Source organism: Silurus meridionalis, chromosome 23 (assembly GCF_014805685.1).
Source record: "Silurus meridionalis isolate SWU-2019-XX chromosome 23, ASM1480568v1, whole genome shotgun sequence".
Lineage (NCBI taxonomy): Eukaryota > Metazoa > Chordata > Actinopteri > Siluriformes > Siluridae > Silurus > Silurus meridionalis.
Genome location: NC_060906.1, coordinates 16,412,981 through 16,671,331, shown reverse-complemented (window position 1 = coordinate 16,671,331; position 258,351 = coordinate 16,412,981). Strand labels below are relative to the sequence as shown.

At 38.4% G+C, this 258,351-nt stretch overlaps 9 protein-coding genes and 6 non-coding genes across 34 annotated transcripts in view; 3 read left to right on the top strand and 12 right to left on the bottom strand.

The window, feature by feature from the left end:
* Positions 1–23,516: 23,516 nt before the first annotated feature.
* sod2 (superoxide dismutase 2, mitochondrial) lies at positions 23,517–27,566 on the bottom strand. Its single transcript, XM_046835600.1, is given in 5 exon segments — positions 23,517–23,843; positions 24,364–24,540; positions 24,678–24,794; positions 24,895–25,097; positions 27,414–27,566. Coding segments are annotated over 5 exon segments (678 nt in total). The 5' UTR covers positions 27,443–27,566; the 3' UTR covers positions 23,517–23,691.
* Positions 27,567–28,132: 566 nt separating this feature from the next.
* Positions 28,133–36,402, top strand: LOC124377207 (WT1 associated protein). Of its 3 annotated transcripts, none has more exons than XM_046836587.1 (8): positions 28,133–28,389; positions 29,761–29,798; positions 30,819–30,874; positions 30,970–31,028; positions 31,186–31,313; positions 32,138–32,316; positions 34,486–34,640; positions 35,148–36,402. In XM_046836587.1, the coding sequence occupies exons 1-8, from the start codon at positions 28,380–28,382 to the stop codon at positions 35,804–35,806; spliced, it is 1,284 nt and encodes a 427-aa protein (XP_046692543.1). In that variant the 5' UTR covers positions 28,133–28,379; the 3' UTR covers positions 35,807–36,402. The 3 variants fall into 3 exon arrangements, with proteins under 3 accessions (XP_046692543.1, XP_046692544.1, XP_046692542.1); XM_046836588.1 differs by lacking the exon at positions 28,133–28,389 and adding an exon at positions 28,635–29,083; XM_046836586.1 differs by lacking the exon at positions 28,133–28,389 and adding an exon at positions 29,110–29,303.
* Positions 36,403–36,965: 563 nt separating this feature from the next.
* acat2 (acetyl-CoA acetyltransferase 2) lies at positions 36,966–43,211 on the top strand. The gene is made up of 9 exons (XM_046836384.1): positions 36,966–37,141; positions 38,245–38,379; positions 38,736–38,917; positions 39,407–39,524; positions 39,676–39,819; positions 40,084–40,206; positions 40,361–40,515; positions 41,400–41,510; positions 42,252–43,211. Exons 1-9 carry the CDS (start codon positions 37,099–37,101, stop codon positions 42,420–42,422), a joined length of 1,182 nt encoding a protein of 393 aa, XP_046692340.1. The 5' UTR covers positions 36,966–37,098; the 3' UTR covers positions 42,423–43,211.
* Positions 43,212–56,728: 13,517 nt separating this feature from the next.
* On the top strand, positions 56,729–61,493 carry hebp2 (heme binding protein 2). Of its 2 annotated transcripts, none has more exons than XM_046836879.1 (5): positions 56,729–56,894; positions 57,215–57,317; positions 57,409–57,544; positions 59,715–59,895; positions 59,982–61,493. In XM_046836879.1, exons 2-5 carry the CDS (start codon positions 57,246–57,248, stop codon positions 60,166–60,168), a joined length of 576 nt encoding a protein of 191 aa, XP_046692835.1. In that variant the 5' UTR covers positions 56,729–56,894; positions 57,215–57,245; the 3' UTR covers positions 60,169–61,493. The 2 variants fall into 2 exon arrangements, with proteins under 2 accessions (XP_046692835.1, XP_046692834.1); XM_046836878.1 differs by having other exon boundaries at positions 56,734–56,894; positions 57,212–57,317.
* Positions 61,494–62,500: 1,007 nt separating this feature from the next.
* Positions 62,501–159,817, bottom strand: nhsl1b (NHS-like 1b). Its single transcript, XM_046836880.1, is given in 9 exon segments — positions 62,501–64,598; positions 66,025–66,151; positions 67,562–69,097; positions 69,100–70,720; positions 72,072–72,208; positions 73,495–73,681; positions 75,044–75,168; positions 77,511–77,663; positions 159,226–159,817. Coding segments are annotated over 9 exon segments (4,830 nt in total). The 5' UTR covers positions 159,506–159,817; the 3' UTR covers positions 62,501–63,934.
* Positions 159,818–162,338: 2,521 nt separating this feature from the next.
* On the bottom strand, positions 162,339–173,012 carry acbd3 (acyl-Coenzyme A binding domain containing 3). The gene is made up of 8 exons (XM_046836693.1): positions 172,669–173,012; positions 169,094–169,235; positions 168,079–168,219; positions 166,957–167,115; positions 166,202–166,376; positions 165,328–165,511; positions 164,864–165,148; positions 162,339–164,057 (listed from the first exon to the last, which is right to left on the bottom strand). The coding sequence occupies exons 1-8, from the start codon at positions 172,934–172,936 to the stop codon at positions 163,846–163,848; spliced, it is 1,566 nt and encodes a 521-aa protein (XP_046692649.1). The 5' UTR covers positions 172,937–173,012; the 3' UTR covers positions 162,339–163,845.
* Positions 173,013–173,643: 631 nt separating this feature from the next.
* Positions 173,644–173,717, bottom strand: trnai-aau. The gene has a single exon. It is a non-coding gene; the product is annotated as a tRNA-Ile (tRNA).
* Positions 173,718–176,646: 2,929 nt separating this feature from the next.
* On the bottom strand, positions 176,647–176,720 carry trnai-aau. The gene has a single exon. It is a non-coding gene; the product is annotated as a tRNA-Ile (tRNA).
* Positions 176,721–178,859: 2,139 nt separating this feature from the next.
* On the bottom strand, positions 178,860–178,933 carry trnai-aau. Its single transcript has one exon. It is a non-coding gene; the product is annotated as a tRNA-Ile (tRNA).
* A 4,485-nt stretch (positions 178,934–183,418) lies between these two features.
* trnai-aau lies at positions 183,419–183,492 on the bottom strand. The gene has a single exon. It is a non-coding gene; the product is annotated as a tRNA-Ile (tRNA).
* A 2,120-nt stretch (positions 183,493–185,612) lies between these two features.
* trnai-aau lies at positions 185,613–185,686 on the bottom strand. The gene has a single exon. It is a non-coding gene; the product is annotated as a tRNA-Ile (tRNA).
* Positions 185,687–187,998: 2,312 nt separating this feature from the next.
* trnai-aau lies at positions 187,999–188,072 on the bottom strand. The gene has a single exon. It is a non-coding gene; the product is annotated as a tRNA-Ile (tRNA).
* Positions 188,073–188,875: 803 nt separating this feature from the next.
* Positions 188,876–192,479, bottom strand: ccr6a (chemokine (C-C motif) receptor 6a). Its single transcript, XM_046836279.1, has 2 exons — positions 192,337–192,479; positions 188,876–190,757 (listed from the first exon to the last, which is right to left on the bottom strand). Exon 2 carries the CDS (start codon positions 190,740–190,742, stop codon positions 189,561–189,563), a length of 1,182 nt encoding a protein of 393 aa, XP_046692235.1. The 5' UTR covers positions 190,743–190,757; positions 192,337–192,479; the 3' UTR covers positions 188,876–189,560.
* A 146-nt stretch (positions 192,480–192,625) lies between these two features.
* On the bottom strand, positions 192,626–208,635 carry cep43 (centrosomal protein 43). 11 transcript variants are annotated; one of them, XM_046836267.1, is made up of 21 exons: positions 208,517–208,635; positions 205,513–205,566; positions 205,373–205,427; positions 205,180–205,268; positions 201,356–201,493; positions 201,242–201,268; positions 200,362–200,418; positions 200,126–200,196; positions 199,681–199,736; positions 199,496–199,557; positions 199,139–199,219; positions 198,078–198,140; positions 196,692–196,900; positions 196,267–196,335; positions 195,926–196,003; positions 195,494–195,583; positions 195,260–195,369; positions 194,229–194,294; positions 194,056–194,092; positions 193,032–193,110; positions 192,626–192,796 (listed from the first exon to the last, which is right to left on the bottom strand). In XM_046836267.1, exons 1-21 carry the CDS (start codon positions 208,598–208,600, stop codon positions 192,704–192,706), a joined length of 1,668 nt encoding a protein of 555 aa, XP_046692223.1. In that variant the 5' UTR covers positions 208,601–208,635; the 3' UTR covers positions 192,626–192,703. The 11 variants fall into 11 exon arrangements, with proteins under 11 accessions (XP_046692223.1, XP_046692224.1, XP_046692225.1 ...); XM_046836268.1 differs by having other exon boundaries at positions 194,056–194,089; XM_046836269.1 differs by having other exon boundaries at positions 196,267–196,332.
* A 6,931-nt stretch (positions 208,636–215,566) lies between these two features.
* myt1la (myelin transcription factor 1-like, a) overlaps positions 215,567–258,351 on the bottom strand; it is a 49,930-nt gene continuing 7,145 nt past the window's right edge. The window contains exons 2-24 of one of the 7 annotated variants that reach the window (XM_046836469.1): positions 251,285–251,408; positions 251,005–251,059; positions 250,682–250,715; positions 249,248–249,310; positions 237,151–237,611; positions 234,801–235,778; positions 230,978–231,112; positions 229,100–229,190; positions 227,002–227,109; positions 225,806–226,026; positions 224,459–224,515; positions 224,003–224,277; positions 222,525–222,743; positions 221,834–221,952; positions 221,637–221,705; positions 221,479–221,541; positions 220,975–221,058; positions 220,669–220,890; positions 220,466–220,557; positions 220,217–220,320; positions 219,994–220,137; positions 217,534–217,596; positions 215,567–216,942 (exon numbers count right to left, since the gene is read on the bottom strand). In XM_046836469.1, coding sequence (XP_046692425.1) covers positions 216,802–216,942; positions 217,534–217,596; positions 219,994–220,137; positions 220,217–220,320; positions 220,466–220,557; positions 220,669–220,890; positions 220,975–221,058; positions 221,479–221,541; positions 221,637–221,705; positions 221,834–221,952; positions 222,525–222,743; positions 224,003–224,277; positions 224,459–224,515; positions 225,806–226,026; positions 227,002–227,109; positions 229,100–229,190; positions 230,978–231,112; positions 234,801–235,778; positions 237,151–237,611; positions 249,248–249,310; positions 250,682–250,715; positions 251,005–251,059 — 3,798 coding nt within the window. In that variant the 5' untranslated portion in view covers positions 251,285–251,408 and the 3' untranslated portion in view covers positions 215,567–216,801. The remainder of the gene's footprint in view (positions 216,943–217,533; positions 217,597–219,993; positions 220,138–220,216; positions 220,321–220,465; positions 220,558–220,668; positions 220,891–220,974; positions 221,059–221,478; positions 221,542–221,636; positions 221,706–221,833; positions 221,953–222,524; positions 222,744–224,002; positions 224,278–224,458; positions 224,516–225,805; positions 226,027–227,001; positions 227,110–229,099; positions 229,191–230,977; positions 231,113–234,800; positions 235,779–237,150; positions 237,612–249,247; positions 249,311–250,681; positions 250,716–251,004; positions 251,060–251,284; positions 251,409–258,351) is intronic. The other 6 variants (XM_046836475.1, XM_046836470.1, XM_046836472.1 and 3 more) reach the window with 6 other exon arrangements.

Here is a 258,351-nt window from a genome sequence, read left to right as displayed (position 1 = left end):
GCCTGGAAAATTTTACCATTCGCATTGAGGGGATTAAATCATAGAAAGTATGTTTCAGGTCAGTACTAAGAGAAGCAAAAAAAGAGAAAGATATTCAGACGAAAAGAGTCTGCCTTTGTTTTTGTTTTTTCAGACGGAAATGCCAACTACGTTTAGGTATTTATTTATCTTATTTGAATAATATAATTCAACCAAATGTGTTTCTTGAAATGTTTGCATACTTGCTATTTAACTGTGCATAACAAAAAAACATGTTGGCCCTTTTTGGTGAGCCCCTGGTCTAGGTCAATGTTTAAATATAGTTTTAAAAAGATTAGATGATGTCAGCTAAATATAATTTATCTTGTGTCTGTACATTTCTATTACACTTGAAAATGCAATGGGTGATTCAATGGAAATTAATCATTCCATTGCAAAATGAAATGTAGCATGGCAGGTTACACACTATATATAATAATACTACTACTACTACTACTACTACTACTACTACTACTAATAATAATAATAATAATAATAATAATAATATGTATGTATAATGTATGTCTCTAAAGTGTCTAATAGTTATAATTAAAATTTTAAGGACTGAGCTGGCAATGAAATATATTATGAGTTACATTTAGTTTATTAGACATAAAAAAGTAGATATTACCGAAATATACAAATGTATTGTATTTGTCTACTGTAACCAAAAAGCATACATAATAAGCTGTTCAAAATGGTTCCATGCAATTGTTTCCAACAAGGAAAAGAACACACAAAGCAGGAAAAAAATCAAGAATATGTTTCCAGCATTGAAATTCTTATTTTAATGATCAGATTTGTAGATTTGAGATTATTGTACATCTGATCATGCCAAGTATGAACAAAGAACCACCAAAGAACCACAACAAAAAATGTTGAATGAAGTATGAGTGTATAAATGTAACACAGATTTGTTTTTCTCATTTAAAAATAAAATAAAATGTCCAGTAATTGTAACACATTAATACATTCATAAACTGACTCAATTCATTGCTCTCACTTTCTGTGCGAGTTTAATGCACTTTTCCATCCATTGGCTTCAATTAAAATTAGTTAATCATTAATTTGTTGTATATGATATAATATGTCCAACATTCAATGCCATGGCATTAAAGGAAAAGTACATCTCAAAAACAGCTTTATAAAATTTGAACAAAACCTTCTTGAAGTATTATTTTATGACCTATTCAAACATGGTGTTATTAGAATGAGTAATTCTTTCTTTATATATCTTTCAGTTTGCTTGTATGATATCATCGTCTACACTAGATATCACTGGTTTGTGCTGAGTGTTTTATGGCATGATCCAGTCACTTAAAAACTACAGCTTAACCTTACAAGGTCTCATCATATTGCTTAGCAATTATAATGAATGAGTTTTGCACTATCAACACATGAGAATATCATCATGATGTATAGAAATTAACCGAAATAAAATGCCAGTATGTGCCCTTGAGGCACTGGAAATATTCCTGTCATTTGTAGAATGACATTTGCTTTACCTTAATAAAAGGAGCACAAAAAAAAACTTTCTGGATGGAAGCATTTGTTATAAAATTCAGCATTGATGGAGTCTTTCTAAATGTGTAAGCTTCCCATTCCACATTCACTAATGCACTGCCATACCATCAGAGATGTAGCTTTTTGAACTGAACGCTGATAACAAGCCAGATGGTTCATCTACTTTTTAGTCTGGAGGAAATAGTGTCCATGGTTTCCAAAAAGAAATAAAAATTTTGATTTGTCTGACCACAGAACATTTTTCCACTTTGCCTCGGTACAGTTTAAGTGAGCTTTGGCTCAGAGAGGATGGTGGTGTTGCTGGATCATGTTAACGGATACTTTCTTCTTTGCAAAATAGAGATTTAACCTACATTTGTGGATGACATGACAAACTGTGTTCACAAACAATGATTTCTCTAGATGTTAAGGAGCCCATGCAGTGATTTCATTACAGAATCTTTACTGTATTAAATGCAGTGCCCCGTCTGAGGTCCCAAAGATCACAGGCATCCAATATGAGTTTTGCACTTTTCCATTGTGCACAGAGATTTCTCCAGATTTTTTTAAATATTTCATGATATTATGCACTGTAAATGATGAGATATTTTCAAATGTTTAACAATTTTATGTTGAACATTATTTTGATATTCTAAACAATTTCAAAGAATCTGTAGTCTTTCACAGATTGGTAAGGCTCTGTCCATCTAACCTATTAGTTACTAAATGTGTAAAGTAACAACTGCATAATTGTGCAACTGTGTAAATCTCAACTTTTTTGACGTGTTGCAGCCATCAAATTCAAAATGACCTTATTTACAGTTTTACATTTACAGTTGTACCTTTCCTCAGTTTAAACATTGGATATATTTTTTAAGTTTTAGTGTAAAGAAATATATATGCTTATGATATTTGCAAATCATTGCACAGTCCTAACTTTTTGGAATTGTGGTTGTATGTGTACTGCACAATATACTGTATGTAGTGTTATTAAAAATGTAAGGCTATATTTTTACAATCAATAAATATCCTAAATCGAATACCACATAAATACAGTACAACCGTACCATTATAAGGCCCAGCTCAATATCAGCCAATAAATATTTCTGATATGGTTGTTATTATAATAACGTTCATTATGATAACATTCTGACATTCAGATTCAAGCTGATTTTGTAATGAAACTTTAACAAAAAACTATTCCAGATGTAGATTTAAATCTTTAATAACTGAGACAGTGGTAACATTAAAAAGAAGAGAAAAGAAAAGAAAAACTTCCTGAGAAGTTTAAATATAAGTTATAAACCTTGAAAGGAAACTCAAACCTGGAAGATGCCAAATAGTGATAATAGTATTACTCTGCTACAACTGTTGAGTACTATGAAAAAAACACTGAAGTATGTTGGAAGGATTGTGAATATAAGCATAAATATAAATAGGAGGCCTGTGATCATTTTTTTAAGATTTAGAATAAAAAAAAAGATAAAATAATAATAATAATAAATACAAAAGATGTACTACTGAGATCTAACCAATACTACAACCTCCTGGCTTTCTTTCTGAATTTACCCAACATATTGATCCATACTCTGTAAAAACAGTCTTAGCTTTTAGCCATTTTACAGCAATTTGAACCTATAATAGCTTTCTGTCACTTTTATATCCTATTATGATGAACAGCACACTGTCACTGTAAAATCTTTACTTCATTTAATCAATAGAAGCCTAAAGTTGCATAGGCATACACAGCTCTTCCTATGGTGAGAATCAGAATCAGAATCAGAAAAAGGTTTATTGCCAGGTACAGCAAAGGGTTTGGCAAAAAGCACTTTACAGTACTACAGATTTGTCAGGTGCAAACATATACAGGTACAAAATGTGTACAAAATTTTTAAATGAACTAGAATAAGTTTAATAGATACTGTATTCATAAAGAGGGTTTGCATGGGAAGTATTGCAATTTACAATGTAAAACTGAAAGTGACTGTCCAAACATATATACAGATTTATGTATATATATGTATCTTACTTTGTATACAAAAGTGAGATTGCATGAAAAGTAGTGCAATATTCGAATTTGAAAGTGAAAGTGACTGTCCATAAGTTAATTTTATTTAATTTAATTTAATTTAATTTAATTTAATTTTATTTTATTTTATTTTATTTTATTTCATTTCATTTCATTTTATTTTATTTTATTTATTTATTTATTTATTTATTTATTTATTTATTTATTTATTTATTTTATTTTTATTCTTTTGGGGGTATCTTGGGGTAAGTAGGGCACTGTGCAGTAGGCTGACTGCAGTGGGGAAGAAACTGTTCTGCGATCTTGGCTGCATGTCTCCGGGTTCTGGAGACGTACAGCTCCTGGAGAGATGGGAGACTGCAGTCGATATACTTGTCAGCAAAGGGGATGACACGCTGCAGCTTGGCCTTTTACCTGGCTGTAGCTGCAGCAAACTAGACCGTGATGGAGGAATTTGATTATAGATTTGATTATGGTATTGTGGAAGTTCACCAACATCTTTGCAAGGAGAAGGCCGTAGGAAATACATCCTCTGTTGAGCTTATGTTCTGCTCTCACTTGAGCTCCAGGGTGATGATGGTGCCCAGGAATCGGAAGGACTTGACAGGTGTCGCCGGAGAGTCACAGAGGATGACAGGGGAAAGGGGGCTGGGCCCTTCTCGACATCTACAATCATCTCCACTGTCTCGAGAGAGTTGAGCTCCAGGTTGTTCATGCTGCACCATGACGCCAAATGGTCCATCTTACTCCTGTACGCAGACTCGTACCTATTAGAGATGAGACCGATGAGGGTAGTTTCATTAGCAAACAAGAAGGTAGCTTATGAAATAAAACAGGGAAAAAAATAATATTGGTTACATTTAGTTTAATGATAAGATACTCTAAAAGAAATCATGACATGGGTTTAAATATATATCAAATATTATGCTTTTTGTCATTCAAAACTATTAGCATCCATCATTCAAATAAATTACACACAAGATCAAATTAAAGCCTTAAACCAGTGTTATGTTGTGTGTGTACCATACTGTGAGGAAACATTAGAGAAAAATTGTACATGGTAGAGGGAAGAAAAAAAACAGTTCCACCTCCAGCATTGAATAGGTAAACAAGCTGTCATTCAATGAAAATATATCATGATAGTATAGTTAGTTAGAACTCCAGCTTTATTTTAGATGTCAAATGATTGTTGTAGCATGTATTACAGAGAGAATAAACTGGTGATATGAACTCTAAATTATGTTTTAGAGAATATTTGCATCTGTTCCTGTTTAATTTGCCACATTTTTAAAGAAATAACCCTGATTATCCACTGATGTAGATAAGGTAATCAGGTAAACATAAATTTTTTATGGGGCAAAACAAAATTAACTAATAACAAGACCTTAAACAAAATTCATATTAAACTTGCAATATAGGCTAGTATTATCTAGATAATTTTTACAGTTACCCTGAGATATAAAACATTCCAGAACATAAATGAGCTGAAATCTAATCTAGGTATGTGTAGAAAGATATAGACCATAATGACTCCACTGAGCTAAATGAGGATGTGCAATTATTGCACAAGACCTAGAAGTTTTAGCACAAGACATCCCAAAGCCAAGAAATTCAAAAACAATAAAACATGCTAACGTTATGAAAGGAAAAAATAAAGTTTTCAGCTATAGTTACTGTATATAGAGTAACATAAGATATAGATACAACTTCATTGACACTGCATATTATGGGTACACAGAAATGAAGTGCAGTTTACCATGAATTCAAAATAGTATCACATATAAATATAATATAAAACACATACTATATAATATATAGTAAGCTATGATTAACAAGGATCTGCATAAGGGTTTACTTCATTTACTTTAAAACTTTGTGTAACAAACCATTTTATACAAATCAAATCTATTTTAATCAGATCATTTTTGTGACTTCCATGTCTCAATTATATGTAGATAAAAAATCATTCTTTAAAGGAATTCATTTTGTCAAAGCCACAGAATACCTGTTTCCTCAACACTGCTTTTAGCATCATCACATTCACCAGCAACTGGTCTACTAAGCTCTTATATTTATTTACATTTTATTTACTTATTTGTTTAATCTGCCATCATTATTTAATTGCACTTTATTTGCCTAGTCTAATACTTCCACAAGTACAGAAAAAGTCATTTTCAACACTGAACTAATTACAAGTAATGTCTTAGATTGGTACAAATATGGCTACCAAAGAAAATACCCTTAGCCAAGTTGTGCTTGTGGGCCAAACAACTAAAAAACACACTAGTGCAATTTCAAAAACTGACCATAAAAGTTTTAAATTATAAATCATTCTTACTTGATTTATTATTTTCTCTTCCACCTATACCTTTGTATTCAAACCCCATGTGTTCAATATATCTATTTTCAAACGATTATTTTAAACTGAAAAGCACGTAAATCCATTTCTTCCCTGAAAAAAACAGAAATGATGTACAAGCTTTCCTAATGTTTATGCTTGTAGTGATTTTCCATCCAGATCCTTTTTTTTCTCAGAAAAAAAACCTTCAAAAACACTTGTCCGACTCAGGTCATGCACCATAAAAAGTTCATAATTCCAGGAACCTCCTCTTCAAAGAACAGATATGTTTTCTAAGCTGTAGGAAAGTGCACCACAAAATACACAAAGACACAAAATGCACAACAGATTTATTTAGATGGATGTTCATAATGTGCAGGCAGTGGGTCTGCGTTCACACAGCGATACTGATATTATGTGCTGTGTTACATAATAGACCGAGTGCCCCCTCCCTAACACAGCTGCCAGACACATGGACATGAGCACTGCATTACAGTCAGCAGACAGATGGCTATTTATGATTGTGTACTTAGGTGGGACACACAGACAGACTCTGCACAACTTTCCCATGAGACACAAGCCTGCTGTGTGTTTAAATTAGTGCTATTTCCCAATTAGAATAGAACCATCTAAATAAATGATCAACATGTAATAAGTATCAAATGAATACATTCATATTTGTTTGCTTAGTTGTTTTGAGACATATGCATTTCCAAACCACTTCTTATGCTTTTGTGTTTCTTTTAAATGGCTGTTTATATACAACCTCACTTAATCATCATTTTTGCACATTAAAAATACATTTAAACCTTAAATCATTTATTTGTTCATTGGCAGTAACTGCTTTAGGAGGTCAGGGTTGTACTGGATTCTATCTCTGTAATACAAATCAGGAATACACCCCTTGTTTGAATATGTGTGAATATGTGTATGCATGGACTCCTGTAATGGACTGGCATCGATGCAAGTCCATTACAGGAGACCATGCACACATATTCACACACGTGTTTAGCCTTCAAGGCAAATTAGAGCTACTAATAAACAAATTACAAAAAAATCCAAATGTGAGTTAACGATAATCGCTAATTTCTAAAATATTGTAAATGAATTATTAAATTGCTGTCATGTATTTCTGTAGCACTACCTGCTGGCATGCTCAGCTTGTTTGTCATGTTTGTTTGTCTAGCCATGTGCATTTTATTTTGGTTCATGTCTCATCTCCACTTATGTCTTGTCACTGTTTGTCTCCCCAGTGTGTAATTATTATTTCCATTTATTTTCTTGTTGCCTATTGATTAATTTCTTCCGTACTTCTTTCAGTGTCTTGTACTGCTATACCAAGCCTTTGTTACTCTGTGGTAGTGTTCATGCTCATGTTTAATTTTCAGTTAACTTCTGTTTACACATTGATTTGTGATTTCTGCCTGTATTCTGATTCACATTCTGGATTTGTTTGCCTGTTTAAAACTAGAGTCTCAAAATGCATGTCTGCTTTTCAGGACTGGTCATTGAAATTTTGTAGATCTACCTCATTGTTAAATACACTTAAAAATGAAAAAAACAAATATAATTATTATAAATGACCATTTAACTTATTCAGATCATCTCTATGTGAAGATTTCAACAGTGACTGAAAAGCACAGGCAATTGTATGTACTACTAGGGAGGGATAAGAAAATAAAAATTCAGTGACAACATTACGAGTTTAAGGTCTGTTAATTTCACAAAACACTATTCATTTTCTCCCCTCTATATGTATCTCTACTATGGTGGTGCTGTATATGTGGAAAGCTTGGTTTAAAATCTGCAACATGAGACCCGGGGACCAGCGGGGCACTACCGCTCTTTTATGGCTCCATAAAATGACTTTTGCTCTGGCTCTGCTTCCACTCTGCACCTTGTTTTCTACCATGCCATACTTCTGTCTAAGGCCAGATATTAATCAAGGAATGGAAAATAAAGACTTTAGTATGTGGAACTATGTAACTGAATCTTGTCGCTACAGCATAATAATTTATGAATTGCTGCACAAAGGACAATGAAAGAGCTGTAAAAAAGAATAAATAAATAAGAAAGGTTGCAGTTTTTATTGAGAATTCATGCTGACAGTTTACTTGAAACTTTCCTCATATTGGGAAACGCACAAAAGAAAACATGATTGAATTCATATTCCTGTCCTCCATTATTTCATTTCACCTTCTCCTATTATTTAGCTTTGATTATGTGATCTGAGGTACATTTTTACCTCTCTTTAACAACTGCTATAAATCATTAGGAAGGAATGACAGCTTCTCTATAATGAGGGCCAGCCCGGCTCCAGTAGGCGTTACTGTGAAATAGCTGTCCTTAATAACCCCGACACAAAAGCAGACAGCCTACACAGTTTACCTCTGCTTTCCTGCCATGTATTTTTTCCTGTAGTAGATAAAGCTTTCAAAAATTTGGCTGTATATAAATGTGGATTATATAACCTGACAAATTTAGACAAAACGTGGGAGTACATGTGTGTTTGTATTGTGTGTGTGTGTGTGTGTGTGTGTGTGTGTGTGTGTGTGTGTGTGTGTGTGTGTGTGTGTAAAAATAATAATAACAATAATATTATTATTATTATTGATAAATAAAAAAAACATTTCAATAAATCATTTATTGTTAACCATACATTTATTTTGGAACATAGCCTAATTTATTTCCAGATTATCCAGAAAACAATCTTTTAAACTTAAAAATGCTCTTGGTGATGCAAATGGTTTAATTAAAAATTATTTTGGCCATGCACCGGTGGCTGTATTTAAAGGTCTTCCAGTTCCAGTCCACTCAGCAGGTTTTATAAGGAACATCTGTAAAACCTGAACATTCATGCAACTATCCAATCAGCCAATCATGTGTCTGCAGTGTGGCACATAAAACCATGCAGGTTGGTATTGACACATAGGTTGGTTTGAGAATTTCAGAAATTGCTGCTCCGCTATGTTTTTTTTTGGCAAACAATTGTCTCTAGAGTTGCAAAAAAGGTGCAAAAATATTGATCAATTAGGTTCAGTTCTGCAGGGAGAAACACCTTGATAAGAAAGGGAAATGGAACTCAGATAGATAGATAGATAGATAGATAGATAGATAGATAGATAGATAGATAGATAGATAGATAGATAGATAGATAGATAGATAGATAGATAGATAGATAGATAGATAGATAGATAGATAGATGGGCTACAACAGCAGACCTGTGATTTTCATGGTTCTGTATTTTTATACTGGACAGATATATTAAGACATATATATTAAGGTTTTCTTCAGTACTCAATCATTTTATCAAATTAATTTAACTTCATTTATCTTCATTCAAATTAATTAAGTTTTAACTATTGCAAAGACATTTTTTGTTGTGCCAGAATTCTAATATACTTCCTTACATACTTAATTAGATTCACTTATATATTTCTTACTTAAATATATGCTTTAGAAAAACTGAACAATAAAATCTCAGAACCTAAGGGTTGATGACATATAATGGTCAACAGAGATCATTTCTGCTGAGGATTGAGTTTTTTTGTGAGTTGTAAGCCCTGGAATGAAGCCTTTATGCCTCCCAAAGTGACTGGAGTTCTGTAATAACTGCTCATTGCCTCAGCTACAGTAACCTTTCTTTACAGTAACTGAAAATGGAAATCATTATGTCATCACAGTGTGGTGCTCTGAAATCATGAGATCCCATATTTGGTGAACTCAAGGTAGCTGGTGTTCTATTTGAGTCTTAATACAAAAATAATTAAAAGGAAAAAGTGACTGTGTATGAAAGGGCATTTAAAGAACCGTGTGTTAGGTAAGGTTAATTTGTTACATTTATGTCAGAAATCCTAAATGGTGCATTTGTTATTCTTTTAAGCTAAACAAATTATTTACCTCAATTGGATTTTAAATATCATTACTATTACACCATAGAAAGTATAAATTTGTCTTCAGGTTTGACACAATTATGAGTCGCCTTTATACAACCCTTACAGAACGTTCCATTCTGTAAGACATATGACAAATTCTGCTTAAACTATAACAAAATAATTATTATAGGAAATGGCTTCTATGCAAAGTAAAACAAACATCATGCATCAATGTTATTAGCTTGTGCAATGTTAAAGATCATTTGACTGGTTTTGATCAGGGCTTACTTTTTTTTTTTTTAACAATTCTAGTAACCTGACAACCAGCAGCTGCACAACACAGATGCAGGTTCTATTTAAGGAGAAATGGAAAAACTCACAAACTGCCCTGTTTTTGCCTTTTTGTCAGTGTAATAAAACACCGAAGTGGACAGCAAAGTGAATGCCCATGGCTTAAATGCGGTGCAGGTGGAATATTGGTGTTACTGCCCAGTATTTCATGAGCCCCACAGTCACCACTCACTCCTTCTTCAGAGTCTCATGCCACGAGCACACAAACCATGCAAATCCTCTTTCCATTTCTCGCACGAAATGTAAACAAATTTCACAGATGCTTGAGAATGAATCAAACATATAGAGTTTTGAGGTGATATTGGGTGAATTAATAAACATTCCTAAACAGCACAAGTATAATTATTTCCAGGTATTTAGTTGCAAAACCGCTAAACACTGATATTCCACATTTCAGTCCTTCATTGTGTTTGTCTGTCAAATATAAAAATGAAGTGAGCTGTAAGTATCTTGCCAGGAACAAATTATCTTGTCCTACAATAATATGTAGAAGCAGGCTTTAGATCGGTGAATGTTTTCACTGCACATTCACCATATGTTTAATAATTGATTGAAAACAGGACATGTATGTTTTATGCTGCAAAAAATGCTGCATAGGGACAAAAAAAAAAAAATCAAAACCAGCTTTCAATAAAAGGGTCAAATATATACAGACAGACTTAACTTGCCAGAAGCACAAACAGGAATCATAAAAGAAACTCCAAACACTAATAGCAATTGGCAATATTTGACAATAAGGTGTTGCAAAGACATGAAAAAGCAAGGACTCGGGGAACAAGTTAACACAGTCACAGAAACAGGGAATTAAGAAACAAGTAACCAATATCAGGAAAACAGGGATTACAAGAACATTTTACACAGTGAGCGGAAACTAGATGTGAAAATCAATCAGCTTCCCAGTTCAGCTTTCAGTGCACTGATCGGGAAGTTATTCATTTACAATATCCATCCGAAGCTCTGGAATATTTGCTCCTAAATGAATCTTGAAAATTACAACATAACATATTTTCTGAAGTTGCCAGCTCAAAAATGAATACTTGAATTTCTAAAGAACATTATTTTTTATACTAAGTACATTTCTTCTGAGTTGTTCTTTAAATGGTTAGTGATTTAAAAACCCACTAGCTAGCAATTGGTCCTACATGTACCATCACAAATTCATGGGGGATTCAGCTAATATATAAAAAGACAAATTTATATGGCATTAAAAAATATTTTCTTTATGTTTTATGTTTTTGCTGTGACAAATAAGAATAATAAAAAGTTCATCCTGCCTGCTGTTTACAAAGGCCAGTTGTGATGTTTTACAAATCGAGTACGTTAGTTAAAAATAAGTCAGAAGTACGCCAGGTTACAAACCAGTGGCTGAACCAATGCACATGATATACCAATATATACTTATTTTAGGGAGCTGGTTGAAAGTATAAGCTGAATGAAGTAAAATAATTTAGTACACACTTATGAATGTAATGTTCAGGTGTACACATAGAACTTATATATTATATACAGTCTGTAGTATATGTGTAATGTGTAGTTTACAAATAAATATGGCCAATATTATTTTAAATGCATATTGTATTGATGAAGGCCACCAGGAAGGAGGAAAAGAGGAAGGCCAAGGAGGAGGTTTATGGATGTGGTGAGGGAAGACATGCAGGTAGTTGGTGTGAAAGAGGCAGATGTAGAGGACAGGGGGGTATGGAGACGGATGATCCGCTGTGGCGACCCCTAATGGGAGCAGCCAAAGAAGAGGAAGAAGATTGTATTTATGAAGGCATTTCATTATAAATGCTGTATAGAAATAAAAGATCAAATAAAAGTGCTACTTGGCATGTATGTCATTGTTTAATCATGAATACAATGTGCTGTGGCATTAAGCCAAAACAAAACCATTATTTATGGACAGCTTTTATTCAGTATATATTAATCTTCCACAAGAGTTCTGCTCGAAAATGTACTCTGATATTCCTGCTGAATGATGTAGATTTATTTAGACACGTACACTCGATTGAATCTACAAAAAGGTTTTCGGGAAGAATGAACTGGCCAGCTGTGAATCACCATTCATTTAATTTACTACTAATATTTAAAAAAAAGTAAGCCATAAAAAGATTTTTTTTTGAAGGAGACTCATTTATTCATCTTTAGTCATCTAAGTAGATTTATGGTCTATACTAGGACCCCTGAGCGGTGGAAGTAGTAGCTTAGTAGTTAAGATGCTGGACTACTGCTCATAATGTCATGAGTTCAAATCCCAGCACCACCAGACTGCCACTGCTGGCTTTCGAGCAAGACCCCTAATCTTTAGCTGCTCAGTTAAATAAATTAGGTCATTGTAAGTCACTTTGGATAATAGCATCAGCAAAATGCTATAAAGTTAAATGAGTGCGAGGTGGACACCTGCTCCTTTGTGAGGCACTCAAACCCACTCCATGTACACAACCGTTCATAAACATATTTACATGTGGAAGCAAGGATAATCAAACAAAATATAGACAACTGTAATTTATGTACACCAAATCAGGTGTGGTAAATTAATATTTAGATCATTAAAAGATTTGTTTTGTAGTTTATAGCATTTACTATTGATATCTACAGTATAAGACATTTTACAGAAAAATAATTTAACCACTAGATGCTACTAAAATTCAAATTAGACTTTCAAAAGCATTTATTAGAAAAATATTTTAAACTTTAAAATTAATAAAGCTTTTATGCTGTTTGTTTAAAAAAAAACTGGTTCATATGGAAATAAAGCTTCCAAATTAATATTTGAAGAAAATGTTATATGTGGATCCCTACAGTTGGTACAACCCCTTTAAGATCCATTTAACAGCCCTTAAGTGTGTGGTGTTTGCACTTTTATTTCTGCAACTACATGCAGTCATAAAGGTTTTAACCCTGGAAACTCCAGGGTTACAGTACTCCAAACATAACATAACATATATTATCATTGTAAAATTTCATTGTAGTCACTAAATAATGCATAATATTTCCTGAAAACAATGTTTAATGATGAATAGCTAACAATAAGCTAAGAGTTTTAGGTTTAGAAAAATACAAATATATAGATAGTTCATGTTTTAGTTATGGCAATTTGCACTTTACTTAAAAAAAAAACTGTGGGAATGCCATTGAAGAAAAACTCAAAGAAAATATGGTAGGAGACCAGTCTTTTCAGTCTTGCATCATCTAATGAAAAAAACATTTCTCTCTCTAGCTACATATGACACTCATGATAATCCTGTTCAGAGGACAGCAGAGAAAAACAGACGCTAAAATAGACAAGAAAAAAGAGAGAAAACATCTGGACAGACAGACGATTACGTAGCAGAGACATTAGTCTTATCTGTATGCTTGCACACTCAGCACACACCATGAATTATATTTTAATGTTTTCCATCGGGATTTGCTTCTGTGCCAGAATTATGGTCAAGTGCAAGCAGACAGATGTACCATGACAAAACACAACAAGGAGGAAGATAGAGGAAGAGGGTGATAATAATAATAGTGATAAAGGAAAGACAGAGATAAACATCCTGGGAAATACTGGACCTCACATATCTTTATCCTAAGAGGTTAAAGACAGCTGGAGTTGACTTACCTGGTGATCTAATAGCAGTGGGAGTATAACAGTAGCAGTAACTGAATCATACATTGTAACAAATATAAACAGAAAATTGTATGTTTTAAAAATAGTGGTTCCATGGAGCATAAATAAAATGATCACATATGGCATAGTTTTTTGCATGATTTAAACGTTCAGGAATACTTTAAGATAATAAAATGCCTAACATAGACAGTGGAGGCCCAGTGCTCTTTCTCTTTCTTGGCTATGGTTTGGGAGATATTACATTTGAAAACTTTTTTCAGAATTCCATCTTGAAAACTCATTAAGTGTAGGGAACGTCATAGGGTACATGGAAAAATATAAAAGTGTCACACATTCATTACATATCCTGGAAGATAGGTTTCAAATTAATACACAACATATTGACGATTATCCACACATTCAAAAACATCCTGAACCAAGGTGTTGGAACAAAGTGTGGTTAAGCAGATCCCAGCTGGTTGACAAAATCGATCCATTCATATTGCATGGAAAACAAAAAATAAATCACAATTTATTTTTTAAATACCCAAAGGAAGGTAAGAATATGATTGTTCCAGTACTGTGTGCTGAAATAGGTTAGGTGCTAGACACTGATACTCCATCTACTGAGAAAATATCCTCATTTCTCCAATTATTTAACTATTTCAACATGTTCAAAATGGTCTGTTTGTTATAATACTTATAACACAGCGCTTTTTTTCAAATAGCGCTCTGAGAATGTTCTGAAAATGTCACACCTGGCCTAACATCTCCAGTCTTACTCATGTTCGTTATCAAGATAGTGTAAACCACAACACTGATGGTGTAATTGTAAGATGGTTTGTTTAACTGCTTGGAAAAGCAACTAAGGCCTGGCTGTGTACATCAGTTTTATGTTTGATGGGTAAAGGTTGGACTCACATTAACCTCTGTTTGAAAATCATTATAAATGAGAGTAAACTGAAATGAGTTCTCAGTGAAGCACAACAGCAACACATGAATCAAGTCATCAAATGCTCCAGGATTTTAACTCTTGTAACAACATACTTTTCCAGTTAACATCACTGTAGTTACAGTTTAGTTCATAGAAGTTGCAGAATAGCGTGCTTATAATGAGAAACAATCATTACCTGGAACTCAACATCATTCGCTTTTAATCTTATTTTAATTTGTTTAATAAATTTTTCAAAATGCAATGGGGTAATTCCAATACGACAGGAAACAGCAGATGCACAAATGTACAGAATATAGAGGCATACTGAAGTCATAGCTACACCATGGGGCCTAATACTAATTATGGGTTATTTAACAAAAAAGGGTGTAGTCTAATTAGGGCTGTCAATCGATCAAAATATTTAATCGTGATTAATCGCATGATTGTCATGTATGATTAACTGTATTAGGTTTTTAATACTCTAATCAACATGGGCATGAACAAATATAGATACTTTATGCAAATGTCTGTTTATTATTAGTGAAAATATACGCAACATAGTGCAAGAAGACAAAATATTCTTGTAAATGTTTTAAAGTAATTATGGTTTAAAATTACGTAAATCATCAGGAAGCCAAGCAGAACTTTTGTATGTGTGTATCATGGCGTATTTTGGCATTTGATTTGAGACTTGGCAACAAATTTTTTCGGTGGAGTTGTTTTGGGTTTTTTTTATATCTGAGTAAAAAAAGGACATTGTTAATAAATGTATTTTGCATTGAAGGTTTTTATTTTACCCATTTTATATTTATTTATTACATTTTTTCAACAAAAATGCATGCTGCATTAATTGTGTGTTAATAAAATTTGTGCCGTTAACATAAATTTGCGTTAGCGCGTTATTAACACTGTAATTTTGACAGCCCTCAGTCTTATACAATGGAAACATAAAATATCGAGGCAAAAAAAAAAACATTGCAATATTAATCAGAATATGCTAAATTCTAAAACTTAACAGTTTTAGTGTAACACTTAGCCAATCACAAAATGGAAGAGACAGTAATGCTGAAATGGGTAAACAAATAAACAGCCTAGCCAGCAGAAAGGAAAGAAAATAAAAAAAGAACAATTTTGTAATGCTTTGAGAGGTTATTTTTGATTCTGCACTCAAGTGTCCTGGCTTTTGAGCCAGATGAGCATCTGTTTCTGTCTAACGTTCTGCTGATGGAAAATCCCCTGGCAATGAAGAAGAATCCCTATAACACACATGCATACACTCACACACAAATAGATGAACACACAAAGTTACAACATGCAGGGAACACAAACGTGACAATAAATCATCCCAAGCCAAAACTTAACCGAGAAAATTCTCAGGTAAAAAATGCTTGCATGCATTTGCAATGACTTTCTGACAGCTCTTCTGAGTGAACTGGCTCCTTCGCAGAGTAGCAGATCTGTTGTGAAATCAGGCAATGCTAACGATTTGGATTGTTAAAATCATCATGCCACCTGACTTCCTGGCCCAGACCTGAGGCTATGACTAATACCCACCTGGACAGCAGCAATCTTAACCCATTAAACTTTGGATAATTATTAGTATCCCTTTAACAAACAAAGTTCTGCTTCTAATCCAACTTTTCTATATGAAGTTTAGCAAAAAAAAAAAAATGGCAATGTTGGAGCAAATTATGATAAAGTAGGAAGTATAAAGTACGTTTGAATCAATACACGTTTGACTCCAATACCGCATGGTTTCAATTTCACTGTCTGTTTCCCACTCAACACTCTGCATTAATGTGTGACTGTTTTCCTGGCTCACAGTTAATAAAATGTTCTCATCCCCTTAAGTTAAACTGGAATTCCTTAAAGAAAATAAGAGAGAGAGAGAGAGAGAGAGAGAGAGAGAGAGAGAGAGAGAGAGAGAGGTTAGGTTACTTCAGGTTAGGGTGAGGTTACTGAGCTACTGACGTTATATGTAAATATAGTTAGAAGATGTGTTTCTTCATTTTCCAAACACTTAAAATTGCTATATGGACACTCTGTGAAAAACTTGGACTGACAGCCATATTTAAAGTCAACATCAAATGCTCTAAAAAGAGGGGAGGGCTACTGCTGAAAGCTAGAAATAAATGGATTCTATAGTTCAATTCAATCCAAAGAAATAAAGAGGCATTAAAAGACAATTGTTAGCATTTTTCCATCAACTGCCCCTCTAACTGTTTGCAGAAGATATACTGACATTGAATGGCATTACATAAATCACTTAATATGTTCCAGCTACATACAGTAGATAACGTCCAAACTGGAAGTCTTCTTGGCACATGAAATTTGTTTTTTGTTACAATGACCTGTAAGAGCCAGTGTTTTTCTTTAGGCTGAGGTTCTTTTTTCCACATAAGGGAAAAGAGTAATTTGTACAGGAAAACTTGGCTAGGCTTCTCTACCTTGAATAATATGGCATCATGTCAAATCTTAGGCAGTTTATTAGCTAAAGCTTTTAGTTTTTGCATGTGTAACTTTGGCTTCAACAATATTCCTCTATCTGACTTAATTTGATATCATTTATTTGTTATGATAACTTGGAATAGTCTGCTCATTATTCTGTATGTAGATATAATGTAGCTATAATAAGGGTACTTTGTTGGGTTAAGACAATATTGTGTAAACTGGTAGAATGTTCTGAGGAAGAAACAATATGGTCTTTTGTGATATTATGGAATTCGTAGTATTTTAGTAGACGAAATGCAAAGGAAATTAAGATTAATTTTAGGTTTGACTGAATTTCACCACCACTTTTTTTTAAACTGGCTACACACCCAACACAATGTTTGCATGTTGCCATTTGCCAAAACAGTTCAAAGTAAATAAATACTTTTCCATATATCTGTTCCATTCAAAATATCGCCAACAAAGAAATACAATTTTAGACAAACTCCCAAGCATGCAGCCACAGACAGATTTTCAGAAAGCCATTGTATATATATTTTAAAAATCCCAGAAAGAATTTTCATTTAAGTAGTACTTAGTAAATACAAAATGTCTGCATACCCTAGAGCTAACATTTCACATATAGGAGGCCTGTGTCATCACTGGACATAAAAATGTCTATATTAATTCAACATCTTAAAACAGTTGCAAATCTACTTGATATTTTTAAACTAATCCTCATGAGAGATGCAAATGGAAAATTGAACACTTTTTGGCAGAATGCTAGCATTGTGCATGTGACATTTGGGAAACATAATATCCTATTTCAGCATCTTCACAGTGGATTTGTCATTTTCTTTCCATCCTTATTTCCTTCTGTCTACACTGTCTGATTGAGATTCCGGCATTTCTCCTAACTTGTACTGCTAGATTCACACAGGCTGCCAAATCCGCCTCATCTGCCCCTCATGATTAAATCTAAAGGGATTATATTTTAAGGTTTCTCCAGCTTTAATTGCCAGGAAGAAAACATGAGAGATTGATCCAAGGGAGTAAGACAAAGAGACTCTGTGGTTGTTGATCCTCAGCTGATCCCAAGCTTACTTTTTAAACACATCAGAATAGGAAAAAAGACAAGATGGCTTGTAATATAAAATGTATCTGGTATTGTAAATTCTTTATAGAGCAAGATCATGTGCTGAGGCATCTTCAACTTGAAACGGATAAACTGAATTTTATTTTAATTCTGCATTACGCTAATGTTGTCTTTGGTAATTTGTTGGTTTATATTTGTTATACAGTCACACATTTCTTTTGCAGGGAAATTAGGTTTTAGCTGGTTATGAAAATAGGTAGAAAACTAAATATGCTCCATATTCAGAACAAATATTTTCCACTGAGTTCCTGTTCCAGGAAGAAGAAAAAAATTGGAGTCCTCATATAAGCAAGCGGAAAGTAATGCACCCTGATATTCGCTTTAATTTTAACTTTATTGTAAGTTTTAAAAAGTATTCCTTTAAATTATTGCTTGAAAGATTTTATGGAAATTGCAGCATTTAATAGCAGGAATTTGAGGCTACTGTGTAAACTTCAAGAAAATCCAAGTAGATCAGCAGTTTCTGAAATACTCAAACCAGCCTTTCTGGCACCAGAAGTCTCAATTCAGAAGTCACTAATAATTTTAATGTGCCCATTAATTAAAGATCTCAACATGCATGAATTTAATACATTGTACTGCTGCCACATACAGTAACTGGCTACATGGATAACTGTGTAAATGAGTAGCTGTACAGGTGTTCCTAATAACATGGCTGTTGAGAGGTTTAATGGTTAGCATGATGAATAGATTGATGGTGGCTGGAGGATTAACACAAATAAAGATTAGCTGACATCTTGTTGGTATTAACCAACTGCTTAAACCATAATTCACAGCTTACAAAACATATACAGGATCTAGGTGAGAGTTCAGTAGAGAGTTCAACATTCCAAAACATTGGAATTTAATAAAACACTATCTATACAGACGCTTCTCTGGCAGACAATCTAAACACATTTTACGCTTGTTCGAGACTGCAGATAACTGCGCTAGCGGCACAAATAGCATGCACGCTGTGAGAGCCGGAACGGTACACACGTTCACCATCTCAAAGCATGACGTGAGGAGGGCATTCAGGAGAGTAAACACCAGGAAGTCAGCAGGACCAGATGGCATCATGGGTCGGGTTTTGAAAGTCTGCGCTGACCAACTAGCACCGGTGTTCACTGAGATATTTTACCTCTCCATGGAACAGACTGTTGTCCCATCATGTCCCGAAGAGACCCACTTGCCTCAACGATTACCGCCCTGTAGCCCTGACCTCAGTAGTGATGAAGTGCTTTAAAAGAATGGTCACAGCTTCATTACTGGACACACTAGATCCACTACAGTTCGCTTACCACGAGAACTGCTCTACTGAGGACGCCATTGCTCATTTTCTCCACAGAGCGATAAGCCACCTAGACTGCAGAAAAGGGAATTGTGCGAAAATGCTGTTTGTGGATTACAGTTTAGTGTTTAACACCATAATTCCCTCCACACGCACTTCTAATTTGGAGGTCCTGTCAATGGATCTTCAACTTACTGACAGACAGACTACAAGCCGTACAGGTGGGCAAACACATCTCATCCACCCTAACCTTCACCACTGGAGCTCCTCAGGGTTGTATTTTCAGTCCCCTGCTGTACTCACTGTACACACGTGACTGTGTGACCACTTTTAACTCCACCACCATCATCAAGTTTGCTGACGGCACTGTTGTGGTGGGCCTGATCTACAACAACAACGAGATGGCCTACCTACAGGGTTTACCTTGGAGAGATGGTGCCAGGAGAGTAAGACTAAGGAGTTAATAGTGGACTTCAGCAAGAAGCAGGAGCGGTCAAACCATCTGCTAAACATCAACAGGACTCCAGTGGAGAGAGTGGACAGTTTCATGTACCTAAGTGTTCACATCACACAGGACCTGTGTTGGTCCTGCCACTTCGACACCCTGGTGAAAAAGGCCCAGCAGCGTCTGTACCATCTGAGACTTTCTCGTTACGTTTAGGAAAGCGCTTCCGCTCCTTGAAAAGAGCAAGTATCACCTGGACTTCTCACTCTGTCTCACTTTGTTCACTGCACAGCTATTATTTACATTTATTCACTTTTATTTGCAATACTTGCACTAGTGGACAACTCTAACTCTGGACTGGGGATATATATATATATATATATATATATATATATATATATATATATATATATATATATATATATATATATATGTATATACATTATTTATTTTTATCTTTAATTTGTATCTCTTATCATGTTTACAAGTCGGACAGTCAAAAAGCATTTCACTATATGTCATACTCTGTATGAATGTGTATGTGACAAATAAAATTTGAATTTGGGTGCAATATCCATCAGGACAAAAGAACAAGATAGGCTGCTAAGAGACCTACAGTATCATTACAGTAGTGCTTGTGTCAATAATTTTACATATTCAGCAAGTGTCTGTATGGAATATAAGGTAGGCAATTTCACAAAACAAACAAATACTGTACACACTACATAGACAAAAGTATTGGGACACCTGAATTTCCAAGCCATATATGTGGTTATTTCCCCAACTGTTATCGCAAAGCTGAAGGCACACAATTGTATACAGCATGAAATTTTCAAACCTGTTTCAGCATGGCAATGCCCCTGTGCACAAATCAAACCCCAGTAAGATATGCTTTGCATGGGTTAGAGTAGAAGATCTCCGACTATAGAGCTCTGACCCTCAACCCTATTAAACACCTTTGGGATGAATTAGAACACTGACTGCACCCCAGGCCTCCACACCTACATAAGCACATTACTTTACTAAAACCCTTGTGTCTGAATTAGCACAAATCTACACAAGCACACTACAAAATCTAGTGTAACATCTTCCCAAAAGAGTGGAGGGAATTATAAGAGCAAATTGGGACTAAGTGTGAAATGCTCAGAAAGCAAATACCATACTTAGGACCAGGTGTCCGCAAACTTTTGGCAATAAAGTGTATATGAGATCAAGCTAAAACTTTGGTGGCAAAGCATGGTGGTGGCAGCATTATGTTCCCTGTTATCTGGGACTGGGACTTTACTCATAAGAGAGGAATTTTTTTTGGCTATAAACACCTGTCTATTTTTGCACAAAACCTAAAAATTGTATCTTTTATCACATTAAAGACCAAAAGCACAAATCCATGTAAACAAAGAAATACCTTCATTTGTTTACCCCAGTTTTAAATGCAACTAAAAAAAACTGTGGAATGATTTAACGTGCTAGTAAAGGTATATAATAAATTAAGTTAAAAAGCATGAACACAATATTGGCCAACATAATTATTTACAAGGCCAAAGAGGGAGGTATGCTAGACTAAAAAAACAGAAGAATGACCAAACAAAAATAACAGTAGCAAACATAATAGGGAAATTAATAATGGAAAAGTGGGCTACATTGAGGCACATCAGTGGTTTAAACAGGATAAATGCTACTGTTGAAGCTCTCTCTCTCTCTCTCTCTCTCTCTCACACACACACATTTGAGTCTGTTTGGAAATGTTTCAATGTGTATGTTGGCAAGTACCGATAAAACTGGGGTCACTAATAATATATAAGCAAATATCCCAAAAACCATCCATAACCTGTATAGAACCCTGAGACTAGTGTGCCATTATATTTAAAATGTTATAGCTCTCAAATGATGTATACTGAATGCATCTAAATGCTTTAATTTACATTATAGAGGTAAACTGTTTAGTATTTACTGTCTTTTTGTATATCTCTGCACATAACAATCCTACCGCATAGCTTAAGGGACCCAGTGTGATTTTGATGTGTTGCCTGTGTGGAGGTTTGGACATTCTTCCTGTGTGTAGATTTTCTCTGGTTTCCACCAATTGTCCAAAAATATGCCAGTATAACTGGATTGGCTATTCAAAATTGCTCCTAGGGGTAAATGAACATAAAGCACTTACTGAAAATAAGTTGCACTTAAGAGTGTGATAGAATTCAAAGAACTGAAATAAATAGCTTTACAGAGCTGTGAAAATAATAACACATAATAGCTAAAACAATCAAAGGCTTGAATTTGCCCTATTGCATTCCCCTTTTTTGTGGCAAGTCTGTTATACTAAGGTATCTAAGCACTGAGCTTCTGTAGAACATTACAACCCGAAATCGCAGGAGCAAGAAAAGGCTCCTAGCTTGGAAGGCTATAATGCCAGTGAATATGTACCACAGACAATGGGTCTCTTTGAAGCTGCCCGCTTAAGCCATTTTCTATCATGTAATTAAAAAAATCTCAGTTTTCTCCTAAATCCAAATTTGAACATGATGTAGTTGTTTCCTAAACAGTCAGAAGAGGTCCTGCCCCACACAAATAAACAATCTGTCTAAACCAATCAGTGGCAGTTCTGCACAAAGATTTTGGTGATGGAGTCGCATTTGCAATAGACACAGAGCTAAAAACCTGGCACAAAGTGCAGTATGCCATGATGCAAAACAAAAGTATGGAAGGATTAATGAACAAAAATGGGAAGAAGAGATGTGATTTCACTTTACACGCTCTAATTGTTGATGGAGGGCTGACTTGGCACACTCTATAACAACCATCTGGAAGTTATTTGATCATTTTTCTATTAACTCCAATAAAACATCTAAACGTAGTTCTTTTAAAACTACAGCGAGAAAAGAACCATATTAGTATTGCAGTGTTGACTAAAACTCCTCCACCCATTCCCTCACCCTCCTTTTCTCTCACTTAATTATTGAGACATTGACAACAGTATACTGTATTAACTGCCATCCATTAGTAAACGGGGGAACACTGTAAAAATCTGACAAATACAATAGTTTTTTTGTTTTTTTTACAATACAAATATATTAAGCAGAGATACATCTGTAAGTATCCTATCTGCAGACAACTGGTTGTACTTTTTCTTTAAAGATCGAAACTTCAATTGAAAAACTGAGATGAACGCAAACAGTTGTACACAGCGCCCCCTCGTGGTAGATAAGCATTAAATAATGCTAAACAATTATTATATTGACATATATAATCATATAATCGTCAAAATTAATTTTTAGCCTGATTGATCTATTCTTTGTGCCAGAAATCCATTTCAACTACAGCAGTCAAGTATCACTAAGTATGATTACATCACAAAAGGTCTACATATGGGTCATACCTCAAGAGGTATGACATCATTTACAGAAAATGGTCTATTTTCCAATCCTTGTGATAATTATGTCTGAGGCATGCAGTGATGATTAAGTCCAAATGTTGAGCTTTTGTGAACGCACGCCATAAGTGATGAAAGCTTTCGAACCATCCCAAACTAATGTTGCATTTGAACTTGATCTGTTTTAAAGAAAGTAAACACTACCAAATTAGTTTAAATAATTGTTTAATTACACATATTGCATCACTTTAGTGATTTGAAAGTCTGAGAAATTCTGACCAACTATTCATTCTGCTTTTGTACTAAAGGTTACGGAACTTGACATTATTAGGTGGTGAGATGTTTGTGCATTTTGAAGATGTATTATCCTCCAGTGAGATGCGCTAGTTTGACTTCTTAGCAGCTAGAAAGCGCTCACTAACATTCTCCCAGTTTATAATGTTCCATATGGCTTTAACATAATCGGGTCTGACGTTTTTGTACTGGAGATAGTAAGCATGTTCCCAGACATCGATGCCGAGCAGTGGAATGAGACCTGGAGAGATAGAAAAATAAAAAAAATTAATAAATAAATAACTGTCTTTTTGTGCTTATTTCTCAATAGTGATTCAAACTGTAGAAAACACGTTAACATATTTCTCAATGCGCTGTACAGTTCTTCTTAAAATACCGCAGAAATTGTTAAAATGATGCTAACTACATCCAGGTTGCCCTGGAAAGCTGTAACACCCTGATAACTGCATGTTATAATTTAATTCTAGCTACTTATACCAGTTAAGTCATTCTACTTAATGAGAGCTGCTGCCTGGGAACATTACATGCAGACCGGATCATTTCTATATCACCACGCAACATGCACAAAACATCAACTAATGCAAAATGGAGCTTGCCAATTATTTCACAATAGCAGCTGTATCTCATTAAATCCACATACAAATAACGGTAATATGCTCGTCGTTCTGATGTTTGAAGATGATTTGTTGACAGGAAGATATAGTATTATGATTATCCTTTGAAATTTCCTTCCCATTACTTTTTTTTCGCAGAACTCTCACCAGTGGTTCCTTGCAGAGGATCCTGGTTTGCACATGCTGCAATTCTCAGTCTCCCATTCTCCTTATCGAAACCCAGCCACCCCATCCTGATCCTTGAACGCCACAGTTGCAGAAGTAATTTTCTCCTTCATCTTTGGAATGAGCCAAAGTCCTGCTTAATGGCCTCCATTAGGTCTCCTAGGAGAAAATTCAACATGTATTTGCATTTTTTTGGTCATTTTAAAATAGTTACTTTAGTAACAATGGATATATAGGGCTATACAATAGCTTGCTAAAGTGAACAAGTGCAAAAGAAAGTGAACAGCCTCTCTGACCCTGTGGTTCTCCTCCACCATTCGGAGACAGGTTTGTCCAGAAGATGCTGTGGTTGACATGACCACCACCATTAAACCTCAGTGCTGCCTGAAGGGCCACTTGTGTTGTTACATCACCTGTACACAATTGTTAACGCAGAGAAAACAAAATCAAGGAAACAGTGCACCGGAAGCTAAAATAAAAAAAGGCTTTAAAATATGATCAAAACTGATTTACGTTTGGCCAGAGCTTCTTGATATTTCTCTTCGGTAGCGTTAAGGTTGTTGACATATGTTGCATGGTGCTTGTTGTGATGAAGCTGCATGATCTCAGCTGAAATGTGAGGTTCCAGTGCACCGTAGTCATAAGGCAGATCTGGAAGTGTGTGCTTCTGTCTGGAAGCCAAAATGCCCAGGAAGGGATTCACGCCTGCAGCACACCTAACAGAGTCAATGAACATCAGGACAGAAATGAAATGATGAAAAATAACGAATTTGATTAAAATCTTGTGTTTTTATTTTAGGTTTAGTTGTTGTGTGCAAAAAAATAGACAACTGTGCGGTAAAATGTTTGTGGGACTTGAAAAGTGGGATTCAACATTATACATTAATACTTAAGACGTCCAGCTATAAACAAACACTTATGGAATTACGTAGTAAACAAAAACATGTTACAGTAAATAACCCAGAATATGTTTTATACTTTCAAATCTTTAAAGTAGCCACTTTTTGCTTTGATGACAGCTTTGCACACACTTAGCATTCTCTCACTCAGCCTCATAAGGTAGTAACTTGGAATAGTTTTCCCAAAATCTTGGAGTTTTCAGAGGTGTTGAGTGCTTGTTGGCTGCTTTTCCTTCACTCCAACGATTCAGATCATGTAATTGTGAAGGCCAGGTTATCTAATGCACCACACTCAATCACTCTCATTTCAGCTCTTACATAACCAAGACATGTGTTTGAGGTCATTGTACTGTAGAAAATAAGAAAATGAATTATGGTCCCACTAAGTGCAAACCAAATGGGATGGCATTTCACTGCAAAATAAGTGGTAGCCCTCAAGTCTGACTGTTACCAACAGTGTCACCAGCAAATCACCTCTATACCAACACCCCTAATCCTCCATGCTTTACAGTGGAAATCACACATGAAGGAACTTTACGTTCACCCTCTGTATGTTTAACAAAGACACAGCAGTGAAAATAATCTTAAATTTGGACTCATCAGACCAAAAGACAATTTTCTACTGATGTAATGTCCATGCCTTGTGTTTGTTGGCCCAGGCTTGCTTCTGCATGTTGTAATGGTTTCTTTGTTGCAGTGTGACCATGAAGGCCTGACTCGCACAATCTCCTTTCAACAGTGGATGTTGAAATATGAACTTAGAGAAACATTTATGTAAATCGACAGAGGCTGGAAATTTTCAAAAACGTATCCTCTGCAGCAGAGGTAGCTCTTGGTCTTTCTTTCGATTGACCGTCTTCATGAGATTGGCTTCGGAGACACATTTAAATTGCTAAAGATTTTTCTGAATGACTACTTTCCATTTCCCAAAGTAATGACAGACTGTCTTTTTTTCTTTACTTTACTGAGTGTTCGTTGCCATAATATGGATTTGTACAGTAGTACTAATAGGGCTATCGACTCTATACTCACCCTTCCTCTGCACAAGACAACTGATGGTCTTAGAAGAAGGCAATAAACACTACAAATTAACTTAACAAGGCACATTTTTGAAGTGAAACCCATTTCCGGTGACTAATGGCTGAATTGGATGAGAGAATGTTATCAGTGTGCCAAGCTGTTATAAAAACTAAAATAAATAAAAATAAAAATTCTAATGTGGCTACTAAAAATGTGAAATATAAACCATTTTCTGGGTTGTTTACCACATAATTCCAGGAGTTCTTTCATAGTTTGGATGTCTTCTGTATATATGTACAATGTTGATGAAATAAATAATATACAGAAACACTGAAGGAAAAGGCACATCTGAACTGTTGACTGTACATACACACAAATAAAATATGCCAAATGGATTTATATATGCCTATTAATATATAAATTGCAGATCCTAACTGCAAACACTGGTATATGTTTAGTCAGAGTATAAATAACAACCTAAGTGTGTGTGAATGGGTTTAACAGATCCCTAATGTGTAGGGATCTACAGGGTATCAGCAAAAAATACCGAAGCTGCATTTGAACAATCCATACTTTCTTCTTGCATGAAGCCAACCTGTGTGATGTTTAGCACCAAAATACAGGCTGTGCATACAAAAATGCAACTTGTCTTGAAGCTGCATTTATGTCAGTTGATGATGAATGCCATTAGGATCATATCAGTGGTGGATCCCTATGTGCAAACACTACCCTCAAAAAAAAAAAAAATAAACTGTGCACCATGACCTCAGATACTTGACTCTCTGTTAACTAATCTACATGCTGCAATACTATCCCAGCCAGAGACTGCTAATCTGGATCTAAAGGAACAGATCTTTTCTTTAAACAACTGACACTAAATGAAATATAAAAATAAAATAAAACAAAACAGGGATAAAGGGTTGAAAAGAACCTGCGCTATGGGACATAGCAACAGCGTGACTAGCCAACATTTACTGGCGTCTGCTAGCCAGGCTAACTGCTTATGTCGTAGTGCCCATAAATACATACCACGCAATACCGAGCAAAAAAAAAAAAGCAATGTTTTAAGGGCTTTTGCAACTCTGCGTGTCTAGCCAACATTTATGGCATTACCTGCAAACATGTCCGATTCTGCTCAACATGCTCTCAATTCTTCGTCTAGCTCAGAGAACTACAGCGTTAACTACGTAACACTGACTTTACGTCTAACCTGCCCTTGAAGTTTCAACTTGAACCTGACCGGAATGTACCATTTTGTGTACTAAGGAAGGAGAGTAAAAACATAAAATATTACAGTGCACACTGTTCGTGTCGCGACCACTACAATGTGACAATTGAAAGTAAATATTTAGTTAATATGCGCTTTTAGATTTGTGCTAATTTTATTTCTAAACACTGTACGCATGGTGCTTGTAATGAACCCCTGAATCCCCCCCCCGTGCCTGCGCTCAAAATCCATACGACTACTCGATTCCATATACGGAGGTGTCGACTCTTATAACGAGTCGATTCAATACAATATATGTTTTTTTCTTATTCAACACAGGGCAGGAAATGACTTAAGAGACGTTTATTGTTTATTATGACAATATGAATGACAAGGAGCTTCTAGACCTCTATAATGTTTGTCATTTTAGGTGTAATCTTCGTTACTTCCAAATATAAAGTTTCTGAAGATAAATTAACGTTAGCCTTGGGATATTCAAGCATTGACTTGGAATGTCTACAAGTACATGAGTTCTGATATATTTCCATAAAGCTAATAGTTATAATTGTACAACGCTTTATGCACGAACATGTGTAGAATCGACTCATTTTACGGAATCGACTCTCCTTGCCTACTGCTTAAATCAGCGAATCGACTCCGTTTTAATTTAATGCAACTATTACTGTTAGTTGTCTTTTTGCTCCCGTTGGTTTATTATTATTATTGTTGTTATTTGTTTAATTCGTGTGCTTCCGCGCTGCTTTTACCTTTAAACAGTATCAAAATTATATTGCGAGATTTGCGGACTGCTTGCACGTTTGATTGTAGCAGACGGAGTGTGGGCGCTGAGCGTGGAGGAGACTGGCAGTACCATGTGCGATGGTGTGTATGTGTGCGATTACCATTTCTTTAACGAATCCGGATTTTACTAAGATCATTCATTAGATGGCTGCTTCTTGGTTTTTTTTTTTGTTTGTTTGTTTGTTTTAATCAAAGCTATCTCGCTAGTTCCGTTAGCTAAACGGGCTACTTGCTTGTTTGTGAACGTTAGTTGCGTCGATGCAGTACATTTTATGGTTTTAATATATAGATGATCTGTTGACTCAGGTATTTTTGTTGTTATTTTCCTTTATTGTTATTAATGGCCGAAGACAACAAGTATGGTCACCCATGAGCACATGCGCACTGGCTTCCTCCAGTCGCGTTCATTCGCCGAACCCACCCACCACCCTGTCCGTTTTCAGGCTAATCCCGCCCCCCCTGTGCACCGATTGGCCAGCGGATGGCGCTCACGCGCCGTTCGTCGGCGATGCAGCCAATCAGGTCGCTGGATGAGGGGAGGATTCGCGTGCGGGACAGGAGCATGGCAACCAGTAGGGCTCGCGCGATGCTCGGCGGCGGAGCCTCGTCGTTTTTTTCCTCGGTGATGGCGGACGCGCCGAGATCGCTCTGAAACGAACACATTTCCTCTTCACTTTTAATTTCATATCACGTCAATAACGTTGGCCGTGGAGCGAAGTCGTAACCGTATACTAAGGAAACGAGGGTCGTCTTGGTCTCACCCGGGGGGGGACGTGTAAGTATAATCACACGGTGCGGGTCGGCGTTGTTTGTGAAGAGCATGGGCGAGGAGAGCGGCGCTGCTCTCAGAGAGTCTCTTCCCCCTTTTTTTCCGCCATTTTGTGACAGCAAAGAAACTGATAATACACACGAAGCCGACAGGTCGCTGGAGACCAGGCTGTATAGGGCCAAACTAAGCGTCTCCGTTGGCTTTTATGCGCATGTGTGGAGAAGCGGTGTGTAAAAATGCTTCTAATTTGGACTCGGTGTGTGATTGCAGCTCGTTCGCTTGTTTTGCAGCGCTGCGGGAGCCATGCTAATGCTAACACCCGAGTTACCGCTAACAGAGCGGGCAGCCGATTTATGATCGCGGACTGCTCTTTACTCTGTGTCGGTTATTTTTTTTATTTGTTACATTGTTTTTATCCAGAGTGTTAAAGCGCGTCAGGGATGCGGATAGCCCATTGATTAGTAGATTGAGAGGAGGAACACACACACACACACACACACGAAGCTTGCAGTCATTGTATTGTAGAGAAGGAGGCGACTTTTCGGGTTTCATTTACACGTGTGAACGCACTTGTAGCAATTTAATCCGACAGAAATCATGATGTGGCTTTTTTTCTTTTCTTTTTCTCGAATGTGTGTAACGCTCATTTCTCATTCTTTTTTTCCTCTCTTTTTTTGTTGCAGAGATCAAGATGACTAATGAAGAACCTCTCCCGAAGAAGGTGTGTAAAGCAGTGGTGTTCATGCAAAAGTGCACTCGTTCATTATGCTTATACTGAGAGATTTGTCACTCACCCAAAGCGATCCAGATGTAAACAATTACTGTAAAAGAAATTGGGATTGTGTGTTTTAAAATGAGGTGCCAGATGGACAATTCTTCTTTAGATACAGTGGTTTTTGATATCAGCTGTGTGTGTGTGGTGTGTATATATGTGTGTGTGTGTGTATGTATGTGTGTATATATATATATATATATATATATATATATATATATATATATATATATATATATATATACATACACACTTTCAATTTTAGCAATAGTTCATGCACTGAAATCACCACACTAATGACAGGCTGTCAGTCTGTATTACATGCATTACTACACCACTGTGCCCTTTTTTGGACCTATTTTTGTTGATTGGGCAAAAATGAATGACACTGATGCATCTGGCCTGAAATGTCACTCACTTAATATTCATTATTGTTTATTGAGCTGTTGTGTAACTCCAGCACTGCAGATTCATCCTGACAGCTGAATCACACCCATACTGATACTCAGTACAACAATCTTACTTGTGCATTTGAGCTTCAATAATGAGATCCTACATAGAATTAGAGACTGAAATTCCACAATGCAGCGTCTCGATACAGGAGCAGAGATATTTTAGTACAAATGCTGAAGATTTGGATGCTCGTGATTTTGTCAGAATACAGTACAAAAGCACTGCTGCATTACTCTTCTAGGGTGTTGCAGCAGTGCTTTTGTACTGTATTCTGACCATCATGAGCATCCAAATCTTTAGAATACAGCACAAAAGCATCCTTTAGGGTGTTTTCTCTTTTAAGAGTGGTATAGAACCTTTTTTTTTGGTGGGCTGCTGAAATACTTGCTCTGTCTCCATCCTTTGTTTTTGCAATACTCTTATGCAGTACTTGATTTGTGCAATCAAATTCCTAATAGGACCAATAAAGAGCTGCTGCTGTGCTGCCTGCTAATAAATACATTTATTTTGTTTCAGGTTCGCCTTAGTGAATCTGATATGAAGACCCTGACCAGGGAGGAGCTGTGTGCAAGGTAAGGAAGGCTATATTGTGTTTGGTATTGTTCTTCTTCTTGAAATCCTTTAACGTAATTGAAAATGTTCTTAATACTTCCCTCAACCTCTTTAGGTGGAAACAGCATGAAGCCTATGTCCAGGTGCTCGAAGCAAAATACGCTGATCTAAATTGTAAGTAAGTTTTGATAGTGTTCCTTGCATGCATTGATGCAGAGCAAACTGTTCATAATGTTACACGTTCGATCGATTTTAATAATGTAATCTTTGCTGTAGGTTTAATATATTGTTTTTGTGGGCCGTATAAAGTGATTGCCTTTCATGTCCATAGCCAATGATGTGACTGGTCTTAAGGAGTCTGAGGAGAAGCTGAAGCAACAACAGCAAGAGTCTGCACGCAGAGAGAACATCCTGGTGATGAGGCTGGCCACAAAAGAACAGGAAATGCAGGAATGTACAGTAAGTACTTTACTTTCTGTATTTATTTCAGTTATGTTTTTGTTGCATCAGTCCACAGTGCAGAAATATTAACTGTAAAGGCTGCCTATGGGGTGTCTTAATGCTTTGATATGAAAGGACAAACCTTATTAGGTTCACACTTTGTGCAGAGTTTTTTTTCTTGTTTACAGAGCAGTTTCTAAACACAAGGCAACCATTCAACAGTTTGCCGGCCAATATATTTTTTGGAGTCTAAAGCATGCAGTATTGTTACAACACAATTCCCCCGGCCACAGTTCGGTTCGTCAGACTTTGTAGGTAGAGGTGGGATAAGATTTATATCAAATTGCTAACATTTAAAGGGTGAAATAATTTTCCTCAATTTCTACTTGGCTTGGGCACATTTTCAAGCTGTTTAATGCCAAACAACAGTACCAAGAAAGTTAGTTCATAAATAAGCTCACTGTGTAGTGAACTCTAAGAATAAATAAATATAAATTATATATTTATATATATATATATAAATTATATTGTGCAATACGACATATGCAGTTGTATTTTTGTTCTGCTTTGACAGAATTATAACTTTTAGTGTTGTGTAGATGTTCCGTAATATTTTGCATTGTGTTTTTTTTTTTTTTAAGCTTTATTTAATCTGTTAATGCAGTTAACATGAATTTCTATTTACCCGCCTGTACAATATTTTTAGGAGCACAAATGAGGTTTTCCACACTAATTTGTTTGCAGAAATTATTAGTTAAATTTCCTCGGGTTGGTCTTTTTGTTATATAACAAAGGTGAGTGATATTATTTTTCAGTTTCTAACACAGTTTGTCTCTATTCAGACGCAGATCCAATACCTGAAGCAAGTGCAGCAACCCAATGTGGCTCAACTGAGATCCTCCATGGTGGACCCAGCCATCAACTTATTTTTCCTTAAAATGAAGGCTGAACTGCAACAGACTAAAGACAAACTGGAGCAAGCCCAAAATGAATTGAGTGCCTGGAAATTTACACCTGATAGGTAAACTAAAATAACTCCCCCTCCAAACAAAAGTCAAGACTTTCCTGACTCACCCCCTCACTTTCTCCACTGCAGGAGTGCAAATAATGGTGGGGGAAGACTGAAATGATATGCTCACAACGAGACTCAGACTTAAAAGCAAAACACAGAAAGACACTTTTTTTCTCTTGTTCTGTGCTGCTATTATCATACTGTAATGTAAAAGTGAAACAGAACAGAAACTGAAAAGCCAGTTTTGGTCAGGTGACTCTGTTTCAGCTTTCTCTTCCCCACACCCCCTCATGGTACAGAGGCCTGAAGGAATCGGGACTGTTCCTGAAGAGGTGGTCACAGCGGAAACAAACCCTTCTTCCATCCCCCCAGCAGCCTATGTTAGACAGATTGCTCTAATAAATCGTTGGCGGCCATTGAGAGAGACTTGAGCAAGGCATTTGCTCTGGAGCTGATTGAACTGTAGTCTAAAAGTCACTGATTGAACATTTAAAAATGACCCAAAAGAATATGTTGCACATGCATATTTTTCATCTTTTACCCCATCAGTGTAGAACTGTTAAGACTCTCGGTAAAACCAAAATAGGAAATACCTGGGGGAGGGGAACAGTAGAGTGATGTAATGTGATGAGGAGTTATTGATCATAAGACTCTGGGGGAGGAGCCTTTGATGTAATACTATGGGGAAAGAGTAAGACCCTGTGGTCTACAGAGACATTGTTTAACAACCATCTCGTTGGTACAAGAGACGGTACAGTGTTTTAACTTTTCCTCTTTTTCTTTGTGTTTATAGTTTTTATATTTTTTTGCTTTGTTTATGTTGTTTGTTCTTGGAAATGCTCTTTGCACTTACAGCAGTGTTTGGGTGTATGTATGTATGTGTGTGTGTGTGTGTGTGTGTGTGTGTGGGATGGATGGATATGATGATTGGCTTTACACAGGATGTGTTAATGTGACTATTTGCTAATACACTGCTGCAGGTGCAAGCTTTTTATTTCAATGTGAATGCCCAAGTGTCTTAGGTGATTACTAAAGCTGTTTATATGTATGTCTATTCTGCTGTGTCGTTTTGATCACAATATTAAGGTCCAAAGTTTTATCAATACAATTGCATTTTGTAGGTGTTTTTTCTTGTGAAATCTTTTCGTTACAGCGCTGTTCAGTGTCAATGTTTTTGATGCTTCACCATTAAGTTTAATACTTTAGGTGATGTTTGCACATTTAAATTGAGGGTATAATGGCTTTAGAGCACATTACACATGGTTGCACGGTAATCATCTCAGCAAAACATTTATCTTCTCATCTTCATTATCCAAGATTCGAATTTCTTTTTCTGGTCAGAGGGTTTTGAGCAGCCGCTGTTGCGTTTATACTCGTTAACGTTTAGCTTGGAGCACTTACTACAGCACCTTTTTACACTGAGTATGTTAACTTCTCTACATCAGTGTAACTTCCTCTAGTCAAATGTTTGCAAAGTAATTAAGAATGTGTTGCCACTGTTTTGTAAACTGCTGTTCAACTATTTCTGGGGTACAGGTTCAGCAGAGTTAATCTACATCATTTCTATTTTTGCATATTACTAATAGTCCTGCGAACGAAATGTCCTTTACGTAACTTGTGATGACCCTGTTTATACCCACAAAACATAATGTATAAGTTAGTGTTATGTTTTGGTCCTCACTGTTCGGATACTGTAGGCAGAGTGTGGCACGTGGTATTTTGTAGCATTTGACACAAAAAGCAAACTTAAGCAACTGTGGCAAATTTACAATAAACATATCTGTTCAACGTATTTACATAGATGTGTTGTGTGAAAATGCTAGGTACCTGTTCCGAGATCTGGTACAACATCTTTAGGGGGAAAAACCCTGTATATTTTAGACTTTGTGTGCATTTCTGATTGGTACCTGCCAAATGTTACTGTGAGAATTCTTTTGGTTCAGTCAATAATCCATGGTTTGGTAGAGTTTTGATTTATGCCTGGTACATTTTAGGGCTTCTCGTAATTGTTCATCATCCACATACCATTTTGAATTTCTTGGATCATTTGATTAATGACCAATGTGGTGTGCTGCATCTTATTCTGTAGTGTTGCTGCTGCTCGGCAGTTACACCAGCTATCCTTGTTATGCTCGTGGCTCTGTTCACCATGTGATGTTAGCCTTGTCTCCCTTGCAGCCAGACTGGTAAGAAGCTGATGGCGAAGTGTCGCATGCTGATCCAGGAGAACCAGGAGCTGGGCAGGCAGCTGTCACAGGGTCGCATCGCCCAGCTGGAGGCTGAACTTGCCCTGCAGAAAAAGTACAGCGAGGAGCTCAAGAGCAGCCAAGATGGTGAGAGGAATTCATTTTATTTTTTTATTATTAAAAAAAAACAAAAGCAGAAGTTCAGGAACCTTGTTTTGTGTGTCTGCCACTGTTTTCTGCTATTTCATATGAAATAATTGTTTGAACTTTATCAGAAAAGAGTGCATAAAATAAATAGTTTATGTGGAATGATTGCTGTTACTAGCAGATGGACTGATGAGATTTTAATATTGATTTAAGCAGGCACAAGTTCAAATGTCTATAACAATGTTATTTTATATTTAACATTTCAAAAGCATATCTTAAATGTTAATAGATCGTCTATATAGTAGTTAAACAAAAATTAGTTGCCATTAGTACTTTTTGTTTTTGTATAATGGGATTTTTATTCTTGCTTTTTACATGTATTATTCATAGTTTGCCTTCTTGTTTTATTACATGCAAATTAGTGTGATCTATTTCGGTCTGTGACACACCACCATGACAAGAAAGGTTCCTATGATTTTGTTTAAACTCCTATATTTTGTTATTTAGAGTTGAACGACTTTATCATTCAGTTGGATGAGGAGGTGGAAGGCATGCAGAGCACTATCCTGGTTCTCCAGCAGCAGCTGAAGGAAACCAAGCAGCAGCTGTCTCAGCAAACACAGGCTGTGGGTACCTCTAGTGGCGCAGGTCCAAGCAGGACTGCTGCTTCTCCATCCAGCGCTACCGAGCCTTCTGCTGAACCTGAAACGACCCCCTCCAGCAACTCCACTGGGGCAAAAGACTGCAGCCGTGTCTTCAATGGTCCGTCCAATGGCTCTACCCAGAGAGCTTTGTCCAGCTCTGGCCCATATCGGGAGGCAAGCAGTGCAGATGAGGATTATCCAGGGTCACCCTGTACTTCCAGTCCTGCCCATGGGGGAGGAGCCAAACTGTCAAACCACTCTGAGGGTGCAGTGAGCCATGGCACAGGGGATGGCTACGGGACTCTGAGCGCAGGTTATGAGAGTGTGGACTCTCCGACAGGCAGCGAGGCATCAATGACTCAACACTCAAATGACACAGACTCCAACACCGATTCCCACGATGCTGCAGCTGTCTCTAAGAGCACCAGGACAACAGGCACACACCACACCACTCACAATGGGCTGGACTCTGCAGCTGCTGCTTCAACTGCCTCCAACCCCCCCACAGGGTCTGTTTTGTAATCCTTTAATTTTTTTTGTTTTATTTTGTTTTTTTTATATACACTCATGGCGAGCAAAAACAAGCCACACATGTAAGGCCAGTTAGTTTTTGTTGGGGGTTTTTGCTTCAGGAATTAAAAATCAGATATACATGTTTTGTTTTTTTTTGGTTTTTGTTTTTTTAGCCATTTCCATTCATAACTGTTATTTTGCATTATTACATAGCTGATTATGTTGAGCAGTACAAGAATTGAATAACAAATGAGCAGCATGAGAATAAATATCAGATGTTTTAAGGTTTTAAAATGTGCTCTAATAGCAGCTCAACCTTTTTGTGTCATTTTGTTCATTAAACTGAAACAAGTCATAAAACAAGTTCTGTTGCACCATAAAATCCAATTAAGTCAGGAGGCAAGTTCTTTACTTGCTATGCTTTTCAGAATGTCCTTAGTTACTTGATAAATATTATTAAAAACATTTTCTGTTCATCCCCGTGGAAAACTGAGTTTTTGTTTACTTTGTGGGTAGTTTTTCAGAGATGTATCTTGTTGGATTCATATTCTGATTTCAATTCATTTCGTGTACTGACCAAATATCAATAAAGGCTTTTAATATGATCCTGGAATCAATTTGTTTCTTTTTTTTTTCATACTACAATTTTTCATAGGTTCATGTTGAAAATATCAGTCATGAAAAGCAATTCAGCCATCCAGAAAAAATCACTAGTAGCTCTTTCAACAGCGATGACCCTCAGAAATCACATGAATAATGCATCCATATCACACGGTTGCAGAAAGTTTCTTTTTTAAATCAGTCTTGCATTTCGGTCTAGAGAGATGAGTTTGGGATCCGTTGGGTGAAGGATAAAGTATCTTGAAAGATTGGTGTAGATTAACTTAAAGATGAAGTCTCTGCAGAGAGATGGGTGTGAGTTTGGGATCTAGGTTAGGACAAGGACGAAGTTTTCTTTGTGGAAAATAACGGGTAAGTTTGGGATCTACTAGGTCGAGGATGTAGTTTCTGTGAAGAGGGACGCGTGTGAGGTTGGGATCCACCGAGTTAAGTATGAAGTCTCTCATGTGCTGTCATCCAGGCCGCTAGATGGCGCTGAAAACGAGGTTTCTGAAATTCTTGGCGGATTTTCCCCTCTTGTCAAAGACCAGTTTCATTAAATCAATAAAGCTCTTCAAGATCCTCCCAGGGGTGGGTTCAGTAAACACACCGTGTGGGAAGAGAAAGGAAGGGAAGAGAAGAGAGTATATACAGTAGTGCGATTCCGGCTGTGAAAGTTAGCCGCACCCCCACCGAGTGAAATGAACACCATAGTGATCGTGTCTGCTGCCAGGACGCCTATTGGTAATTATTTCACTGCTCTATTATTATCAAACAATGATTTTAATAATGAATTGTGATTTATCTAAACGCTGGATCCGAGTATTGATTTGAATGATCTTGCTGTATTGTGTGAGTTCGCCAGCGCGGTGTAGTATGAGCTCGTCATCCGACACTGCAGTTCCCTGCCCTGGACGGTCAGAAACGAGCTCTGATTGGTTGAGTCACGCTCGCGCACTGGTCTCTCTAGTACTGATTGGTTGATTTCCTGTAGGGCCGCGCACGAGCTGCATCTCGTGATTGGCCAAAGCCAGGTCACCAGAGGGAAAAGCGCTCGCGCTGTTTAAATCAGCAGTGAGGGATGCAGTGCAGTGGCTGTAGGAGACAGTAGACACAGTAGACAGTAGATCATACTGCGTGCTTGTGGTTTTGTAGTAAACTGTTTAACACTTGAGCATCTTATTTGTTCACTAATATATTACATTTATAATTATGCATTCAATTGAAAACCAAAACACACTTGAAATGTATTTAATTACTTCAGATAACTTATGTCATTTTCCATGTATAAAATACAGACAAATTCATTTGAACAGCACTCTTTTTATAAACGCGTGATTAATGCAGCGCTCATTTGTAGGACGGCTAAAAAAAAAAAAAATATATATATATATGAATAAATAAATAAATATAAAATCTGAGAAATTAGAAATTATAAGGTACATTTTGAACAAATAAAAATGTGCGATCAAGTTGCGATTAATCACGAGTAAATTTATGACAATCGTGATTTAATTGCAGCGATTGAAAGCCTTTATAAGTAGAGATATATCTCCTATTTCCTAAACTGAATAAAGTTTACTATGGCAGTTCATTAGAAAATAGTAAGCAGGCACACTGTTGATCGTGTAATTACAGTAGAGGTTCTATGAGTTATCAATGCATAAATGTTAAAGTCTATAAGGAACACCGACAGTCATTTTCACTGATCTTTGTAATTGTAATCTGTAAATTACATGTTTTTATTATAGTGTATAAGTGCATTATAAAGGTTGTAGTTTTTTATGGTTTAAATAACAAAAAAAAAAAACAAAGTTTGACACAGAACCATGTTTGCGTCTTTTAAGGGTCCTTCAATGGGGCACTGAGCAGTGTGGCACCTTCTGATTTGGCCGCTGTGGTCATTAAGGATGTCCTAAAGAGGGCTGATGTAAAGCCTGATGAGGTATCTGAGGTCATCATGGGACACGTCCTCACTGCAGGTAATATGTTTACTGCATAATTTATTTATCAAGCTATTCATCTTGTAAAATTGTAGTGTGTATTAACTGCATAGGATTTGCACCCAAACACACTATTTTACCGTAGCATTATGTTAATTTAACCAGTGATTTGAGGATGTGAAAAAAAGACCTTTGATTCCTGTGTAGATGTTAAATCTGATGTTTAACTCTATTTTTAATTGTTGCATTTCAGTACATTTGCCGCAAAACCCATAGAACTTGGGCCACTATTAAATTACCAACAAAGTACACAGTGTCAGATTTAGTAATATTTAATACAGTGGAATTGAAAGAATGCTTGTTCAATGCTTACTCTTTGCATTTGCTGTTCCCAGGCCATGGACAAAACCCCACACGGCAGGCTAGTGTTGGTGCAGGAATCCCGTACCCTGTGCCTGCATGGAGCTGTCAGATGGTGTGTGGATCTGGTTTAAAAGCTGTGTGTCTTGGAGCTCAGTCCATCATAATGGGAGAGTCCACAGTAGTGGTGGCAGGGGGCATGGAGAGCATGAGCCGGGTAAGTAAGGGCTTACAGTGCATCCGGAAAGTATTCACAGCGCTTCACCTTTTCCACATTTTGTTATGTTTCAGTTTTATTCCAAAATGGATTGCATTTATTATTTTCTTCGAAATTCTACAAACAATACCCCGTAATGACAAATTGAAAGAAGTTTGTTAGAAATCTTTGCTAATTTAGTTTCTGGATGATTTGTAGATTTGGCATCATTGAATGACCTCACAATTTGGTTTTTGAAACCAGTATTTCAGTGTTCCTGAGCAAAGATATTTTCAATATATGTACTTCTAATAAAAAAAAGTGGTCAAGTAGTCATTTAAAGTGGCTAAGCATGAAAAGATATGATTGTTCAAACTTCTTTTACAGTCCTTTCTAAGAAAGGAATTGCATGTACTAAGACCGCTACCTTATTTTAGACTGTTACTGATGTATTTTGGATTACAACATACTTTATTAAATGGAGGCTCCTCTTTACTCTTTGGTTCATAGGCACCTCACACTATGCAGATGAGGTCAGGAATAAAGATGGGAGATGCCACCCTACAGGACTCTATAGTGGCTGATGGACTCACAGATGCTTTTCACAACTGCCACATGGGTATCACGGGTATGTCTGACCAACACTGACATTTCCCAATCTTTTTGTACTTTGGAATGATGCTTGAAAAGCAAAGTGCACGATAAACAAATGTGTTTGAAATATTATAAATCCACTCTATAGACCAATGAATTTTTTAAGGCTTGTTGTCTCTCTGCAGCGGAGAACGTGGCTAAGCAGTGGGGTGTGACCCGTGAAGCTCAGGATCAGTATGCTGTCACCTCACAGAGCAGAACTGAGGTGGCTCAGAAGGCTGGTTACTTTGACCAGGAGATTGTTCCAGTTACTTTACCTTCAAGGAAAGGTAACACTCTGTGCCTGTACCTTAGTTATGTTGCATTTTACTTTTTATAGATTTTTTTTTTGGCTAAAAACAATCAAAAGAGCACTTCATTTTAAAAAGACTGAATTTTGAGTGAGAAAAATTATTAAATGAAGTATCAAGATGAAATGTCAAATCTAACCATTTAGATATAATTTTAAGTGTGTCACAATCATTAAAAAATAGATTGTTGTCTTTGCTGTGCTGGTCACAGTGCATTTTTTTTATATTATATTATTATATTAGGTCCAGTAGAAGTAAAAGTTGATGAATTTCCTCGCCACGGAAGCAACACTGATGCCATGTCCAAGCTGAAGCCCTGTTTTCTGAAGGACGGGTCCGGCACAGTCACGGCTGGCAATGCATCAGGTAAATAAACAGGACTGATGCTTAAATAACCCAGAGTTCATTCACCTCTTAATTGTTACTCAGAAACACAATTTTGCACTTACAAAATCTGTCTTTCATCTTTTGTGCATTTTCTACGGCAAATGTTATCTGGTGTCTGCTTTGTCGTTTATAGGAATAAATGATGGGGCTGCAGCTACTGTGCTCATGAGCCAATCAGAGGCTCAGAGGCGTGGTCTGCATCCAATGGCACGAATAGTCTCATGGGCTCAGACTGGCCTTGATCCATCCATCATGGGCACAGGGCCAATTTCAGCCATCAGAAAAGCAGTGAGTGTTCTTTACAGTCCACAGATGACTAGCAAAATGTCGACCTTTATTCTAACATGTCTATCTGAATAAACGATTTATTAATTTTTGAAGCATTTACGGGTATGAAATTATATTTTTAATATGCATTGGTGCATTTATATAAATGCATACACACACACACACACACACACACACACACACACACACACACACACACATATATATATATATATATATATATATATATATATATATATATATATATATATATATATATAGGGCTGTCAATTGATTAAAATATTTAACTTGTGATTAATCGCAACTTATTGCACATTTTTATTTGTTCGACATGGCCAACAAATATGGATGCTCTATGCAAATGTATGTTTATTATTAGTGAAATCAAACTCAACATAGTGCATTAAGGCAAAATATTCTTGTAAATGTTTTAAAAGTAATCATGCCGTTTTAAATTACGTAAATTATCATATGACAAGAAACAGGACCTTTGCTCTGTTTCCACACGGGAGCTTTTAATTGGCGGACGTGTGCACCATGGTGGCTTTTGGTGCTTGATTTGAGCATCATTAGAAGAAATGTTTAGTGATTACAAAAAAGCAAAAAAATTTTTTAGTGGCGTTATTTTTCATGTCTGAGTAAAGAAAGGACGTTGTGAATAAATGGGTGTTGCGTTGAAGGTTTCAATTTCGCCTCAGTTATATTTATTTATTTATATTTATAATAAAAACGGTTAAGCAGAAACGTGCGGCGCGTTAATCACGCGATAATAAAATTTGTGCCGTTAAAATGAATTTGCGTTGATTTTGACAACCCTCATACATACACATGGTTTCACCTAATGATATAAGTGTAAATCCAAATTGCGTTTTCTGTTTCACTAGACAGAGAAGGCTGGTTGGCAGCTGCCTGAGGTGGATCTGTATGAAATCAACGAGGCCTTCGCTGCTCAGTGTCTTGCAGTACTTCAGGAACTTGGCCTGAACCCTGACAAGGTTGTTTATTTTATTTTATTCGCTCCACTTGAAGCACATAAGCAGCGTTAATTGGAACTAATAGCTTTTTTACGAATAGTCATGGCCACAATGTTGCTTTCCAGAAATTCAGATGTAATTGTAGATACTTAATGAGTGAACCGGATAACACAAAGAAAAGCTAGCAAAAACAAAAAATGCCTGATATGAGGAGAAAAACCTTGAGTGGAATCAGACTAAAATGTGAACCCATTCTCCTGTGTCATTCCAAAAGGATTTCCAATGTGAGCATTTTGAAAATATGAGTCCTTGGTTGGAGGATTTATGATTACAGCAGCAGTTCTTGTATACAAACCTACAGCATTCATGGTGATATTATTTACAGAAGCAACAATGAGACTTAGACATTCATTGTTATTAAGTGCTGTACTTAAGATGTCAATGTGGGAACCCTAGTAGTTTGTCACTGATTCATAGCAAATATAGAATCCTAGTAGATTCATAGAAACTAATGACAAACCTGTTTCTTAGAAGAAGTGGCAACTATTCTGACCTTAATGTTCTTGTGCATTGCATCATAATAATCGTTTCAATCTCAGAACAGTATGTGCTATTTCTTGAGTTTTGTTGTGATTTTTACCTGTTTAAAATTTTGTGTGGGGGAAAAAAAAAACCCTGCACTGCCACACTCCCATGTGTCTCGAGTATGTATTTGTATTCATGTCCATTGTACTAATGGTTGTGCTTGTTTTCCTGTTGCAGGTTAATGTGTCTGGTGGCGCTATCTCTCTGGGTCATCCTCTGGGTATGTCTGGCTGCAGGGTGCTGGTGACCCTCCTCCATGCACTTCAGAGAACAGGAGGCAGGAAGGGTGTTGCTGCACTGTGTATTGGAGGAGGAATGGGAATCGCTATGTGTGTGGAGAGAATTTAAGACATCCTCAAACATACATGTGCAAACCAGCTGCTGTTCCAGGAAACTGGCTCAGGTCTTACAAACTTACATTAATTTGTTGTAATTGTGTTTAAATTATATTGTGGAAAATATATGGTATATTTTTTTTATAATTCGCTCATCTCATATAGTTACTGAATGGGGTATGTTTGAGTTTGAATCAATAAACACTGTTACCTTCATAGAAAATCATGTACATGTTTACGTAATTAGTAATGCTTGGGGTAAGCTGAGCAAGACTGGATTTGGTAGATAATAAAAATGATAGAATATTGTTAAATTAAAATGTAACAATAACCATCCATTTTATCTCTATAAATAATAATAGAAATGTTTTGATTGTAGATGTAAACCACAGCTTTCACTCTGGGTATCATAAGATGTAAATCTGAATACAAAGCTATGAGAGCTTCTACCATCAAACATTCCATTTAAATAAAGTTATCTGAAACTTTTATTCTATATTCTTTCTGTAGCACAGAGCTGCTTTGTTTACTATACTGCCAAGTCCGAATTTTACTTTTACAAGTATTTACAGATACGAACGATATTTATCAATGAAGAAATGTCTTCTTTCGTAGACTTATTTGCCTTAGCCTATATATTATAATGTGCCATAAAGCTGTATTAGCTTCAGTCCTGTGCTTCTTCTTCACAGCCTGGTGAATTCTGTATATGAAATACTTCATGTGCTCAAGGAAAACATGTTTACATGCTAAACTCTGCTGTGTATCTTCTCAGAGAATAAAAAAATCATCACCCATGTCATATTTCACTGCAGTGATATCTATCTATCTATCTATCTATCTATCTATCTATCTATCTATCTATCTATCTATCTATCTATCTGTCTGTCTGTCTGTCTGTCTGTCTGTCTATCTGTCTAATTCTATTATGAATATTTAATTTTTATCACATAATTATCAGTGTTCTGCCTATAAAGTACCAGCTATGTAGTTTTTTCTTCTGTTCTTTCTTTTATTCTTTTTTCAAAAAATAATTGTCATTTGAAGTATCATTTACTCTGTCACTTATTCTCTAGAAATTATCTGCACACCCTCTACAGCATAGTAAAATTATATTCGGCCCCTCAAGATCTTTTTATATAGATCTATTGTTTTTATTGATTGTTTTTGTTATTAATGGCCCGGCGATATGCAGCACTGATAAACACAAACTACATATCCCATAATGCAGCGCTTCGTCTGCCTTGTTGAACGCAAGGCTACCTAGTAAAATTCCAGAGTCAATCAAGTCAAGCTTCTGTTGATGTATTTAACCCTATTGTAAAGTTATTGTGAAGCCCCTCACAATGGTGAAGAGAAAAGTGGATTCTGAAAACTTTGTCTGATTTATGGAGCGAATGTGACTGTAATTAAGGAATTGAATCTAGGACGGAACTACGAGACAAAACATCAGGATAAGCTGAAAAACCTGAATGCAGAGCAGAAGATACAGAAAGTAGAAGAGTTAAAGAAGAATCTGACATTTCAGCAGATGTTTTTCACCACAGCAAAATCACAAAGTGAAGCTGGTGTGAAAACAGAGGAGAAATCAGAGTCACATCAGCCAGTTATTTACTGAGGGAGCGTTTCTGAAGAGCTGCATGATGAAGCTGTGAGATGTCTGGTGTTTGACAGGAGATATTTTTATGGAGAGCAAAATATTTTATTAAAGTTATTTAAATTATTTTTTTATTTTTTTATTATTGCATAGGAGCAAAGAAATCTTATTGTTTTGATTTGTTGTTATTTTGTTTACTTAAAAGCACAATGTTTATTTATTCTTTCAGGGTTTTTTTTTTTTTGCAGCATGTTCATAGTTCAAACTAGTATAATTTTGACGGGATATATTTTTATGGAAAGCAAAAGTTTTGGCCCCCTGTGCAATTAAGTTTGACACCCCTGCTCTACAGTTAGCCTCTTGAAATATTTGTAACGCTTTAAGTAATCAGCCACAATTGTTCATACGTTGTTTTTGACATAAAACACTTAGAGGACATTTATTTTGGTAGGTGTAGTTAAAAAATATATTTTTGTGGAAAATGTACTATGTATTTATTTGTGAAAGCGCTCAAAATAACTCAAATGGAACAGTAGCCACTAGATGGCGCCAAAACCTACATAGCAAGTAATGGCACTCACCTTTATTTACGATTATGATGTATTTAGGCAGAAAGAAATAAAAACAGAGGATTTATGTATTAGATTTTGGATGCCTGTAAGAGTACATTATGGTAACAATTTTTACTAAATAATGCATGATAGATGACAGTATGACTGTGTGTCAGCCATATCAGAAAGTATTTAATCTTTGTATTGGCTGGTGGCATTTCTACTCCCATATTCTATTAAGTGCTATAAAATGCCACATATTGTTGACAGAGATTACATTTTTGCGCATGAGGTATACCTTCTAGAGCACAAACTCGGTGACAGTAAAATGACAACTAAGTTCAGAGTCAGAACTCAGTGAAATTCTTCAAATGAGCAGTTTTATTATCACAAAGTAGATAAACTATTAGATTTCAAAAAAAAATTATCCTTTTTGATAGCAAGGCTTGAACCTACAACCGTAGGGGGAAGCGGTTAATTGGTAAATCAACACCTTACCCACTGAGCTATCATTTCTATCTTGTTCAAGTAGTCAATAAGCATAATGAACCAACATGGCTTCTGGTCTATACTTCAACACCATGTAACTCATATTATAAGTATGCCAAACAAGTATTTAAAAAAAGACAAAGAAATAAAGCAATGTTTCCAACAGGTCTTTGTAATTAACAAATAGATTTACAGATTAATGTAACAAAGTAAACAAATTATTAGATTTCAAAATAAAGATAAAAATTAATCCTTGGCAAAGCTGGGGCTTGACCCCACAAACTTGTGGAGAGCTGCTAATCAGTAAAGCGACACCTTACCAACTGAGCTATCATTTCTGACTTAAGCAAGCATGGCGATGGCGAGGCTTGAACCTACAACCGCGGGGGGAAGCTGTTGATTGGTAAACCAACACCTTACCCACTGAGCTATCATTTCTATCTTGTTCAAGCAGTCAGTAAGCCTAATGAACCAACAACTTACCCAATGAGCTATCAACTCTGACTTGTGAAAGCAGTTAATAAGCCTAATGAACCAACATGGGTTCTTTTCCATACTTCAACACGATGTAACTTTTATTAAAAGTAGGCCAAACAAGTCTTTTAATTAAGACAAAGAAATAAAGCAATCTTTTCCACAGGTCTCTGTAATTAACAAATAGATTTACAGATTAATGCAACAAAGTAGACAGACTATTGGATTTCAAAATAAAAATAAAAATTAAACCTTGGCAATGCTGTGGCTTGAACCCACAACCTTGAGGGGAGTTGTTGATTGCTAAACCAACACCTTACCCACTGAGCTATCGATTCTGGCTTATGGACAAGAAACCATGATGTTGTGGGGAGGTGTTGATTGATAAACCAAGACCTTACCCACTGAGTTATCAGCAGTCAATAAGCCTAATGAACCAACATGGCTTCTTGTCCATAAAGTAGACAAACTATTAGATTTAAAAATAAATAAAAATCTAGCCTTTGCGATGGTGGGGCTTGAACCTACAACCTTGTGGCGAGCTGTTGATTGATAAACCAACACCTTACCCACTGAGCTATCAATTCTGACTTGCGCCAGCAGTCTATAACCCTAATGAAATATCATGGCTATTTGGTCATACTGCAACACCAAGAAACTCATTAAACATAGGCCAAATAAGTCTTTTGAATAAGACAAAGAAATAAAGCAATGTTTTCAACAGGTATCTTTAATAAACAAATAGATTTACAGATTAATGCAACAAAGTAGACAAACTATTGGATTTAAAAAAATAAATAAATAAATAATTAAGCTTTGCGATGGCAGGGCTAGAACCCTAGATGGCAGGGCTAGAATCCAAAACCTTTTGGGGAACTGCTGATCGGTAAACCAACACCTTACCCACTGAGCTATCATTTCTGACCTGAGTAAGCAGTCAGTAAGCCTAATGAACCAACATGGCTTCTTGTCCATACTTCAACACCAAGAAACTCATATTAAATCTTTAGTGTAAAATGTTTTGCAGTAAAGAAGAGAGGATTTTAGAGCTGGAGACAAAGAATGCTCTTCTTCACATGATAATTGCTGAGTTATTCTAATAACAGCATTACTAACTGTATATTACACAGGCATGCATCAGTTTCTGTACTCATTGATATATATTTAATAAATGTGAATTTTTATTTTATTTATTTTCTAATAGTGAGAAAATCATCTTATTTCTGGGTTTTCAATTGTTTTACTAGCTTTAATAGGTGTGAAAACTTAACCATAAAAAATAGTGGGTATATGGTCATTGCTTCTGGGTTACAGTCAGGGATTTGTTCTGACTGATGGTCAGATTGTTTTTTACATGTTAAGAGGTTCGTTATGAGAGTGATGAGGATGGACAGGATTAGAAATTAGTTTATTAGAGGGACAGCGCATGTAGGACGTTTTGGAAACAAGGTGAGGGAGGCACGATTGAAATGGTTTGGACATGTGCAGAGGAGGGACATGGGGTGTATCGGTAGGAGAATGCTGAGGATGGAGCCGCCAGGAAGGAGGAAAAGAGGAAGTCCAAGGAGGAGGTTTGAGGGAGGACATGCAGGTAGTTGGTTTGAAAGAGGCAAATGTACAGGACAGGGGGGTATGGAAACGGATGATCTGCTGTGGCGACCCCTAATGGGAAAAGCCAAAAGAAGAAGAAACAAGGCTAGTTTTCTAAAAGTTGGCTTGTTCAGGTGTTGGTGAATTGTTATTATATGTGGCCTTTTTTATCCTGCTCAAGTGTATGGGAAAACTTTAGATGGGATCAAGAGGAGGATGTAATTCTGGCAAAGAGGCACTGTCAACACCAGGGACATGTGCGAAAGAGCACACTTGTTTCCTTGGCCAAACTCCTCTCACATGTCCAGGTAATGTCACATAAGAAACAGCTTTGTGTATGCAATGTTTGACTTGTTTTTAAATTTATCATGAAACTGTTTTCCGGGTGTGAAAAAAGATTTGAGAGATGTTTTTGCTGTGTACATGGTCTTTGCCGCAGAGATGGAGAACCACAGCAAACAGCTGTTTGAGTAGAGGGGCATCATCAGCAGAGCTGTTTAGGGTGACCAGGGTGGTGACACCCAGAGTAAATTATTATTAAATTAATCTATTTTCTTGTACATTCTCTATCTTGTGTACAACACGTAACAAGCGGTTATCAGTTGCAGTCTAGTTGGGCTTTTAACCAGCTCAGTGTTGATATCTTGTAGTGTTTTCGACAGTGCTGTGCAGTGCATCACTTCATGACCTCAAATGATGACCACCTACACTTATGGGCACTTTATTATTAGCACTAAGCTCATACTGAGTAAAACAGTAAACAGTAATATTCTATAATTACACTAAAAAGACAAAGGTATTGGCGACTTGTCTTTTTCAGCATATGTGGTTCTTCCCCAAACTGTCACCACAATGCTGGAGGCACACAATTGTATAGGATGTCTTTGGATGTGGTAGCATTACATTTTCCTTCACTTGAACTAGGAGACGCAAACCTGTTTAAGCATGACAATGTCCCTGTGCACAAAGCCAAGTCCATGAAAATCTTCGCCTGATATGGAGCTCTGACCTCAAACGTACTGAACATTTTTGGGAAGAATTCATGGACTGGGATAAAACCCAAGATGGCTTTATTAACATGACTTTACTAACACCCTTGTGAATTAGCACAAAGCTCCACAAACATAATCCATAATGTAGTTAAAGATCTTCCCAAAAGAGTGAGAGGATATTATAACTGCAGATTGGGGCTAAATATGAAGTAGATGCTCAATAAACTCCAACAAATCTTATGTTCAGGTCTCCACACAAATTTTTGTCCATACAATGGTATAGTTTTTTTTTTTTAAATCAGGAGGCCAAAGAGATCATCCCTTCTGCTTCCCGTGATCAAGATTAATTACTCTGTGTGTCATTTTAGTTGCAAGGTGCCAGGCCTCCCATGGGACTGTTAAATATTTTAGTGTCTTTTTCTTGATTTAGTGAAACTAGCTCCATTTAACTTATTATTATATGTAACCTTAACTCAATGGCTTGTAGAGATTAAGGATGTTTGCTTTCTGTTTGCTGATTGCAGGGCTACAGGCACAGGTGGTTTCTCTACAGCGCTGCCTACAAAAAGAGAGGCATATATCAGAGAGGATGAAGAGAAAGCAGATACACAACATGTTAATTGCTGATTAATTTTGTTGGTGTATGAAATGCATTGGTGGGCATTCAGGGCCAGCAAAGCTTTCTCTGCTGGCCTGAGCACTATCAGAAGCACTGACCTACATTTACAACCTAAATTCTAATATTTGTTCCATGAAATTGTATTAATTTATTCCCAACGGTTTATTCTCTTTGGAGGAAGAGAAATTAAATTGGTCTCGGACATACTTAAAAATCCAGTTTCAAGAAAAGCTAGACATCGTGTCTAGCTAGCGTGTCTCAGCCCGAGAAACGGTTTGTTCCCCACTTCCAGAACAGTAAATGTGAGCGGTACTACTGGATTACAGCCTCGGAGGAGCTATTTATGCGGTTGTAGTGCAGAGGTTTGGAGTTTGCTTTAGTAAAATTGTATTCACCCTCCATATGCGAAATTCCTCTCCCTTTCTGTAATGCCACAAGTTGTTATATTGCGTTTTTGTATAGTATTGATGGTTTATATAATTGTGATGTGATAGTGGTGGTATTAAGAGGTTAGGGTTAGGGTTAAGTCGGGTCAGTCCTCACTGAAGGCTCAGGTACCAACTGCACGGTCCGTCACTGATGAAATGTAATTAACAGCTCATTTGATCTTTGCAGTATAAACTCACACTAGATTACATAAATCTTTTTTATCTATTGTGGAGGGCTGGTTGTTGGAGTCATGATACGTCAGTTGTAATGGATGTAATACAGAGTATGAAAGTAAGATATAGGATCAAAGAAAAGACATTTTATTGTATCTTATGGTGCAACTATGTTTTATGTTTTAAAAAGATGTATTAAAAAAATGACACTATACTAATTACTGCTGGTTTCAGGGGTTGAGGGGTAATATTAAAGTGCACTGCAGGGTGCATCCCATCCTGACTTTTGACCACATCCAAGGCTTTTTAACCACTAACACGTATAACATTCCAATCAATCATTGTACTTCTCAAGCTTATTTATCTATGGTGATGCAATTCTCCTGCCACTTAAGTAGGTCAAGATTTATAACAGTGTACAGAACTGCTAATGCATGTCTTAAATTCTGTTTTACTGTTCCATATTCTCATCCCCAGAGGTGGTGGTGCAGGCTGTTAGTGATGTAAGTGAATTGGTTAGTCTAATATTAATGTGATTTATACAGGTTCCATGACCACTACTGACCTGCATAGTGATCTAATACTATGCAATAAATTTGTGTCTTTTTTTTTTACAGTATTCTGTTCTTGTGAAATGTGTTAAGCATGGAAGTCCACTAATGAACAAAATGTTTGAATTTGAAAGGTATAATATCATGTCATGTACACAGCCTTACATGAACATAATTTTTCCTTATCACTATCTGTATTTAAAATTACATTAGACATTAATTGCGTAACTTTATGGCCCCCGATCAGGCATAACATTATGACCACCAAATGAGAATGGGTTCCACTTTTTAGTCTGGTTCCTCTCAAGGTTTCTTCCTCATAACATCTAAGAGAGTTTTTCCTTGCCACAGTCGCCACGGCTGCTCATCAGGGATAAATGCACACCATTCACCTTGACTGTTGATTTCTGTAAAGCTGCTTTGAGACAATGTCTGTTGTAAAAAGCGCTATAGAAATAAACTTGACTTGACTTGACCACCTGCCTAATATTGTGTTGGTTCCCCCTTTGCTGATAAAACAGTTCTGACCCATCGAGCATTAACAGCATTAGTTCAAGTGAAGGGAAAATGTTATGCTACTGCATCCAAAGACAATTGTGTGCCTCCAACTTTTTGCAGTTTCGCCATATAGTAAATATTTATAAATTATCCATGAGAGAATTAAATAAAAACTATATAAATACTATATATAAATATAATATAATATATTTTGAATGAATTCCGAATATATTGAATGAAAACTGAATATATTGACTGGATTCTAAATATATTAAATGAAAAGCATGAATATACTGAATAGATCCTGAATATATTGAATGAAACCCGACGTCATCAAGGCGCCATCTTGTACTTTAGGCAGAAAAAAAATATATACTTTAGGCAGAAGGAGTGAGTCAACGAGTTGCTGCAATTTTGAGAAATGAAGAGATGGTTAACACATTGGTGAGTGCGTGTAATTCTGACTTTACACGCACTTACCAATGTGTTAACCATCTTTCATTCTCAAAATTGCAACAACTCGTTGACTCACTATATATATATATATATATATATATATATATATATATACAGTGAGGAAAATAAGTATTTGAACACCCTGCTATTTTGCAAGTTCTCCCGCTTAGAAATCATGGGCGTCTGAAATTGTCATTGTAGGTGCATGTATATATTGTAGGTTCATGTATATATATATATATATATATATATATATATATATATATATATATATATATATATATATATATATATATATATATATATGTCATTGTAGGTGCATATATATAAATATCATTTTATTTGTAATGTTGCACTGTTCTGTATATTTTAGTGCAGTGTTGAGACTGAGAGCCCACAGTCCCATGCTAGTGCACAGAGACTCTTCCAGATCCCACCTTATTGTTACTCTAACTGTCACATCCAAGAGCCCCAACCCTCAGGCAGTGTGTATAATCTGTGTATGATAGACAAATTTATGCACACGCACACAGAAATTCAATTTCAGTTCAATTTTATTTGTATTGCACTTTTAACAATGGACATTGTCACCATGGACACAAACACACACACACACACACACACACACACACACACACACACACACACACACACACACTCTAAAAGCATCACTGTCCTGACACTGTGTATAACTGAGGCTGACTCACCTCATCACCACTAGGCTTTTGTACTGTAAGCTTCTCTCTCTCTCTCTCTCTCTCTCTCTCTCTCTCTCTCTCTCTCTCTCTCTCTCTCTCTCTCATACATACTCTTTTTGGAAAGTTTCCTTTTCTTAACTTTATAAGCAGCAGTGCATTTTCACGCACAGTTGAGCCTTATCTGAAAAAACAGGCCATTCAAAGACGGCTTTATTTCCTTACTCATCTCCAGAATACATTATCTGCACATTCATAGCCACAAAGGAGCTTATCTAGCCTCTGCATTTAAAACAGAAAACTTCACTCCAGTCCACCCAAAGTTATATTTGTCAGGAAAAAGGATTATAATAATATTATTGACACTGAAAAAGCATAAATTCATTGGCATATAGCAGTGTGACTAAATAACTGAGCGGACCTCAGGGTGTGTGTATACTACAGCTCACAGGTTGGCAGAATGTCCAACGTGGACCTCAGAAGCAGTGGTGGAGCCCCCCGTTGCCCCAGAGCTGCCTCCTCTCGCTTTTCCAGCTTTGGTTCTTCCCCTCAGCCCTTCACCTGCCATTCACTGTGTCCTTCCTCTTGGCTTGCTATTCACTAGGAGCCTCTCAGAACAAAGCTCCTGGTTAACTTGGCAGGGAGCAAGTGTACAGGTAAGAATGCTGTCAGTCACAAAGTTACAAGAAGTTGTGCATTTTAAGGACGAGCATTATCTTGCTTAGATCACTGCCACTTATCAGTGTAAAAAAACAAAACGTTTAAAACGTGTGTGTTTGTGTGCTATAGGCACATCAGGAGTCAGAGGTTGAGTTTAGTGGGAAAGTGCCTGAATAAACCACAGCCTCTCTTTCTTCTCTCTCTTTGTCTGATGTTCTGTGAGCTCTGACGTTCCCATGGGCCCTACCGTAACAGCAAATTTACTTAAGCAGGCAAACAAGGTGTTTTATATGACAGCACATGCAAATAGTGTGTTGCACAAGTATTTACCTTCTTAGATTTCAGAATTAGGGGATGGGAGCTGTATATTTTATTTGTTGTATATATGTTTATATAAAAATCTAAAGTTTTGTTTGCTTTTGCATTTCCAGAGTTGCTGTGAAACCCATTATGTCATATCTGATGCAGCTTTTCTCTCTCCTATTTTTAGGAGGTGATGCTAAGCTGCTGCTGATGCTTTGTGTATCTCACACTCAGCAATTTCTGTCAGAGACTCTGCGGTCTTTGGGATTTAGCTACAGAGCCAAACAGATTCAGAGGGACACACCACACAGGAAGAATGATGGGCTGAAAAGAAAATAAATTAGTAGAATGGAAAAAAATACCAGAGCATAGAATATGACATAAATTAAGTGTTTGGATCAGCCTACATGTGAGTTTTCATGATGAGGCCAGTTTATGTGACTATACAGCCCAGACATCAGATGGTGAATATGAGAAATCTTTTTTGTTCTTTTTTTATTTTTTTTTTTATAAGTATACTAGTAAAGGAAAGATACTAGTATTGCATGTATGGTATAAGTTTTTATTGTCAGTTCTGTATTGTTATTGGCTTGTATAAGGAACAGGTAAGATTATATTCATAAAGTATTGTCTTAAATATTGTTCTATATTTTTTTAATTGTTGGCATCATCCGAAAGACATTTATTTATTCAGGAGTTTTCATCTAGCCAGATATTAAATAGTAAAATCACACAATAGAATTCGATTACATTATCCAGCCTCTGACATAGCAATATGTAGTGTGATTTACAAGATCTACAGGTATACAAAAAGATGCTGTATAATGCCCATATGTTTAGTTTACTGTTTGTAAAGGCCATTAGTTGTATATAACAGCAACTTGTTAAACCTTTAAAAATATATACGTTTTTAATTCCTTCAATTGATTGGATCTGGAAATACTATAACAGAGAGTATGTATGTGCAAGTTTGTAATGGGTCGTTATTAAAAAAGATTCCAGACTACAAACAGTTAACCTGTAATGTTATGCAGTTGTAGCATGTCTGTGGATTTGTGATTTATCGAATCTAAGTGCTTGGCTCCCAAAAATGCTTTTTTTTTCACTATTTTTGGTGATTAGAGTGTTTCCTAACGTTAGCGTGAAACATGAACAGGTAAGTGTGTATAATGTAAACGGTTATCTTGAGGGGTTTAGGATTTGACTCAATTTCTCCCTTTGATTAATGGTTTGTCTTTATAAACTCTCATCTTTGTGTTTCTGTGTTGTAAAGATGTTTCTTTTATGTTCAGAAAAAGGAAAATAAATATTTGACATTTATGAGATTTATAATTCCCTGGATTATGCTGATGTGAACGCACACCAACATCTAAACTTCAAGAAAATGCAAGTGTTTTACGTATATTTACATATACTATATGGACAAAAGGTTGTGAACATCTGAACATATAAGATTATATATGATTTTTGAACATCCTATTCCCCATTTAATCCCAATTTGCTGTTATTATAACCTCTGGGAAGATGTTCCACTAGATTTTGGGTTGTGATTATGGATATTTGTGCTCATTTAGATAAAATGGTGTTAGTACTGATGTAGGGTGAGGAGTCAGTGTTCACATTCATCCTAAAGGTGTTCAGTAGGGTTGAGATCAGAGCTCTAGAGCAGGCCACTCAAGATCTTCCACTCCAACCCATGTAAACATTCACCTCACAAAGCAATTAATGGGAGGAGACTCAATATTTTATTTGTCTAATTATACTGAACAAAATTATAAACGCAACACTTTTGTTTTTGCCCCCATTTTTCATGAGCTGAACTCAAAGATCTAAGACTTTTTCTATGTACAGAAAAGGCGTATTTCTCTCAAATATTGTTTACAAAAGAGGAAGGCCAAAGAGGAGGTTTATGGATGTGGTGAGGGGAGACATGAAGGTGGTCGGGGTGAAAGAGGCGGATGTACAGGACAGGGGGGTATGAAGAAGGATGATCCACTGTGGCGACCCCTAATGGAGAAGCCGAAAGAAGAAGAAAATTGTTCACAAATCTGTCTTAATCTGTGTTAGTGAGCACTTCTTTGCTGAGATAATCCATCCACCTCACAGGTGTGGCAGATCAAGATGCTGATTAGACAGCATGATTATTGCACAGGTGTGCCTTAGGCTGGCTACAATTAAAGGCCACTCTAAAATGTGCAGTTTTATCACACAGCACAATGCAACAGATGTTGAAAGTTTTGAGGGAGCGTGCAATTGGCATGCTAACTGCAGGAATGTCACCAGAGCTGTTGCCCATGAATTGAATGCTCATTTTTCTACCATAACCCGTTTCCAAAGGGGTTTCAGAGAATTTGGCAGTACATCAAACCGGCCTCAGAACCGCAGACCAGGTGTACCACACCAGCATCTTCACCTCCAAGATTGTCTGAGACCAGCCACCCGGACAGCTGCTGCAACAATCAGTTTGCATAACCAAAGAATTTCTGTTTAAACTGTCAGAAACTGTCTCAGGGAAGCTCATCTGCATGCCCGTCATCCTCATCGGGTCATGACCTGACTGCAGTTCGTGTTGTAACCGACTTCAGTGGGCAAATGCTCACATTTGATGGCGTCTGGCACTTGGAGAGGTGTTCTCTTCACGGACAAATCCCGGTTTTTACTGTACAGGGCAAAATGCATGAGGCAAATTGTGGTCACACCAGATACTGACTGGTTGATACTGACCAGATACTGAGTAGTGGAAGCCAGGCTGAGAGAAGAGGTGACCATCTGTGAGCAACAGTATGGTTTTATGTCAAGGAAGAGCACCACAGATGCATTATTTGCTTTGAGAATGTTGATGGAGAAGTAGAGAAGGTCAGAAGGAGTTGCATTGTGTGTTTGTGGATTTAGAGAAAGCGTACGACAGGGTCCAAGAGAGGAGTTGTGGTACTGTAAGAGGAAGTCAGGTGTGTCAGAGATTTATGTGAGGGTGGTGCAGGACATGTATGAGGGCAGTGTGACAGCAGTAAAGTGTGCAGTAGGAACGACAGACTGGTTTAATGTGGAGGCTGGACTGCATCAAGTATTGGCTCTAAACCCGTTCCTGTTTGCAGTGGTGATGGACAGGTTGACGGACGAGGTCAGACAGAAGTCTCTGTGGACTATGATGTTTGCTGATGATATTGTGATTTGTGGTGAGAGTAGGGAGCAGGTTGAGAAGAGCCTAGAGAGGTGGAGGTACACGCTGGAGAGAAGGGGAATGAAAGTCAGTAGGAGTAAGACAGAGTACATGTGTGTGAATGAGAGGGAGGGCAGTGGAGTGGTGTGGTTGCAGGGAGAAGAGGTAGAGAAGGTGGAGGAGTTCAGGTACCTGGGGTCAACAGTGCCCAAAGTAATGAAGAGTGTGTTAGAGAAGTGAAGAAAAGAGTGCAGGCAGGGTGGAGAAGAGTAGCAGGAGTGATTTGTGATAGAAGGGTATCTGCGAGAGTGAAAAGGAAAGTTTATAGGACTGTGGTGAGACCTGCGATGTTGTATGGTTTAGAGACAGTGGCATTTAATAAAAGACAGGAGGTGGAGCTGGAGGTAGCAGAGCTGAAGATGTGGAGGTTTTTGTTGGGAGTGATGAGGATGGACAGGATTAGAAATGAGTTTATTAGCAGAACAGCGCATGTAGGACGTTTTGGAGACAAGGTAAGGGAGGTTAGATTGAGATGGTTTGGACATGTGCAGAGGAGGGACATGGGGTATATCAGTAGAAGAATGCTGAGGATGGAGCCACCAGGAAGGAGGAAAAAAGGAAGGCCAAGGAGGAGGTTTATGGATGTGGTGAGGGAAGACATGCGGGTAGTTGGGTTGAAAGAGGCAGATGTAGAGGACAGGGGGTATGGAGACAGATGATCTGCTGTGGCGACCCCTAATGGAAGAAGCCGCATAAAAAAGTCTTAGATCTTTGAGTTCAGCTCATGGAAAATATGGGGGCAAAAACCAGTGTTGCGTTTATAATTTTGTTCAGTATACATTTGAGACTGAAAATAGAAGAACTATGTAATGGCTGAGATAATTAGAATGTATAAACCTATACAACTTCAGGCCAACAATCTTGCACGTGTATAAGCAGATACAAAGAGAGCTATTAAAATGTATAGTTGTCATTTAAATAAAATAAACACGTGAAATATATATAATTTTTAAATGTGTGTGTTTCCGGGCGTTATGTCATAAACTTGCTCCGCTTCTCGCAACCAATCAGAGGCGACGGTTAGAGACCGTCACGTGACAGGAACCTTGGTTTTGTAAACATTAGAGAAGGGCAGTTTCTGAGTGCGTCCCACCCACTTGTACTGTAGTTACACAACCTGTGATATAACCGCTTGTTTTCTTTTCACTCCGCCGAGTTCAGCGGTTTTACTGCCACCCCAAGAAACAGGTAGGAAATCTTTTTCTCTATTACACTGGAGATTCTTAGACGCTTAACGTGGTTTAATGCGATGACGACAGGGTTTAAAAGACCAAACTCTGTACACAGTATGCTTTATTATTAACCTGTTTACTGAGTTTGGTCTTTTAAAAACACTTATCGCATTAAGCTACTTGACATCACGTTAAGCGTTTTGACACGTGTCTATTACATAAGCTAAACAACAATGCAACAATGATCTGTACTCAAATAATCAGCTAAGCAGTGAAATAGGAAATAGAGCGCTTTATTGCATTACAAAACCTGTTCTCTCTCTCCCTGGACAGCAGTGTGGTGATTGTTGGTGTGGAAGTTGAGAAGATGCTGAGAGCTATGGGGAAAATGGTGTTTGGGGGGTTTGAGAATCCAAAGTTTACCCCTCAAGAAAGCAAGGTGGGTCCAAGCAGACTCAAATGATACTTGTCACAGAATTTAATATATTGTGTCTTGTTTTTAAGATGTTCTCTGTGTGTGTGTGTTGCAGGGGGATGACTATGAGGTACGGACCTATCACACTACACAGTGGATGAGCACTACAGTAAGTGGCATGGAGCAGGATGAAGCCTTGAGCACTGGATTTAGGAGACTTTTCAAATACATCCAGGGGAATAATGAGAAGCGTAAGCTCCACATTCTGCTTCACGTGATGTACAATGCCTTTTTAACAGCACTCCAGACAGAAGAAGTTGTAAAATCGTTGTAACTTCTCAAATCAAATAATTGTCACACACACATTCATACAGAGTACATGTAGTGAAATGCTTTTTACAGCTGTTCAACATATACATATAATATTAATATAAAGTGTATATATATTTTTATTTGGCTATTGACAGTAGTTCAGATTTAAAGTGATTCAGTGGGATTGTAGCTAAAGTGTCCGTGTGCTGATATTACAGTGACACTGTGGTGGGCCAGTTCAGTGTTATAGTACCAGTTGTGCCAAAAAAAAAGGAAGGAAGAAAAAATTCCACATTAAGTCTCTGTTCTTACTGCGATTCACCAGTCAGAGGCTGATAAACTTTCCTAAATCAGTAACAGCCTCTGTGGCAGATGATATAGTTATCTATTAACTGAGATCTTCTGCCAGTTTGTGGATTTGCAGATGGAAAAGTTAGGAAAGGGTTGCAGACGGGTGCAGGGTGAAATGTATTTATTTTTGCTTGGTGAATGTAGACTCTACTTTCAGCAATACGAGTAGTTCCTGTTTTTGACCTGCAGTAAGATGTTCCTGTTAAAAAAAACTGTTTCTGAATGTTCTGCTTATTAGTTTGGTGATTTTCCTGCTCAGACTTCTTTTTTCAGATTATTGGATTGCTGAGTTTAGTGTCTGTGTCAGAGCAGTCTGACTACTGAATTGTGCTGCATGCCCTTCTCCAGGACAAGAAATGACAAAACAATAGTGTCTTTTGATTTAGACTATTATAAAATGAATGAATAGATTCAACTTCAACAGAATATAGTATATCATTAAACATTACATCAGTGTAAAGTAAATTTTAATTTTAGACTGTTGTAACTGTAGAAGAGATGCTTGTGTCTCTATTGAAGACTGGGGTTTGGAGCTGGATTGTGCGAGTTAGAGAGCATAAAGGGTTCTTTGCATTCGAGCTGCACTTTTACAGAAAAATGTATTCCATTGGCACCACAAGGTGGCAGAGTTGTCTGACATCCACCATCTCTGTTTATCCGTTTTTAGTATTTTGATTTCCCTTCTTTCATCCCAAATTATATAATTTTTGCCATAAATGTCAGTTAGTATATTAAAAATGACATAAGTGCCATCCCACATGCTCGCCTGCCACCAGAACCGAGGTTTCTAACCCAGCTGAGGTTAACACTTTTGATCTTTGGCCAGCTCGTGATATTTAAGTGTTTGGCTTTGATTGGATATCACATAAACATTTATGGGTTTTTTAGGTGGATCTATAAAACAAGGTGTTTGTGGCGGTCTTTGTGTTTTTTTTGTTTTTTGCATGAGAATGATTCAGTCATTGTAAATAGACCAAATTAAGCACTTTATATTCCTATATAAACATGTTTGTACCCAACTGTCAGCACATCAGCACATTCCTATACATATCAGTTCACTTTCACAAAGGTGGATTATGTAATGAACTGTCATCTTTCCCTTTTACAGAAAACATATAAGGAGTAAAACTGTTGTGATTGCATTCATGCTCCCACCCATATTGAATTATTTTCCAATAACCCCAGTGTTTTTTTCTTGACCAAGATTAGTTTTTCAATTCAAACTGCTTGATCAAGTGAATGTTTTTTTTCCTTCCCAATTCAGCTACATTTAATGTTGTGAAAGCAAAAAAACGTGCTTTAAAATTTAATGCATATAGCATATCTGCAACACAAATATTTTTCTCACCTTTTCTTTAAGTTAAGATAAAACATGCAGCTTGTTAAAAAAACGTTTTTAAACCTATAGGAACAAGTGAACGAATGTAAACGTGTGATTTGAGCTAGAGCTGTTCTACGACGGTATCTGTCAAAAACTGCTGTGTTGTGTGTGTGTGTGTGTAGAGTTCATATAGAGCTGGGTGTGATCGCCATGCACTTTTAAGGAATTTTAGATTGCAGCCATTCTATCAGCCCACACAGCACCAACAGCTGTCTAATAGCTATAATGCCCTCAAACCTTCCACTGAGGTGGTCAGTGAGAGAAATGTTCATTATTATATAAAAGCAACGTCCACAATACAATCTGCTTACTGATTTTATTTAAAAGGACATAAAATGACTTCATTTAACTTTCTTTGATGATGTGCTGTGTATCAGAGGTGACCGTGGACATGACTGCCCCGGTGACCAGTCTCATTAACCCTGGAGAACAACCATCTTGTGAGAGCTCCGTCACTGTGTCCTTTTACCTCCCTGAGGCGCACCAGGCTGAGCCGCCCAATCCCAGCATCCCTGAAATCTTTGTTGAGACCAGGAAGGAGTTCACTGTGTTCGTCAGGTATTTACATTAAAGCAGACTCACCTCAGTAACTAAGGCTATAAAGTGCACATTGCTTATTTTCTTCACGTGTGTTTGTGTGGTAGGACATTTGGAGGCTTCGCGAACAGTCAGAATACCCATGATGAGCTGCTAAAGCTGATTGAGAGCTTGAAGAGGGATGGAATGAGTTTTAAAGAGGCTCCCTACTACCGCGTAGGCTACGACAGTCCCTTCAAGCTTGTAAACCGCAAGAACGAGGTCTGGCTCATACGGGAGGAGGGAAAGAAGTGAGTCAGTGTGAGGCAGAGTGCATAGAAATAATAAAAAAAAAAAAACGTCAAATTATGGTCAAATGTAATTATTCCAAAATCTAATTTTAAACTGAAAATGTTACTAATGAGACTGTGTTGATTTCAATATTGATGAATTAATTAAGTGGCTTCTGCTCCCCAGACTCACTTCACTTTAGTTTGAATTTCATAACTTAATTTCTTAAATTCCTTACATAATGTTTTGTATTCACTAGTGCAGTGTCTGTCTACGTTCTTCTTTTTTTATTGTGTCTGTGCTTTTGGTGTGCCTTGGAATTAAATATTTGTTTTTTGCCAGAGGTAAAACCAAAAAAGTTTGTAAAAATGCAGTGGATTCATTAACGTTGTTACATTTGTGATTTGATATTTTTTTCTTCACTACCTCCCCAGCCTGGAGTCGATGGGGAAAACTTGTCTGGGTGTCTGTCACTACTGAATGAATAGAACGATATTGATCCTGTGAGGAAAGTTGTTAAATGTATACGGGGTGAATAGCACTTTTCTTCAAGTGTGTAACACTGTACTGTAGTGTAGCATAAGCAGCAGTTTGAACAGGTGTGTTTGGTGAGATTTACCATCTCAGGTGAAGCAGGTGTTGGGCTTCACCTTCCCTGGTTGGTAGCTGTTGTGGAGCTGGTTGCTGGCTGGGACTTGGCAGTTTTGACCAAAGTGGGGTATCATTGGTTATCAGGCATGATGTCAACATTGTTTTCACATGAGACAGTCATTGTTTCTGCACTAGAGGCTGAAAACATTGAATATTTCTGATTTAAATGTAAATTTATGGCATTTGCCGGACGCGCTCATCCAGATCGACTTTTGATCTGATTCAAACAACTAGGCAGCAATGAGGTTAAGGGGCTTGCTCAGGGGCCCAGGAGTGGCAGCTTATGACTTACAGATCCAAAGTCCAATGCCTTAACCATTAAGGGGTTAAATTAGACTACAGAACCCACAGCACAGGAGCATCTCTGAGGGGAAACTATTCCCAAACAGTTTAAGATCAAGAGAAAGTGTGCGATCTACAGCGTGATTATCACCAGATGACCTGATTTAGCCTCTGTGGTGAGGCTTCGCTTCTCAATAACCAATTCTAGATCAGTTTAATGTGAACACCAACACATTCCTGTTGCCTTTAAATACTACAAGATTACACTTTGACATTCCAAAGATTTACAAGTGAAATTCTTTAAATGTATTAATGAACTACATGTAAGATTTTACAACTATTGCTAGAATAATGAAGGACTGAATTGTATCCTTGACTCTTTCTGTAATAAATCGATCTTTATATACATCTCTAAACTTTCTCAGTGTGGGTGATTTTAGCTCAAAAGGTGTGCAGGGCACTCACCCAGCTGCACAGAGCACATCTTCACTGATCTACACTCTGCACTGTCATCAGGTTTATTTTAAAGGCAAGTGTTGCCTGAATATATGTTCATGCACTCAGCACTGTGTGAAAACTCAATTATTATAGCGTGTGCTGAAGCCGAGCGAAAATAACACCAGCATCTATTATTTCTGTGGCCGAGCATCAGGAAACCTACCCAGACGTCAGTTTTTTATATTTTAAAAAGTGCTTTTGTGTTCAAATTGTAAAGAGTAAAAGAATTAGTATTAAAAAGTGTTTAAATAATGACGAGTGTAATTGTATACTGTTTCCCACCAAGCAGCAGAGCAACACTTGGTTATATTGCACAAAACCACAAACCATGAGAGTGAAGTGGAGTAGTGGAATTTATTTATCTACAGGATTCTCTTTGTTGCTGATTATTTGGATTTTACATTTCCTCATAGCCAAAATCCATGCCAGGATCCTCTGCCTTCATCTTCATGCACAAAGGTTTTTTTTTTTTTATTTATTCCCTCATGACATGTAAACTCCCAAATCAATAGCATTACTTACACTGATTTATTCCAAACCCCTTTTATACATGAATGTGCCTAGAGTTAGAACACGAGATCTTCAAATCAATTGTGGAAATTCCTTCAGCTCAAATTTATAAACCATCAAATATTCGTCTCGAGTCGGCGTGATTCTGATCTTAAATACACATCTAATAAAGCTGTTAATTCTTAATATGATGATAAAACGTTTTCCGTTTATCAAGACTTGATGATCAAGAGCGCTCGGTATCTTCTGGACTCAGTGATGAAGAGTGTGAGAACAGACATGGACATGACGGTGCAATAAGCAGTGACACTCCACAAACCTTTAGATATGATTAACAGCTCTGGCTGCCATGGAGACGCTGGGAACGAGTGTGGTTTGTCTGACAGGTGGCAGTAAATCAAACACAGGGATTGCCCATTTTTAAATATCTTTTTTTTAAATTTTATTAGACATACACAAGATGGTTAGCAGCCTTCTTCATCGGTCATTTTTGATTTTGGTTTTTCTGCCTCGAAAGAAAAAGTAGGAGACTTTATGAAGGCCTAAGAAACAGATTCTGATCATGAATGGAAAACTGATACAAATCTTATGAAATAATTAGAAACTGAGCTGCTGAGCTGTAAAATCCCTCCCAAATAAATCATCTCAGACTCTAATCTATAATAAATACTCTACAAAAGAAAGCCTCTAACAATGGTGTACAAATTCTTTGAAAATAAAAATCCAGATGTTAATATTTTTTGTTTATATACAAAAAAAATGGTATGAAACTGCAGGAGAGATTTGATGTAAAGAGGTTAGTAAAGAAGAAGTGTAAAAGCTTTAGCATCGGTTTACAGATGAATATTTATTGCTCCCAGTCCAGTAAACATCTAAGCTACTCAGAGTCCCTACAGCAGGTGACATTTATACTTTAAACTCTTTGGTTAATAAAACCATTCCAAACGAAACAGACGTCACTTGGTTTAAGTAGGTTCTCAGTTTGTATGGAAAGCCATCACAAGCAACACAGGCTGAATATTTTAAACGACCAACAGACAAATAAAAAAACACATGAACACAGTGCAAACCTACACACTAAAAATCCAACAGAAAAGGTTCTTCTGGAGCCTCTCAGTCTGCAGCCCAGTTGTGTGGCTTTAGCAGTCTTTCTGTATGTTATACTGTTCTTGTAGGACCGGTTTTCCACTTTCCCTTAACCAGTGAATCTCAGGAGTGAGCAGAAACCCTTTTACATGACTTCTTGACATTGTGTCTGTGCAGCTGGAATTGACCATACATTTCCAAACAATTGTCCAACTTGCAATTCCTGTGCATTACTGCAGATGGACTGGACTACAACCTCGTGAACATTCTGAGCGTTCCACAAAGCAAAGCCAATCTATCCACTAGTCAACGGGGATGAACTGTTTTACAAATCCTTCATCTCTGATTTCCATTGAGAAATCAGTCCTTATTCCACATTCCCAGTATAAAGTTGAGGAGGTGAATACAAAACAAAAACAAATGGAACCAATGTTTTGTGGAAAAAGGTGTACTAATGTAAAGGAAAGCACTTTCTCATGAACAGCAGGAACAAATATAGTACAGATGTGACATACTCAGGAGCAGTGACAGAAATGGGATCTACTTCGGACACAAATGCGTCTGAAGGAGGCACCTTGTGGTTCTCGGCATATCTCCTACCATACAACCAGATTTCAGCAGCGAGGCCTGAAGCCTTGACCAAGGGACAGACAGATTACCAGCTCCCCTGTCTGCCCTCCAATGGTCCTCTGCTACTGGCCATTCTCTGCTACTTTGATGAAGTTCTGTTTTTCCCTTAGTCGAGGAAAAATGTATTTAAATTTTAACTCTCCCCCTCACATAAAGTGCCATTTGAGTCTTGAGGAATTGGGGTGGAGGAAACTAAAGGGGAAACGGGGCATAGTTCATCTGGCGCCTCTCCGCTCTCAGTTAACTCTCCCTCTCTCTCACAGATGACGGTCATAGGGCTGCTTAGGATTCGACTTCGGGAGTTGTACTTGCTGCTGGAAGCAGAGGGTGGTGTGCGGGATCGGCCGTATTTTGGCCCCAGAAACGAAGAAGGGGACAAGGGGGAACCCAGAGAGTAACGTTGCAATATGGCCTCGTTCCTGGGCCAGTCCTCTGGTGCCCTCTTGCAGCGTCCAGGGGAAGCGCAGGGGCTGTCCGGACTTACTGTAGGTGAATTCGGATCCAGAGAAGAGTCGAGAGATCGAGTCCTCTGGGATCTTGGGTCAGTTGTGCGTAGCATCTCAGCAGCGGACATGCGGAAACTGCCTTCTGAGCGGCTGCCCTTCTTCAGCAGCAGTGCTTTAAAGGTGTCACTGCTGGTGGCTGATTTGCGCAGACTGCGCTGGATAGAACTGGTCTGACGAGGCAGAGTTGAGCTGAGGGAAGGAGCCGGTCCTGTTGGTGTGGCTGGAGGTGATGAGTGACCCCTCGTGCGCTCATCCTCCGACTCCCTACGACCCAGGACCTTGCGCTTAGACCTGCAAAATACAAACACAAGAGCGTGAGAAATGGTCAAATAGATGAGGTGTCAAATAAAACATTGGTTAAACGAGCAATTTTTTTTATGCAAAACAAAAAAAACACTTTAAATGCAAGCGTGCGCTGTGTCTAAAAAGCCAGTGATGGGCTGAGTGTTAATGTTAGGGCACCTGTGTATTAGTTACGCAATTTTCTACAAACTGAACTGCAAAACCTTCAAGATTCCCCCTCAAACTCAACAAAGGGCCTGTTTTTTTTTGTGATGGATTTTTCTTTGATGAGCCTCAAACCTCCATTGATTCCGCTCACGGATTTCTTATTAAAACCAGAAGAGCTGCATGTATTGCATGCATTTGCAGTGCAGGGGGTATTGGAAAAGCAGAAATAACTTTGTTATATATTAATGTATTTTTATTTAAATGCAGTTTCTTTGAAGCCAACACAAAGATGAAAACTGCACACATTGCAAGTTTGGGGTGGGGTGGGTCATAAGGCGAGCCCTGGGATAGCGGAACTAAGCGGCAAAAACGCACTGGGAAAAGTGCCCAAATTCACTGTAAACAAGAAGAGAATGTACTCTCCTCTCTCAGAGGGGTGTCTATGGACCATGCCCACTAGCCAAGAGATCCTGAAAGTAAATCTGCACCAGTGCTGTAGATTACTGAAATGAGGGATTAGCAGGAAAATGAAGCAGAAATATATTCCAGTGCTAAGGGATTATAAGGGTAATCCCACTGTGGCATCACCACAGGAGGGGAAACACCAATGGCCAATTACTTGCCAGGCCGCACCTCAGGGGCTGGGAGGCATTCCTGCTCAGCCATTCACAGTCTGAGCTGAGCAGTAGTGTGGGCAGGAGAGTTGAAAGGAGTCAGGAAGAAATAAAAGAAAGTCATAATATACATGAATCTTACTATAGGAGATATATACATTATAGAATGTGTGTGTGTGTGTGTGTGTGTGTGTGTGTGTGGGTGGGGGGGTCAGGGGTTCATGGGTTGTATCACCAATAGTATTACTAATTATACTAATTATTACTAATTAAACAATTCAAAAAAAAGTTTTTTTTTATTTCTTTGTACATTAGTGCTTTACTTGACTGCATTTGGACATGCACTTAAACAGAACCTACTGTACAAACAAAACACAGAAACCATGCCATTTACAATGTTTGATGTGAATGTCAGCAAGCGAATGAATCTATATAGCGTATTTTTCATTCCTCAATGCAGTGAGCCTTGCAGCTGAGCACACTGAGAAACCAGAGGGGTCTCTTGCCACACTCCAGATTTGATGGATGTACTAGAGAATCAGGAAGACGGGCTGTTTTAAAGTTAAGAAAGGATGTGCACACGAGCTTAGGGAAGAGGAGAGACCTGGTGGGTGTAATTTCAGGACACTCAAACAAACATGGAGGATATGTACCTGTGAATTGCTGCAAAGAGGTCCTCTGTGGTACGGGACCGTGTGGGAGTCACCATGCCTTCAAAGATATCACCGTTAACGCTGGGGGTCTGTGGGGAGTTTGATGTGCTGGACTCGAATACTTCACCTGAAAGATGAAGATGATGCACATTCATGCACATTCATGTTGACAGCAGTGAAAACTTGTAGCTCTGATGTGTTGACATGCTCCTTATGAAGAAGGCAAACAACAACCCACAGCCATATACACTGCACACGTCCGACTCAAAAACATGTTGCATCTACATAAATTGGGCAGATTGTGTGACAAACACATACCACACATTCTGGAGGGAGATAACTAATGCATTGTAATATATATGGCACGAACTGGTCGGATACAAAACGCATGCCCCAATAGGACAAACTCTCCAGCTGCGAAGCATAATCAATGTCAGAAAAGGACAATCTGAAGAATGACAGGTCTATCCTAAGTAACGCATTCTAATACACACACCTTAGCAGTCTCCATCCACCGAATGGCAAATGCACAGTCTGCAAGAGTCAATAACTGCTTTTTAACTCTTACATTTTCAAAGACGAATCCACCTCTCCAGAGTTGAGTTGCTCTGTTCCTGTCCTCTCTCTCCGCTCTCGTCTCTCATCTGCACTAGCCCGAGATGATGTAGGCAAGCTCACGTTATCCACACTGTTTCCTCCCCCTCCCTCCCACTACACCCCTCCCCTCCACTCTCAGCAGCCAGCCCTTGGGAAGACTGCCCCATCCAGGAAAAAAGATAGTGTACAGGATGGAATGGAAAGTATAACAAATGTGAGGTGATTAGAGAGTAGGTAAGAATACAAAAGAGGAAAAAAAATGTCAGTGTGAAACAGTATGAATAAAAAAACATAACCGAAGGAATTCAAGTGAAAAAAAGGAATTAAACAGGAGATAGAACAGTAAAACGAGCAGGACAGAAGTACGGCAAAAGAGAAAGAAGGAATTCACTGCAGCAGTGTTCCACAAGCCCTGATCCGCAAGGGAGGAGGTATAATCCTTTGCCTCACTTCACCAGAATTACACAAACATAATGCTCACAACTGCACTGCCCTTGGCAGCTTCCAGAAAGGTGAAATTCGATTAAAGTAGTATTCCGTTTTTACCAAGTAATACCTAACTCACTCACAAGCCCTCTATCTATCTATCTATCTATCTATCTATCTATCTATCTATCTATCTATCTATCTATCTATCTATCTATCTATCTATCTATCTATCTATCTATCTATCTATCTATCTATCTTAAAACTGATCATTCATCATATGACACAAATAACCTTGTTCCTATAATTGAGCAGAGCTTGAGTGAATGTAAGCACTTGTCCTATATGCATTAGAATGACTTCTCAAAACTCTTTATCAAAAGTTAAGAAATGAATTTGTCAATGTCTAGAGATTCTCGCATTTAAAAAAGACCCGAGTACTGAAAAATGCATGACCCTGTCACCCAGTTTTACAAATGACCACTGAGAGCAAAATTAGAACATTTTCACTCACCCTCATCTTTGAAGGAGACTGATCGTGCTGTATTGCTTAATGCATCTTCATCGTCTTCTCGCTCATCTTCCTCTTCTTCTTCTGAACTGTCCATTTCATCGTTAACAGTTTGAGATGCTTCCTGACTGAAGGGAATATGGAAGGCTTCTTCAGCCTGACTATCAGCTGGACTTTCACATGTGGAGCTCTCATTAGAAACTCTGTCATCCTTCTCTACCTCCTCATCAGACAAGGATTCCTGAACTTCTGGGTTAGGTGCACAAACAGTCACCTCTATTGGATCGTTTGAAAACGCTTGAAATAAAGAATCCTCCTCACTGGCCAGTATCTCCTTGTCCTCTACAATAAGTTCAGATTTGACTGAGGAGACAAGGGGAAATTTGGGCTTTTTTGATAGCACAGGAGGTTTTTTCTTGGGTGTGGTGTTTTGTGATGTTTCCTCCTCCCTATCCATACAATTTACCTCAGCTTTACATTGTGTATTGCCCATGATGTCACTTGAGGGGTAATTATTCGCTTCATATGGCATTTCTTCACCCAACATTGTATTATATAGCGGTATCTCCGGTTGGTCTTTGGTAATTGTATTCTCTGTCGAAGGAGATTTTACTGTTTCATTTATTTCAGGAGTGGAGAAAGAAGTCAAAGGCAAAACACGGTGCTCTAACTGTTTCAATTTCTCTGCCGTGTTCGCCTTAGTAGAAATCTGTTCGGTTTCCACCTCTGGAGATTTGCTGCTGTCCTCACTATTCTCTGGTTGTTTGACTGACCGAAGCTGCACACTTTGGAGGGCAAAAGGTGTTATTAGTGGCATGGCCGACTTGCCAACCACTTCAGAGTGAACAGAAAGTGACTTTCTCTCAGAGTTCACTGGTTTAAGTCTATCTTTAATTCCTTTCAGGCTTGCAGATGATGGTATAATTGGAGTCAAGGTGGGCAAGGATGGGGGTGGTGGAGGAATATGAGCATTTACAGTGGAAGGAAACATGGGAGGTGGTGGAGGCAGTGGCAGGTGATGTGTAGAAGTAAAGGATTGATTATGTAACATGCTGTGGTCATTCAACACCTCTGGAGGAGGAGGAGGGGGAAATTCTGGAGAGGAATTTAAAGAGAGGGGGCTCAGGGATATTTCATGCTGTGGGGTGCTGGGTAAAGGAGGAGCAGGTGGAGGAGGAAAGGTTTGACTTGGAGGTGGAGGGAAAAGTTCAGGGGTGAGTGGTGAAAGGGACATGGATGTTTGAGGCAGTGGTGGAGGTGGAGGGGGGATGTTGTTCCTGACAGAATCTGAAGTGTTAGAGGATAATGATGTTGAAGAGGAGGAGATGGACATAGAGGAGAGCAAAGATGACTTCCTTTCAGGCACACGTGGCTTGGGCTTACACCCAGAAGGTGACATCGACCTCATAAAAGACGGAACAGGAGTACCGGCTGTTGGGGTGTTAGATTGACTTGAATATCCACTTGAAGGGGAGGTTAACCGATGTACCCTATCTGGTGAAGATGTGTTTACCTGAGGCTTTGCTGAAATATTCCCTGTGCAGGGGGAAGGGATGTCTGCATATCATTATGGACATCCTGTCCAATTGTCATGCTAGCTGACTGTGCTCCATTAGACACTGAGTTAGTATGTGCTGGTGACTGTGCCTGATCACTATGCAGACGAGGGTAATCCATGTAATAGCCCCAGGACTCTGCGTAGTCAGAACGCAGGCTGCTTGTGTCACTGTGTGACGGTGTGACATGACAGATGGAGTAAACATTAGCCACTCCTGCACCTGAGACACTGCTACTGCCTGCACTTAAGCTACTCTGGCTCCTAGGCCGCAACATCCAGGGGTCTTCATAGTCACTGCAAGGGCTTTGAGATGGTGAGTTCAAAGAACCTTTCCCTTTCAACCCATTCTGAAGGGATTGCTGAAGTGTAGCAATCAGTGACTCGTTAAGAACCGATCCATTGGTAGTGTTAACAACATTATTTTTTTTAGGTTTACGCTGTAGTGAGTCTGTACGTGCTGGTGGTAGAGGTGGCTTCTTAGACTTGCGGAGGGAAATAGAACGGGATAGTGACTGATCACTGTATATGCTGCTACGGTCACCTGGCTGGCCTATGCACTCATACATGCTATGCCGTGCTGCCCTGCCTGCGAAGTTTTGTCCTTTTGGTCTTAGACCCGAGTCCAAATGCATGGAGGTGTAATAACCATCATTGTCCATGGAGTATAGTGAACTAGAGTCTGTACCTTTAGAGGAGCGCTCCAGGCTGTTGTAGAGATGATTGATAGGAGTGGAGCAGCTGGAGGTGAGTGGTCTTCTAGGCAACACATTCTCAGGGGTGTCATAAATCCACTGCTGATCTGCTGTTCCTGCAGCAATTGTACTGTGGCTGTTCAAGCTGCTATCTGACTGACCAGCTTCCTGCATGTCTGTGTCTCCTGTCTCAGCACTGGTGGCCACACTGGTTAAGCTTTCACCATTGACACTTGAGGATATCCTGAGAGGTCTTGCATGCAGTTGTTGCCCTGTGCTAGATGTAGATTGAAGGGCAATCACCTCAGCCGAACATGACAATGTTGCATTGGGGATGAGTGATGTTGAATATGCCGCACGAGGAGAAACCACACTGGCATTTCCCCAGTCTCCATATGATCCCCTCACATCCTGGGATTTTGGTCGGGTTAATGTGCTAGTCTTAGGGGCATTCCTCATGTGAACAGCAGACTCATCGACTTGGAGCTTTCCAATCTGCCGAAGTGCTTGAACAGCACCATCCTCTGTCCTATATAAAGTACTAGTGTTCAGTAGCTCTGCGTTCAAAGAAACCCGAGCACCCCGTGGCAAGCTGTGGAAGCGCTGGGGATCGCCACTAAATCGAGGAGCCATCACATGCACAGGAGATCCAGAGGAATGATCGTTTAGAACATTGGATATATTGTTTGCGGATGTTGACATGCCAGACATCTGAGCAGCAATTCCTTGGCCTCTCTGAGCTCGGATTCTCCTCACAGATGGTTGAACAATTTTTACATCCTCTGTCTGGCAGCCAGAATCCCTCACTTCAGAGCGCCTGAGAGTAGAACTCATACTGCCTGAACGTTCTAGTGTTGAAAACGGTCCAGGAATAAACATAGATTGTGGTCGGAGCTCCCCCTCGTCCTTTACCTGCAATAGAGCAAAAACAGGAATGAGAGACATTGATGAGCAGCACTTACAGCTGCTCCCTTCCCCTTTTCCTCCACTTTGCCCTTTCCTGACATCTGCTGTCAATCATACTGAAGCCTGTCTATTAACAGCTCTAATTAATTTGATTTGCTGCACCCATATCTGACATGTTAATAAAAGCTTTAATCACAACTGACAGCCCAGAGGCAGATTACTGTAATGTTGCCTAGTCCTGAAAGTGCATGAGTGTATATTCATCTGTCTCCGATCAGAACCAGGAAAATGACCCCTAAATACGTGGCACAGTAACTCAAATAGCAGAATGCAAAATACAAAAATATTTTTTCAAACATTGTACTTAACGGTAACTCCACCTATTACTTGAACATAATGGTTAATATAACTTTATCTGCAGAACATAAATAAACATCGAAATGGGAATTTAACCAGATTCACTGTAAATTAAGAACCAGGATCAGGACATTGCTATACCCATTTCATTCTGCCCAAAGGTTAGAAAAGCTAAAACTGATACCCTTCGCTGAGTACATGAGAAAATAACAAAGAGGTTTGGTAGTGTGGAAAGAAGTGGTATTTAATGCAGTAAATGTTGCATGTTCATAAATCTTTACAAGTCTACGTGTACCCGTCTTGTTAAAATACTAGGTAAGTGCCTAGAAGCCTTTCTTCTTTGCTTCATGTTTCATGCCTAAAGGTTACTGGCTGAACATCTCTTCCTATTTATTAGATAAATGAGGTGATCTGACAGACAAATTCTAAAAGGAGATTTAGGGTTAGCTGAGTATCCAGTGCACTACATTACACAAAGCGGTATGGCGTCAGCACTTCTGTGGTCAAGTATTTGATGTCGAAGGATACACATTCAGAGTACAAGATTTGGTGCAAGCATGACTCAGGGAACAGAATGTAAACATATGAAATCAGGTGCTGAATGCAGAAACAGACATCAATAATTGAACATTCCACATTTCAAGTAAAGTCATATTCTAATGAAGAATGCAGACTGTTTAAAGCAGAAGGATAAAAGCAAAACAAAACAAAAAAAGGCAAAGCACTAGAAGCTGCTTGCATGTTGCATGAATGACATGTAAGAAGCACTACAGGGAGCTTGGACTAGGAAAAGGAAGTGGATGCTCAAATCAGACTCTGATTTGATTGTTTTGAAACAGAACAAAAATTATAAAAAAAAGAACCAAAAATGGATTGCGCATGGGCAAAGATTATGAAGGACTAGCAAAAGGCACTGACAATGGCATCACACTACACTACGAAGTCTAGATGATGGCAGGCGAGGCAGGAGCAGCAACAGTGGAAGCTGGCAGAGCCATACCATACCTAGTTCCTGCTGAAAGTTGTCAGGCACACCTGATATAGTTTTTCTCCGTTTGACCTTCTTGGGCCGACGGGCCAGAGTGTCTGTGTTTATTAGGGAGCGACGGACGCTGGCCTGACGGTCAAAAGTCTCCCCTGGAGACCAGGTTATGAGAGGGCAGGTGTGGAGAGCAGACAGGCAGTTAGTGTCGAGCATGCATTTTTCATGCAGAGTATATGAAATATATGCGATAAATAAACACAACTCAAAAAAACTTAAAGAACCTAAGCATCCACTGTCACATGTAAAATGTGATAAGGAACTAAGGTACAAGACATGAAGCATTTCCGGGAATGGAATGAAATTATATCATGAACCACATTTCTTCTCTAAAAAGAAAAAAAAAAGAAAGAAAAACAATTGCAAGAATTTAATTACAATATTATCTGTTGTTCATTTTCCACCTCTCTTAATAGAATTACTCAGAATTATGTGCACAATAATATAAAGACCATAAAACAATAAAAGGTATTTTCAAATAAGTTAATTATGGACTTTATAGGGATGCAAAGCATTTCAATAAAATCTACCTGAAACTTTTTAAAATCTAATTTAAATGATTACCATTAATGTCAAAAGTTCCGATAAAACAAGCCTTTCATAAAGAATTCTTCCATCACAGGAAATCTCAGCAATCCATAAGTAGGTAAAAGATACAGAGCTAGAGATCTGCTTTCTTGTTTCTGATAATGGTTTCTGATTTCGTGAGTAATGGACTTAATTATATGGGTCTTCATCAACATGTAATTTGCATTATTTGCAAATGTATCTGTGCAATTACTGTATCTGCATTTGTTCTACTGTTCTTTAGAAGATGTGGCATCATCTGCCACTTTCCACAGATCTGTTTTAGCTCCGATGTCTTTTAAATGTTTTTCGTCCCGCAGTTAAGTGACCTTTTGATTTAATGACTGAAGAAATTCATAGGCAGAGATTTGTTCATCTCATCATCATTAAAGTGCTGTACTGCTGATCGCAGCATTTTCTTGGAGTCAGAGCAGCATTTTTTTTGACACCCAGCAACAACTGTGTGTGTGTGTGTGTGTGTGTGTGTGTATGAATATGATGTGCACATGGCTGGATTAATGTTTGGCTGTTGACCTCATTCTGAAGATCAGAAAGAAGATGAGAGCTCAGATAACGAGATAAACTGCATGAAAAAAAGCATTGTGGTAAACAGGAAGATGGGAAGACATTTATATGTATGTTGGTTGGGGGGGCAACAAAAAAGAAATGTGAATATTAATTTAACCACAAACTTACTGTGATCTGATCCTGTACCACACCTCACTGTTTAATGTGATATCAATTGATTACAGCCGAGGCCACAACTGTAATTACTGACACACCTATTCAGTAGATACAAGACTGCAGTTCTTACCTGTGACATTGATGGGGATGATGTCAGTCAGAATGGCCTGAGCTTGTTGTCTCATCTTTTCCTCAGGAGTCGGTAAGGGTGCGAAGCCGGACTCCTGACCGTCCATCGCAGCCCCCTCGGCTTTTAGTGCAGCGTGTGCCCTCATTGCACTGGAGCTCTTGTCCTCTTCTGCAGAAGAGGCATTCGACTGCAAGAAAAGTAAAAGGAAGAGGTAAGACTCAGTTAAAAGGTTTTAGACCAGATGAGGTGCAACTGAATTTCTAATGGAGATAAAGGATATAATAGAAATGGAGAGAATGAGCACTAGATGACTCCTGAATGACATTTTCCTCCTTTAACCAGGGCCAAGCACTCAGCTTCAGCCAGAGGCACTTTATGGTTCTCCTGACCTTTTGAAGGTCTATGAGTACACAGAGCCGTTTCATGGCCAATTTAACATGTGAACACAGAAAAGTCTGTGAAAACAGACACACACATAAATAGAGAAAACACTGGAAAAGTGAGAGACTGACTCTGTTTCAGCATTGTGGATGCTAAAAAAGAGCAGAACTATCAGCTGTGGATTTGTCACAACTCCAAACCTCCACTATAATATAAATCACTGAGAAGCTCTGCTCACAAATCACTGGCAAAATCAGTGATAATAAGTGACAGTGAGAATAAATTTTAAATGTAGTTCAGTTGGAGTTTTGCCCACATCCTTCAGTGTTGTAGACATTATGCATTATATTGTATTTATATAGATTATTATCCCCCCCAAAATGCCATCCAGCCGCTCACTATAAAGGGATAGATAGATAGAGAGAGAGAGAGAGAGAGAGAGAGAGAGAGAGAGAGAGAGAGAGAGAGAAAAGAAAGAGAATAAGACAGAATAAGAGAACCAGAAATCCACAGTAAGGCTGAGTGCAATTAATGCGTATGAATGAGTGCCACGGTGGCATAAGAAACAGGACCACGGTCAGGGGTTACATGGGAAAAGGAAATTGAGGAAGTTGAAGCCCAATACAATCATTTTGGAAGAAGTGCATCAAAGTGTATACACCGAATCTGAAATACTTAGGCTTAGCAAAACACAATAATAATCTAATAATGTTTCTAAAAGATGTCATTAATATAAAAATGAAAGCTGGCTACCCATCTGTATCCTCCCAATTCATTTTGCATCTACATGATCTCATTAAGGGCTCAGTAAATAAGAGTAATGCAATTTCTCTGCTCTCTGAGACTAACAGGTGTGGTGTGTCTCCAGAGGACCAGTGCTCACAAAACAGCAACACATGGCTGACTACACTAATAAAGCACAATGAGAGAGACAGAATAAGACAGTATGGAGAGTTTATGAAGCTGAGATTAGTCCACTTTAGAATGAACCACAGATATTTCACTCTGTCTACTGCACCATCATATGCAGTCACCTTAGATCTTTATATTCAAGTCAGTGAAGTAGCAATATGTGTACACGAAAATGATCATATGCCACAATGAAGATTACATACACTGTAAATACACACACTGTAAATATACAGCCTTGCATGAGCCAATGTATCACCTTATTATCAACATCATCCTCGTCCTCCACTTGGCTGCTACGAGAGTAGGCTGAGGCCGAGAAGATGGGGCCCTGGGAGTAGTACTGTGAACTGCGGAAGCCATCTTTCCTCAGCTTATCACAATCTGCAAAAGAGCCACACAACTGCCTGTTTAGAACAAAGTGATCTGGGTTAAATTATTAGTGCGTAGTAAACCTTCTAAGGAAACTTTGTCATTTCTAGAGATGAGTGAGGTCTGTAAAAGTGTTCATTGAGCTCCCTCTAGTGGTCAGAACAGAACATCACTTATCTAAAAGTTCACAAAAAAGGATAAACAGAAAATATATGGAGGGTTGGGGAGGGGAGGAGGTGGAGGGGGTAGGCGACACACAAAAAATTTTAAATACATGTGAAGAACGTCTCCCGTCTACCCCTGTAAGCCGGTCTGTGTGGGTGTGTGTGAATCAAGCACTAGAGTGTGGCCCTGCTTCATGCTGCTTGCTACAGATGGCAACCAAACGTCCCTTTGGGATACAGACAGATCTTGTTGAACACCCTCCCTTAGCCATGCAGATAAGTGTGTCTACACAAAATAACATGTTCAACACCTTCACAAGGCACAACTCTTTTCTATAATCAGCTTGCTGCTTCTGTATTTGTGAGCCATTCAGCTGCCTGGTACTGTCAATGCTTCACAAGTCAGTGAGGCAATGAAAACAATGCTATTATTTTTCTACAAAAGCAGACAGGGGACGTCTCCCCGGACATGCTGATGCAGAGAGACTGTATTTAGTCACCTGAACATCATAAATTAAGTGGCAAACTCTTGAAATAACATAGCATGATCACATCTAGTCCATTTCAAGCAAGATTGTGTGCTTGAGTCAGTGATTTGTATTATTCGTATTTTATGGCAATCAAATAAATAATATTAAAATAATATTTATTGTACTGATTGAGTTCAAATCATGCTTGTTAAGTACAGAATAATATCTTTATACTATTCTTCTTACAACACAGCAATTTGCCAACAATCACTTTTTTTATACATACACACACACAGACTATTAGCAAGACTTGCATGTGTTAACATGTTTAGTAGCCAAAATGCACAATTTATTAGGTGTCGCTGATGATAACAGGCTGTTAATATTAGCAGTCATCATCTCTCTGTTCTACTAAATCTACTGTATTGTTTGACAGTAAGTTCCACAGTAACAATGAGCTAGCATAACTGCTAATCGGAGTAAAGAGAAAATGACGAGTGACCATGAAAACACCTGTGACTGAGTGGTATGTCAGTTTCAGACGAAGCCACACCATTCCTCTCCAAGCGGCATGTGCAAAACTTTCAGATGCTTCGTGGTTTCTTTGTGTGTCTTAACTGGCAGGTAAAATTCAACCAAATATACTGAAACTCAGCAGGCCTTCGATTTACAACTAAACTTGTAAACTGTCCTGCTCAGTGTTTGTTCCTGCCTCATGATACATGACTCACACCGTTAAAATCCCCCTTTAACAAAAACCTGCCTTCAGCTCTAAACGAACAAGAGAAACAAAATCTAACAAAGAGCCACAAGAAATGTGTAGAAAGCAGCACAAAGAGTGTTTCTTTTATATGTGTGTGTTCATAATATTAAAAGAGGGCTAAAGCAGGGGGAGAAGCAACATGAGAAGGTAAAAGAGAATAGGGGTAATATACACAACCAGGTAATCTGATACATGAAACCCCCCTATTCATGAGACCCTTTGTCTTCCCCTGAAAACACACACACACACACACACACACACACACACACACACACACAGAGATAGCCAACTTTTTCCTTTTCATCCTCCTACAGTAGGATTGAGCTCTTTTTCTTTACTCAGTGAGATGTGTGTGTGTGTGTGTGTGTGTTAGTAATTTAGATGTCTCATCATACCACTTCCTTCTCCAAACTCTGTGTCACTGCAAGTTTATGTAAACACTTGCTACTGTATAATGAAACAGGCAGCACACTGAGCAGCTGTCCTGCTCCACACTCGGCTCACATTACCTCTACTGACTCAGGATCGGATCCAGCTTACTCATCCCTTTAATCATGGGGATCACCTGACCTGACGTCAGACCTCCTACACACCAAAACACAAGTGTGTAAGTGCACGGTTGACTCGCGGCTATCCAGTGGATTTTGTGCGTGTCCACATGCTGTACCACAACACTCTGATGCTCCTCATGCTGAATAATACATTTCGTGAAGCAACACAGCAAATTGTACACAAAAGGCTTTTTGGGGAAGACCTACTATAAATGTGCAGCAAGTCAACTTAATATTCAGATCACGTTTACACCACGGGGCAATTTAGATATTTGTTCAAGGTGGGATGAAACTAGAAAACCTAAAAGAACCCCACATAGATTGCAAAAGAGCAGGGGAACTTCCACACAGACAATTCATTTCAGGAATCAATTCAGCCAAAGAAGTTTTGGTGTTACTATCTCACCTCTGAGTGCTGTTTTGAGGTTGACTTTAGCTTGTCGGTGCAGTTCTTCCACACAGGCTGGTCTGGATGCAGGCAGGAACACATTCTCTTGCTGGTGCCACGGTGCCGTGTAGTGAACTGTCCACTTACTCTCCTCGTCCAGATTTGACACAGCTGCAATCAAAACACAATGTATTGATGAGAAAGCAAAACCTTGGAGATTTTATCTTTGAGAAGAAAAATGTCCTTAAAAAGAATAATGGGAAAAGGTTTGAGGTCACCCAAAATATTTTCGATATACAGTAATAATTTGCATTATCATTAACAATAATAATAGATAATACAAGCACCTACATGTGTACAGATCTACAAATCACACTGTATTACACTATTACACCCCTGCATTAACACGTCTTTAAATGGCCTGGGTGTGGACTAGTCTGTCTCACGACAAGCCGAACACCGAAACACAGCCGGCAGTAATAAAGTCTAGAAACGGTACGACCAAATGCTGCTCTTATTGTCCATATGTGAACTCGGGATAACTTACAGCTACAGCATTTCCACTCTTTGCTGTAAAACCCACTTTCTCTTTTGGCTTCATGCAACACCACGCCTTTTGAGCAGAAGATCCCTGAACAACTTGTCCTGCGGTGTTTTAATCACAGAGAAGTGTGTTAAAGCTGCAAATGGGCTGTTAAGAGCAGCTGGGGGGCGAATGTTTCAGGGAAGAACCCTGCCGTGTACACACACACAAACTCAAGCCTAAAGACCGATTGCAGTAGAAACATGAGGTTCTGGACAAGTGTGAGAGGAAGAAGGAGTTCAGTAAACAGTAGGAGGTGTGTGTGGGGGTCACAGGTGTCAACCAGTCGTTAAGAAGCCGAAGAGTCATTGGTTAAGGGAGCTGCTGGACTGCTGAATTGTATGCAGTTGGTAATTGAGCTCATTTACAGTACACAGGAACGATACAGTAAAACAGGCGCTTTTGTGAGCAACCACTAAACATTGATCAGTGGCTACTGCAAACTGCGTACGGGTTCAGGGACCTTTCATGAAGGTGTGGTAAAACAAAACACCTTCAAATGATTGTGTGTCAGAAACAAAGGGAATAAAACAGCAGTCAGGAAGCAGCCTATATACTACTAACTATTACTATGTAATGTAAATTAGTTTCACACTATTTGTACTAGTCAGTTTTGTTTAATGTTCCGCCAATTATGGTACAATCATAATGTACTTACTGACCCACTTGTAGACTTTTTAAAAACTTGTATTTACATACATTATTTTTCTACAAAAGGGTTGATCAATTCTACAATATACACATAAAATGATCTGGGATATAAAATAAAGAGAGCAATGCGATAATAATGAGAATATTTTTGATAAATCATACATTTGATATACTTTCACAACATACGATAAACACCCAAATAGTTTGCGCTGTGGCTACAATGCAGCAGGAACCTACGATCATTATTTTTTGTTTGAATTCATAGATTTATGTGAAAATACTGGCAATGTAAAAAATAGCAGCAAGTACCACAGAGAGACAGTATTTTGAATTATATGCTGAATTTGAGTTAAAATAGTGAGAAAATAGTGAGAAGCATATACACTATATGGCCAACATTACTGACTTTTCCAGGAAATAGTGGTTCTTCCACAAACTGTTACCTGGCACACAATTGTATAAAATGTATTTGAATGAAGTAGCATTTTCCCTTCCCTTGAACTAGAAGACCCAAAGAAGACCCTGTTTCAGCATTACAATACCCCTGTGCGCAATACCAGCTCCATGTACATATGATTTACATGGGTTGGAGTGAAGATCTTTAGTGGCCTGCTTCAGACCTTTGACCTCAACCTTACTGAACACCTTTGATGAATGTGAACGCTGACTGCACCCCAGGCTCTCTCATCCTACATCAGTACCTGACTTTACTAACACCACTGTGGCTAAATGAGCACAAATCTCAACAAGCACAATATAAAACCTAGTGGAACATCTTTAGAAAAGTGGAGGATATTATAACAGCAAATTGGGGATATAAAGGGAATGTGAATGTCAAAACAGCACATATAGAGTTTATGGTCAGGTGTCCGCAAACTTTTGTCCATATAGTGCATTAAGAACACCACATAACACACACACACACACACACACACACACACACACACACACACACACACACACACACACACACACACAAGAAAGTAGAAAGCAGTTTGTGGTATTTAAAATTACTGATATCTTTAAAATGATTTATGTGCACATTTAAAACTCCAATCCTGGGCTTCCTGTGATCCCACAGTGTGTGTGTGAGTGTGTGTGTTGAGTGGTCAGCTAAATGTGTGAACAGCTAAGCATGATAATTATCAACAGCAGCTGGTTTTGTCATCATAGTGCTGCACACACACACACACTCATACAAAGAGAGCTTTTCGAAAACACTCAACAAACCCACACAGATTCTATTAAGTGCACTCAACATGAAGCACACATACATACACACAACCTGTTGAAAGAGCATCATGGTCTTTGATATGCCCAAAAATAAATATCAAAGCATCAGCCACAACACAGTCAGGACAGGGTGAGCAACATGTATGTGCATGTGTGTGTGTGTGTGTGTGTGTGGGTGTGTGTGTGTGAGAGAGAGTTTGTTGAGATCAAAGCTTCTAGACTAACAGGTATACAAGACTATAAAGACATAGAGCTCATTAACACAATGCTGCTTTTATTTGATGATTAAAAAAAAAAAGTTTTATTTAGGTTTCTGAGCATTGAGGTTAGTTTATGTACAGAGTCGAACGCACAAGTCGGCACAAAGTCCTCGCAAAAATACAAAAATCCACAAATGTGAGCTGAGTGCAGGAGCTGAAAGGAGAGCTGGCCGTCACAGCAGCACACAAAACCCGCATTGTCCTAAACATCAATCTCCACATCAGTCTGAGCTCAGAGCTCCCAAAGTCCATTCAGCAGCCTGATAATCCTACAGCGCTCAAGCACACACACCCAAACACGAACACGTACACACACACACACACACACGCTTTTGTGCTCAGCAATCTATTGAATCCACCAGTCATGTAATTGGAAATTATTGACAAAAACAAAATCAGATCAATAGTATAATTTAAAATCTAGGGTTGCTTTGCCCTCGTGTAAGCCGTATGCTTCCGAGATACAAATTTCGCTCACACATATATACGCATGCCAGTGTAGAGAAACTGCAATCACAATACATGATGTTCTGCTGAGGCTTAAAAAACACCTTATTCCAAATTACATTATCGAAACCACAGCAGAAAGTACAAAGAAAGTGTAAAAATCCATCCCATCAGCTACCAGAACTTGAACAGTGAACCCCAGCAGAGGTCAGAAGTGTCGCAAAAGCAAAAGGTGAAAGCAGAGATCATTTCAGAACTGTGTTTTGTGAGTTCCTTTTAGTTTTGTATTGCAGCCATGTTGGTTTGTTATGTATGTCTAAAACACAGCACTTTTGTGAACTACAGATGCTAGTGACAGTTAGTCAACCCCATGGTTGAGTAAAGACACACACACACACACTCACACACACACACACACATGCAGATAATATCCTCAAGGGACCACAAGTAAGTACAAGAGCTCTAATAATAACGAGCATCTTACCCTTCTTTTTGAAGTATTTAATTAAAGACTTGAGCGAAGTCCCGATGAATACCATTATTCCAGTGTGTGTGTGTGTGTGTGTGTGTGTGTGTGTGTGTGTGTGTGATTGCCACTTCTCCCTAGTTAGCAAGAGATCCGGAGAAGTGAAGCTGCCTCATCCCCTTCGAACTCTGAGTCTACTACTCTCCATCACATCACAGTCCACAGGCACATCCACAGCCCCTCCTACCAACACACACACACACACACACACACACACACACACACACACACACACACACACACACACAGCCCAACCTTGGGAAACACTTCCACCTCCCTTCCATACACACCCTGGGGGCTCAGGGTGCAGTTCTTTTCATCTGTGCTTTGGTAACCAGGGAACTCTCTCTACTGATGTGCTTGTGTGTGTGTGTGTGTGTGTGTGTGTGTGTGTTACGATTAATTCTTCTAATGCACCTTCAGAGATTCCTCCCTTTTATCTACAGTTGTAAAGCCAATAAAATATTCAGAAGTTCATCAGCAGCCATGCATGCGTGTCCTCAAAAGGAGAAATGTGAATTTGAAAGCTGTCCGATATTTGGGGTTAAAATAATTAATTGTTTACTTGATGCTATTTATTGCATACTTAAAAATATCAATATGCTAACTAATTTGTAAAAATGTCTATATGCTAATCAAAGGAAAAATTAATAAATGAATAAATAAATACATGCAATAGCAAAGTAAGTGTGAGATCACATGTAATCAATATATAAAGAAAAGAAAGTCTGAAAAGTAAGAAAACCTTCAGTTCATTATGATTTACTTTTTTCTGTTTTTTTATTTCCATTCTTCACGGACACAGAGTATGAAAGATTGCAATCGGTTCTTTCTCTTTCTGTAAGTAGAATATAACGGATGCTTAATATTTAGATGGGTATAAGTTTAAATTCAATAAAATAAAACCTGAACACTATATATATATATATATATATATATATATATATATATATATATATATATATATATATATATATATATATATATATATATATATATATATATATGTGTGTGTGTGTGTGTGTGTGTGTGTGTGTGTGTGTGTGTGTGTGTGTGTGTGTGTGTGTGTGTTTGTGTGTTTATATTTAGCTGGTCTTGCTTTATTAAAGTATGAGTATAAGAAAGGCCAGAAGGATTCCTCTGGGTTCCTGAGGTCAGAATTAGATGTTGATGAAGCACAGCATTGATTAGTTGAATAAGTAATAATGTTAATAGAAGGTCCTCACAATGATACTCAGACAAATGTGTGTTTTGGCACATGTAGGCTTTACTCTATGACAGACGGTGAGGTTCTCCTACTAATAAGCCAGCTTGCTTCAGTGGCACGTGGCCATTGAATCTATACCTTTAATCTATATATTATATTTTGTCTATCAAACACAAATGTCCATCTCTCTCTCTCACTCTCTCCACACACACACACACACACACACACACACACACACTCTTCTTAAACACCCCCTGAATAATGCAGACATTCACGGTGCCCCTGTTTCTTTTGATTGCGAAGGAGCAGGCTGGTGGGGGTTGGGGCTGAGAGGGTATGTGCAGGAGGATGTGAATGGCAGGAGGGGCTGATCGGAGCCTCAATCTGGATGTGAATGGAGCTGCAAATGATGGTTGAATTAGAGCCAACAAAAAGGACACCCTTCCCCCAACACATCACATCACCCGCACCCACACATCCCCTGTCTGCCTCGCTGGCTTTGGCCTCTGTAGACAGAAGGCTTCTTTACTTTTCTGGCATTTACCAAGTGCAATTGAAGTAATGTGGAGGAAAGTGTGTCAGTGGGTGAGAGAGTCTGCATACGCTTCCTTTCATCTTAACGCCAGACTTGGACAGAGACGCTTTTAACTCTGAACATGTCCACGCTCGACTCACTTGTGATCTTTCCGTTGTTACTAAAACTTACATCCAAAAGCCCTGATTCCTTTGATTAATGTAGAAACACATTTTAAATATTAATTGCTTAAACAACCAAACATCAGTTTTGTGAACATTGATGAACAAATCCATTACCTATAATAAATAATACTATTCTACTGGACGTGTTTCAACTGAAATGCGAATGGATTGATTTGAATCTCCCTGATCATGAATTGTAAATGTTGTTGTTGTTTTTTTTTTCTTTACTGTTTTCTGGCACGTGTATGCCATTCATTCACTCTGTAATTAACACGCTATTGTTCTTTGCTCATGCCATCATGGCCTCAAAGTGTAGTATTAGACGTGATTACTGTGTATTTATGTTTAAGCCCGCCTCTGTCTGTCTGACTCTGTGTGTGTGTGTGTGTGTGTGTGTGTGTGTGTGTGTGTGTGTGTGTGTGTCTACAGGAGCAGACTGTTTCTGACAAAAATTAGACATTGATTGAAAGGTTCATAAAGTCATTAATTGTTCTGAAAACATTTATACATAAGCAATAGGCAAGTCTTGTACACAGGTACTGTAATGTAATACCAAAAAGTCATTCAGACTCAGACTAGTTCCTTAACCCTTTTCACACTATATATCTAGCACTTTTTTTTCTAACATATGATTCACTCAAACACACACACCTCTCTGTACAACATGAACAAAAGTTTGTGGACACCTGACCATAAGACTCTGTGTGCTTTTTAAACATATATATTCTTTCCCTTGTTGTTCTTTCCCTTGTTCCCTTTTCCCTCAAAAATATATACATTTAATATGTACTGATTCGATCTCTTTCTTTTTATTTCCTGGTCATTAGCACTGCTGTGTTCAGGCAGCAGTGACAAAGACAGAAGTTTGTGCATGTGTGAAAACATTAGAGCATGTGCTGGCATACAGAGACGAATTTAAGGACAGGTGCTTGTGTTATTTCACTGTAAAACCAACAGGAAAGAGAATGTTGACTAAAAACATATGGCACATAAAAACAAATGGTGCTAATACATTTAGCAGTGTTGCAATGGACTTTCTGGTTTTCAAATTTCAGATCTGGCTCAGATACGGATTATAGCTGGTAAAGGACAGAGATTAAATTCCATTTGCTCTGCATGTTTTTTCTCGTTGCTACAATTTGGTCTCCTGCCAAATCCCACCCAGCAGCCAGCTCACGCCGCTACCAAACAGCTACCAATCAACAAGGGTAAGAGCTAATGTGTGCTCCTGCTGAGACACGCTGGGCTAACTGATTGCATCTTTTTAGCTGCTGCAGTAAAACACCCTTGGGTCTGCCGTCTTCTGCATACTTGAGATGTGAATCAGTAGATATCCTTGCTGTTGCTAATAGGGTAGAAAGAGAGAGAGAGTATGCAATCAATCGAACGTGTGATCACCTAATGACAGAGCCAACATTCTTTTATCATTCTCTGCATATTACTTAAGAAAAATATAAATGGAGACCTGAACATTTGAGCTCGCAATCTCATGCAAAAATGTTTGTGATGAACAAAAGATATTTTGAGTGCACTTGTTAGCGTCATCTTATGATAAATCGCCTGTTGTATTCCTTAACCGTATGTCGCGTTGGACAAAAAAATTGTATGAAAGCAATGAATAAATGTAAATGTCTCAAACAATTAAAATAATACAGTATAATACACCAACATCAAATACAGATTAATTTAACGGTTTGACTTGAAATGAAGTGTTTGGGTGTATTTCAGAACTCAGTCACACCTTGTAAATATTAAACAACTGGAAGATAATACTGGTAGTCAAAGTTCAATCTCAGGGTTAAAAATATATGTTTCCTATACTTTCACAGTTTTTTTCTTCTGAATAATATATATTCATTACAAAAAAATTTCAAATAAAAGATAAAGAATTAGCAATAAACATAATTCAGACGCATAACTCCATATCCATTTTATTCACATTACTCTGAGGGAAATATCTTGCTGTACAGCGTGAGGACTGTTGAGGTACCGAGTGTGTTCATGTCTTTAAAAAAAGTCCTAATGACTTGTCCATAGGGCTGCTTTCCCACGCAGCTTTGACACAGGTTCACATGACTCTCACAAATGACAGCTAAAGCAACACCCAGCCACCTCCACCATATGCGATGCACTTGCTTTATAGGATACTAAAACTCTGTATGGCACCGAACTCCTCCTTCTTGTATCTCTTTTCTTTCATTTTTCTGACCGTTTCTTGAAGCTCGAAGTGTCGTTCCATGTTCACAACGGCCTCCTTCTTTTGTAAAACTGAAAGAATCGCAGCACCAGAAAAAGAAAGAGAGAGACAGAAAGAGCAGAAAATGCAAGTAAAAGAAAGTAGAAAGATTAAAAACGGCATTTATTCTGCACGTATTCCACTGCATTTATTCTATTTATTCTTTATTGTTTGGCGCTGACGCAATCTGAGCAGAGAAGTGAGAGTGAATGTGGCTGAAAGTACCTGTCAATGTGTACATGGGAAAGTGAATGTAAACTCGCTGAGAAAAAGCTTTGGGTGCATTTAACTTGTATTTTAAGAATCTCGTCCTGCGAGTTTGTTCAGCATCTGCTGCATTGTGTGTATGGGAATGACAATAGCTCTGGGCCGAATAAAAGGCCTGGGCCTCCTGCGAAGGCATTCATCGCTATTCTGTGATGAGTGAGATTCTTTAGAGCATGAGCATGGCTTAAAGACTTGACCGTAAAACACACCGAGGAGTATGAATTTACACACACCGGTAAAAACACACCAGGTGCGGCGGAAACAAGTACAGCGAGGGAAAAAAACGAGCTATCCGACATGTATGGCACAATAAGGAGGAAGGTGTGGTGTTGAGAGAGACAGGAAAGAAACAAAGTCACTTTGAAGTGAAATCTCTGAAAGTGCCACACCTATGAGTAAAAACAAAGAGAAGGAAAGGTATTTAGGGACGAAATGGAAAAGAGGACAAAAGAACAGAGAAGGAGCACCTGCGCTCTGAAATTCTTATAGCCTTCGTTTTTAAAATGCGAATAGGACTGTGCATGCGCATGCACGCACGCACACACACACACACACACACACACACACACACACACACACACACACACACACACACACAAGCTCAGTAAGGTCAGAGTGTACCCAGTCACACATCCGAAAGTCATGCTGGTTCTTGTGGATGTGTGTTCAGATATAATCAGTGTCCTTTTGTTAAGAGGAATTTTGTTTAACATCAACAATCAGCTAGAAAATAACAGCATTGGCTCTCATTAGTCACAAAACTAATGACCATGTAATGAGCAAAATGCATCCTTTTCTACAAACGACCTGTTCACTGTGTCTCTGTCATTAGATTCATGGTGTGGAGTAACTAAAGAGATTAAATCCTCACTTTTGTTTCTTCAGTGTTGGGCAGAGTTTAGGGCCACTGAGTTCTGTTGACTCCATTGTGTGTGTGAGGAGTTTATCACCTACTCCTTTTGTTCCACAGAAACACACTGACTTCCTTTTTCTTACTACTTTATGGTTAATTTTAAACATTAATTTGTGTACAACCATTAAGCATATTTAAAATTGCATATAATTACCTCATACAAAAAATTATTTTGCAAAGTGTAACATAAAAGGGGGAGGGGGTTATAAATTACCATATACATCCAGGGTAAGAACATGTGTCGTATTCAATTCCATTCAAAATAACCCAGTATTCACATAAACTTATATATACATATATTACTACATTATTTTCATAGATTTATCTATACAACATCAAAATCAGATCTTTCTGATACATATTCAACCCATTTCTTCCTTTTTCTTCCTTCTTTAAATGAACAAAAAAAGTAACCTTTTCCATCATATAAAGCTCTATGGTCTAGATAACTATCTATAGATCCATCCATCCATCCATCCATCCATCCATCCATCCATCCATCCATAACTATCCAGTTATCCAAAGTTGGTTTTCTTGACATTTTTTCTTGTTTAAGACAGGAGACAGAACCAGCCTCTATACATCCCTACAAGCCTCTACAGCAAGAGATACTGTGTGCATTGTGACAGAGCATTGTCGCCATTGTGCACATCTCCTCTCCTAGAATCCACAAATGATCACTTAATCATCCCCAGAGGGACATTGGGATCGTTGTTAACTTAAATGTGATAATTAGTGTGAAAAATCTACCAATCAGAAACATGCACATCGATAAAGATCCTTTTTAAAAAATACATTTACAGACTATTACTTATCTACAGCTATAAAAGTAACAAATAAATCTGAGTTTATTGTATAGCTGAGAGACAGATATGAAAGACAGGGGGAGCACTGAGGGACTACACTGCATCACATGAGATGAGAGGCCGGTGAATTAGACTAAGTGCCTCGCTCAAGGACATACGACTAGTTATCCAACTGGGACCTGAACTCTTGACAGCAACGACATGTTCTTGTGTGTGTGTGCTTGTGTGTGCTGTGTGTGTGTGTGTGTGTACTTCCTGTTTCTTCAAGACAACTGCTAATGATATATCCAATCAGCAGTCACCCTGTCTGTGTCTGATGTAGAATCAGTGATATGACTGACTCGGAGATAATAACGTGACTGTACGATTAACCCATAATGTAACCAATCAATCAGACTTTTATATCTCTTCCACTGAATGAAACCCGGACAGATACGAAATCCAAACCAACGTCTACCTCTCTGCCCTACTCAATCCTGGATTGGAGTTTAAAAGGGGATTAGGGCAGGCGCTAATAAAGAACATTAGCACACTAACCCTTATCTGGAGTGTGATAAGGCAATGACATTATATGGGAAAAATTTGGCAGGACGGGGAAACCTTCTCACTTATCGATCTCAATATGACTATTTTCTTTACTACAGAAAAATAGTGGTGGAAGGTTTCATCTAATAGTGTATAGTATAGCTATCTTCAACTTTTGGGCCGAAGCATGAGGTAAAAAATACCATTTGTAATTCAATCAGTGTGGTAAGTGTGAATGCTTCTTCTAGCTATACAGGTTTTTATTTTTTTTATATGACATGACTGTAGCATTTAGCACATGCAATCATAAATGCAACACCATCTTTTTTTTGTTTGTTTGTTTTAAACCAAGTCCTTACTCCACCTGTTTCTTGTCCTTAACTTCGCAACTGTTTTCTTCTAGACCACTAGCTTGTGTGCTATTCTCTGATTAATAAATACAATAGTACCATAATATTTTTTAGACAAGGTTACAATACCATGAAACTTTAACATGTTTAGTGGTCATATGGTCAACAGAGAGGATTGGGTTACAGCCATGAGCCAACACTAACTACATTAACATGAACAGTTAACGTTTACCAGCCTACTAAAGGTGTTTCGAGACCTGCTCTGTCAAAAATTCTGATTAGAAGAGGGACGTAATCCTCTTAGAAATAGGGTTAAACAGATCAATAATTTGACTTTCAATTCATTAAGCATTTTAATTTGATTCCTTGGAGCAAAACCATGTTCCAGAAAATAACAACCAAAAAAAAAAAAAAAAAAAAGGACTACTTCTATTAAACAGGACCAAAAAAAATAATCATGAGAGACTGAAAATTTCCCTTCTGGCAGATTGCACCAGAGTCACGGCTGCTGTGGAAACACCATGACACCAGGATATCCCATGAGGAAGGGATCATCAACAAACACACACACACACACACACACACACACACACACACACACACACACAGAGCTGAGCGTATGTGATATTCATGACAGTGCACAGGATAGAATGATCTTGGTGTCTCTAGAGTGCTCATTGGTGCGTATAAGCTCCACACACATGTACACAGGTATAGCTTTAATGGTAAAGATCTGCAGGGGAGATGCTATGCCAACACTACAAACCAAACTTAATGGCATATTAAAGACTTTTAATGGTTTAGAAAACCTCATTTACAATGTAAACTGACCAGTGTTTTGATTTATGTTCATTTTATGCTATTTCTACAGCAGCTTTATTCAAACCTACAATTTCACCAGAGTCTCTTTCATCATCAAGTGTTCAGGGTAAATCACTGAGAGAATTTGGGGCTTGAGTTTTACTCGAATCGCTCCTTTAAAAGAAATACCTTGGAAAAACTGTATGATAAAAGCTCTTACTCTCTTTACTGCCTCTTTAGCCCACATACTGAGGCATTTCAGACTGGATGTATTACATAGAAATAAACATACAGCAACAGAAACAAAGCAAAAGCGCGATCCAGATCTGATAACTTTCATCTGTTTCCTAATAGCTCCCAGAGGAGTGTCACAAATTCACTGTTCAAATAAAGCAATTAAAAGCCTCCATTGTTGCCAGTTCCTGTATTATGCATTAAATACAAAGTGCAATTGTGTGCAGGTGATAAGTACACAAAGAGCTCGTGGTGCTGCAGGTAATAAATCGCTGGCCTAACAACAAGCATTGTAAATGATTTTCATCCATATTTTTATATACAATTTTGTAAAAGCGGCCTGAATCCTGGAGACTTGTATACACTTACATAAACCTTGTATATTCCAGTGTATATTTACACACAATACAATAGAACAACGTGATGAATGAAATAATTGTAGAGGTCCGATTCGTTTTTTCCTTAAACCTCTATTATATTCCAGAAATATTGCTTCATCTTGTCAAAACACACCACAATCTGTTCCCAATGCTGCCAGAGAAATAACACAAAATCTATAGTGTACAAGCACATTTTAATGAATCTATATTCAGTGCATTAGGGATCCAAGCATAATAAAATTAGACATTTAGCTGTGTATAGAGAGAAATACAATTTCTAGTGAAAATGTGGTTCTAATGTACAGAGAGCAGTTAACTCTCAGATCTCAGTGATGCAGGATTAACCACAGGAGGTTGAGTCTAGCACCATCTAGTGACTAACCGACAGTATTGTACAGTATCTTGTGTCTGTACTTTACTGAGGTATTTCCATTTGGGGCGACTTTTACTTTAACTTCACGACATTTCAAAGTCAAATAGCTTACTTTTAACTCAACTACATTTTGAGAAATCAGTCGTTCCTTGTTATTTATGAGTGGATCAAAAACTGGTCAAACACGTAGCAAGCCACCAATCAGGGTCGAGCGCGTGCTCTGTTTTGAGCTTGTTTTGATTGGCGCTTGGTGGTATCTACTCATCACCAACATACAGTTCAGCATCAGTTCAACAGCAAGCAGATCATTTAGAGAGAAATAAATGATAGGGGGAAAAATCATGACTCGAACTTGCTACAACACCCATGGCCCTCGTCCTTTGATTCCCTGGCTAATGTCTTTTAGTTTAGTATTTATCTGATAAATGGTTTTGGCGAAATATATACATATTTTTTTCCACCCAGGTCATCATATGCTAAAAAGGAAGTTATTTAGATGATTACAATAAACAGAAAGAGGTTTAAAACATATTAACAAAATGATGAATCGCTGAGTGTGGACAGAAGCTTGCACATTGCTAATACTAACGATATACAACATCTATAAAAACAACTTGCATGTGATCCACGTCTAGTCTAGTTGGGCTGTGAGGGTATCATATGCAAAATCACAGAAATACAGCTGTGACTTATATAGACAACCAGCTGTTCTAATGGTATCGCTCTTGTAACCAGTCGAAATGGTAAACATGTGACAAGTCTCCCAAGCTACTTAGCAAAAGCAGAGATCACACTTTCCATAATGAGTCACCTCTCTTTCACAATGCAATTTAGATCCGGCCCATAATAATCCACTCAAAGCTTCTTTATGCTCCAGAGACTCCACCTTGCACAGGTCAATTAAGCCTCTCTGACCTCTAATGGTATTTGGGAGAAAGCTTGGAAATTCTGATTAATTTTACAAATTCTACATGTCAGAGCCACCTGAAACCTGATTTCTGTCATTATTAAAGCCATAAAAGTAAATCCTAGGCCTCCGCCTGAGTTAAATACTGACAACTGCTTCAGAGTTTATCAGCAACAGACATCTGAGACTTTTTGCAGTTTTACACACGGAAAGGAATGAGCTTTTCATCATATACTTGTCGCCAGTAGAGGGCAGAAAAGACTAAAAACCAACAAACAAATCTTATCTCACTGATAAAGAACAAAAGAGGGAGGGGAACCTGCCTATAGTAACCAGATTAGAAGTGTGATAAGATGAGTAAAGAATGAATCACCATCTACTTCTACTGCCACAAACAAGTGCATGTCTGAAAATCTTTTTTTCTGCACTAGTTGTAAAGTGGGTCCCATCTGTCCCAGAGATCTGAACGCAGCTGCTCTGTGTACTGGATAGCCCTTCAAAATGAAATGACTTTAAATCCTAAGTTCCACAGAGAGACTCATCTGCCAAACACAACTCGATTACAGAAGCTGTGATGGAAGACGAGCTCCAGTCAGAGCTGTAACTAAATTAACTAGGTCAGATAGACTTGATTAGAGTCACTCTAACCATGATGAAGTGGGAGTAGGTGACAGAGTTAGCGCTGGGTAGAGATTAAAAACGAACATACGTACTAACTAAGTTACGCTTTTTCCCGACCACACAGCCGAATCAAAATCCAACGACGGAATTACCAGATCACGAGACGCTACAGAATGTCTCAATGCAAGCAGTGATTTTAAATGATCAGAAAGAAGCTCAGATGTACTAATGCTCGATGGGTCAATAAGGATCAATAAGATGAAAATGTATTGATCATACTCGCCTGCTAAAATCCAAATACGCTGGAAGTGCTCATAGGATCGTATACATTCTGGTATACAGACTGCTACTATACAGCATTTATTCTAGTCTTGTAAACATTAATTTTATGGTGCCATGTTCAGTCCGCATGATCACTCCAGCAGTGTAAAATTATACTTAAGGATATGGACAGGGGTTTATAACTAACATTTAACAATTATACATAAAAGCATGTAACTGGACGATTTACGTAGCGTCTGCTATCAAACCTATGGTGGTTCATGATTAGAAAATGAGAATTGCTGACTTGCACGTTTATCACCTCTGGTACAGTTTCTTCCTCTTAGTATTTACATAGAAATACTTTTTCAGATCTACCAGTGTACGTCGTCTTCACAGAAATGTCTACCGATTGATGGACGCCTACTATGATACATCTCACAAGGACACAGGAACATACTGCTGAGAAACAGAGAGAAGAGAGGGAAAAAAACAGCAGAAGACAGTGTCGAGATTATGGAAATCCACCTGTTCTTGGTGAAAGAGGTAAAATTTCAAGCTTGCTTTGTCTTTTGTTTTCACCCAGTATCCAGTAGGGTATATGGAGCTGGCTGAGAGGCTGCAGAAGGCACCATGAAACAATACACTTTTGTCATGGTGCTTAACCAAAATTGCAAGAGTTAGTCAAGCAAAGCAAAAGACCAGGAATTTCTTTTCACTCCTTCTCGGCAAGGGGTCAGAACTCCCCCATCGTTTCTCTTGCACTTTAAGCCAGCTATCAACAATAGGAAAGGCGAATGATTTCTGAAGTGCACCTCACCCTCCTCCACGCCCTGCCCTGGATCCTCCCTGTGCCACACGGGGCAACATGAAGAGATCAGTGCTGTGGTTTCACTTCTCCTGCTTAAGCTCACTATCACTTGAATAGCAAAGACTTCCCAAAAACAAAACAAATTCTTAAACAAGAGGAAGTGATCGACTGATGGGCTGAATCAAGGAAAGCAGCACTGCAGGTTGCTGTCCTTCCCCACCTCTGAAAGACAAATATGGGTCAGAATCAGAAGGCTAGTCATGCAACAAAGGTTCTTAGTCTGGAGTCTTTAGTTTGAAGACTTTAGTTTGGTGTCTTTAGAAATACTTAATGTCTCAAATCACCATTTCACCTTATACTTTAGTGTTAAACTGCTGATCACTACTATTGACCAGACTTACAAATACGAACAAAGCCAACCTTCATTTTGTTCTGGTCCCAACCCCCAGTTTGTTTCTTAAAGAGAAAATATGGACAAATATGCTGCACTGATGTTGAACACATTCAATGTACACATTTTTCTCACTCTAGTGAAACGATGTTCAAGAGTAAATAATAATAATAATAATAATAATAATAATAATAATAATACTAATACTAATAAAACAATATTGAGTATTAATAGCGGTTGTTTGTGTAGGCACATATGCTCAATAGTAGTTTAAGGCTCTTGATACTGCATTTTTCAAGCTGTTTTCCTGTTCTGTCCATCCCCAGAGAGATACTGCAGGAAGACAAGTCACCATTGGTCAGAATGCTTAATAAAAGCTGACAAAAATCAATAAAAACACCTGCTCTGTGTCTGAAACTGTCAAGCTCGCACAAATAGGCCGAGACGAATGCTGACAAACAATGTGGAAATGGGACAAGTGTTCATGAGAACAAGCTCGCTGTCAGTAATAAAGGCACTGGAATGCTGGTGCATTCAGAACACACTTCAGTGAGGAGCTGAGCAGCATCACTGCACTGTCACAGTGTATTAGCTCAGCGCGAGACAGACACACAGAGCCGCCCTGTCCGCACATCCACCCGGAAAAAAACAGGATTAACATACTGACTACCTACAGCACCTCAGTCAGCACTTTGTACCAGAGGTTAAGCTATTACCATGTTCGCCGAACTGAAAATCTTCAGCTTGGAGGACGTTTCCTGGCCAAACAACGAGCTGCGTTCTTCTAGCTTGTTTCACAGGGGTTCCACAACATTAAATGTGATAAATCAAATAATATCTGATAATAAATCAAATGTAGAATCTTTAATAACTGCAAATTTCTTGGCAAGCAACGTGTGTGTTTTCTCTTGTGCACGTGATTAGAACTTAATGCTACACATCCGTGTGCTTCAATGATCGCATACATAGTGGACTAGCATTGTGTCTCAAATCTCATACGAGTTTTAGTAGCCTCATATTGGCCCTAATGACCTCATCAAAAGTTCTGTTTTGTGTATAAAAATAAAGTGCTTTTAAATATAAAGTAAAAATTTTCAATTTAAGATCCATCCCATGACAAACACAATCATGGAATCATGATTTTATGTTTAACTAGGAAAGTAGACAGACAGGGATGTTAGGGCTCAAACATGCTATCTGGTGGACGCAGCTTTTAATCCTCCTGATGTACAAGACTAAAGAGTGACTGTACGAACAATGCAACTCAGCTTGGCGCTGCTTAACCCAAAATCGTGTTTTCATTCAAATTAGACAGACATGCACATTTCTCATTAAAAAAAGGAATGTAAGCATGTTTACATTAGCTACAGGAAAACCTTGTAGGTCATTTTACAAACCCTTTTCATAAGCTTCATATGAACAAACATATATCTACTCTCACCGGAAATATTCTTCCCAGCCAGACTCGCATCGACATTTGTGTACTTCACATTAAGTGGGAAATGAAACAGTAAATCATGAATGGCCAGTGTCCAGTCCCTATGTGTGCTCATTCAAAGATCAATAAACCACCTCTGACTGAAGAGCTAGTGAATGAATCTCTCCTTATGGAGAAGAGGATGGGACAAGGCCTCGGAGGGGTTAAACAGGAGGGTCTCCAGAACCATTGGAAAGGTTAAAGGCCAGCAAATCTGATAGGCTCAATCTGTGCATGGGTGGAAGGGACAAAAGAATTCACACAGATGTTAGTCCTAATGAAAATGAGTAATGTTAGGAATATCATCTTTAGGAGCTTTAGTTCTATTCAGAAGGCTTGAGTTCTATTTATTTGTTTCCTTATTTGTTCCATATTAGATTCATTTCATGATGAATGCTGCAATACGGAGTTATCACTTTGCACTGCATGTATGAATCATCACGATGAAGACAGTATACAGGCCGCATGTGTGATGCCAGATCAGGTGCAAAAGCTGGATGACGAATAGGACAGCACGAAGATATCTTAACTATTGACCTTTTTGGTTAATATTCTACTCCAATGTTCCAGAAAAAAAAAAATGAAAAGAATACTTCACAGCATTTGACAAGCACTTACAGTAAAAGCAGGATCTGGATCTCCTCTCTCGGCAGGACTGAGTGCGTCTGAGTGAATACTCCTGCTCTCCTCTGCCCTCCGCTCTCAGAATAGGTTTACTGCTCCACAGTGACGTGTGTCTCTGGTGGACTCTGGAGGTCAGCATTCGGTGTTGGAAGCTGCACTCAGCTCGGAGGCTACAAGTGCTGCCCACCTTCGAAGCCTGGTACTGAGGCAGGGGCTGAGCATTGCCCATCTTCTGGCTGGGTGGCTTGGCGTGACTGTCCTCATAGCAGGCCTTAGAAGATCAGGCAGGCACTGGACATTTGTTAGAGTGCAGCAGGTTCCTAAGGCCTAAAGGGTGGTCCTAATACTCAGCCCCTCCTCCCTCTTTCCCACCCTCCTCACCGCTGTCCCCAACTACCCCCTACTCACTCCAGGCTCCAGGAGCTGGCTAAACAGCCCACCAGGGACCCTTCTTCAGGATCCTGCTTACTGCAGCCTCCAAAAGATGAGCCCTCCTCCTCCTCCACTCTCTTCTCACTTGAATGGAATTGATTTTGCTAAACAAAAGAGGCCAGTGCACGGAGTGTCGGGTTACATGCAAAACCAGCATCTCCAAAACAAACAGCAGCTACTCCAAACCACGCACAACTTTACAAGTACAGCGTTCTGGAAATAGTGGACGAGCTGTGTGCAAGGCTAGACAAAAATAATTACAGCTCAGGATTCCACGTGCAATGTGAAACTATGGACATGCACTCTACTTCTGCGTCCATGTTTCTTATGTTGGACATTGATCCAAGCTGAACATCAGTCTCTCTGTCCCAGTGCATGCTGGTCATCCTTTCTGGTCCTGTCCAGGGCTAATCTCTTAACCCAGATTAACTGCCCTTGCCCCTGTTTATGCATACACACACACACACACACACACACACACACACACACACACACACACAGATGTCATGAAGATTCAGGTGATTAAACTCAAACACAAGGGTAAGGAAAAACGCACATAATTACACACACACACACACACACACACACACACACACACACACACACACACACACAAATAAAATCTGAATCTCCTACTCAAATCTCTGAGTGTATAAAGACTAAAGTAACAGCTGTACCAAAAGAGAACATTTCAGACGCTTCATTGAACATGAGCACATTATCACCTGGACTAATCTAATACAATCTGATTACAGTGTTACATGGGGCTGCCCTGCTGATATACACGTCTGCGTCGACCTGAACACATACGCATCCAGACCAAGCCGCACCTTCTGAGCATGGGATATATTTTTCACAAACAGAACCCAAGTATAAAACCTCTGACATGACCTGAAAAAGACAGCAATAAAACCAACTGCTCCCTCTGCTGGTCAGTCGTATCACACACCAGCTTTCATCCAAAAACGTATTATAGTATATGTATAATGAATATATTGCAAGGTTTGTCTTGAGCTCATCATTCGGAAGTGGATGAACGCATCATTACGTCAACATGGCCACTCACGCTATATACATGACATTTTTCTTCACTGCTTTGAATGGTATAATTTGCTGTGGACCAATCAAGACAATGCTGTTTTGAAAAAAGTAAAAACAGCACAACCTTGTTTACTATTATCTGCTAGCTTGTTTCAAACAAATTACTTTTTTTCATTGAGAGCTTTAGCTTTTTCCCCCTCACCTTTTGCCACTCGAACGCACCCAGCTTGAAAAGTACAAGCTCAAATCTTGAATAAATAGAAATGACGCTCACGTTCATCTTTTGCCTAAAACTCTCATATACTACAGATGTACTTTAGGAAAGAACACCCTGGCAAGACACAATGAGCAGTGAGCATTAACTGTCCATGGAATTAGCTCATCTGCTACAGAGTAGTGCAAAGCCATGATAACAAAAACCAGAAGTCTGGTGCACAGCCATAATGTATAGGAGAATGTGAGCTGTGTGTAGCGTTCGCACATCTCTACATGTGTGTGTACAAGTTACTCTGTGTCTGATCCTGACTCTGAGCTTGTGGCCAGCCACATGCAAAGCTTTGACTTGATCCATTGTGAATATTAGGGGTGTAAGGGTACACAAAATTCGCGGTTTGAAACGTACCTCGGTTTTTAAGTTTCAATCATTCAGTTCGTTTCAATTTTGGTACGGTTAGGGGGAAGGAATGCAAAACATAAAATTGTCTTTTTTTTTTTTTAATTAACACAGTTTATTATTAACATTTGTGAACATCAACAGTTTACATTTTTAAAACAATTCTAAATAAAAATGACTGCTTGTTTTAACTAAAAAATATATATATATAAAATAAAATTTTATAAATCAAATTAATGCAATACACTTTTTATTATATCAAGTAATCGAATAAATTGACAAAAAAACTTAACTGATTAAATAAAATTAAATAAATAATACAAATAAAATTACATGATATAGTTTACATTTGTTAGCCCATATTTGGGCAATACAGATGTGTGTGTGTGTGTGTGTGTGTGTGTGTGTGTGTGTGTGTGTGTGTGTGTGTGTGTGTGTGTGTTTACATTTGATATAGAATTTTCTAAAAATATGTTCTACTTATTACAGCATACTTTAACAAATGTCTTCATTCCTATAATCCTTCGTTTATTAATTTCCTCGATATGCGGATTTGTCAGGTTTTTCTCCTTTTTAGAGGATTTCTTGAAGCTGCCGTAAAAACGTTGCTGATGACAGGAAGCGGCAGTGATTTTGAGCGTGCGTGAAACAAAATCGTGTTTCCGGTATGGAGTGAGTAGCCACAGTGACACTGCACTCAGTCGGGGACTAAACAAACTTGCGTTCGGCCACTTAATACGTACGTGAGGAAACTCAGATTTTAACTATGTTCAGCACGTAAAAGGGTTGTATTCGGTACATATGTGCACCGTACCGAAATCCCTGTATCGAAATGGTTTGGTAAGAATACATGTACTGTTACACCCCTAGTGAATACTATAAAGACTGTACCTAACAAAACAGTATATACCCCTTGGTTTGAAAGAGGCAGATGTAGAGGACAGGGGGGTATGGTCACGGATGATCCGCTGTGGTGACCACTAATGGGAGAAGCCGAAAGAAGAAGAAGAAAAAGAAGAAAACAGTGTATACCCCAATCTCAGCCTTTCTTCAACAGATAATTACACTTTAATTACATACAGAATGAAATACTGAGCTTGGACTCAGGCCACTCGAGGCCTATTAACAGTGCAGGTCTTGAGGATCATACATGCATCTGACCTGAAGCAGACTTTGTGAAAACATCATGAGGAGTGACTCTGTTAGTGGTTATGGTAGCAAAAAAAAAGAAGCCAAATCTAAAAATGAACAGTTTGAGTCACTCTGTTGTTTCACGTGTCAGGTTTTCAGTGCTGTGTGATTAGACTGCAAACGGTGCTATATTTATCCCGAACTGCCATTTTTCCTTCAGCTCCACATCACGTGTGGAAGTCGCACTTTTTTCTGCTATTCTCACATCTACTCAGTCACACACAAATTAAAAAGGGAAACGTACAGTCTCCATCTCACACACCTTCATCGCATCACTAATACAAACACCCAGATGCATACAGCACTGACGTCACTCACCGAGCTTTTTTCTCTATATGAGATATTATTATATATAAGATGTTCCAATAGATTTCGAAGCGTTGTTGTGGTTTTAACTCATTCAGGCAAAGAGGTGTTGGTAAAGTCAGCCACTGATGTAGGATGAGGAGGCCGGGGGTACAAAGGTGTTCACAGTAGGATTGAGATAAGAGCTCTATAGCAGGCCACTCAAGTTCTTCCACTTTAACCCATGCAAGCCATATTTTCATGGGGCTGGCTTTGTGCACAAGGGGATTGTCATGCTGGAACAGGTTTTGGGTCTCCTAGATCAAAAGTGAAGGGAAGATCTAATGCTATTGCATCCAAAGACATTTTATACATTTGATACAGTTTTATACAGTTTCTTAGGTACCATGCATCTAGGTGGTTAAGGCATTGGACTTTGGATCTGAAGATCATGAATTCAAATCCCAGTCACACTAAGCTGCCTCTCCTGGGCCCCTGAGCAAGGCCCTTAACCCCATAGTTGCTCAGTTGGATATAAGGGTCTACCAAATGCTATAAAGGTAAAATGTAAATCTAGGGTAGATAATCCACTGTAACAAAAATATTTTTTAAGGACCCTTAGGAATTATAATTCATAGAAGCGTTACAATTGTCGGAACGTTAAAACAGAGCGACACAAACACATATCAACACATACAGTCGATATGACAAGTAATGTAGTGTGTTCTGTTCATACAAAAGCTCTGGCAATACAACTTGAATAATCTTATGGTTGAAAAGTTTTAATGCCAATCATTTTTTACTCATGATCGTGTCTTTAGATTTCATGATATAGTGGTTTCCCCCCAGCATATCTTCCCACACCAAACCATGTTATTTATATTCACATGGTTTATGAGTCAGTGTGGAAAACTCGGAACATCTGCTTTACAGTATCGACTTAATTTCAAGCGAAAACCGACACAAAAACGTGTCTGTCTATGACTCAAGGACAGATAATCAGTCGCCAGCATAAGCTAAAGGAAGTTTTAAGATGACTGTATCTGATGTGTAAAAGCACACTGAGTCATAGTTCGATGAGAAAAACAAGTATTCAGTTAATGTACTTTTAAAAGGGTGAGAGAATTAGTTGGCTTTGAAGACTCTCAATTCAAAAAGGCCAAAAAGATTAAAGCTTCACTGGCTAAATAAATATACTAATCCACTGTAGAGAGGGAATCAGATGAAGCATGGAGGAGCAAAGAGCTGCTGCATGGGGAGCAGCTGTGCAGAAACAACACCATGTGTGCAACAACTGTCAGCACCTGACACATGTTCACACACAACAGTTAAAGATAATAACCCTGGTTAAAATATACCCCAAAATACAAACCTATTGCAGTAAAGAACAATTTAAAACCAACATTTCTGCTCTGGCACACACTTTTTATTTACAATCACGATCCCTTCTGATTTTAAAGGATAACACAGGTCCACATGTCATCATTTTGGTTTGGTCACTAGATTCATTCTTCAGCTCTACCCACAGACACATCAATCCTTATTTAATGTTTAATGTATAGGCTTCTTAGTCTGTGTGTCAAAAACTTCAATTTATTTATCAATTATCAGCTATAAGGAAGTGAATTTGCATATTCTGTGATATTGTTTTTTACTAATTAATAGAACAACATTGCTTTGAAAGCTCCCTGAACCCCATATTCACAACTTTACCCCTCTCAGCCACACCAAGCAAACTGAAACTTTGCTATGCTACAAAGAAAATGTATATATAACTGACCGCATGTAAAGCAGCAAAGCAGTTTGTCATTGTGAAGTCTATTAGTCTGCAGTGTTGCATGCTGAAGGCATCTTTGTAATTTTTGACTAAATGCACAACAATAATTACACAGTTTATTTTCGTGTCTTCATTGGATCATTATTGAGTTCACAGTACAAAATATACAAAATTCGTTCTGAAAATTCGAACTGTTGAGGCAATGGATGTCTCTGCCCCTTCTGCTACACTGAGTTCGGCTAAACAGGCAAAAGCTCAAACATCATTCTCATTCAAATTTCCCCAGCGGTTTTAGGATATAATTCAGGTATTAACATAACCAGCACTTGCGCTAAGAGAAAACGGCATATATGATTAGACACAGCTATTGACTTACCTTCCACACAGGACATGGCTCTTGCTCTTTGCTGACATATTCAACCACTCACACACACACACACATACATCTCATTGATTCACTGTTTCTGTTCATTCTTGCTTCCCATTTACCAAAGACACACCCCTAGATACCTCCCTCTCTCTCTTTTTCTCTCTCTCTCTCTCTCTCTCTCTCTCTCTCTCTCTCACACACACACACACACACACACACACACACACACACACACACACACACACACACCCCACACCATGGCATCCAGCCAGCCCAGGAACCACAAAAACACTTGGCACAGCCTCCGTTTTCTTTCCTCACAGACCAGCAATTAAATTATGTTCCCTTTATCAATTACATTTTATTCAGATGTCTTTACTGTCAATCAATTTTACTAACCCCACTCGATTCCACTCGATTGTGACACACTGAGTCAACAAAATTAGGCTTATTTCTGATGTGTTGCAGTTTATACTCTATATGCTGTGTTTACGTGTGCTATGGAACCACATTTAGCTAGCAGAGTTTCTTGTCTAGGCACTACGGTTCTGAAATGGACCCCTTATCCAACATTTGTACATGGGATATAAAAATACTTTGTTTTGTTGCCTGAGAGATCAGTGACGTGCATGAGGGTGCCGTTGAAGGAAGCAAAGACGCGGAGACTCCAAAGACATTCTCACCTTCAGCAACCAGCATTCCCAGGCTGATCACCTGCTCTCCCTTCTTTTCTTTACCCTTGAGTGGTGTCAGTGTTCTCTATGACTTTAATCGAAACGTGTCATGTAGCTGAAAAATTATTCATCATTTGGGCTGTATGCCAAAAGTCGGTCTCCGTCTAGAGACTTCTGACTGGTTTCTGCAGACATCCATGACTAAGATCAGCCTGGCGTTTTACAACAGTCAGACGCTCAGGCACAGTGAGTGAAGATGCTGAGTAGAAATTAGTGAAATCAGCACTAGCACTGTGAGCACAAGAACCTATAATAGGCATCGATTTCCAGTGAGCCAATCAAATAACCTGGACAGAGAATGACCAAAACTTGCTGACAGGACAGAAAAAACACCTCAAAAAAAGAAGACTAAAAGAAATACTGAGAAATGACATTATGTTCAGAATAAGTTCAGGCATTTTGCAGTGAATACTTCAATCAAATAAAAATGATAAGTATGATGCATATGTAAATTTTTTATTTCTCTATAATCCACAACAGTCTTTACTATCAAGTATAATATACAACATAACAGAGTTACGCCGTTATAGATAAATATCCATAGTAGGTTTTTTTTCTTGCCACATGTACATTATAGCACAGTGAAATTCTTTCTTCGCATATCCCAGCAATGTTAGGAAGCTGGGGTTAGAGTGCGGGGTCAGCCATGACACAGTTCCTCTGGAGCACAGAGGGTTAAGGGCACTAGAGTAGCAGCATGGCCATACTAGGGCTTGAACCCCCAACCTTCTGATGAATAACCCAGAGCATCCCCCAGATGCTGTTATCCAAGAACATTCCAAATTGTGTTACTCTTACATTTACATTTATACTTATTACATTTGGCAGACATCCTTATCCAGAGCAACTTACAATGATCTATTTTATACACAATGCAGTTGAGAGTTGAGGGCCTTGCTCAAGGGCCCAGCCTGGCCGAGTTGAGATTTGAACTAATGACCTTCCTATCTGAAGTCTAATATTTTATCCAATAAGCTACACGTCATATTTTTTTCCATTTATAGCAATGACTCATGTCTAAAGCTGCAACAACTAAACGATAAAATCGCTAAAAATCAATAATGAAATTCTTTGTCAATGAATGCCGTTATCGATAAGTTGGGCTGCTTAAGTTACGGGTTAGTGTGAGGGAAGGCTCATGCAGCCGCTCGCGAAAAAGCGGAGAGTACAGGGTCAACCGGAAGCAAGAAAAAGTGTGCCCAAGTCATCCAAGGCTTTTTACATTAAACGCTACAAAGAACACTGTAACCTGCAAGTTATGCAAAGCGGCGCTTGTGTGGTATGGAAGTACCACAGTGATGCACAAGCACATAGTGTCACAGAAGGCAAAACATCAGCATGGTGAGCAAAATTTGTATAAACCTCATCATGTGAAAATGGTGTAGTTTAATGAAGTGCTGTTGTGTAAACTGTTGGTTTGTAACTTCAGGACAGTCGCACTGGATCTGTTCTGTCGTGACTCAGGTTGCACAATCAGTTCGCTCGCAACATAGCGATGGATTCGATTAAAACGGTGCGAACAAACACTACATCTAAAAGCAGCAAATAACATAAGTAGTAAATAATTACATTTTACTCACTGTTGTGGTTTTTCGGCGAATGTGTATGCATTTATACACCAATGCATTTTTTCCTTTTTTTAATAAAGTCTGTTGGCCTGCTGCGTTTCTCCGTTCCATTCTCTTTTCATAGCATTTGTCTGCTACAACAGCAACTTATATGTTGTCAAACGTGATTTTCTGCGGCTTTACTACGTTTAAATGCTTGTTTTCAAGGTTTGTATTTTTAGTTTGTGCATATATCATTTAATTATTAGACAAAATGTATTATATATTCTAACTGCTTATATCTGTATTTTTTACCAGGTTTTTACCAAAACAATTTTGTATTATATTTTATATAGATTTCTTTAACCATGGTTGTCAACTTGTCATCTGCCATTATTATTAAAAACAATACAAATGTTGATTTATACAAACTGCTTCACCTTGCATACTCAAATGCTCAAATTAGTCAATTAATTGAAATAAATAAACAATAACCATCCGATTAATTGATTATCAGAATCATTAGTTGAAGACATACTCATGTCATATACTCTGTTCTGAAGACTCTCCCATGGAGAAAATCATGCTGACGCCAGAGACTCCTGCTAAAGATGCCGAAGATTTATATTCATTCAAGTGAGAATCTGTCATAATAAGTCCCTGTGAATTAGCAGCTATTCTCAAATCAATCATGTATTAGAAAAAGTGAATAAATATAAATTATATTTATATATAATATATCCTTTGATTTAAAAGTAGAAAATGGGGCGGAGTCAATACTTAACGGTTTGCCATTGCGTCCAGACAAATCATTTAAGCACATCAATTGTGTTGTATATGCACCACTGACTCAACAAACCCAATAAACAAACAAACAAATACATACATAGAAACAAGAATTGTAGCAGAATTCACACAAATGAGATAGAAGGTCCTGAAAGTGTGTAGAATCCACAGCTATAGAAATCAGTCAGCACCCCAGAATCTAACTCAATCTTCGGTTGATGGGATTTCAACAGGGGTCATACACTCCAAATTAAACACGCAATACTAAACAGGATTTGTGAAACAAATCCTGTAACCTTTTATTGCATGAAGACTCGAGGGTTCTGACGCATGTCGCTTCCGAGTCTGAAGACATATAAACGGATAAACCAAATGGCATGATGTCGGTGTAGAAAATGCTGTTGGATTGTTGCAGTTTGACTCACAATGGAAAGATACGGTATGAATGCACGTAACCGGAACAGTGTGGACTTACGGTACACCCTGCAATTTGTAATCAGATAAAATGTACCTGCACGCAGAGGCAAGCCACAGAGAGGAGCTTATCAGGGCTGACCTCTGTCGTGCCATGATACACAAACAAAACAGACACAGCGTTCAGTATCAAACCGTCTAGTCTAGTTTGTATAGTATAGTATAGGAAGTGCTACTGCTTCGTATAATAAACAGATTTTGGTCAAAATAAAAAATTATATACGTTACAAAAAACTTCACAATTACCCCTGAAAGCATTTTGCCGTTTTTGTCTCTGGACATCAGAGCACCATATGACCAGGACTTCAGAAATAATTTGGAAGATTTAGAGATTAACTTACCTGAAATGATTCAAATAATAACCGGCAAGCAGCGGGGAAAAGAAAGAAAAAGATAAATGGGTTAAGATTTACAGTAAGATAACACAGTAATGACATCTAGTCAAATATGTCAAATTAGTTTGCAAATTATATTTTTATCCATAAAAACAACATTGTATAAAAAACGCTATAAGCAGTTATGAACAGTGCATATATTCTTTATAAAAGCAGGAAACAACAAACAAAGTCAGGCACCACTGATAAGTTTACATTTCATTACATTTTATTGAAATACACACAAGATGCAGCTCAACTTCATAACAATACTGCTATCTCACTATGCTGAGAAATAGATAAAACAATGTTTTTATCTGGATTGACAACAGTGCAGCCTAGAAAGAATGTGATAAGACACAGAGTTATGCAACCTAAAACCTAGGTTGAGATCCTCCTTTTAATGAAGACTAAAAAACAATTCTTTAAGCTTTAAATAAAGGCTCCCTATCAATAGTGATACAATGAGTTGTAAAATGCTTTCAATTGAAATTTAACTACTTTATTTAAATGACCATGTGTAATTGCGCATACATTGCTCAAAAACAAATGACTTCAGTGTGAGTCATAATTGTCACAGAGGAACAGCACTGCCAAAGTAGGTAAGTGATGCCACTGAGAAAAGATACTGCCACAGAGAATCAGCATTGCTACTATACATTAGAGCTGCTACTTAGAAAAGGTACTGCCACGGAGGATCAGCACTTCCACCATTTATTAGTGCTACCACAAGAAAAGGTACTGCCACAGAGGATCAGCACTGCCACCGTAGTGAAGTGATGCCACAGAGAAAAGGTACTGCAACAGAGGAACAGCACTGCTCCTGTAGATTTGTGCTGCCACATCGGATCACAACAAAGAAACTGTACTGCCACAGTAGCTCAAATGCTGCCACAGAAAATGTAATGCCACAGAGAACCAGCACTACCACATGGAATCAACACTGCCACAACGAAACTGTACTGCCACTGTAGATGAGTGCTGCCACAAAAAAAAGGTTCTGCCACAGAGGATTAGTGCTGCCAAAAAACCCTGTAGTTCCACTATTGGTCAGTGCTGTCGAAGAGAAAAAGTATGGTCACAAAAGATCATTGGGTCAAAAAGAAACTGCACCGCCACTGTCGATCGCTGCTGCCACAAAGGTACAAACGCAGCAGCTAAGCAGAGGATCTATACTGCTACAAAAAAACAAACAAACAAAAAAAAACGTAGATCCTTTAGATCAGTGCCACATAAAGAGCAACATTGGCACAAAAACTGTAGTTCCACTCTAAGTCAGTGCAGTCACAGTCATTAGTGGGATTAGTAAAGGAAGTGCTAGCTCAGTGTTTACAATGTGGATTGTGACTTCAAATCATTGAGCAAGGCCCATAAACACACAATTGTACAAAGTGTAGAATGGTACAAATGAGATTACGCTGGCTACGGGTGTCTGCCAAGAGCTGCAAATGATTAGTTAGATCAGTCCTGACACAGAGGATCAGAACTACCACAGAGGATCAGCAATACCACAGCACATCCGAGGATGAGTACTGGCACATCCTCCAGCCACAACACTTGACAAACTTATCACTATCATTCAAATTTGCCACTTGAATAATCGCTGTTACAATTCCACATTTATAGCACAAAGACAGGCACTGCCAAACAAACCCCACACCGCACAGTGGATCAGCACTGGCACGGGGTAGCACACTGCCATGATTGCTGGCAAACATCCTGTCACGCAGCAACCGGCCTTTTCTAAAATTATGGGTCTACTACATGAGTCTGACAGCCCATAATTATAGGCTTTATAAAAAAAAAAAGAGGGCTGGGGCACTTTTAGGGCACTTTAACCAGGCCTGTGTGTGTGTTGGTGCCAAGCGCATAAATACATAGTTTAAATTTAGCACTATGAGCAGTTATGAGAGGAAGGATTATGTTTGTTTCTAAATGTATAGGATTTTAGAGGAAATGTCCTGCCCTGCTTCCAGGTCAGTATTCCTGGGGGAAAATGTACCCATTTACATCTGATAAAAACCGAGTTTCTTGTTTGTTATGCCACAAAAGTATTTTTTGCTTTAAGTTTCAAAAACAGTTAAAGAGTTAAACATTTGCAGTGTTTATAAAGATGCAAAGTCCAACACCACAGAGCCTTTTTCATAATATTGGGTTTCCAAAAAGAAAAAAGAAAAAGAAAAAACTACACTGATTTTGTGATGAAGAAATGATATTTGTCTAGCTCTATGCAAGTCTAAACACACAATGACATTTTCTTGACTATATTCTAAAAAAACCCCAAAAAATTTATCGATTTATTTAGGATTTATTTTACTAATTTCCCTGCAAAAGAAAAAAAGAAATAAAACAAAACAAAAACTTGACTACAGTCAAAAGTGATAAAATTACAAATAAACCAATTATAATATTATAAACTTACTTATTATACTATACTTATACTGAGGACAAAAATATTGGGACAACTGCTTTTTCCAGTCATATAGAATAGAATAGAATAGAATAGAATAGAATAGAATAGAATAGCCTTTATTTGTCACATATACAGTACATTACAGCACAGTGAAATTTGTTCTCCACATATCCCAGTTTTTGCTTGGAAACAGGGGTCAGAGCGCAGGGTCAGCCATGATACGGCGCCCCTGGAGCACAGAGGGTTAAGGGCCTTGCTCAAGGGCCCAAGAGTGGCAGCTTGGCGATACCGGGGCTTGAACCCCTGACCTTCCGATCTACCACTCCCCTACCATGTGGCTACCATGTGGCTCTTTACCAAACGTTTACCACAAAGTTGCAGGTGCCTAATTGTAGTCTTAGGATGTGGTAGCATTACACTTTACTAACACCTTTGTGGCTGAATGAGCACAATCCCACAATCATTCTAGTCTCTAGACTTTCACAAAATTTAGTGGACCATCGTTCCAGAAGAGTGAATATTTTTTATAATAGGTAATTGGGGCTAAATGTGGAATGGGATGCTCAAAAAAAAGTTAAGGCCAGGTGTCCACAAACTTTTATATATAAAGTGCATAGTTTAACACACTTATTTCATGCTTGTATTCTTCCTAACAATCTGCCAACACAACAAGCCTATTTCAAGCTTGAAATAAGTACAAATAGGCAGTAAAATAAGGCAGATTTGCAGTTTGTGAAACACACATCAGACTTTTGTTGTTTGACACAACAAAAAGACAGAAAATGCTCAGATGATACAAAGTAACACTTAAAGAAACCGATTTATTACATCCTATATCGTACTAAACATAATACCCTCCCACCTGTAACACAGTCATCTAAGTTTAGCTCCTAAGTTCCCAAATGTTATAAACAAGTAAGCTGGAGTGAGAAACTTGTGAAGGTGAGAGGTGAGGTGTCAGAGGCTGAGGCCAAGAAGTCATCATAAATCTGAGTGCACTAATATTAACTCCAAACCCATACAAACGGGTCACAGCTCGGCCTTAACACAGGCCTGACACCAGCTCTTATTACACACAGAGTAAAGTTACTGATGTACTGCAAAACAATACACACACAGAGCAGAGACTGAGGAATAAAACAGTGAAGTGGAATATTTACCCACATACAAAGATGACAATTAGGATTTATTTTATGAGGCCAAACAATGTGCTGCTGATTGATGAATCAGAGAACCCATTGCTGCTCTTTCCATCTATAACAGAGATCCAGTTACAACCAGATCTTAAAATGGCCTGCATTTTATTTCATATTTTATAGAACACCCCATTTCTCATCTAAATCTGCTTACCTTAGGACGAATTTTTCATTGCTCATAAATGCGTTGAGTGTGTTTCTCAGTGCTGATCCTGCAGCTGTGTGTATGAGAGAAGCTATAGCTTAGGCAGGAACTAAAGCACCTCATTGGGATGCACTCGTACACTCGCATCACCGCCAGTCGGTGACATCTCCCATTTCCGCACACTCATCCTGGTGCGCTGTGACCCCCAGCACCCCCCATCACCCCCATCACCGCCACACCACCTCCTGGCAGATAAGAGACTGGTGTCAACGACTCGCATACAATGGAAAAGCTGTCATAAAGTCGGCACAGTGATCCAATTCTCTCCTCACATGTAAACATCTCACTCCGTTACTTCCTGCTTGGACAGTAACTGCAGACACAATGGAGGCGTTTACAACACACTTGGTCACACACACAGCTGCTGTGTGCATTAAACAAGGCAGGACATAAGGAAGGAAATGCACTCAAAGTCAAACACGCTGGTTTCAGCATGGGTTCGGCGTGGCGCATTTCACCAGAGCAGACTTGCATGAAAATCCATGGACAATGCCCAGGACGTCGGTGAATGCACCCCGGCAAGGGGGCACGGTCTAATTTCCATTCTGATGCAAATTCCCTGCACCGTACTGGCCTCGACAAGAGGACACAGACAGAGAACAACGACCTTTAGATCTGTGAAACATCTAAAGGAGAAAAGATGCAGGAAAACTTATCTCTTTGAATTATAGATGCATTTGCCATATAAAAAATATTGATAAAATTCCTGCAATTACTCATGTAACAGGCGCTATAAATCGGCAGTGCCGTCATCCGCTGCTCTGTTTTTCTCTCACTTACAGTTAATAAGAAAGAAATTCACAGCTTTTTGTGCAACTGAGAAACCACAAAAGAGCAAAACCTTTCCTTGTAGTCTTTGTTATATAGCCCTGACACAAGACAGTCCTTTTAGGAAATAAAAAGTCAATAAATAGAAAACTTTGTATTAAAAAAATAAATAAATAAAAGTAATTTAGCTCCTAAACTCTGGAATAGTCTTCCTGACGGTGTTCGGGGCTCAGACACACTCACCCAATTTAAGTGTAGATTAAAACGTATCTTTTAGCAAAGCCTACACATAACACACATCACATCATAACCTTGTGCTCCAGAACATCTGATCACATGCACATTATCAACTTGTGCTGTTAATATCATGAACAGCAGCTACGCTAATTCCTCTCCACTGCTTCTCTTTCTCTCCCCATCCCGAGGCATCCTGAGGTTGCTCCAGCTCCAGTCACCTCCCACCTCGTGATGATTACGGACCTTTAAAGAAGTAGATGCCGAACTCACAAACATCCTGAACCATCTAGAGACGTACCAGTGCCATTTGGATCCCGCTACATGTGTGGAGTTTTGACATTGGACCTCCTGGAGTGTTTAAAGGCTCTGGCATGGAGAAGCTGATGCTGGATCTGTGGTGATCACAAATGCTGAGCTTATAAAACTCGGAGCTACTAACCATATAGACTGTTTAAGACTGCAGAAAGAACATTACTTATAATCTTATACTCCAGTAATCATGTTAGTTCTCACTCTCCAGTGTTCTGTATTGTTGAAAGATTTATGATCAAACTCTTGATGTCACCCAGATGAGGATGGGTTCCCTTTGAGTCTGGTTCCTCTCAAGGTTTCTTCATAACATCTAAGGGAGTTTTTCCTTGCCACAGTCGCCACGGCTTGCTCATCAGGGACAAATGCACACCATTCACCATCACTGTTGATTTGTGTAAAGCTGCTTTGAGACAATGTCTGTTGTGAAAAGCGCTATACAAATAAACTTGACTTGACTTGACTTAATTTTTCTGTCAGAAGCACACATCTGATTGTATCCTTACAGCAAAATTCGATACACAAGTGCAAGATCAATTGAAACAACTAAACGTGAGAACTAGGAATGAAACATCTAAAGTTAAAATACCAAACTGACTGAACTGCAGCAGAATCTTGCATCTAGATATACACACACACACACACACACACACACACACACACAATGAACCCCTCACCTATATAATGTTGCGGTTCGTACACCCAATCCTCGTCATCCTTGTCTTGGTCTCGGTGAGCCGTGTGTGAGAGAGTGTTCAGGTCGTTGTGGCTGCGGAACAGTTTGCGGGTCTGGCGCGAGAGGGACGAGCCACTGATCCAGCTGAAGGCCCGACTGACCGAGGTGGTCCTTTCCTTCTTGTCCCTCTCCTTGCTCATAGAGCCTGAGCGCTTCTCTTTCCGCATGCTCTACACAAATAACCGTGGAGTGAGATGGAGGTAGGGTTAAAACAGGGGTCAAGACCTGAAATGGACAGAGGGCCACCTGACCTCACAGCTGCGTGACAAGTCTTGAAAGGAAAAACTCGTTTTCAGGCTCCAGGGGTGTAAAAGGCACTCAACCTTACTTTCTCAGATGTTTAGATCCCGAAGAACTGCACAATAATCCAAAACAATTGTCGTTTGTCTATTTTGGCTTAAGTAAGGCTGCATCCTTTAGAGACTGATACCTTCAATCCATTACTTTTTTCCTATGCTGCATCTCAAAAATCCTGGCACAAAGGTAAAAACCCAGGAGGTGCAATTAACTAAAGCACCAAAACAGAAAAAGAGGAACAGCAGGCTGGTGTTCCCCATTGACACTCTTCTCTTTACTCTTCCTAGAGTGGAAAAAAAAAGAAATCCCAATACAGCCAAACCACACAGCTCAGCCAGGATCTGGGTGTAGCCCTTAGCAGAAAGTTCAGCTGACCAAAGTTAAAGGGGAAAGAAATCTTAAATAAAAGGTCCAGAACGTCTACGGTGATCGTTTCGCGTTTCCAAGCTGTAAGATCCTTAAACATCAGGTTCAAAAGTCCTCCTGCTGGTCATGTCTTTCCATGAGTCAACCTGGGTATCACCTGAATGAAGACGTCACGCTTTAGTCAGTGAATGAATCGAGCTTCATCTTACTTCCTTGTTTTCCACGTCCTAAACGAGCAGGTGATAGCTGACAACTCGAAGCGCTTCTGAGCACGGGTTTTTTTCCATTCACCTGCTGCTCACGTAAACACAAATGCTTGTGAGGAGCAAAACTCACGAGTGACATCAGACATAGCTCAGAGTTTCGCCTGAGGCTAGTGACCATTCCTCTGTGAGAACACGCCGGACGGTTTGGATTACAAACACAAGGAGTGCTGCTGAAATACGACCTGAACGCCAACCCCCCCCTTACTATGGGATCCCTCTCTGATCTCCACCTCTCTGATGTTTGCTCCTCCCTGTCAGTGGCATGGTAACGACTTCCCAACACCTCCTACTCCTGGCTATGCTTCCGCCTTCGTCCTCTATGCCCAGGTGTGTGGCCACAACCAGAGTCGCCGGAGCTGAGAAGCTCACAGAGCAGACTCGAAATGAAAAACCCAGTCTGTAATAGCAATTATATTAACTACACGCCCACATAGACTGAAACATGAACACAAAAACAGGTGCAAAGTTCTCTCTCCACACACACACACACACACACACACACACACACACACACACACACACACACACGCACAGGTCAGGTTCAGAGATTCACTACAGCAGGAAAACACTTTTCAGATTTTATATCCCTCCATGCAACACATGCCAACGGTTTATAAGAGGTTTAACAGCAGGACGACGCCTTTGCAAGACTGTGTGTGCATTTGTGTGAAAACATTTTGTTTTGTTTTTTTCTTTATGTTTAGTTGTAACTTAAGTGTGTTTTTAGCTTAATAATTTTTTAATCACTATGTATTTTAGAAAGTCTTTAAAATTTACATTTATTCATCCATTAAATCCATAAAAAAAAAAGAAAAGAAAAAGAACAAATCTGAACAATTTACAGTATTATACCACATTTTACCTTTAAATATTTTAACGCTGAATGAATACTGAAACTTTGAGAATATGGTCATCTGTATCCCTGATACAGTGATAAAATATAAGACTTTATATATAAAATGTTAATAATACTAATTATTACTAATAATAAGTCATGTCTCTTATAATGTAAACTACAACAGGTCCAAAAAAAATGTTTTTAGCAAACCAAATTGCAATCTTTTAATTTCTTCTTATTCCTTCTATTATTTTCTTTCTTTTTCTCCAATATGAGTCCCAACACTGCTTGTGGGAATTTTATCCGTTCCAACGTATCCATGAAATGAAATGATTGTATGTACACATGGTTTGTGTGATATAAAGACAATGCTCGCACTACTGTTCATATTTGGTGTGTGTGTGTGTGTGTGTGTGTGTGTGTGTGTGTGTGTATATATGAACTCATTTTTATCTGCAGAAATACTAAATACTGATATATTATTTAATTGTACCTGTAAACCTGTAAAGTAGACTGAGGGCAGTGGTTTAAATGAGTGTACATGTGTGTGCTCCAGACTGCAGAGAAACAAATTAGAAGGCATTAATCACACGCTTTAAATATTTGCATGCTCTTCTATGCTCTTCCACAACCCGGTAAACACACACCTAAACCAGCAGGTCATACAGTAACAGAATAAAGTGCTATCAGCTGATGCTCTGGTACATGTTTGTGCACAGCAAACAGAAATCAGTGCATTAGTTTAATAATTAAACACTTTTAATGTCTTCCCTCCTTCATTCCTTACTGACCCCTGACTGGTAAACTGTACAGGAACATTCTCATCTGTTTGCTGTTATAATAACCTCCAGTATTCTGAAGATGTTCCACTAGATTTTGGATTGTGATTGTGGAGATTTGTACTCATTCAGCCACAAGGGTGTTAGTAAAGTCGGGTACTGATGTAGGTGATGTGAGGAGGCCTGGGGTGCACTCAGCGTTCACATTGATCAAAAGTGTTCAACAAAAAACACTCAAGATCTTCCACTTCAACCCATTTAAACCATAGCTTCATGGCACTGGCTTTGTGCACATGCTTTGAGACATTGGCATCCTGGAACAAGTTTTGGAGAAGAACCAGGAATGGCTGAGAAAGTCATGCGTCCCAAGACTTTTGCCCATAGAGTGTATATGCAGAAATATTCACGCCCTCCATTACACACACAAACAAACCCAGACGCCAAAACTTTGTACTGAGAAAGTGCAACCAAAGGCCATTCACACCCTCACAGGCTGTTAATAATTCACCGGGATCAACTGCCCACTGCTGAGATGAAGGGAAATGGCAGAGGAGAGATGAAGGGTTATAACTCATCTCATCATATTAAAGAGTTTTAATTAAACTATTACAACACTATGCTAACATTTAATAAATCAAAAACAAAGTTACACTGAATGCTGCTGGTTCATTATTAATCAATAAAATGGTCTGGCAGTGTGTTTTCTGTTTTCCCACACGGGTCTGTGCCATTAGATCTCATGTTCACTTGTTAGGGTTTTCCTGAGCAAATACGACATTTAATACTGAGTGTAAAGACCCAATAATGGACCATACTCAATATCTAATACTGTCATTTATTTGATCTTATACATTCTGTAATGTCATGGTAGAATCCGCAACCAATTCTGATAAAACTTACCACAAAACTTAATCGTTCATCCTGTACACACACACACTAATTTACATCATTGCCAAACCATGTATATGCCTGTTTTTGGACAGTGGGAGGAAACCAGAGGGCCTGGATGAAACACAAGAGATTACAAGAGAACATGTGAAACTCCATACATACAGTAATCTGAGCTCAGCATTGAACTCAAGACTCTGGAGCTATGAGGCATTAATGAAACCCACTGCATCACTGTGTTACAATAAACAGGCTTATAAAGCAGCTACATCATCTATTTAATATAAATGCACATGATATAAAACTCTTCAGAAAAAACGATCCACTCGTTTTTGGTTGTTTACATTTTAGAATTAAATTGAATTAAAACAATGAGGTCACTAAAATGTTGGATCTGGAAAAAATCTTTAGTAAATGCTTTAGTAACTTAAACAAACAAGTATGTAAACAAACCTAACAAAAAAAACCCACACCACCATATTACAAAAAAACAAAAAAAAACAACAACAACAAAAAAATGGTGTTCAGGTGTTTAGGACAAACGTATATATATTTATGACTAGCAAAACATGGCTCATGATATGTATTTTACAGGCAAAGATATAAATAATAATAACATAGTACACGAATGCATGACATTTATACAAATAGATTTTTTATACATTTAATTGTTAATGATGACCAATCAATTTCATGACCAATATTTAACAAAGAAAGAGATTCCTATCCATCATACATAATAACGTAACACGCATAATGCTTGACACATACAAACAGTGTCATTCCAATGTGCTTTTCAATTAAAGCTTTTTAAAAGTAATAAATGAAGAACACGGCATGAGGTATATTTCTGACGCAATAGATTTATATGCGCATGCTTTTGTGCAGAGGGGAAACTGGCATGTAAAATGCGCAGTGAAAGCGTGTGCCCTGTGCACATAATAATAGGTGAGGAAACAGGGTGTGAGATTTGTGTGTATTGTAGGATTTCAATGGGTGAAGTGTATATTTAAAGTGTTAGTTCAGTTCTATGTGGTCAGTCGCTAAAATTGAAGGGTTTGTATAATAGAGAAAAGTGGCACTCTCCCAAAAGAGTAAGAGTAAACAACATAAAGAGAAATGAAAGGGATGAAAAGATTCACCCTTCCGAATCAAAGCACATTAACTAAAGAAAAACACACAAAAAACCAAGAATCAGACTAAAGCTGAGATGGCATCTATTGCTGAAGTAATTTCACCACTTATATTTTAAACACTTGTATTTTTAGTGGAGGAGGTATAGTGCCTGTGTCTTTCATTTAAGAAGCCAACAATATCAGAAAACAATGAAGGAGGCGTGGCCTTTGAGTCTATCAGAACCAAATGAAGGAGGCGTGGCCTTAAAGTATATCAGAAAACAATTATGGAGGCATGGCCTTAAAGTCTATCAGAAAACAATGAAGGAGGCGTGGCCTTCAAGTCTATCAAAAAACAATGATGGAGGCATGGCTTTAAAGTCTATCAGAAAACAATGATGGAGGCGTGGCCTTAAAGTCTATCAGTACCCAATGAAGGAGGCGTGGCCATAAAGTCTATCAAAAAACAATGATGGAGGCATGGCCTCAAAGTATCAGAAAACAAAGAAGGAGGCATGGCCATAAAGTCTATCAGTACCCAATGAAGGAGGCGTGGCCTTAGAGTCTATCAAAAAACAATGATGGAGGCGTGGCCTTAAAGTCTATCAGTACCCAATGAAGGAGGCGTGGCCTTAGAGTCTATCAAAAAACAATGATGGAGGCATCGCCTTAAAGTCTATCAGAAAACAATGAAGGAGGCGTGGCCTTAAAGTTTACCAGAACCTAATAAAGGAGGTGTGGCCTTAAAGTCTATCAGAACCTAATGAAGGAGGCGTGGCCATAAAGTCTATCAGAAACTAATAAAGGAGGTGTGGCCTTAAAGTCTATCAGAACCTAATGAAGGAGGCGTGGCTTTCAGCTCAGTCAACATTTCAACATTGCCACCTGTTAAATCTATAACATTGTCTAAACAAATCTTTGTAGACAAAGTAAAAAGACACTCAAATCAGTCACACTTGCTGCTAATAAAAGCATTAAGACGTCCACCTTTTCCCCACACTTTGTAGCTAAAAATTCACAAATGCAGAAACGTATTGATTTCTCAGTTCCAAAAAGATGGTGATTGTGTCAGTCCAGTGGAAAATGTGCCTTTTACTATGAATGAAAAACGGTGTGCTGAACCTGTCAGGCCAGCAGTTTAGAGTCTTTAGTGCTCTTCAGTGCTCTCAACACTGCTTTGCCTGCTTACACCTCAGCCTGGAGCTGCAAATACTCCAGGAGAATCACTCGGTTTGACCTCTGACCTGCCCCTCCTTAGCACTACAGAAGACTGTAAAGGCTGGCCTTCACTCCTAACAGGGTGTGCAAATACTGCCCAGTTTACAGCAGGCTCACTCTGGATCTCTATGTCTTGCTCTCTATTCTTGTCTACATCTTGACTAATCTCACGCTTCTTCTATATCAGCTTGCCATGCGAGTGGTGGGACTTGATCTGTAGGTCATGCATGTGCATGATGAGTGCATTCCACAGCATTCCAGCTTTAGCTTCCACCTGCCCAGTCCAAGGCCTCAGGGAGGGGTGGAGCAGTGGAGCAGGAGAGTTAGTGATGGCGGGAAGATGTGAAGAAAGCAGAGCAGGCCTGGCTAGCATGGAAAAGGAGCATCGCACATACCATTTGCATACCACACATATGTGATACGTTTACATACACAAAATGCAAGTTAACGTGCACGCGCACACACACACACACACACACACACACACACACACACACACACACACACACACACATATAATAATGTAATGTGATATAATATATAATGTAATGTATGTTTAGTATTTTATTTTGCTATTCTTTCATGATATGGAAAAAAATGACTAGGGAATAATCCGCCCAATAATGGGTTATAACAATGCAATAAAATTTTTTTTTTTTTTTTTGGTATAGCACACTGAATAATGAAGGGTGTCACAAAAGAACTTAATAATAATATAAATATATTATTATATATTATTATATTTTATTTAAAACATTTATCCTTATATGCTTAACTTTACCAACAAACATTAACATTGGCTTCTAATGACAGGAAGAACGTAGTCTCTAAAGGAAGACCACATCTTATTGATCAGGCTTTAAAGATCACCCTAGGTCCACAAAAATAGTTGCATGATGGAGCTAATATGCTTAGAAAACTGGCAGATGGTAAGGTTTAGTGAGGTGATATTGAGATCACAATAAATTGTATTTGGATGTATTTTGCTTGCTGGTTCTGTAAAATGATTATTCTGATATCTACACTGTAAAAATGTAAATCTACTGCAGTTATAGCTTATGATTAGTGGCATAGGAACCATATATGTACTGCATAATACCGAATGTAATAAACAAAGCATGTAAACCTCTTTACAGAATTCCCATTTCTGCTCCACACCATAATCAACTTTCCCCAACATGCCACTTTATAAAGATGGGCTTATGTACTTCTCACAATTAGTCTAGCTCTGAGGTTTTTTATGTGCAGGTGGTACGGTAAAAAAATGTTTTTTTTTCTTTTTCTTTTCAGTCGATGAGTCACTTTATAGTGATGCATTTTTCGAAGTGTTTTTCAAACACTGACCGGTTTCGCACGCAGCTGGTTTTAAAGCTTCCAAGTTCAGATTGGAATATTCCAAACTATCTGGTTACTAAAACAACTGCTAAAACACTGCTTCGCATAGAGTGATAGAGAAAGATATAGAAAGAAATTCACACTGAGGTAGACATGCAGTTACTTAAATCCTTTTCAAGTCACCTAAAGGTTTTTTAACCTCAAAGAGAAAAAGAAGCATATGAAAGTAAGAGTAGGTGAAGAAGAGAAAACATGAAGAATATTTTAAATGAAAGTGCCGTCTGTGTGTGTGTGTGTGTGTGTGTGTGTGTGTGTGTGTGTGTGAGTAAGACAACCACCTGCCTAATAATGTGTTGGTCCCCCTTTCGTTGCTAAAACAGTTTTGACCCATCAAGCATTAAAATCATTAACCTTTTCAGCAATTTAAGCTACAGGAGCTCATCTGTTGGATCGGAACAGCCTTCACTCCACACGTACATCAATAAGCCCTGGCCATCCATAACCCTGTCACCGGTTCTTTACTGTTCCTTCCTTGGAGCACTTTTGATAGATACTGTTCACTGCAGACCAAGAACATCTCACAAGAGCTGCAGTTTTGGAGATGCTCTGACCCAGTCGTCTAGACATCACAACTTAACTCTTGTCAAACTCAAATCCTTACACTTGCCCATTTTTCCTAATTTTAACAAACCAACTTTAAAGACAAAGTTTCATTCATGTTGTTTTGGAATAAAGTCGTGAAAATATCTTTAGACTACATTTATAATGATAAATTGTACTCGAACACTTACATGCATCAACATTGCTCGGAGTATCACGATGGCCTTTCAATTCACAATAATTTCAATTCACAATTTTTTTTTATTTCATCACTGTTATTTTAATTAACAATTAAACAGTGTGAATATCAGTTCTGCAGCAACTGTGATTTCGTCCAGCACACCTGCTTCCTGTTTACAGAATTCAAATAAAAATAGTCCCTTAGTATCAGTATTCTATTGATAGACCACTAGAGGGTGACAAAGTGTCAGACGTCCCTCTGAGCTTGGAAATTACAAACAAGTAGGAGGCACCATGGCCGGATAATGCAAAGGCATGGCTCATTACCATATCGAACCCAGGCAGGAAAAAAGAGATGGCAGGCAGGTATATAAAACTCACAAAGCATGAAACTGTTTCAATATTCACAGACTTCAGTGGGTGTGTGTTTAGACTTATGTCCTGCAGGACCTGGACTACTATCAACAAATCAAATCCTTCTGGAGATATATACACATCACAACTGTCTCCAACACCTAGGTCTCTACATGTCCACCTGACTTGAGGATTTCACTTTGCCAAAGAGTTTGTGTCTCATTTTCTTAGGAAACAATCTTAGAGTTGACCATTCAGTCCTAAACCTTGACCATGAATTAAATGAGATTAAATGGTGTAGATTAGGTGGTGTTTAAGCCTCGTCATGACACTCGGGGTCTGACGTTTGAGTTCGTGGAATCAAAAATCTAAAAAACCAGTCAGACTGCTTGAGGTACATTCAGCCCTAAAGCATGTTAAGCCCTTCTCGGTCATGTATACTCCCTAAAACCTGTATATGACTCACACACACACACACACACACACACACACACACACACACACACACACACACACACACCCATGCTTGAAACATATACCCAATAACAAAAGCCCTTTAAAAACCAGGTACTATTATTAACACGCTACAAACATATAAAACAATTACGATCTAGAGGAAGAGGATTATCTAAAATATTAGGTTCATGATTGACAGGTAGCATGCGGATGCACCCATTAAGTGTGAGTGTGTGTCTGAGTGTGTGTGTTGGGGTTAAAGTGAGTGAGTGTGTGTGTTTTTTTTTTTTTCTTTAAATGGGAGGTGTTGTCTAGGTTCCATCTGTTCCTCGGGACATCCTGTTGACACTCTTTTCCCTTCCTGTGAACTGGTGTCTTTATTCTCGCTACACGTTTCCAGGAAATGTGTGAAGTAAGGAATGCTGACGCGGACGGATGAAGTTCTTTAAGCACCAGGATTGAGTTCCCACAACGTTCCAAAGGATGGGAGCATGACAAGTCTGAGCATTCTGTCCTGGTTCATGTAGTCCTACCTAACAATGATATCCTTTCGACAGAATTTCTCTAAGACTCGTATGAATAGGGACACGAGATCTTGACTTTTCTTAAAATAAATAAATTCAAATGAATACAAATAAATAAATAAAAATCCCCATGCAGCTGATATCAAAGAAAGTAATGGTTGCTGTTCCTTTTCATTTTCGAAACAAAAAAAAGCCAAGTTAATGGTTACCTCAGTTTTCTTCCTCTTTATTAGGAACACCAGGAAAATCGGGCAATTTTCCAATTAGCCTATCATGTGGCGCATCAGACACCAAACATCAGAATGGAGAGAAAATGTGATCTCAGGTAACTGGACTTTGAGTATTTCAGAAACTGCTGATCTTCTTGGATCTTTTGGTGCATAAATGTCTCCAGAGAATAAACAGAATGGTGCGAATACAAAATATGTTAAGTAAGAGGCTGATGAGAAAGGACAAAAGGGAGCGACTCTCATTGTGTTTTTACTCTGTTAAAAATAACAGAAAGTCCATGGTACCTGTATAACCACCCAACAACCATGTAGAGCAGACCAGCATCTCATAACTCGCATCATACTGAACCTTAAGGAGTTCAAACTGCACAACTGATAAATAGGCAGGTAAAAAGACCATAAATAAACTAGATATCATCCATTTTTTATGTAATTTGTGCATTAATATGAACTTTGGATATGAATTACAGTCTGAAGAGTAGTTTAGCTTCTGACCAATCAGATTTGAGAATTTAATTTTGAGAAAACACCTGTTGTGGAATAATGTCATTAAATGATTGCCAGGATTGTTAAATCGCACTGGACTATAGAAGAGTTTTTCTTGACCCTAATTAAATATGTTTATTCTATTGAGCAGTGGAAAGAGGAGTAGGGCAAAAGTACAAAAAGGCACCAGGTGAGAGGAATGTAGTCTGGAGGAATGTTATCTATTTCCTAATAACGAAATCTATACAGAATCTGAAATCAGAGTACTGTAACTTATTACTCATTAGATGCTCTCTCATGTTCCACCCAAAACTTACTTAATATGGCAGTTGGGTTTGTGTGTGATTTAGCTCCAACCCCTATGAACTGAGGACGGGAAGGAGGTTTGTATATATATGGCATGTTGCTGGACAAGATTCCCAGTTAGCTAGAATTATAAAAGTCCATTCATACGCAAAATGAATAGACAAATTGTTTAGTCATATGGATGACTCAGGAACTATGGATGCCGCACCTCTACAAAACAGGTGCGAATATCCATAAGATCTGTATTAAGATTAGAGACAACCGATAGCTATAAGCTCCAGAGTGACATGAAGCCACCAGTTCATCATGATGCCTAGTCACAAAACCTGAACAATGCAGATATACAGTGCTTTACTTCAGAGGTGGATAGACACAAGGTTGTGTATTCCTTGACCGTTCCTGTCGGCTAAAACCAGTCTGACCCTCTAACCAGCACTCCTTTCCTGCCTACAAAGCTGCAGCTCAATGGCTCATTGACTGTTATTTGTTTTTCGATCCTAAATGATTGAACTCTGACTATTATGCATGAGGACAATCTGAAGACTGGAAGACAATCATTTTCTAAACCATTCTCTTAAACCAGTCTGTCTGGTCACACCAACCATGTTCAAGGTCAAATTCACTGGGATCAGCACAAGCACCAAAATGAATGAATCAGCAAATTGACAGGTGTTTCTATTAATGTGGCTGGGATAGTATAGAGGATTAAAATTGTTGGAAATATAATACAAATCTGTGAAGGACTAATGTTAATGAAACCCAACTGACCAGGTTGAACAGTAGCAGCTAACTTAATGTACGAAAAGCATTACAATACTGACAAACTATATCTCTGTGCTGCGTTTGTGCTGGCTATGATGTTAGTGTTCACTGGTGTACGTGTTGCATTGCACACAGAAGAACATTACACAAAACAGATAGAGTCTTCACTGTCTCTAAATATGTATAACCACATGGTGACTGCCTGTAGCAGCCTGTAGGAACGTCAGAGTTACACAACTCTGTGCACTGTACTTTAATTTGCTTGGTTTTTGTCATGTTTTGACGTGCCTGCACACATAAAAAAAAAACATCTGCGAACGCTAATTAATCGCCCTTGTAAAAGAGTTCTATTAATTGAACTTATTGAAGAATTAATTGTTCCAAATCGTGCCATGACTGATGTGTGAACTGCAACAATGCCTACAGATAAATTGCTCGTCTCAGACCCCAATACCAATAACCGTAGAACGCAATAAATCACAGTTTTAAACAGGTCATGATGACGATACGCGGAGTTTCTAAACTTTTCAAATTTCTCTACTTTCTGCCTAAGAAAATAAAAAAAAATAAAAAAATAAAAAAAAGACATGCGGAACACTTCATACTTGGACATGTTTTACAGGGAAGTATACCATAATGTAGTGTATGGTTTTATACCGTAATGCTAACAGTGTTTGTGTTCATAGTGTGTGTAAGGATGTGTAAGAGTGTGTGTGTGTGTGTGTGTGTGTGTGTGTGTTTGTGTGTACAGGAAATGCCCTGAGCCTTTTCCTTCCAGCCAGAATGCCGGTTCATCCGAGTGAGCGCATTGCTGTGGAATGACGGCAGGACGGCTTTTCTCACAGATCCGTCTTTTGCGCGAACACAATCAGATGAGTTTAGTGCAGCCAGGCAGAACCAATAACACACACACTCATACTGCACACTCACACAGAGTTTCCACAGGATACACCATGAGATGATGCAAAAAAAAAAAAAATTATAAATTTGTCTATTACATTTAAAAAAATGTATGTGTGAAGTAAATAAATTGCTTGTTTCAATAAATACCATTAGTGAGATAGTTTACAAATCCTGTAATGCGACAATTGAGAAAGAATGTATACAAATACTAAGATACATACAGTATATGAATATATTTTATTCATATATAAATATAAATTTGCACCAGAAAAATCCGGACACCTGGTCATAAGTACGGCATGTGTTTTTTGAGCATCGCATTCCACATTTAGTCGCAATTTTCTCTTCTAATTCCCTCCTTTCCTCTGGGAAGGTGTAAATAGATTTCGGAGTGTGCTTGTTGAGATTTGTGCTCATTCAGACACAAGGGTGTTAGTAAAGACAGGCACTGATTTAGGTGAGGTGAGAAGACCCGGGGTGCAGTCAGTGTTATAATTCATCCCGAAGGCGTTTAATGGGTTTGAAGTAAAAAAATCGAAAACAGGAGATTTTTTACTCCAAACTATAAAAAGCACATCTTCATGGAGCTGGCTTTGTGCACAGGGGCATTGCCATGCTGGACCAGGGTTGGGTCTCCTAGTTTGAAGAAAGGTGAGGGGAAAACTGAATGTTACTGCATCCAGACATTCTTACAATAAGACAATTATGCACCTCCCACTTTGCCAGAACAACATATTGCTGGAAAATGCAGGTGTCCCAATACTTTTGGCCATTGAGTGTATTTGAAAACAATTTGACCACAGAGTTTTTCATCTTTGTCTAATGGTCACACAGGGGTCCTTGCATGGACTACAATGCCACAAGCTGTACAAAGAGAGAGAGAAACTGTGACGAAGTCACCCGCTTATAAACATAATAAAAGAGAGAAAAAAAAACATGAGTAATAGCTGCCTATGTGCGTTGTGGTGGTCTGAGACTTCCTAATTCACTGCCTGGTCTCCCGTTCCTAAATAAGCACCACAGACAGCACACGAGGCAAGGCCAGGGCGCAGACACTATAAAAAGCACATCTTCATGGAGCTGGCTTTGTGCACAGGGGCATTGCCATGCTGGACCAGGGTTGGGTCTCATAGTTTAAGTGAAGGGAAATTGTTATTCTAGCACATCCTTATACAACCGTGTGCCTTCAACTTTGTTTCGGAAAGAAAGTCATATGGCTGAAAAAACGCGGTGTCCCAATACTTTTGTTCATAGAGTGTATATACTGCGGCTATAAAGCAGTCAGTGCTAAGCAAAGAACATTAAGTAAAGTGATTATGAATCGATTTACAGAAAACCGGTGAAGAAGCAGAGATTTTTTTTCCTCCAGCATAACTTTAGAATTCTGACACAGACCAGAGGCAGGAGTGTTAATGTTACTGAGCAGATCTGTGGTGCGGTTTTATCCCTATCCTCCCTTACAGATATGAGCTATGAGAGCTACAGAATGTATCCTGAGATACATTTCTGTTTCAGTGCATGTTTTCTGGTTCCTCCCCCAAACACCTGCCAGTGAGAGGACTAGCCATTACGTCCTATATCCAGTGTGTGATCCCACCTCATAGGCAGCTTTTTACCTGAGATAAGTGCTGCAGCCCTGACCAGGAACAAAGTGCTTACTGAAAATGAATAAATTACAGAACAAAAAAAATGTGACGTGCATATATAACATTCAAAAAAAGATTTCCATAGGAGGTAACTACACATTTCAAATTGAGGTCCTTAAAGCTTCATAATAAACAGTCAGTGATGGGAATGTTTGACATTTTAAGACAAAGATTCTAATCTAAATCTGTGGACTTTTCTCCTTAACTTTTATTTCAAGTCGTTATATTTGTACGATCGCCCCGCAGCTGAGAAAAGCACGACCCTGTATCCAAGCAGAGGGATTTCTTTTAGAGTAGAGTATTAACAGACCTGGCATCCCTAGGGAGACTTTGAGGAAAAAGAGAAGGAGGTGTAAGAAACTGGCAGAGAATCTTGCACGTTTTAACCATCCGTCGCCAGTGTCTCTGGCTGCCTGCCTAAAATCCTAACGGTTCTGTGAAGAGTTCACAACGGTTGACCACACACAGACACATCCAGCATGATCTCACTAATCTTCCTGTGCTACAGCTGCACAACATGAGGAGGGAGAATATTTATCCAGCGTTCAACGAATAAACTAAATCAATCAGTTTTTGTAAAATGTTAGCTGTATTCTTCCTTAATGTTTCATGATACACGGATTTGTTGTATGTTTGTTGCTGTTTATGTGCTCATTGATTCATTATCAAATGTACATTTTCGTCTATCAGCTAAAATACGTTTTATTTGGGAAAGAATGAAGACAAATTAAGAATAAAAAAGGCAAAAGCCAGTTGAATTGCAAAATCCGCTGTTTCTTGTCACTTTACAATGAATACAAATGCACATATATTAAACATATGATATATATATTGTGTATAAATATTCTTTGGCTTCTAAACTATGAAAAATTTATTATAACCGAATGTATAATGCAATCAGTATTACATGGTCATAGCACCTTGTCCTGAGTTTGATCATGTCCTAAGTTCGACCTAGTCCAGAGTTTGACCTAGTCCCGAGTTTGATCTAGTCCTGAGTTTGACCTAATCCTAAATTTGATCTAGTCCCGAGTTTGATTTTGTCCTGAGTTTGACCTAGTCCTGAGTTTGAACTATTCCTGAGTTTAAACTAGTCCTGAGTTTGATCTAATCCTGAGTTAAAAATTTCTTCATTATGGATAATATACAATATAGGATTCAAAATATGGACAAATGTTTGTGGACACCCGGCTATAAAAGTCCTGTAAGCTTTTTAAACATCAGAGTCCACATTCAGCCCCATTCTCTGTTATTATAACCTCCATTCTTTTGGGAAGATGTTCCACTAGATTATGGAGATTTGTGTTTATTGAACCACAAGGGCGTGAATAAAGTCAGGTATTAACATTGAGTTCAGAGCTCTATAACAGGCCGTTTAAGGTCTTCCTCTTCAAACCATGTAAACTGAGAAAGCTGGTTTTGTGTACAGGGGTATTGTCATGCTGGAACAGGTTTGGGTCTCCTAGTTTGAAGGAAGGTGAGGGGAAAACTGAATGTTACTGCATCCAAAGACATTCTTACAATAAGACAATTATGCGCCTCCCACTTTGCCAGAACAACATATTGCTGGAAAATGCAGGTGTCCCAATACTTTTGGCCATTGAGTGTATTTGAAAACAATTTGACCACAGAGTTTTTCATCTTTGTCTAATGGTCACACAGGGGTCTCTGCATGGACTACTATGCCACAAGCTGTACAAAGAGAGAGAGAAACTGTGAAGAAGTCACCCGCTTATAAACATAATAAAAGAGAGAAAAAAAAAACATGAGTAATAGCTGCCTATGTGCGTTGTGGTGGTCCGAGACTTCCTAATTCACTGCCTGGTCTCCCGTTCCTAAATAAGCACCACAGACAGCACACGAGGCAAGGCCAGGGCGCAGACATGCTCTTGAGCTCTCTGTCAGCGTCCCATACGCTTCTTCTCTCTACAGGGCCATTAGTGTCTGATTTAGGAGGAGGTGAAAGCAAGAGAGAAAACAATCGAGAGAAAGGGCAAGAGCGAGAAGCGAGGAGGGGGGTCAGGCCATCGTGTCTGGCTCGTGTTATGCTGATCAGCCAGACACATGGCAACCGTCTGTTAACCTGACAAAAGAGTGGCTGACATGCAGCCGTCCCTCTGCCTGCCAGCGGCAAACTGTCTGTTACATTACGTACAGTCCGACACACACACACACACACACACACACACACACACACACACACACACGTAAAATGCAAAACGACCAAAAACATTTACTGCTTCATGATCCCAGATGCATGTTGTCAGCATCTAAACAGTGAAGAGCAGCTGATATCCATCACACTCACAGTCCTACAACTCAGCACTCAGGCCTGAACAGCAGCCCTTCAAACATCACACTCAAACATACAGGAGCTAAACAGTGTGAATTAACTCTACAAAACATCTGTCCATTTATGGCTGTATTTAGAAACTCGATACCCAGAAGCCTCTGCTTGATTCCCTTTCACTTGCACACACAGCCCGGGGTTCAGTAACATTTCCAGCAGATTCTTCCCGGCCCATTCAACCCCCTATTTGAAATGTTGCCAGGTCCAGTCTGTTTGCTTCGTTTAGCCCATTTAACTACACAAGGAGCATTGTGTTTCCCAACGGACCATTATTACTGACGCACCACCTGCTAAACTCTCAATTGTTCTGGACAGGTAACACAAAAAAAAACAGAAAGCACGTTTCCAAAGTTTGGGATTATTTCAAACTAAAACATAAAAAAAACAGTATGTTTACCCTTTTCTAAGAGTAAATTGAAATAGATTTTCATATTTTTTTTAATGATTTTGTATTTGTATATTTATATTTGCATTTTGATTTCATGCAATTTTGACACAGTTCAACATGTGAACAGTTTATATATTTTTATAACAATTTTTATTAAAATGCCTGCTTGGTTAAATAAAATATAAAATAATATGTAATATAAAAAAATAATAAAAATAAAATGGAACAAAATGAATGAATGCAGTACACTTTACTATACTATACTGATTAAATTGAGTAATCAATTAAATTCAGAATAAAAAATATAAAAAAAAATTTAATGGAAAAATTTAATTCAATAGTGTACATATATTAGACCCCATTTGGGTTTTACATTGATTATTTAATTTCCTAAAGATTTGTTCGACTTAACTGTTCTACTTATTTCAGCATAAGTTAACACGTCTTCATTCTTTTGCTGAAATGATTCCTCAATAACTCAAATAATTTGAATACAAAAAAAGCACATGGAGAACTGTGTTCTCCCACGGACCATTATTAGAAGATTCATCCCAAAGAACACAACAGAAAGTTTCCATCGTCTGGGATCATCTCAAACTAAAACATAAAGAAAACTCCATACAGTGCGTTTACATTTATTCAAGTAATATGGAATAGATTTTTATATTTTAATGTATAATTTTGAATTTCGATACGTTGTGTTTGTATTTTGATGTATTATGAAAATCGAATGCATTAAATGGGTTTCGTTTTCAGATATTCTTTGTATGCAATTTCAGCCAAAAAAATTTAAATTTTTCCTAAAAGGAAACAAATTACTTGTTCATTTTAAGAGACCCATCTTATTTTCTCTTGTATATTTAGTATTGTTTTTTATAACAAAAAAGTACTTCTTATCCGATTACTTGATTAATCGATGGAATAATCAGTAGAATATTCGATTACTAAAATAATCGATAGCTGCAGCCCTGATATATACCATAAGACATTTCTGTCCTGTTTTAGATCACACATACAACACTACCTGATAAACAGGAGAGAGGCAAAAAAGCAGCCAGACACCAGGTGAGTGTATAAACCATTTCTATCTCATCTTCTAAAACTTCAAGGCCACGGAAAGAAAACGTCTAGACTTTGCAGAGCAATGATTCAAGATCTATAACACTCCACAATCAGCTTCAGAAGGCAGTGGAGTTTTTACAGTGTGCATCATAAAGTGAGTCAACGAGGAGAAAGAGGGAGCGAGAGACTACAATATATCACTAAAGCTGAACATAAGAACATAACATTACATGTCCACAAGCAAACATGTGCACACTAACAAAGGTCAGAGCTGCACATTGCCCACGCACTTCCACCAAATTTGAGTAGCAGCTCTAGTTTTCCATTTCCTCCCTCTCTGTTTTCATCTCTCACTCTCTTGAAAATGGTCTCTTTGTTCGCTGAGAGAGAGGGAAGTTTAAAGGGGGCTCCCACCATGAGCTTTAATCAGCAAAAGGCCACATTAGAGCCACTATCTTAAACCTGAGCCACACACACACACACACACACACACATGACCCCTAGTGTGTGTTTGAGCTTCTCCAATAACAGAACACTAATGTGTTTATGTTTACGCTGTGCTACAAGAAGTTTCACCCTGAGGGATGGAGTAATTCTGTGATTGATGATTTTCTAATATAATTTATAATGTGTGCGTGTGTGTGTGCTTGTGTGTGCGTGTGTGTGCGTGTGTGTTACAGACCACTACATGTCAAGAGCGGAAAGCAAATAAAGTACAGGATTACTACTGTATGTTCTCCTAAAGACTGGATCCCTGATATACATCTTTTTACATCAACTACATCTGAAACTACACTGTAATAAGACTGTTGTAAAGAGATCTGCCCAAATCCCTATCTCTCACACACACACACACACACACACACACACACACACACACACGCATGAACATGACAGGAGTAGCTCTGTGACGCTTCAGCTCCCGAGTGTTGAAAAAGATGTTTATTTGGTGAAAAAGTATTATGTAATATATGGATCTGCTGTGGTGAGAAGAAATATATGAAGCGAACAGACAACAATGAAAAAGAAAAGAAAGAATGAGAGAAGTGAGACAGATCTATTTCACTCGCCACAGGGCAGCATGACCTGTAATGTATTATAGGTAATAACCGAGAGAAGACGAAAAAGGGAAAGTACGATCTGAAGGGCTGCTGTGTGTTTGACACAGCTTCTATTTCACATAAAGATCCCTCCCCACCCCTCCTCCGCACACACACACACACACACACACACACACACACGCTCAGACTAACCGCTATTCCAGCAGGACCTCAAGCAGATACATTACAGCATGTACAGTAGACATGGGAGAACTAAAGAGAACTGAATCAGACGAGAAAGAAGCGAAAAAATTATTTTTTTCCCCCAATGTTGTCTTTTAGAAAGCATGTGAAGACATGCACATTTGTCTTTCTTTTATAAGTGTGGTTTTTCCCACACCTAACCCAAACCCTGTGGTCATTCACACAGCTCTCATTCTATATCCAGTTTCGAGGACATTCCTCTCCCTCAGCCGAGCTGTGTTCACGGCTTACACGTCACCACAGCGTTAATCCTTCGCACTGAACGGAGGAGTGTCGGCAACTGTTTCACATCAGAACTGAACTGATATCAAAATCAATGTGATTACAGATTTAGGGTAATTTTACTCATTTTCAATCATGTCAACTACATTGTCCCCTTTTTTTCCCCCCCAAACCAAAAGCAGTTAGACGGAGAAAGGAAGGAGAAAACCAGATTACCAGGAGGAAATCAGAATCCGTATCCGAATCAGAAAGAGCCTTATTGCCAAGTACATCTTCACTTACATTCTTTGGAATTTGTTTTGGTGGCAGAAGTAGTTGTGCATAAAATAAAAAGAAATAAAATATGGTATTGCACTTTTTAAAAAATAAATATAAATAATTTAACAGAATATAATATAAATATATATATATATATATATATATATATATATATATATATATATATATATATAATATATAAATAAAATAATTAAACAGAAAAATATAAAAAAAATTTATAAATAAAGTGGTTTTGACCTTTTTTTATAAATATAAATAATTGAACAGGATAAAATATTAGCTTTATATATATATATATATATATATATATATATATATATATATATATATATATATATATATATACATAATATAATAATTGAACAGAAAAATATAAGAATAAATAAAAAAGTGGTTTTTAATTTTCATTATTGATTCAGGTAACTGTATCAATTGTAAATATAAATAAATTATATGGACAAAAGTACTGCGACACCTGACTTTTCCAGCCATATGTGATTCCTTCCAATTTTGAGGCGCATAATTGTATCACTTGAATATTGAGACTCAAAGCAGTTCCAGCATGACTATGCAAAATTCATGAAGATTTGGTTTACAAGGGTTGGAGTAGAAGACCTTAAGCGACCTGCTATAGAGCTCTGACCTCAACCCTACTAAACACCTTTGGGATGAATTAAAACACTGACTGCACCCCAGGCCTCTTCACCTCATCTACATCAGTACCTGATTTCAGTAACATCCTTGTGGCTAAATATGAACAAATAGACACAACCACACTCCAATATCTAGTGGAACATCTTCCTAAAAGAGAAAGGTTATTATGGAGGTTATTATAATGGCAAATGTTCAATGTTTTATAGTCAAGTGTCCACTCATTTACATGTTCACAGAAGCAGCTTTGAGATGACTTTGCCAAATGTTGCCATTAGATATTAGGTAAATTATGGCTATAAAAAGATGCATGTGGTCAGCAGGAATAATCAGACTGGCTGTGGCATGCAAACAATGCTTAGCCGTTAATAAAGGGCCTAATGTGTGTTAGAAAACATTCCCCACAATGTTACACAGCCACTGGCTGACAGAAGGTTTGATTCGGGTTTGTGCTGTTAACACCAAATTCAGACCTTCCCATCTGCATGTCGCTGCAGAAACTGGAATTCACCAGACCAACAGATCAGTGTTTTTTCCACCATGTTTAGATTCTTTAGCCTGAGTTACTCAGCCTGTGATCACTGCTGCTCCAGATCCTTGTTGTGGTTTTCTTCCCAACAACAAAACAACAAAAAACCCCAGATGAATTTATGTCCAGAAATCCTCAGAAATCATATCCAACCTGAACACCACTACAGTCCGGATTGTAGATGTGTACTCCTCCCAAATCAGCCCAGTGTAAGGAGATACCGCACTTCCTCCCTGTGTGGTCTAATTCAAAAACGGGATAAAGACGCGGCCGGGTTGTTAATTTAGCTGAGCTTCATTCTCCATCGAGCTGAACGGTGCCATTCCCTTCACACAACCACACCACAGTCTCCTCCTTTTTCCTTGAGACACATAATCAGACCTTAGCATAACTATCAAAATGCACCATTTACTACACTTGGACTTTTACCACTTTTTAACACACGAGTGCTACAAATGAATGACCTGCAGAAGAACCCTAGGAACATTTGCATGCATTTACAATATGTCAAATCTGTGGAAGCATCCTGCACAACCTGCGCGGCTTTACGGCAGGGTTTAAGAGCCTGAGGGACAATTACAATAGTTAGAAACATAGAAAACACTTACCTGTGTTCAGCAAAGCCGTGACAGGAGAGATGATGCGCACAGCCATGTCCACACATGCATAGAGAAAAAGAGAGAGAAAGAGAAAATCAGAAACTTGTGAGGTCTTTCAAAATGAGAGAACGGTTGAGCAGAAATATTTTTGACACTAAGAATTAAAACATGATGTCTGAGATGCTCAAAGCTAACCCAGTCACCTTTTTCAATTCAATTCAAAAACACTTTGAATTGGATTGTACAGTCCTCTTATTTGGCACATTGTACTGTATAACATATTATACAGAAGGTATACTGCTCGGTGCTATTTTCTCTGCACGGTCCTGTTTTGTATTATCTGTATGCACTGTTTTATTGTCTTGCACTTTATGTGGCGAGGACACTTACTTTTAGTCCTTAGCTCCGTGTTCTGTTATGTAGCTCTATGTTGTGTGATGTAGCTCCATGTTGTTTTATTCAGTTTCCTAAAGAAATGTAGTTTCATTTCACTGTGTACTGAGTCAGCTATATATGGTTCAGATGACAATAAAAGCTTCTTGACTTGACTTGAGTTCAATTCACATTGGGATTTCTGTACATACAACAGTCAAATTGGAATCAGTGTGGCATGACGCGCTTGTTTGCATCAGAAATCGGAGCAAAGAATGGGAATTAAACAAATTTTAAGGAAGGTTAGGGGGGAGATTATAGCTCTTATAGCTGTATAACGAACTAAGTCGTGTGCAGCAGTGTCTGAAAGTCCAAACTATTTCTCACATGATGAGATCAGCAATAAAGTTCTTTACAAACCGGACAGTTCATCATCTAGATGCAAGTCCTTTTTTCTCCCCCAAAAACGATTTATAGGTTGGGAAAACTTATTACAATGATTAGTCAACTGAGCAGGGAACCCACTGTTTTTGTGCATGTGTGCGTGTGTGCGTGCGTGCGCGCGCGTGTGTGTGTGTGTGTGTTATTTAATAAGCATAAGAAAGAGGAGTATAAACTTTAGTCTACCAACTTTGTTCTTTCATTTTCTTATGACTGTGTGGTGAGTGTGTGTGGTGTGCATGTTGGGGTGATTTGAGGTTCGGTGAATATGAGTTGGAGATTCTGAATGTGGTTGAACTACTGCACAAAAAAGGGCACATTCCTCCCAGCGGCAGTGCATTCCTGCCCTGCCAAATCTGCACGGGTCAGGAGGACAGGGTAAAACCTGCTGCGATAGGCTAAGTAACACATATACACACACACACACACACACACACACAGGCAATCAGACAGACAGACACACACAGATAAGACAGTGATAGACACATAGACAGACCGATACAATTACAAAGCACACATACATACAGAGTCACAGACACAAATGTTTGAAGTCACATATATCATTAGGACATCTGCATTACAGCTGTTAACTGATGAATGAATGGAAAAGGTATGCAGAACTGATAGTAACACATGATGGACAAACGACAGAGGAATTTGTGCTCCATCATTCTTTCAGGAGAACAAGAAAACCGCACTGCTCTACTACTAATGGTGCCTGACGAAAAACAATCAGACAGATCACATGCTACCTCTTAGGTGAATGTACACAAATTACACCACGTCAATCCGAGAACTCGTATTTTTCTACAAGCCTGACTGTCAAAAACAAAAAGTCATGGTCGCAGCCACTGTAAGTAATTTTTTTGTTCATGATACAAACACAACTTAAAAGCAAAGTGCTTCTCATTCTGTCCATTTTCCGTGCAAAACTACCAACAAAAGTAACCATCTATAAACGCACACACACATATATACATACAGTCTCTGGCACACTTCAGAAGCATACCTGAATAGGGACTCCTCCTCTTCCTGAGGCCCCAAAAACGGATCCCTCTCACAGGCATGACCGTGACCACTTATCCACTCGATCTCCACAAATACACACACACACACACACACACACACACACACACACACACACACACACACACAGGACTGGACTGCAATTCAATGCACATGAATACACACACATATAGCAACTTCTTTCACCGTGATGCCTAGCTGCATGCATGGATGGATGAGGCACACACACACACACACACACACACACACCCTCCCACACACACACCAATAAAGAGTCTCCCTCAGACAGAAAGAAGGAATGGGGAATTAAGACCTGACCACGGTGACCCCCACCGGGCAGGTTGCCACGGTGATGCCCGCACTATCTAGGGAGACACGTGGTTGCTAAGGAAGGGCCCCTTATCTTCCGGCCAAAATATTCTAAACCAAAAACTAAAAAGACCAAGCCCTTTTAATTGCTGTGCAGACATACAGACACCTAGAGAAAGAAGTCCGATGCTCAGTCCAGCATGGTGTTCCTGTACCACAGTCATTCTTATTATATATGAATGTGGACTTCAGACTTGTTGTGAGTATTACTTCAAAGCACCATCACTCCTTTTCACAGTTCATTTCTCCAAGTGGAAATTTTACTCAAAACACTAAAACTGGGAACTTTTTCCACAGAATATTCAAACTAATTGATCCTGCCGCATTTACAGCTCTCAAGCATTTCATTTTTATTTATTTACCTTTAAAAAAAAAAAAAGAGTCATCAAAATAACAGTTCATTCCATTTTATAATAACTGTATCATAGTGTGCTTTATCAGAAATACTTTATGTATGTATCTCTGTAAAGCATGTTTGGTTTGGGTTTAAAAATACAACAGCATATTTAAAAATCCTCAAGCTGATTCCTGCTGTGCTTCTTTGTTTATGCATCAAATGAAAAATGTAACTGAATTCTGAACACGAAACACTAAACCAAAGCTACCAGTAATTTCTCTTCACTGATTCACCACTATGGTTTAATTTGTTTTTGTACCACTGAATAACGTGGATTTATACATTTTGGTGGAACTAAATCATCAAATGACAAAAAAAAATCACACCATAAATTCCAGGTAATACAGGTGATCAGATGTTGAACCGCTTAGCTGTGAAACAAACTTTTATTCTATACTATTCACTGCCGGTGATCACACTGCGTCAATTTTAACATGGAAAAAAAGATTTCGTTCACAGATTACCACATTGAGAAGAAAACTGTATGAATTTGTCTGTAAAGAAATCAATAAATAAGGTCAATTCATGTAGGGAAAGCATTTAGTGTGAGCAAACATGAAACTTACTGTTTCACAAATCACAAATTTGTTCCTTCAACATTTCTATAGTCTTCAACAAATTAACACAAAGAAATAGAACAGATTTTTAGAAAGCTGAAAAAGATTGAATTTGATGTTAACAGGTTTTTGAGCACTTGTATAGCCTGAAGAAGAAGAAGAAAAAGAAGAAGAAGGAGGAGGAGGATGAGGAGGAGGAGGAGAAGAATAAGAAGGCACTCAATGGAGTGTTAAGCACTTTTGGTCCTAGGCCTCCTAATAGTAAAACATACAACTTCAATTGCCCCTCCATTGCTTGTCCCCCTAATTAAGCTAATAAAAGGTCCTCTGCAATAGCGCGCACACACACACACACACACACACACACACACACACACTCACACACTCACACACTCACACACACTGTTTACGTCACACTCACTTACTCTGTCACATACTTAAGTTTAGTACTGTCAAGAACAGTGAAAGTTCCAGGCATATGGGGAGGGACTCAAGTCGAAGAGATTTCAGCTGAATGGCACCATGGTGTCTAGATGACCCCGAATGCCTGTGGTCTCACTTTGTTGAATTAGTAACAGAGAAACCCTCCCCAGCTCCTGCTATCCAACCATCCATCCATCATTTACCCCTCAGGCAAACACCCTCCATTCAGTATTCTGTCGCTCGAGTTCACCAGAAATTGCGATATGGCAGGCTTCATAAATAATGCACATCCCAGTGCACAAACTGATACAAGCTAATCGACAATTAGGCTGCACAGTTTTCCCACAGCAGAGGGATTACTACAATATTACCTACACACTGACTATATACCTCAGTGTAACACAAAACCTACGCAGAGTGGTTCACTAAAACATGGCTACATCGAGCCGTCAACTTCCACAAGCACTCTTCATCACCCTGACCGAGTGCCTCCGAGTGCCATAGACATGATGGAGTGCAGAAAGACAGAAAAAGCAACGCAATGAAAGGAGCTGTGTTCTATAGAAAAGTGCTACAGAAACAGAGGGAATGTCAGACAGCCTTGGCCCCAATAGCAACATGACTCACTAAGACCTTGACATTCCTCTGTGTGTGAATGTGTATATTTTCATGGGAAGAATACTGTGAAAAATATCTATGATCTCCCTCTGTGTTGTGGTTTCCTCCCCCAAGCACAACGGTGCTCAAACATATAGGAGATAAGTTCCAGCACCCACGATGCAAAAACCAAATCAAAACAAAGCGCATTTCCCATATACGAGCAGGAAGTACAGAAAAATACTGCACTCTGATAGCCTGAGCAGAAACAAAGTGGCCATCAGAACTGCAAATACTAGGAACAAGTTCAAATATTATGTAAAGGTTGTGAATATGAAATAATAAATACAGGACTTTAAGCATGTCAGGCACAGGTGCATTAAACATGCCATAATGAAGGAAGTAAGGCGGGATATTCAACAGTCGATTTAAGAGAAAAAAGTTCATATAACATATAGTTCGAGCATTATCAAGGAATCATGCTATTTGTTTTACTGCTCACAAGGCATCATGAAACTTACACTATATGCACAAAAGTTTACTGACCTTAAGATATGCTTTATGAACATCTCATTCCACATTCAGTCTCCTTTTACTGTTATAGTAACCTCCACTCTTCTGGGAAGATGTTCCATTAGAGTTTGGGTTGAGATTGTAGAGATTTGTGCTCATTCAGCCACAAGGGTATTTCATAAAGCCAGATACGGAAGTAGGGTGAAGAGGCCTGGGGTGCAGTCAGCGTTAAAATTAATCCCAAAGGTGATCAATAGGGTTGAGGTCAGAACTCTATAACAGGCCGCTTATGATCTTCACTACAACCGATATAAACTCTATCTTCATTGAGCTTGAGTTGTGGCCTGCGGCATTATCACGCTGGAACGGGTTTGGGTTTCCTAGTTCAAGTGAAATTATGATGCTACCGCATCCAAAAACATCCTGTCCAAATGTGTCTATCTTGTGGTTGCATTTTGGGGAGAAACTACATATGGCTGAAAAAGTCAGATGTCCCAATATGAGTGTAACCCAAAGAGTGAGTTTCTCTTAGTGACACAGTAAACTATCAAATGGTTCAAATCATATTTGAATTTTACTATATTTTATATATATATATAAATCTCAGTGAACAAATTGTAGTCCATGCCCAGCTTCTGGCTCCCAGTATAGCTCACCCATTATACTGGCTTTAAATAGAGATCTATTTCTAAGTGCTCTACAGCACAGTGGATATGAAAAAAGACTTAAACCAAGTTTGGTTATATGAGTTATGGAACAAAGTGAAACCAAGCCTGTTTGAGAGAGTATTATTGCTGAGGGAGTGTCACTCTCTAGTCCACAGAGCAAACCCAAAGCCACAAATGGCAATGAAAACTGACTGTTTAGAGGTTCTCCTGACTTCTTCTCCTCATCTAGATGCACACAGTTTAGTTGACAGCTTAAATTCTCTTTCTGGCCTGCTGGCCTTTCCAGTCAGTGTTTCTACAGCCTCAGCAAAAAAAATGAAATCAGGCTACAGGCTGGCTACTGTATGTGTGGCCATTGACAGAGCTGCAGGGTGTTTATTTTACTAAATGTTCCTTTGTATTAATTGCCATCTCTGATGGGTTCCAGGTGCCAGTCTGTGGAACATGTGGAAGTCAGAGGTGCATCTCTCCATCTTAGTGGATGTGGCTATGTGTCTATTGAGCGTCTATACTGGAGAGGGGAAACACACCACATGAAAGCGCGTCTGGGTGTGTCCCATATGGCTCGGGGGTGAGAGGGGGTTGGATAGAGAGATGGAGGAAAGGAAGAAAGACAAAATGAAAGGAAAAGGCACTCTGATGTGCAGAGGCCCCAGTGCAGGGTGCAAAATAAGGAGCTGTGGTGGTGTTCAAACCCAACACCACCAACCCCCCCCAACACACACACACACACACACTGGGCCAATTAACACACACTGTTATGTTGTTAGTGAGTGTTCCTCATAAACTCTCTCCTCTCCTCCCATCCAAATTTATTTACTGCTCTCACATACATTTTTTGTATGTTAAAAATGCCAATCAGAATCCAAAAAATACACCCTTAAATGTAGATAGAGAATGTACAGTGATAAACCTGGAAAAGAACAAACACGGTGTATGAAGAAAACGATAGAACGGCTTTAAAAAAAAAAAGGCGAATGATTGAGAATGAACTATAATATCTTAACAGCAATATCTCTATTGTTGGTAAACATGTCCAATCACCAGAACTTGAATGATGATCTCCCGGTAGGGATTTCCTATTGCACAATTTTATGAATAAAATGTGTTTATATTGCAGTCAGAACTTTAATAATCACTTACCGACCTTTCAGATTGGAATACTGAATGGCAGTCTAGGATATAATTGCTTTACCACATATCCACCATCTGCCATTGTAACTTTTTGATTGGGTGTCAAGAACTCCTGATATATCCAGTTTAACTAAAACACTGATAATAGATAGTGATATAAAGTTTATCATCATAACGCCATATAACACCATTATAACGCCATATAAAGCAGGAAGCTAGCAGAAACCCATGAAGGACAGGAAGAGTAAATGAGGAATAGATAAGAATGCATGAGAGATAAATCAGAATAGTAGATGTGAAAGACACAAAGAAACACGGCAGCATGATGAGCACCAGGTTAACGGTCCCAGCAGAGCCATGTTCCCTGAGGAGTCAGAGCCCAGGTTTGGCTGATTAACCCTCTTGCCCCTGCTTTCCTCCAGCAAAATGTGCACACACATCACCCAGAAGCTTGTGGAGAGAGGATAGAGAAGCTAATGTACTATGCTTAACAGAAGCAAATCACTTTCTCTCTCTCTCAACACATATAGACACACACCTAAACCCTGCCTGAAAGACATTCTATACAGATTAATTCAAGCGAAACATGAGATCAGTCTGTCTTTAACTCCCCATTCAAACTCCAGCCCAGTCAGGATACAGTAGTATTGACCTCAACACACACTCAGGGGAGGGTTGGGGTGAACCGAAACCATACTCACTGGTTCATCAGAGCCTTAAAACTAGACAATGCAAAGAGCAAATCCCATCAGCTAATCATCTAGACTCATCTGCAAGTTATACAAAATATCACCTTCACACCCAGATGTGATTTTTGAACATTCACTTCCCTTTCCATTCCTCTGGGAAGAATTTCCATTGTTTTTTTGGTTGTTTTTTTTTATGTAGGGTAGAGTCTGATTCGTCTGGAAGATGTTTAGTGGGGTTAAGTTTAGGTCTTCTGCAAATCACTTGAGTTCTTTCACTCAAATTTGGACCTTGCTTTGTGGGTTCAATGCAACAGCGTACAGAGACATTCTACACAATTATGCGCTTCTGACATTGTGACAACAGTTTGGAGACGAACAACATATGGTTCAATAAACCATTTGATATTTTGGCTGATGCTTTTATCCAAAGTGGCGTACATTCGATAGTTATTACAACTGTGCAGTTAAGAGTTAAGCACCTTCCTCAGGTACCCTTTTAGTGTCGGTGCCGACATTTTAATCTCATGACCTAGTGATCTGAAGTGCAAAGCTTTAACCAACTTTACTTTAACCAAACTGTGTTTAAACCCAGCCATTGTGGTTCTTCTAGAGAACATGCTCGGAAAAAAATAAATAAATAAAAAGTATGTGTGCTTTTTTTTTTTTGAGTAATAACAGTCAAACACACGTTTCAGACTACTTGAATGCTTTTCTCTCTTTACACACTCTCGCAGTGTTTGACTGGCAAATGCAAACTTGCCTCGTTCAGTCATACAGAGGTTGTGAGTTTGACTAGAAGGAGATCTGGCAGCATTTCTAAAAGCAGTCTTAACACACACACACAGACACACACACAGACACACACAGACACACACACACACACACAGACACACCCACCACCACCACCACCATGTGCAGTTGCATTTGTGCTCCAAAGCGCTGCTGTTCTGTGTTACACAAGCTCATAAACACTCGACGATTCATGCCTAAAACCACAGAACCAGTATTACTGCTTCCTGCAAATAAAATGTGTACACAGCTTGTCAATAATACATTTATATATTTAATTTTTACTTCATCTATGTTGTTGAAAGAAGGCGTAGGAAATAAGAGGAAGGAAAAAAAAAAAAAGAAGACGTGCAGCCCACCCGACAACAGCCCCCCGATACACACGCTATTTCACCTGTTATACAACATTAGCAAGTTGTAGGAATCTTTCGTAAAGAAGTATGTTAATTTTGCCTTACAGTCTGGAACACTGAGGAATTAAACAGCGTTGTTACCTACAACTTGGGTTCTTTTCTACCTAGAAACATGATCCTATTCGAAGAATACGGTACACATACACAATGTAGACAAAAGTATTGGGACACTTGGCTTTTCCAGTTATATGTGGTTCTTCCCCAAACAATTACCACAAATATGAAGGCACACAATTGTACAGCAAGTCTTTGAATGAGGTAGAATTCAATTTTCCATTTGCTTGAACTAGGAGGCCCAAACCTGTTTCAGCATGACAATGCCCCTGGGCACAAAGCGAGGTCTATGAGGATATGCTTTGCATGGGTTGGAGTGGAAGATCTTGAGTGGTTGCTATAGTGGACATTAGGGATAAATTGGAATGCTGAATGCACATCATCACCACACATTAATACCTAACTTCACTAAGACCTTTGCGGCTGAAGGAGCATAAATCTTATAAAATTATATAAAAAATATTATATCTTATTAAATATTTTAACAGCAAATGGGACAAATGTGGAATGGGATGTCCATATAGTGTACATTACATAAGTGGTGCATAGAGTTTAAACCACGAAAAACTCCTGTGTGTGTGTGTGTGTGTGTGTGTGTGTGTGTGTGTGTGTGTGTGTGTGTGTGCGCGTGCGTGTGTCAATGAACGTTGCTTTCAAAAGCCTGCTTTTCATCTGCATCATGCATCAGCCATGGCCCATCACTCACGGATGTGCTAAGAAGCAGACGTTCTAAAAATATATTCATGTAACCACATTAAACGCTGTGCCTGGAAGCCAATCTGCCATGAAAATGAAGATCACTGTGCTTCATAACCCCTAGAAGGTTCATCACTATCGCCAGTTCAGCACTCGTCTGTTTGGTACATTCCTCTGCTATGCTGCAGACACACACCACTTTTACTCTGTATGTTCAGGACAAAACACTGTGTGTTCAGCAAGAAAGAGGATGATGGATGGGAAGGATTTTTGCCCCTGCAGCTAAAAGACTGCTCTATAAAAATCAGTTCTTAGTGCTAATAGAGATGCACTACAACACAAGGAAGGGTAAGTGACCAGGCCATTGTCAAATCCTTATTCCGAAGAGCAGGCTGATTTATTCATGACACCATGAACTCTAATGTTTCTGAACCTAGTAGGCTTTTACACACTTCCATACGAATGGCTATATACATATTTTTATAGTTGTCAGACTCGAATTCCAGTCTACTCCCCCTTGACAATCCATACACAGCTGTTCCAGCAGTGTCGATGACCTCGTAGTACGGCAAACTCGAAATAGTCAAGCAGCAAACTGTGACAACGAAAAAAAAAAACCCAGCTCATTATTTTTAGTTCTTTGTAATCCCACAGGACTAAACAATGTCTGGAGGAATAGCCAGTTGCAGAGCCAAAATAATCAACAGGCTCATTACACTGCTCATCATAAAAAATAAAAAAAACAAAATCATAAAATAAAGACCTGGCCACCCACGAGCCTCCACACCCACGTTCTGCACTACTAGCAAGAATGAGGAGGGTTCACGAATGCTTTTACTGCAATATGATTTTTACTGACAAGACCAAGTTTCCACAAAAACTATTCTTCCTGAAAAACATCCTTTTGGACAGCAGTATCCAGGAGCCCCCACACAGCTGTGTAGGAAGCATGTGTCTGTGTGTGTGGGAGTAAAAGTGAGAGGCCAAAAGAAAATGTGCTACTCACCTTTTCCATTATGATTTCCCTTATGAATGAGCTGTAGCTTTTGCCTTTACTTAAATCTGCAGTGTGGTACGTGTTCATGTAACGAGTTCAACAGGAGCCGCTCGCTATTCTGCACGCTCAGCACTTTTTAGAAGAGCAAAAAGAATGTGACAATTTGCTCCCCATAAAATTTAATATTAATAAAAAAATTTAAAAAATAGCTGGCACAACAGAATTTGTTAAGCGGTGTTGAGAAGCACGCTGTGGTCGATGTTTGCACCCCGTTTACACCTGATTTACAGATTTGATCGAAATAACAAGAGAAGTGCCAAAGGACAGAGGAAACCTGTAGCGATTGAGAACATTCATTGAGTTGATTCACTGATTCCATGCTTTGAAAAATTAGACCCCAATGATTTCATTCTACAAAATGATTTGCGTCGTTCAAACGCTGCAAGCAAAATGTATTCAGCATCGAAGTGTTTCAATTGGCAGGACAACCAGCGGACACTTCATTTGCTTTGAACTTGAATCTGTCCTGTCAAAACTGACCGAATCATCAGTTTATGTTAGTTTGGATATTTTGTTTGGAGGACATAATACCTAATATTTCACTTCTGATGTAGATTATAATGACAGATGTCAGCAATGTATTGCTGTGGGTGACCTTAAGTTTAGTATATTTGATAAAAATGGCTTTTTTATATTTACAAATATTTGATAGCTTTAACTAGGGCTGCAGTTAACGGTTATTTTAGTAATCGAGTATTCCAACGATTAATCCAACGATTCATTCTAATGATTGTAGCCCATTTAATTTTTAATGTGTAAAAATTTCTGGCACTACAGAGGTGTGACGCTGTCGGATTAGCAAAGCAAAAAAAAAGTTGGAATTGCGAGAAAAAAGTCTGTCCCTTTTTTTGGATGCGGCTTCCATAGTGTTTACCTGTCCAGAGCACTCTGGAGTAGGTCGTAAGTCAGTAATAATGGTCTGTGGAAAAACACAGTGTTCTGTGTCAAATAAAATGGACTACACGAAAAAAATAATTTGCCTCGATGCATTTTTTCATTCGAATTACTCGAGTTACTCGAAGAATCATTTCAGCTCTAGATTTAACCCTTTTTTATAATCAAAATAATCCACTAATCAGAAGAAAATATCAGTAATGAGGTAAAAGGGGTAATGAATTGCTTTTTACTTACATAATCTACACATTCCTACAAGTTCTACAAACGGTCCTCAACACTTCTCATAGAGGCTGTGGCATTCAAACAATGCTTGAGTGGAATTAAGTGCCCTAATGTGTGCTAAGAAAACATTCCTGCCTCAAAATACACCAGCACTGCCAGTCTGAACTATTGACACAAGGTAGGTTGGGTCCACAGATTCATGATGTTGACGCCAAAATTAATATTCATTAGACCTCTTTTTTTTTTACACAATCTTTTTTTTTCTCAATCAGTCAATTCAATGTCAGAGTCTGTTCAGTCTGATTTTTTATCTTTGGTGACAGGAGTGGAACCTGATGTTTTCTGCTGTTGTAGCTCGTTCTGAGATGCTGTACTGCTGACCAGAAAAGTGCTTAGGAATCAAAAGTAGCCTTTCAGTCAACTAGGACCAGACTGGCTATTCTCCTCTGACCTCTCATTAACCAGCTGTGACATGTGGAACTAAATGGTTTTTGTTTTTGTTTTGTTATTCACACCATTTTGTGTAAACTCTACAGACTATTGTCCCAGGAAATAAGCAGCCTGTCAGGCACCAACAACAATGCAACAGTAGACTCAGTCAGCCAGCTGCAATATCTGATGAGAACATTAAATGAAGCTTTAGACAAGTATCTGTATATATCTGCTGTCTAAAAAAAGAAGGAAACAAATAAATAAATAGAAAACAAAACATCCAGTGTTCGCCATTTGTTAAATGTGGTTGGTGTGTGTGTGTGTGTGTGTGTGTGTGTGTGTGTGTGTGTGTGTGTGTGTGTGTGTTCTACTCCAAACATTGTCAGAGGTACAGTGGGAGGGTTTCTTAATTTTTCAGTCCCAATATTTCATACTAATGAAAGGTTTGGTTGGAAAAGGCCACACACATTGTTTATTATTTTCTTTTGCTAAACTAACCCACATGTATGTTTGTGAAGGCTGGATCTTACAAAGAAAATCCAGATAAACATAGGTTTGGAACTGCAAAAATAAAACGCCTCCATGAAGCCACCACTCCTCCTGACTGAGCGATGAAAGGAAATCTCCATGTTCGGTCAACACTAAATCACAGAGGCTAAAAGAATGGAAAAGGGAAGTGGAAGAGAGAGACTGGCCTTGGGAGGTTAAAGGATAAGGAGAAACAATACGAGTCCGAGTGACAGATGTGCTGGAAAATCCAGAGTTATTTTTACTGGCCATGGCAGCGGTGAGGAGCAGAGCGTTGACGTGCCTCGATGGGCTTTGTGCTCAGGTAAAAGGAGCCTGCTTCACCTGCTGTAGGGCATCTCACACCCTCACGTAGCGTCCACACAGGGAGAGAATTATTACTTTCTAGGTGTGGCTACAGTATGTGCAGTATGTAGCTTGTGTTGCCAACAAAGTTTGTTTTATAGAGAACGCCGGTGTGACACAGGAATGTGCGCAATAGCGATTGGTCCGTAGCGTGAGGCACAGTGCTTAATGCAGCATGCGTACCAGCAATCGAATGGTCAAATCTCCACTTAACACGCATTCATTTCACACTCATTACTGTTTCGTTCATAAATTTAGGATACATGATTTCAAAAAGCTAATTTGAATCTCAAAATGTCACACTCAAATACCACATACAACACTAATAAACCTTTAAGGTATATTATTTTGCAGAGGAAGTCACAGCTCCTGGACCTGATCTAGAACTGGGACTGTAACTGAAGGTAAACTATGTAGACAATATTTTTGGGACACCTGACTCTTCCAGCTATATCTGGTTCTTCTCCAAACTGTTACCACAAAGTTGGAGGCACACAATTGTATAGGATGTCTTTGGATGAAATTTTCCCTTCACTTGAACTAGGGAACTTAAACCTGTTTCCAGCATGATAATGCCCCTGTGCACAAAGCCAGCTTTGTGATGATATAATATACAAGGGTAGGAATGGAAGCTCTTGAGCGACTTGCTATAGAGCTCTGACCTCAACCCTACCGAACACGAATTGAAATGCTGACAGCACCCCAGGCCTCCTCACCTCATCTACATCAGTACTTGTTTACTAACACCCTTGTGACTGGATGAGAACAAATATACACAACCGCATTCCAAAGTCTAGTGAACATCTTCCGAAAAGAAGAAGTTTAATTTGGAGATTTTATAAAAAAATGGGGACTAAATGTGGAACATTTACACAATAAACAAAAATGTTTGTCCATATAGTGTAGCTTCCTCCCTACAGGAGCCAATTGTTGCAATAATACGATAGGTAAATGATGGCTATAAATAGATGCATGTGGTCAGCAGCAAGGCTCGGGGCCCTTGTGGCCGAATGAGCACAAATCTGCATGGGCACACTCCAAAATCTAGTGGAACACCTTCCCAGAAAAGTGGAGATTATTGTAAGAGCAAATAGGGAATAAATATGAAACAGGATGTTCAAAAAACACATATTAATCTTTTGGACAGGTGTGAAAATTGTATCAATAGTGTAGAATTAGTTTGTGTACAGTTGTTCTTGTACATAGGAAATGAAGCACATAGTAACTTGAATTTATATATATACAGTATATATATATATATATATATATATATATATATATATATATATATATATATATATATATATATAAAAAGACTGTAGAAAGATCATTACTCATAATCTTACACTCATGTTAGTTTTCACTCTCCAGTGTTCTGTATTGTTTAAAGACTATAATCACACTCTTGATGTCACCCAAATGAGGATGGGTTCCCCTTTTGAGTTTTTCCTTGCCACAGTCGCCGTGTCTGCTCATTAGGGATAAACACACATCGTTCAACTTAACTCTTAAATTCTGTAAAGCTGCTTTGAGACAATGTCTGTTGTGAAAAGCGCTATAGAAATAAACTTGACTTGACTTATATAAATCGCAATCACTTTAACAGAAAGCGTTTGTTTCCCGTTAATGAGAACATGAGAGGGGGGATGAGGAGCACACAGCTGAAGTATGAAGTAACTAGCAAACATGTCAATATATTAATCTGTCAATAATTAACATACCCAATCAAAAAGAATCAATAGAAACACTACAGACTATCAACCGACTATCTCAGATATTAGGGTTGCACAAGCCAGTGCATTAGGAAGGGAATGTGCCAAATCCAATGTGCAGATCACAGATCTAAATTCCATACTAGATCAGTCGAGGCCTATAGGATACCCGAAAAAATTTAGCTACTGTTGCCCAAAGGAGGAAAAAGAGAGGAGAAAGAAGTCTACAGAGACAGCAGGGAAAGGAAAAGTGTACTATTAACCTACAGTGTTATTATCACTAGGTTTGAACATTAATGCAAACTATTCTACCATGAAGAATGTGTAAACAATGCATGCTCATAAAGGCCGAATGTTCACACTCAAGATGGCTTCCTCTTCACCTTTGACCTCAGCCTTTAAAAGAGGCTGTTTTACCTCCTAATCCGAGCGCACTCCAGCAGGCCACACTGTGACATGATTAAGATGGATGTGGAACGCTTCCGTTGTGTACAGGGAGAGGCTGAAACTCGATGAATGGCTGTCAGTAATAAAGAGGGTGGCTCAGGAAATGCTTTCTGTTTCCAAACAAGGTCAAACAAATAAAGTTTAAGAGTGTGAACAATAGACATCTGTTAGTAAACAGCATGCTGAAAGCTAATAAAGCAATCTATACGTCATCATCATCAATTATTAAAAGATGCGGACTGTTACAGGTTTCCGGCAAACATGAAAGCTTTGCTCTTTAGTAAGCTTTCACGCGTGCAAGCAGGTGCCTGTATGCGTCTGTGCTCACTGAACTGTTTGAGCTAATGCATTAGGCAGAGAGATGTGTCCTGAAACACAATAGCTTCTGGATTTGCCAATCAGCAGGAGCAGTAGACTCAGGGCATAAAAGCCAAGCTGAACTAACACACAGGGTGGATATGCGTGGGCAGCAGAAAGGCCAAAGCAAACACATGTCTAACCCAATCACATCTAAAGTACAATGTAGATCGGAGGCTGATCAGAATGATGTTTTAGACACAACAGGACATCAACCAAATCCATCCACACAACCTGGCCAGTGTGTCCCAGAAGCACCATGATGATAATCATCATCATCATCATCATCATCATCATGCCTGTTTTATAATAACATATTCTATATTCTATATATAGTCATATTCTACAGGTTGCCTCAATAGCCTCCGAAACATCCTGTACATGACTCAATTTCTTTAAACGCACGCAGAGTTGTCTTTCCCACTCATGAACTCGTGTTAACACACAGACATGTCATTTTATGTCCATCAGGGGTTTGTGGCAGCTTCCCAAATCAGCCATAAGAACAATTTCAATTTGTGAAACACATGATTTTGTTTTATCCAAGGCATTTTTTAAAGGTTATTTGGGCTGGGCAAATATATATATATAAAATAAAATTAACCTTAATTTTTCTCTCACATAAGTATTATTAACATTGCATTGGTACTAAAGTAACAACAATGACATGCTTAGTGGATGCTTCACATGATCACATGCGAGTAAATAATGTACAGATTGGGAATAAATATGTTGATGTTTATTAAAGTAAAAAGTACAATAAGTGATGTGGTGAAGTTTCTGGTTAGGGGATATATATGTTTTTCAGGGATACAATTAAATGTCAAGCCACATTTTCTCAGAGTGAAAGAGAAGCAAGAAAGAGTAAATGTGTCAGTGAGACAGAAAGGTCTCAGTTTGTAGGAGAGAGAGAGAGAGAGAGAGAGAAAAAGAAAGAGGGATCAAAAGGTAAGAGAGTGAGTGTGTGTGTGTGAGAGAGAGAGAGAGAGAGAGAGATAAAGAGAGAAAAAAAGACAGCGAAAGAGAGCAAAAGAGCAAAAGAGAGAGAGAGAGAGAGAGAGAGAGAAAGTGGAAGAGAGGGACTGAGGGAAGGAAAGTGAATGAGGGAAAAGCGGGAGTTTATTTTTGTTATAATCTAAAGGGAAAAACAGGAACTAACTTGTCTCAAGAACTTTCCACAACATTATACTGAACTATAAACCATTAAAACTGGAAACTGCCAAGATAGAAGAGAAACACCCTTCAGATTGTGCCATTATACATCAATTATGCATTTTGGAATAGTAACAATAACTTCAGGGTATCACAAGATATGAGCACTAGTGACCACATATTAATTATTGTGGACTGTTCTCAGCACCACACTCACTCTGAAGGTTGTGTGTGACACTGGTACAAGCGAATCAGATGGTAGACTGAAAAAAAAAAATCAGCAAGCAAGTATTATTCGGCATGCTATAGAATCTAGGACTTACAGGGTTAAAGAATGACTAACACACTGTTTAAGGAGAAAATCCAGAGTCTCTAAGTTGTAAGACGTTAAGGCTTCCGTGATCCGAATCGCATTTGTGGAAATACACCATTCAAAAACTTTCCGGTTTAAACTGTAAAATATATCGGTGGAATTAGCCTGTTGTTGGCTAATCCCTCGTCCAGATTTTGCCTGTTGTTTATACAAAAGAGGAAAAGAAGGTGACGTCCAGCATAAACAATAGCCACCAGTCCACCTCCACACCTAAACACTTAACCTGTGCCAGGATCTACAGCCCCACCCATGACCACAGACAGGGAACGTTCCTGCTAATCGCTGCAGCTCAGGAAAAATGAGACACAACCCATCATTTCACAATTACAACACTTGTCTCGACTTCATCCTATTGTCCCTGGCCTTTCCTGTCGTTGCTGTTATAATCCTGACTGAATGTCAGTCCTCCTGGTTATGCATCTTCTTTCAAACTTGACCTTCTCAGGGTGGCAATGATGCTGCATTCCAATCAAATGAAAAATGGTAACACTAGTTTTAGTAGAAACCTTTCCACATCTTATGTTACAGCCTTTTTCCAAAATGGATCAAAAATCATTATTTTCCTCAAAATTCTACAAACAATACCCCATAATGACAACTTGAAAAAAGTTTGTGAGAAAATCAAACATCTATAGTTTGCCAAAAGGCACCTGAAGGACATGAGAAACAAACATGAGAAACAAACATTCAGAACATGAGAACATTGAAGATAGTCAGGGACTCCGCTGTATGGACGTCTAGGGGAAATTTGTTCCACCACCTCGGTGTCAGAACAGAGAGGAGCCTTTAAGTATACTTACCTCTCATTCTGAGAGAAGGTTATACCAGTCGAGCAGTGCTGGAGGATCTCCGACAGCATGGTGCAGTGCGAGGTGTGATGGGGTCTCTGAGGTAAGACGGTGCTGGTCCATTTTTGGCCTTGTTGGCAATTATCAGTGTTTTGAATCTGTACTGTAGAATCAAACGTGTTTTAGAGGCCTTCGCCCACAGGTGATCATTATTCACAGGCCTGTCTCGTTCCCCTCAGGGTGTGTTAGTGGCTCTTCACTCATGCTAGAGGCATACAAGCTCGAGACACACTTGCAGAATCTCAAGTCGCTTTCCCAGCATCAACAGTCACAGAGAATCCCGCGGTCCAGAAAACTGTGGCTTAAGAAAAAGCTGTGATGCACAAAAACCTTAATTTAGACGGAGATTTTCTGATCCGTGGTCAGACAGTTCCATTTATACCACTGAAATATTCTCCGATTCACATATTCGATCGTTCAGAGGGCTCAACAGCATTGAGTTCAGAGTGCAAGGCAAAACTCAGGTATGTATTAATCATCATTTTAATCAGAACTTGTGGGACTTAGATGGCAGACACTTCACATAATCCGAGACGAATAATAAAAGGATTAGTAATGAGTTTTTCTTTAACAAAGAAAGATGTGTGTTTATTGATATAGCAATATGGTTTCTCAGTAACAACCTGCAGGGTTTGTTTTGTCTAAAAAATTAGGGGAACGTCATGCAATGATGTGTAAAACAGTAACTAACTTGTTTCACTGCCGTTCCACACCATTCCATGTAAATATGTAAATAGCATTTTTTTCAATGAATGAAAACAGTAATTGTTTTTAAAATGGCAAACGAAACCCTTCATGACAATATGGCTTTTACTGAAAAAGTACTTACAGGGTGATAAAAGTAGATCCATTCCATGGTGGCCCACAAAACACCACCAACTATCGAATCTTTTCCGAATATTGTTATTTACAAAGGCAACTTACCTAAAATTCACACAATAGAGAACAATACACTGTTTCTTAGTCTGTAGACATCAAGTCAGGTGGTAATTTCTGGTAAGCTGGTTGTGATTAACTAAAACCTTTGCCTGTAGAGACAGAGGCCAGAGCACCCAGAAAGTAGAGTGCAAGCTAGGTCCTTATATGTCACCTTCATTCATTTGTTGTCTTTTTTGTTTTTGTTGTTTTGAAAATCAAAATCCAATTATGAAATGACTAGTTTAAAACTCATTTTTAGCTCAAAATGTAAAAATGCCTCATTTTTAGTATTTTCTATCTTTTGGCTGTCAGATATTTCATTTTGTGTTGGTATTCTTGAACAGCCCAAATGTAAAATAACTGATCAGTGGTTTCATCGACAAGCTAATATGCTAATATAGACCACTATGTAAATTTCAAAAGCAACAAGAGAATGACAGTAAATGAAAGTTCAATACATGTACTTTTTTAATTATTTAACACTGTTAAGCCATAGATACACATCTGCAATGTGCACAGATGTTGATATCACTGCTGAACATTAGTGTGTGCACTTGCTCGAAAGCTATATTCTGTAATTTAAGCAACTTGGGAAAAGCTCCTGAAACACTTTGTATATTCACAGGCATTTTTACAATAATGTGTTTCTTTATCTGACAATAGGCCCAGCCAGCATTCCAACTAAATTAGCTCATTTAAATCTGATAAAGGTACATTTATGAAAGTAAAATAGAATGTCATTTCATTAATCAAAAAACACAAAAAAAAACCCACAATGAAAAACCCCACAGTACTGACAAATCACTCTTTGATTGTGTTGACACTGTATTTCTACACCACCGCCTTTGGTAAACTTGCTCCTCACCCAACATAATCTTTGCAATAAGATATCGCAATCTTGCTGTGCACTCTGTAATGTGCCTCTGTGTGTGTGTGTGTGTGTGTGTGTGTGTGTGTGTGTGTGTGTGTGTGTGTGTGTGTACAATCTATTGCCAAAAGTATTAGGTCACCTGGCCTCTCCTGCTATATGTGTTTCTTTTTCAAACTGTTACCACAAACCTGGAAGCACTCGATTGTACAGGACGTCTTTAGGTGCGCTATAATAACATTTTACATTTACCTGAACCTTCAAACCCAACCCTGTTCCAGCATGGCAATGCCCCTGTGCACAAAGTGAGACCCTTGAAGATCTGGTTTACATGCTTTGGAGAGCAAGATCTTGAGTGGCCTGCTATAAAGCTCTGATCTCATCCCTACTGAACACCTCGGGGATAAATTGGAACACTGACTGCACCTCAGGCCTCCTCACCTACATAATCACCTTTCATAATCCCCTTATGGCTGATGAACACAAATATCGTTAATGCACATTACAAAATCTAGTGGAACATTCTCTCAGAAGAGTGGATGGAATTATACGAGCAAATTGGGACTAAATGTGGAATGCTCAAAAACCACATACTATACGTATGACCAGGTGACACAATACTTTTGGCAATATAGTGTGTATATATAATTGCTGTATACAATAATGTCTGAAAGTTGAGTTATTTTCAGAGGACAGTAAATGTATACTGCTTTAGAAGCTGCACATTGACTACTGTAAAATATATCCAAGTTTCATTTCTATAGTATTGTCCCTTGAGAAGATCTACTATAATAGTTGCTGAAATGAGAGGGGTGTACTCACTTTTTTGAGGTACTGTAGGCTTACATTTAGAAAAGGTAAAAAAAAAAAAAAAAAAAAAAAAACGTTTTAACCCAGAAATAAATTCAATGAAACAAGACAGGGAATAAACACTATATTGACAAATGTTTGTGGACACACACACCCCTATCTTATCCTCCACTCGTCTGAGAGTTTTCTCTAGATTTGAGAGTGCTTGTGTAAATTCCCCACTATCAAAACTGATTCCAGTTGTTTGCTTCATTTCATTTGCAGCATACACTAAAGGCATTTTACTCACATTATTCCCATTGTTGCTTTTCCTGTTTTTTGTGCTTGTTTTTTCAGCAAAGGTTTACTCAAATGAGAAATGGCCTGTGGAATGCAGTACAGGTTTAGGCCAAAAACCTGCCTCTATCACAGACACTTTATGACATCATCACCATCCCTGTGTTTGAGAGTAGGCCACCTAGATAGGCCACATATTTTGGCAGTGTTTGTGCCCTTAAGGTGAAACCTGCATGTCTTCTTAATTTCTGACAAATATAATTGTGCATAGCATTTAGCTTTTACACAGAATTCTATATTATAATTCTATATTATTTAGACCATATATTATTTTGTATAATATAAATACTATTGAATTTTCAAATATGGTGGGTCCAAAGGTGTTCCAATAGTATTTATTGTAGTAGGACAGAGGTTCCAGCTTCAAGACAGGGTTATACTAATGTGCTTGTGAAATCTGTTCATTTTCTAACCACTGTTAATTTGTTTTCTTCAGAAATTACAACTTTGCTATCTGTAACACAACAAACTGCATTTTGTTTGTCTTATAAAACAGCTGTCAATGAAACAGTAACTAACTTAGACTATAAACGATTCACAGCATAAACCTAAACGCAAACCAAAGTAAAGATATTAGTAAAAAAATATATATATATATAAAAATTATTTCTGTGGTAAGAGTTATAATTTGTGGGTGGTAGACACCTTACCACTCGGTTCCTGATTATTTTCCCAAAACAGCATTCCCGAAAAATGCTACAATCTTTATACAAACACACAATGCTACATGCAAATGAAAATAAAAAAAGAAGAAATAAAGACATTCTGTTTTCTTAAATATTACGTTCTTACTTGGTGAGTATTCGCCCTATACATAGTGCTATAATGTGTGTTTCAAATAGGAAGTGTGTATGCAAGCATGTGTGTGTGTTACGTGAAATCATCGCAGTGTCACTGCCAACAACAATTTGGCCTGCAGTTACAAGCAAACTGAGTAATCATTTGACCACAGGAGCTTGTAATGAAACACATAATTAAAAGAAAAGCCTAAGTACAATGAGTGTAGACGCACTGGCTGAGCTGATGGTACTGTATAATTTACACACAGTGCAGATCAGTGAGTTGGGAAAACACTGGTGGTCTAATGTGGGCGGCTGCTGCTGCTGCTTTCATGTCAGTCGGCTCTTCTTGAGCACTTGAGGAGACCAGACAGAGGATATATCAGGAGACTGAGTGTTAAAGCAGAAGTGGTTCCAAATAAACACACATATCTACAGGATAAAGAGAGGAATGCATCTGTGCAAAGAGAGCTCTTAGAATGTGTGTGTGTGAGTGTGTGTGTGTGTGTGTGTGTGTGTGTGTGTGTGTGTGTGTAGGCTTGCACTAAATTCTGCTATAAAACACAGTGTGAATTTAGATATAATGGAAAATGGAAAATATTCATATCAAGTAAATGTGTTCAATTATTTATGCTAGCAGAAGAACTTGTTAGTATGCAAGTATTCGTGCATATAATTGACATACCCTGAATTGAGCCCTGGAGCAGATCAGAAAATGTCAAATTCAACATGAGGTCAGGGACTCCCTAATTAGCACCGTGCAAAAAGAAAACACAAGAAATTGAAATGTCAAATGCAAAATCCTAGTATCCCAGTCATTTTTATAGCCTTTACTCAGAGTTGCTCACTATCAGTGCTATCGTAGCCTTTATTTTACTACATAACCGAGTCAACTTGATGCCAACGGCAACAATGGGCATGCCTCTGTCATTAACGCCTCTGTCTCAGTTTTAATGTGATACGAATAAAGCAAATGATATTCGATCTTGTTTGTCATCCTCGCAGGAGTCAGACTATAGCCTAAGGCTAAAACACTGACTACATTACAACTCAATAGCAAAGAGACTTACAGCCGTCTAGGCTTCATTATTTCAAACCTTCAAAACTATTCATTTTTTAACATATTGTTAAATATTGTATTGATTAACACTGAAATCCCCGACTCTGAAAGAGAAGCAGGATAAGAATAGTGTCTTGAGACTCTGGCAGTAACGATTCCACGAGTAATATTCAATTACAAAAATTAATCTAGGCAAATTAATTCGCCTCAATGCTTCATTTAGTCCATTTAACCAAACACAGAGCACCGTGTTCCCCACGGACCATTATTACCGACGCACCGACCCGCTAAACTCTGGAGCGAGCTGGACAGGTAAATACAGAAGATGCTGCAGAAAGGAAAAAAATAAAGGAGGATCATCGGGTTTATTTCAAACTAAAAGAAAACACCAGGTTACCGTTTTCAAAGTCATATGAAATAAATTTTTATTTATATACAGTTCGGTCATAAAGTCCCTGGGCAGTGGCCATGTAGAGCAGGTAGTGGAGCACGTTTTAAAAGATGGCGATAAACACACGCTTTCCGAAGACAAGAAAAGCACATGGCCATACTGTGTGAGATTTAATAAATAAATTCATGAGTGAGAATAAGAGTTTCATGAAACGAAAAGTTTTACATATCTTACTCTACACGGCCTCTGCGGAGGGACTTTTTGACCGAACTGTATATAAATAAAAATCTATTTTAAATGACTATAAAAATGGTAACCGCACTGTCTGGTGTTTTCTTTTAGTTTAAAATGATCCCAATGGTTTATGTTTTGTGCACACTGTATTTGTGTTTTAATGTAATATGGCTATTAAATGCTCTAAATGGCTTTAGATTTCACAGATATTTCATTTTCAATATTAAATTTTTCAAAGAAAAACTTTTGTTCATTTCAAGAGGCCCGTCTTATTTTCTCACTTTTATTTAGTATCGCTCGTTAATAAAGAAAAAGTACTTATTCGATTACTCGTTTGAATGCTCGATTCATAAAATAATCAATAGCAGCAGCATACAGAGAGGAGGTGCAACAGTTAACAGCAACAACCCGTCTCTGAACGTTAAAACTATAGAGATGGTTGTTGCCCTTAGGAGAGCATTACCAGTTCCATTACCAAGAAAGCCCAGAAGCACCTCTACTTCCTGAGAAGGCTGAGGGAAGTTCATCTCCCTCCCCCCATCCTAACCATGTACTACAGAGGGACCATTGAGAGCATCATAAGCAGCTGCATCACTGCCTGTTTTGGAACTGCGCCGTCTCAGTTCGCAAGACCCTGCAGAGGACAGCCGAGAAGATCATCGGAGTCTCTCTAACCTCTGTCCCAAACATTTACACTGCATGCTGCAGTCGCAAAGCCAATTGCATTGTGGACGACCGCACACGCCCCTCACACACACACACTTCACTCATCTACCATCATGAAGAGGTTCTGAAGCATTTGGCCCTCACATCCAGACTGCAACAGTTTTTCCCCCTCAAGCCATCAGGCTCCTCAACACACACTCACTCAATTGTGTGTTACTAAACTGCCACAATCCCAAACACAAATACACACTCAATACTCATTTTAATCCATACACATCCATGTCTTCTGCACTACCCATTTTATATTAATCCCCCGGTGGTTACGTTTCAAATCCGCGATGAACGGACGCCACCCCAAAAATGCTATTTCATGTATACAGTACTGTACTGTATTTACATTTTACTTTATTTTATAATTAATAGTTATATTTCCATACGACATAAAACTCCATAAAACAACAATTCCCTTCCATGCTGTTTTGCACATCGACTGCTGCTCTTGCAGTTTTGCAATCTTTTGTGTCTATGTTTACAGTTCTCTTTTTTGCATGTTGTAGCGTAAAACACATTATACAGTAGGTTTACGGGTCGGCGCTATTTTGTGTTCCGTGTATCTGTCCTACACTGTCTTTCGTCTCGCACTGCTCGCACCAGGTTGCACGCCATGCACTTTAAGTGGCGAAGACAACTTACTTTAGTGCTTAGCTCCATGTTCTGTATGTAAATCTATGTTGTGCGATGTCGCTCTATGTTGTTTAATGTAGCACCAGTGTGCTGCTTCAGCTTTATATGGTTCAACTGACAATAAAAACTTGACTAGTGTATTGACCACCCATATGATACAATCACTTGAGAATCTGTAAACAACAGCCAGTGTTTATTTTATACAACAACAACAACTGAACTGGACTGTTAGCAGGGTAAAAAAAAAAATTATTATAATTTTTTGGTTGGGTTTTTTTTGGCACACCACAACCTCGTCTCATATTTAAATCATTTTATCACTGGATCAACCACCGGTCTTAAATAAACAAAGCCAATCCAGAAAGACAGGTCTGAAGGCGTAGTGCAATGGGGTCATTATTTTCTCATAACATTTACCAAAAACACAGCCATAACACATCACGTAAACAGGTCAGGGTTAAGAGGTATTGAGAAATACACTGGCCTTGTGGTCAGACACAAGACAAGACCCTGGAAATGCAAGGCTTAAATTGTGAATGTTATAAATACGTTATGCCCATGTCCCCTTTCTCGCTCTCTCTTATCTCAGAATTACTACATGGACAAAAGTTTGTGGAACCTTGACCATAATATTTGTATGTGCTTTTTTGAATATTCAATTCCACATTTATGCCTCATTTGCTGTTATAATAACCTCCATTCTTCTGGGAAAATGTTCCACTAGATTTTAGAGTGTGTGTGTGGAGATTTGTGCTCATGCAGCTACAAAAACAGCCGGTAAAGTCAGGTACTGATGTAGGGTGAGGAATCCTGGGGTTATAGGATTCCACTCAAGGTCTTCCACTCTAACCCATGTGAACCATATCTTCATTGAGCTGGCTTTGTGCCTCAAAGGTATTGTCATGCTGGAACAAGTTTGAGAAAAGGGGAAATTTAATGCTACTGCTATACTCTAAAGACATTCTATACAACTGTGGTAAAAGTTTGAGAACATATGGATGTGAAGGCAGGTGTCCCAATACTTTTGTCCATATACAGTACTGCATATGACCAGTGACCAGCTGAACGGTTTGGGTGAGTCTGTACAAATGATAGTCTCAGATGCCAGTTCTTAGCTGACAGGAGTGATTTATGTACATGTTAAAGACATGAACTAAGTTACTATATTCTTCCAGGCAATTCAAAGCCTTCTGTCCATCCTCTGACCTCATTAACAAGGAATTTCCACCCATAGAACCTCAATGTTTTTGGTTTTTTTGTACAATTCTTTGCAAACTTGAGCTCAGCAGGTTCTAAATTTCTCAAATAAAAATGCTCAATTAAACTTTTTCTTCATTTCGATGTTTGATGTAAACTTTAACTGAAGCTACTGTCCTATATCCTGATTATTTTATGTACGGCGCTGCTGCAACACGATTATCTGCCAAGCAGTGCTTTTGAGTATACGTTTGGGCTCAAAAGTTTGAAATCACTTTGTCACTTTGTACCTATAATTCCAAGGGCACAGCATGTCTGTGTACACCAACTCGGGAACACAAAGCATGTTTGGACTGTCCAGGGGGAAAAACACGGAGGCAGATTTCCATGTCAGAAACCACACCTGAGGGCAAAGCAGAGCTGACCTGAGCAGAGCTGACCTGCTGACAGGGCGACTCTTTCCTTCGCTGGTGTTTTTGTTAAGTGGAACAGAATGTGTATCGGTGTTACACAAACAGGCACCTCAGGTATCCACACCACACACGATATTCAAGTTACACTACTAGATAAAATGTACTTCACACGATATAAAAAGCACAAGGTCTGAATTACAATAACGTGTTCACGTTACTAGTGTTGTCACAAATGTGTTTATGAGAAGAAATAACATTTTAATTGGTCAGTGTGTATGACTAACACCAGAAACCGGCCAGAACTGTTGAGACGTGTTTGTGTGTGTGTTTGTAGACTGATGCATACACAGATGGTCTATACGTTGGGCCAGATCTTTCAATCCTGACAGGACTTTTGGCTTCACAATGACTACATTTGCATAACTTAGGATGAGACCCAGAGCTCGCCATGTGCTTCTACACCCTACAAATCACACCAGCCTTCAGATCACACTCTAACAGCAACCCTACAACCGTTTTTACTGACTCCTCAGAGGATCAAAAATCCCAGGTGAATGTATGGAGAGGCATGCAGGAGTGCGTGTGAACACACACACACACACACCCACACACACACACACCCACACACACACCATGCCTTCTGTTTCTACTGTAGTTTAGGAAAGGTATTAAATAAAATACACGTTAAAAAATTTAAAAGAGAAGAAAACCTTGCTTTGGTAAAGTTGTGTTTATTCAGTGTATCCTGCAAAAAAATAAAAAATAAAAATAAAAATAAAAATAAATATATATATCTCGTTTAGTAGTGGGACATGAATTGAAGGTGTGAAGACCTGTGGTGTGAACTTGACACACATCGATACGTTAGGACAGACATGTCAATCTCAAGCTTCCGGCCCACGGATCCATTAAATCAGGTGCACGAGATCATAAAATATTTTTTTTATACCTGGCAAAGTTAAACTCTGCGGGAATTGCACACGATGCCCCGTCTCTGCCTACAGGTTGGGCGAATGCTCTGCATGTTCGGAAGCTCATTTCTGTATAAGCAACTTTTTTCTACATTTACATTTATATTTACAGCATTTGGCAGACCCCCTTACGCTGAGCAGATACGGGTTAAGGGCCTCGCTTAAGGACCCAGAAGTAGCAGCTTGGTGGATCCAAGTGGTTCAATGCCTTAACCACTGAGCAACCACCTCCTGTATTAGACGTTCTAAAGAGGAGCAAAAGCCCTCCTAGGAGCAGTGTTGGACAGCAATTAAATAAATAACATCTTTTAAGTTTTTTTTTGTGTAATTGTAGTATATTGACGTATTTCCACTTTTACTTTGACTTCACTGCATTACTACTACAAGTCAAATATATTCATTTTTGAAAAAATCTGTCATTCCTGGTGATAACAGGACATTGTAAATATACATATAAATGACAATAGGACATTATAGCCATTATAAATGATAGTAAATTGGATACTTATGTACTTTTTACTCAAGTGAAGGTATAAAGGGAGTTGTTTTTGTTTACTTTTACTGGAGCAATATTTTATTGTAATTTTGTTTTATGTTTCACACTTTATTCTGTATCCTCTCTGTCTTCTTATCTATTCAATGTGGACAGAGTCTGACAGTCTACTTAGACCTAGTATTTCATTTTGACACCAATGCATTAGGAGAATGAAGGTACTGGGGTGCAAATCCTATTCCTGCTTTACAGACACGTGTTTTGTCCAGAGTTATATTTTGCTATAATAAAAAACGCGCCTTAAAATGATCACACCTGCCTGGAACCCAAAGTCACCTGCACTGAGAAATCCTGCAGTAAACTTTTCCCGCTGGTTTCAGTTTGAAACCGTGCACACTTACGGATCTGAACGTGCTTGGGGTTGAGCTGGGACACGGCGGTGTGTAAGCAGTCCAGGCGCTGCTGGATGCGGGAGCTGCGTTGGAAGACGAGCGCAGCCTGGAGCTCCACACCGCGGAAGATGTCGCACGCGTGGCGGGAAACATCACTGAGCTGCCGCAGGATCAGCGAGTGCGCCCGCGAGCTCACCTCATCCAGGGACGCGAACAGCGCCGAGCCGTCCTTCTCCACCGTCAGCCGGCACAACCGCCTCGGCTCCACCGTCCTCTCGTAAAAAGGCATGCTCTTCTTTACTTTTCTTTTCTTCTTCCTTTTTTTTTTAAATAAATATATATATTTTCTATATATTGTTATTCCCGAATTCCCAACGGCGACCGTCACGAAAGTCCACCGAGAAGAAACGAAATCCAGCTCGAACCTCGTCCCGCCATGACTTTCAAAAAATCCCTGATTTTTTTATTTCTATATATATATATATAAATATATATACATATATAACGCTATGAAAGCGCCTTCAGCGTGTCTCTTACTCATACACACTGAACTTACTGCGACTCAAAGAGTGAGACTTGTGCTTAGGGAAAACATGGAAAGTCCCAGAGGAACCACCTGTAGGCTCCGGAACTGGAGTCTGAAGCTGGAAGAGTTCGCGCCCTTCCGTGATAAATAGCGTGGAAAAATAGTGCACATGGATGACATGACATATACACACCCGCACTAGAATCCGCACTACCTAGTGTTCAAGTACGGGTTATAGCATAGGTATGCATGTTGCCAAATCGCGCAAAATTCAGTTCAACGACAAATCCACACAATAAACACGATTAAGATGTTAAATGTTGTATAATCGTTTTAAATAAATATTTTGGACTTTTGTTTATTGCTGTTGCATACGTTGAATTTTTTTGAATTGCATTCTAGTTTTCCTGAAATCAATCCGTCTAAACTTGTCAACCCCTGAACGCACTAAATTCCGGACTGGACTTTGCCTTGTCCCAGAATGAAATAATTGTAGTGAGGACACTTTAAAGAAATTATTATTAATAATTAACAGTTTTTACCTTTAAAATAAGCTTCATCACAGAGATTTGAGTACTGACACCCCCGTGTTTGAACTCGGTCCAATATAATCCATTACTTGAGGACTTTGTACTATTAGTGCTTAATATAGGTATAAATAAGTTACAGATAAACAACCTATTTATACAAACACTATAAAGAACAGCCTTTTGGTCTTAATTCCCTTGTGCATGCTGACAATGAATAAATAATAAAACATTTGATTGATGTACATTATCGGTATTTTTACAAGAGTGGCAGTATTGTAAGTTTCCAGCGCCCCCTTGTGGTATTAACAAGAAACTGATTGAAAAAAAGATCACATCATGGCAATTAATTTCTACGAATAACAACTCTGCTAAATGAAATAATGCACTTGATCTCAAAGACTCCCAGAGATTCCAAGCTACTGAGCAGAAGTTAAGCACTCCAAGCTCACATCACTTCTCACTGCATTGTATGATACATATTAAGGCTTGTTCCCTCTACATTTCATTGAGAACATCCTAAGACTAAAGAATCTTCGAGCCCATTTTATTTGTACACTTTTTACATTTTTAAGCATTCTGATCAGAGCATCAGTCCTAACACATATGATGTGAACAGCAAGATGCCAGATAATAAAAAGAATCAGATCTAACCAGACAATTCAAACAGTAATTCAAGTGTCTACAAATACAATTTTGAATTTGTCAGATGTCCTTATCCAAAGCGACTTAGTTATCTCATTCATATAACTGAGCTGTTGCGGTTTGAGGGCCTTGCTCAATGGCCCAGCTGGGGACACCAGGAATTTTAATCTCACAACCTTTAACATCTTAACCACTAAGGATTTGTTTTTAATAGAAAGGTAAAAAATACCATATGCTGTTTAAAAGCTGCCTTCATAAATGGGCAAAATGCAGGAAAGTTAAGAAATTATAATAAATTCATCAGGTTTTGTAAAGAAAGTTATACATTTAAGTATCAATACTACTTCAATTCATATTTGCACCATTATCTTCCGCAGGTGTCTTTTGGGTTTCGCATTTCTTGTGGTTAGTTGCTAAATACACTGTACTGGTGTTGTACTGTGCTCAGTGACCAGGCTGAATCTAACTGACTTCACATTATTAAATACAGTTTCACTACAGTCATGTAGAACTAATGAATAAATAGCTACCAGTACCGAAGAAAATGATACAACGTGTGTATTGTGTTGTAAATGTGAAACGGGAAAGAACTGCAGCGCATTGCTGGCATCCAAAAAGCAAGAACAAAACAAAAAAGGTACAGATGAACTCAGGTTTAATCAAGATTAAATATAACTCTCAGGGAAAGTCAACCCTGAACTCATTCGTCAAATGAAAAGAAGGGGGGAGAAAAAAAAAAGAAGGAAAAACAACCTGTTACTTCATGTGTTTATGGTATGAAATTTACATTATCACTTTGCAAATGGGAGAAAATGTACAATATGATATTTACCACACCATCTTTCATCACAAGTCCTCGGACTAAGATCACGCCCTCAGATACATTTTACTTTCCAAAGGCGTGACTTAGTGTTAATCGTCATCAGAAGGGAAAGGAAACACTGGGGGCGATGGGGAGGGACACATCTGTACACATGTTTACTGTTAAGTGTAGTAATGATGGTGTTGGGCTGCTGCTGCTGTGGGTCAGGCTCCTGCGATCACTGCTCTGGACAGTACTGTGCACATGATCACGTGCACAATCCTTATATAAATATACTCACATATCTGTTTCAGAGAGAAAAGAGGCACCTCACAGTTCATGTTCAGCTGAATGTATTATAATAATACCATCAAACATGATGACTATTTTAAAGTGTTTAAGAGAAAAGTTATGATAAAGAGCATGGAATGGTAAAGCTCACAGCGATGCTCACTGCAAATTTTGCCGGAACCCTGTCCCCCAAAAAAAACACTCAAAGCGCTCACAGATTCAGGCGTCGCTTTTGGTGATTAGTCCGTCAGCCACAGTAATGACAATACACACAAGACGGTTCGCTTGTAATAAAGATAATGAAGTGTCCGTGTAACATAAGACCATGAACTGACTAACACTTGGTGTTTTAATGTGGCTTTCTAGAACTACGTACAATAAAATGTAACAGCGACAGACCAAAAAGAGTTTGAACAGCGACCTAAGACAGAAGTCTACCCAAAAGAAAAACAAATGAAAAAAACAAACAAACAAAAAAACAACGACACACATGACCGTGACTAGTTCAGTCGAGAGATGAGAAGCTCATTCAGAAGCAGAACAGTTGGGAGAGAAGGTATACAGTATACATAATATGACAGACATCCAGGATCCCTAATCTACCAGGCGGATTAATAAATATTTATTAAATGCTTTACACACAGTCCAATCACTCACTTCCTGCACATCGAATCGTGTTCTTTGCAGAGTCTCCACCAGATTAAACCTGATCATCCCACCCTCCTGTCAGTAGTTTACTGGTTTCTTTTGTCCCACCAGCCCCTGGTTGCACGCGCGGATGGATCGAACCTGTGTTGTGCGCCGAATCGTGAAGCGCTATAACTTTTACAGCTGGCGGATATTCCAGTGGTCACCTAGAGGAGGACGTGCTGCTTTTCTACAACCACCTGCACCAGTGCTGAAGTGCGTTTATATCCACCAAGGAGCTGCGATTTCACTTCTACTCTTCCCACGATGACGATGATGATGATGTGTTCAACATGACTAAAATATAATTCCAATTTAGATCAGTCTATATCTTTTATGCAAAAAAAAAAAAAGGTAATCGTGTGTGTGTGTGTGTGTGTGTGTGAACAGCGTCTTCCATTGAAAACGACAGGGAATGATTATGATCATAGAAATTCTTTTGGGGTGGGAAAAAAAAAAGAGCAACAACTTTATATTAAAAAAAAAAAAAAAAAAAAAAAAAAAAACAGAGGACGTGGTTTCTGGTCTACTCCTACACCTAGAAATGGAATGAAGCCTTCTGGAGGCTGATCGAGATGCAAATCATCATCATCATCATCCTCAGTGCATGTTATTTACATTTTCAGTAATGTAGCACATAAATTATGCAACAATATACAAAAAAAATGAGACATTTTTCATGGGACGGGTAAAGAAACACAATAAGGGAAATAAAAGCACTGGTTTGGGCCAAAATATAAAAGGCAGAAAAGCAGCATTGATTAAATTATTCCTCACACAAGATTTGAATTTATGGGGTTTTTTTTGTCATATTTGAACATGTCAAGTAAATTAGGCAATTTGATTAAACCTGTACAGCTCTCTTAGTGGCCAAAGCACCTCTTTGAATGACATTAGAACATGGAGGCTGAGGAGAAAAATCACACTGTGAACAGAAGACAATACTATTAACAGGTACAGAATCCTAGAGCACGCCTTTTAGAGTGCAAAACAGAGGTGGCACGGATACATCAGAGGCCAGCCCTCCTAAACTCGAACAGCATGAGACGCAACCCATACACACATGCACACTTACGCGCGCAACACGCACGCACACACACACACACACACGCGCACACACACACTCCTGCTCCACAGTCTTGACCCCAGGCTTATCTGGTGTAGTAGACTCTGTAATAGACACTCTTCGACCTCCAGAGGGAGTACGAGTTGTCAAATTTGAGTAGGTAGATGCCACGGCCGGGGTACTGGTGACTTCCTGCGTACACTTCCTCATGGCAGTCCCGCCGGTAAACCGGCACGATCTCATCCACTTGAGGCTTCCCTGCTTCCTTCTTGGCCTTTTCCTCCTCGCTCTGAGGCTCTATACAGAGAGAAAAACAAGCCTGTTTACCACTTCTTGTATACCGGCCAGCGGACAATTACGACTTTATAACATTATGACAGGTGAAGTAAATAACACTGTCTCTTCATCGTAGCACCTGTTAGTAGGTGGGATCTATTGGGCAGCAAGTAAACATTTTGTCCTCAAAGTTGATGAAAAATAATGGACAAGTGTAAGGATTTGAGTTTGACAAGAACCAACTTGTGATGTCTAGACGACTGGGTCAGAGCATCTACAAAACTGCAGATCTTGTGTTCCTGGTTAGCAGTTCTCAGTATCTATCAAAAGTGCTCCAGAAAGGAACAGTGGTGAACCGACGACAGGGTTATGAGCCTCAAGACTCATTGATGTACGTATGGAGTGAAGGCTGAACCGTGTGGTGCGATCCAACAGACGAGCTCCTGTAGCTCAAATTGTTGAAGACGTTAATGATACTAATGCTTGACGGGTCTGAACTGTTTCAGCAGCAGAAGGGCAGCAACACAATATTAGGCAGGTGGTCATAATGTTATACCTGATCGCTGGATATTCCAAAAATACGCTTTATACATTAGGAGCATTAGGTCAATCATTGCAGCACTACTCCTTGTTCCAATCGACTATGTTGAGTCTAGTGAACTGATTATTATATTTCACTTCAGTAACCAAAGCAGTGACTGGTCACATAAAATATCAACGACTTTTTATTTTTGTTGTAAAATTTGATTCATGCTTAATGATCACACAAATGATAAGCACTAATAATGGCACGTTCGGTGTGGATACAAAAGCAGGTTTTTCCTCACCTTCCTCATCCTCGTCTTCGTCGCTGGACTCGCTGACGTGCACGCTGACCGAGGCGTTGGTTGAGTCAGTCCATTCGAAGAAGACACCGAACCCAATGTCATAATGGTCAGTGGCAAATTCCCAGAAGAGGTATGAGCCCTCCTCATGGGTGGGGACCCTGACTGTGACCACTTCCCCTCGGCCTACCGTGATCACAGAGTCCACGTCCTGGCGAATCTTCTCCTTAAAATCTTTGATCTGCGGTCGCGTCCACATCGAGGGGGCTGCTATCACTGGGGGAGAGTCTGGTGAGGTAAGACGGGAAAAAGAAAATGAAGTGTAGATTCTTCAAATGAGAAATACGTATTGTTTTTTTTTAATCAAACGAAGCGGTATGATAAAGAATAAATGAAAGGAGGAGAGAATCCGTACCAATTCGTCTCAAGACAAAATTACTCCTGACTAAGGATCTAAGTGCTCCCACCTGTTGGGCCGTTCTCAGTGACCTCCTCAGCATGCTCCAGGTCTGGCTCTCTATCGATGCTGTCGACGGACGACTCGGCCTGGCCGTTCACAGTGGGAGCTTCCTCACCAGGCGACGCTGACAACTCGCTGGCCTCTAACTTTGAGAGGACTATAGCATCCTCCTGCTGTTTCTGTAGGGCTGCCTGAAGGAACACCAAACAGAAGGCAGATATTAAAAGATCCAGTGCTAAATTAATTATTTGGTACTGGGCCATACCTGTGTGGCTGCCGCTTTTCTTTCAGTCAAACCTAACAAGCGGAAACATGAGACTTTTTTTCCCCGCAATTACAAAGTGCAGACACGCCATCTCTTCGGAGATAAAGTTAAAGGGATCCTTTGGGCAAAATTAATGAACAATGTAACCTATTTAAGCTATAAAGCAGTTGCTTGCATAACAATTTAACTCGGTTTAAGGAAATATAATAGGATTCAGTACAGCACCTTAGTCATAGAAGAATTAGAAGTAGTAAGACGCTGACGAACACACAGAGGGACTGATTAATGGGACGCATAAATTTGTTTTTGCTTTTCATACAAACCAACAAGGAAAAGGATTCGCTTTGCAAACTAGTCTAGCTTGTAAGAAAGCTGTAGTCCTTTTTTTAGAGCGATATACCACAGCACTATTTCATGTTTGTTGTTACTATGGAAACACCATCACTGAAACTTGTATGTCAGTGATTCTCAATCAAAAAGCAAATTTTAAAAAGGATTTAAAATGCCATTGAACAAAGACAATCGTTGATCTGGTGACGTTTTACATAAGCAGTTAACTGGCGAATGGTAGCGCTATAAGAGATGTTACAGAGAAAAGCTCAGCACAGTATCTGACCTGTTGTTGGGCGAGCTGCACCTGGTAGAGCTGCTGCATGTACTGCTGGTAGTGCTGTTCCTGCAGCTGCCTGATGAGAATGAGCTGCTGTTCGGAACTGTCCGGGTACTGCTGCGCCGCATACTGCTGGAACTGCACAGCTGTTTGCGCATTCAATGCAGCCATGATCTGGTGCCTGCAAGTAACAGAGGTCATAAAATAGTAAGTATGCATTTAAGAAATAACAATATTCAATAAACAAGTCTTCTTGCAGTTTTACACTTGGTAGCCATGAAGTAAGTGTGCTGTGTACATGTGATGAATAAATGCGCGTGGAAAAATATTCTACTGAAATCGCCGTAACCCAAAATTATCATGACTGTCTAGTCTGCCATTTCTTTGTACGGTGTAATATTATATCACGACTAATGTATTCTCTGTTGTGCCCAGACACAAAGGAAAAAAAAAAAAACCACGAGACTGTGGGTGAGCCCTGGCGTCAGTACTGAATAGGAAAGTGGTCAGTCCTTTTGACCATCTTCACACACGCACACGCGCACGCACACATGCGCACACAGTCTGGACAATTATAAAATACTGCATTAAAGTAAGAGAATGTGGATGCTCAAACCTGACTGGATAAAAAGCTTCAAGTTCTAGAGTTTAACAACATGACAATTTTTTCTCCTAAAGACACAGCAGCCGTGGTATAATATAAAAACCCACACATCTCAAAGAAGGAGAAGATTCATCTGTAAACATTCATTCTCACTCACTTCTGCTGCTCCACCCGGAGCCTCTCTTCCTCAGCCTGCCTCCTCTGCTCCTCTTCTCTCCTTAATCTCTCCTCCTCCTCCTTCCTGCGTCGCTCCTCCTCCTGCAACTGGCGCTCCCGTTCCTCTTCCTCCCGTTGCCGCTGCTCCTCTTCCTCCCTCCTGCCGTACACAAACACTCATCAGAAACGCACACGTTTTTACATCTCTGTTGTACGAACAACTTTGGTGCGCAATCAAAATCCTGTTCATGATTCAGGAAAGCTGCGAGATGCACAACAGGAAGTTTCAGTCAGCAATGTGACCAGAATAACCAACACATGTGGTTCATCTTATTTAAAACAATGTATTTGTAAAGACAGGATGAGACTTCCTGTGCTCATAAAAGTATAAACCAAGGACGTATTGTGGTTCAGTTGTTTTTTTTTTCAAATGTTTGGTCTGACACGATCCGCAGAATTCGTAACAAATATAACCTGAATTTGTTTTTAAAACCACATTTATAGATTCAGCAGGACATGACAGTGAGCGCATGCTGGAAAGTCCTTAGGCCAATATAAGAGCTGTGAGTAGATCAAATCACACTCGCACCTTGAGTACATTTGGTCATTAGAAGATGATGTGTACAGTATAATGGCTCTGAGAAAAGCGCAACACTGAGCCATCCTGCTCATACTCACATTCACAATTTACAGGACAAGTGCAATATAAAGTGTACATAAATTTAACACAAACATTCCTATAATCTGTAAGCATGGTAATTATATTCATAACAGAGAAAAAAAAAAAAAAAAAACAGTTTACCACAAAAGTGCATTTGCAAACAAAAAAAAATTTTTTTCATACACAATTTTACAGTGTCATAACAAAACAAAGGAAGTCTCGAGTCACTGTTTATCACACTCTCTCTCACACACTCTCTCTCTCTCTCACACACACACACACACACACACACACACACACACACACACACACACACACACATTACTGGAGCTTGCTTACAGGCCAAAGGGCAGCAGTGCTTCTGGTCTCATAAGGTAAATGAACAAACAGTAACATCTGCTTCAGCAGCAACCATTTTCTACCTCCCAGAAATGCCATACACTGTACACACAAAGGCCTCACCTCTTCCTTTCTTGCTCCTCTTTTTCAATCTTGTGAGATGCGACGAACGGCGCAAATAAAGTACAGCATTTATTTAACAGCTTGACAAATTCCACCATGGCCTCGTCCTTCCTAATGTTCCCCAAGGCTGCCCATTCTCTCCTGAAAAATAGCCATGTCACAAAGTAAATAATATCGAAGGTCTGGAAATCACGCTGCAGAGAAATCACGCTGCAGAAGGAAAAGGAGCTAAGCAGTAGTGGATAATAAAAATCACAGAGAAAACACTTTCATGTGACGATTTAAATATCAGATTGTGCAAATCTGAGAACATGTCTGGCCTACACTGGTGTTTGCACAAGTGCCTGCTAATATCCAGAATGCAGATTTTAAGGGTAAATATAGAGAACAGACCAATCATGATGTCAGGAATTATGAAGACCGATAATGATTTCATTTTGTACCTGAAAATAATAATCTGTAACCCATATTTCTCACACATTACATCATGCTCAATTATGCATCTTCACAATGTCATGATGTTCATTGACTTATTTTAATGATGTGACCTCCATCAGGGGATGCTAGTACAGGTTCTCAGACAAAAAATATTTTTGTCTTTATATCCCTAATAAATAAAGACATGAGACACTTATTAATCTTGAACCATTTCCATGTGTTTTATCAAACAAAATGTCTGAGTAAATCCACCCCCTTCCCCGCTTACTAATATTATTATTATTATTATTATTAAAAAGAGCAAAATTTCACATTTTCTGCACTAAAACAGACTTCCCTTCAGAGTGTGTTCAGTAATGATGTAAAATAAATCCATAATTGTATGTTTGACAGTTTACAAGATTAATTGAGACACCGGTCTCAAATCGGACACATAAAACAATAATGTTTGTGCTGAATAAAGGGATGATAAAATCATGGAAAATGGCTCCTTTTTAACTCAGCCTTCTCCTGCACCAGTCGCTGCAAATAAGGAAAAGCCTTGAACGGAATCAGCGGTGAGAATTGTGAAGCTCACCTGCGGTCGTTTCCCAGCACGTCGAAGAAGCCCACTTCAGGAGAAGCGTCTGGATTGTAGGGTCCCAGGGACACCTGCTTATGCAGAGCCACCAGACGCAGCTTCTCCTCATACGTTGGGTGGAAAGCCTTTCCATCTTTTTCTGTGGGGAAACAAAGATCATCACTTCTTGTATTAAACTGCATTCAGGATGTGCTTCATCTTATCCGATCGGACCACACGGGTCAGCCTTCGCTCCCCACGTGCATCAATGAGCCTCGGCCTCCCATGACCCTGTCGCTGGTTCACCCCACAAGAGCTGCAGTTGTGGAGATGCTTTGACCCAGTCGTCTAGACATCACAAGTTGGCCCTTTTTAAACTCAATTAATGCGTGTTGATCACGTGTTATTCTCTCACTAGTCATAATGTTGTTATAGCATAACGTTATGCCTGATTGGTATACATACATAAACTACACGAAAATAATATTTGATTAAAAAAAATTATAAAATGATTAAATAAATGTATTAAATGTATATAATTATTTTTATATAATTTTTTTTTTAGCTCTGTTGATTCCATGGGTTTGAAAACAAATAAGAAAAACGTTCCTAATACACTAAAATATGATTGATGAAATCTCTCTTGCTGCTACAATAGATCTCTACCATCTTACATACTGTTAAGGCAGCATGTAAGCTTGCTCTCTTTTGCAAAAAGATGGGAGTAGCTGACAAGTTACACACACATGCACAGAATATTAAGTGTAAAAGCACTTGAGTGCAAAGCCCCATCAGTTACAGCCTGGCAGCGTGATCCTACTGCTTACTGCAGAAACTCACAGAACCAGGTTTCATTTTGAAATTATTCTTGCGAACTGGCTGGTGGGGTGTGTATGTGTGTGTGTGTGTGTGTGTGTGTTAGTTCGGGTCAGTAGCTCTGTCTCTATTATCAGAATCAAGTTTATTGGCCAAGTGCGTTGACACACACAAGGAATTTGGTTTCAGCTGTTAGTGACTCAAATTACAGACATAAATAACACTATACATTCAGCTTGGACTGTACAAGACAATACAATGTGAGACAATATAGACAGTACGAGCATTAAATAGAAATACAGAGTATACAGTTATACCACTAGTTATTACTAAAAATAAATTTTTAAGGGAAGTTTATTTAACACTCGTGTTAATAATTAGCTGAACCCGTTGCATGTGAGGAAATGCATGTATGTTTTCTGAAACTGTGTATGTAAATTTGGACATTGGTTTAAAGGGCAAGACACACCATATACAATAGTGTCATATCTGTAAACATTTTCCAAAAGAATATATAAGTCGCTTATGAAGTTTTGGGGGGAAAAAAACGGCAATTCGCTTTTGCACGTCAATAACTTTCTTACGGCTTTTCCCATTAGGGGTCGCCACAGCGGATCATCCGCATGTTTGATTTGGCACGTTTTTATGCTGGATGCCCTTCCTAACGCAACCCTCCCCATTTATCCGGGCTTGGGACCGGCACTAAGGCTTGTGCAACCCTAATGGCTGGGGTTGGTTCCCCGACCTGGGATCGAACCCGGGCCACAGCGGTGAGATCGTCGCATCCTAACCACTAGAACCTCGCTTTTGCACGTCAATGAAAAAGAAAAAAAAAAAGTGTGATCAGGATGGACAGAGAGGTCAGGCTAGAAACTCATCAGATATCCTACAGCTGTAGAACCTGTGTAAGTATGAGCAATTTCTCCAAAATGATCCCTGCAATGCTGGTTCCAATTCACTGCCAGCTATTAACCATCGTGAGCCAAAAAACACTGTGCAGTCTGTAAAAACACTCCATTATCCTCCTACTAAATATGGCGAGAAATATTACACTTGAATCGTTTGCTTTTAAAAAAGAATGCAAAACAACAACCGCATGCTACCGTGCTGTCATTACCAAGCTTCTGTTACATTAACTACAATCCATTATACTTCACGTTGCCATAAGTTTGTGCCCCCCTGAGTGCCATTCTGGCTTTATTCCTCCTTTGCTTTATGACTGAACTCCAATCTCCTGGGAAGGCTTCTCACTATTCTTAGGAGCACGGCTGTGTGGATTCGGATGTTCGAACGTAAGATGAGGAGGTCTGGGTTTCAGTCGTGTGTTCCAAATCATCCCAAAGGTGTTCAGTGGGGTTGTGTTTAGTGCTCTGTACAGGACAAACGAGTTCATATGCTCTTTCATGCGGCTTACTTTGTGGTAGTGAAAAGAAAATTTGCATCTGCTAACTTTTGTGGCGAGCTTTTTGAAGCTTTGGGAGTGTTAAAAAAAAAAGTTTCCTATACAGTACAGAGATAGGCGAATCTCAATGCAAGTCATTAGTGCGTTTCCTTGTAGGAGACAAAACATTACCGAGTGCAATAAATGATTTCAGCTGTATTCCTATGCATTCCGGTGCGACGTAAACAAACTATAGCTTTATGGAGGAAGAAAATATGATTCTTCTACAACTCTTATTAGCTTTAATGCCAGTTTTACACCACCAACGTAGTCATGTTGCTAATTTTTGAACAAGTTTTATTTCAATATTTATTTTAATTATTTTCCTGTCGAAAGCATATTCCACATTGTTCATTTCGAGGGTTTCCCATTTCTTATTGGTTGAATGATTAACCTAATTGATAACTAACCAAAAAAAAACACTAACTATTCATCTTTCCCGTCACTAGTAAATACATATTCAGGGAGGAAGTCCCTTTTTTGGCCAGTTGCCACAATTGTGAAGAATCCTTCCAAAGATACTAGAAGTTTTTTTTTCTGCTTTGTGGTTGTCAGTGTATAAAAGTGTGTGTGTGTGTGTGTGTGTGTGTGTGTGTGTGTGTGTGTGTGTGTTTGAGAAAGACATGAGAAACACAATGAGGTGTATTCAGTGCTAGTTTCCTGAACTCTAACATTCGGAGAGACTCGAAGATGATCGAAATGAAACAAACCTTCTTACATGTCATCCATTTTGGTGTGTGTCTCTGATTCACTGCTTTGTCATTAGAGTCACCAAAACAGGACACACAATTGTGAATAAAACTGTGTGTGTGTGTGTGTGTGTGTGTGTGTGTGTGTGACTTCAAGTTTTACTGTGTTTTATTTGATCTGTGTATTGAACCTGTCCCACTTGTGTCAATACAATGTTTTATATATGAGGGTCTGATTCTCTCTTGCACTGGACATTTAGTTCAATAAATTGTAGGATTTTAACAGTTAAACAGATGAATGAAGAGCAGGATTGAGACATGACATGTCACACCAGCCAAACCAGCTCCCCGTCTTCAGCCTGGGCTAGCTGCTTGGAGGGCGTCGCACCCTCGTGAGCTATCTCTGGTTATAACGCTATTACTAATAGTCCGGCTATAACGCTAATACTGACATGACATGACATTATATCTGATCTAATCGACATGGGGGGGAAAAAGCAGCTAACACACTCGGCTAATAAAGACGGTGACTGGCTTCAAACAGAAATAGCCCAGCTAGCTAGCATGCTAACACAGTCCAGATCTTTCCCCGCATAGTCCAGGAACAAAACCTGGTCCCGGGTTTCGGTGTATGAATAGACACGTACCTCGGAAGAATTGAAGCGCCAGGCCGTAGAGCTCCGTCAGGGGAAAGCCCCATATCCGCTCCACGGAATTCTCGGCATTTTGCTCCTCGTCGTCCGGGCTGGGGGAGCGCGTCTCCGGGGCACCCTGCTCGTCTGCTCGCGGCCCGAGCGCGTCCGCGTGATCCGCTTCTCCCTCCGAGTCCGGGCTGAGGGTCAGGCCGTCGATGGAAACTTCGAGACGGCTCGCATTTCCACCGTTGAGGTCGCCGCTCTGAACCTCAGTCGCCATCGTGCAGAAACGTCAGCTGGTCCGGCCACGTACTTACTTCCGCTCTAGCGCTGCCGGATTTCTGCTTCTTCTTCACAGAGGCGCAGAGTAGCAGGAAACCTCACAGCGCCATCTACCGCCAAGTACAAACACCTATCTTCAGCTACCGGCCTCTATCTCCACCTACCAACACCAACTAAATATAACAAATATAACTGCACTGGTTAAGCAGATTACAGAGTAATGTTTATATATTTACTTATTTATTTATTTGTTAGTTAGAATGTTGTTTTGAAATAATAAATAAGGTTAACCATGGCTACTTACGTTGTAATATTAAAGTGTGGTGTATTGCAAATTTTCTTTCCACTGCCCTCAAGTAAGGCACTTAACCCTATCTGCTCCAGGGGCTCAAACCCTGCGCTCTGACCCCAACTTCCTGACAAACTGGAATATGTGCAAATTACAATTTCTCTTTGGGATTAATTAAAAAGTACTCTATTAATCCATCCAGACCAGAGATCTACACTGAAACACATTCAGAAACACTAAAGATCTTTCTGGTATTGCAATAAATAACAGATTTCTGAACCTAGCCATGAAATAAACCAATTCGCTTTGTTTCTGCTTACACTTGCTGACACTCTACGACCAGGGCTTGTGATAAGACATCTTGGGATATACGACTGAAAAAACGATCAGTGCTCATGACAGATTAAAAACAGATGTGGCCCGTACGGGGATCGAACCCGCGACCTTGGCGTTATTAGCACCACGCTCTAACCAACTGAGCTAACCGGCCTGTAGGGGGAGTAAGAGACACCAATTTCGTGAGAGCTGAAGAATTAATGTAGAATGGGAAAGGCAGAAGTAGAAGATGAAGAATAAAAATTTGATGATAATGATGATGATGATGAAGATAAGTTTACCTACCAACACTAATCAACACCTACCGCCATATACTTTCAGCTGCCGACAGCTACTGCAATCTACCTTCACATTCCAGAGATTTCAAAAGTACACACATCCTTAGTACAGATGTTGTAAAAGATTGTGGTAAAAGTTTAAATACATTAAGTTTGATGATAAGGATGATGATCATGTGATCAGGAATGCCTCTGTTCTTAGTCATGTTTACATCACTGACTCCCTCTGTCTCATCCACGTTACTCCTGTACTTCTTGTTGCCTTTCGCCTTGCTTATTGTTTGCTTCATAAACTAGTGTACGTCTATGCTGTGTATGCGACAGGAAATGATAGACCAGTGGTAGGTTACAAAAGCCGTTTACCCCAATCTATCTCCACTTTTTCTTCTTCTTTCGACTTGTGCCATTAGGTTTCGCCACAGCGGATCATCTGTCTTCATACCCCTCTGTCCTCTACATCTGCCTCCGTCAACCCAACTACCTGCATGTCTTCCTTCACTACATCCATAAACCGCCTCCTTGGTCTTCCTTCTTTCCTCCCTTCCGGTGGCTCGATCTTTAGCATTCTTCTAACGATATACCCCATGTCCCTCCTCTGAACATGTCCAAACCATCTCAATCTCACCTCCCTCACCTTGTCTCCAAAACGTCCTACATGCGCTGTCCCTCTAATAAACTAATTTTTAATCCTGTCCATCCTCATCACTCCCAACGAAAACCTCAACATCTTCAGCTCTGCTACCTCCAGCTCCACCTCCTGTCTTTTACTCAATGCCACTGTCTAAACCATACAACAGAGCAGGTCTCACCACAGTCCTATAAACTTTCCCTTTCACTCTCGCAGATACTCTCCTATCACAAATTACTCCTGCCACTCTTCTCCACCCTGCCTGCACTCTTTTCTTTACTTCTCTAACACACTCTCTATTACTTTGGACTGTTGACCCCAGGTACCTGAACTCCTCCACCTCAACCTCCTCTTCTCCCTGCAACCGCACCACTTCACTGCTTTCCCTCTCATTCACACACATGTACTCTGGCTTACTCATACTGACTTTCATTTCTATTCTCTCCAACGTGTACCTCCACTTCTCTAGGCTCTTCTCAACCTGCTCCCTAGTCTCAACACAAATAACAATATCATCTGCAAACATCATAGACCATGGAGACTCCTGTCTGACATCGTCCGTCAACCTGTCCATCACCACTGCAAACAGGAAAGGGCTCAGAGCCGATCCTTGATGCAATCCAACCTCCACCTTGTACCAGTCTGTCGTTCCTACTGCACACTTTAATGCTGTCACACTGTCCTTATACATGTCCTGCAGCACCCTCACATACTTCTCTGACACACCTGACTTTCTCATACAGTACCACAACTCCTCTCTCTGCACCATGTCGTACGCTTTCTCTAAATCCACAAACACACAATACACTTACCTTATCTCCACTTTCCATCATCTAACTCCTCCTACTGCCATCTAACCTCATCTATCCCCACTTACCATCCTCGTTTGCGCTTCATCACCTCCACAATTTGCCATCAATGATCCAAAAAGAGCAGAAGTATTGTAAAGATTTGGAAGACCGAAAATCTTCCAACCTCACCTGTCCTGTGGTGAGCAAGCTCTGGTTCCAACTTTACCTTAAATTAGTGTAACCAATTGGGCTCCCTCATTAACTTTAAAACAGTCTATATTGTTGCAAAAGTTACAAAATAAAACTTCATTTCATGCAATGCTTACAGGGCCACAAGTTAAAAAAAAGAAGAATCTATACTCTAAATCAGAGGTTTGTTTGAAGTGTCGTGATGTTTATCCACTGAGTCCCACTGCTGATGACATTTTTTATTTGATAGGTCAGAGATAAACAAACTAGGGTCAACAATATATTTTAATATTTAAAATAACAGATTTTTTGCTACAAAAGATGTTATACAAAAAGTATAGAATTTAAGTGAATTTGATTTAGTCCGGATTGGAAAAAATAAAATATAAATAAATGAAAATAAATAAATTAAATTGGAGCAGCTGTCTCTAATTAGAAATCACTGATTTTACAATTATACGGTTGTGTTGCTGTATTAGACATTGAACTTTATTGTACTATAAATGGGATGGGTTCTGTTTATATTGTGCAATTTATTATGTTGTTTTACTGAATTAGAACTTAAAAAATATAACTGCACTGGTTAAGCAGATTACAGAGTAATGTTTATATATTTACTTATTTGTTTGTTTGTTTATAATTGTTATGAAATAATAAATAGGGTTAACCATGACTACTTTCGCTGTAATATTATAGAGGGTGGTGTATTGCAACTTTTTTTTCCACTGCCCTCAATCATAGGAAATAGTTTGGGCCCCTCTGCATTGAGTTTAGGGTTATTTACTAAATTAAATTAATGGGGGCAGTGGTGGTTCAGTGCCACTGTTGGGCCCTTGAGTAAGGCACTTAACCCTATCTGCTCCAGGGGCTCAAACCCTGTGCTCTGACCCCAACTTCCTGACAAACTGGAATATGTGCAAATCCCAATTTCTCTTTGGGATTAATTAAAAAGTACTCTATTAATCCATCCAGATCAACATTTTCTACATTATCTACACTGAAACACATTCAGAAACACTAAAGATCTTTCTGGTATTGCAATAAATAACAGATTTCTGAACCTAGCCATGAAATAAAGCAATTCGCTTTGTTTCTGCTTACACTTGTTGACACTCTACGACCAGGACTTGTGGTAAGTCATCTTGGGATATATGAGTGAAAACCCGATCAGTTCTCATGACAGATTAAAAACAGATGTGGCCCGTACGGGGATCGAACCCGCGACCTTGGCGTTATTAGCACCACGCTCTAACCAACTGAGCTAACCGGCCTGTAGGGGGAGGGCGAGACAGCAATTTCGTGAGAGCTTAAGAATTAATGTAGAAGAGGGATAGGAAGAGTAGAAGAGGAAGAAGAAAAATTTGATGATGATCAAAAAATTTGATGATGATCAAAATCAAGATTAATTTAGCGCCATTTACCTTCAGCTGCCGACAGATACTGCAATCTACCTCCACATTCCAGAGATGGCAAAAGTACACACATCCTTAGTACAGATACTAATGTTGTAAAAGACTGTGGTAAAAGTTTAAATACATCAAGTATGATGATGAGGATGATGATGATCATGTGATCAGGAATGCCTCTGTTCTTAGTCATGTTTACATCACTGACTCCATCTGTCTCATCCACGTTACCCCTGTCCTTCGTGTTGTCTTTTGTCTTGCTTATTGTTTGCTTCGTAAACTAGTGTACGTCTATGTTGTGTAAGAGACAGAAAATAATACACCAGTGGTAGGTTATAAAAGCCGTTTACCCCAATCTGTCTCCACTTCTTCTTCTTCTTCTTTTTCTTCTTCTTCTTCTTCTTCTTCTTCTTCTTCTACTTTCGGCTTCTGCCATTAGGGTTCGCCACAGCGGATCATCTGTCTCCATACCCCTCTGTCCTCTACATCTGCCTCTGTCAACCCAACTACCTGCATGTCTTCCTTCACCCCATCCATAAACCTCTTCTTGGTCTTCCTCCTTTCCTCCTTCCTAGTGGCTCCATCATCAGCATTCTTCTACTGATATACCCCATGTCCCTCCTCTGCACATGTCAAAACCATCTCAATCTCACCTCCATCACCTTGTCTCCAAAACGTCCTACATGCGCTGTCACTCGAATAAACTAATTTCTAATTCTGTCCATTGTCGTCACTCCCAACGAAAACCTCAACATCTTTAGCTCTGCTACGTCCAGCTCCACCTCCTGTCTTTTACTCAATGCCACCGTCTAAACCATAGAACATCGCAGGTCTCACCACAGTCCTATAAATATTCCCTTTCATTCTTGCAGATACTCTTCACAAATCACTCCTGTCACTCTTCTCCACCCACTCCACCCTGCCTGCACTCTTTTCTTTACTTCTCTAACACATTCTCCATTACTTTGCACTGTTGACCCCGGGTACCTGAACTCTTCCACTTCCACCACCTCGTCTCCCTGCAACAGCACCACTCCACTGCCCTCCCTCTCATTCACACACATGTACTCTGTCTTACTCCTACTGACTTTCATTCCTCTTCTCTCCAGCACATACCTCCACCTCTCTAGGCTCTGCTTAACCTGTTCCCTACTCTCACCACAAATCACAATATCACCCACAAACATTATAGACCATGGAGACTCCTGTCTGACCTCGTCTGTCAACCTGTCCATCACCACTGCAAACAGGAAAGGGCTCAGAGCTGATCCTTGATGCAGTCCAACCTCCACCTTGAATCAGTCTGTCGTTCCCACTGCACACTTCACGGCTGTCACACTGTCCTCATACATGTCCTGCAGCACCCTCACATACTTCTCTGACACACCTGACTTCCTCATACAGTACCACAACTCCTCTCTCTGCACCCTGTCATACACTTTCTCTAAATCCACAAACACACAATGCACTTACCTTATCTCCACTTTCCATCATCTAACTCCTCCTACTGCCATCTAACATAATTTATATCTGCTTATTTAATCAAAGGAAATAGTTTGTCCCCCTCTGCATTTAGTTTAGGGTTATTTACTAAATTAAATTAATGGGGGCAGTGGTGGTATAGTGCCACTGTTGGGCCCTTGAGTAAGGCACTTAACCCTATCTGCTCCAGGGGCTCAAACCCTGCGCTCTGACCCCAACTTCCTGACAAACTGGAATATGTGCAAATCCCAATTTCTCTTTGGTATTAATTAAAAAGTACTCTATTAATCCATCCAGATCAACATTTTCTACATTATCTACACTGAAACACATTCAGAAACACTAAAGATCTTTCTGGTATTGCAATAAATAACAGATTTCTGAACCTAGCCATGAAATAAAGCAATTCGCTTTGTTTCTGCTTACACTTGTTGACACTCTACGACCAGGACTTGTGGTAAGTCATCTTGGGATATATGAGTGAAAACCCGATCAGTTCTCATGACAGATTAAAAACAGATGTGGCCCGTACGGGGATCGAACCCGCGACCTTGGCGTTATTAGCACCACGCTCTAACCAACTGAGCTAACCGGCCTGTAGGGGGAGGGCGAGACAGCAATTTCGTGAGAGTTTAAGAATTAATGTAGAAGAGGGATAGGAAGAGTAGAAGAGGAAGAAGAAAAATTTGATGATGATCAAAAAATTTGATGATGATCAAAATCAAGATTAATTTAGCGCCATTTACCTTCAGCTACCGACAGCTACTGCAATCTACCTCCACATTCCAGAGATGGCAAAAGTACACACATCCTTAGTACAGATACTAATGTTGTAAAAGACTGTGGTAAAAGTTGAAGTACATCAAGTATGATGATGAGGATGATGATGATCATGTGATCAGGAATGCCTCTGTTCTTAGTCATGTTTACATCACTGACTCCATCTGTCTCATCCACGTTACACCTGTACTTCTTGTTGCCTTTCGCCTTGCTTACTGTTTGCTTCATAAACTAGTGTACGTCTATGTTGTGTATGCGACAGGAAATGATAGACCAATGGTAGGTTATAAAAGCCGTTTACCCCAATCTATCTCCACTTTTTCTTCTTCTTCCGACTTGTGCCATTAGGTTTCGCCACAGCGGATCATCTGTCTTCATACCCCTCTGTCCTCTACATCTGCCTCCGTCAACCCAACTACCTGCATGTCTTTCTTCACTACATCCATAAGCCGCCTCCTTGGTCTTCCTTCTTTCCTCCCTTCCGGTGGCTCGATCTTTAGCATTCTTCTAACGATATACCCCATATCCCTCCTCTGAACATGTCCAAACCATCTCAATCTCACCTCCCTCACCTTGTCTCCAAAACGTCCTACATGCGCTGTCCCTCTAATAAACTAATTTTTAATCCTGTCCATCCTCATCACTCCCAACGAAAACCTCAACATCTTCAGCTCTGCTACCTCCAGCTCCACCTCCTGTCTTTTACTCAATGCCACTGTCTAAACCATACAACAGAGCAGGTCTCACCACAGTCCTATAAACTTTCCCTTTCACTCTCGCAGATACTCTCCTATCACAAATCACTCCTGCCACTCTTCTCCACCCTGCCTGCACTCTCTTCTGTACTTCTCTAACACACTCTCTATTACTTTGCATTGTTGACCCCAGGTACCTGAACTCCTCCACATCAACCTCCTCTTCTCCCTGCAACCGCACCACTTCACTGCTTTCCCTCTCATTCACACACATGTACTCTGGCTTACTCATACTGACTTTCATTCCTATTCTCTCCAACGTGTACCTCCACTTCTCTAGGCTCTTCTCAACATGCTCCCTAGTCTCACCACAAATAACAATATCATCTGCAAACATCATAGACCATGGAGACTCCTGTCTGACATCGTCCGTCAACCTGTCCATCACCACTGCAAACAGGAAAGGGCTCAGAGCCGATCCTTGATGCAGTCCAACCTCCACCTTGTACCAGTCTGTCGTTCCTACTGCACACTTTAATGCTGTCACACTGTCCTCATACATGTCCTGCAGCACCCTCACATACTTCTCTGACACACCTGACTTTCTCATACAGTACCACAACTCCTCTCTCTGCACCCTGTCATACACTTTCTCTAAATCCACAAACACACAATGCACCTACCTTATCTCCACTTTCCATCATCTAACTCCTCCTACTGCCATCTAACATAATTTATATCTGCTTATTTAATCAAAGGAAATAGTTTGGGCCCCTCTGCATTGAGTTTAGGGTTATTTACTAAATTAAATTAATGGGGCAGTGGTGGTTCAGTGCCACTGTTGGGCCCTTGAGTATTGCAGTTAACCCTATCTGCTCCAGGGCTCAAACCCTGTGCTCTGACCCCAACTTCCTGACAAACTGGAATATGTGCAAATCCCAATTTCTCTTTGGGATTAATTAAAAGTACTCTATTAATCCATCCAGATCAACATTTTCTACATTATCTACACTGAAACATGTTCTAAAATATCTACACTGAAACATGTTCTAAAATATCTACACTGAAACATGTTCTAAAATATCTACACTGAAACATGTTCTAAAATATCTACACTGAAACATGTTCTAAAATATCTACACTGAAACATGTTCTAAAATATCTACACTGAAACATGTTCTAAAATATCTACACTGAAACATGTTCTAAAATATCTACACTGAAACATGTTCTAAAATATCTACACTGAAACATGTTCTAAAATATCTACACTGAAACATGTTCTAAAATATCTACACTGAAACATGTTCTAAAATATCTACACTGAAACATGTTCTAAAATATCTACACTGAAACATGTTCTAAAATATCTACACTGAAACATGTTCTAAAATATCTACACTGAAACACATTCAGAAACACTAAAGATCTTTCTGGTATTGCAATAAATAACAGATTTTTGCTACAAAAGATGTTATACAAAAAGTATAAATTTAAGTGAATTTGATTTAGTCCGATTGGAAAAATAAAATATAAATAAATGAAAATAAATAAATTAAATTGGAGCAGCTGTCTCTAATTAGAAATCACTGATTTTACAATTATACGGTTGTGTTGCTGTATTAGACATTGAACTTTATTGTACTATAAATGGGATGGGTTCTGTTTATATTGTACAATTTACAATTTTTACTGAACTAGAATATAAAAATATACCTTCACTGGTTAAGCAGATTACAGAGTAATGTTTATATATTTACTTATTTGTTTGTTTGTTTATAATTGTTATGAAATAATAAATAGGGTTAACCATGGCTACTTTCGCTGTAATATTATAGAGGGTGGTGTATTGCAAATTTTCTTTTCACTGCCCTCAATCATAGGAAATAGTTTGTCCCCTCTGCATTTAGTTTAGGGTTATTTACTAAATTAAATTAATGGGGCAGTGGTGGTTCAGTGCCACTGTTGGGCCCTTGAGTATTGCAGTTAACCCTATCTGCTCCAGGGCTCAAACCCTGCTCTGACCCCAACTTCCTGACAAACTGGAATATGTGCAAATCCCAATTTCTCTTTGGTATTAATTAAAAGTACTCTATTAATCCATCCAGATCAACATTTTCTACATTATCTACACTGAAACATGTTCTAAAATATCTACACTGAAACATGTTCTAAAATATCTACACTGAAACATGTTCTAAAATATCTACACTGAAACATGTTCTAAAATATCTACACTGAAACATGTTCTAAAATATCTACACTGAAACATGTTCTAAAATATCTACACTGAAACATGTTCTAAAATATCTACACTGAAACATGTTCTAAAATATCTACACTGAAACATGTTCTAAAATATCTACACTGAAACATGTTCTAAAATATCTACACTGAAACACATTCAGAAACACTAAAGATCTTTCTGGTATTGCAATAAATAACAGATTTTTTGCTACAAAAAAATGTTATACAAAAAGTATAGAATTTAAGTGAATTTGATTTAGTCCGGATTGGAAAAAATATATATATAAATAAATGAAAATAAATAAATGACATTGGAGCAGCTTCATGTCTCTAATTAGAGATCACTGATTTTACAGTTATACGGTTGTGTTGCTGTATTAGACATTGAACTTTATTGTACTATAAATGGGATGATTTCTGTTTATATTGTACAATTTACAATTTTTTTTACTGAACTAGAATATAAAAAATATACCTTCACTGGTTAAGCAGATTACAGAGTAATGTTTATATATTTACTTATCAAGTCAAGTCAAGTCAAGTGGCTTTTATTGTCATTTTTACTATACACAGTGGTACACAGTACACAGTAAAAATGAAACAACGTTCCTCTGAAACCCTGGTGCTACACTAAACAACAAAACAACATAAAGTGCATCGAGTGCAGCCTGGTGCAAACAGTGCAAACAAAAGAACAGTACAGACAGACAGAGTGCAGACAGACAACACAAGACAAGACAAAAGACAAAAACCAAGTATATGTGTTTGTTTGTTTGTTTGTTTTTAGTTGTTATAAAATAATAAATAGGGTTAACCATGGCTACTTTCGCTGTAATATTATAGAGTGTGGTGTATTGCAAATTTTCTTTTCACTGCCCTCAATCAAAGGAAATAGTTTGGGCCCCTCTGCATTGAGTTTAGGGTTATTTACTAAATTAAATTAATGGGGGCAGTGGTGGTATAGTGCCACTGTTGGGCCCTTGAGTATTGCAGTTAACCCTATCTGCTCCAGGGGCTCAAACCCTGCACTCTGACCCCAACTTCCTGACAAACTGGAATATGTGCAAATCCCAATTTCTCTTTGGGATTAATTAAAAAGTACTCTATTAATCCATCCAGATCAGAGATCTACACTGAAACATGTTCTAAAATATCTACACTGAAACACATTCAGAAACACTAAAGATCTTTCTGGTATTGCAATAAATAACAGATTTCTGAACCTAGCCATGAAATAAACCAATTCGCTTTGTTTCTGCTTACACTTGCTGACACTCTACAACCAGGGCTTGTGATAAGTCATCTTGGGATATATGAGTGAAAACCCGATCAGTCCTCGTGACAGATTAAAAACAGATGTGGCCCGTACGGGGATCGAACCCGCGACCTTGGCGTTATTAGCACCACGCTCTAACCAACTGAGCTAACCGGCCTGTAGGGGGAGGGCGAGACAGCAATTTTGTGAGAGCTTAATAATTAATGTAGAAGAGGAAAAGGAAGAAGTAGAAGAGGATGAATAAAAATTTGATGATGATGATGATGATGATGATGATCAAAATCAAGATTAATTTAGCGCCATTTACCTTCAGCTGCCGACAGATACTGCAATCTACCTCTACATTCCAGAGATGGCAAAAGTACACACATCCTTAGTACAGATACTAATGTTGTAAAAGACTGTGGTAAAAGTTTAAATACATCAAGTATGATGATGAGGATGATGATGATCATGTGATCAGGAATGCCTCTGTTCTTAGTCATGTTTACATCACTGACTCCATCTGTCTCATCCACGTTACCCCTGTCCTTCTTGTTGTCTTTTGTCTTGCTTATTGTTTGCTTCGTAAACTAGTGTACGTCTATGTTGTGTAAGAGACAGAAAATAATACACCAGTGGTAGGTTATAAAAGCCGTTTACCCCAATCTGTCTCCACTTCTTCTTCTTCTTCTTTTTCTTCTTCTTCTTCTTCTTCTTCTACTTTTGGCTTCTGCCATTAGGGTTCGCCACAGCGGATCATCTGTCTCCATACCCCTCTGTCCTCTACATCTGCCTCTGTCAACCCAACTACCTGCATGTCTTCCTTCACCCCATCCATAAACCTCCTTCTTGGTCTTCCTCCTTTCCTCCTTCCTAGTGGCTCCATCATCAGCATTCTTCTACTGATATACCCCATGTCCCTCCTCTGCACATGTCAAAACCATTTCAATCTCACCTCCATCACCTTGTCTCCAAAACGTCCTACATGCGCTGTCACTCGAATAAACTAATTTCTAATTCTGTCCATTGTCGTCACTCCCAACGAAAACCTCAACATCTTTAGCTCTGCTACGTCCAGCTCCACCTCCTGTCTTTTACTCAATGCCACTGTCTAAACCATAGAACATCGCAGGTCTCACCACAGTCCTATAAATATTCCCTTTCATTCTTGCAGATACTCTTCACAAATCACTCCTGTCACTCTTCTCCACCCACTCCACCCTGCCTGCACTCTTTTCTTTACTTCTCTAACACATTCTCCATTACTTTGCACTGTTGACCCCGGGTACCTGAACTCTTCCACTTCCACCACCTCGTCTCCCTGCAACAGCACCACTCCACTGCCATCCCTCTCATTCACACACATGTACTCTGTCTTACTCCTACTGACTTTCATTTCTCTTCTCTCCAGCACATACCTCCACCTCTCTAGGCTCTGCTTAACCTGTTCCCTACTCTCACCACAAATCACAATATCACCCACAAACATTATAGTCCTGTCTGACCTCGTCTGTCAACCTGTCCATCACCACTGCAAACAGGAAAGGGCTCAGAGCTGATCCTTGATGCAGTCCAACCTCCACCTTGAATCAGTCTGTCGCTCCCACTGCACACTTCACGGCTGTCACACTGTCCTCATACATGTCCTGCAGCACCCTCACATACTTCTCTGACACACCTGACTTCCTCATACAGTACCACAACTCCTCTCTCTGCACCCTGTCATACACTTTCTCTAAATCCACAAACACACAATGCACTTACCTTATCTCCACTTTCCATCATCTAACTCCTCCTACTGCCATCTAACATAATTTATATCTGCTTATTTAATCAAAGGAAATAGTTTGTCCCCCTCTGCATTTAGTTTAGGGTTATTTACTAAATTAAATTAATGGGGGCAGTGGTGGTATAGTGCCACTGTTGGGCCCTTGAGTAAGGCACTTAACCCTATCTGCTCCAGGGGCGCAAACCCTGCGCTCTGACCCCAACTTCCTGACAAACTGGAATATGTGCAAATCCCAATTTCTCTTTGGTATTAATTAAAAAGTACTCTATTAATCCATCCAGATCAACATTTTCTACATTATCTACACTGAAACACATTCAGAAACACTAAAGATCTTTCTGGTATTGCAATAAATAACAGATTTCTGAACCTAGCCATGAAATAAAGCAATTCGCTTTGTTTCTGCTTACACTTGTTGACACTCTACGACCAGGACTTGTGGTAAGTCATCTTGTGATATATGAGTGAAAACCCGATCAGTCCTCGTGACAGATTAAAAACAGATGTGGCCCGTACGGGGATCGAACCCGCGACCTTGGCGTTATTAGCACCACGCTCTAACCAACTGAGCTAACCGGCCTGTAGGGGGAGTAAGAGACAGCAATTTCATGAGAGCTTAAGAATTAATGTAGAAGAGGGTTAGGAAGAGTAGAAGAGGAAGAAGAAAAATTTGATGATGATCAAAAAAAATTGATGATGATCAAAATCAAGATTAATTTAGCGCCATTTACCTTCAGCTGCCGACAGATACTGCAATCTACCTCCACATTCCAGAGATGGCAAAAGTACACACATCCTTAGTACAGATGTTGTAAAAAGACTGTGGTAAAAGTTGAAGTAAATCAAATATGATGATAAGGATGATGATGATCATGTGATCAGGAATGCCTTTACCCTGCCATCTACCCTAATCTACCTCTCAGAGATAGATTAGACTAGGTCAGAGATGAACAGACTAGGGTCAACAATCTATTTTAATATTTAATATAACAGATTTTTTTGCTACAAAAAAATGTAATACAAAAAGTATAGAATTTAAGTGAATTTGATTTAGTCCGAATTGGAAAAAAAAATAAAAATAAATAAAAATAAATACATACATTTGGAGCAGCTTCATGTCTCTAATTAGATTTCTAATTAGATAATTGATTTTACAATTATACGGTTGTGTTGCTGTATTAGACATTGAACTTTATTGTACTATAAATGGGATGGTTTCTGTTTATATTGTACAATTTATAATTTTTTTACTGAACTAGAACTTAAAAAATATAACTTTACAGGAATGCCTCTGTTCTTAGTCATGTTTACATCACTGACTCCTTCTGTCTCATCCATGTTACCCCTGTACTTCTTGTGGCCTTTTGTCTTGCTTATTGTTTGCTTCGTAAACTAGTGTACGTCTATGTTGTGTAAGAGACAGGAAATAATACCCCAGTGGTAGGTTATAAAAGCCGTTTACCCCAATCTATCTCCACTTACCATCATCTAACTCCTCCTACTGCCATCTACCCTAATCTATCTCTTCTTACTGTCATCTAACCTCATTTATCCCCACTTACCATTCTCTTTTGCTCTTCATGACCTCCACAATTTGCCACCAATGATCCAAAAAGAGCAGAAGTATTGTAAAGATTTGGAAGACCGGAAATCTTCCACCCTCACCTGTCCTGTGGTGAGCAAGCTCTGGTTACAACTTTACCTTAAATTAGTGTAACCAATTGGGCTCCCTCATTAACTTTAAAACAGTCTATATTGTTGCAAAAGTTACAAAATAAAACTTCATTTCATGCAATGCTTACAGGGTCACAAGTTAAACAATAATGAGAATCTATACTCTAAATCAGAGGTTTGTAGGAAGTGTTGTGATGTTCATTCACTGAGTCCCACTGCTGATGATATTTTTTATTTCATAGGTCAGAGATGAACAGACTAGGGTCAACAATATATTTTAAAATAACAGATTTTTTGCTACAAAAAATTTAATACAAAATGTATAGAATTTAAGCAAATTTGATTTAGTCCGATTGGAAAAAATGAAATAAAAATAAATTATAAAATTGGAGCAGCTTCATGTCTCTAATTAGAGATCACTGATCACTGACAGTTATACGGTTGTATTGCTGTATTAGACATTGAACTTTATTGTACTATAAATGGGATGGTTTCTGTTTATATTGTACAATTTATAATTTTTTTACTGAACTAGAACTTAAGAAATATAACTTCACTGGTTAAGCAGATTACAGAGTAATGTTTATATATTTACTCATGTGTTTGTTTGTTTGTTTATAATTGTTATGAAATAATAAATAAGGTTAACCATGGCTACTTTCGTTGTAATATTATAGAGTGTGGTGTATTGCAAATTTTCTTTCCACTTCCATGAAATAAACCAATTCACTTTGTTTCTGCTTACACTTGCTGACACTTTACGACCAGGGCTTGTGATAAGTCATCTTGGGATATACACTGGTGATCAAAATTAGAGAACAATTTATAAACAATTGAACAATTCTTACTTGTTACTTTAGAACGGCCCACCATCTTGCAGAGTCAGTGAAACTGGAAGTTAGGCTGCCAGTTAAATAGGGGTTGACAGATAATCAAGGAAATCAGCAGCAGGTACCATATTAACACCAATAACTGGGAGGTATCTGAAAGTGTTCTCTAATTTTGATCAGTGTGTTTTCTGAAAATAATGTTTTTTTTAAATGCCTTAGTTATTTTGTGAAAAATGTGTTCTGGTAGCATGGTATAGACAGGACAAAAACTCCTTCAGCTGTTGAGCAGTGAAGACATTATTTCAGAATTGTTTACTTGTTCTCTAATTTTGATCACCAGTGTATGACTGAAAACCGATCAGTCCTCGTGACAGATTAAAAACAGATGTGGCCCGTACGGGGATCGAACCCGCGACCTTGGCGTTATTAGCACCACGCTCTAACCAACTGAGCTAACCGGCCTGTACATAGTGTAAAATTAAAAAACGTTTCTGTTGACTATTCTGAAAATATATTTGACATGTAAGCAGCTTCATAATTATATATATTATTTTAATTATTAATTATTTGTGTGTTTTTAATATTAATATTATTATCAGGTTTCCGTATGAGAGCAGTGAAATGTTCAGTTGTTTTAAATTACATTTACTAAGAAGAGCATCATCCAATCACAGTGAATATTCATTCATTCATAAATAAAGCTGAGTGTGTGTTAATATTGTGTATTTGGTATCTTTATTGATTTATTCACTTACTTGATGTGATGTGTTTAGAGTAACGCAAGATGGCAGCACTTCTTCAATGACATATGAAGTAATAAGGGGCAAGAACCCTGAGCCTGGGCATGTGTGTGTCCCTGAACAGCCTTGAAAATCTAGTAAAATATCTGTGATCAGCTCCTAGTGACAAAAGGGAGTGATTTTCATCATGGAGTAATAAAAGCTTTTGGTGGAACAAGAGATTTTCAATAACTATAACATTTGACTCATGCTATTAGCTTCAAACTAATAATTTAAGAGTAAACAGCAGCCTAGCAGTATGTTTTAAGGGATTCTGTCAGTGTGTGAGGTTAAGACGTAAAGAATCTCTACAAAATAGCAAATTATCTTGTTACAATTTGTATATATTGAATCAGTTTGTAAAACGAAAGCTAAAAAGGCTATTTGACAGTTTAAGTCTCTTTCTTGCCCAGTAAAACGTTTAGTTATGCCTTTACGCTTAATTAAGATTTATAATTTGCTTGAAAGATCACAACATGGGAAATGTTTGATACAAATATCTTTATTTTTATGCCAATATTTATACAATACTATTTTCTTTCACTAAGAAACAAACACCATCAGTATCTGCAGACATTCAAATTCATTCCTTCATATTTTTTTTTATTGTTCATGAATCTTAGCAAACCTTCTGGAGCCCTGAAAACAACACCACTGTACAATAACATCAGCTCACAAATAATCCTTTAGACGTCATTGCATTTCTGCATTTCATTCTCATTTAACAGAAGTGTGCGTAAGCACTCAATAGCTATATAAATGAACACATACCACACTGGTACAGGAAAAATTCAAGTCAAACTTAAATAAAAAAAAAAAAAAAAAAACCCCAAAAGAATAACAATATTTCTATTTTTTTTTTTTTTTTTTTAACAGCAGAAGCTCATTTTATTTAAGAAATACAAATGACAGTGGACTGCATCTACTGTATTATTAAAGCTCTTTATACACAAAAGTACAGGAAAAAATATTACCAAACATAAGAAGTAAGAAGTTACTAAAAAATCTTCTTGCTGCAAGAACTAAACATGTATTTAAAAATTAAACACAAAAAAAATTATTAACTGTAGCATGGAGCTTGCATTGTTTTTCAGTGCAGCAAAGAGCCAAAAACCTGGCAGTGTGAATACCCCTCAGTTTTGATTGTTAATTAGACATAGGCCATTTTTTTTTACATGGTAAAGGAAGTATTGTTTTCGTTCGCTGAGCTATCTACAGATCTTCGGGAAGATAAGTAAGCCTCAGAGGTGACTCGTGACGTGCGTCGTGCACCGATGTAGTTCTTCCCAAGGCACCAGAGGTCCTCCACAACCTTACGGAAGTGGTTCCTGAATTTGACCCCAATGAAGGCGTAGAGCAGTGGGTTGAGGCAGCAGTGCAGGTAGGCCAAGCTTTCAGTGAGTATCAGCACCAGCTGTATGGTGTAATGCTCACTGCAGTCTGCATTTGAGAACATGAAAACGATGTCGTAGAACAGGGCTGCGTTGTAGGGCAGATGGCAGGCGATGAAAACCAACACTACGGTCAGGACCACACGCACAGCCTTGTGCCTTTGAAAGTTCTTGGCGCGCAGGAGTGTGTACATCACACTGGAGTAGCAGAAGCCCATGACCAGCAACGGTAAGCAAAACCCCACAGCCACCTGGGAACTCGGCACTAGCACCTTGATACGCTTTGCGGTGTCGTTGTCGGTGAAACGAAAGAAGCATATGTGCTGCTCCTCTGATGGAACGATGTGTGCGTCAGAAGCTGATACTGTCGACTCTTCAGGCAGGTATGTAGCATCAGAGGTGGCGTGTGTAAATTCTAGAAACGTTGTATTGTATGTCTGACTGGGCTTGTAGCGCTCATAGAATATGAAGGTGGGCAAAGTCAGGAGCAAGGCCAAAAGCCAGACAAACGCACAGATCACGTAACTGTAGACCATCATACTCGAGCGGAATCGGAAAGACCGGCGAGCTTGTACAATAGCCAAGTAGCGGTCTAAACTGATGCAAGCCAGAAGCAGGATGCCGCTGTACAGGTTGATGTTGTAAATGCCACGCAATAGCTTGCAGGACCAGTTACCCAAAACCCAGTCATTCTGCTCACTAAAGATAATCAGAGGCAGGGCCACTACAAACATGACGTCTGCTATGGCCACGTTCAAAAGGTAAACATCCGTCATGGACTTGGTACGCTTGTAGAAAGAATATGTAAGGATCACTAGGATATTCCCAATGAAACCTACTATGCAGATAAGCGGGTGAACGTAGACCTGGAGACAATACTTAATTTGAAGGCGTACTGAATTACTGTTCAGATCACACGGCTGCTCCATGTCTTCCCCATATTCAGCGAATTCCTCACTCATTTTCACCTTCTAATACTGCAAAGAAAAAGAAGAATGGGAATATGAGGGAATACATTTCACTTTAAACACAACTATCGCTCCCCTTGCTCTCTTTTTTTGTACCCATCTCATTTGGTCATGGAATATAAATGTACTTTAATGCTACTGATCACATTTCTCAGTTTGCCAGAGGTTTATTCTAATTATAGGATCTAAGTGTAATTATACTATATATTGTAAGAAATATAGTCCATAACCACAGGTGGTGTCCTGGGATTTAAACAATAACCTTCAGGTCACTATCAAAAGTCCTTTTATAATAAAGCACTATGGTGTTCCAGACCATTTTCTCCATGCCGCTAGCAAATACAGAAAACATCTCAAATAAGTGTCATGCAGACTGAGATCTAGCAGGTTTGATTCTCTGGCCCCGCCTAAAAGTCAGTTTCCAAAGTAACAAAAAACCCCACAACCCTTTCATTATGCAATCGTTGCTTTGAAGCAAGTTGTCATTTTCATAAACGCAGAAAGAGCAAATGTGCAAGAACCAGGTCACGCTCTGTCTCTAAAAGCCACCAAAAGCCATAAGTCAAGATTCAGTGCCAACGACCGATTTTAGAGCTACCGGAAGGATCGATGTTCCAGAACTCAACCAAACTACGATAATGTGTGCTTCAGTTTGTTCTGTAGATCTGCTTCTCTTTAATGGCGCTTTTTTAAAAAAGAGAAAAAATTGTATCGGATATGGCAAAAAAAAACTTAACATAAAACCATTGAAACTATGAACTGGTGGTTTGTTTGGTTTTTGTTTTATGAATATGCTTTTTACCACACATCAGCAACTTCACATTTAAAATTTTGTTTCAGCAGTGGAAAAAACCCCACCTGAGAATCTAATCATTGGTAAATTCTGACTGAATTTATTACTGAATTAAATAAATTGGTTAATCCAAACCTTCAGGAAGTCCAAAAGAAGCAGACCTACATAGTTTTACTAACAAAAATAGGTTTTCTCGGCGTGTGTGTGAAAAGTCCAAGAATAAAAATAAATTACTTTCACGTTTAACAAACCCGTGTAAGATTTGAATAAATGTCACAATTGGGATTTTGCTGCATGCAAATGGACTAAATGCAGACTGTAACAAAGGTCTTGCCTGTTGCTAGTAAAAGTGGAGAAAATGAACATATTTGGATTAAATTTCAAATGGAGTTTATTAAGAAATCAGCAAAAACCTAAAGGGTTTGTTAGTAATTAAATAAAAAATTCCAATTACTTGATCCGCACACCATTCTAAATCCATATTAATCATTTTGCTCATCAAAATGTGACTATTTTTTTTTTTTTTTTAAACAAACACTGTACTTCTAATGATTTTGCTCATTATTGTAAAAAAAAAAAAAAATAATACAAATACTAATAAGAAATTAATAAAGGACTAAGGACGAATAAAGGAAAGTGCAAACGTATCACCGTATCTAACCAAGGTAACTATACCCAAACACAATAATGCTTAACTGGTTTGATCTACTTCGACAAATCAGTGTGTAAAAACACACATCTGTTACCAGAAAAAAAAAGTTGAAAGCGAAGTTAAAAGGAAACAAAAGTGCTTACCAGCCTCGCTGCAAGTCTGCTTCACAGCTGTTGTCGTGTACGACTGCAGGATCAGCAACGTGTGCGCTCACATGTAATTAAACAAGGTGGAGCCTTTGATAAAATCGGAGTACTTGATGTCTGGTCTTTTAGTTTCCATAACCAGCAGGTCATTCATGCTTATAAACAGGCACACAGCAATTTAGAGCCCATTTAAATTGTCTATGGGTTTCATAGAACAAAAAATATACAATGTCTTGATTTATATAGTGTAGCAAAAACAAGGAATGAAATCACATAAAAAGGGAAGTGAACAGTGAACAATAGGGCTTTAATAGGAACTGCTGACATAGTTTACACAATTAGGTACATAAATACAAAAAGAGGATTAAGTGTTGTCTGCTTGTCCATCCACATCTTCCATGTAATCTGCAGCCTGACTCGTCTGAGACACGCTCACGTCTTGCGTGATCTCTTCGAGCTGGAGAAAAGAAAAGTCATGAATTCGTGTTTTTGTTATTGGATTTTCACTTTTGTTCTGCTGGTTAACAACTACAACAACTAGAATTAATATTTCCTTCATTCCCATAAGGTCTGCTTGTACAAACCCTCTCTTTCTGCTTATCGTACAATACTGAGCTTTATCACAGCAACCGCTGGGTTTTATCAAAAGCCACAATCTGGTGCCATGTGAAAGAGATTTAATCACTAGTTACCCTATCACTGAGATCAGGTCCCTCGAGAGAGGCCTCTTCAATCTCCTCACTGATGCTCACCTCGCTCTTTGAGTTATGACTGTGGAAGACAATAAATAAAGAAAGAAATAAATCAACAACTGGAGGAAATGTTTGTGGCTGAGTAATCTGTTACTCTCACCTTGCTTTTGTTCATTCATGCTTTACACAAGTATATATAAGATGCCTTTACCAGAACACAACCTGTGCCAAACTACACACACCCACACACACACACACGCACACCCACACACAGAGTGCACGTCTATTCGGGCCATAAGTATCTGGACAGCAAATTATTATTGTTTTGTTGAATATTCTATTTAAAAATAAAATACTGAATTAATCAATAAGGAATTACTTTCTTCTCATTTTCATCCATTTTGGTAATGTACAGAGGCGAAATTATAAAATGTGTCATTGTTTTAGAACACAAATACCTATAAAAATATATGTTTCAAATAAATGTGAGGAATTAAAACTTTGGGTATGCTGTAAAAAAAACAACAACAAAAAAACCCAATCAATATCAGGATAGTATAATACCCCCAAAATAGATCATTTTCTAATAAAAGAAACAATAATGGAATTGTTGTTTTAACGTTAGTTCTAGTTATCACTTACACCATAGCAGCTATAAACAGTGAGATGTGTTTAAATAGTGTTTATGTTTACTTACTAACCATGGATATGTCCCATGCTGAGTTATAATGTAGGAGTAGCATTTAAACTGAGTCCTGCCACTGAAAATGAATTAAAATCTGACTAATTGGAGAATTCAGCTATGTTCTATGATAATTTCTTTAAAGGTAATAAAAAGAAAAAAAAAGGGGGTTTTACTGGTACTTTTTGTATTAAATAATCCCCATGTGCACCATTCTGCATGGTGGTCTATTATAAAACATGATTTTATAATTACGTTATAAAACCTGCCAATATTTTAATATATTGAAAATGACTGTGGAAATATAAGAACTCCCAGTGTACAGAGCAGAAGGAACTTAACCTGTTAAAGTCATCATCGTAATCGAGTTCTTCATCTGCTGAAACAATGAAAAGAGGCCTCATAAAACAGACCATTGTAAAACATGCCATACTTGTATAACATAACACACACAAACAGAAGAAACTTTTTAACACATACATAACGAAATGGTTTAGGAATGAAACATCGCTCACCAGGCAGAGCGGATCCAGTTTTCTCTTTCAGCATTTTTACATCTTGAAGGCTCTTTTCTTTAGACTCTGATGAACGCAGGAAAAGAGAGAAAAACGAGAACGTTGAAAAAAAAAAAAAAAAAAACCACACTTTCAATCTGCGGCAAGATGTGTTATCGAGTTTCCTGCACTACGACTGAAAGCTCATTCTAATTTAACATTTAGCTCCATGTTTAATGTGGACATTTTGCTGACTGATGGTGACATTTCTGGTACTTGGAACAATTGCTTTGTGTTTCCAGCAACCTCTTTCCTCTTTCTTAAACGCGTTTGTTCTGTTGTGCAATTTGTTTATGTAAATGGGTCAAAGACAAAAATGAGTGTGAGAATGTAGTTACTTTATATTTAACAAACCGAATACATAGACATTTTTACACCACCACCAGCACCATCTTTAATATTTTCCTAATTCCTTCCCATAATTTAGAAAATAATTATGAGAAGTAGAGTTTAGTACAGTTCCAGTAATCCTGGACATTATTATAAATATAAGTTTAGAAATATAACTCACATTATGCTCTCTCTTTAAATTACAGGTAATTCTATCGCTCAGAAATACTTTTTATAACCTTGATTAAAAACTACTTCATAACCTCATAGAAAAAAGAAATGCATCACCACACAATATGACGTCTATCACTGTTCCTGTTTGAAGCTGAACACCTGTTCTCTGGTTAGACTCAGCTCACTCTCTGCACGAAAACATGTGATTTCCTTATTCTTAAAGATCTTTGAAATGCTACTATCGAAGCAAAAATAAATAAATAAATCCTAAAAAAAAAAAAAAAATTAAAATAAAAGGTAAAACAAGATAATAATAATCATGGTGGAGTACATTTGTGTAAACCAGGACATTAATAAAAGGCTGTAATAAAAGAGCTGGCTTGTAAAAGTGCAGTATATAGGGATGACTGCGTAGGGTTCAAAGTATGGTCTGATACCTCTTTAGGTGAGGTATAAGTGGATTTTCAGATAATTAAATATTTTTCTACCGTTTTTACTGGAGACAGGGTCTTTCTGGTTGTTTTCTGTACTCTTTAAGGGTGGGGTATCTGACAGGTGTGAAGAAGTTATCCCAGGTGCCTTTGTGGATCCCAGTCTCCTACAGGGCACAGAGAGACAACAACGAGTTAGGACATGTTGCATGTCTAGTGATGGGTGAGATGGATTCCTGAGAAAGAAAAGCAGAAAGAGAAAGTTAGCAGAAAGAGCAGAGCCTAGCTCACCTGGGCTCAGGGTTAGTGCTGGCCTTGTTCTCAGCATCTGAGAACATGTCCTCTCCATCGCCCTCAGTGTCACTGCCTATAGCAGACAGGCTGAGGCCAGAGAGAGCGTGTGCAAATAGATCACAGACACACACATATATATGAGGAAAGTTAAAGGAAACACATTAGAGATTAAAAAGGTGCACAAATGTGCAAAAAAGAAGGACATGGTAAAGGCTGAAATCAGATAGAGATGAAGGTCATCGCTAAGCTCGAGTAGTTTTGGACTATTCATTTAATCCGACACACCATTTTAAAATCACAATAATGATTTATAATGCAATAATGATGAGTCCATGGCACCAAAGGGCCAGAGAGCCTGGTTTTTGCACCCACGGGTAAGATGGTTGCACTGGGCTAGAATGGCAGAGTGATCACTCCATGCACACTCACTCATTGAGGCTAGTACCCCTCCTCATTTTGGAGAAGGACGGCCCTGCCAGGCTCTCCTCCCTCTGCGGGTGCTGGATCCTTACAGGACCAGGGGAGAGAAAGCAGACACAGACGACAGGCAGTGGCAGAAGGGGAGAAACATGTAAAAAGGAAGAAACAAAGAGGAAAGGAAGGACGAGGTTGAATACACAACAGAGCTGCAATACAAAAGTGCCAAGAGCTGACAGGAGCGCCGAAAGGGGAGGGGAGGGGGTTTTGGGTGGGAAAAAAAATCACACACATAGCTCAGAGTCAGCTAATGAAAATGAATGAAGCCCCCAGAGAATATTGGTAATACTTACACTTTCTGACTAAAGCTCTTTTCAGAAAGTCTCTGCCCTGTGTATGGCTTATCTGTGGAGGATAAACTACTGTCCCCCAGTGCAGTGATGCCACAATAAAAGAGAAGATGCATGTAAGGAAGGCATGTTAAATACAGCAACAATGTTTGTATGTGTGTGTGTGTGTGTGTGTGTGTGTGTGTGTGTGTGTGTGTATGTATGTATATATATATAAACATTTTAAGAACCCTACAAGTCAAAAAAACTGTATTACTGTAAATCATAATAATTACATACCTCCATTTAAACCTAACCATTTTATAAACCTTTTTTAGATGTGTGAAATTGGGAATGATTGGTTTTGCAATCAGGGTTTGACTGGTTTTGATGCGTCACACTGGAAGCAAAGTGTTGTTTAACGTACTTGCTCAGAATGCTGTTCTTACCAGCCATAGGTCTTCTGAGGTTTTGGAAGAGGATCATCAAAGAATGAGTCCCCTTCATCATCATCGTCGTCGTCGTCGTCCAGGCCCAGATCCAGAGGTCTCCTCAGGACGGTAGGGTCATTCCTGCTGGGAATAAACCCTTCACTCGCCAAAAGAACTTTATTCTTCTGGGAGATCAGTGGCTCACTGTGACTCGGAGGATCTCCAGCCTGTAGTAGAGGCACCATAGAAATATCACAGTTCTGACACATTTTAGACAAAAGGTACAGTTTTGGCAAAAAAAATTGGGCTGCTTTGAGACCTAAATGAATGTAGCACTGACATTCCAAAACAACAACTCATGCGTGAAAGCCATGTAAACTCAAAAACTGGAATGCTGGAATAATCTGAGGTGCTTTCTGCAACAATCAACGATATTACAGACAAGTACATCAGCGACGCTTTGTTGTTCTAAATGACTGGAAATCAAACGTTTACTTCATTTTTATCCTGTTAAGCGTCCGAGGTTGCCATAGACACAAAGGTCTTTGTTCTGATTTCACCCTTAAATGAGATTAGTTTAAGAAGAGCGAGGAAGGTGAAGTGGAATGGGATGAAATGTTCAAAGTTGAGTTCAAACAGCCTGCACTGGAAGGAACTGAGTAAGCAGTTCAGATGACATTTGGACTTCTTTGATGACGAGTCAAATGCTGCCTATGAAGTCAGGAGCAAGAACAGTAAGCTATATAAGAGTCATTTTCCAAATTGGCCCACATGAAAATGTCCAGCTATGAGTAAGGTGCAGCTGGAGAATAAAGGCTAGTGTAAGTGAATGGTAAAACCGTCTCTAAACTGCTATGTTTTGATGAATCCTTGTATCCGGATACACTACATATTATCAGCCCTGTATAACAGCTTTACATGCAGAAAACAAACAAAACATCCTGTTCAGGGGTGCAGTGGAGCAGGAGAACAAACCTTCAGCATGACATGGGAACTCGCTCTCGACAGGCTGCCCTGATGCATAATTAAATCAAACCCACCACTTGAACATCAGTGCTGATTCACTGCGGTTATACCGAGGTGAAGTCCGAGAGTCATGTTACATGAATCACTGATTAGTGGAAGCTTCGAATGATCTTTAATGCTGATGTAAGTGAAGCGGCCGGGTTATAGCGCCGAGTTAAGTGCTTAGTCATTTCCTGTGCGAATGAAAAGCCTATATTAATTTAGCGATGTGTTGTGTCATTTGAGCAGGACAGAATGACAGAAAAGGCTTAAAAAAAGAAATACAGACTTTCTGCATCCACGTGGATATGATCTGAGCTACTTTTCTGTCACTTGAGGAAGCTGCAAGATGAGGTGCTGCAGGAGGATTGTGCTAGCATTTGCACACCCGTGCTTTACCTGAGGCCCAGGTGGCTCTTCCTGCGCAGCACTGGCCTTTATAAACCCCTTATACCTGGGTATCTGAATATGAGAACACAAGTATCAACCTACATCAGCACGTGAAGTACCTCACATATCGAACGAGTAATGAACCACCGTGCACGCACACACAAGCACACATACAACAGATGCGTGGGGAAAAAAAAAGACACACACACAAAAAAAACATGCATACACAAAAACACAGACTGACACACACACACACACACACACACACACACCAGAATGCAGATCAACAAAAATAAAATTAAGAAAGAAAAAAAACAAATGCAGCTATTTCTCTAAATGAAAAATACATATGATGCACATTTACATAAGATATACACATGTACATGGCATACTTAAGTCAATTTCATTTAAAGAGGAGTTGTAGGATGTTAAAAGGCCCGCTTTTTGACCGGGGCTCCGATACCTGCATTTTTGATGAAGCAAAACTCAAATCATGATGCATTTATCTCTATCTAGCTTATTTAAAACTGCACTTACAAAATGTTAACCATTTTAGAAATCGCTACTGAATTACAATGCAAAAAGGTACAACTTTTTTTTTTTTTTATCTCCATAAGTTACAACAATAATGATAAAAAAAATTAAAATAATAATAAATAAATAAATAAAGTCTATTGCGTTTAATACATTCATACAGAAAGTAGGCTTTCTAGTCTTTGGAAAATTTCCAACGCTTATTAAGAAAATCAAATGTGAAATGATAATTAAGCTTTTTCAGGGGAAGCCCCTTTGTGCTTTGTGCGACAAACAAGGAAAAACTATTTAGCTTTTGAAAACGCAACCTTTCGAGACATCAGATGCGGTGTATTTAAGGCACATGGGATTGGAGATGTAATCTAGAGGCAGTGGAAAAGAATGTGTGACGCCAAAGGATAACAAAATAAACGACCACGGTAAATAAAAATACATTTAGAGAAAACAATGATCACATCCACTCAGACCCCGAGCTGTACATGAACGCTGAACCGCTGATAAACATTCAGTAAATGGTAGTAGTTTATAATACTGGCCTTGCTGGTAGGTGATGGACTGATCTTCTCCTCAGTAATCTTACTCACAGAGGGAATTCCTCCACTTACATCACTGACAACCTACAATATAATATATACTGTTAAAAGAGTAAAAAAAAAAGGTAATTTATATTATATATAATATAATTTATATATAAATAATACTGTCATGTGTAAAGTGTTGAAGATTTAAATTTTTTAAGAAAATGCTCCATAAATATATTTTTAATAATTCTAAAAAAGTATAAAAATGATTAAAAAATCAAAACAATAAATTGAATTCACTGTTAAAAGTAACTAATGGTATGTGATTATTAACTTAATTGGTATGTGATTAACTTTTGATTTTGGACTTACCACACTTCTGCACTGAAAATGAAGCTGTTTGAACAGCCCCAAAAATTCCTGAAAGTCTACAGCTAGGCAAAAAAAAAAAAAGAAAAGAAAAAAAAAAAAGGAGAGAAAACCTCAGTGACCATACTGCAACCCACTATGTGTAGCACACACACAAACTAGAAACACTAAAAACAAACTGTACTCACAATTATTTAGATCTTTGGCTGCGAGTTCATCAGTCACAAACTGTTCTAGCATGCTTCTTCATTTAGCAGCAGGACACACACACACACACACACACACACACACACACACACACACACACAGTGTAAGTAACACACAGTAAGTCTTTAAATGTTGTTCTTACTGTAGGAGAGTAATGTCTGTGGAAAGTATGGACAATTATGTATATTTTGAATAAAGCTTGTTAGTTCTGAATAGTTTATTAACATTCTCTTAGAATTTAGTCTAGGGTTAATTAGGTCAAAGTCATAAAGGAGGCCATGACCACAGTAGTGGTTGAAACCTCACGTTGATTTCATAATCATTCTCAGTGAAGTAAATGATTCTATATGGGCCGGTGCTGAGATCAGATAATGCACCACTTTCCAGATTAGAGGTTGCTAGGCACGTTTATCCGTTTCATCTCACCTGCTGAAATTGGGTAAAAGCTCGGAGAAAATGCCGATAACGTCATCTTTGCCTAAACCACCACTCGGATCCTGGGTTAAAAAAAAAAAATAAATAAAGTGCTTTAAATAAATAAATATGCATTATTTATCATAAATAGAAGAACAAATAGGATTTGACCAAGCATACATACAGGAAATCCCATACTGTATGAGAAGAATGCCACTTGCTTTCTAAAAAAGGTTGTGCAGAATTACCTTACATCTGCAGTCGAATTTTTTTTGTGCTTCGGCAATCTGACGAGGGGACAGTTCCTAAAAATAACCAACCATCTTCTGTTATTAAAGCACATACGTAAGGATTTAAAACACGTTGGATGTGTTGTTTTTCGAAAAGTCATCATGGGATTTTCTTCTTTTTATATTCATTTAACAAAACATTTTTCATCCGGTTAATGCTGAACCACATCAATAGAAAAACTAATTCATTCTTGTTATCATTTCAATGATAGCAGCGATACACGTCTGTCTCTATCTTGAAGATAATACAACAAAACTTTTAGCAAGTTGTTACTACAGAAACAATAAAGTCCCAAAATGAGCTCATTCATAACACCTTCTGGCCAATCAGATTCAAGAAATCAACAATGCTGGGCTACAAAAAAACTAGCCAACTGTTACGAAACCAAGAAACAAGCAGAGCGTACGTCGTATAGAGAAAGAATCGCACAGAAAAAAAAAAGAATGATTAAGTAAGGTTTAGGCGGAATTGATTCACATGATTTGGTAAAGCAGGGACCCGTGAAGCCACACTGATCTAAACTACAGTCACCAGATGCACAGAAGTAGGACAAAGTTGTTTTTGCAAACCGTAGCTGAGCAGGAAAGAATTCTTTCACACAATTCTAAACACCTTAATTTACACCCTCCTTCCTTCGTGTGACCTAAATTATATAGCTGGGGCGCAAATATGCGGGGGGTAAAGTGAGAGCGCGAGATGAACGATGAAACAACTAGAGATCAACCGCATCTTTTTGGGCTGTTATAAGACTGAATTTCATCATGCCACTGTAAATCACCTGTGATTACTGTATACTGTAGGAGTAGAAAATAGGTTGAACATATACAGATGAATTACCTTGGGAATATGCGACGCTCGGTCTGCCTGAGGGAGAAAGAGCTTTCATTCAATCTCGGCATTATATCAGCAGTTGTCATTTTTTTCTTAGAAACATCAGAAAGTGACCTTCACCTCAGAGAAAATGGAGAATTTATCATTGTTTCTGCTTCTCTTAATGAATTCCAGGAGCAGAGGCGTGCTCTTTTTCCCCTCATATTCGGAGAAACCAAGCTCTTTGGACAAACTTTCTCGGGTGTCCAATCCATTAACCTGGAGATAAACAGATTGTAGATTAAAAACATGACTGTTCATTTTTGGTTACTGAAGAAAGAAAGGAATTACACAGTTCAAATGCAGTACATGGCAAAAACTGTTTCTTTATATTACATTACATTTACAGCATCTGGCAGCCCCCACTGTCTGGAGCAATTCGCAGAAACAGAGTCTCTTTTTTGAAGTCTCATTAAAGACGACCTCATACAGGTTCACTAGGTCAGGGATTAGGTACAGTACCTGAACTCAATTGTGGAGTTTAATTTAGTATAAAACAAAAAAAAAAAAAAAAAAAACACACCACCAAACACATTTTCCTGAATGGCAGAGTGTGATGCAATAGTGCTGTAAAAAGGAAGAAAAAAATATATGCATAAATATGCATCATATATATATATATATATATATATATATATATATATATATATATATATATATATATATATATAAATAAAAGCCAATTTTTATATAAAAAAACAAACAAACAAACAAAAATGTCCTAAAGAACCACAGTGTCTACACTTGTAGGCTTTTTTCTTTTGCGTAATTTTTTAAAGCCATGATTTGTAACTGAAATCTTGCAGGGGGAAAAAAAAGGCATGGCCTCTTTTGGTTTAATTACAAGGAACAGAAAAATGTAAAACATACTTAAAAAAAAAAAACTATTCAAAAACAAAAGGTGGTGTGTGGATTTCGGTACGTGAGAGCGGTAGAGTTGCAACACTGACGCATGTCACTGCTTTACATGAAAGAGACACAAGAGGAAGACACTTAGATGTGTGAAAGCAGGCCTCGGTCTAAGCACGAGACTGGAGTTTTGCAAGGTTTGGTAAGTCACATAATACGAAAGAAATATATGCACTGTAAATCTATCTATCATATATATATATATATATATATATATATATATATATATATATATATATATATATTTTTTTTTTTTTTTTTCCAATATTGTATTATCTTAGAGCACTGATCTTCCAATATAGAGTATTTACGCAAAAGACCGAACAACAACAACACTGTCGGTTATCCTGTCCAAAAGATTACATCATGTTGACTTGTTCAGAAATTACCGTTTGTAATAGTTACTCTTCACATATTAATTCCCCAAAACCCCTTACAGTTGGTACATGTGAAATACTCATCAAATGGGGTAGGGGAGAAGAGAAGTATGCAGATGATGTATGTGTGTGTATGTGTAGGGGAAGTGGTAGCTCAGTGGTTACGGCTCTGGGTTACTGATCGGAAGGTTGTGGGTTCACTCATGGGCCCCTGCTCAAGGCCCCTAACCCTTGCTATCATATCTGAGTCTGAGCTTTGACCCTGGCTTCTTACCATTGCTGGGATATGCAAAGAAAGACTTTCACTGTGCTGTTATGTACATGTGACAGGAAAAAAAGCACCTTTTTTTATGTAAACTTTTGAACTCGTTCATTTGTAGAATTTCAGTTATTACTGTGTCTTGTGGACGATATATAAACATCTGCTATGTGATTTAGCTCCTTCGGGGCAATATTGAATAAACAAAATACAGGTTTTATGATCCCATGAATATTATGCAATTTCTGCAAGGCACAGATAAACTTACGACCTCAACTGTATGTACAAAATGCATTATAATAAGTTAAATATGGTAATTATGCTTCATAAAAGCTCATTATTTTCCTGCTGTCTTAATACTCTACCTGTATTTCATCAGATACAGGATGGTGTAATTTAATACATCTTCCTCACTCTGTGTGTGCGTGGATATGTTTACATTTTTTTTTTTTTACTTTACAAAATATAAGGTCACAGTACAGGGATATGGGTGTGCGATATAGCCTTTATAAAGCCATCTTATTGTTATTCTTTATTCTTATTATTCTAATTGACTGATTAAAGGCAAGACATTTTGGCTGTTGCCATCAAATGAAATCAGTATTTTTATAATATTATAGTATAATATAAATATGTTATATGTAATATGTTGTGTATTATTAATAGTTTAATAATACAATTTTATATGATATGATTTTGGAGGAAAAAGCAGCGCTTTTCGTGTGATCTTGATTAACTATATGAAATTATATAAATGAACACATTTTCTGCCCCATACCTTGAATTTTGTGATGATTTTTAATGCATTTGAATAGACTGAATCATGCACTGAAAAAACACAGTCTAAACGTGCACGCATACAAGTCAAACCTACTAGACTTCATAGCGTAAAGTATGCGTGCACTCTGCAGGTGTGTTTTCTGCTATACTCTATAACGTCAAGTCGCACCTCGTTAAAACAACAATTATGATATTATCATAGAAGATATAAAACCGTACACCCCTAGTACAGGTTACGATTTATTGTTTAGATTTTTTGTGCAATGAATATGGATCTCAGTGATATTTGAGTGTTTTTCCCCCTGTAAAGGAACGACTGTACTCCTGCACAGGGTCTTCACAGTCATACTTTAATGTCAGTGTGTCCACTAGAGAGCAGTGTTGCATAACCACGTCACGATTTACAGCAAATACAGACACCTATTAGAACACAGCAAGGCTTTTTCTGAACGTAAGAAAAATAAATTAAATGAGAGTAAAGTACATGTATTATATAATGTGCTGTAAGTAGAAGGAAATCAGTCCCAAAAAAATATAAAATCACCAAAAGAATATCTGGAGTGTTTTTACTAGTCCATATTCAGTACTCTTGAAATGAAACACTTCTGTTTAACTTGTGTTCGAAACCACACTTCTGTCAATCTGTTACTTTTGTCAATTATGGATTCTTTAGACTTTTTTCCCCCCCCAATATTCACTACAGTGAGATAATAAAGTGCATTTGAACAGGATTAAATCAGCCAATATGAAGAGCGCTACAGCCTATACAAAGGATTTCTATGCAGAATTTATGTTCTGAAATTCCAGATCATGATCGTAGTTTTCTTTTTATTATACAGTTAATGGGGTCATCGCAAACAAACATAAAATGTGAAAGAAAAAGTTTATTAATCGAGGAGATCTTTTGTTAAAATATACCAGACTAAGAAACTAACTAGTTAGAACTGAAAGATCACCTGGTCTGAGGAATTTTGATGTAGCAGGTAGATACAAGGGTCATTATCTGGCATGACGATCTATGACTCTAACCTGCCTGGTATTAACAGTTCTGTACAAATGTGGGAATGTTTTTTGGAACAACATTTTTGCTCACCACCACAGATTTTGCATCAATACAGTTCATGGCCACAATTTACTCAACTTCTACTCATGGCTACTTCCATGATAATGAATCACATGAATACTCATGAATACATGAATTTTCCCCCCAGACTAAATTTTTTTTTCTCTCTAAGCACATAGAAAGAAGAGAAACAGTTCGAAAGGTATTAAAATAAAAAAAAAACCCTGAAAAACCTTGACCCTGACCTAGAGACCATGAAAGACAAACGTGTCTAAAGAAATCACAATATGCCATACAGAGTGCCGTTTATTTGCCTTAAAATGAAAGGACTGACTATGGGTCAGCATATATCTTGCAAGGAGCTGCATTTCATTTCTTTAACAGACACACACAGACACACACAGACACAGACACACACAGACACACACAGACACACACAGACACACACAGACACACACAGACACACACAGACACAACATTCTTAGATTTCTATAAGAAGTAATGGACATTAAAATACCGTGTTAATTTCTGGCTGAAAAACCGCAAGGGTGAAGTCTAGATTGAACACCTGCAGAAAGTCTGTGATCAAACTGGCCACAAGGCGTCCTGCAGAGAATCAGAGAACAGTTCAAATGCAGACGATTATTGGGTCATTCATCAAAATAAACATATTACAAGAACAAAACAAAAAAATAAATAAATTTACTTGCCATCTTTGGTGCTGAGACATTTTCTCAGATTCTCGTTCACAAGTGGAGTTTTGTTCTAGCAAAGCCAAACAAGACATGACAGTTTATGTCCCAGTAACATTCCCAGTAAATGAATAAAAGGTTAGACTGTTTTCAGTTACCTCTACTTTGTCCTGCTCCTCTAAAGCCAGAAACACAGCAGCTCGAAGCTCAGCCTGTGAACGGACCAACAGAAACTGTTCAACACAGTTTAATCATCTGTAAGTCTTTAATCTAATCAATGTTGGTGAACACAGGCAAGACACACATACTATCAGAGTGTGAGTACAGATCAACTCTTTAAAATCCACTGTTATGTTCTACAGAGAAGAAGTCGACCAATTCATCGGTTTTGTTGATTAATCAGCACTGATGATTGCTGGAAAAATGCTAATCGATTACTGTCCGCTGCCATTACGAGAGCAGCCTCTAGAGGCAAATCACTGCTGCCACGTCCTAATTGTTTTCACAAGTGAGGCTGCGTGCTGCACGGAGAGCGCGGATTTATATTAATAATGTATTCATTGCATAATTATATTGATAAATTAATATTTTCACAAGAAGTCGATCACACTTGACTATCTAGAGGAAGTAAAAGTCTAAACTCCTTCCTTCTCAGAAAGGGCAGCATGCAGTGTTCCCAGACAAGGTTTCTGTCTCCTTTGATACAAAAGGGAGTGTATTTTGGTTTTATCCAGTAGCCATTTCAAAAACTATCAGATGATTACCGTATTTTCCGGACTATAAGCCACTACTTTTTCCCACTCTTTGAACCCCGCGGCTTAAACAACGACGCGGCTAATTTATGGATTTTTCCTGGGGTTTTCCCGGTTTCACAAAGTTAATGCCAAAAAACTGAGCCCCATAACATTACACCAATGAAACTGCCGAACGGGTTCAGGTGAACCAATGAAACTCTTTATATTAAATCAGACGCGCTCCCACTGAATCGGGCTGCACCACATTATAAATATGGATGAGGTTCCTCTGACATATAACCTGCCGCTCACTCGGACTGTCAACAGGAAATGCGAATCATTCGTCACGCTGAAAACAACATATTGACATATTTGTCAAATTCAGTGGGTGCGGCTTATATTTGGGTGCACTTAGTCCGGAAATTACGGTAGTTGGTTTTTGACAAACCAACATAGCTATTGTTAAAACTTTCTGTAAAAAAACAAACAAAAAAAAAACGTTGACCACTACTATCTATTTTTCTCTTTTGCTCTCTTTCCCTCTGTTCTTCTTGTACCTAGGTGCTGTTTCCTTTCGTTGGCTGGGTCATAAAAAGACATTAAAGAAGAATTAAGGAGAGAATGTTAGACTTTGTCAGGTGTTAGTTGCCGACTAATCACTGTACATCCCTGTTGTCCATCTGTTGTACATACTGTTCCCAAATGCACTGTGTAGACAGGCAGGTCGGGCACGCCTTAACATTCCTTCCCATAGCGTTTTCTCTGTATAGACACACTACTGTTAGAGACGAGTGCCACACACTTTTATATTTTGAGTTGGTTGATTTGAATATAGGTAGGGAAGTCATTTTGTTCTTTTCTTTGGCACGGTCACAGACTTCTCCTCTGCTATTCACCTCTGTACAGATTGCGTTTTATCAACTGTGAACTGTTTTTTTTACCCTTTATAATAGTAGTCGTTTTTCATCATTTCTGTTATTTGTATAATTTTGTAACATCCGCCCAAACAAGAATTGTTAAATAGCGCTTTATAGATTTATTTTATAGCAATTGTTTCTTTAAATCTAATCTTATTGGCATTGTGATTTTGGGTGATTTTTTACTGTGCTTTATGGTACAACTCAGCCTGGCCACCTACTGAGCAGATACAGACTTTATTTTGCCAAGTAGTTTGCTACACATACAAGGAGATTGTCATGGCAAGTGCAAACGTGTGACCTGTAACTTACTAAACAGACCGGACATGTGCACAGACAATTATTTAGTAAACTATTAAGACATATAATGAATTGTAAAAATAACCGATATAAAATAAAACCAAAACTTTAATAAAACATGTGCACACACACACAACTTCCAAGCAAAACAGAAATAAAATGACTATTCTCATTTAATCCTGGCTATTTAATAGCTGCTACTAACTAGCTACTTATGTGGCAGCGCTTTTGTCCTGTATCGCTCCTGAAACAATTCAGTGTTTCCATGTAGAGTATTTATGATTATCCAGACAATCCCAGCTGCACCAACACAAATCTCCTGTACTGGTCAGTGTTGTGGTGTCACTCTGTCTACCATCTCACGTTGTTCATTCAGTTGTGCCTGTGTACTGTACTGTAATGTATACGTTTGGTATGCCAATAAAAGCCTCTTGAATAGACTTCTGTCTGTCTCTTTCAACCGTTTACCTGTTAATCCAACAGATCATGATCCAGAGCTTGAAATTTCGTGATAATCCCATCATCATTATTGATGAGAAAATGAGAGATGCTCTTGCACTTGGATTGTTAAAGGTCTCAGCTCAGTACAAGATCACTCCATTTACCATGTACGGAAGTGGTCGAGCAGTGGTTACGGCTCTGGGTTACTGATCAGAAGGGTGGGGCTTCAAGCCCCTGTATCTCTAAGCTGCCACTCTTGGGGCCCTTGAGTAAGGCCCTTGACCCTCTGTGCTCCAGGGGAACTGTATTATGGCTGACCCTGTGCTCTGACCCCAGCTTACTGGGATATGCAAAGAAAGAATTTGACTTGTGCTGTAATGTACATGTGACAAATAAAAAGCACTTTTAATCTTTAAACACTGTAATGTCCACGGGTGACGTCAGAGCGGGACTCAACTGCTAACTTTTTTTCGGGACTGCAACACCGTGCGACAAATTAACACCCCACATGCTAAACAAATAACGAATATTTCAAACTAATCATATTTGTTGAACACATGCCTTTTCCATTCACGTTATCAAAACTTCACACCTGCCAGCCGTTAGCAGGAGCTTGTAGATAAACTGAATCCCTAGCTACTGTTTGTTGTCACTCAATCTGTCTTTAGCCAGCTAACCCAGTTAGCTACAACTTTAGCATTTCCCTGCTGTATTAATATCCCAAAGTCAACACCGGGTAAATAAAAATATACTTACAAACACGACATTACCTTAATCTTGTTCAGAACGCCATTATTTTCCAAATTTTGGATGAGAAGGTCTCTGAGCTCCGTGTCTTCTTCTGTAGCAGACATCTTTAATTCCTGTCACGTGACCATCCCATGCCCTCTACCGGCGTTCCAGAGACATAAAGAGCAGTACCACGTTTGTATTTTTCCTACAGTGCGCATGCGCGAAATCTTCCCCCCAGCAGTTGAGTGTAAAATTGATTCAATGTATTATCCTTATTATTTTTATTATCCTTTTTTTATTAATGGTTTTTACATTTGGCTTGACTTCCGACATATTAAGCCCGTGTTATTATTATTAATGACCAGAATATTAAAACCTAGAGTCGATTACATATTTGGTGTGACTACACCTGTTTTACTTGATATATTACTGTGCTTTATAAGTTGCTTAACATTAATGCAATAATTATTATTCCCTTTGGAAAGTTACTTATACCATGCATATTTATTATTATTATTAGTTATTTTTAAATTCTTCTAAAAGAAAACCTCTCCTGCATGCAATACATTAATAACTATGTATATATGGTTACTCTTGAGCAATAAACTCAACCTCAGTTCTGTTTACTCTCTGACCATGGCCTATACCCAACACACACTTTTAATTATCACATGCTTTCACAAAATAAAAAAAATAAAAAAACAACCCAAACAGGGGTCTTTACTGACCCGGCCGGGGCCCCATCGCTACTACACAGACCTTTTGTGTTCGGTAGAACGGTCCAGTGACAATTATCACGCGTTTTTCCAGCTACCTGTTCAGACCTGGTGCATGGGGTTAACCAGCCCACTCACTAGCGGTATCCACGCCTGTTCAGACTTATTAAAATATGTAACTCATTACATCTGGACATGCTCTTTACATTATGAAAACTTCCTTTTACACCCACACATTTCCCCACACCGCAACTTAAATCCTGGCCACCAGTAATATACATTATTAGACCATATGGAGATTTCCTTCCCACACAGGGACTTAAACCTCCAAGTTTATAACCTCCGGTATCATGACGCAACTAGACAAAGTGGGATCTCTGCCATTTTACTGGCAAAAGGTACTTAACATTTGCTTATTCCAAATCCAACAACTATATCACAACTCTTATACTTAACTCGGGGCCAACTACCTCTGCCCTCCCTGGGGCCGTACCCCTCAGGCTGCAGATGAATTAAAACAGACTTTGAGTATAACTGGTGTTTGCTTACCTTTTACTCTATAGCCAGTGTCTGCAGCCTGTATGGCCACAGTCCCAGTCCAGGTATTGAATTTCTGCTGACCCGTTGAGCTCCTAGTAATATGACAAAAATTGCACCCTGAACTGTAGTTTTTCTGTAGTATGCTGCAGCAAGAATCCAACTTCTAATGATTTTTCATAAACATGACCATATCCAGTCCAAATGCAGTGATCATGCTTTTAAAGACTACTCCTTTACATAAAAAATACATTAAATTAGAAAATGTGCATGTGTTTGTTTGGCCCAGATAATTACCTTAGGAATAAAAATGAAACCACTTCAACCACAGATGACACAACTTTTTATTCTTTTCTTCAATGATAGAATTTAAAAAATATATATTTAATGATAAACAAACAGTTATCTCTTGTAGTTGTACTGTTGGATGTGAGTGAAACAAGCAGGCATAAAGATTTTAATAGCTACCAGTAAATCATTATGGTCAAATGAATGGGTTGGAGCATCTCCATTATGGTAAGTTTCTGAGGTTTGTTCCCAATGAAAAATTATTATTTTGTTTATTATTATAATAATTATCATCATTATATCACAAATCAAATAAAATTTCATTTGTCAAATACACATTCATAGTACGACAGGTAGTAAAATGTTTTTTTTAACTGCCCAATACTGAAAAACATACACGTAAATAAAAATAGAATACTGTATACAAAAAATATATAAAATAAAAATATTAAAAAATATAAGTAGAATATAATATAGATTGTGCAAATAATATAAAAATTTAAATTTAAATTAATAAAAATAAATTTTACTTTCTTTTAATTTTTTTTGCATCAAAAGCAATTAATTATTATGTTTTTAATGTAGCCTTCCATCAATAAAATTTTAATGTCTGTTTATTTGTTGCTTTTGTTTTAACCTGCTTCGTGGGTTTCTTGCTGGCTGTGGATCCTGAAGCGATACACACAGGTATATTCATGATGACCCCGAATACTGAAGATCTTCAGCATTACCAGGCTATACTCCACGTTCAGGGGGTCCTGAAAAACACCACAATACAATAGACTTATTGCATCAAATATCACAAACATTTACAGACACTCAAGTAGATTTTATATAGCATGGATTATCATGTTTTACACAAACATGTGAAGTTCAAAACAGCTGAAGTACACTGGAATGTACAAAATACTAAGAAATTGAAATTCAACAGAATATTTTACAAATTTGACTTTACACTGTGTGTCAGGTTGAAAATGACAAACTTAATTAAAATGTATGCAAAATAGAATTATTTTTACTATATTATTGTTATATAAATATTTTAGAGTAGTCAATGTGCAGCTTGTACAGCAGTACAGATTTACTTATTGTCTGAAAATAACTCAACATACAGCCATTGTTGTGTAAATTAACATACAAATTTGTGTATTAATTTTTTTTCTAAAGGTCTGAGATGATTCTCCATACAGATCAAAAGTAAAATTCTGAGATATTCTTCTTTACCTTCCTTATTAGTCATTCCCTAATAGAAAGGTAATAAAATCTTTAGTAGAACACATTTATTATTGTTATTATTGTGGAACTTGAGATCCATCAAAAATTGTAACATTTATAAGCACGTTATTTTTGTTTTTTTATGTCTGATAGTTAACATATTCATGTGTTTATGTCAACTCACAGAAACTACAAAGTGTTTTGGTGCAGACTGGATGTAGCCATCTGGTGCGAGCACTCGGGGCAGGTGATCCAGTGTAATGTGGGTGATACGTACAGGTTGAGAGAGAGATGACCAGGTACCCTTGAGAACCTTTGAACCCCCAGCACTTACCAGGGAACATTTTTGACTGTAGAGATAAACACACACGTGCACACACATTTACTAAACCACCCACACAAGTGCTAATGGTTAAATAAGCGCATGTTCATTTTGTGTAGAAAAGGAATGGTTTAAAGCTATGTTTTATTTAACTATATATACTTCAGCGTTCAATAAAAAAGTTAGAGACAAAAATGAAACAATTTTCTTTTTATTTATATAATCCGAGTAATCAGAATGTGTCAGAGAGTGTGTGTTACCTGTATAACTGTTTCAGATGAATAATTTTTGCACCATATACTTAAGAAAAAAACCATAATCATTGCAGTGTTTGGGATGATAGCTCGATGAACTGGTTATCACAGTGGCACCTACATACACACACACACACACACACACACACACACACACACACACACACACACACACTCTTTAACCATACTGTCTTCCGTTTACATGTTACAGCATAATAAACAAGTCTAGAAATGTACAACTTATTATTCAGTATATCTAATTTCCATTTCTGTTGCTAGCAAAATCGTACAGTACTTATGTGGTTCCTTCAAACTGACCACATTGTGTTATTGCTTGAAACATGGGACCATCTGACTAATCCCCTCTTTACCTGCTAACTGATACTTGGTGGACGACTTCCTCTGAACAGAGTTGTGGTTTTGTCATAGCCTGTAACAACACTTACTGATTGTATTTTCTTCCCTTATATAGTTGCACCTCCTTTCTTGAGGATTCCATCAGTGATCTTGTCTGTTGCTGAATGGGAAAAAATGAGAGGAATGGAGTGTAACCTTATTCCATGTACATTGCACCTCACCATCTAGACACTATGCCCTACACCCAATGTAATATACACTATTCCTAGTACAGTATCTCACAGAAGTAAGTACACCCCTCACGTTTCACCATTTAGTATATGTTCTCAAGGGATACTTCTGTAGAAATGAAACTTGGATATATTTTAGAGTCGTCAGTGTATAGCATAGATTTACTGTCCTCTGAATATAACTCAACATACAGCCATTATTGTCTAAATAGCTGCCAACAAAAGTGAGTACATCCTAAGTGTAAGTTATCCTGGGCATGAAATACCCCAGAGCTGGGATCCCTTTCCACTTCTCCATAATGACAACACGGAGCTGTTGGCTGGTTAGACACATGGCACTTCTTCACTTTCTGCTTGAAAATGCATCACAGGTGTACAATAGGGTTCAGGTCTGGAGACAACCTTGGCCACTTAATCACTTTCAGCTTCCTCAGCAAGGCAGTTGTCATCTTGGTGGCGTGTTTGCGGTCGTTATTATGTAGGAAAACTGCTGTTCATTATTAAAGTGACATAATGTCTAGATTAGGGGTCACCAACATGGTGCCCGCAAGGACCACATGAGTCACCCTTTTCTAAAAATAGCTTACCATAGCGCTACTTACCAGTGAGCTGCATGAAAACATTTTTTGTTGGTATTCTTTTTTTTAAATCACACTTGCATTAGTGTGAATTTGAAAATGACTATATTAAAATATAGATGACTAGATATAGACGAATATCATTAATTAATAATAACATATAATTAAAAAAATTAAATTAAGCAAATTTGTTATTTCAGAAGTGTTATTTCGACTTGTGTGTATCAAACTGTTAGCCCTTCACATTACTCGGTACCCAAGAAGTAGCTCTCAGTTTCAAAATGGTCGGTGACCCCTGGTCTAGATGAATTCACTAAGGTACCATGGGTCGGCGGGAGTGCATCCAAAATTCGCAGATTTTCGGAACTCGCGGGGAGTCTTAGAACGTAACCCCCAAGAGTTCCGGGGACCACTGTACACACAGTACACATTAAAGTTTCCTATTTAAAAATATTTTCAGGTATTGATTGTAGTTTACCTCAAGGAGTTCAATAGTAATAACAATAATAATATTAATAATAACAACAAAAAATACTGCTATTAACAAAAGCAGCTAATAATAACATGCTAGCTAAACAGGGTTACATCACAAAACAAACATCTGAAAACAGAATGAATACTTGGGAAGCACTGGGCTACAAGAAAGAAGACTCTGTGAGGTCCAGCTGACTGCAAGTCTGTTCAAGTGTCTGGTTTGTATGGTATGTCAGAACCATCAGTGGTAGATCAGTGGTTAAGATGGTGGCCTTAATGGTTATTTGAAGAATGTGTGTTTAAATCCTACAACCCCCAACCTGCCATTGCTGTACCCTTTAGCAAGCCCCTTAACACTCAACTGCTAAGTATATAAATTAGATAACTGTCTAATGTCTGAAATAGTTTATTTATTTTCAATAATTTCTTCATTTATGTTTGAAGTATATTAAAAAGTTGCTTTTTGTTGACTCCTTGGTTGTTCCCCGTCAGTGTTGACTTGTATTTTAGGTGTATTTTAAAACATTTAAGACAAGGAGCTATGCCATGTGGCAACACAAGTTTTATTGATTAAGAGATGTCAACACCAGCATAATAAAAATTGTACAAAGTTCACAATTTCAGAATGAAATATCACTGCAACTTGTGATCTTAAACATTTACAGTATCATATCAACCAAAAGTATCATATCAACCAAAATCATGCTATGTAATAAAAAAAGAGAGAAAGAGCTAGAGTTAGAGAGCAAGATAAGAAAAAGCCATGTTTCTTTTTCGAATATAAAATCCTGCTTTGAAAATGATTCGTTGAAGTCCTCTTCAAATGGAAACTTGAAACCTGATGAATTGACAATTAATAATAAGAAAAGTACTCTGCATTCAGGCATGTGATACTGTACTTAGTGTTTTCTATTTAAATAGTTACAGATAACATTTTTTAAAATTCGATACTACAATATGTTTGAACAAAAGGTGAGCAGCAAAATTGTGCTTATTGTCCTTTTTCCTGCTTAATTAGTAATGAGAGGTTATGATTGGAAAAAATTTTTGCTATCAGTCTATTAGAAGCATTACTACATCGGCAGCTGCATACACAAAGCTTTGGAGAGAAGAGAGAGGAGCTGATCTGTTATTCTGTTCGAATGCATGAAACATGAGAATGATTAGCACCTTGGCGTGAAATTCTTGAAAAAAAATGCCGTGCTAGCCTAAAAACGAATAAAGAAAAAGAGCTAGTGGTGACAGCATGGTAACCTGATGTATTTTATGAAAATCATGCTTATTATACACAACCGACTCTTAAACCACTAAACTGAAGCATTAATACAATACTGCTTAATGCCTGCATGTGTTGTCAATATTAAAAAAGAACCAAAAAAAAAAACATGGGGACATGCTTGGGGAGTTTAATATGTTGAGGTCAAGTGCATTTCTGTCTACAACTCTTGAGTGCACATATAGTTTCCCTTATGCATCGTGAAGTCATTTCTACTGGTCACGCCAGTGAACGTTTCTGCTCGCTCTGGAACCAATTACTCTAATAGCCATCCATCAATGGTTCATTGAGGATTTTAGGCCTGTACAACATGTCAACATTGTCCAAGTTATTTAAAAGCTTCTGTAAAACCTTACTCCCGTTTCCATGATTCTCAGACTTTAAAGTGCTTCGGATTCACCATAGACAAAAAAGAGGAAAGAAAAAAAGATAAAATAAATCAAGAAAGTGATAATAAAATACAGATTTTCACAAATGTAATAAATACTGCCCTTCATACATGGTACTCTGAAATGACATACCCATAATACTTATGACTGCAACACTGACAGAGAAACATGTCACGTGCTTTGCATCTGATGCTGTTATACAAATGTTTTTTGTTTGTTTTTTGTTTTTTTGTTTTTTTACATGACAATGCATTAGATTGCAATAGTGATGTATTTGATGGTGATGTTAACCCTGTAAGTCCAGCACATACTTATTTTAACATTCACAAACCAATAAACATTTCCGATTCAAACTTCTGGGCACCTCCCCACCCATTTGTTATATATATATATATATATATATATATATATATATATATATATATATATATATATATATATATATATATATATATATGAATAACATCAAAACATGGAAACAAAGGTGTCCCTGTGCAAAACAGAGCATGAGAAATGTAAAATTATAATGCATATGCATTCATCCATTTGGATTTGATCACTCATGTTTAAAACCCGAAAACATGGTTGCAGTAAAAGATTTATACAAAACTCAATACTTTACATTTAGTAAAAAGATTCATCAGTATCCTGTGATGTTCACAATAAGAAAATTGCATATACCCGAACGTTTGCATCCCATATCTAAATAAATGATTGATTCTTTGTCATATATTGCTGATATGCTATTTCACTACCTACTAATACTTCTTTTTAATGCTCATAATAAATTCATAATTTATGCTGGATTGTCTCCTTTATATTATCCATAGTGATTGGAATTAACCAAATGGGAATTACATTTGGAGAATATACAATATGGTCGAAGTTGAAAGATGAAATATTTCTCTCACAATCTGGGGATTTGCACCAGTGGGTTTCCGTGTCATGATGTTTCACAAAAAAAATCTTTTGATCGTTTTTACATTTTGAAAATGAAACAAATAAAAGACCGACATGTGTAATTCATTAGCGTGCCCACACTGACTGCTGCAAAATGTTTTCTGAACACAATGACAAACCTCTATTAAATTCTTTCATGTTATTAAAAGAAATATGCAGTTTAACATACGCTGAACAACCTACACTGTACGCTTTGAATTCCTCTTAGTTATAAAAGGAAAAGCTTATGTTAGCTGATTGCCCTTTATGACCTGTTATGGAAACCCCTTACCACATTTTCAACACTTATGTCTATCCTTCTTGCCGTTAAGCTTTTTTTTTTTGTTTTTTTGTAAAACAATGATTTTTTTTTTGTTTACAATTAATAAATACATATACACTAAAATGTGCATACATTAGCAGCTATAAACAATACATCACATTATGTCAGGTCATATGAAAAATGTACAAAACATGAATGTTCCTCAAAACATTTGCCATTGGTAATCATTTTTAAAGCAAGGCAACAAATAATTCATGTTTTTTTTTTTCTCCTCAAAAGCATAACAGAATAAAATAAATAATGAAGGATAATACAATTAATTACAGCAGCAAAAAAATCATAATCATTATCCATACTTTTTACATATTTTTCCCCAGTTGTTTTTTTCTTTCTTTTTGCTTATCGGCACTTGCTTACTGCAAGCCCTTAAAAAAATAAAACAAAATGAGGCAGTGGCTCAGGGAGCTACACTTGGATGCCCTGTACAGCTTGTTTGATGTTCTCCAGCAGGGCTTTGTTCTCGGGGCTCTGGTACTGGTCCTGATGCGTATACATATCTGTCAAAGTGCTCACGTAACTGTCAAAATTTTGCTCGTTCATCGGCTCCTGTGGAACAGATTGAAATCAATGAAAGCCAACGAAGGGAGAAGTTTTTTTAGAAGTATTTGTGGTATAACAAACACGAGACAGGGAAATGGTACACCTTAGGGAAGGATTATATTGCTCATCATAAATGCACAGACTAAACTGTCCTGGATACTCCATACACCATGAAATAGACAAATTAACGAACAAACAAAAAAAGAAAGAAAGCATGTGCTATGAGTGCATGCCTTATGGTGAAACTCATGCATATGAGTGTATCAGCACTGATACTAGTGAAATAAAAACATAAATTGCATGACCATGGGAGGCAAGAATATTAACAACCACCAGCTATACAAATGTAATCTGGTTATAATATAACAGAAAACAAGTAAATATGGCTCATAGTATAACTCCATCTGCAAACAGATGCTATAATGTACACTATACACTTTACTATTGCTCTATGAAGGAACACATACAGTATGGACCTCTATTGATATACTGTACACACCGCAGTGGGTGTAACGGAGAAAAGGAGGGCTTTAGGGAAAAAACATAAGAAGGTGCAATAAAAAGAGAAAGTTAAACTGTGGAAAATGAATGTCTTACTCTGTGGGGCATCTGTAAACAGCAGTAATTTTTAACAGGGGCCTCTTTCAGTGGCACCGGTTTCTACAGGGGAGAGGTGTAGAGAGAATACTATTAGCTGGACATATAGTTTCTTATCGTTTTTTCTTTTTTGTTCCCAAATGCTGCAAATCTTAACGAATGGTGTCTGTATACTTTACAGAAATGGACAGCCAAAGGATGAATAGACACGGACTTGAGGCCCTTATTTGTCAAAGTGGCATAGAAACGAGTGCAGTTCTGTATAGAAGGACAAGCAAGTTTGTGTCCGATTTGTGAATTAAACCTAGCAACATGAAAACAAATGGTTATCAGTAGGCTTCAGTCTCATGGATGTAAGCTCCTGTCTCCACATTTACGTGCCAAATACAAATGACAAATGCTTTTTTGTTGTGTACAGTTGTACAAGACACAAAAGCTAAATCAATTCATACTTATTTATATCTTTTTTTATACCCCTTCTAATTGTCATACACATAGAATGCAGCAATATATAATACTGTATAAACTCCTTTTCCTCTCAACTCAAATCCATGCCAATCAAGCCTATTATGATATCATAGATATCGAATTGAGCCATCTGAATCTTAACAGCTTGTGAAAAAGTTCAGGGCTACAGGTAAACTGTTCACTAAATCTCTTGCCAACTTCTATCCACTCTTCTTCCAAGGATAGTGCTTAATCTAAGAATGCTCTGTAACTCTATGCTATGTTATGATGCTCTAAAGCATGAAAAGAGTTATTAACTCTATGGTGCCCCAAAGTATCAAAAAAGATATGTGACTCTATAGTGCCCCAAAGCATCAAGCTAGAATATACTCATGATACTCATATACTCAGTGGCTGATGATGGGGTGATTTATATCCAGTGCCATCCACAGGCAGAGCTGAAGCATAGCAGGGAAACCCTCATACTTTTGCCATCAAACAATTACTTGTATCACAACAAAGGACTGTACTTAATGTGCATTCTTTTTCAGAGAAAGAATGGATTTTACCGATACCAATTAATAGACTGATAGTTTATAAAATTGATACTGGATTAAAAAAAACAACAAAAACAAAAATTTTGTTTACTGAATTAAATAGTACTGTTAAATAGTTATCTTTTATTTAACAAAGAAAAAAAACATAAATGTAATTTCAATGTTCTGGCCTTTGTGAAGACATTTAAAAACCATTTTAAGCATGACTGGATGTTTGTGAAATGGTCATGCTTTATAGTAAGATTCCATTTGTAACATTAACTGAAGTTAAAACATGCTTTAGTGTTATAAGTATTATTTATTGTTTCTTTGTTAATTTCAACATTAACCAATAAATGTTATATTAAGTAAATATTAATATTTATCTGTGAACTTTAGTAAATGCACTATGAACTAACATGAATGAAGTACAGCTCGCAGCCTCTCGTGTCAAAACAAACAGCACGTGGAGTCAGGATTCGCCTCTAGAGGCCGCTCTCCTACTGTATAATAACGGAGGACCTTCTCAGCCGCAACAGCGCAAATGCAACCCGGAAAAACTAGTTTCAGCAATCAACTATTGGTGTTGATTAATCGGCAAAACCGATTAATAGGTCGACCTCTAGCCATTTCCATTTAATTCTACAGTTAAGACAGCAGAAGTGATTTTCAAACACTGGTTCCAAATGATAATTATTGCTCATACTGATACTAGTTTGCTTGTCTACAATGTTAAAACATTACACACAAATTTACATGCAACAGTGACACCGAAACTGATGAATAAGGATTCCAATTTGATCACACAACTTTGAGGAACAAGGGCCTATGTGTCCAAGTTTACCTCAGATTCCTAATGGAGAACGCAAAGAATTAGTAACAGCACAGAAACAGCCAACAATCATCAAATGCAGGTGAGATGCGAGGAGTGCCAAGACCTATTGGATTGAATCCCGTTTTATTGATGGTGGAGGTGGAGAACTGAGGAGCCATATTCAGAAAGGACATGTTTCAGTTGTTTAGCAACATGGCCAGCATTTAAAACAGGGACTGTCCAATCACACCCTGTCTTGGACAATATGAAGCGCCACGAGCAGACAATGCATGAGTAGATGTCCCGGCGCATTAAGCCATGTTTTTACTCAACTGAAGACAGTCGTTTGAGGTGTGAGTTTGTTTTCATAGAATGATCAGTAAGAAAAGTGACCTAAGCACAAAAGCATATGGAGCTGGAACAAACTCAACAACATACATAAAGAAGCAGATGGCAGAAAGTCAGCTGTATTTGTGACCCATTACACACATTGAAACCGAAACAACTTTCACTGCCGAGTGCTGTTTAAATCTGCAAATTGTAAATGAGCTTTTTCTTATTTTATCCTCTAGCACTGACATTTTAGATCTGAGCTATTTCTGGACCCTTTGAGAAAGTACTTGGTGTAGTGTGTAGGTGAGAAGCTGTCTGTCTGTCTCGTACCATATGAGGAAGCTGGATGTTGGCCAAGCTGTTGATGAGCGACTGGCTGAGGTTAGCCAGCTCATGCAGCAGTGAATCATTTTGTTGCTCAATGGCCTTGTTTTCCTCCTCCATGGACTTCAGGTTTGTCTCCATGGTGGTGATCTGGGCAATGAAAGAAAAGCGTTGGCTACAGATGATTGCTCAGATGAGAAATAGGTATAAAAAAACAAATAAGGCTTACTTGTGTCCTAAGTTTAATCATGTCTGACTCCACTTGATTGTTTGATTCATTAAGATCTTTGATTTCTTCATCCAGCTGTTTGATCTCCTCATCGTTCTCTATTCCTAGACAAGAGCTCAAAAATGACTTAAGTGGAATCTCATGACTCAACATTGTTTACACACACCAATGATGTTATCATCAAGTCTGTGGGTAAATTAATATGCTTTTCTACTGAGAAATGTTACAATTCATTTAAATGCAATGTACCTTTGCTTGCACGCTGCTTGATTGTAAGCATTTCGACCCCGGTCATTCGTGCTTTCTTCATTGCTGAAGTGGCACGGGGACAGCCGGAAAGACTAGACAGAAAAACGTATATATATATATTTTTTTTTATTTGTTTATTTTATATAATTTATGCTTTTCCTAATAAAAAAAAAAGCACATCCTATCCCGCATTTCATACACACCTCCGGTGAGTCAGAAAGCTGCCACTGACATGGCCAGAGCCGTCACACCCAGGTGTGGGGCATGTCATGCCATCAGTCTTTCCAGACTTCCATGGAAACGGAGCTCCGTTCACGAAACCATCTTTCTGACGTTTGGCAGCCAGAGGGCAGCCGGATGCACTGCGATGAGACGCATACTTCCCTGTCACATGGCCCTGACCATCACACCCAGGCACAGGACACCTGCAACAAAGGGGTATAATTATGTACACGCCCTGACTTTGACTTTGACATTTCACAAACATTAACTCTTAATTGAAAACCTACTTAATTGGCTCCTGATCTTCCTTGTCCTCCTTGTTGTGAATGATTTTAATTCCACTCTTCTTTGCTCTGGGACAGCCTGACAGACTACACACAGACAGAAACAGATACATTTTTTATAATTACATTCTCAACATCCAGTTAAATATTCCATTTAATGTAAATGTTATACATATAAGAAATATAAACATGAATAATGAATATATATAACCCTTATTTGCGCATTGTCCATGTATATATCAAATATTAAAATTTTCCTACAAAACACTGGTTAAAAATTATTTGTTTCCCCCAAATAACTGTCAGTGTTACAGGAAAATTGTAGAAGGATCTTTACACAGGCAAGCCTGCATACAGAATATTTCATTTATATCCTTAGGCTTGTGCACCACCCTCCACAAGTTTTTTTTATACAAATACCTATACTGTATAGTTTACTGTATTTATCAGACACACCTATACATAGACCTTGACTGAATGTGTGTGTATGTGTGTGTTTGTTGTTACCTCCTGTGTGAGGCATAGTTTCCCGTAATGTGCCCTGAGCCATCACAACCCGGAGTAGGACACCTGAAACAGGCATGAACAGGCAGACAGTGAGAACTTCTCATCAGCCCACAAGTACACAACATTACTTTTGTAGGCATGATATCATAAAAACTTACTTTAAATCCTGTGAGTTTGTTGTCATCATACTACACATGCCTTTATCAGATAACTGGCAGCTAGAGAGTCTAAGATGAAAGTTCAGCAAAAGTTAATGGACAGTTATAAAGACCCAGGCCAGATGACAATTATACAGCACATCTCAAATTCTCATAAAGCCTTTATTAGATAAAGAGTGTAAAGTTAGCTTCCTTACGTGAGGAGTTCTTTTTTGCTTTCTTTGCAGGGAGCGAATTTATGCTTAGGGCTGGGGAGGGACACCTCACTCGGGTACTGCTGATTCTCCAGCAACTCCTGGAAAGGGTCCAGCTCATCCTAGCAGGGCCAGAAAAACTCAATAAAGCACTTACAAGTAATAATAATGTTGCCTATGTATATGGATCAATCCTAGTTTTGTATTAAATTTCAGTCAGTTGGGAGTTTTTTGTGTTCATTCAAAATCCTTTACAGGACTAGATAAGAATGAATAACAACTTGCTTGATTGAATTAACTTGATTAAATGTCTTCAATACTTAAGTTTTCAGTGCACTTCAACAAAATCTGAAGTAGTTAAAGTTGTAAATAAAATCAAATTCTTTTAAACACTTCTACTCCTTACCACTAGATGTCTCTGAAGGACTTTTGGTGGAATGGTGGCTAACTCTGGTGGTCCTCCCCTCCGTGGGTTTTATTCCCTGACACGCACCATATGTCAAAATGTAAAATATGACATATATCTCGTATCTGCTTTATCTACTGCCCCATTAAAACCTGAGAGATTACTCTCTTCCACTAAAGTGCTTGGTATATGGCAGCCAACTAAAGACTAGCAGATCCTGCTCTACCATCCATCTGTATAAACTCCAATAAAGCAGCACTGCTCCCAGGTGGGATCTGGAGGCTGTACCTCTTTATGGTCCTCGTCCAGGCTCTTAATCTTGGTGTAGTCCACTGGCAGGTCCCAGCAGTCTGGGCTCATCTGGTAGCAGCGGCTGTTGAGCAGTGCTTGCCGCTGTGGAGACATGGGCTGCAGGGGAGTGAGCACCGTGCCCTCACCCATACCCCCTGCACGACCCACACTCAGGTCCAGAGTCCCACTCTCCTCCACCTCCTGCTCCTCTGGACTCTGGACAGGAGAACCGAGGAGACAAAGAGCATAAAAGAATAAAAGAAGGCAAGCCACAGTCAGGGAAATGAAAAAGACAGGACCGGAGATGGAACGGAGAAAAGGAGAGGAGAGTGGGAGGAGAGAATATGAGAGGAGAGGAGTGATGTGATGTGAGGTGAGAATGCAAGGAGAGGATGGTAAGATAGAAATAGAAAATAAAAGAGAAATGAAAATGTTCATATACGTATTAGGACAGAAATTCAAATTAAGCCGTAGTATATGGATACAGAAGATGGTGGAAAAGAAAGAAGAAGTAAGGAGAAGAAGGGGGAAGAAGAGAAGATGAATAAAAATTGTAAAGGAAAAGAAGAGATCAAATGAGAAGACCAAAAGTTAGATTAGATGAAATGATAAAATGAAAAAATTAATTAGAAATTTTAGAGGTTATATGCATGGCAGAGAAGGAAAGGGTGGGGCATAAAGGAAAGACAGAGGGAAATAAATAAGTAAAGAAATAAGAAATGTATGTTGATATATACATATATACAGTAGAAGCAAAAACTTGCACCACAATCCTACATCTCCATTTGTAGCCTTTCATTAGTGTTCAATCTGAATCATCCTGCATTTTCTCTAGACTACAGTGAGCCCCAGTGTCCTAACACAGAGGTCACACCGTTCCTAGTGAGCCCAATGAGAAAACAGGGCAAGTCTGGACCAGAGCTAAAAGCACCATCAATCCAACCTGTCTCATACAGGGAAAGAGTGAGAGACTCAAAGATTGAGAGATATCGAGAGAGAAAAAGACGGCCAGATGTAAAAGGCAGAAGCAACAGAGGAATAAAAGTGAAAGATAGAGAGGGCAGAATGCAGATGCTGCACCAATTACGGTACTGTTGTCAGATGCAGCTTCTTACCGTTTGTATTATCACTGCATTCAGTGTGTCACTATGTGTGTGCCACACAGTGTGTATGTGTGATGAAAAGCATGAGCTGTTCAATGTGGCATTACAAAAAGAACACACCTTTTGCACCACTTGAGCTATACATTAAAACTGCATTGAAATGAGACTAACTCAGAACAACTCAGAGGCATGGAAATCAATATATCATGAAGCCAGAGCGACACGCAAAAGTCCTTTTGTGTGAAATAAAAAGCCGTGCAGGGTCAGAGAGGTAATATAAAAAAGTGTGTCATTCAGAAGTAATAAAAAGTTCGAAAAACATATAAATAGTAAATATGTGTGTATATAAGAGAACAGGTGTTAAGGCCTCACCTGTGCTAGGAGCTCAGGGCCTTTGGCACTCAGGCTCTGGGGCATCTCTCGGCAGCGTGTGGACAGGTTGAGGATGGCAGTGGCGGCCATGTGAGCGGCCTCCATGTCGTGTGTGTAATCGAAGCTGCTCTTGCTGCAGGTGCTGCTGGCGCTGCTTCCTCCTCCTCCTCCTCTCCCTCCTCTTCCTCCCCCACAGCTCAGGCTACTGCTGCTGCTGGGAGCGTAGCTGCTCGTTGTACTGCTGGCCGGACTCGAGGTCTTACAGTACCGCTTGGCTGTCAAACCCACACATACACACAAAAAGCATAAATGTGCGGTCATATGTACACCAAGACAGAGACATATGAGATATGACACATGACTTAAAAGAAATTACATGTAAGTAGAGAAAAAAAAACAATGTTGAAAAATGATAAAACAACAGATGAATAGATGGGTAGATCGGTAGACACCTACAAGACTCGCTTATTTGATGGTCTGATGTTCCATGATGAATGCTGAAAGCAAATGAGTCTGAGAGAGAGAGAGAGAGAGAGAGAGAGAGAGAGAGGAGGCATAAAGAGAAAAAGCAGAGAGAGAAAAAAGAGTGATAATGCATTTACATTTTGCTAACATACAACAGGAAAAAAAACATACATTGTTTAATGTTCAGCTCGAATTCTGGGGATGTCCTTTGTCTAACCAAAAAAAGGTTCTTAATATTAATTCTTTGTACACATCTCAATACATTATAAATATGATTTCATTAAATACCTTTTGGTGGATTTTTAGTACATACTTTCCCTCTTTTGACAAAAAAGCCTGAAATTGAATTTAATTAGTCTCTCTTACTTCACTTTTGACATGGAAAGAAAAAAGGGTATGAAAGCAGGAGATTAAATTTTTTATGGAAAAACAAAACGCAAAAAACCCAACCTTTGATGTTAGACTGGTTTTAGTCTCAGAAAACGGTACATTAAACATTATTACATAATATTTTATAAATATAAAAAGAGAGTCTGTCTAGTCATTTGGAATGAATGTTAAATGGGATTGGTGATTTTGATCTCCATATTCTAAATTCACTCAGGACATCTGCACACTAGTTGTTGTATACACTTTAAACAGGGGCCAAAATAAACACAGCTATGGAGACCTTTGTTACTTCCCAAGCAAATTTTGACAAATCATGCCTCCTGATCTCAGAGCAGTTTCCAATAAATAATAGTCTTTATTTTTTCACCGGTTATATACAGTATGTACAGCTAAATATTATAATATAAGAATATACATTAAAAATATTTGTTTGTACTGAGAGTCTGCATGACTTGATTGAGACTGAAAAAGCAAGCTTTTTTCTCTTCTTTTTATAGACCCAACCTCCTCCATTGTCTTTTCATTCAATAAGGACTCACACTGGAGTAAAAAAAGCCTGACCTACACTGATTATTTTAGAATAATGCCTTCACTGCAGCTCGCCAAATATTTTTCAAGCCTTGAGGCAAAACAAACACCACAGTGGGAAGATTTTGTGGGAAAAAATCTACATACAGTAAATACATAGTCTTCAATGCTGATAGATGATTATTCTTATTCTTATATATATATATATATATATATATATATATATATATATATATATATATATATATATATATATATATATATATATATACATATAGCTTTAGTTGTTCTTGTTATTGTTATAAATAATAAAGCATTCTGATGGTTATTTTGACTTCCAGCTGTTACCCCAAGTACCTCCAGAAGATGCTGCATGACTATATTCCCCAAAGTGGCAAAGTGTAATGAGGTTGCACTCACCATCATATCCTCTTGGTGAAGTGTCTCGTCCATGGTTCTTCTGTGTGAGCGAGCGCTTGCTGTAGGCATGAGGCTGGCCATCGTAGCCGCCTCCGTAGTCAAAGCTGGTCTTGGAGTACTTCTCCAGCTCCTTGGCTAGATTGGAGCGGGGCGTGCTGGTGGAGACGTTATTTTTGTAACCGTACTGTGGGATCTCCAACTGTTTCACAAAGCACATAGGCCTGGAAGATAATCATCGACACAGGCGGGAGGGGAAAACCCTGCCTGGGCATCAACGGAACTAGTACAGAGTCTAATTAGCTTAGAGACGCTGCTATGAATTTATGACAACACTTCAGCGTCGTACACCTACTCTGAATTTGAGTGTATGTCTACTGGGGGATTCTTTGCATTGTTGAGTCTGCAATAAATATGTCTTACTGTATTACAGCATAAATACTGCCATTATTCATTTCAACCATATACCATTTATTTGCATATTTCAAGAGGTGTGCCAAAACAATCTTATTATACTCCTTTCTGGATCATTTTGGAGCATATGGATGCCAGTGCATGCTGGAATTAATTTTTGCATGTTTTAATTTGTATATGTAAATATATAGTTACTGATTTATTACTTATTTATTTGCCCCTTCTTAAAAATGTATATTGCAAATAAAATTTATATTTTTGTATTAAAGTATTAATGAGTCAATTTTTTTGCAAGACATACATTTCAAATGTATTACCTTTTTACTTAGCATGAGCATAGTATGCTCATGTTTTCCCCTTTCAAGCTAATTATATTATATATTATTTTATTATTATTATTATTATTATTATTATTATTATTATTTAATGTTTATTATTGTTACTATTTTTATGATGATGATGATGATTATTGTTATTATTATTATTGCTTTTTTATTACTTTTTTTTATCCTAATTATTCTTAACTCTATTTTCAACTGTCATTTGTCATTGTTGCACTGAAAGCTCTTCCTGATCCAAATGATGAGGTAATGAAGGGATTTTACTTGTGTGCAACCTTGTATTTACACCACAGTTTCTGGAATCCGGATATAAATAAATAGAAAAAAAAGAACATTCTATTTGTACGCATTTTTTTATTAGCATTTCTGTCCTAAGCTATTCCTAAATTGTACTTGTAAAGGTTGATTTTTATTATAGAAATTAGTTGAGTGTGCAAGCTGTACCTCAGTACACGGTCAGATGCCTGACTGGACTTGGTTCCATCACTCGAATGGTGCTTCTCCTGAACTTTAGCAATCTTCTCAGCGGCTGCTATTGGACACCCTGAGAGACTGCAACACCAGAAAGACAATAGTTTCAGTGGTTGCACACCTAACACATGCACACGCACACACACACTCACGCACACGCGCACACACACACACACACACACACACACACACACACACACACACACACACACACACACACACACACACCCTGAATGCAGATCCATATACCCCACCCTCAGATGACTACAAGGCTTGTGCCAGTATATGTGCCACTATATGCACAAACATAGTGTGCATGAGTGAACAATAAGAAAATGCATGTATGAATTATGCATGTTCTATCTATAGCATGAAGACTCAGCCTTACAGTTATCTGGGCCTTTGTGCTTGTCTGGCTTCAGTGAGAACCTGCCAACTGCAGCGATGCCACACGGAGCTACAAAATGAACAACGGACCTTCTCTCACTCCACCTCACCTTTTCATCCCTTTGCCTGTTTTTACTCTGTTCTTCTATTCTTTTCTTAATTCATAATACAATGTTCACACAGATCTCTCTCTCTCTCTCTCTCTCTCTCTCTCTCTCTCTCTCTCTTTCTCTCTCTTTCACACACACACACACACACACACACACACACACACACACACACACACACACACACACACACACACACAATTATGATTCCATTCTTAAAAATAAACATCTGTAACAAAGATGAAGACTGGCTGCATAAACTATACAGTTCTGCACAATTTCTGAATAATACAAATAAAGAATGGTTGATTGGCAGACAGAAGGGCCGCCGTCAATATGCTGAGTTGCTATGACAACTGAGAGCGAGGCACCACAGCTACATATACTATACTATACTATGCCTCGTATATGTATTTGTTATATTCTTTTCACGTTTTCTCCCTTTTTTTAATCCATATCTCCGACACTGTGGGTGTGAGCCTGTCCCTCAGGACCTGTTCCATATAACATGGCCTGCAGCGGCTGTGAGTGTGAGTCTGTGTCTGCGAGATCGGGAGATCACAGCTGTACACATGATGAGGAGACATGCACCTGAACTGTGTGTGTGTGTGTGTGTGTGTGTGTGTGTGTGTGTGTGTGTGTGTGTGTGTGTGTGTGTGTGTGTGTGTTGGGGGGTCGCAGTACAGAGAGGAGATAATACAATTATGATTCATTCTTATTTGTGTCTGTTAATACAGTTGTCTGATAATGGCATCAAATGCATTAAAGGTTTAAGGTTAATAGTTTTAGTCAAAATATGTACACATCTAGGAAGTTGCTGAGAAACTCAAGAACTATAAGGAGTTATCTAGATTGTCTTTTAATATCAACAGTCTACTACAGTGGCTTAGGACTGCAAATCACATGAACACTTCTGCATTTAAGCACTCATCACTTAACAGTACCCCTTAACAAAGAGGAACCCGTCATGAATGGACATTTGGGGCAACCTAGATGAGGATGGGGTCCCTTTAGAGTCTGGTTCCTCTCAATGTTTCTTCCTCATACCATCTCGGGGAGTTTTCCCCTGCCACTGTCACCACTGTCTTGCTCATCAGGGATAAATGTATAGGTGCTTAACATATAGGCACTAACATATACATTCATAGATCATAACCTATTTATCTCTGTAAAGCTGCTTTTGACAATGTCCATTGGTAAAGACGCTCTACAAATCATTAATTATTAAAAAAAAAAAACACTTACTAGATTTTGTGGACTTTGTTTTACCACAAACAGTATTTAAAAAAAAGCATAGTCTTTATTGCTGTTACTGAATGATTCATAGTAGTTGGTACAATATTTGTTACTAACTGATGCCTCAGGATTAAAGGATTTATACTTGCCATGTCACCTCTCTCAGCAAGTCTCAGATGACATGACACAGATGCACAAATCTGTTCATTCATTCACACCCCCTGCTCAAACAGCAGCCTTTCCTAGTGTCCAGACAAACCGTTTCAAACAGCCTGAGCCTGCAATAGCACTTAACCGACAGCGCTTTCAGCCCCTTTAGCTCTCCAGGTGCACTGACTCACCTGCGGTGCGAGTTCCTGTTGCTATTAACGTGGCCGCGTCCTGAGCAGCCAGGCGTCGGGCACTTTAGAACATTCTCATGCATTGCAAGAACTTTGGAAAGACAGGAGAAGACAGGAGAAGGCCAGAGACAGTGAAGGTTAGGAGCACTCAAGGTGAAACAAAGAGCTATGCCTTAAATTGGACTAAATGAGTTTGAGTTAGCTGTTTTGAAAACAGTAGGAGTAATGTTCATGAGAGATAAAGAAATCAGGCCATGCACAAAGGAGAGCATGCAGTCAAATGCAGAGACGTGTTAAAAGCATGCAAGCTTACGTTATGCTAAAATTCAAACATGTTAATAAAGAAGCGATTTTCCAGACTTAACATAAAACGGATTTTACGTTTTAAGTAGAAGTCTACCAATGTTTTCAAAGAGAAAAAAAATCACAGATGTGTGGAAAAATTTTGAGATCAAGTTTATTACTGTACGTTTACCAATTTTTTTGTGATTGTTCTTTGGTCAGGATAAGGATTTGATATTTGGAATGGGAAATAAACCATTGTTCTCTTGTATACTTGGCATTTGCAAAACTCAGTTCAAAGCAGTTACTGCAGCATAGGACAACTTTAAATTATTTTCATTTGGAAGCACTAATGCATTTTGCTTACTTAGCAAGTTTTCATTCAGGCTACTTCTCAATTTTTTTGGAGTAATTTACACTGCATTAGAGTTCCTAAAAATCACACTTGGATCACATGGAGATGAAAACGATTCCATAATTTTCAAACTAAAAATATTATATAATCACTGTTACTGCCTTACAAGATCAGCTTTATGTACAGTCTTGAAAAACTTTATTGATAATTTATCTAATTAAGAGCAGATTTGTGAAATTAAAGCTATTACCATGCACACATTACAACCGTTACTTTTAACGTGCATAATCTACATCTAGTATTTAGATTGCCTTGTGATGTGTCCTGCAAGTCCCTTCATTCCCTTCCAATAATCATCATCCACACCAAGACATGCACACGGATCCACCTCGACGTTTAGCAAACAAACAAGCTGGCTTCTCATAGCAATCACACACCTATTTGTGAACAGGCAAGGACAGGAACTGAACAGCCACACATACAATTGCCATTTCAGGTAACAAGCACATCAAATAAAAGTGTACCCCCAAACCAACTGGATGTGCAAGTACATCCAGGACTATTACATTAAAGGACCTTTTTCACCACAAATGTGTCATAATATATGGTAATGGTTAATAATAGTGTTTCGGCCTCCACTTTGAACATTGTGTAGGTACTGAAATGCTGGAGCAACAGTAAACTGTGTAGTCCAGATTAAGCTTTAAATAATTATCTACAGATTTGACACTTGCTAACTCATCATATATATACACATATACACACATCCTACACACTTAAGTTATTTATAGTTCCTCCTACAAACACTTCTGGCTTTCCTGACTTTGTTTCTCATATACTGCTGGCTTTGTGACTTTGTGCTGGACAGCATATGTTTAATGTATGATATGTTTGATCAGTGCATTGTTTTTAGGGCCGGTGTTTTTTGTTTTCAATTCCTCAGCATTTTTAAAGCGCTCCTGTCTTATTTGTTGCTCATTCTCATCTCTGTAAATTGCACAAAGCCATTTGTCTCTTACAAGCACATCAGTGGGAAATGAGTGAAAGCTCAACTACTGATGTTGAATTATCTGGAATTATTTTTGCATTGAAGGATGCTGCAGTGAGTGCCGCTCTATTTGCTGCCATCGTTCACTATCTCACAAGAAGTTTGGAAGCACTACTGCATATGCTTATGCACCGAAAAAAAAAGTGTGAAAAAGGTCCATGAGTGAGCCATAACGTGTCCTTATTGTTCTTACTTTCCGGTGGAACGCGGTCTTTGTGAGGGCAGCCAGACAGACTTCTATGGTGTGGGTACAGGCCTGTGACATGGCCTGTGCCATCACACCCTGGAGTGGGGCACTTGCTCTCTTTTTTCTCACCTCTTGAAGGATCTGCAGAAAAAAAGAGAAAATTTCCATATACTGTTCATAGATTCTGAATTCTAGAATCGAAGCAGCTAATGCTGTATGTACTGTATGCATGGTGGTATACGGTAACCACTTGGAATGGCTGAATTTTTTCAGAAAATAATGTTTTTTGACATCTTTAGAAATTGATAGATAAATAAACAAACAAATAATTTTAAATTTACCAAAATCTATATTGATGTTATTTCAGCTATTGTATATTCTGACCTTTCTGTCCATGAAGTTGCTAGTTACAACCTTTTACAATAAATATCAGGTTTCAATCAAGTCCTCTTGGACTGCCTACAGTACATGCCATTGCAAAATGAATCTCATAATGCCTGTGATACTCCTTAATTATCAGATCATCATCATAACACAAAAAACATCTAGGCAAAAGTAGCCAAAGTTTTAATAATGTTTAAATGCCCTAACTAATACCCATAAGACTACATTCACTGAAAAGATCTGACTAAAATAATGAGCGGATGAAATTTGTTACAATTTACCAGCAATTATGTATTTTAGGTTAGAAATGAAGAAGTAGGTCAGATGTCTTTCAGTTGAAGTGGAATAAAATGTTTTTTTTCCCAGCATGTAAAATTTCAGGGCAAGGATGACACCTTCAAACCTGTAGTTTTTACAATTATATATAGTTAAAGATTTGCATGTTAAATGGTACATTTAGCATGTGAGTGAGATTTCCAGACCACTACACAAATATCATTAATCATATTTTAGCGTTAAACTGTTATCAATTATAGCTAAAAGCACACCAGTTACAATTGGACAGACGGAAAAACCAGTATTTGAACTTGTAACTGTTCAGGATGAAATAATTATACTTAGTTATTCTTATTTATAAGATTAATTACTAATTCAAAATGAATTAATATTGATCAAGAAGACTTGTCACAAGATGAATAGATGAAATAGTGCTCATATGAGAGTCAGAGGTTTTCCGATAGACTGGTATCCTTGGTGATTAATAATATTTTTAAATAAAAAAATGGAGCTTAGACTTTTTCTGAATGTAACAAGTGAGTTTAAAAAAAATTATAATAATTTAAGGCGGCATTGAAATTTAAAAAATAAAGAAAGAAAAATATAAATAAAGAAAGAAAGAAAGAAAATGTTCTGTTCTTTTGTGCTTAGCATCACAGGCACTCTGATCTTTTTATTTTATTATTAAAAAGTTTTGTTAATTGCTTTTTCATGATTAATTATGATTACTCTCATGAGTGCTTTCTCGCTTTGATACTAACAACTGTTTTGATGATCAACTAATCTGCTGATCGTTGTTTCAATTAATCATCTAAAAAAAATTTAAGTTTTCTCTTCATCAACATTAATTATTTAATTACATTTCTATTACAATTATTATCTGTACAAAGCTTTCTCATTACCTAGTTATTCTCTACCAATGTATGGTATGCAGTAAATCTGATAGATAAAGGACAAAATTCGTAATATATGCTTAAAAAGGTGTAACTGGAAATAAATTTGAAGGTTTTTTATTTTTTATTTATCAACACCAACTGATTTCTCTCATGCGCTGTATCAAAATGGCATCCAATGATATTTGTGTTTACAGTTTAAAATGATACGTTTCATTGAGAATTTTTCTTATAGGGGATGTTTGACTAAATTTGTTCCTGTGTGTTAATGAATGTCTTTTATAAAAATAAATAAAATCACAACTTTATATTAATGTGTTACCATGGGACTGTTTCAGAGTTACATATGCAAAAACCTCAGACAGAAAGATGTATTTCTTCCACATATACAATAAATAATGTAGCTCACAGTTTTACTTTTCACACTAAAGTGTACGGGACGGGTAACTCTTATCAGCTACTGATTAATACATTTTTTATTCTAAGTGTTGGATTCCATATTTAAACTGCTTTTTAAAACACCATATTCACTAAAACAAGTATTCATCTTTTAGTATTTGTTTAGTATTTGAATTTTTTTGATGTTGTTTGTGCATCCAAAACTGGTAACACACAATTTGTGAGCAAGTAATATGAAGTTAGTTGCATAAAGTTTATTTAGTTAAAATTATATGCAATTAGGTATATGGCTTTATTATTAAAAAAAAATAATTATTATAATTTGTCCTTATTTATATAATATTTAGAAATAAAACATTTGTATTTATATTCATCAGGAAATCATTAGTTTTTAACCAGCAAACTGGTGATTAGACTGGTGAAAGTGCCTTTCAAATTAATATTTACAGACGCTTAATAAAGATTTATAACCAATCCTGATTCAGTAGCTTTTGTATTTCTAACTTATGAATATTAATTGCAAGCAAAACCCCTAATAGTAGTGAAAACATTATTGAAATGAAATTCTTTTGATGACATCAATCTCCAAAAGCAGTAATAATTTGCTGCTTGTAGGTCCTCGCTTATGAAGGCTTTCTCTTTAAAATTAAAGATGAAGAATGACTTAGTGTATAATTCTAGTGTCATAATGCTTTATTAGCTGCTCTATTCATGCATGTGTAATAAATTTACCTAGTTGATTATTTCCTTATAGAAGCTGCAGCATGACTGAAATGCATAGTGTTTAGATATTGCTGCAAGCTTCGTAGACTGGGCAATGGATTTAAAGTCATGACATATATTATACCGGGCAGTATCCAGAGGTGAGCAGAGGATGAGAACCCCATAACGACCCTTAGCAAAACGTTATGCTGATACAGTTTGGCAGATTCTTATGGTTAATAATAAGAGCACATAGCATAGCTGTGTCTCTCCCAGAGGAGGTGGGTGTGAATCAAAGTAGTTTTGGAGAAATAGGCCATGGACAGAATTGCTGTCCTAACGGGCCGTGCAGATTGCCATTACTCATGCCTGACATGGCAAGCCTCTGATGTTACTGTGCAGGCCTATTTTAACAACGTAAGCTGCTGCTGCTACTGCTGTCACTGCCACTGCAATCTGAGCGTCGGAGATCGACCAGAATAATGTGTCTGTCTCATTAAAGGAGTCCTGCAGCCAGTACATACGCCACTGGGGTAATGTAGCTTAGACTTAATGCAAAGACGGATACTGAAACACCTCTGAGGTATAAAAATAATGCCGCTCTATAGCCCATTTAGGCCCAGATCATGGAATTTTGTATTTCCTAAAATGCCTTCATATAAAGTCAGCTGATTGCTTGTTAGAGTCTAACCAGTAGCCAATTAAAAAAAAGACTTTGACCTCTTGTCACTAAAAGTGCCACTAAGAGTAAGTGTCAAAAATCTTAAAAGTGAAAATTGTTGGTCAAAATTATATTTGCGTGAAACTTTCAAAATGCCCACGCTGAAGTGCACTTATATTTATAAAGTGCTTTATTTAAACTGAACTCAGCATGATCTCACATTTCCATGTACATTTTCGGTGTAAACTCACCACAAATCTGGAAATGTTTTATATGTAGATAAACCCTAGTCTGCCAGTTTTTCTATATTGCGTTATTATTATTATTATTATTATTATTATTATTATTATTATTATTATTGTTATTATTATTACTTAATAATAATAATAATCTTGAAAAGGCTAGACCAATGCATTGGTCACAAGAGAAATATTTTGTACCCTATATAACAGTGATAGACAATAGACATGGAACTGAGCTGTGTATTTTATTTTGGAATTGGCATTATCATTACCTTTAGGGTAATATGCTCTTCTTGCCCCATCATGGTGTAGTCTGGCTTTACGCTCCTCAGCTCCGCTACTCTGCCTGGGACTGTGCTCCCCATGTAGCTGCTGATGGTCCCTCCGAGCTACTGCCTGCTCCGACGCCATCCTGTCACGCATAACTTTGGCACGCTCTGACTCCAAAGCAATGGCCTTCTCCAGCAGTGACAGGTTGCCCTTAGTGATGTCGAAGGCATCGTCTGAATGCTCCGAGGCCACAGATGTTGTGTCTTCATCCCCTTCTTGGGCGCAACTCGAGGGATATCCCCTAGATGCTGGGCTTAGCTGCTCTTCAAGCTTCATCAGGTTTACCATGTCTGAGTAGCTCCTCTCCATTGGTCTTGGGGGCTCCATTGGGATGTGCTGGCAACTCTCATAGTGAGGGTGATGCATCTGGATCTGTAGGTGCTGCTGCTCAGCCTGGTGCTGCAACATTGTCTGCTCAAGTGGCTGTGTTTCGCTTAGCTTTCTTGCTAGGTCAAAGCACTGGCTCCTCAGACATTCCAGACTGCTAAGGCACACGCCCTCTTCGTTCTCTTCAGGGTGACCGTTATGGTGTTCCTGGCTAGGAGCAGATTCAGGGTAGCCATCATCTGGCAGCACAGCACCATGACCCTGTGCCAGCAGCTTCAGCGAGTCCACCGTCTCCCGAACCACGTCGCTGTCTAGGTCCACACTTAACTCGCCCTTCCGTCCTCCGTGCTTGGGACTATCCTCCTCATCCTCATCTTCGTCCTCACCGGCACTGTTGGATGAGCTGCTGTTCATCTCGGACTCTGTCATGGCCTGGTATGCAGCATCCTCTGCTATTTTGCCCAGGTTCAGCAGGGACTTGGCTACAAGCTCATCATAGTTCTCATATTCTTCATTGTTTGGGTTGTTATTGTTGTTGTCTTTTTCAAACATCTGGCTGGGCTTTGATTGTCCACAACTGGAATAAGTATTCTCTAATGTAAGAGGATAAACAATTTACCAGCATATCAGGGCATGCTTTGTGCATATCTCACATAAATTCAGTCGATTCGGAGGGACATTCGTGTAAAAGCAGAAGAGAACTCTCGCATTTTACAATAAAATATAGCGACTGTTTCTACTGCAATGGCGGAGGGTGTCGCATACACAAAGGAAATGGCTGGTCTTAAACATCTGCAAAATCCAAAAGAGTGCAACAGAACTGCAATAATAAAACTGACTGCAGTTTTTTTTTTGTTTAATCAATGGTAAAAAAAATCATTTTCTAAAAAGAGACTGATTGATATATATATATATATATATATATATATATATATATATATATATATATATATATATAAACATCCATTGCTAAAGAAACTGAGGCAAGTCGTGCTGGAAATCTCAAATGTCTCCTTCTGGGATTTTCGTATTGCTTGTATTTGGGACACAGGAGGATGGGACTGCAGGGATAAGTGGAGGATGCAATGTTCTGCTTCTAGAGCCAGAAATAACCACAGGAGGAGCCCACTACAACAAGTGAGGGGGAGCTGACTGTATCTGACACCTGTAAAATGACAGTGTGCATGTGAAAGGGTTCAGAGTTAATAACTCAGAGAGCTTCCCGCTTCTCGACTGCTTGGGAAGACACTGTCAAAAACAATCGAGGAATTCTGAGCATGAGTCCGAGATGCATACTAAGCAATCAGCGGCTTCATGAGTTCAAGAGGGGAGCAAAGGGATGTTCCCTGCTCTCAGCCACGCTGTATTCAGAAAGCTGAGTACTTTTCAACCAGTGCAGATTGTAGAACAATGCAATTGTACTTCAGTCAATTATGTGGCTTGAAACGAAAACTTTCTCATTTAGGAAAATTAATTATAATAACAGAAAAGAATTGAATGAATTTAGCTGGTGGATTTGGATTCCCTGAATACAATGTCAATTAATAACATGTTGAAACTCGCAGGGTGACAGTGTGACTGAACGTTTCTGCTTAACTGGCATTGACACATCTTTGACTGACATACTGAGAGACAGTAGGAACACATTCCAGATGTAACTATTCCATCTGAAATCAGCCCTGGACCTTTATTTTTTCTTGATTCTGCATGAATTAATTATGCAAACAAGCTCAGCCAGCCAAGAACCAAACAAGCAGCCAAGTTCCTGACTCTGCATATGTTATTCCGAGATGCAAATATGCTCAAATTAGAGCTGAGTTTAACCTCACAGATATTGTTTAATTTAAAATCAATCACACTGAAATGCAAACCATAAAATCTAAAATCTCTGTCATTTGTAAGAATATAAAGCTTAAAAAAAGAGATTACAATGAATTTTTTTTGCACACTAGCAAAATGCCTCACCTTGGTGATGAGCATGCTCTTCATATTCCTCCTCTTCCTCATGCTCATCCTCATCGTCTTCTTCCTGCTCTCCCTCCTCCTCTTGCTCATCATCTCCATCCTGTTCCACCACCTCCTCCTCATCTTCCTCCATCTGCTCTACCTCGTCTCCCTCCTCCCTTTCGGCCTCTCCATCTTCCTCCTCCTCATCTTCCTCATCTTCCTCTTCCCCAATCTCATCGTTGTCATCAGAACACTCCTCTTCTTCATCGTCTCCCTCTTCGCCTTCCTCCTCCTCTTCTTCCACATCTTCGTCTAACTCTTCCTGTTCCCTTTCCTCGCTATCTTCAATAGCTTTGTAGTTGTCGTATATCACAGGTTCTCCATCAGCCATGGTTAAAAACGGCCGCCGTTTGGTAGCTGGCTCCTGTGGAGGTTTCTCCTGGCCTTTCCTCTTCTTAGCCAAAGGGCATCCATAAACACTGCAGAGGGCATGCAAAAACAAGGAGAATAAGCTGGTTTTCTATTGAGTCATCATAAAAAAGAATTCGTTTTAATGCAGCACATTTTGCACTGTCTGGCCTGAAGTTAACCGCAGGCATTCATTCATAAAAACACAAATGCCACGTGAACTCTGTTGCCCCAGGATGCTACTTTTGAGAATTTTTTCGGCCGCATTTGCAAAACCAAAATGGAGAACACTAAAGTCATCCAAACAGCCTTCAATTACACAAATCCCTTAATTATTGTTAACTGTTCAGAAATTCCACTTTAATTGCCCCAAAACAGCACGCACAATTATATGTGCCTCAAAAGTGGAATTCATAAAATTAATTATCCCATTTCTCACTGAGAGGACTTGTTTGTGGTTTGCTAAGAGGGTTGAAGGTTTTGCTCCCTCGGTGGTGAACAAGCAATTGACTAAGGCTCTGAATGGGGAGGATTTAAAATGCTAGGTTCATTTATTCCAATTGAGAGCCATAGTATTAGTGCTTCTTAACACAGAGTCCATTTTGTAGTTGTTACTGCAGTGGAAATCACAACTCACCAATATCAAAGTTAATATGTGTATCATTTATATGATGCCTTATGGTTATTAGCCGATTTAACCAATCACCAATCACAAAATCTCAGTCTATTAGGAAAAAAAAAAAATATATATATATATATATATATATATATATATATATATATATATATATATATATATATATATATATATATATATATATATATATATATATATGTATGTAAGAGTGGAGTCATGTGAACTTGTGTGTGTGTTTGAACATTGAATCATAAAGTACCTGAACTTTGGGCCAGATATATACTGGAATAATTGTACAGTAATGAGCTTCATGAATATAGTATGAATATAGTCACCTAAACTGCATTTTACTGTCTTACCCAGGTTATTGAATTCCAAAAATAATAAAAGAAAAAATACATTTAAAAAAACATTTAAAAAAAAAATACATTTTGTAAAATTAATTTTAGTCTTTTGCACTTTTAAAGTATAACATTTTAGATAACACTGAAGTCAGATGGGTAATACTACTTATCACTTCTCCTAACACGACTGCCACTACTACTACTACCACTACTACTGCCACTTCTACTACCACCACTACTGCTACCACTACAGCCACTTCTACTACCACCACTACTACTACTACCACTACTGCCACTTCTACTACCACCACTACTACTACCACAACTGCCACTTCTACTACCACTACTACTACCACCATGACTGCCACTACTACCACCACTACCACCACCACTGCCACTTCTCCCACCACCACTACTACAACCACCAAGACTGCCACTACTACTACCACCACTACTACTACCACCACTGCCACTTCTACTACCACTACTACAACCACCATGAGTGCCACTACTACCACTGCCACTGCTACTACCACCACTGCCACTTCTACCACCACTACTACAACCACCAAGACTGCCACTTCTACTACCACCACTACTACTACCACCACTGCCACTTCTACTACCACCACTACTACTACCAGCACTACTACTACCACTACTGTTACTTCTACTATCACCACTACTATCACTACTACTGCCACTTCTACTATCACCACTACTACTACCACGACTGCCACTTCTACTATTACCACTACTAATGCCACTTCTATTACCATCACTACTACTACCAGCACTACTACTACTACCACTACTGCCACTTTTACTATTGGCTCTACTTCTACTTCTATTATTACTAATTCTAATAAAAGTAATAATAATAAAATAAGGAAATTTAAACCACAATATTATTTAAATGTAAATGTTTTATGTGACTAATTTATTAATTTTTTTTTTTTTACTGTCCTTGTTGCTTCAAGGAAACACTTTAAAGGTTACATGCAGAGCGATGTGTCAAGTAGAACTTAATTATCCAATCAACCCTTAAAGGACCCTTTTGCTCTAAGCATTTACTTTACCTTGCTTACTTATTACTGTACTTGCTTATTTTTAACTACTTGTACTTGAACACTTGCAATGCAAATAATGCTTTTCCCTTAATGTATGTTGAAGTAAAAGAAATACTAAAATGTTTTTTTAAATCGAGCACCAACAATCCTAAGCAAATGATCACAATACAAACTGAATAACATAAGCATGTATACGTAAGTGTATCTAAAATCCTTGCCGTCGTGAAAAATTTTTACTGTAATGATTTTTTTCCAGCCTGTGACACATTTGCATCAGTGCCTCAGGGTCCTAGTCCCACATCAGTGCCATATCCGTAATCCGGGGACTATAGGTCCTGTGGGAACGAGCTGACTGATACACAGCTGGCAGCTTATTCATGACACCACTCCCTCTGACCTAAGCTGCATCAAACCAGGACTTTGAAATCGAGATCTGCGAAGATTGGAGCGAATCTGGGCACCCGTGAGACACTACCAAAAATGGTAATAACAGGCTCTATGCTAATAGTTTAAAAGGTTTAGTGCTCATTCAAGTTGTGTAATGGCATTTGTTTTACAGTCAAAGGGGTCCCAGACTGCATAAAGTTTGAGAACACAAAGTCCATAAGACACAATAGAATAATTACCCTCAGATATCTGTCCACATTTTTAAACTAGCCTGTATACACTGTACATAGTACAGTAAAAGACATTTATTTTGCTTTTCTGCTGAGAAAATACAGCTTAACTATGGCAAACTCATGGGACCCATATACTTTCACTGGAGTTTAAGGAGTTTTACTTAAAACCTTATAATACAAATACATATTCTTACCATGGTCACAATATCCTGCTAAACTATATGGAAAAAAGGTTGTGAACACCTGTGCTTTTTGAACATCCCATTAAACATTTAGTCCACATTTGTTGTTATAATAACCTCCACTCATCTGGGAAGATATTTAACTAGATTTTGAAGTGTGCTTGTGGACATTTTTGCTCGTTTAGCCACAAGAACGTTAGTCAAGCCAGGTACTGATATAGGTGAGGTGAGGAGTCCTGGGGTGCAGTCAGCACTCCAATTAATCCCAAAAAGTGTTTACTAGGGTTGAGATCAGAGCTTGATAGGAGGCCACTCAAGATCTTCTACTCAAACCCATGAACACCATCTTCATGGAGCTGGCTTTGTGCACAGGGGCATTTTCATACTAAAACAGGTTTGGGTCTCCAGGTTAAGTGAATTTTATTTTACCACATTTAAAGACATCCTATTAGATTGTGTGCATTTAACTCTGTGGTGATAGTTTGGGGGGAAACGACATATGGTTGGAAAAGTATAGTATATGTACTTATCTTGCTGTTAAAAGACAGACTACAGCAATGACTTTTTCTATACCAGGATATGACTAGTTTGCACAAACTTTGCAAATAAGCCTTATGTAGCGATTTTATAATTTTTGTTTTAACCAGATTAACTGGACACTGGCACTTTTTTCAGTTATTGATGTTACATTTAAAGGAACACCAAAAACCTGTGTTGTAGGTTTTTGAGTGAAATGTGATACATCTTAGCCTTCTGAAATCTCCTTTTTTATCCAGATTTTTTTATATATATATTTAAAAAAAAATTATATAATTTTGACTAATACAGATGAATAATGCACAAAAGGTCAGTTCTTATTTCTGATTTAAATGAGCCCTTTTGCAATTAATAATGCACAGCCTTTGAGTACCGTGAGGTCTGTGATTGCTTGCAAGCCACTGCTGACATTTCTCGTTTGAGTGGCTCATAAATGGATAGGGAAAATATAGCAAACGTGTATAATAATGACCACCTGAAACGTCCACCTTTAAGCAGTTGTGAGCATGCTGAACATTTGTGTAGAGCCCAGAGCACACCATGGTGGTGGTGGGTTTAGCGGGCAGACAGCCAGCGGCTTATGAATGTGTGTGTGTGTGTGTGTGTGTGTGTGTGTGTGTGTGGGTGGGGGGCGTTTATGAGCCACACGAAGTGACCTCGCACACCTTCGCGTTTCCCATTGGCAGGCCACGCCAATTAAAATTCCACAGGTAATTAAACCACATTTGAATGAGGGAGCAATGCAGGCAGGCTTTGAGTGCGGCTGCTGTAATTATGCACAGAGATAGAAAGAGAGAGAGAGAGAGAGAGAGAGAGAGAGAGAGAGAGAGAGAGAGAGAGAGAGAGAGAGAGAGGCTGTGAGCCTTTCAGTGCTGCTGAGAGAAATAATGACTTCAGCCCCAGACAACTCCTGGCGGACAAATGCTCCGATGAACTCTACTAATGTCAAAAAATGACTATTTGCCAGAGCCTGTTCTTTTCCATAATATCTACAGCCATACTCCTACAGACACACAGTATTACTGCATAGAATATATATATATATATATATATATATATATATATATATATATATATATATATATATATATATATATATATATATATGAATGTCTTTCTGTCTTTCTATTTCTATTAATATGAGCACTTTCAGACTATTTGTCTGTACTATTGTCTTTTTTTTTGTATTTTAAGACACCTTTTCAGGTAAATGCAGACAATAGTACAGACAAATAGTCTGAAAGTGCTCATACAAGGCAATGAAAAATGTCACCTTTCTTTGTTCCAGCCAGAGCAAATTAAATTAAATAAAATTAAATTAAAAGAAGTGTTGCAGTACAATGGCAAGTGAAAATTCTTCTTTTTCATTAACTTTAAAACAAGAGTGTTCTCAAGGTCCAGGACTTTGACTTATCATGATGGCATTGCATACTCATCCTCAAATCAGGCTTCTGTGCAGCCGGGAGTTCTGTGCAGGGGGCCTGCCACTGCCTCTCCCAGCACGAGTTGCTATAGGAGCGCATAGTCTCAATGTCTCCACACTGCAGCATCCACAGGCATGGGTGCCAAGGCACCGTCGCCATGGTGATCTGCCCCCTCCGAAGTGGGATTTGCCATTCGAGCAGACAGACAGAGACAGAGTAAGAGAACAAGAGTGTGCTATACGGAGAGAGAGAGAGAGAGAGAGAGAGAAAGAGAGGGAGGGAGCAGAGAGAAAGAGAGAGCACTGATCACGAGTCTGACAGGCATCCCTCCCATCCTCTGCAGCCGTTCCAGCAAGAGAACAAAAGAGGCACCGGCGCTGAGCATTTCAGTCTGTCTCGCAGGCTCGGCCTTCTTCTCTCAGCCTCAATCAACCAAGTATGAACATGCAGGAGTAGATTGTCACATTGTGCACAAGCATTTCATCGACAGTGAAGTCTCCTGAAACTTCCCAGTGCAATCCGAAAACCTGCCCCATCTGTTCACCATCTCCTCAGGTAGATTAGAATGGAAATAGAGGTAAGGGGAAGATGGCAGGTGGATGGGGGAGGACTAGGGGTCTTGGGAGTATCAGGTGGACAAGGGGCTTCTTGCAATCTATACAGTAGGTGATCATGTGCATACACACTCATATGTGTATTGTATGTACTAAATATGAGCATTCTCAAAAAAACGTGACATCTGTCTGAGCCTCTCAGCTGAATAAACAGTTTGGGGAAATTACATACCAGTCAGAGATAACAAACAAGCCCTCACAAGCCCTCTGCATGTATAGCAATGGCAATTTAGAGTGACTTGACAAGCGGCAAAGCCAACAGACCGCACAGTCTCCATCTTCAAGGCTGAGAGAAAGACTGAAAGAGAGAGAGAGAGAGAGAGAGAGAGAGAGCACAAAAAAGGAGGAAAGGATGGCATATGCCTCCCACACAGTCCAGAGCCCATCTGCTGGCGTGCTGTTGGTTAGAAATGAACTAACACACAAGCACGTTTCTCTCCCTGCGACACGGAAAGATGCAAATTAGAACTTGATGCTGTGAATTAGATGCCTATAATCTATATCTGTCCATCACTCAGAGATTTATTTATGGTCTACCCAGGTCCTCGGGTTCCTGAACTTATTTTGAACACAGCTGCAAAAAATTTACTTTAATGGCCTATAACCAGCAAAACCAATAAGAGCCATGATGCCTAAAAACCTGAAACTGGAACGAGAGAGCGAGAGAGGATAAGAACGGAAGGAACACAACTCCATCACTCGCTGGACCTTGCCACTAGCTTTTGGCTTAGTGACAATCGTTTAGTGAGTGCTACCTGATTTATCCAGCTCTGATCCATGTGAGTCATCATTCATCAGAGAGAGAGAGAGAGAGAGAGAGAGAGAGAGAGAGAGAGACAAAAAGTGGAATGAGGGATAAAATAAAATAAAGGAGAGTAGAAAGAAAGAGTTATAGACGGATGAAAGTGTGAGGAGGATACTCACACTTTTTACTCACACAAAGATAATAAGATAGAATGAATTGAGAAGAGAGAGAAAAATAGAAAGAAAGCTACAGTGAATATGAATAGAAACAGAGAAACATGGAATTAAACTGGCACTTTGCCAAAAAAAAGTTACTGAACCAAACCAGAGGTAACATTTTAAATGTAAGACAAATTGAATGTGAGTCTTCTGAACATGTAAAAATAATAAACTCTTACTGCCTACTTTATTAGGAGCAGTATATTGGTACTTAGTTCTTTGGGCCATGGATTCCACAAGATGTTGGAAACTTTTCTTCCAGATTTCTGGTCCATGTTGACATTATTGCATCACGCGATTCCTGCAAATCTTTCAGCTGCATATTAATGCTGCAAATCTTCCGTTCTACCAAATCCCAGGGTTGATCTTTTGGATTTATGTCTAATGACAAGGAAGACCACTAAAATACACTCAACACATGGTTCATGGAAACAGTCGGTCCTGTTCTGAGTTGAACTTACTGATACTTAGTGCTGGACAAGAAAACATTCCCCACACCATCAAACCACCCCCACATGCCTAAATGTATTCACCAGCTTAAAGGTATTTCATATACTTATTATCATCTAATCATTATATATTTATTACACATTTATTGCACATTATATACTTTAACCAGTGATCCTATTTTTGTGAGATAACAACTAACATATTAGGCTGTAATGATTACTCAGTAAAAAGATATTGTTACAAGTACAAAAATATTTTAAATATAGAAAAAAAAGGAAACAAAAAATCATTTTTGTATGTAAATGATTGTTGATTCAAGCATTAAAAAAAAAATCAAGATTTTAAAGGCAGGTGTGATTTCTGAGTATTTTGCGTTGAGCTATTTTTATTTCAACCTCCCCCATGTAGGAAATGAAAGCGAGCTCAAATCACTGTATAAAAGCAACTCGCAATTTTCCTCACTGCCTCTTTCCACCATTATCCCTGTTCAATCCCATTTGGATTACTAATGTGCAATAATGCAGTAATATTTCAGTGGATATGCAGGCGATGCATAGTGGACAGGTATAATGGGTCAGTGTCTATGATGTTTTAGTCTCTATATATCTGCCTGTTTGTCTGGAATCACATAACTGCAAATGTAGTTACGAATCTTAGCGGAGTAGAGAAACTGAAGACCTCGCGTATGTCCATCGGACGTTCTGCATGGCTAGGAAGGAAAAAAACACGTCTGGCTTTGAAAGGCTATTAGATGGATTAATGCAGCCCTATAGATTATATGTTCATAATACATTATACATTAGCCTTCCAACAGAGGGGAAAGAACCTTTGCCATGATCTAACCTCATGTACAGAAAGCAAGGGCTAGAAAAAGCAATTGCTTTGTCATCATGGTTCCTTAATAACTGGCTAGGGCATAGCAGATGCAGCACACTCTTCACAGGTGATACAGTGTCCTCATTACAGCCGCGCCATGGCATCCCTGTGATGCCCCTGACGTATGCGCTTGGCCTCTAGAAACACCACCAGAGCATTACTACCTAGTTTTCTATCGCTTGTATTTATTGCGCACCTACAGGTATGAACACACACACGTACACACACTCACGCACGCACGCACACACATACACACTCCTCTTGAGTGAGAAGTCTACTGGAGTTGTCATTTGTCTGTAGCAGAAATGCAATTACGACTTGCAGTTCACAGGGTCCTGCTGCTAGGCTGACATCAGAATCATAGCCATCAGTCTCATCTTTTTTCTCTCCTTCTTCTCCTTATTCTCTAGCTGGAGTGAACAGCATCAGGTTAAACACAGTGCAAAATGCCCCTGACTGAAAACAGAGGCGTCTGTCGTCAAGCAATTGGACCTTCATCACTCAGCACATGCTCTTACTGGACACAAAAAGAGACTTAACAACGATTAAGAAGATTCATCATTCTATAGTCAAGATATGGCAATACGTGAATTCTATCTGAGCAGGCAAATCTTTTCCTACAAAAAAGAACTCTCAAAGTGTGTTCCATCGGTCTTATAAAACCCTGTGGGTCACGGTCTAGCAGGATGTCTGAGACCCTGTTTATTTAAGCGCACTTGCAAAAGGCGAGTAACAAAAGGCAAACAAGCAGAAACAACCAGCACACTTTCCTGCAAGAGCCCTCTTCAAGCTGATTAGCATATTAATGGTGCCAGACTCACACATGTTCCCGAAACATGCTAATAAGAGGCGCGTGAGAGCATCCGAGCATAGCCAGACAATACCGGGCTTTTATGCTTTAACATCACTTTTATTTATCTACAGCTCCGTGTTTTTTTTTTTTTTTTTTTCACAAAACGTCAAGACCATGCAGCTTCATAAGGAGCGAGCATTTTTAAGGAATGTGGCAGGCTCACAGGCTGAATCAATAAGGCAAATTATTGCTGGTGTGCAGTGATTGCTGTAGTCCCAACTCCAATTTCTACATTGGTTCAAAAATAATTACAGAAATTCTTTTGTATTCCCACAGGCATATGCATTTTGAACACTACACTGGAATGTTGTCACCTCAGCAATATTTTTTTATGTTGAAATTCACTATTTTAACAACAACAACAAACCTCACTGAATGGCTTGATTATAATGCCTGCAAAATTGTTAAACAAATAAAAAACCACACAGAAGTTTGCAGCAGTTCAGATATGGCATGCTACTTTCATTAGAGAAAGATTTGTTTGAGGTTTTTTGAAATGTTACATAAAATATAAAATGAGATTTTTTTTCAAATGTTTCCAACTGGGAAACTAAAAGCAACCTACTGGCTAGTCACTTGTCTTTTTTTTTTTAAACAACATGATAGAGATAGAAAGTAGGATCTCATTATGAAAGAAAGTCACTGTTGTACTTAAGGACATTTATCAGAATATTTTGTTTCAGAAGATATTTGTCTTTTACTTTATGACATTTTAATGTGTAACATGATGTTATTTGCTACGTCAAAGTAAAAACAATAAATGTGTTAAATAAATAACCTGTCGGGAAACAAAAATGTAAATCTTGCAGTCCTCTCGAGAGTTTCTACAAAATAAGGAAACTCTCACTGTGTCTGTAACAATAGAAAACTCTTTCCTTAAAAAGCAATGATGTGCAGAAGGATGGAACACTGAATTGCACAAACTTTTAAAATATTATTGCTATAGATCAGTCCTTTTTTACTTTTCAGATATCAAAAGAGAAGAAAGAAAAATATATAATTATTAATACAAATTTTTATTAGCATAATTTAAGCATGATACTTGTTTGTTTACTCAACTATAGGAATGATGTACTATGTCCAACACTGGTGCTACACCATTCTGCAATTTCTTTTATTATTTCACTTCTGCTTACCAAAGCATTCTGTTTTAAACTCACAGAGGTCTATTTCTTCTAAACGTTAACAAATTCAAGAATAACACTTCAGGCTGTGCTGGTGTAGGTGTAAAAGATGAGGATGGGTTCCCTTTGAGGCTGGCTACTCTTGTTCCTCATACCATCTCAGGGAGTTTTTCCTTGCCACTATCACATTTATTATTGACTATCACGCTTATTTGAAAGGGATAAACTTATAAGCGTTAAACTTATAGGCACTAAACTTATACATTCCAACTTCATGACATCTTTATCTCTGTAAAAATGCTGTGGGACAACTTATATTGTTAAAAGTGCTCTACAAATAAACTGAATTGAAATTCATTGAATTGAAAGAATCCACCGAAGGAATGGTGTAAAACCACAGTTCAAGATTTGTTTTGTTTTACGTTTACATTTATGGCATTTGGCAGATGCCATTATCCAGGCTGCTTGGTGGTTCTGGGATTTGAATTCACAACCTTCTGTTCTGTCCAACATTTTAACCACTGACCTACAACTGCCTACATATCACTTACATATCAAAATTTACTATTTTCATTTGCATTACAGAAGCTATTGTTACAACCCTTATGTTTCCGTGTCGGTTTTCTGTTGTGTAGGTTGTGTTGTGTGCAGGTCCCATTCCGGACCAGAGTTTATAGCCTGCCCTAGCCTGCCTTGGTCCCGCCTCCGAATGATGACCTCATGACTGATGCACTAAAGCAACCATGGAGGGTTGTGGTAGTGGAGTTTGTGGGTTGTTATAGTGGAGTTTGTTTGGCTGTTGTAGTGGAGTTTGTTTGGCTGTTGTAGTGGAGTTTGTTTGGCTTAGTGATATATGTTTGTTCTGGTTCTTGAGTTTGGCCTGTATTTTGACCCTAAGATTGGTTATTTTTAAATTGGTTACCGTTTCTGTATATAGACACCACTGTACATAGACACCACTGTACATATTTACTTAGTTCACTGGCAGTAGGGGTGTGGCTACCATTTCCTTTGGGGTGGGGATTGTTGTTCTGTGTTTGTAGGAGGTCATGGGAGCTTTATTGTATTTTTGTTTCTTTTCTTTCAGGGAAGGAAGCTTCTAAACTCAATTTTTGTTTATTATTTTAGACTTGGCCCACCCTGAAGACAAGCCATTGTACAGTTGTGTGTGTATTTGTAAATAATTCTAATTGTCTTATCTATATACCAACACTTCTGTAGCAAACATATTTGTGTGTTTGGTTTGTATTATTTCCATTAAGATATCTATTTTCTTAAGTCCTGAGCTAGTTACTCTGTGTGGCCCTAGACTGGGCCGTAACACAATAAACAGGATACTTTCTATTTTTGTCTTGATTAAAGTTAATAAGAACCATTTTGTAACAGTCTGATGTAAAGTTTTTCACAGAAAAGTTTTCACTTATTAACATCAGCAGAAAGAAAACATTAATGCTGGTAAAGGAATGGCTGCTACATTTACTCCTTGTGCTATTAATGTAATGAATAAAGCACACTATTTAAAAAAATAACCTTGATTTAATTGTTAGCAGTATTATCAGAAATGTATTGAACTCCCCGTGGGAATTTTGAATGCATTCACATCACTTGGGCTTGTACCTCTAAATTTTGCAATAATCCATGAGGTAAAAAAAAATCCATAAAGAGTAATTAATAGTGTACATTCTTTTTGGAAATGAACCAGTCATTAAATGCATACTATTAATACTGTACGTGAGCATGCGTAATGTGTACATTTAAAATTTGAAACCATATATGTGAATGGTTATAAAATGTCATCCTCAATTATTTGCATTCTGTGAGGTCGCAGTGTCTGTGTTTTCCTGAGTCAGCTGTCTAACATAGAATTTGGGATCGGCAGAGAAATAGGAATTTTTTTGCGATGTGTCGCCAAGGAGACACGTGAAGGCTGTCTAAAATGTGATTGGCTTTCAAGCATGTATCTGCAAACGTTTCACTCTTCCAAAGTGTTTCACGTGACACTACGGCTCTTACCTCCTGTGCCTGGCGTATTTGCCTCTCACGTGTCCACTCCCGTCACACCCTGGTGTGGGACAGCTGTAGACAAGAGGAGGAAGGAATTAATTTTAAAAGCTGGCACACACTTGCACTCTCTCACTCATGCTCACACACACACACACACACACACACACACACACACACACACACACACACACACACACACAAGCATATCCACTCACACACTCAGCACTTGAGCCAAGGCACATCAGCCTTCATTGCAAATTTACGGAGCTGTCAGTGACCTCCCGGTTGGTGACTCACTAGGCTGCATATTTCATATTTCATACTTCACTCTCTGGCTGCTCTATTTAGACCACCAGCCAACTAAAAGCAACACTGAAATGCTGCCAGATTTAGATTCTTTTGCCCTGCTCGAATGTGCGGTCAGACACGTTACCCTAATCCTCCTTATTCTTCCACCACAGACTGCATAGAGCACACCACTGTGCAGCACCTTCCGAGCCTTCAGCAAATGCTCCACTTTCTATTTTTATCCAAACTAATATATCTCTGCCTCTGATTGGCATTGTACCAATTGAAACTCAAGTTCTCGGGCTTCCATATGAAAATATCGACTGCCTCAGTAACACGCCATTCAGTTCATTTGTCTGTATGCTGGACGCTCATCAATAATAATGTGTTCGTCCTAGCATTTTATTTCTCGCCCACAAAATGACCCGTGCCTTCTATCTGTGTCGGATCCAGACGGGTGACCCATGCATTGCACCAGACTGACCTGCTGAGGCAGCAGCTCATGCCGGTGGCATTAGTGGGAAAGCGTGGATTATTTATTTGCGTTCTCGTACACCCCGGAGGAATAAAATAGACGTGGGCAAGGGAACGAGGCAACGGCTTTTTCATGTCCTCTTACGCCATATATTACCTACCATGCTGCCCTTGGTTTTGTCATTTTAATTGAACATATCTTAGAGTAATAAGACAATTTTTTATATATTTTTTGTTACAGGTCCACGGATGTTAAACACCTCTTAACGATGAAGATGCTGCCATTACGAAGGCTTGTAAAAGTGTGCCAAGTGTGGCACTATAACTTTGGATGTGAGGAGAGCAGAGGCCTGATAAAAATCGCTTCCCTGCCCTTGAGGAAAATCCAGTCTATTCATTCTCATTATTATGCCTGAATACATAAAAAAATGCCAGGGATATTTACCGGCACTAATTAAAAAGATCATATGTTCTCATGAAAGGCTATAAACTTACACGGTTTGATTATAGGCTGCATTTTTGATGCATGCCATATTTAGTGATTCACATCGGATGGTATCAAAAGTACACAGCTGTCTATTTTTACTGAGGTATAGTTTGTCTCTTCAGTCCTGGCCACTTCATTGTCAATATGTAGGTGATGTGTGTTTTTAAAGCGTCTTTCACTGCATCCAAACTAACCTGAACAGCTCCTGTGCTGCAGTCTCCACGGCAACTAAACAAGAAAAGAAAAGACAATTAGAGGGAACAAACATCGATATCAGCTCTATCATAGTAATATTATGTTGTCCAATCATATCAGTGTCATTGGCGTAGCTACAGTTCTGCAGAATGCAGCGTTATCTTTATAAAAGGCCAAATATAAATCAAATATGGGTAATAAGTAGTCGAAGCTACTTGACTGAGTGAGTGAGTGAGTGAGTGTGTAAGTAAGTGAGTGTGTGAGTTAGTGAAGTCTATGTGTGAGTGAGTGAGTTCCTTTGAGTCCAGGTGCAGCGTTATACCTCTCACACCTTTGGAACGTGTTCGATGGCGCTTCTCAGCTGCATCCACCTCCATCTGCAAAACAGAACGTCCATCATCATGAAGATATCTGGATTGGATCATACTTCTAGTTCATGCTTTTTGTGACTATTTCTCATTAGAGCTGTCATTAAGAGTAAGTGTATATCTCTGAATGAGGGAAAACTTTTCAAACTCGATTTCCAACTTTGCATTTTGACTTGCCTAAGCACTTAAAATTTAGGCAAAGTGTTTGAGCCAGTACATTCTAAGCAGTGCTACCTGAGATTAGCTGAGTGAGGGTGGGGTAGCGGTGTCTAAAGCTCTCCTCCTGCGTTCCTGGGTTTTGGCTGAAATGTCCCTTATTTTGTGTTCAGTGAGAATGCTCTTCCTCAAAAACCATTTTCTGGCAAAAAAACAAGAAAGAAAAAATTGTATAAACACCACATACCACATTTGATTTATTGTGTTAAATACTTGTTTTCTCATATATGAAATCTGATATCAGAATAAAGCATAGATCGATGGTGTCTCAATTGCTCTAGTGTACAAAAGTGTACACATATTGTGTGTTTTACAGACAATCTAGTTACCACAATGACTGCTGTTTGTGTGCGTTTCATGTCTGTATCTATTTGTGTGTCTGTGTGTGTGTGTGTGTGTGTGTGTGTGTGTGTGTGTGTGTGTGTGTGTGTGTGTGTGTGCTGCAAAGCTAGAGGACATGAAAGCAACAACAACAAAACAAAAAACCCTTCGATTCATTTCTATGGAAGTCCTTTGTGAATGCACGTCCACTCCTGGTACTGTACATACAAGCTCAGCGTCTTTTCACTGATATATCACTCATACAAGGATGCTATATGAGGTAGAAGGCGCTCGTCCTTTCTTCACCTGGTCGGATCGATGTGTCCGAGCTCCAAGTTGTGCCCCAGCCACTGCTAGCAAACTTAGTCTGGCCATAAATGGGGAAAACACTGCTTAGTATTCTTGCCAAGCTCCCATCTGTCTCATATAATATGATACAGTGCTCCCCTGCATAAAGTGGGCCATGCAGCTTCACAGTCCCAAAGCAGCCTGTGCAAGCTTTCTGCTTTTCCACCTTGCTTGTTCGCTATCTCTCTCTCTCTCTCTCTCTCTCTCTCTCTCTCTCTCTCTCGCTCATTATTTGGCGGACGGCCGAGACAGGGACTGCAGTTTTAAACCTTAATGACTGCTCTCTCAAAAGACAGACTTGTGCACATCCACGTCTTTTTCCTCCAAACGTCAAATTCCAGTTTATGAGTCGGTCTGACTCTAAAACAAACACTTTTTATAATTCAACCGATGATACACATACAGAGCTATGCCCTGTTCATCGCATGCAAAATTCATAAGATCTCAAACAAGTGAGGGGGGATGTGATTGGAGTTCGGTTGATTTCATACCAAAGCGTAAAAACACTGCTCATCGTGTTTCTAATACCAAGCTTAACCTTTATAACCTTTCATAGAAATTTATTGTACATAGGAGTGGAATTTACTGTTATATCACCGGCATTACAAGCTTTTTATTCTTGTATGTTTATGGCAAAGGTCTGTGTCACGGTTTTTATCCAGCTGATAAAAAATGCTTCCTTTTTGTGCATTTGTCCCCAGAACATGAGTCCATTTCTGGAGTTTGTTAATATGGTCACACTGGATGTTTTTTCTTTTAATTATAATGCATGTAGAAGCAGGTGGCATTCTGAATGAATGTCACACTCTGTCCCCTCATTGATACGTCAGTGCTTATATGTTTTCTTACAAGTATTAAAAGTTCTGAATAGATTTACACTAGCAACCTTGGATAAAATGTCAATTATTAAAATGTGGATTGTTGTTATTGAAAATGGGTTCTTTGATAGTAAATTCTTTCAAGGTTTTTAATTCCTTCTTCAGGATCTAACTTTAGATTTTTGTATTATTCTGAGAGCATCGTAATAGGGTTTAGGGTTAAACATTTTTTTGGATTATATAATAATTCCAGTTCCTCTTTCATCTGAGGAATCATCTAAAGTATATTAGGGGTTATTTGATTCATCCTCTTGAATTCTTGAATTTTTAATCAGCTAGTGACCTAAGATTTGTAATATTGTACAAAATTAGGAACTTCGAATATCTCTTCTGTCCGGTACTAAACCTTCAGTCATGTGAATGTCCCTCAAACAAGTTAACACTTATATGATGAGACGCATTTGATTTGCTGTGATGGTTGTTCCTTGTCTAAAGCCTTTAAACATCAGGCATGTGTCATAAGACATTTTTCATTTAACTTTTTTTCCTCATGTCAGAATGCTAAACATAAGCCTTCTTATAGTCTTAAAGTCGATGTCGTAGCTTCCATAGAGCATCCGAATGAACAAACAAATAAAGAAGGCAGCATCTGATTGGTGGCGACTGATGTCTGGAACATGGCTCAATTAGAAGCTTGACAAGGACTTCAGGCTTTATCACTGCCTGCGTCAAATGGCCTGACTCACTCTGGGTGACTGCAGAATGGATGTGTTTGTGTGTTGTGTGCCTGCAGTAATTCAGAGATGCTTGCAGAATCATCAGGAAGAATTCCAATCAGCCTTGAGAGCTGTGAGTTGAGGCTAATGGTGTTTTCTCGCTTTCATCTGCTCTCTGGGCACAAACACCAGAGCTCTTCTTGATTAGCTGCACGACTGGCCATGTAACTGCGTCGTCCAACAAGAGCACAGGCTCCAGTGACTTTATCCTGAGACTCCTAGAGAGACAGAGAGCATGAAAAACAGCTCTGTCTGAAATTAGGCTGTAGGTAAGATTAGCATCTTGACAATAATAGTATCTGAATGCTCCGCTTGTTGTCCAAAACTCAATTCCAAGCCGTTCAAGAGGACCCTTATAAGTTAATGCTTTGCAGTAATTCACAAAGATTTGGGGTCCCAATACCATTAGAGAATTTTTTTTTAATAAAGGTGACATAAATAAAACTGTCTAAAATGTACTGTATATGTACACTTTTTAGAGCTAACGAGACATTTCACATGGCATGAACATTATCCATGATGATGTCTTCAACCAAACAACGTATCAGTCACCCTCCATTAGACAGACAGGCACTTCATTCACCCGAAAAAAAACAGACCAAGAATACAGTCACATTCTCACCATCTTCTTCTCCTTCCCTTCCATCCCTCTCTCCCTTCGACTCCCACCATATCAGGGCATCATTCTCCTCCATCAAGCCGAGAGGATCTTTAATTGCCGTTTCCCTGTACAAGGCCTACTCGTGGAGACAGAGAAGCTCATGCCAGCAAGTCTTAATGATGCCTGGCAACGGCAGGAGATCTGACCAACACGTTGTCAATGGCAACCGAGGTGCTAGAAGTCTTCTCTGACAAAGACAGAAGAGGCAAAACCTCCCTGAGACGATGTGTCCACCAAGGGAGGAAGAGGAACGTCATTTTCACGGACAAAGAAAAGCTTTCGGCCCATTGATCCCTGCTGTTGGGTAACACCAGGCCATGACCGACCCTTTCAACATGCAATTAAAGCAGTCTAAACACAAATGAATGTTTGGGGGGGATAGAGAGGGGTAGTCTTAGGAGGCTTTTGCCTCTCTTTTCTTTGAGTATTCTTTGTCAATAGCCACACTAGCCATGTAAAAAACAAAATCAATTTGATATAATAGTCTTTTAAAAAAGCATCTGATTTCTTGTCTTTTTCTTCGTCTCGTAAACCTTCTCATTGCTAATGACGCACATAGACATACAGTGTGTCTACTTGAAAATGTGATCGTTATAATGATGAAACACGCTCTAAATTAATGCTCTAAATTCAACCTAAAGAAAGACCATGTAATGTCAGGTGACAGGGATGAAAATATTACTATGAACCTTGTAGCTGATAGCGAATTCACAGATCAGGCCACCTAGCAGCTCTGCCTGTCTGCCTTCTTTCACACCACACCTGCCAATTACAGCACATTCGCTGCACCATAGCAGCCTGAGGTGTTCACCATGCCTGCTCTCCACAGGCTGAGCAGAGGTGTGTATGTGTGTGTCTCTAAATGATTGACTTACTGCATACACCTTGATCAAGCGGCTATTCTCTCTATTTTAAATAGAAATGCAAATGTCCAAAAACACAATTGTAACTCTTTTCTTTTTTCCACACCTTGACAAAAAAAATATAGATGTTGTCTTAATGTTTAGAGCAGAATTAGCACTTTTAGATGAATATTGTGCACACCATAGAGTTAAAGTTTTATTTAATTTTATCATTTTGAGGTGATTTGTGTTCTGTTGATATTACACTTACAAATATGTATAAGGCATTTTGAAATAAGACATTTTAAGCATTGAAAACAACTTATGTGCATTTAATTGTATGTGCTTATTATGCATATGAATAGAATCTACTAATAAGCTCTAATAATAACCCATCAACTCTGTTAATTTCACCTATATTTACTTACTAATTTAAGCACAAAATGCATCTTATGATCTGTAAAAAGTGAAAAATAGTGCTGCTATACATTTGGAAGGATCACAAAGGCTAGTTATTAAAGAATGAAATGCTACCTGCAAACATTTAAACACAAAACCTGCAAATGTAATGTTAAGCTTGCATTATATTTTGACAGGCAGAGTGAATGTTAAGTAAATCTCTGAGAATATGACAAAGCAAACTGAGAGTCTGATACCGAAATCTCACTCGTTATACTTACTAGGGTCAGGTGTTATGGTATATTTTTTGCAGCTTTGCCTACTATTCAATAAATCACTGATAGTACTGTATGACAGAACAAATACTGAACCTGCAATCTCATTAATGTCTTTCTTCAAGCAAATATGAGCTTTTTTATAAGCAGTAAGTCAGTCAGTTAGCACTGAATGGCTTGTGATGATTTTAGTTTGAATATGATGAATTTCTAAAGATTGATAGGCTCTTTTAATTACAGGCAAAAAGGGTGTAAAGATGTTTTTTTTTTCAGCTGATGTAGTGTATTTTGGGAGATTCAAAGTGTATTAAACAATTTGTTTGAATAAACCTGTATGTTGGCATGTACAGTAATGGCCAGTTTCCTGGTTTTGATTGGATCTCCTGGTTTGCTGTGAGTAAGTGCTAATCAGCAAGGCAAATCAGGGCAGATTGGGCCAAGACGGAGAGGAAATATGATTTTAATCAGCATGCTGCTCCCTGCGCTCTCTCTCCTGTCTGTCTCATTCACAGCGCATTTAGAGATGGCGATGGCACGGAGCAATCAGCTAGACCTCTACTGCATCCCACCGAGAAGAACATGCTTTAATTACCACCAGCCAAGACAGGATCTCTCTCTCTCTCTCTCTCTCTCTCTCTCTCTCTCTCTCTCTCTCCATCTTTCTATCTATCTATCTATCTATCTATCTATCTATCTATCTATCTATCTATCTATCTATCTATCTATCTATCTATCTATCTATCTATCTATCTATCTATCTATCTATTTGCATCTCTCTCTCGCCTCATGCTCAGAAAGAAGGCTAGAGGTCTTGGTATAATTATTTGCAATAAATTGCCATTTTTATCCAACTTCTCCCAATTTACATAAGAATAACAGAAATTACTCATCTTGTTAAAATTTCATTTGGGCACCATACATACTTGTGCTATGGGGAAATATGTTCTAGCGTGTGTTTCGAGGCTCAGGCTGCCTTGTTCTGTAGAGACATTTGGCTTTAATGAATAATTAGCACCGTGTATTTGCTGAGTCATCATGCTTGAGCCTCTAATGGAGGTGTTGCCTCATATCGCCCATTACAAGTCTGCCTCCGGTGAGCCAGTTGCATAGTGGCCTGGGTGAAGCGTGGCTTTTTTTTTTATGTGTATGTGTGTGCGTATGTGGTAAAAATAACCACTCTCCCACATCGTGACTCATTCTGTGGGCTTGCTTGTCCGACTCTCCCAAACAACGTCTGGAAAAAAACCCTGCAGCCAACTCCTTGATTTACAGGCTGATCGTTCATTAATCTGCATATGTATGTGTGTGTGTGTGTGTGTGTGTGTGTGTGTGTGTGTGTGTCTATATCTGCATGAGTGCTGTGCTCACAATATGTCAACTTAGCTGGCTTTTGTGACAGGATAGTTTGAATGTGGTTTCTTTAGGAAATCTTCACTTAAGCCCTGTTAAACGCAACGATTACGCAACAGCAGAGGTTTTCCTGCACACGTGACAATTGCAGAAGCGACTCGATTCTTACAGTATTGAATCCTTTATGCTGAATTAGGATTACGGAAGCGATTGTATAAAGTAGCTTTAGAAATAAGTGTAATACAATTCAAGAGTGTCAAAGCATTGCAGTGCTAGCATAGTGCCTTTCAGAGTGTGTAAGGTTGTGTTCTGTGTTTGCATGCTGAGGGTTCCCTGGATAGGTGCTGGAATTACCATGACCGTGATGCAGAAACTAAATAAAATAAAGCTTCTAAACATACAGGAATACAGTATGCATCTAAATATACGTCAAAACTGTCAGAATTTCACTGCATAATTGTCTGTTTATAATCCCATATAAATCTATCCATTGTTTCAAAGCAAATACAAAATTTCATGTTTCCTAGAAGTGATATTAAACCTCAAACTGATATTGAGTCATTCTTTTGCTTTTTTGTCAAATACCATTTAATGTTCTACTGGGAATGCACTGTATTACTAGGGTTTAAGGATGTCATTTAGCTGTGCCATTTAGGAAAGTATTGCAAAATGTAAAATGTCACATTTCGCTGAATATCAGTGAAAATTCAGTATATGTAAATGATTTTCAATACGAATGAAAAAAATTCCAATACACATAAACATGTACAGTGCATATACCGTGTTAAAATAAATGTCATCACTCATCATTTATGAATTTCAACTAAGAAAACATGAGGAAAACCCTCATTCCACTACAAAATTTGACCAAGGGGCAGACATTCTCCAGGGTCAGCAGGAAAAAGAAATAGGACTTCTTATCTTAAAGAGTATACAGTTATACTTTATGTACTAGTATTTGCTTTAGATCAGTCAACATAGACACATGTTTACTCTTTTATTTAAAAACACAGACAATTTGCTGGTTTGAATTGGACAATATACATCAGATGTGATAGTTAGCTGTTTTGATTGTTGCCAAAAAAAAGCCTTCACCTGGTGGGTTTTTTCCCCAACTTGAGATCATATATATAACATAATTAAGAGCTCAGATTCACACTTTAGAAATAAATTGAATGCAGCAACATTCTACAACTGTTTGTGCATCCAAATAATGCTTTAATATAATAACGAATTGTCCCAACCTGGCATAAAATGAATGTCATCCTCGTCTATTTAGCTCTTTGTTCCATTAT

Coding starts and splice junctions, on each gene's coding strand:
- ccr6a (XM_046836279.1), bottom strand. CDS start 190,742: ATGAGTGAGGAATTCGCTGAATATGGGGAAGACATGGAGCAGCCGTGT.
- cep43 (XM_046836267.1), bottom strand. CDS start 208,600: ATGTCTGCTACAGAAGAAGACACGGAGCTCAGAGACCTTCTCATCCAA. Junction 200,419..201,241: donor GAGCGTCGCATATTCCCAAG/GTAATTCATCTG, acceptor GGTTATTTTTAG/GAACTGTCCCCTCGTCAGAT. Junction 199,737..200,125: donor CTTTTACCCAATTTCAGCAG/GTGAGATGAAAC, acceptor TGCTAAATGAAG/AAGCATGCTAGAACAGTTTG.
- acat2 (XM_046836384.1), top strand. CDS start 37,099: ATGAACACCATAGTGATCGTGTCTGCTGCCAGGACGCCTATTG. Junction 38,380..38,735: donor GGGACACGTCCTCACTGCAG/GTAATATGTTTA, acceptor TGCTGTTCCCAG/GCCATGGACAAAACCCCACA. Junction 40,516..41,399: donor TTTCAGCCATCAGAAAAGCA/GTGAGTGTTCTT, acceptor CTGTTTCACTAG/ACAGAGAAGGCTGGTTGGCA.
- acbd3 (XM_046836693.1), bottom strand. CDS start 172,936: ATGGCGACTGAGGTTCAGAGCGGCGACCTCAACGGTGGAAATGCGAGC. Junction 168,220..169,093: donor GTGCTGGGAAACGACCGCAG/GTGAGCTTCACA, acceptor GCTATTTTTCAG/GAGAGAATGGGCAGCCTTGG. Junction 166,377..166,956: donor CTCCGGGTGGAGCAGCAGAA/GTGAGTGAGAAT, acceptor TGTTACTTGCAG/GCACCAGATCATGGCTGCAT.
- LOC124377207 (XM_046836586.1), top strand. CDS start 29,129: ATGGGCGAGGAGAGCGGCGCTGCTCTCAGAGAGTCTCTTCCCCCTTTT. Junction 29,304..29,760: donor TGCGCATGTGTGGAGAAGCG/GTGTGTAAAAAT, acceptor TTTTTGTTGCAG/AGATCAAGATGACTAATGAA. Junction 31,314..32,137: donor AGGAAATGCAGGAATGTACA/GTAAGTACTTTA, acceptor GTCTCTATTCAG/ACGCAGATCCAATACCTGAA.
- hebp2 (XM_046836879.1), top strand. CDS start 57,246: ATGCTGAGAGCTATGGGGAAAATGGTGTTTGGGGGGTTTGAGAATCCA. Junction 57,545..59,714: donor CCAGGGGAATAATGAGAAGC/GTAAGCTCCACA, acceptor GCTGTGTATCAG/AGGTGACCGTGGACATGACT. Junction 59,896..59,981: donor GAGTTCACTGTGTTCGTCAG/GTATTTACATTA, acceptor TTTGTGTGGTAG/GACATTTGGAGGCTTCGCGA.